A 288,358-nucleotide genomic window follows, 5' to 3' on the forward strand; every position below is an offset into this window, starting at 1 on the left:
GCGGCGGCCGCCGCTAGGAGCTCAATCTCCTCATCTTGAGGTTCTTAATTTAATGACATCTCCAAAGTCCCTTTTTCTTCTCTTGAGGTAACATTTAGATTCCAGAGATTAAAATATGAATATATTTGTGACTCCTGTTTAGCCCACATAACACTCTTTCAGCCTTTTCTCAGAATGGCAGGGTATGTAGAAACCTCTCACTATTTTTCACTGTTGTGAAAATTTACAATATTAAAAACAATTATTTTAATGGAGTGATATGGTTTGGATACTAGGTATCCCTCCAAAACTCATGGGTGAGATAAGAAGGTTTAGAGATGAAATGATTGGGTTATGAGAGCCTTAACACAATTAGTGAATTAATCCCCTGATAGGGATTAACTGAATGGTAGCTGTAGGCTGGAAGGGTGTGACTAGAGGAGGTAGTTCCCTGAGAACTTGATTTTAGGGCTTATATTTGTCTTTATTAAGCAGAGCTCTTTCTCTGCCTTCTGATCATCATGTCTTGAGCCACTTTCTTCCATCACATTCTTCCACCAGGATGTTCCCACACAGAGCCCTGAGGAGTCCAGCTGTCTGTCTGTCTATGGACTGAGAGCTCTGAGACTACGAGCCCCCAAATAAACTTTTTATCCTACAATTGTTTTTGTCAGGTCTTTTGGTAGCAGCACTGAAAAAGCTGACTAAAACATGGAGGAAATTTAAAAAAACATTGTTGCTTATTCTGCAAGAATTTAGAAAGCAAAGGTGTTTTTTTTTTCAGTTATCAGTGGATTACCTTAAAATAAACATCTCTAAGAAAATCCAGCTTTGGGTGCATGGAAGCATCTCTGTTCTACACGTGTGGAAATTGAGGCATTGTGAGATTACGTAGTTTGCCCATAGTTACTTGTTTTAGTCAGCTCTTTGCTGCTTGACTAAAGGATCTGACCAGAACAACTATAGAGGAGGAAGACACTATTTGAAGGATCATGGTTTCAGAGGTCTTAGTTCATAGAAGGCAGGCTCCATTTCTCATGGCTCCAGGTGAGGCTGAACATCATGGTGGGAGAGGGTGGCAGAGGGAATCAGCTCATCAGGAAGCAGAGAGTCTCCACTCACCAGGTATAAATATATACCCAAAGCCACACTCCAGTTCCCACCTCCTCCAGCTACACTATACCACTTCAGTTACCACTCAGTTAATTCCTACCAGGAATTAAATCCTGATTGGGTTAAGACTTTTACAACCCAATCATTTCTCTGATATATATATATTTTTTTGCATTGTCTCACATATGAGCTCCTGGGGATAACTCACATAAAAACCATAACATCATATAAAGCATAATTGATGAAACTTGGATTGAAACTCAGATTCTGTGTTTTACCTACTACACAAGAATAAAGTGTGTGAGTGTGTGTGTGTGTGTGTGTGTGCTGAATTATAAGGTGATGAATAAATTAATTCATCCATCAATCTTCTTGTTAGGACAACCTTGATTCATCCAACATTCATTCCACAGCACTTCCCAGGGGCCCAGACCCTAGGACACTCTCTCTGAGTCTTGAAAGTCTTTGCCTTGAAAGAGTTTCAATCTACTGGATCAGAACAGGAACTGAATAAAGTGGAGGCACAAATGAGGGGCACTTAATGCCTCTTTGACAGGGAAGAGGACAACAGCTGGATTTGGAAGAGTTGGAAGGACTTTGTGAAGTGAAAAAGGCATTGTGACAGTGACTAACTATAGACTGCATTAGGGCAGCCTGGCAATGAAGAGGGCTGAGGACAGAGAAACTGATTAGAAGACTCAGAATTAAGAAAGCAAGACTGGGGACCTAGGCTAAAGATATGGTAAAGATACAAAACTGAATGAACAATAGGATGCCAGAAGGAAAGGGACCCAGCAATACCATTATGGGGGAGTTGTGTCACAGGAACAGGAAATCAAAGATGGGGGGAGAGGTAAACCAGTTTTCAGGCTGAACACAGGGGCAAGAGCAGACTGAAGGGATGGTGACACCAGAAGAAAGCAACTGGTGGAACATGATCTAGAGCAGATAAGGACAGATAGGGTGGCAGGCACTCACATCTCTACCCTTTAGCAGGCATCAGCCTCATGTTTTAAAATTCTTTTTAAGCTGACTTTTATTCATAGTAAAAATAACAACAAGCTAACCTTGCTGAATCCCAGGTTTCCTGTAGAGCAGGTTGAATAGTACCATCCAGGAAATGTCTAGTCATCTTCTAACTGTGAGTTTGAGACCAACTTTGGAAGCCAATACGATCTCCTATCTGTAAGTGCTTTCACAAACATCTCACGTCTCAAAACAGCTTTGCCTAGAAGGCAAAATAAGACTGACATGTGCACTCAGGGTTTTTGCCACTGAGTCAATATTCTCTAAACATTCAATTAATGCTTATATAAAGAACAAACTGGGCACTGCCTGTGGGAAGAAATGGGAAGGAAGATGTTTCACAGGCTCAGCTTCCTGTTAATTGTTGATGCAATTTGTGCAACCTGCAAAGCATAACTTTGCATTATTTAGTCCTTCCTACTAAAAGGGCAGGTTATTGCCAGTTATCACTCAACTTCTCCTGTGATCTTGCCTCACCTCCCCAGCTCAAATCGAATAGTTTCAGGTAGGCTATGGATGAGTCTAATGCTACAGAGACCCTAAATAGTAATGTGGAAGTGTATTTGTCTTGTTTGTAAGCAGTCCAGAACTGGTGTGGAATCTTCATGGTATTAGAGATGCTGACTCCTCTATTTAGCTGAATCCCAGGTTTCCTGTATAGCAGGTTGGTATGCCATCCCTAATGCAGTCCAAGATGGCTTCCTTTTATGGGAAGGAGGAAATAGAAAGGGGGGAATCTCATGAACACTATTCAGAATCTGCCAATATCTCTTCTGTTCACATTCCATTGGCCAAAACCTAGTCAGATGACTGCATGAAGAAACTATAGCCTTTATAGCCTGGCCACATGGAAAGAGGGAGATGGATATTAGATACCAACTCTTCTTTGTCTTAAGTTTATCAAATGTATTTCAAATAAAGGAAATACTATTAATGAGAGGAGATACATTCTATTTTTCTCTAACTAGTTCTATTTATAGAGAACTGCAGGTGTCAGGGAGGTTTGGTGCCCCTTTTAGACTGAATTTTTTTTTGCCATCACCCAAATAGTACATTCCTTTATCAGACTGAGATGTAAATGGCATACCCCTATTTCACAGATGAGATCAGATAGCATCAACAAGAGGGAGTGGCTTGTTCTCTGGGTTTTCCCTTATCTTCAATTCTTAACAAGGTAGAGAATTTCAGACGTTTAAGATGTCTTAAAAATTAGGAATGGAGCCACCATATGACCTAGCTATACTACTCCTCAGTATTGATCCAAAATAATTGAACTCAGCACACCATAGTGATATGTGCATATCTGTTTATAGCAGCACAATTCACAATAGGCAAGTTATAGAATGAACTTAAGTATACATTAGATGAATGGATACAGAAAGTGTGGGGTACACAAACAATACATAAATACACACATAATAGAGTTTACTCAGTCATAAAGGTGAACATAATTATGCCATTTGCAAAAAAAAAAAAAATGGATGGAACCAGAAAGCATCATGTTAGATGAAGTAAGAAGACCCAGAAATTTAAGGGCCCTGTGTTTTCTCTCACATATGAAAGCTACATGGAAAATGTAAAAACAAGACCTCATGAAAATAGAAGGGAGACATTAGAGTAAAGGGATTCGGGGGTGGGGGGGGTTGAGAGGAGAGAAAGGGAAGCACTAGGGTATGAAATTGATCAAATTTTGTTATTGGCATGTGTATATAGGTCACAATGAATCCCACTACGTTTTTCCAGAAGGCACCAATAACAAAAAGGAGAGACTCTGAGCCTAAGTAACTCCTACAGTCACGTACTAACATGGCATTTATATATGATTATTTCATGGATTTGTCTGACTGGAGAACTTTCTGACAGCTAATGAAAATAAGAACATTATTTCTGTTTCCTCTGATTAATTTTATCACTACTTTTTGGTAAGCATTCAGTCTCAGACAGTCTTCTCTCCTCTCCATATCCACATCTACAGACTAGTTCTTTGGTTTGGCTCTCAAGTAGTAAGGGGCTGAAGCAATTGAGGAAAACCTGTGTAACCAGAGCAGGGGTCAACTCCTAAGAACCCAGTTACTCTGGAGATTGGTTTCCACAGTAATAAAGTATGTCCAAGCCTTTTCATAGGATAGGACAACTGTGCTTATTCATGGTTTCCCTTAATTGTCAAAAATCTTTGTGTTTTTTTTCTTTTCTCTTTGTCTTTTCCTGAAAGACTTTCTCAAGATTGAATTTTCTGAATCATTTGGAAGAGTCTTTTTTTTTAATGTTTGACAGTAATCTCAAAAGCTTTGCCTCTCTTAATTATCTAATTTACCCTTACCTATAAGATAATAACTGTGAATACTCCTATTTGGTCTGACAAGGTATTGAGACACAGAAAAGATAAGAAATTTGTCCAAGGTTAAACAACTGGAAAGTGGTGGAGCCAGGGCTCAAAACTACCATTATCCCCATTCTATAAATTTAAAATGCTATGGTTAATTGAGCTTAAGTACTTACCTTTGGCTGCACAGGTAGGAGTAACAGAGCTGAATTCAAGCCCAGGTCTCTGATTCTAGACATCCAGCTTTTCATATCCACCACATTTTCTATGCAATGTATCCTTATAAGACAGAGGCCATCTCATGGGGTGTGGCCTCCTCATCAGTTACCTTTGATTCTCTTAGAAGCCTTCCTTTGCCCTAAGTCCAGGTGGGAAACTCTGATTAAATCTTAGCAGAGCAGGAAAACAGCTGTTGCACATATGCTGCAACATAAGACACTGTGGAAGTACTACCTATATTTCATATCCTTGTTCAAATCTCCACTCTCCTATTCACCTGCCACCATAAGGAGTGTGGTATTCCTTTGCAAAAGGATAATCTGATTGTTACTTTTGCATCAGAAAACTAAGAGGTTTATTTATCCTGTCTGGATGGGAAACATTTTTCAACCTCACAGCCTATAAAAATATTGTGGCATGAATAGTCCAGCTGAAACAACAAAATGCCGGGAAAATGATTCTGCAAAGTGTGTTTGAACTATTAGTCATCAACAGGGTTTAAAATATTTCTTCTCCTTAGAGGAAGGCCTCTGCCCATGAGCTAACAACATTTTTGCCTAAAGGACCAAGAGGGGATTGTGGGTTTATAGTCTTCAAATTGTTAACTACCCAAACCCATCTTTTACTATGAGGATTAAAGACAAGGGACTCGATCTCATTTCTCTAGGCTTCCTGACATTTTCTTACAGGTGATAGAAAACACAGAAGTGTGCTAGTACCATGAAAACACTAGAAAACACACAGAAATATACAAAATTCATATGCAAATATATTTTATACACATTTATCTAAAGATGGATAGTCCATTTTATGTTTACAATCCAATGGTGCACAGGTTTGTTTATAAAGTAACCAGGAAACATAAGTTTTTTCTGACTCTTCTTTGCTTCAGTAAAAATATGAAAACTAAAGATGTAAAGAAAAGGAGAAATACAAAGGGATTTTAAAACTCGCTAATGGCATTAATTTGAGTGCCATGTGGAGGGGTGGATGGGGGGATGTGGCTTTCATAAGAAATGATGATTAAAAATCTTTTAAAAATAAAAGTCCTCTTGAGAGTTTTTGCAGAATTTCAGCACATATTGCCCAAGATTTTTATTATTAGGAGGCTTCTCATTCTAATCCATTTAGGTGATAACTTTAAAATCTCCTGCATTTTTGGCAGTAGAGTTAGTTTTTATAAATTTTTCCCCTCTTGAAATTTAAGAGAACATTCACTGTGACTGTCTTGGCTGGAAAAACAGTAGTGCCATGAGGACCTCCAGGGTCAAGGTTTGTCCCCTTTATAGCTCCCAGCAGCAGCTCAGGGGCCCAGTCAGCTGACACACAAAGCATGACTTGAAATACTTTTGCAATAATCAATTTGGAGAGCTTGAGTGGGCTGCCATGTAGGATTTTCAAAAGCATTCTAAACATGCGGGATTGATGTTCTGCTTTAATCAGCAGCCTCATTGATCCTTGCACTTCCCCATGAATTGCACCATGGTGGGTGCGCACCTCATTTAAGTAAAGGTCTTCTTTGCAAGTCACTTGTCAGCACAGTGCATTTCCCAGATGCCGGCAGGTTGGCCATTCGTCAAGGCGCCAGCATTTGGTGACTGCTGGTAATGGATTTTTGTTAGAGTCTGTAAACAAGTCAGGATGGTGCCTGGCATTTTGCCAAAGAAATGTTAGAGTCTGTAAACAAGTCTGGATGATGCCTGGCAAAATGCCAGAGGGAGTGGTTTGTGAAGTAACTCCAGCGAGCCATTAAGTGTGGATATTCCTTAATGGTTGACTGCTGTATCTAGTTTATGTTAATTAAGATAAGCTGTGTGGAATGTATAAATACCCCTCCTGTCCTACAATAAATGGCTCCTACTCCTGCTGTATCAATCTACACAAGTTGTTCGTCATACCCCGGTTATTTTGCTGCAGCCAGACTGCAGCAGATGGTGGTCCGTTATGGGGAGCCCCGGGACACTCGGGGGTAAGTGATGAAAAAAAGCTGCCCATCCCTAGTTAGAGTGGGAGCAAATATGCTCGTCCCTAGACAGATAGGGCAAGAGGAAAAATGGCCATTTTGAGAAAATGGAGAGGATTTATACAGTATGTTTGTGTCTTGTTTTGTCTTGGTGTATTGTATTGTCTTTGTGATGAAAATATGGAAGGGGTGAGAAGAAAATTACTAAGGGAAGAAGGCACCCCAGTGGAACCAAGAATAGTTATGGCATGTATTGATAGAAGTCCAGGAACTCTAGTCAGAAAGAAAAAGAAAGTTCAAAAGAAGGATTATCAGGAAAAAAAAAAGTTGCGGCAAAAGACTATTACTGAATACTTTTCGTTACCGGAAGTTGCATAAATCAGAGCGGCGGCTGCCACGTGTTCAAGCTGGTCAGGGCGCAGCAAGGGCTTTCCAAGCGGCAGAAGCTGGCTCTTCCACTGCTAAGAGCCCAAATCCAGATCTGACCCAGAGGCACAGTCTCGCAGGCTCTTGCCCTGTGCCTGGAAGCAGTTTGAGTCTGGGACTCTCCCCAGGGCCATCTGGGGCTTCCGGGGACGCTACAGCCAGCAGAAGACACTACCACATCATCCCTGATGTTTGGTCATTTTCAGTGCCAATAACTAAGCTACAATGGTTCTCTCACACCTGGAGGCTGATGAATAATGAGTAGTATTAATGCTTATTTCAAATGTAAAAAACCTTGAGATAATGTACTAAATTGTTCAGAAGGTTGTTTTCTTAGTGGAATGCTACAGAATTTTCTTTAGCCATCTGGACTTCCTGCCTTCCTCCCAGTGCCGGTAAAGACCAAGGTGGAAGAATTTCCAGTGTTGCTGAAAACCAAAAGAGACTTCAGATCAAACTAGCTGCCTGCAGAACTTACCTGGACTGTGATTTAAGCTAGCTGCCTGCAGAACTTACCTGGACTGTGATTTAAGCTAGCTGCCTGCAGAACTTACCTGGACTGTGATTTAAGCTAGCTGCCTGCAGAACTTACCTGGACTGTGATTTAAGCTAGCTGCCTGCAGAACTTACCTAGACTGTGATTAACCTGGACTGTGAGTCTATTGAGACACTGCTTTACCTGGACTGAGACAACAAACTGTAATCTACAACAAATTGTAACTGTATCTTTGCTAATGGTGCCTTTGCTGGTATAATTTTTCCAAGGGCTTCTTGCATGGAGCCATTAATTGGCTTGGTATTGTGGCATTTTGTATCCTCCCCTTCTGTTTGTAGCAGGTTATTTATGGTGTTTGTGTAAAAACCACTATGGTCATTATTTAAATTAAACAAAAGGGGGAAATGTTAAAGTCTGTAAACAAGTCAGGATGGTGCCTGGCATTTTGCCAGAGCAATGTCAAAATCTGTAAACAAGTCTGGATGATACCTGGCAAAATGCCAGAGGGAGTGGTTTGTGAAGTAACTCCAGCGAGCCATTAAGTGTGGAGATTCCTTAATGGTTGACTGCTGTATCTAGTTTATGTTAATTAAGATAAGCTGTGTGGAATGCAAAAATACCGCTCCTGTCCTACAATAAACGGCTCCCACTCCTGCTATATCAATGTACACAAGTTGTTCATCACCCCCCCCCAGGCTATTTTGCTGCAGCCAGAATGTGGCAGATTTTCATGTTTGCTTTATGAAGAGTTTCATTCAAATACTTTGAAGAACTTTGGCAGCACTTAAGTGAACACAGCTCAGCGTGTGACATGAACCTCAGAGCAGCAATAGTGTGTGGTGCCAGCAGCCTGCTTGTGGCAGTTACTGCAATTCCAAGAGAACTGGTTTGCCTGGCTGAGCAAGATGCTGTCCTGCATCACAAGAGCAGGACTAGCTCTCAGAGATATTCTAGTCCAGTGGGATAGCATTATTTCAAGAGTTCTGGACTAAGAGCTGCGAGTTAGTGGATGATATTCTCACAGAGATTCCCTAGGCACTGGGACCAAAGTGATGTTCAACTCCCAGAGGTTTCTCAACATTTTGATCTAAGATTTTATGGCTAAAAATCAGAACTGGGGCCTTGTCTCTGGTTCCCTGTATGCAAGCCTTCCTGAATGGCCTGTGCATTGGACTAGGAGTCCTCATGACACAGGAGTCTGATTTTAGCTCTGTTTCTACCTGGACATGTGACTATCTACCTCCTTACTTCTGTAGCTGTAAAATGCAGCAGATGGACAAAAGATTCTTAGAGTGGTCAGTTTGAGAAATCAGGAACAGGGTCTGGCAGAGTTTCCATATCCAACAGTACACAAGTCAAAGCACTGTTTGCCATGTTCTCTCCACATTGCAAGAATCATGAGGAGGGACTTGCAGAGGCATGGCAAGCAGGAGATACCTCATGGAGTGTGACAAATGAAAAATTTTAAAACGACATTTAATTTTACAAGTCAGACATTTAAGTGGGTCCTTTTTATGGAGCATTTTCAATTTTTATATTACCGAAGAGACTTTTGCATTTCTTACAATTCCACTGCACATTAAAAATGAATTATGGTCTCATCCATTTTCAAAAAGAATTTTGGGAAATTTGTAAAGCAGACAAAGGCCACAAAGTGCCCTGAGATAGTCCAGTAATCTGAATGAGTTTCTCCTCTTGATTGATAGACTACTACTGCTGACAGAGGAAAAAAAATAAGATGTCAAAATTTCAGTATGAATCTAGTGTTTGGTACCATTTGTAATGTTTTTCTGTCCCTCCCCACTGTTTGATGTGTTTCTCAATGTTTGTTTAAGGAAAATCATGTGGACAGAAATAAGGAAAGAGTGGTGGGCCAACATTCTAAGCTGGAGTGCCCAGTCAGTTTTCTGACATAGCCTAGGGCTCAGTCACCATTTAGCATGGGATTTGTGCCAGGCCGAGGGATAATTTCCATGTCCTCACTCACTTAATTTTCACAAAAGCCCTGGGAGGAAGGTATTGTTTTGTCATCTGCATTTCTAACATGTGGTGTCAGAGGCTCTGAAAGGTTAAAGAACTTGCCCCAGGTATGGGCTATGAACGTGGGATTTCTGGTCTACAGTTTTTGCTGGGGACCACTGCTCTGTCTCACTATCCCATGGCATTTGGACTGGTATTTGGCCTTCTCTTCTGGTATTTATTACATAAGATTATGCCTGACATCTCAGAGGTTGTTTAACTATGCTGTTAAGTTTTTAGAGAACAGGATCTAGGTTTGGTTTTATATCTAACAGGTACTATCTTTGTATTCGCTGGATGATTGAATTCACTTTATGGTGTGAATTCTGGACTTCAGAAAAGAATTTGAAAAAGCTACTTTTTTGCCTCCATAATACAGCACTAATGAGGGCTCTCTCCCTTAGCCTGTAGGAAAGCATCAAATTTCAGAATTTGGTCATCAGATAGCTGATCTGGCCAGTAACAATGGACAGGATGAGGAGAATCATCTTTATTCTAGATTTATTTAGATTGAGATGTAGTGGCCTGTGGTTCTATCAATAAGTGCTTAAGCCAGTATTGAACGTTATTTTCCCCAACATTGTCAGATATCTACGTGGGCATTACCAACCTAGAAACCACCAGGAAGGTGAAAACCAGATCTGTGAGGCATCGGGAAGCTGTGTTTTGTGAAAAACAGTGGAAGGAACTGGGGGTGTTGACCTCAGAAAGATATGCTTTCATCTTCTTTAGTAACATTTGTAATTCATTGGTCTTTTTATGAATAAAGAAATTAATTTCTGGAATATTTTAGTTCTAAAAATGTTTACATTCCATGTATTCAATGACATGCTTGGGATATAGGACAAAACATCCTCACCACAGTTATTTTAAGAAGGTAAGAAGCAAATACTATCTAATCTATACCAGTTTTATAGAACACAGGTAGGAATTCAATTTTCTTATTCACAGTTAATTTCCCAATACTTGGAATAGTACCAGGTGTTGTTCAGGTGCTGGGGAGTATTTGTTGAATAAGTTAGAATGAAGTATAGATTGCTTAAAAACCACTGTGAGTTACTGAGACATCTCATTGCTTTAACTGTTAATGCTTTATTCTCTAGCTTTTAAACTTTTTAATGAAAATTTTAAAAAATGAAATTCTAAAGAAAATGAATATACAAATAAAAATATTTTTAGTTAATGGTTTTCTTATTTTTCCCAGAAGGTAATGATAACAATAAAGTTGTGTGTAATAAACCAAAAATTTGAAATCCAGGACTCTGAATAACAGTCATAGCCATACAGCAGACTCAAAATCCAATTTATTTTTGTCTTCTATTTTTCTCGCCTAATACTGTATCAAGAAAATATTGGTTTACACAGAAGTAGTTTGCCTTGCAATGAAACTGATTCAGGAACTTGAGAGAACTAATAGGAATTGTTTGTTTCCAAATTGAATCATTAACAACAGAATAATGTCTATTTGCAGACAAACACCATCACCCATATGTCAGATCCGAAGTGCTACAAACTTCTCACAAGTGCTAAGAGCATTTTTTGTGTGGGTACATGCTAGGCATTCACTTGTTACAGTCCAATAACCAATATTCTTAAAGGGAAGTGTCTTGCAGATTTGCTTGAACATTGCATAGATTCTTAATATGGAGTATACTTGAATTTCTGCACAAACCTTTATCTTTTTCTTGCTTGAGTTTCCAAAGAACACTGGGAGTAGGAGAAAAGGAGATTGGGAGGTAGTAAAATTCATTAGTGAGGAAGACTTTGTCCTAAGTATACACATTTATTCATTCATCCATTTGCTCATTCCCAAACATTTATTATCTATTGTAAATAAGCTTTTGCACTTCAGTCATTAGAATCTAGCTGCAGATATGAAATATGTGCTAAGGAAAATGGAGACCCCTGGACGAGGAGGATAATATAGTTCAAAATCACTTTGAATAAATACAAAGAAAATAATGAGTGTAGGGTAGAAGTAGTGTAGAGTTCTCTAGTTGTCATATCTTTGAGTTGTTTTAAAATAGAAATATGCTTGGCATTCATTGCCTTGCTGTACATACATATGCATGATAAAGACTTACTGTTCTGCAGGAAGAGTTTGGTTTAATAAACTCTGAGAAGGCAAGAACAATTGTGAAAGAAGCATGTTCCTTGACTCAAATCTTTTCAGTTGGATTTACCACATGCCATCCAGTAATGAGTGACTCAACTCACTCCGAGTCAAAGTGGAAACATAAATGAGGTTAGTTGCTCTTGAAAACTTTCCACACATTGTTAGTGCTTTGAGTTATGGGGCATACATTATTGTACCCAGTAACTGCAGGTTTATTTGGTTTGAATCAGCTGCCAAGTAAATACTTTAAGTTGAACAGTTGCAGTCAAAGAAGCTTCCTCGCCCTCACAGCAATGGTGCCTTTGACGTCCTTCCTGTGTCTTGAGAATGGAGATTACCTGGGAAACAAGAAAGGAAAAACTTAATTCAAAATAGCATAAAATGTTTATGGATTTAAGACCATGACCTGGTTTACTTTGCAGGTGTTATTGTTTTTTACATAGGGAAAAAATACTGTCTTATGCTCTGTCTGTCCCCTTCCCTCTCAGGCTATGATTATATCATCATTGATCAGATTATCATGACTTCCAGGAGACAGAAAATAATTAACTATCACTTAATTATTAATCACCTGTAATTGGAACTGAAGACTATAAAATGTAAAAGATGAGAAGTGAGCAGATTAGTGGAATTTGAAAGGAAGCAGGGCTGTGGGAACTGCTTTCATGTTAATGTTGACCCTTTAATAAAGCAACTCCTTCCATCTAGCTTCTGGGCAATCGCTCTGTGGCATTGCTCCTCTGGTGAATTTCTTCAGGGAAGAGGAGAGATGTACAGGTCAGACTTGATCATGGGTGGGGGTGGGTGCTGTGGATTCCAGGTCTAGCTGGAGGCCCAATTCAAACATCAGGTAAAAGGTCAAGTAAGGTCAATATGAACCAGCCTGGGGAAGCAACAGTTGTTCTATTGCCTCAGGTGCTTTTCAATTTGGAAGAACCGAGATGAGCAGCTTCTCTCTGAATCATTGCTTTCCCAGGCTTATGAATTTCAGAACCTCTTGTATTTTCCATTGCTTTTCAAACACGGACTTGTTTCAGGCTTCCCTGCACACAGATTGCAGTGATGTGGGCAAACAATTTTGACAAGATATGCAGCTTTGAGAGAAAGCACTTTAGGCTTAGGAGGACATGCACTGTTGTTGGCATCTTGGTGGGGTTGGTGGCAGGAGCTGTGATTTTCAGCACCTGAGAGGGAAGCCCTCATGAGTGTGCCTCTCATGCTGCAGGACTTAGGTGGTCAGAGAGCACATATCCTTGTCCTCTGCTGAGTTTATTCTCAGATTTGTACCAACAAATGATCGTTTTAGGTTTGGGCTCTAGGAAAAAGAAAGTGAATATCTCATTCAAGCCTTTACTCACAACTCTGATATTTGAGTTCCAGAAACATGTATTGAACATCAACCTATGACCAGAGTGCTGTAGTGGGGTGAAGAAGAAATTGAAGATCCTTCCTCTGTCTTTGAGGAACTATTATCTAAATTGGAGCTGAAAGCTTGTGAAATTTGATATAAATGCTCATGAGATAGCAGAGAAAGGGAAAATTAATACTTCAACAATGAAGGGGATGGACAGGACACTTTCTGTCTTTTCCCACTGACCTTTGAGGAGGCTGACATTCTTCAGTAAACTCTTTTTGATTTTTTTTGTTCGTTGTTTTCTAAATAAGGTTTTTGGACACCTAGTAGGTTATTATTTTGTTTTTAGGCTCTCTGAATAATCTTGTCTTGATTTTTTGTCTCTTTGCACAAGGATGTGGGTCTCATCATTACCCCTCCATCTCTTCCGTCTCTATGCTTGCTGCTGTCAGAGTAATGCCTTGTTGCTGGGTGCGGCAGTTGTGGGAAAAGCAATCAAACCTCTTTGAAGGATAACAAAAGTGACAAGAATTTGAATTCAGGTCTTTGAAAATAATAGAACAACGAAATGCTCTATTGTCTTCTTTTATAATTAAGGCTTCACTTTAGAAATGTACATAGCAATTTACTGAGTAAATATGAAAAATGATAGAATAAATTTTACAAAGATGTTTTGACCTGTGAAAGGAAGAAGAATGTAGAGAGAATTTTTGGATACAGAAGTGAAGAGCTCAGGAAAAAGGCAGATTTCAACTCCCATGCTTTTCAAAATCCTGAAAACCAAGTTCTGCGAAAGAAGGCTGTTTGTGTAGCTCCAGGGCCGCACAGTGACCTGGAGAGTTGATGTATTCTGAAGACAGAGACCTGTGTTTAGCCTTAGGGTATTCTGGGTCATTTTTAGCAAGCGACTGAGTACTTTCAACCTCAGTTGCTGCCTCTGGTTATGTACAAGCAATGAGAAAAGTGTACATTAAAAACTTTGGCACAAAGCAAACCCCAAATAAATGTTAAAAGTAGTCTCATTTGCTTAGTTCCGGTGTCCATAGGAATGTTATGGACATGTTAAGGATGAAAATACAAATCCTTGGAGAAAGGATTGCTTTCTTGTGGTAACAATTCTATTTAAATAATCTTATTGTCGAAGTAGGCCTGTATAGTCATTCTTAACCAGTGGAATTTTGTCAACCTGGGGATGGCCTCTCCTGGGTGCCCAAAGCATCTGAGTGTGGTTGTGTGAGGGTCCAAGGAGCTAATGTGAGCATGTTATCTGGCTGAATTGTTCTCCTAGCTTGGTAAAGCTAGTCTGCCATTTTTAGCTTTCACTACATTTGTAAAGTGAAGATGGTAACACTAACACTAACTCTATGTTGATGTTATTGATGAGTATAAGATGATGCATGAGAAGACCCTCCTTAGGAGGCAACATCTACTATTTGGTCACCTGGAGCCCATTGTCCTTACACATCCCCAATTATACAGGAACTGACTGTCTGAAAAGGAAGGAATTTTTATTTTTTGGAATAACTTTTGCCATAGGTAACTTCCTCCTTGTTAACATCAGGTGAAGTAGGAATGAAAGGGATGGAGAAGGAGAGGAAGCCAGGAAAGGTGAGATCCAAGTTGGCAGAAGTATCTCAGTTCTGGATATAGTTTCCAATAAAGGATGAATAGCAGGAAAATGCCCACTGTTCAGAGCTATGAGGCTACTGTTGATACCCTAAGTCCTCCAGCACTGGGAAGGGTGGTCCATGGCAGTAAGAAGACTTCGTCCAATGCTGACTCTTGTCAGGTGGGTGAGCCTCCCTGTGCTTTCCGTAGCTAAAACTTAAAGAGCACTGGGTTCATCTGTCTTGACTTCATTCTTGTCAATTAATGTTCTTCTACTTTGTACCTCATTTTACTCCTCTTTTTATGTATTTTCTACATGTTTCCTCTGATATTTAAGACCACACTTATTTAGTGGTCTGTGGTGAGATTTAGATATTTCTTTACTTCCTTTGATGGCCTCTCTCCACTTCAAAATTCGCACTTGAGGCTGGGGGTATAGCTTAATGGTAGAGCAAGAACGTGCAAGGGTGTGGTTTCAAGTCCCAGTCCTGGAAAAAAAAGCCAGTAATTATTTTTTGATAAGGTTAGTCTTTTAGAGTTTCATTTTTGTCCTTTTTCAGGTATCACTGAGGCATCATAAACAAGATCCTGAAGAAAAGTCCTACTCTTCATTGGCCTAAAGATGATAGACTGTTAGAATAGGAATAAACTTTAAAGTTTGTATACATGCTGACTTCACTTCATAGTTAGGGAATAAGGCCAGTGTCAGTTTATTTTCTATTACTATAAAAAAATACATGAGACTCAGTAATTAATAGGCAATAGAGGTTTATTTGGCTCAAGGTTCTGGAGGCTGGGAAGTCCAAAATTATAATGCTGACATCTGGTGAGAGGTTTCTGCTGTATCATACCATGGCAGAGGGCATCACTTGGCAATACAGAACAAGTGTACCAGCTCAGGTCTCTTCTTCTTATAAAGTTACTAATCCCATCATGGGGGCTCCACCGTCATGATCTCATCTCAACCCAATTATTTACCAAAGACCCCATCTCCAGGGCCATTAACATATGACTTGGGGGTAAAGGTTCCAATACATAAATATTGGGGGACACATTCAAACTATAACAGCCAGCATGGTTGAGTGAGTATACCAGCCCACTCTGCACTTCTGCTAGATTCCTTTCCTTCAATAGCATGAGTTTTGATTATAAATGAGCAACAGATCTACCATTTTCTCCAAGTCTCTTCAGGTGTCTACCAAGGATGCCGGTGTCAACAGGCATGCCTATACCCTCAGTTTCCCTTCACTACGTTATTTAATCCTTCATGATTTAACACACTTAGGTGGGGGATGGGAGCACAGGTAGCTTCTCACCCACTTCCAACAAGAAGGTGTCACACTGTGACGGCCATTATCTTTTTCTTTCTTCTTCTTCTTCTTCTTTTTTTTTAGAAGGCCTGGAGTCATCATTTAGAACAAAGTCATCATAATTACAAATTCCTTTTCTTTTTTTTCCTACTTGACCCCTTGCTCCCTTTTTTTTACTACTTGGTAATCACTTGGCATTGATTATTCTTTCCTCAGAATCCTTTTCCTTTGACTTATCTTCTAAAGTATGTTTTTCTCTGGGGTACTTTATCTTCTCTAAAAGACTAAAGGTAGAGAGACATACTTTATCTATTTAATTCTATTTTACAGATGCTTACTGATGAATTGTGTGACATTATTACCCAATCTTGCCTCTGAGCCTCAGTGGCCTCACCTGAAAAATGAGAATATTGCCTATAAGTTGAGCTGTTGTGAAGATTAGAGTCTCACTTGACCTCACATTTGTGGAGGTGATGAAAGAAGTGAAGATAATGGATAAAACCTCAGAGACAGAAAGGTAGGCAGAGAACATTGGAGAGCATACATTTATATTAGCTAGGAGGAAGAGCCCAGATAGATTGGAGCAATCTCAGAGTCAGAAAGATAATTAATTAAGGACTGCTACAAAGACAGATGAGTAGACTTAGATAAAATTTATTTGGCAGATGGGAGTGAAATCAAGAAAGTAGAGAGTAGAGCAAAGTTAGATAATCAAAGATAATAAAGCAGCTAGAGGTTTGGATATCTGTAGTAATGGTAGAATAGACTATAATAAAAACATTAACAAACTCTGGGCAACTTAGTACTTACAGTGATAAGAAATTCAGTACAGATTTGAGAAAATATTGCTAAATATTAAGAAGGAGGTATGGTCAATGGCCAGTTGTCACCCCAAACCTTGTCTTCCCTTCTTTCACTTCACGTGAGCGCCTAGCTAGAGATACATTTCCCAGCTCTTTTTGCAGCCAAGTTAAGTCCATATAAGTCCAATGTGAAGAGAAGTGATTTGTGTAACCACTGCCTCATTTGCTGAAAAAGAAATTGTTCACTGAAAACTTCCCTGTTTCTTACTCCTATGGGGTTAAGACAGATTTGGATATAATTAATCAATAATAATTAACTACATAGTAATAATTAATTAATCATAGTCCTGTTCTGACCATGCAGATGAGGATGATGATACAGCAACATCAGAGTGGAAGGAGTCAAGGCAGAGGAGTGATACTGTGATCAGAGCTGCCCCAGCTGAGACCAGGCAGACTATTATGTCAGAGGGACTTATTGTTTAAAAGAAGATGTAACATTGTCTTTGTCATCACCCTAATTCATAGAGGGAGCATTTTAGTCATTTTCTTTTGGGTTGATGTGCAGTTTATAGGTGGCTTCTGAAAACAGACCTTGTGTGTGTCCAGAACCAAAAATTGGGGACATAGGCTTTTGGAAGACCCAGGTGCTATACTTTGTCTTTTCCTTAAGATACTCTGAGCTGGCCCTCAATCTGTCACAAGCCCCTCCACCTTCTTAGGTGAGTCAGTGTTAGATGATAGTTCTGAGGCATCCATGAAGGTAGCTTCATGGCTAAATTGGCATGGCAGCTAGAGGGCCCCTTCCACCAGGGGATGCACATCCCTGTGCTGATGGTTAACACTTACGAGGTGTGTCAGAGTCAGATGTCTCCTGGAACTTACTTTGCTTTCTAGGGAGCATCACAGCCCTAGACAGAAGTTTACTGCCTGTGGTAGGCAGAATAATGGCTGTCCAAAGATGACCATGTCCTATCAAGAACCTGTGAACCTGTGAATATGTTAGGTAACAAAACTGCTAAGGTCTCAATGTCAATGTCAACCCCTCCAAATTCTTCCATTGAGACGTAACCTCCAAGATGATGGTATTAAAAGATGGGGTGAGGATGAATGTTTTCTCTAATAAGCAGATGCTAATTCACAATAAGTGGGGGGGGGGTTAGGGAAGAATAGAATTACTTTAGTTTAGGTATAAGGGAGTGAAGGGAGGGGAGGGGTATGAGGATAAGAAAGATAGTAAAATGAACCAGACATTATTACCCTTTGTGCATATATGATTACACGACCAGAAGGATTCTTTATCATGTACAGCCAGAAGAATGAGAAATTATGCTCCATTTATGTATGATGTATCAAAGTGCATTCTACTGTCATGGATAACTAATTAGAACTAACAAAAATCATTAAAAAAGGCCCATATAAAAAAATACGTGGGATGTTCGGGAGTTGTTTAGGTCATGTGGGCTGTTGGCCCTTGATTTTGAACATCTCAGATTCTGGAACTATGAGCAATGAATTTGTATTGTTTATAAGTGACCTAACCTAAGATATTTTGTAATAGCAGCTCAAACAGACTAAGACATTGACAAAGGGGATTAGGATTACAGATGGAATTAATAGTTTTAACCAGTTGACTTTAAGATGAAGAAATTATCAGGTGGGACCTTTGTAATTACATGAATTCTTAAAAGTGGAAAAGGAAATTGGAAGAGAAAACCAGAGAGAAGGCAGCATGTGAAGAATTTGGCTTGGTATTCTTGGATTTGAATATGGAGAAGAGGGGTGGTTTCTAGAATCTGAAAAAAAGTAAGAAACAGAGTTTCCTCTACAGTCTGAACATAGCCTTACTGGCACACTGATTTTAACCCAGTGAGTCTCATTTGGACTTCTGACTTCCAGAACCATAAGATAATAAATATTTGTTGTGTTAAGCTGCTGCATTTGTGGTAATTTGTTTTAGTAGTCATGGAAAACAAACATACTGTTCTAATAATTAACAGAGGTAATTATTAACTTTTGGAGTCTTAGTTATCTTGTCCAGTCTTCTCAGGGATAGATAAATCCCTAGTAACAAGTTCTGGAAGAAGATCAAATAAGACCATAGGAATAAACAGGTAGAGATAGGTAGAGACCTCAAGGAATAGTTTTGCAAATGTGACCACATTGTTGCAATAAAATTGTTCACCTGACCCCTGCTATTTCCTCTTTATCCTTTCTGTCTAGTTTTCCCTGTTTTAAAAGAGAATCACAGCCTTTCATTGAATGGTGTGACCTTTATGCATACCCATTTAGCATTGTGGGGGTGAGAATTACTAGAATATTATGAAAAGAAAAAAATTGCCATGATGTAGACTTATTCCAGCAAAGGTTAGTACACTGAATAAAATCAGAATCATTCAATTACTATAAGAATTGAAAAATAACAAGATTTCTTTGTGGTTGCTTAAACCTCCAAACACAATCATTTAAGCATATTTATGTCATTTAAAATTATACATGGGAAAGTATGCAAAAACCATAAAACTACTAATTTGAATATCTAATTTGAATGCCCATATCATGAGGTATAGTTTATTCCTGATTTAGGAGTATACATTCTAAGTATATAAATATGATGTCTGTTAGTTTAAGTCAAAGGACAACTTCCACTAACTAGGGTTATTATTATGTCTTTAAACCCCAGACTTTCAGAGAAGCATACAAAATAAAATAGCCATACTTGGTTTCCTAAATTCCAGACCTTCTGTCAACTAGACATTAACTGAGTTTGTTCTATTGTTTAGGGAAGCAAATGAGAAAAATGAAAGAAGTGGTTTTTGATATCTTGGTAGTGAAGTTCAGAGTTTCAGTCAGAGATGTGTGTTCAAGAACAATACTAGTAAAACCCAACACCTTCTTTCCAATTAGTGAAGAAGCTTAAAACAGAAAACTAATATATATTTTTTTTGTACAAAATGAAGCATAATTGTTTGGAGATTTTTTTTTCATAGAATACTCTGTAACTAAAGGAAATGGGATCCAGTTCCCTGTGTTTAACAATACAGGCACATCTTTATATTTTCCTCGATTTGAAGTCTTTCCACCTCTGTACACTTCTCAGAGAAATCATGAGAGAAATAAGTGACAAGTGTGAATTTTGAAAAAAAAAATACAGAATTTAGGGAATTAGAAAAAAATAATGGGTAATGTCTAACAGCATAAGGAAATTACCTATGACATTTAAAAACACCTTGTTTTTTAGAGGCAGAGAAAAAGCCAAAGCAAGAAAACCCCAAATTCTACTATCTCAATTCTATGGTTTTTTTTTTATGTAAAAGCCCATATTTTTCTGAACTTTTGGTAGCTTTCTCATGTTCTCTGTAATATTTATTGAACTAGATCTCTTTGTACATCTCTAGGAATAGATCAACTTCTCAGGTTACTGATGTAGTGATTTCCTATATGATACCCTGAAGTGCGAAAAGCGTGAATTGCTTCCAGTGTTTCTTTGATCTTGGTTGCTATGGTTCATCGGAGTTTACAGAGGGCTCTGGGGTGCCCTTGCCACCACCACAGGGTTATTTTCATCAGCTTCAGGTTGTTAGACTGACTTGTTCCCTGATATCCAAGACTGCTGCTGCTACTGTTTCTGTCATTCTAGTTTCCAAGAAAGAACTTATATACTGAGAGACCCTGGATTACCCACAATCTGCATTCTATGTGTAAATAGCAAATGTAGAGAACATCACTGAAGTCATAAAGGATAGTTACAATAATTTAAAATTTAAAAGAACATCTTTCCAATTTCGGGTTTGCTAAGCTCATTTGGACCTCACTAGTGTGATGCTAGCAAGTGCAACTTGAATTTTAATGAAGTATAAAATTTAGCAGTAATTTATTTTTCAGACTTTGGTTTTTTGTCCAGGCAGCACATTTTCTAGGCAATGCCTATGACCATCATAATAATTAACACAAAACTTCTCCCAACAATATCAAAATGTATTTTGCATTTGTTCTTTCACTATGGAAACTACTATTTTTGTTCCTTTACTATCCCTGTTGAGCCTCTCCCCCTATGTATGACTTTATTATACAATTTCAGCTTTTAAAACTGAAATTAGTATCTTGCTCTCCATCCTTACCTCCAAACTGGTTCCTCTTTCTTTACATTAACTTGTGTCGTCATCCATTCAGTTACTCATACTGGAACACTAAGAGTTCTCCTCCTCCCCTGCCTACTTCCATGCAGTCACAGTCCCTAAGGCCTGTGGATCCCAGTTCTTTCGATTTCTTATTTATCTAGTTTCAGACTAATCCTCATTAATTCTCTTATCTTCCTTGATACCAGACAGATCTTTCTAATATACAAATGGAATCACATTTCTTCAATTTAAAATTTCTCTGTGAGATTCTATTGCCTATATGCCTGTATCCAAATTCCTTTACAGAGTAAACATGGATCTTTACGATTTTTCTTCCTTCCATTTTTCAGCTTGACTTCTACTACCCGTGATGCCACACCTGTGGAAGCCATCCTCATGGTACTTTTATAATTTCTTGAAAACAATGTGCACTCTTGGGCAGTCATTATTTCTTTTGTTTGTAATAAATATCCTCCCTTTTATCTCCAAGGACATTTCCCCCTTTATGTTACCAGTGGACTTATTAAATTATATCCAAAATATTTATTTTCAAACCTGTATTCTCTAAGAGGTGATTATCTTTTAAGAGCTTTATCATTTTGTCTTTATTCTACAAGTCCTTAAACCAATTGCAATTCATTTCTGTGTATTGCATGCTGTAGGGGTTCAACTTTACTTTTTTCCCATATGGATAAGCAATTGTCTGAAAACATTGACTGAAATGTTTCTTCACTTATCTGTGGTGCTGTTGCTTCATAACACAAGTTAACATGAAGGTGTGGGGCTGACTCTAGACTCTATAATCTATTCCTTGGGCCTCTAGATTCTATAATCTATTCCTTTATTTTCCTTTTATGCACTAGTTTGTACTGTATTAATTAATATAGGTTTATAATATTTCCTGTTATTAGTAGGGCAATTCATTCACTTTTTTCAAGAGAGACTTGACTATTCTTAATCCTTGATCTTCTACATAAAGTTTAGAATCAGTTTTTTTTAAAAGATTTAATCATAACTGCACTCACTCCATAGATCAATTTGGGAATAACTGACATTTTTATAACATTAAGTCATTTTATTCATGAACATGGAATGTCTCTTAACACTTCTATATATTTCTTGATGTCTTTCAATCAAGTTTTATCATTTTCTCCATTATAAAATTGCAAGCCTTAACTGAGAATTGAGCTTGCATATTCTATACTACTTTGATTATCTGTGTTTCTGTCCTCCAGTGGTTTGCTTTTATTTTATCTGCATCTACTCCTTTTCCTATTGCAATATTTCACATCTATTTTTTTGAAGCCTCATTCCCTGTTCAGTAGTTTTTGCTTTTTCTCCCTTGGGTGAAACTGAAAGAATGGATAGAAATTTCTTTCTCCAACTGTGATAAAGGTTTCAGAATTGTGTTTAGGCAAAATCTTTTGCCATGGAGTGTAGTCTTTTTTTAAAAAAATTCCCTTCATCTGAGATGTCTCTGGACATATTTTACATGTATTACTCTTGCCTTCCCCTTGCTAGAGGCACAAGGGAAACTGCAGATCTCTAACATTAGAACCTGTTGTTGGTCTCTGGAGGGAAAGCCAAAATAATGTGGGGAGCCTAGGAGTTTCTCACTCTCATGTTAATCCACATGTAGTCTTGGGCAATTGTCAAAATTAACATTTAATTGTCCCTGTAGGTTATGGCCCCAACGATTTCTACTCTAGAAAAGCACTTTGTGGTACTTCTTTGTCTTTATAGATGTGCCTTTCTCTTGGTTTTGTGTTTGTAATTTGTTTTGTAACCTTAGGCATATGATAAATGCAAGAAATGCTTTGATTTTCAGTTCATCCAGCTTTTTTTCTGTTGTAAGGAGTAACAACTTCATAGGTTTTTATGTGTTGGACGGAAACCAGGAGTCTCAGCTTTGCATTGATGATAGGAACTGACTCCATAAGAGTGTATTTTGCAAACAAAACTCTTTTTGTTTGTTTGTTTTTGTGGTACTGGGGATTGAACTTACAGACACTCTACTATTGAGCTACATCTCAGCTCTTTTAATTTTTTGAAGTCAGGGTCTTGCTAAGTTGCTGAAGGTGACCTTGAATTTGTAATTATCCTACCACACCCTCCCAAGTAGCTGAGATTATGGGCATGTGTCATAGTGTTGGTTTATGTCACAACACCAAGTGAGGTTAAGTTTATTAATGTTTTGATTGGGATTTTTGAACTCACGTACATGAATAAGATTGACCAGTAATTTTCCTTTCTTATAGTGTCCTTGTTTGGTTTTGGTATCAAGGCTTAATATGAACACATAAAATTAGCTGTTCTCCTTTCCTTCCTCTTTTTATACCCTGGAATAATTTAAGATTGGAATTATTTGTTTTCTGAATGCTTTGTAGAAATTGTCTATAATTGTCTAGATACATTGTTAGTGGGAAGATTTTAAACTCTACTTCAATGTCCATTATGGGTATTAAGTGACTTGTTGAAATCTTTCTGAGTGTGTTTTGGTAAGTTATTGCCTTCAAGAAATTTGTTTATGCTAAGCATGGTGGTCCATGCCTGTAATCTCAGTAACTCAGGAGACTGAGGCAGGAGGTTTGCAGTTGAAAGCCAGCCTCAGCAATTTAGCAGGGCCCTAAGCAACATAGCGAGACTGTTTCAAAATAAAATATAAAAAGGACTGGAAATGTGACTCACTGGTTAAGTACCTCTGGGTTTAATCCCTGGTATCAAAAACCAAAAAATAAACCAAGAAAATTTTTTTTGTTCACTTCATCTAAAGTCTACAAATTAATGAGCATAAAAATATTCATTTTGTTTCAATAATGGTGTATGTACCATTTTCTTTTCTGGTATGTTGTCCCTGTAGGGAAGATCATATCCAGGCTGAAGATAATTCTTTTTAGGAAACTTCTCTGGTAACCCCATATATGATTAGGTCAGGACTGGTTTTTAAAACATTTACTCGCTGCCACCCTCCAACCAGTGTATTATGTCACTAATTTCAAGAGTTACATCAGCCTCCAAATATCTTCTGTCATTCTGCGGCACATGTTGGACCTTGGCCTAGACTATGTCTGGGTCTATAGATTTAAAAAGGCTTTAATAATTGGATGTTTTTGATGTCTTAACATTTGATGAAGATCTCTGCAACCAATTTGTCTAAAATTCTGTGTGCAGCCATCCAATTCAGATGCTGCATTTAGACACAGCCTGTGAATCCAAAGTAACATGAGCAAAGTTCTAGTCATGCCATAGTTCTAGCTGCCAAAATGTGGACACGGAAGCAGTTATTTTAAAACTTGATAAGCAACACAGTATTTTGCGGAACTGTGGAATGAAAGGAATACTTCTAGTCAACCAATTAGGAAAGAATTTACAGAATTATTGACATCCTTATCATTGAATGCTTTCTACCTGATCATAAGTTGTATGTTTCAGTTGATAATTATTTTTGAAAGCATAATTTATATTTTAGGTAAAATTTTTTTCAAGCATGATTTGCGTTCTAGGAAGTTTTCTATGTTTGGTACTTTATTCTGGTGAGATTTAGTGACTTTCTTGTTAAAAATGAGGATATATTTAATTTTTATTCATTTTAAGTATAATTTATACTCAAATATAGATTTATCTATCAATCAATCATATATTTAGATTCCTAGATGCCTTGGTATAATATTCCTGTATTACATTTTCTGTTTTTTTCTAAAGGGGGGTGTAATTTATACACAAGTTTAATTGGGAAGTTGGAAACTTCTTCAGTGTTCATGTAATGTTTAATTTAAATTATTTCCAACCACAGCCCAAGTCTCATGCTGCTATGGACAATCTGTGTTTCTTGGTATATGTTCCAACATTTTATTTAACAAAATAGAAATAGAAGAACAAATATAAAAACGCCAAATGTGAAGTATTTAGAAGGCTTTGACAGACATAACAGCAAAGCTACTTCATCTTTACGGCATTTGATTCAGGGACATTGCAACTCAAAAGTTTTCATCTTTGATCATTTAATTCTGTAATTTAAAGAACAACTCAATACAACATAAAAAGGAGAAAAGTCAAGTTCATCCTTATGCATATAAATCCAACAGTGTGAAGTGAATTTGCTCCAGCAAAGTCAATCTTAATTTGATTCTGATTATGGCAAAATAACCTTCTCTTGACGCCTCCTATCAATCTCTTAATTTAGTCAGGTTAAAGGATATTAACTGGACGTGCAAAATAATTATTGATGATTAAATATATATACTATGTAGATGAAACATGATGTTGAGATCTTGAGACCTTCAGGACACATATTTATAAATGACGTGAACCACATGAAAAGTTAAAATTGTCCTTCATTAATGGTTAAAATGGAGACATTAAATGTTAGGAAAAAGACTATCTGGAATAGCAAAAATAATTTGATCATAGCATAGATTTCTTTCCCATTTTCTCCCCCATAGTCTCAACCAATGAGAAGGAGCAGAACTGTTTATATGTGGACAAAATAGGGTAAGCCAATAATTTTTATTACGTTATATAAATGTGTCATGATTACTTTTTGGACTTTTGGCTAAGATAGGATGCAATACTTCATGATTCACCTTTGCATATACATGTAGCTCAACAGGGAGAGGAATTACCTTACTCAAGGCACTCACATTGTCTCTCACAGTTTAAAAAAATTGTTGAGTCAGGCTAAAAACTCTAGTTTTTCAGCATACCCACCAAAGCACAAAATTAAGCATAAAAGTGCTCACTAACTCTATTTCTCTAGGGGATTAAAAAAAAACATGAATGTGAGTGAAGAAGGCTTTGTGATATATTTAGCCAAGTCTAAATGAATGACCTGTGACAAAGGAAACACATACAAGAAGTGAATTTGTTATATCAGATGAATTTTGAAAGCCAAAATTTCCCTGAATTTAAAATATGATATGATTTATTTTCCATTGTCTTTACAAATTAATGTAGAAAACAAAAGATAACTGCTAATGGTTCATTAAAAGGTGCACTCACAGTGAGGGAAAATTGGACCAAAGCCAGGGAAGGCAAAGAACAAATCCAACATGGTGCACTGTGATGGGACCTACAACAATCAGAAGAGATCTTATTGTTAGGTCAGATAGAATGTCTCCAGAGAGACTCTGTGGATGGAGCATTGCATCTGCTGCAGAGATTTTGGTATTTATCTTACTTATCTTCTAGTTCTTTCCTTGTTTTTTTTTTTTTTTTTTTTTTTGCCCTATGCCAAGAAATTGCTTCCTGGGAACTTTTTTGGATTGCATTATCTGTACCTTCTGGAGAGCTGCTAGAATGCTGGGGTCTCTCCTTGTCAATTGGTGATGTGCATGGGGTTCCCTTGGCTTCATCCCACAGAAACAGCCAGTGCTTTTGCTAGGACAGTTGTTGGCAGAAAGTAAGAGTTGTAACAGAGGCCAGGGTTGAATGATGGTATCTGAAAGGAGGCCAGATTTGGAATAGTACTTAAATTGGTTCTGGTACTAGTACACCTGGAAATAGAGTATATATGAATGTGTATGCATGTTTCTGTAAATGATGAATTACATGATATACGTGAATATGATTCTTTATCAGGAGCCTATAGGCTGGGATTGTGAGCAAATATAAAAGTTGGGGGCGAGTTGTCACTGTTAAAGAGGTTGTTATAGAGCCTACAAGAAATCCAAATCATGTCAATGGGAGTGAAGGAAATTTAAGTGTGAGGCCAGAGTTTCTAACTGTATTGACATAAACTGAGGAGTAGAGCTGACAGATGGTTGTAGCACCAAGATCAGTTCTTTGAGTAAAGGTGATTGGGAGTGTGACATGTGAAGTAACTTGAGAAAATAAAGTCAATGGAGAATTAGAACAAGTGCTGGGATAGTTCACATATCTCAAGGTCTTAGTGAACAGCAGTGTGGGTACATCCCCACCTAGTACATTTTCTATTCATTTCTGATAATTATTTCTTCAACATGGAATCTACTCTTATTCACTTAATATTTAAAATTTTAAATCTCCTTAAATATTTAAAGAGATGACAGAGCTTCTATTGTCCCCATCAATCAGCAATTATGAAATCTCCATCAGGATTGATACTTCAAGGTGCTATAGTATAGGAAAATTGAGAATAAAAATCAGTGTAGTTTGACTAGAAAGGCCATCTACTAGTTGATCAAATCAATATTTCCTTCTTTTTTGTCTACTTGGTTTATGTCATGAGACTATTTGATTCCAGTTGTTACTTGGAGACACTATTGCACATGGACAGATCCCTTATATTTGTATAATTTTTTTAGTATGAATTTGGAAAATTTCCCAGATTTTACATCTGGCTGTTGCTTTTCTGCTTTAAAGGATAAGACTAACCAGGTGGATGCTGATACTAAATTTAGTCCTGTAGAGCAAATAGTCTTTCTTTCTATGTGCCATTTTTGAATTAACTCTTCAGGAACTCTTTATATTTTCAGCACATACTATATAATGATTTATAGACAAACCATCCTAATCATTTAAAACGCCTATAATTGTTCATTTACAATATGTTGAGAATCTATTTTACCCCACTGAGTTATATATCAGTTTATGGAAGATAATTTGGAATACAGTTTTGTTTTGGGGCCCACAGTAAATTTAATGCAGCCCATTAAGTTTAAAAAAAAAATGAGACCTTTTCTAATCCCACATTAAAATGTTTCAGTGAAAAAAATTTGGGTACAATTCATTTGTATTGTGAAGATAGTTTTTAAAAGCAAGAAAAAATTTTGTTGATGAACATAAAAATATCATTATCAGTGGTTTTGCCCTCTAACTGAAGATGTAGTTTGAAACTGAAGACTTGGATAATGTGAGGAAACCATTTCTCAGAGAAAAATTTTCAAGGTTCAATTTTCAAATTTGAATTCCTAACAATATTTTCAGATTATAATAATCATTTGTTGAAATAACAGGAGCCCATAGAATGCATGATGAAACTGGAAGGCGCACCCCCCTGCCCCTCTGCTCCTCATTCCTGCTTCTGGTGTGTGTGTGTGTGTGTGTGTGTGTGTGTGTGTGTGTGTGTGTGTGTGTTTCTGTGTGCATCCCTCTGTTTGCCTGCATATCTCTGTGTATGTGATCAGGGGTAGATCTTCTCTGCCTTTTGAATGAAATATTTGGCAAATTCCATGACTTTTTCAGTTATTCTCAGAAAATCAAAGACTTCTTAGTCCTTTACTAATAAAACAAATTTCTGTTTCAAATCCCACAGAATAGTCTTCAAAGGCAGGAAGGTATAGAGAATGACTATATTCTTATAATTCATTTCTTCTCTGCCTATCCCTTTTGACTGCTTCTGGTGCTTCCAATGTTGAGAGGAGAAGAAAAAACAGGTAAGGGGAGAAAATACTATGGTCTAGCATTGGGGTTCTCTGTTTTTGGTGGTGAAAGCTGACTTTCTTGAGGGGGCACTTTTACGGTCTCTGAAACATCCTATTGTATCTACTTAAGTCAAATTTCCTTTGACATAGGCAATGTATTATGTGTTTCCCAACTGGATGTTTTAATTTTTCTTTCAGCATCAGAGCATGCAGTAGTCCATCCGGTTTCATGCAGTTCTTTTGGAAAAAATTAAAAATAGTTCCAGGCTGGTTCTCTCCTGTATGGGTAACATCTGGTCATGAGAAACACATCTCCTTTACTCTACTCCCATGTTTGTATCCACAATTTACTCCAATAATGCTTTCTCTTTCAACTGCCATCAACTTCAGATTCTTTCCTGTAGATTTTTTTTTCCTCTGTGTGATTCAATAGCTAGGTCACTGGGTCCCTAACCTCAGGGGCAATGTACCTTGCTGCTCTCACATGACTTGGGGCAAGGAGAAAGCAGCTCTCACCTCCACAATGCCTTAGCATTTCAACATCTTTCTGTTGCCTCTAATGGCCTCTTCAATCTCAAACTTTTAAATCCCTCAATGGGCCTTGGGCTGAGGGTCACAAAAATGTCTTTGACTACCTCTTTGCATATCAGGTGTAAGTAGCACCACACTTAGCTGTGCAAAGTCTTCCATTAATGTTCTATATCTTTTAAGCTCCATACCAGACTGTGGAACCAACCTAGATGCCCTTCAATAGATGAATGGATAAAAAAAAATGTGGCATCTATACACAATGGAGTATTACGCAGCACTAAAAAATGACAAAATCATAGAATTTGCAGGGAAATGGATGGCATTAGAGCAGATTATGCTAAGCAAAGCTAGCCAATCCCTTAAAAACAAATGCCAAATGTCTTCTTTGATATAAAGAGAGCAACTAAGAACAGAACAGGGAGGAAAAGCATGAGGAAAAGATTAACATTAAACAAAGACGAGTGGGGGGAGAGAAAGGGAGAGAGAAAGGAAAGCATATGGAAATGGTAGGAGACCCTCAATGTTACACAAAATTATATATAAGAGATTGTGAGGGGAAAGGGTGGGGGGAACAAGGGAGAGAATTGAACAACAGCAGATGAGGTAGAGAGGGAAGATGGGAGGGGAGGGGAGGGGGGATAGTACGGGATAGGAAAGGTAGCAGAATACAACAGTCACTAATATGCCATTATGTAAAAATGTGAGTGTGTAACCAGTGTGATTCTGCAATTTGTATTTGGGGTAAAAATGGGAGTTCATAACCCAATTGAGTCAAATGTATAAAAGATGATATATCATGAGCTTTGTAATGTTTTGAACAACCAATAAAAAAAAGAAATTAAAAAAAAAAAGAAATGATGTATTTTTAACACTCTGGTATATAAGGTAGGCCCAAGCTAAGAAATTGATAGCTATATTCACATTTTCTGCTCATTGTGTATGAATTTAGTAACAATTGTGTTACGAAAGTATTAAAATTAGCTAATGCAATAAGAAATCCAACAGAGTGTCCTAAGACTACATTTTTATGTCATTAACAATTTGGGCTACATATGTAACAAAGATTCTAAATAATGGCTAAATTTTTAAAAATGGTTTTTATCCATGTGCTCAGCAAACGTTTAAAGAACAGGCACAATGTTATCCAGGGAAACAAACAAATTAACAAAAAGAATGAAAGGGTTTTTAACCTGGTAGAGTGGGGTTAGATAGAGATAGGGGGAGAAGAAGGGATGCCTGTGAATGTCCAGATTGAGAAAGAGGAAGGCAGCAGAGTTAGATATTTGAAGTTGAAATAAGCTTCAAACAAGAAAAGAGGTTTGGCCGGGAGTTACAGAGCTGGAGTAACTGAATGATGATTTGTTTTTTTAAAAAAGAAAAAGTTACAAAGCAATAAAATAAAATATTCTTTTAAAATGATCTGTATAGACAAGATCCAGCTGAAAACCAGGTTGCAATCTGCATACATTTGCCTTAAAAATAACCAAGAGTAGATTCTCAGGTCAGGTGAAAAAAACCTCTTAGACCCAATGCAATGAAGCACAGCGTTAAAAAAAAAAAAAAAAGGCTCTATATATCTATATAGCTTTCAGTAATTTTTAGAATGAAAAAACCTCATTTATGTTGTAGTTTGAAGTTCCAGAAACCATCCCCCCTTGCCCTGGCTTCAAAAGTGAGGCTTTGGTTCATGAACAAAGTGTTCTGGTTCATGAACAACCCATGAAAAGTTGGATGATTAGATCGACTTGGGAACTAGGAACTTGTTAAACCTCAACATTTGTATGACAGAAGGTATTTTTCTAGGTCAATCTCTTCCCTGTTCTTATTGAGGAAATGTAGCTGCCACCAGGAGGGAGCAGACGAGCCAGAGCTGGTAGAGCTGTGTGGGCATGTATATATGCATGTGGAAGTGGAGTGCTGAGGACTGTCCACAAAGTTTAGATTCTTTTGTCTTCCAAATCCATCTGAGAATTTTTGAAACCAATGGATTTCTCCACATATGCACATAGACAGTTTTTTTTTGTATAAACTTTTAGAGGGTTTCTGGACCTCTTTAAGCCCATCTATGGACCTCTTTTTTTTATACTATAAAAATAAAACATTCAATATGTTCTCATAAAAGAAAGCTTATATAATTTCATCCAAGGAAAAATTATACTAGAAATGTAAAGGATAAAAATTTAAATGTATATGTGTCAAAGACACATAGATAAAAACATAGAAAAATAGGAATGGCTTTTAGATAAAGGGCTCAGGGTAAAAGATGGATCTATAATATATCAATTTAAAAGAGGTACAGTGGAAAAAAATAGGTCCACTTGTAAATGAAGGGTGTAAAGTGAGTGAAACTGACTCTCCAAACAAGTTTTGTCTCTAATAAGAAAAAGAATAAGAATTTAGTTGTCTAGGAGGTACTGGAGATGTTGTAAGAATAGCCATGTCTGTGGGTGAGTCAGGGAACAATTTTTAAAACTTCAATAATTACAAATCAATAGATCTGAGTAATAGGTAAAGAAAATTGGCCATTATTCTTAGAGAAACACCAACAATTATTTTGAACAATTAATTTTAGAGGCTATATAATTGAAATCGGTGCAAAATAATTTTATGCTCTATGTTGATAAATATATACATTCCATTTTTATGTTTTCCAAGAGTAGATCTTACATTTTTAGTGCTTTCTTATAGAAAACCCCATGAGATGTAATTATATTGATAGTAAAAATACTTAAAGCCTAGCAGTATGATTGGAAAAATGAGATGGTTGATATAAATATCACCTTGCAGTTTAAGCAAATATGGTAAGCTATCCATATCACCCATAACAAATCAATGCAGGTATTTTGACACTGCTTTGTTATGTGTAGTTCTGAAGAATAAAGAAAGCATTTAGTGGCATTGAAAACAGGCTACCAAAGGCTTACAGTCCAGCAGGCATCAGTCGTACTTAGAAGGAAGACTAAAATGTGATCAACTTAGAATAGAAACATAACCAAGTATATACAGCACCAATGAAAGATAACTTCAGTACATTGAAACACAGACATTAAAACATGTATAATATTGAAATCTGGAGTGATCCTAGAGTCTTAATTTGATAGGCGCTTACACTGTAAGTAATTTATCCAAATTTAAAGTGGGTATTTTCTGGATTTGAATATCTTGGGGAGATGTTGCCACATTAAATATGGGGGTGTTGTCAGGATGGGAAGCTTCAGTGGTTTCTACTAACGTGATACACAGGTGTAGAGAGGAAGTACAATCCATGGGAAGGTGAATTGTGGAGAAGACAATTGCAGAACTGATTTTTAATAGGGATAAATCTGGTAGTAAATCTGATATCTGTCATTATTTTTTTTCTATGAAGTTAACAGAATAAACAAATGTGTTTCTAGTCTGATGTGAACTAAAAGATCTAGTTGTATTTTTCAAAATTCCTAAATAACAGAGTTTGGTGTTTAAAGCAAAATTTCCTGATATTTTTCAAACAAGATGAGATAGATTTGAATGTTTATCTTTAATGCCAACTCTCCAAACCAAAACTAGAAACATCTGCCAAATGATTTTTAGCTGTTTCAAATTTTCCTTTAATGGAAGAATTATTTTCCCAAGAATCTCTGAAATAACTCTAATCCATGGAAAACCAAAAGTTCCATTCAGTTTAAGTTGAAATACTGTTTTTCAAAGTGAAATTTATCCAGTATATACTTATAAGTAAACACTTTTTGGTTTTCTCACTTCTGATTTAGTGAAATACAGCATCAGAACAAGTCTGCATAAAATCTGGAAAAAGTATGAAGCAAAATGTTTTTTTTTTTTTCAAAGGCAGCATGGGCCCCAGATTCCCCACTGTGTAGTGGTAATCTCACTTCTTTTGCTCTAGTATTGCCATACAGAGATTGACCCCATGGAACCTTAAAAGTACGGTTTCTATGGAGCCATGCATAAGTTGTTGAAACAGTCAAAATATATTAATAGAAGATATTTCAAGCCAGTCTTGGACTGACTGATGAGAAGTGGCAACTCTTTGAGCCTCAGGCTAACTTGTTGCTGTTTCCTGATCCTTTAATAATTAAAATGTGGAATTTTAAACCCTCTTGCAGTTAAGCATTTGCATAGTATCCTGCATATATTAATGATATCTGTTAAGAATGCCCCTCAAAGCAAAGAGCATTATTCGTCCTATAACTATTGAGTGTATTTTTTTTCTTATTCAGAGGAGAAAGATCACTTAGCAAGATAAAAAAAATTGAAAATTCTTTTGAAGTACTGCAGGAATAACAGGAAGTAGTTAATTATGAACACTTATTAGAAACTTTGTACCAGATTTGCCCTCAGCAAGTTTGCAAATCTTTCCTGCTAGCAGGTCTCACTGACAACTTCCATTTGCAGAACCAGGTGTGCCTATGAATGGTCCTTGGGGACACTGTGGTAACCTCATTCCCCTCATTTCCAGTCACACTTGTGATTTGCCTGTGAGATGGATAAAACTGAACATCCTAGTGTGAGGATGAGAAGAACAAAGAAAACGGGAGAAATTTTTGAAGTCAAGTGAACTCATTTCAAACTCCTTTTCAAACACTCATTAAAACACAAGTGACTGAAGCACAGTGAAATCACTACATTACAACAGTACATTGCTTACTATTCCAGAAACAGAAAACTTAAATGCAAATATAAAAGGTTTAGAGTAAACAGTATATCCAGCATAGGAACCCCAAATATCCTTGTTCTAAAGGAACCATTGTCCAGGGATGGTAAGAACAACTTAAGCCATAAAAGCAAAATGTAAGTTACTCTAAGAAATGGTTTTTATTTTGTAAGAGCCTTTCAGGACACACACTTTCTATCTTGATATGTGTCTATTTTCTCCACACTCCCTTTATCTCACATCCACATCCATGTATTCTCTCTTTCTCTCCTTATTGGTTACTTAGTAAGTAAAAAAACAAGTGCAGTGGAGAAGAAAATGCAGTGAATATAAGTGAAAGAGAGCCCTTAGAAATTGAAATGAAAAAACTTAAACAGAAAAATAGAAATAATTTCCATTTTCTTGGTTTTCATGTATTTTGGTGCTCAGGAAATAAGAGTTTTACTTCTCACTTTGGCATTTTGCCTCACTATTACAAAAGAGCACCCCTCAGAGAACCTAGTTTAATATTCAGAGTCCCATTAATCACAGAGCAGGAGCCGTTCTTGTAGTTTAAGAAAGAAATAGTTGGTATTCCCGATTTTATGCAGAGAAAGATCTTTTGTAGGCCCTAAAAGATAACTCAATCTAAATAAAACAAAACAAAAATGAAAGCAAACAAGCACTATGGGAGTCCACAATTCAAGTGGGATAGCAGTTTAAAAAAGTGGCAGCTTTAGGGTAGAGTTTAGGGCATTGATGCAATTGAATTAGAACTGCCTAGTGAATGTTTTATCTAAAAACAGAATGACCTAATATATTTGTAGTTACTTAGATACAGTCTCTGCTTTTTGTGTTACCAAAATGCCAGCAGTCTTCTGTCAACAGTATAATTTGAAAACACCTGGAGCCAGAGCTGGGTATGGTGGTACATACCTGTAATTCCAATGACTGGGGAGGTTGAGGCAGGAGGCTTGCAAGTTCGAGGCTAACCTCAGTAATAAATTTCTGAGACCCTCTCTTGAAATTAAAAATAAAAAGGATTGAGGGTGTAGTTCAGTGTTAAAGTGCCACTAGATTTAGTCCCCAGTATAAAAACCACCCCTCAAACCCCAAACCCACATGGGATTGGCTGCAGTGTTTAGGCATATTTAAAGCTGAACTGATATTGTTGGTGATACTGATGGTAAGTTGAATTTGAAAAAGGTTGAATTTCAATGACTTTTTGTTTTGCTTGAAATGTCAGAAAGAGGTAAATTTTTTTCCTGTATGATATTATGATTTAAACTTTACAAGTTAAGGAGTGTGTGTGTGTGTGTGTGTGTGTGTGTGTGTGTGTGTGTGTTTATGTAGGAAATAGAACAGTTTCTCACCAAATCTAATCACCCCTTGGTCTTTGGGTCTTTGACCACTTCCTCTGCCCTTCATTGTTTGGGAAGGGTTGAGAGGTGATAAAGAAAACTGTGTCAAAAAAATGAGGAAAACAGAAGAGGAGAGGAAACAAAGTGTTGATATGTGTCTATTCTCTCCACACCCCCTTAGAGGGAGGAATAAGACTTAAGAACTATCCATACCTGTTCAACATCCTTCTAACCACTTACCACCAACCACATCAGATAGTACCAGTTAGACTTTGAGAGGCAGAAGGAGAAACAAAACAAAACAACAACAAAAAAAAAAAAAAAAAAACACCAGATACCAAAACACAAAACCCAGAAAGGTCACAGACCACTGTGTGGCTTATCTGTATTAGGAATGACCTGAATTTTCGTTCTTGTACAAGTAAGAAAAGCTCTTATAACACATTATTCTTTACATAAAATTCCTTGGCAGTTGCCACTGCAAATCTTCTAGTCTTTTCCTCTCTCTGAGAAATAATACCATAAATGCAACTGCTGTCAATCACGGAAGGCTGCTTCAAGGTTATGCCAGGTCAGATCTGGAAACCCAAGGATCTGTGAGTGAGGTGTTGATGGCAGGGTGGGTGGCAAATGTGAATGGAGAGAGCTTGAAATTTACAAGCTGCTATCACAGGAAGATTAGGGCTAAAAGAAGGCATGAGTTTGAAAGAGAAAAGCAGAATGAAGAAAGATCAGGGAATAGAGCACAAAAATATGGTGCTTTACTATAGAGAGGTTTACAAATTTAAAGATACACAACTAAAAATGGTTTAAATTTATAGCAAACATGATTGTTAATTATAATAAGACCAAAAACATTCTACCTTCCTATAAATTTTTTTTTATCTAACACAAACTGCCTGTTTCTCATCGTTGTGGTTTTTCTGAGTTTACCAGTTTCTGATCTATGTTAAGTCTTTTCCACTTTTCATTGGGGATAAGTTTTCTGTTCATCTCCATAGATGGTACATGATTTAAAAAGATGGTAGTTATATCAGTCAAAATATATGCTTTAGTAGGAAAAAAAGTAAGCTAAGGAGTAAATAAAGGAAGAAAAAGAAGAGATGAGGTCAGTCATATCTTCTAGCTTTCTGCTTTCCCAACATCTCTGATTTCAGTGAGAATGTTCTGAATGCCCAGTAAACCATCATAAACTATTGAACATGTTTCTCTAACAATTCTTTCCAAGTCTTCAACATTTTTTGAAAAATTAATAAGTTTATACTGAACTCTTTCAATGTACTTTATCTAAAAGAGATGGTTTTTATGCTCTGTAAATTTACAAAATAATTTTTTCAAATAATGACAATTTTTTTTCTTAGTAGTTAAAGAAAAATTTATCATCTCTCTTTCACCATAGAATAGTCATCAGGGTTATTCAGTAGCAGTTGAAAATGGGTGTGTATAATTGATGGCTTTTGATATTTCTATTTTTGTGTAGAGTACACCTCAACAGAATGTCTTCAAATTTAGTAACTTAATGGCACAATTGTCAACCAGATCCTTCCACATCTAGTTTCCACAGTAACTCTATTTTTTTAAAAATTGAGAGTATCAAATATATGATTTACATCAATGAACCTATTCAGTTATCCTTTGGGACTAAAACAGGTAATATTGATAACAGCAAAAAACTCTAAACCTGTATAAAATATTATTAATGTTTTCCTTCAGTCTTATATGTATAACATTATAATCAGTTCATTTGAAATATGCAATGGATCATTTCTCTTATGTTTTTGAAATTAAATGGGACCATGAAAGATTATAACACTGATTTGTGATCTTTTAGTTTTACTGAATATCAATGGCAATGTAGGAGGGTTACAGCTATTATTAATAAAAGTTGTAGGTATCACAAACCAAGGTTCCAAAAGCATTGCCCTAAAGTCAAATATTCTCCTCAGTGGCTCCACAAATGTAATTAGTAAAATATATGATGGAAGATTAATTAATGGAATTTAACTGAAATAGTTTACACCTACAGATCTTGTGAGTTCTGATCATGGGGAGATTTTTTTACTGGAATGGAAGGAAATTACAGTCTGTTGCAATAGTTTCCACAAGGAAAGACACATCCTGGGTTTCTGTAACCACATGTTCTGTGATCATTCCTGCAGCCTTTCTGATGATGGCTTCTCAAGTTCATTTCGTACTCTCACAACTCTCTATAGACTCTAAAAAATGGTGCTACCTGAGTACTGCTTTAGGTCTTCTTATCTTGCTTTGCCCATTTTCTTTGGCCTGTTCACTCACAAACATGGCTATGAAGAAGAGTAATTCTCAAATTAATATTCTCCAGTCCACTAGAGCACGCTCAGTCCTGACATTCAGATCTGAAGATCTATTGGACCATTCTGCTAGGCTTTCTAATGGCCACTCAGAGTCAGTGTGCCACCAACAAAGCTTGTGAGGTCCTCTCCCTTCCCCTTGCCCTATCCTCTCTGTGAAAAGTGCTTTTTTTATTCATCCTGTGGTCACAAAGATAGAGCAGAGTTGTCTCAACTTGGCCTTCTCTGTCAGTGCTCAAGCCAATTAAACACATCATTTCTCCCTCTTAAACATTTCTCTATCCCATGCTTCCTTCACCACCACCCTTCTTTTAGGCTATGGTCATTTTTCTCATAGGTTAGTGCAAAAATGCCCTAATGAATCTTATGGCCCCCAGTCTTGCTTCTCTTCAATCCATTTTTCAAAGGACCCTTGGAATAACAGTCGAGAATGTAAAACTTTTTACTGTTTTCCTGTTGAGACTCTGTAATGCCCCTGTGCTTTCAGATTAAATCTAGTAGTCTCAATGAGGTTTACATGGTCCTTTAGGATTTCACCCCTGAGTGTTTTCCTGGATTTCTTTCTCCTTTGTATTATATTTGTGTTCTTTGTTAAGTCTCATGAACTTTCCAATTTCAAGTCTTCAAATGGAACATATTTTCTCTCTGAGGATCTTTGCTTACATGGATCCCTTTTCTCACATATGGAGAGGGTGTTTTGGATTGTAATGATGATTATGGACTGCCTGCATTAGAGTCTATGCTCACCATTTATTAGTCCTTATCCCTCCTGGGCCCTTGGTGGTGAGGATGATGATGTGATGGTGGAGATGATAATTATTATGAGAATCTCAGACAAGCTCCTGCCTTTCAGGGTTACTATAAGGATTTAATGAGTGGGAGCTAGTAAGCATTCAATAAATATGAGACACTATGATGATTATTTCTTATCTAATTATACATTATTTTCCTGAAACTTCTTTTCTGAGCTCTTGCATTCTGTTTTGTGTTTTTCCATAGCACCCTCCATGTGTACCTATGATCACAGGTATCTACTATATGGTAACTGACTCTCTCTTCCCTGATCACTTATAGACTTCTTGAGATTGGGGTTTTGTTTTGCTCCACATTTTTGTTCCTCTAACATCTGTGTCTGGCTCATAGTAAGTGCTCAATAAATACTTCCTAAGAAAATTCAGATCATTTGTAGTTAATTACCATAGGCCACTCAATTTCAACACTGAAAATCTTTGCTTTTTCAAGATCTTTAAGAGTTCAGGGAAAAGATGAGAGATAACTCTGTCATGACAATGCATTTTAAGTAAGTATTTTTATTTCACAGGGTAAACCTACAAGACATTCAGTTAGTTAGGCTTCTCTCCTTAGAACAACAAGAAGAAGATAACAATATGGAGATAATTAGATTAGATTAGATTCATAGTATAACCAAAGTCAGCTTGAAGAAAATGCTGTATGACTGGTACTTACCAGTGTTGCTGACCCTACTAGATGTTAAAAGGGAAAAAAAAGGAATCCATTTCCTAAAATGAGAGAGAAGCATAAATACCATAGGCTTAAGATTTGGCAAGAATAAGGAACCAGGAAAAGGCTTACCAATATAATTCAGATTCTCCTTGCTTCTCTTTCTCTTTTCAAGACCAATCTCTGCATGCTGTCATTCTATCAATCTTTATTTCTGTTTCCAGTGCCTGCCACTGCTACTCTCCTACAGATGTCCATTCTCTTAGAGAATTTTAAAAGTTGTTTTGGTTGGGAGATGATTGCTGCAAGATTGTTTCTACTGTGGATGTACTCTAAACATGTAAAATAGCATTTCTGAAAATAACACTTTAAAATCTTTTAATAATTTTTTTGGTTTCAATTCAGAATGTAATGGAAAGTACACATCTAAGAACATGTAAAACTTATTTTGTATAAATTTGAGAAAATGCTTTTATTTATAATCAGTGACACCATTCCAGGATAATTTTTTTATGGTTGGCAGAGGAGTAAAAGGAGGGGGCATTTTGAAGATAAAGTTTTCCTTCCCCTAGTTACTCATCATTAGTGATTTCTGTTGAGTGGATCCTAATGTGCACACATTTTTATGAGTGAGGAACCTTTATCAAAATGAGTTAATTGAACTGATATAAATTGGTATCAAGTTTAGGAAAAATATAAAAGGTAGATGAGATATAATAGAGAAATACACAAAAGAATAAAACGCTGCAAAATTTCTGTAATCTTGTGACATTGGTTAGAATGGAGTTAAGTGAAAGGTTGAGGTCTGGGTGAAGCATTAACTGTGTCGGCAGCACTCCCAATTACTTGGGAGTGAGTTATTATTCTCTTTCTCTTTTTATTATTTCATTTTGCAAAATTTCAAACATAAAGAAAGGCAAAGGGATAATATAATGCACCTCTAGCACTGATCAGGCAGCTTGAAAGATGATAATTATAAAGAGATGCATAAGCATAAGACCAGTCAGGGTCCTGGCAAGAAAGATGACACACTGAAACAGGGGAATTTGAAGACAGTGTAATACAGGGACTGCTTACGAAGTCGTTACTGAAACCCAGAGAGGGTATCAGTTTGGATTGGTGGCCTTCAGTAAAAAGACCTCTTCCACTTCTGGAAGCCTGACAAAGAGATTCTGACATGTGTCACAACATGAATGAGACTTGAAAACATTGTGGTATGTGAAACATTGTGGTATGTACGTAGTCATAAAGAGATGAATATTGGCTAGCTACCTATGTGAGGTGCCTAGATTAGTCAGATTTCATAGAAACAGAAAGTAGAAGTGTGGTTGCTAGGGGCTGATAGGAGATAGAAATGGGATTTTTAAATGGATTTTTAAATGAGTGTAGAGTTTTTGTTTTGCAACATGAGATAGTTCTGGAAATTGGTTGCACAAAACTGTGAATGTATTTAATACTATTGAACTAAATACTAATGGTCAATACAGTGTTATTGGCAGAAATGTGTTTTCTCAACTTTTAGATGTTGTAGCCCTAATGCCCTGTATCTAAAAATATAATTTTATTTGGAGACAAGGCCTTTAAAGAAAAATTAAGTTGAAATGGGGCTTCCAGGATAGGTTTCATTCTCATCTGACTGGTGTCCTTGTGAGAAGAAAGTTAGATACACAGAGAGATGTCAGAGACACATATACACAGAAGAAGAACCATGTAAGGACAGTGAGAAGGTGGACACATATAAGCCAAGGAGGAAGGTAACAGAATAAACCAAACCTACTGACACCTTGTCTTGTACTTCTAGACTCCATAACTGTGAGAAAATAAATTTGTTTTTTAAGCTGTGGTATTTGTTACAACAGCCTTAGCAAATGAATACAGATGATAAATTTTCTATCTATCTATATATCTATCTACCCATAATTAAATAATAAGTGGAAAGAAATGGTCTTATTTTATATTGGAAGAAAATCTTGGGAGATGATTGTGAAGTAACAAATGATTGGATAGTGAAGAAAGAAATTGTATTCTGTAAATGGTTTTGATTGACACTGTGTGTTCAAGTAATATCTTGATTACAACAGACCTGTTGTATAGGTTTCTGAATTTGATTGAGATCAATAGATAATAAAATAAATTTGTGGGCCCTGTTTACCTTATTTAATGTGATTATTGCTTAGAAGGAATTGTGCTTTTTTGGGGGGGGGGGAAAGGGAGGCCAGGGATTGACCCAGGGGCACTTAAATACTGAGTCATACCCTCAGTCCTTTACATGTTTATTTTAGGAAAGGGTCTCACTAAGGTGCTTAGGGTCTCACTAAATTATTGAGGCTGGCTTTGAATTCATGATCTTCATGCTTCAGCCTCCTGAGTTGCTGGCATTACACATGTGTGCCACCACATGCCACTAAAAGGAAGTTCTTGAGGGGCAATGTGGGTTCTTGAAACATAATAATAGTACAAGTATAAATAATCATGGTAGTTATTAAATGTTTTAGTGAACTTCTCTGTGCTTAGTATAGTGTTAATAATAGTACAAGTATCAAATAATCATGGTAGTTATTAAATGTTTTATTGAACTTCTCTGTGCTTAGTATAGTGTTAAAAGGATGGATATTTATCTTATAAACTAAATATTACTATTCACATTATACAGATGAGTACATTAAACCTTAAAGATGTTAAATTACTAAGTGCCTAGTAACATGTAATTCACAGGTAACTGCACTTCAAGCAGGGAAAAAACATACATAGTTTTAGTGCAGTTTCTGCAGGAGCCGAGATATGTCTAAAATGAAACAATCATGTGGGGTTGAATATGTTCCTCAAAACATCATGTGTTGGAAACTTAATCTCCAAAGTCATAGGTTAATGTATTTGGAGGTTAGATCTTTTGGAGGTAATTAGGATTAGATGAGGTCCTGAGAGAGGAGCCCCCATGATGGCATTAGTGAAGAGAGAGACCTGAGCTAGCACACTTGCCCTGTCATGTTATTTATGCCCTTCTGCCATGGTACAGTGAATCAGTTAGGCCTCACTAGGTGCTGAACAGATGCCATGTTCTTAGACACCCCAGTTTCCAGTCATGAGTCAAATAAACCTCTCATCTTTATAAACTACCCTGTCTCAGAAATTCAGTTATGCACCAGGAAATGGACAGACAGGCTGTTAACTAGCAGGAAGAAACTATTTTCTATACCACACACATGGGAGGTCTTTCTATTCCTATTAAACGTGGGAACTAGGGAGATGCATTAAAGTTTTACAGAATTACTTGTAGTAAGTTTTCTGGTTGTTCACAGAAATTTTTAAAATCAACTTTTTGATGTATAAATGACATGGTAAACCACTACTAGGATCAAAATGCAGAACTTTTTCATCAATCTTGTATTAGTGTTCTCTAGAAAAATAAAACCAATAGAATACATATTTTATGATAAGGAATTGGTTCACACAATTATGGAGACTGAGAAGGCTGAAGATCTACAGCCAGCAAGCTGCCTATAAAGAAAAGCTGAATGTATAAGTTCCAGTCTAAGGGTTTGCAAGAGAAAGTCTATGTTCCAGCTCAAAGAGTTGGGAAGGCAGAATTTCCTCTCAATCAGCTTTTTGTTCAGTTCATGTGTTCACTTAATTGGGATACATGCAACCACATCAGGGAGAACAACTTGCTGCACTAGGTCTACTGATTCAAATGTAAATCTCATCCAGAAAAACTCTCACAGACACACTCAGAATATTTGGTTAAGTGTCTGGCTACCCTGTGGCCCAGTAAAATTAAAATGAACCATACCAGCCTCCAAATTTCCCTATATCTCTCATGATTAGTCATCCTCCACCTCCAATTCCCTACCCCCAATATCTCTATTCCAGGAAAGAATTAATTTGCTTTTTAATACTGTAGATAAGAATTTGCTTCTTTTGATTTTATAAAAATAAAACTATTCACCATGAAGGTTTTTATTTATTTATTTTTTAAGGGGAGGGTTTGTTGTTGATTCTTTTAGTCAGTAGTTTTGAAGATTCCTTCATGTTGTGTATGTATCAGTATTCCATTTCTTTTTATGTTTTTATTGGTAAGAGGTATTCTATTCCCTGGGTATACTAAGTGGTTTATTCAAGCAATCACTAAAGGATATTTGTTTTCTTGCCCAGTTTTTGGCTATTATGACTAAAGCTGGTGTTAATGAACATTCATGTATAATTGTTGGTATAAATATATGCTTTCCTTTCTCTTGGGGAATTACCTAAAAGTGGGATTTCTGAGTTGTATATGCATGTTTACTGTTATAAGAAACTGTTAAACTATTTTCCAAAGAGGTACTATTTTGCATTTCCATCAGCAACCTATAAAAGTTTCAGGTGCTCCACATTCTCACCAGAACTTGGTGTTGTTGACCTTTTGAATTTTAGCCATTCTAGTAGGGGATATAATGGTTTCTTATGGTGGTTTTGATCTGCATCTCTCTGATGACCAGTGATGTTGGGCATATTTTCACACACTGATTGGCTATTTGTATTTCTCACTTTGTAGAGTGTCTGTCCAATTTTTTTGTCCAGGTTTTACGTAGTTTGATTTGCTCTCTTCTATATGAAAGGACAGAAACAAGTTTTGAGGCTATTATAATAATTCAGGCCAGAGATCATGCACAACAGGATTGGCAGAAACAGTAGAGATGGAGAGAATAAAATTCTTTATTAACCAAATTGGTGTTGGGTTAAAGGAGAAGGATAAACATAAATAAAGGCCAAGTTTCACAGTAAATAGGAGATGGATGTTGTAGACTGAATATAGTTTCAGAGGAAAGCTGATAAGTCTGCATCCTTTGGCATTTTCAGATGAATATAATTTACTGGGAAATTAGACTTTAGAGTCTGAAGATCACAATGGCACTACAGGCAATTTAGGTTGGGGAGACAGAGGACAGATGGTAGAAGATGATAACTTCATTTGAGTAATGTACCCAGGGTGAAAACAAAAGAGAGAAGGATAGCCTTTGGGAAGTTTCAGAACTTAAAAAGAATATTGGAGAAAGGACATTGAGAGAGAGGGAAGGGAGAAACAGAGATGGCCTTTTGAAGAGAACAATAGCTTGGAGAGGCAGAGGGGATGGAGGTGATTCTTCGCTGTCTGTCCCATCATGTTCCTGTCCTAAGACAGGCTGAACCATGCAGGGTATTTCCTTGAAATATGTGAATATTTCATCTCGGTATGGCCTAGCCTCTGTGGTGTCAAATTCAATGGAACAGTTTAGCAAACAAAAAAGTTTAATTGGTGTCCCTCTAAAAATGTCTGGAGTAGGGCAAGTACAGTCATCACTTTAAGCAAAATTTCTTAAATTTTTCTTTTGACAACTCTCTCCCCTTTTTTTCACTTACAGCTGCATTTACTAAAAACTACCACAGCATACTGCATTGCAAAGCAGACTACAATTACCTTTTCAACCTTTTTAATTCTCCTGAATGTCATGCACTTCTGAGACTAGCACAACGTGAAGACTATAGTAATAGAATTGCATTGTATTAGAAAATACTTATTTTGTTAACTAAGTAGATTTTAGCTACTCTTGTCACACACAATAATTGTGAGATGATGGATATGTTAATTTGCTTCACTCCAGTAAACATTTTATTCTCTTTATATGTCCCATAGTATCATGTTGTAAACCTCAAATATACACAATAAAATTAATTAATAGGAAAGAAAAAAACCTCTCCTATAACCTCTCTACTTCCCAAGTGACAATTAGAAAAGATCTTGATGATAGGGTAGCAGAGAGCAGGGAATACCTAAAAATAGAAGGAACTACAGCTAAAGAACTAACTCATAGTTCTCAAATTTTACCTCACATCTAGAGAAAGCACTTGTACACTGTGAATCCCTGAGTGATGAACTGCATCTCTAGAGCTTCAGATTTAGTAGGTCTGCGTTGAAACACAGGAATTTGCATCTCTTATAAGTTCCCAGAAGATGCTGGTCCTTCTGGTTTGTGGGACACACTTTGAAAACCACTTGCCCAGCTTCTGCACAATAACAAAACAATTAAGAGTATGAAGAGAGAGCTGGCAGAATGGGAGAAAATCTTTGCTACCTGCTACACAGATAGGGCATTATTATCCAGATATGTAAAGAACCAAAAAAATCTTAAAAAAAACCCACGTGGGGGACAGAACTAATGCTTCTTAAACAAATGGCCAAAAAATATATGAAAAAATTTTCAGGGCTGGGGTTGCAGTTCAGTTTTCTTGTGTAGAATGTGTGAGGCACTGGGTTTGATCCTCACCACTGCATATAAATAAATTAATAAAGGTATAAAAATATAATAACATTTAAAAAATCTTCAACATTTCAGATTTTGTTATTTTCTGCTCCTGAACTGAGAGTTTGAGAAACTAGAAGCCAAGTCCCTCTGGTCACTGTGCACGATCATGAAGTTGCATATGAACTGGCAATTAAAACTCGTCAACACTTCTACACTGTCTCGGATTCTTCTGCCTGACCTCTTCTCACCTCTATTCTCAGAATGGCTGGTTTGATATGAAACTAATTCTTTTCTAGGCCAAGTTTCCTTTGAACAGTGTGCAAAGGCATATGATCCTGTGGATTAGAAGTGGGTTGTCATCAAAATGATATAACTCTGTTCTTCTCTGTTCCTTTCTTGGAATGGCTGAGAACAGACTTGCGAAGAGAAAAACTTGATGGCGTTTGGGAGCTGCCAGGTTTTGGAGAGCCCAATTATATATTTTTTGAACTAGCATTTCTTTAATAGAGTTTAATTTTAAATATTTTTTTCATTTTTGACATTTCTTTTGGTTTTTAATTTGAAAAGATGAGGATATATTTACTCATCAGGAAAATAAAAATGGCCTGTGCATGAGTAGGTAGGGTCAGGGGCCCATCTGTGATGGTATTTGGATGGCCATTAAAGGGCCCCTATGGTCCCCAATGTGCCCTTTTTACTGCCTTAGTCCCTAAAATGCCCTATTGTTTGTGTCTTTGCTTTAACTCATTGCAATTCTACTAGAGAATTAGTCTTGTTTGTGGCTCAGCATGTATTAAATCTACTTCTTGATACGAATGCACAGAAATTCCCTATGAAAGTCACCTCTCCTCTCTTTTGGAAGAGGTGATTCCATTTAAATCCTAGTACTGTGTCAGTAAGTCCAATCCAATCTCCTCACCAGAGGAATCCAAGCAACCATAGGCACAAAGACTAATAAAAGAGCTGTAAACAGAAATTGTTGAATTAAGAAAATGTATATGTATATGTACATACGCATATATGTGTGTATATGTCTGCATGTATACATATTTATTCAAGAACTATTTTGTTTTCCACCAGAGCTCCTAGACACTTGATCCTTTTCTACTGAACCTGTCAGTAGGAGAATGTGAAGTATGTGATCATAGACTTCATTTTCTATCACATAATTCTAGAATTGAGGAGCCACTGAGTGGACCCTGAGCTTGGAGCTGAACATGTGAGAAGTGGGACAGAGAGACAGTGAGAAATACCTTTTGAACAGTGGTTCAAGTCTTATCTGAACTCATTGCTACTTAGATTGTTTGATATAACTACTTGTATGTCTTATAATAATGTGACTGCTTTATAGATACTTGATCATCTATTGGGATTTAACTCTACATATTACTGATTCTTCAGTGCCAGAGAGTCCCATGGAGTTAGGTGAAGTTTATAGGTCTGCATCATATCTTCTCTGTCCAACACTACTTCCCCTCTTGAATACAGGTTAATCCCAATGGCATACCATAAGAAAATCCTACACAGGAAACTCTATCTCGGAGTCTTATTCCTAGAGAAACCAAATCAAAGTAGAAACAGCTTCTTTTAGGCAGACTGATTTTCCATGAACTCACCCCCAAACAAAACAAGATAAACGAATTTTATCATTTCTGCTTCTGCAAAGTTCTGGAAATTCTGTTGGATTTTGTTCTGAGATATAATCGTTAACCAAGAAATCAAGTCATCCCAGTGAGGGAGAAGTAGAAAGGTGATATCACATAAAGCACTGTCTTCTAGATTTTCTAAACAATTTTATGTTTCATTTTTAATATATTTATGTACTAAAAATCATCATAATATAAATATTAAAAAATCATTATAATCAAGATACTTTTGTAATTTCTTCCTTCCACCATTTTCCCCATCACCGTTTGACCATGGATCTGCTTTGCTTTTCTTTTCACTTTTTTTTTTTTTTGGTAGCAGGGATTGATCTCAGGGGCACTTAACTACTGAGCGACATCTCCAGCCATATTTTGTATTTTTTTAAAAAATAGATTTTTAATTGTCAATGGATTTTTATTTATTTTTATGTGGTGCTGACGATTGAACCCAGTGCCTCACACATGCTAGGCAAGTGCTCTACCACTGAGCTAAAACCCCAGTCCCCCTATTTTGTATTTTATATTTAGAGACAGGGTCCTACTGAGTTGCTTAGAATTTTGCTTTTGGTGAGGCTGGCTTTGAACTCACCCTCCTTCTGTCCCAGCCTCCCAAGATGCTGGGATTACAGGCGTGTACCACCAGAACTTGCTGGATCTGCTTTTTGTCACTATAGATTCCTTGCCTTTTAAAGAATTTTATGTAAATAGAATTATGCAGTATGCATTCTTTTGGTTTGTCTCATTTAACTCAGCACAATTATTTTTATATTCATTTGTATTGCATGTATCAGTAGTTCATTTCTTATTACTGATGAAAAGCTTTCCATTTTTTGCACATACAACAACTTGTCTATTCATTTTCTTGTTGATGGACACTTGTGCTGTTTCCAGATTTTGGCAATTATAAATAAAACTACTATGAACATGTAGGTACAAGTCTTTGTAAAGACATATGCTTTCATTTCTCTTGACTAAATATCCAGGAATAAAATGACTGGATTCTATGGGAAATATATGCTTAATATTTTAAGAGACTGCCAAACTATTTTCCAAAATGGTTTCATCATTTTAGTTCCTTCCAGCAGTGTATGAGGCTTCAAGTTCTTTCAAATTCTTCCTGATCCTGGGTATGGTCCTTTTTTAAATGTCAACAATTCTATGAGTAATCAGTGGTATCTCATTGGTTTTAATTTGCCTTTCACTAATGACTAGTGATTTTGAACACATTTTCTTTCATGTGACTGCCTGCCATTTATTTGTCTTCTTCTTTGAAGTGTCTGTTTAGGTATTTTTCTCATAATTTGTTTGTTTTATTTATTATTAAGTTTTAAGACTTTTTTTTCAAGAATAATACATTTTATATATAAATACTTCATTAGATATGTACTTTGAAAACATTTTCTCCCAGTCTTTGTTTTTCTTTTAAATCTCTTCTCATGACAATGTCTTTCAAAGAGCAAAAAATTTTGGTTATTATTAAATCCAATTTATCAACTTTTATTTTATGGATTGTGCTTTGGTGTCATATAATTAAGAAATCATTGCATAACCCAAAGCCACAAATATTTTCTCCTAGAAGTTTTACAGTTTTAGGTTTTCATTTAGGTCTATGAGCCATTTATTTTTAATTTTATATGATCCATTTTGAGTTAATTTTTGTATATGGTGCAAGATATGGATTGAAATTCATTTTTTTTTGCATATGGATATACAAGTGTTCCAGCACCATGTGTTGAAATTGCTCATCTAATTTTAACAAATGGAGCACATAATTCCAGTGTGGCCCATAGACTATCTCAGCATAATCATTCCTAATGCTTGTTAAAAATACAAATTCCTAGGTATTGCACTATCCCTTCAAATTACAATCTTATAACAAATATCCTAGCTGATTATTATGGATACTAAATTTTGGGAACAACTGGTATAATGCTATTATTATCCATAAATACTTTACTTCAAATCAGTAACATCTTCATCAAAGATTAGAAAAGATAATTTAGAAAAAGTTCAGCAAAAATTTACTTATTTGGGGAAAAAGTACCGAGGTAAAAGTGAGAAGGACTAAAAGTAGAAAAGATAGTATGAGAAACTGCAAAAATAAAAATGGTCAAAATCAAAATTTTTTTCAATCGGTAAAAATCTTTAAAAAATGTCAAAATATCTTAAATGACTTAAAATACGCATTAATATGGATGATTCTTTTAAATAGTATAAGTGATTAATTTATAAAGTTTATTAAAAATGAGTAAAAAAGGACACTGGACATAAAACATATCATTTATTACATTGAGAGAATATTTCTTATTCAGTATTATCTTGAAAAGATTTTTAAGATAATAGAGAAATTCTTATGGTGAAAAAATCTGAAAACAAAATTGTTTTGTATGTCTTTAAGTACACAAAATGAGGGTTTAGAAACAGCAACTGAAAGTACATTCAAAGGGCACCCAACTTAGATGGTTTGACTTGTGATTTTTTACTTTATCATCCATGGTAGAAAAGTGCATTGTCACAACCATTCTGTTTTCTATTTTTGGTATAGTATTCAATGAATTACATGAGATAGTCAGCACTTCATTTTAAAAATGGGCTTGCTGTTAGACGGTTTTGCACTAACATATGCTAATTTATGTGTTCTCAGCATGCATAAGGTGGGTTAAGCTAAGCTATGAGGTTTAGTAGGTTAGGTGCATTAAATGTGTATACTTAATTAATGATATTTTCAAAGTTTGTTGGGCTATTAGGACATTTTTCTGTCATAAGCTAAGGAACATCTGCATGCTCTTGTGTGATTATTTTCTAAGTTATCTATCTACAATGAACATGTATATATTGCTGATGTAATCATAAAAGAAAAATAATCAAAGTCATTCTTTGGCAGAGAGTACAAAGATGGTCCAAAGGAAAGGTATTGGAAGCTATTAAAGACAGGATTTGCATAGCCACACTTAAAATGAGAAGGGAGAGATAAGTGTTCTGTTGACCACTTGCTGAAGACTGCCTCCATGTGATCAGAACAGACTAAAAGAACTGGCCAAAGCAGACAGATTCTAATGCTTGTGTTGATCTGTTTTCCTGATCAGGTGTAGACCCTGCTCAAGTCAAAAGACCTCTTTCTCAAGTCAAAAAGGGAGTGTGGTATGGAGGGGTAAGTTGAAGCTGTCAGCCCTTTCTTCCAACCCAAAGCCACTCAGTGTTTAAAATGTGTTTGTTCAAAGTCTCAGAAGGGTTCACCTCATCCCTGTTCTGCAGTTCAGAATGTAAATCTTAAGTATTCACCAAATTGGAAACCCACTCAGATCTTCTGGGTTTGTACTTCTGAACTGAAATTGAACTCTGGGACTTTGGTTCACATGACCTTAGAACAATGTAACTTTTTGTTTTGAAGAAGAATGGCTTTAAAAGTCTCAATAATGAGTCCTGCCTATTCTTGGATATCAAGTAGCACTTATAAATGCCAGTTTCTAAATATCATAAAATTGTGAATAAATAAATGTTACAGAACCAGAAATGTACAGATTATACACTTCTTATTACATTCAGGTTCAGAAATAATAAAAAATGTATTTGTCACTTTAAAACCTTGTGTTGGAAATTTCATCAAGTATTCTGAATTAGGATATTAAAAGACACAAACAGATTATGATCCTAGAAAACATACTAATTAATCTAAGAAAAGCAAATTACATTGTCAAGTAAAGCTAGAGATATCTCTAAAGTACTAGAAAGTTTTGAGGAAGAAATTTATATATATACTTGTTCTTTAGATGATTCTTGACTTTAAAGTTCCAGGTAGTACAGATCAAAATTTGTATGTTGTCTTCTTTTTTGATTGGTACTAAAATAAACCCCCATCAAAACAATGATTGAGTATCCAAATATGCATAACATAGTTCATAAAATAAACTAAGTGAACAAATGTATGTGAAAAAAGTTTCTCTTAGGCTTGTCAGAAAGATAATACAGCACGACTGTGAACTATAAAAACTGGGCAACTTCTCTAAAATAGCAACAGGCAAGAATTTCTGAAGGAAACCCATAGGAGATTAAAAAATAGATTTAAGAAGTGATCCAAGTTATTTTCACTCTTCTTGTGGACTCTCTTTTCAAAACCAAGAATTGAAACATATACCACAATGGTTATGATTTTACTTGAAGAACAGATTCCTAATTTCTTATATAAGAATAGAACTAGATAAATCTATGCTTATTGTTTCATATTGTGAAATACATACTATGAGATTTGTCTAATCTTAAATACCAGCATATTAATTTCACTTACTTTTACATATTCATATGAAGTATGCTAAAAAGGGGAATAGAAAAAAGATTAAAAGGTAGGATAATCAAGGGAGAGAAAACTCTGAATCCCAATTCACCAACAGGAATAGACAGCATACTCAAATTTCTAGGCCTGTGGGTCTAACTTTGCATGCACTTTCCACTTAACCTGTTGAATAGTAAGGAGGAACAGCTGTTTCACTGAAGGGAAGATTGTATATAGAGATTTGGGTGAGTCCTGTTAAGGAATTTACATCTTTCTTTAATAATGGAGAGCTATTGATGAGTTTGGGTGTGTTTTGGGAACATGGTCCCTCCTGTTATCTCTACCACAGAAGCTGTTTGTGAGGACTAGAGACAGGAGACTTGTGGGACTGTGGGACTAGTCCAGATGAGAGCCAATGAGGACCTGATCTATGGCACTGCTGATAGAGGTGGACACACAGACTGGAAATGTTTAGAAGGTGCATGTCAGGATGTTTGGCTGCAATCCACCATCATAAGTTAAAAGGAGGATTACTGAAGAAAGAAGATTTCTGAAGAAAGTTTCAAAGGAATGAAATGCTACAGAAGCCAGCATGATTTTAGGCCCTTGGGGTCTAAGCGACAGAGCAGGGTCCATACTCAGGCTCTCCCACAAGAGGGAGGAAAGAGGGTCTATTTCCAGCTGTGCTATTTAAAATCCCAAGAGCACTCTTTTTTTAATTTATATTATTTTTTAGTTGTTAATGAACTTTATTTTGTTTATATTTATGTGATGCTGAGAATCAAACCTGGTGCCTCACACATGCTAGGCCATTGCTTACCTCTGAGCCACAACCCCAGCCAACAAGCGTACTCTTAGCCTTGGGATTTGTGCCCTCTGCTCAGGCAGAAGCTTTGCTGGGAGCTCCGTGCCATCATCACTAGCATTCCTAGAAGTGGGGAAGGATTGCAGAATAGAGCCATCTGTTCTGTTTGGTTATTCAAGTTGGCTTGGGCAGATGTTATGATCTGAAGGGGAAGGTTGGGAATGCCTGAGAAGTTTGTGGCCTGAGCAGACCATGATGACAGCATTTCTGTGCAAGAACAAGAATGCATTAAGTAAACAGAGTTCACTTTCAGACCAGCTTAGTTTGGGATGTGACTGTCAAGATGTTATGTTTCTGTGACAATTCACTTGATGTCATTCACTAATAGAAGCCTCTCTAGGGTTTGCTTATTTTCTTTGCTATGACTTTCCAGAGACTAGCATGGATTTTCAGAGGTACCTTTATTAGCTCTTAGATAAAGTAATTAAAATTCATTTTATACAGTGCAGCTTGTTCTGTTTTTATGTTTTCTGACTTTTTTTAACCAGGAATTGAGCTCAGGGTGCTCAATCACTGAGCCACATCCCCAACTATTTTTTTTCTTGAGACAGGGTTCTGTTAAGTTGCTTAGAGCCACACTAATTGCGAAGGCTGGGTTTGAACTTGCAAACCTCCTGTTTTACGTTTACAAGCCACTGGGATTTTAGGTGTGTGCCACCAACCTGGCTGAACAGTCTTTCTTAATGGACAAAGAACAGTAGATGCTGTTTAACTGGTTCTTGCTCCTATGTTAGTGAAGTCTGAATTGAAATTTCTTTATGCATCTCAAAAAGTACAATATAGTGTACAGCAATTCTATAAGGGTGAAAATTATATGGTTTCTGTAAACTTCTTTTCTGAATATAATCCATGAACCATCAGTGTGTGTAGCAGTTAAATAGCAATTTTGGTCAGAGGACAGTGGAAGGCTGCACTGGCATTAGACTGTTACTCCAACAGCATCATTCAAACACCAGCTTTCTGGGCTGGGGATGTGGCTTGCCTCACATGTGTGAGGCCTTGGGTTTGATACTCATTTCCACAGAAAACTCATTGTTCTGTTTTCATTAATGAAATACAAAGTCATTTTTGGAGAAAAGAATGATAAATTAATCATTTATATATCTTATGTGATATAACATGACATGAATCATTTGCTTATGTGATAAACAGTGCTACATTTAAGATCAGAATTGTTTTGAATATTTAAAGTCACTTTAAACATGGTCAGGATTGATAATAGTATTGCTGGTAAGGCCATTCCATAGATACCATTTTACTAAAGAGATCTTGATCTTGCCTGGTTTTGCAAGATATGACAATGAAGGCTAGTTGAATGCCAAAACTTTGAAGATAAATTATTGCCCACAACAGCTCTGCCACTATGTTTTTTCTCCTCCATGCCAAGGCAGATGATCAGATTAAGGTGAAATAGAAAAAAATTAATTTGCTGAGATTAAATGGGAGGTACTCATGGTGGGATGAATCCATATTCTCTGGCAACTGTGGTCCCATTTAGGGCCCTCTTGATAAAAGATTCAAGATATACTCTGTGATGTTAGTAATGGGAAGTAGCTCAGTGACCTTGGACAGTGCCAAAAGCATTTCAAATTAAAATTAGTTCTTACTCCACACAACAGTGTTTTTCTTCAAAATAAAATGCAACAGGAGGGCAGTAATTGACAGCAGAGGTATCACAAGGAACCGCAAATTGACTCTTAGCTTCAATGGAACTCAAGCTGTAGCAGGTGTTATTTCACAATTTTAATTAAAATCAGTATCAGAGGTGAGATGTAAATTTACATAATTTTAACTATAAGCAGTTACATTTCTGTGCTTTTTTCACCAATTTACCTAAAGCAAGCTGTTTTTATTTGTAAAACTCTAAAAATCAATAAATAGAAGATGCAATAACTGAATACTATGGTTGGTTTAGTCTTTTAGTGGATACTGCTTCTCAGGGAAGATGAGAATACTTGGATATTGTGCTTGCAGAGCTCATGATCTAGGTTCCATGGTTACTGAACACTCAGGATTAGTAGTGTTTAATGTAGATATGAATTTGGGTATGATGTGTTTGGAACACGTGCAGAGTAATCATGTCAGTCAAAATTCACTAAAAGCTTATGGTTTAGCAAAATTGTACCTTTGAGAACAGAAAACATGACAGTTCTGAAGAATCTGAAAAAAATTAGAAGAAGAGTAACCTTCTACGGGAATCTGAAGCACATGCCATCCACAGTTATTGCTGAGCAGTGATTTTTATAGATTTTGATGGACGTGGTATGAGTTTGTTGGGTTCTTTTTTTAAAACAAAATTATTCACTAGTTCTAATTAGTTATACATGAGATTAGAAAATGCTTCAATTCATCATGCACAAATGGAACAGGTGTTGTGTTCTTTTAGAGAAACAACCTTAAAGGGTAGTTTCATTGCAAGGGAAAAAAGATAGTGGATGGTTTTCAAATGGATATCCTTGCTAAGCTGTAAAATGTCTTGAATATTGTGGCAGAGCTATGGATGGTTATATTTATGATGAATAATTAAGGTTGTATCTTCTATAAGATATAGTAATCTCAATTCTTGGTCCAGTTAGCTGAGCTCAGTAATGAAGAATGTGCTGTTACAGTGTTATATTTAATACCACCTGTTAGAATATTTACTTAAATTTTCCTGTTTGTTATTGGTATTTAAAAAAAAATTATTTGGGATCTGTCTTCACATCCTTTTATATTTCAAAGCCAGAAGGACTTCTTAGAGCTGGTAGACTCTATACTTGCTGTGTGTGGAATAATTGTTAAACTTTTTCTCTGAGTTCACTTAATATATGAGAGATACTTGTCATTTTGGATTTCTAAGCTGCTAGGATACAGTTCTTCAGTCATGTTATCATTGAAATTTAATATTTTAACCTTTAATTAGAAGAGTCACTGTTCTAGGCTGTGGCATGTTTCCATTGCTATTCTTTCATCATGTGATTTAAGTGTTGCTCTACTTTACAAATTATTCCACAAAAAGACATGGAATAACTTTGTAATTCGGTACTGTCTATTCTGCATGAAATCCAGCACTTTCAACAGTGCCATACAGAGAGCACATGTGCAGTAAATATTTATTTGAATTAGAGATTTGCTTTAGGGCAGCTTGCAAAAGTAATGTTTTCAGTATTCAGTGACTGAGCCTTCAGTACTGGTAGTTTAGCTAAACATTCAGACTTAATTTGAAGCCAGTAAACAGACAACTGTGCAATTCAGAGAGACCAATTTCTTTAATTTTCTATCCAATAGTAATTTTCTTTTACAGTCATGTTTATATAGAGTAAAGGTCAAGGGAAAAGGTGTATTTGGAGCAGTTACATGAGTAAGTTTGCTACAGTGAAAGATTTTTGGTATGCTGATGGAAAAGGGACAATTTAAAATAAAAATTATAAAATTCAGGTAGCTCTTTTTAAAGAAAGTTTTATTGGGGTCTAATTGATAACAAATACACTTCATGTTTAAAGTGTATGATTTTGTCAGTTCTGACACATGTGCACACCCAGGAAACCATCATCACAATAAGGAGAATGAGCAGATCCATCACTGCCCCAAATTTCTTTGTACTTCCATCCTCATGGTTCTCTGCCCCTTTTTCTAGGCAGCCACTGACCTCCCTCTCTACTGTCACAGTAGGTTAGTTTGCTTATTCTAGGGTTTTATGTAAATGGAATTCTATCACATGAACTTTTATTTTTTGACTTCTTTCACTCAGTGTAATTATTTTGAAATCTATCTCTTTCTGATGATATCAATAGTTTATTCCTTTTGTGTGCCAATGAGCAAGGATAGCTGGCAAGAGAAGCACCTTGGCACTGCTCTCTTTTCCGTCCCCTCTGTGGGCCTCTATGTAGCCCAAACAGTTGGCTAATACTCCAGAGCAACAGGAGGCAGGAATCCACTAGGCAGCTCTTTGGTCAGTCATATTTCTTAGAATGCTGCTGCTCTCTCTTTTTTTTTTTTTTTTGCATTCAAAGCAAGCTGTGGTTAGGTGCTGAGCAACTTGTTGAGGCAGCTTATCTTCCCGGCCTCCTCATGATGCCCCTGTGGTACTCACTATGCATCCTGCTGACTGACAAGGCATTCTGCCAGCCCCAGCCTCATGTGCTCCTGGTGTGGTGCAGGCTCTGCAGGTGACTGGGAAGGTGAGGAAGGATGGCCATGCCTGCACTCTGTGCTTGTGGACTGCCTTTGTTCCACTAGGCTTCCCTTTTAGAGCACAAGTTCAAGGATGAAATTGTTGAGGATTTCAAGATGATGACCACAGCACAGAAGAACAACTGGGAGGCTCTTCTGGGTTCTTTGGTACTTGTGAGGCTGGCACTATCTGCCCAGAGTCAGAAGAAGGAATGCTGTTGTTATTTCATGAAAATATGGCCTTGGACAAAGTTCACTTGGACTGGAGGAAGGCTCTTTTTTGGGGACTCAGTGGTCAAAGACCTGAGAGAATCATAAGCCCAGTGCTTACTGGAACTTTAAATCAATGGCACACAGAGACTGGGTCACACATAGTTGCTTCGGGCCTTGCTAAGTTATTGAGGCTGGCTTTAAACTCAGGATGATCTTGCCTTAGCCTCAAAATCCAATGGGATTAGAGGTGTGTGCCATGGAACCTCGTTCTATTTTATTTTTATATTGAAATATATGTTACTTCTGAAAATAATTTATTCTTGATATTAAGAAAGCATAAAATACAATTTTCCCCCACAAATAACCCCCCTTTTTTTGGAAAAGATGTCATTTTTTTTTGGAAAAGATGTCAATAGTGCCAGATATATAATTTATTAATGTCTAAATGGCAAGTTTATTATATGATGATGATGATGATGATGATGATGATGATGATGCTTTATATTAGTTACAAAACTTTATCTGTTCATACTATTATAAGGTTATATACTCTTTTCTATAACTTCATAGCATACATCAGTGTGTATCAAAATAAACTTTTGGGGGTTGAGAGGTGCGGGGAGGGATCATGGGTTAGAAATGATGGTGAAACATGATGTATATTATTATATAAAGTACATGTATACAAAAGTGAATTCATGTAAATATAATTTGTATAAAACCAGAGAAATGAAAAAAATTGTGCTCTATATGTGTAATAAGAATTGTAATGCACTCTGTTGTCATATGTAATTAAAAATATTTAAAATTAAAGATAAATGATGGCATTATGTTCTAACAGAAAATAAATACTACTCCTCTTAAAAATTTGAAAAAAAAGGTCTGTTGGTCAGTTGTAAACTTTATAAAGTACAAAATGTATCCTGAACATTTGGTAATACATAAACCTAGATGTAGGTATTTATAGTGTTGTCAGCAAAATTTTTAAAAAAATTACTGTAGAGTTAATTTTTTGCAATGTATACACATAATTATATGTGAAGCATTTTGTACATATACATGTATACTACCATTATATATAATTAATAAATGATTACTACATCTCACATTTACTACATTTATTTGAAATTAATTTGTCTTTTGAAAGCACCAATATATGACACTCTTTGAGATGTACACTTGGTGTGTCTTCAAATTTGTCACTTTTATGTATTATGTTCTTTTCTTTATTCTCCTTTTTATAGAATTTCTTTTTCCAAATTATTGAGATTAATGAATTTTAAACAATTCAGTTTAACAGTGCATTCTGTAGATTTTGTTTTTTAACCTAAGACAAAATTCATCCCAATTTTAATAGGCTTATTGTTATGTAAATGACTTTTAAAAACCTGCATATATAACACCCTAACCTGACCTTACTCTGGACTATTAATATCTGGGTGGAGAGGATCTCAAAGTGATCCATGGTAAAGGCAGAACAGGGATGGGTCAGGATGTGAAATTTGTGGATGCTGAGTATATAGTAGTGAGTATTCATGAAAAAGTATTGGTGGAATAGGTATGGGTAGAGAAAAACGTACTGTGAAGGAAAGAGGGAAAGAATCACCTGCTCAAGTGTTCAGATTTAAGAAGTCTAACCGTGGATCAATGGTAGTATGAGGGTAAAGGGTAGTTTCTTTGGAGGCAGAAATAAGGTAGAAGTGAAAGAAGAAGGTAACTCTGGCACAGTCTCCAAGAGAAAGAGTCAAATGAACACTACCCTCTATATTTACGCTATATATATATTGCAAACTTCTATAACATTAGATCAAGGTCAACCAGCCTCAGCAACTTAGTGAGGCTCTATGAAAATCAGCAGAACCCCTTTTCTTTATAGAATAATTTATTAAAGGCTGAGAGTGTTTCTTAGTAAAAAAAAAAAATCTGATTTCAATTTGTCATATGAGAGAGGGTGGGGAGGGAGAGAGAGAGAGATCATGCAAAAATTAAAAAAAAAGTAATCAGTGACACTCTTAGTGTCAAGGATGTAAATATTTTAAAAGTAATAGGGAGCTACTTGAAAAACTCATCTAGGTTATTAACTACTCCTTGGGAAGTTAGTCTACTCTCCAAAATATAAAAGTGAGAGAGGGATTCTTTATTAAAATATATATAAGAAAAAAGAGGACTTTTGATACAGCTTTTAGTTGACCCAGACTGGGTCAACTTTAGTGGGTGATTAGGGTTCTGCAAGATGATAAATCCTTGAGTTATTTGGAATACAGTGATTTTATCTAGTCTTCATAAATGAAGATTGAGTTGTAATATAAATCAGGGTTAGCAAAGGAAAAACATTTCAATGAAAAGTAAATGCATGAAAAACACATAAAACAATATTTAACCAAAAGTCAACATTCAGAATATTTATGCAATTATGTAATCACCAGTAATGTAAAAACAATGACAACTAAAGAAAAAGTGAATTAATAAAAAACAAATAAATAATGTAATGAATGAATTAATTAATGAATAGCTAACAAGTGCAATGATGTAATGTGACTAGAATTTTCAAAGTCAGCTTGTAGCCATGAAAAAGTGTAAAAGTACATAGAAATGGTGTTTTACTACTTACTGAGACATACCTTATGAATTACAAATTCCACTCCTAGGTGGGAAGAGTTGAACACAGAACCCATTCACCTGGCTCTGTCACTTGGAAATTGCAAAAATTACCTTTTTCTTTCCCCTCAAATTTTATTGCTGCTTCCAAGAACACTACCCTCCATATTCACGCTATCATTGTAGACTTGTAGCATGTGAACCCCTCTACTGTTCAAGTTTTTCTTCTTTTTTTTCATTGCTTTTTTCTCCCCACCCCCATATATCTACAAATACTTATTTTGTATAGCAAAATCTACATACTCAGCAATCACCAGGCTTATATCTTACTATATCCATTTCCTGTCTTGTGCATGACCACATTAAGATTCCCTCCATCAAAACATAAATAGTCCAAAGTGATCAGAATGTGGGTAAAATTTGAAGAATATTAAAGGTCAGTTACACAACAAGAAAGCTATAAAAAGTGAGCTTCATTTAAAGGTGAAAATAAAAAGAAAATCTTTAGACTTCACTTGTTAAAATAAAGAATCAAAAATATATGAGTCTAAATAATTTGAATTATACCTGTGAGTCACTTTTTTGGGGGAAAGTGATATGAAGACATTGCTAATGAGTTTAAAGCCCAAACTGTTTTTTATGAGACAAAGAATAGAGAAAATAAAAAAATATTAAAGTAATTGTGATATCATTTACATAAAAAATGTATACATATTTTTTCACAAATTGCTTTAACCTTATAAACAGTTATAAGTTTAAATACTCTTCTCTCTGGGAGAGGTCCTATTATTGGAAGAAAACTCTGCCTTAAAATAACCCCATAGAGAGGCATTTAATGCAATTAACAGGCCTCAAGTAATAATAATAATAATAATAATAAGAAGAAGAAGAAGAAGAAGAAGAAGAAGAAGAACAAGAAGAAGAAGAAGAAGAAGAAGAAGAAGAAGAAGAAGAAGAAGAAGAAGAAGAAGAAGAAGAAGAAGAAGAAGAAGAAGAAGAAGTAGTAGTGAGGTGGGGAGGATTTCAGGGTTATGAAGCATACCTGTAATATAAGTTACCTGAAAAGACATCACAGGAGAATTTTATACAATGTCTGAAGACATATATCTATATATTATTTATAAAAAGTGTTTATGAGTTCTGTAGTGTGGGTGCACAAGTCCAATACACAATATTTTTTTTTCTTGAATATTTTTTGTTGTAGATGGACACAGTACCATTAGTAGTTTGTTTGTTGGCATTTTTTAAATATTTATTTTTAGTTTTTGGCGGACACACACTTTGTTTGTATGTGGTGCTGAGCATGGAACCTGGGCCGCCTGCATGCCAGGCGAGTGTGGTACAGCTTGAGCCACATCCCCTCTTGGGTGGCTTTTTAATGTGGTGCTGGGTGTTCAACCAAGTATCTCATGAATGCTAGGGAAGTTCTCTACCACTGACCCATAACCCTAGTCCCTAAAGTCCTTTACTTAATCTTTTTTTTTTTTTTTTTGGGGGGGGGCGAGAGTGTATGTGTGTAATGCAGTGGATTGAATCTATGGCCTCATATCAGCAAAACAAGCACTCTATTGACGAAACTATATTCTCAGCCATGATCTGTAGTCTTTTAACAACGACAATGGAGCAGCCTGTCATTCAGACTTTGATTCTGTGCCCACTTGGCTCAGGTTGGAGGCAGTGCCTGAAGCCTTGACCAATCAGTCTCTTAGGTGATAACTGTGCAATCCTCATGCAGCTGGTGATGAGGGGGAGGTCTTCCACAATCTTCTGTTCCCTTGGTGTCTGGAGCCCACCATTTTTTTCAATCTTTTTGTAGGCTTCTGTCCTGGATCCAGAGCCCAGGTGTCTGTGCTATGTAGAATCTGAAAACAAACCACTGGGAGAATGCTGAGAACCCTGAAACCCATGAAATGGTAAGTGTGACTTACTATCTTGAGACTGGGTAGGAAGGTGGCTTAATGATGACAGGAGTGGCAATGGTGGAAACTAGGAGTTGTGGCTAGAGACTCCTCATGGTCCTCTCCAGAGTTTTTTGGCCAGATGGTCACTCTGTGGCAGCCTAGCCTTCACCTCCCTCTGACTAGTATAGTGAAGCTTAGATCGGCAGTTGAAAACCTGGGCATATTATTCCATCATTGTATGATGTTTTTAGCTACTTTCTGAAGCCCTTTTTGGGCATCACTGTGCCAGGAGTCCAGCATGTCCCAGATTGTGTGGTGAAGACTGGGATAATTTTCAGGAGAGAACCCCAAATCCATTTGTTGTACTCATGCATGAGAGAGGCTTCTGATTTTAGGGCTTGTTACTCATGAGGGTTTGTTTGTTGGTTTGTTTATTTAATTTCTTTGTGTGTGTTTGAGTGTGTGTGTGTGTGTGTGTGTGTGTGTGTGTGTGTGTGTATGTTGTTTTCTTTTTGGTACCAGAAATTCAACCCAGAGGCATTCATCCACTGATTCGCATCCCCACCCCTTTATTAATATTTTTATTTAGAGACAGGGTCCCTTTGAGTTTTTAGGGTCTCATTAATTTTATGATGTTAGCCTTTATCTCATTCTCTTCATGAGTCCTGAGATTTTTAAATGTAGGGGAAGCAGTATCTCAAATCCAGAACAAAAATCTGAAATCCAGAACTTCAGCTGAACTCTCCATATGTCTCAGAATAAACCCCTAGTTTTCTAGCTCTCTGTTCACATATTCAAATCTAGGGTTCTCTGTTCACAGTGAATAAGTATAAAATAGAATAGATAGTATAATGACCATGTAATCAGGATAATGGGCCTCTATCAACAACACCTGGAATCTAACTGGAAGATATATTAATGGGCACCATTAAGGCCTATTTCAAATGTAAAAGACCTTGAAGCCCATAGGTGGGAACACCTTCAACAAATTTCTTTGTCCCAGATTGAATTTGAAGAAAAAAGGATGGGTCACTGAAAGGATGAAAGTGAACCCATATGGTAGTCAGGATTCCTCTTCCAATGCCTATTCTAAATGCATTTTGCTCCATGTTCTGCCCAAAACCATCAAGAAACTTCTAAGATGGCACACTAAAATGAGTTTTTTTCCTGGTATCATTCCTCATACCACATGATGGAAGTTTTATTTATTCTTGCTTAAATAGATTTTTTTCTACAAAATTAATGAGACAAGCACCCAGATTCAATTTGCAAACTGAGAAATTTTGGTTAATCTCAAAACTACACTTTCAGCATTACACTAATCATTATTTTCCCATGTTTTATTTCAAATATATGCATCATTTATAATGTTTTTCTTCAAGAACTGGAGGGCATTTTTTAAAGATTATAATTTGTCATTCTGAGATTTTCACATGAGAAGAAAGCAGAATAAAATTAGGTGACATTAAAAAGAATGAATCTCTCCTAAATGAGGTTTACGTGTCCCAATTTAGGATTTTTAAAAACTGTAATGGGTCATCAATTGAGGGTTTATTTATTTATTAATTTGTTTGTTTGTTTATTTATTTATGGTCAGGCAATCTGGGGTTGTGGCTCAGTGATAGAGCACTCACCTAGCACATGTAAGGTCCTGGGTTCCATCCTCAGCAACACATAAATATAAGTAAATTATAAACAAGTAAATAAATAACCCACAGAAACATTCCAAACATTTCAGGAAACTCTTTTATTCTTGTGTGGCAGGAAAAAATAAAAGTGGGACTAACTTGTATTTAAATTACATGCAATTTCAATCTCTCTCTCTCTCTCTCTCTCTCTCTCTCTCTCTCTCTCTCTGTACTGGGGATTGACCCCAGGGCCGCATGCTTAGAAGGGAAGCACTCTACAAGCTGAGCTATTTACTCAGCCCTATTTTTTTGGGGGGGAAGGAGACCAGGGATTGAAATCAGGGGCACTCTACCACTGAGCCACATCCCTACCCCTGTTCTGTATTTTACTTAGAGACAAGGTTTCACTGAGTTGCTTAGTGCCTCACCATTGATGAGACTGGTTTTGAATTCATGATCCTTACGTCTCAGCTGATATTACAGGCATGCACCACCATGCCTGGCTAACTTCAATCTTTTTTTTTTTAAGAGAGAGTATGAGAGAGGGGCGGGGGGGAGATAGAATTTTTTTATATTGGTTTTTCAGTTTTCTGCAGACACAAAATCTTTGTTTGTATATGGTGCTGCGTATTGAACCCGGGCCACACGCAATGCCAGGCAAGCATGCCACTGCTTGAGCCACATCCCCAGCCCCAACCAACTTCAATCTTAAAGACTAAAGTACACACAAATTAGATCAAAGTCCATGTCAATATCTTGGTAATATATATATATATATATATATATATATATATATATATATATATATATATATATATATAGTTGTTGGTAGACCTTATATTTTATTTACTTATATGTGGAGCTGAGAATTGATTTCAGTGCCTCACATGTGCCAGACAAGTGAGCTCCACTGAGCCCCAGCCCCAGCCCCCTAGTACATTTTTATGGGGGATATTGGAGATTGAACTCACTAACACTTGACTACTAAGACAAATCCACAGGATTTTTTTTTTTTTACTTTATTTAGAGACAGTTTTTCACTAACTTTCTTAGCACCTCACTTCTGCTAAGGCTGGCTTTGAACATTTGATAATTCTTCCTCAGCCTCTTCAGCAACTGGGATTACAGGCTTGCACCAAGACACCCAGCCCCTGGTACATTTTTAATACCTGTTTTACGTAGATTTTAACCAGTAGCCTTAACTTTTTTTCTAATATATATTTGATTTGAATCCAAAACCCAGAAATCAGTGAAACAGAATCTATTTTTATCTCCAACACTTCTTTGGTTATGTCAGTGTCTGAGTTATGATTCCCCATTAAAGAATTTAATGTCTTGTGTTCTCATTCTGACCTTCCATATGACCTAGTTCTGAGTTTTAGAATATCTGAAACAAGGTTCCCAGAGATTAAAAAATTTGGGGAGTATTTAGAAAACACCACTCTCTTGAGTCTTGCCTTCTAGGGACCAGTTTGAATTTTAAGTGTGTAGCTTCTAAAGGGATGGACTAATTGGACGCTTTGCAACTGGAAGGTGTTTTCTGTTATACCTTCTATCTAAAAGGAACTATATTTGTTTCCTTTTAGTAGATACTTTGAATAAATGTACAATAAAAATAGATGTGTGGCAATATATTTAGCAAAAGGATTCGAAATTTTTTACATATATACCCAGAGTTATTATTACTGGATTGTATGGCATTTTTTACTGAGAATTATTATTTATATATATATTTTTTATTTATTTAAATACTAGAGATTAACCCTAGGTCACTTTACCAGTGTGCTACATACCCAGTCTCCAACACTTTTATTTATTTATTTTTTTTATTTTTGAGAGAGGGTTTTACTGAGTTTCTTAGGACCTTGCCAAGTTCTTGAGGCTGGTCTTTAACTTGAAAATAAAACCCTAGTTTTCTACCTCTTATTCTCCTAAGCCACTGGGAGTACAGGCATGTACAATTTTGCACTGCTACCCCAAACTGTTACTAGTGGATTATGTGGCATTTTTATTTTGGGCTTTTAAAGAACCTTAAAACTTTCATAAAAATATATTTATTAAATTTATATTGTCACCAATATTTTTACATATTTGTGTACCCTGGAATCCTTATTAAGTATGAGATATTTTCTTGGTTTTCTATGGTTTGGTGCTGAGTATTGAACCCAGAGGTGCACACCACTGAGATAAATCTACATTTTTTTATGTTATATTTTGACACTGGCTCTCATTAAGTTGATTGTAGCCTTGTTATGTTACTGAGGCTGTCTTTGTACTAACAATTCTCCTGTGTCATTTTCCATAGCTTCTATAATTTCAGGCATATGCCACCATAAATGACAATTTTAGATTTTTATAATAGTCATTCCAACAGCACTGCATAGGTTGCAGAAAATCTGTTTGATTAATGCATTAAATCCCTGAGGCAAGTTTATGTGAAGTAGCCAGTGTAGAAGTGTTGTGTAAAGATTAGCAAGGATTGTGGAATGTGACAGACATTATTATCTAAAGTACATATATGGGGCTGGGGATGTGGCTCAAGATGTAGTGCTCTCGCCTGGCATGCGTGCAGCCAGTGCTCGATCCTCAGCACCACATACAAACAAAGATGTTGTGTCCACTGAACACTAAAAAAACAAAAATATTAAAATTCTCTCTCTCTCTCTCTCTCTCTCTCTCTCTCTCTCTCTCTCTCTGTCTCTCTCTCTCTCCCTCTCTCTTTAAAAAATAAAGTACATATATGAAGACAGGAATTGATGTGAACATACTTTATATACAAACAGAGGTACCAAAAGTTGTTCTATACGTGTAATAAGAATTGTGATGCATTCCACTGCCATGTATTTAAAAAATAAAACAAAAAAACTTATATGTAGTGCTGATAATCAAACTCAGTGCTTTGCACATGCTAGCAAAGAAGTCTACAACTGAGACACAACTGCAGCCCATGTACCCAGCTTTTTATACTCTCTTTGTAGTAATTAGAAACAACTTTAAAAATTAAAATTGCATTGATATCACTTTTCCTAGTACAGTAATGTATTATTAACTAAACTTATTCTTAGTATTTTTAAAAAATTATCTAATGGATGACTGTTATTTTTTCCAGAGATTATTTTATCACTTCTTTAGGACTTGGTGAAGGGTCATTTTTTTCAGAATATAGATGTCTTCTATTATCAAATGGGTCCATGCTAAGTGTGTTGAAAATAGTGATTCTAAAAGTTCACACAATCTACACATTTCCAAGACTATAGGAAAAAGGGAAAGACAATATTCACAACCAAGAAACCATTTCCCATGGAAGCATAGTATCAGTGTCCAACCTGGTGTGTAATCCAGATCTTTCAGTGGTAAGGGTGTTTAAGAACCACAACTATAGGTTTTTGGGATCCTCTAAATTACACTGAATGGCTTTAAATCACTTACTCTTCTTTAAAATAAAATTTCTGCCACCTACTTAAAAAATAAAGCACTATGAATGAGAAAGGTGAATGAGACTTAAGTTCTGTGGTGGTACTGAGGTTGAATTTTAATTATAGTTTATAAATATCAAATAAGAAGGACCTTAGAGTTGTCTCATCTTTTCCAACACATGATATGGAATACTTAGATGAACTGACATGAAATAATGAAAATGCATTTCAGGGAAGTGATATCACAGAAATTTTCAGGGTAGAATCTTGGAAATGTGGGAAAAATATATTCATATTCATATGCATTTCTATAGAAAAAATAAGTGATAAGTACATGAGTATGAGGATAAATTCAGTGTGCCTCATGCATTGTAGGTTGAAGGTAATGATAAAGTAGTAACTGAGGAGATCCAGAACTCTATAATTGTGGGAGACATTAACAGCAATTTAGAAAAAAGAAAATTAGTTAAATCCCTTTAGATTTTCCTCTGTCCTCTGTTCCTCTTATGAATTTGATTCTGTCAAATGAGATTATGTGAGTATGGTTCTCTCTGAATTTATGTTTTCTTTTGTTTTTATGATTTTGGCAGCTATGTCATGTAAAGCCCTGTCTTAAACTCACTTTGGGGGCTCTTTTACCTCCTGTTCTGCACTGCAGAGCAGAGACTCACCTCACTCATTATGTGCAACGAATTGACTTTTGTCAATCTTTGCAAACAATGGTTGGGAGAACAAGCATATTGGAGGGTCTTTCATATCCTATAATATGGTTGTCAGACCATGTGGGTTAAAGGGTAGTTACTTGCTATGTTTGAAGAATCTTCCCTATGAGAAGGGCTTATCTATATTTTTTGTTTTGGAAGCCCCATAAACACAGAAGAGAAGCATTTATGGTCACAAACAAAGGAATGCCAGAAGCCATTAGATATGAAAATATACATACATACATACATACATACATACATAAATAAATAAATAAATAAATAAATAAATAAATAATATCTTCTCTTAGAGCTTTTAGAGGTAAAAAGCTTATTTTTGTATTTTGTAAGAAAACTAAAATTTCTCTTTGGCCTGACAATATTTTGATGTTTTAAACTTGCTTGCAATTTCTACCTGTGTTTTGAATTCACCTACGCCTGGCTATCCCTTACCAGATAACAACCCTCTCTAAAACCTTACTGGTGCCTCATAAATTCTGGCTCCTGCTGACCAAATAACAATTCTCTCTAAATCTCAGTGGAAGCTCATAAATTCTAATGTCTGGACCTGAATTTATTTTCTACCTTGAAATATTATCCATGTAGATCCTTAATCTGCTCTTTATCTTTGTATTATGATTGTCAAAATTTTGTTAGCTTTAAGTACCTTAGACACCCACCTACTTAGTAACTTTTTGTGCTGTAAAAACTTTTTCCTGAAGATCAGGGTAATGATCTCTAGCATGGAATTATGTAAGAGACAGTCCTGGACAGCTTTTGTGTACACAATACAATCTTTTTTTTTAAGAAAGAGTGAGAGAGAGAGAGAGAGAGAGAGAGAGAGAGAGAGAGAGAATTTTTTAATATATATATATATATATATATATATATATATATATATATATATATATATATATATATATATTTAGTTTTCGGCAGACACAACATCTTTTTTTTGTCTGTGGTGCTGAGGATCGAGCCCGGGCTGCACGCATGGCAGGCGAGCGCACTACCAATTGAGCCACATCCCCAGCCAGCCCACAATACAATCTTGATTTAATTTGATTTAAAATTTGAGTTGGTCGTCTTTTCTTTGTGTTTTGGTTTAACATTAACTTTTTTTTTTTTAACTTCACTGTAAATAAAACCAAAGAACACAACAAAACTCCTGTAAATGAGCCAGGTGCATAAAAAATAGTCATTCTTTACTGAAAGCACAGTATTCATTATAGAAATGATATAAGCTTAAAAATTAAAAGATCGCTCAAATATCAAGGGTGTTTAGGAGTTAGAAATTTTTTATTTCAGAATATAGGTAGTAAAATAGGACAAAATAGAAAATGTGAAGCATAAATATATTAAGTAATATGCAAAAATCACCAAAATATTTATTACAAAAAAAATCATATCTACAGAAATGGTTCAAAAGAAGCAGTCTTTTTGTCAGGAATAAACATTTGGACAGGAATGGAAGTTTTTTTTTTTTTTCTCTTTTTAAGTAGTTTTACTTCTAGTGAAAAATCTTTATACTATTTCTGCATTTTACTGGATGGAATTAATTATAATTCTTATGTCTGCAAAAAAGGTACTGAATGCAGAAAAATATTATTGCTCAGGTTTAAATCACTTCCATTATTTGATCTTTCCCTTTTTAAACCAAAAATCTACATAAAACCATCTCTTAACTAATATCTCTAACTCTCTATATTAGCAGCAACTAAGTTACAAAATTTGCTATGATAACTTGTCTCTTAATGTACTTAAAGACTATGAATTTGCTACTTAGCACTTAGCTATAATACTCTATGATGTTCTCTAGTTATTTATGTTTTCTGTGCCAAGTTTTATACCAAGCTCTTAGTATGTGCCTTAATTACTCTGTGTAGCAATGTAGGATTTATGTCTTTTTTTGTGACACTTTGTTCCCAGAACTGTGTCTAAAGGGCAATATGTACAAAATGATTATCCAGGAAAAAATCTATCTAATATTATATTTTATTTTATATTTATTTATATATTTTTGTATACATATTTTTATTATTTACAAACACACTTTGGTCTGAAACTACAGTGATACTAGTGTATTTTACCTTGAATTGGTTGTGAGAAACAAACTAAAAAGACTTTTCTCTGTGTTGGTTGGTGATTTCTGCAACCTCAGTAACCTAGTGAATAATAGCAGAAATAAATAAGTAACTCTCTAGTTTTAGGCAGAACCACCAAATTAGATGATGTTTTCCTTCTGCTTTCTATGTTGATTATTAGAAACTTACCTTCAAATTTACATGAAACACTTTTGGAATTCTGTTCTCTTAGTTCTTATAAAAAAATCAATGAAAGTGAAAAATAATGCAGGAAAGATACATAGTTAATTTCAACCAATTCATTTCTTAAAATAAATAATTTTTTTTCATATCACCAAAAATTTTGAAGTTAGAAAAGTTAAAAGCTTTAGAAATAGCCTAAGGCAATTTCTCTTTTACTCAGGACTGTAGACTATATCTCCAACTCATTGCCCTCTAAAATTGGACTGTATGCAAATATTTTTTTAAAAAGTGCTAAAATGCCCCACATAGCTTATAAGTTTTAAAATCCTGACAGGAGCTCAAATCTGCCATTTTTCTACTTTACAAAATACAAAATCTTAAATTTGTATACTTAAAAAACATTTGCAAAAGTGTAATTCAAAATGACCTAAAAATAAAATGAAAAAAATCATTGAAGGACTGACCTACTTTACATGAGGGACTTATAATATTGAATCCCTTATATTAAATGTCTTTTTATTATTGTCAAAATTTTCCATGTTTATATCATCAATATATTAATCAAAAATTTTTACGCAATTAATGTAACAAATATTTTAGTTTCTATTTTATTCAGTCTTTTAAAAAATTAGTAATTAATATTAATAATTTAAATCTCATACTTGTTAGAGTATGAAACATATACTTTAAAAGCAATGACCATAGCTTGTGAAAAATCCAGCCTAATTTCCTTTTAAGATTGGGAGTCATCTCATCACAAAGGCATGAAAAGTTAATTTCTGCTTCATTAAAAATTACTGTGATTTGTAAATTTGCTTGAAATGCCTACCAGGGCCTTGAGCTTACCCAAGTCTGGTTTTCCCTGATTAGATAACAACCCTCCCTGAAACTTTTGTGATGACTCATAAATTCTGTCTTTCCCTGACCAAATAACAACTCACTCTGAAACTTTAGTGTTTGCATCATAAATTCTGATATTGGGATCTAAATTTACTCCCTATGTGCTAAACCATTTAGACCATTAACCTACTATGTGTCTTTGTATTATGATTGTAAAAATCCTATTATTCGTGTAAGTTCTAAATTCACCACACTTTTGTAATTTTTTGTGCTATAAAACGACAGTCCTAGAGAACTGGAGTTCTGAATTCTTTTCCCATGGGTTTCAGGAGAGACTGTTATGTTCAAATGCGGGATCCCCAGAAGACCACCAGAGACCAAGATCGATGTAAGCATCAAAGAGGTGTTTATTGCAAGTAAGCTCAGTCCTCCACACACACAGAAACTGGTGGCTTAGAGGCCCCGAGTCTGGGGTTTGCAGCAGTTTTATAACTCTTTAAGAAAGGCAAAAACCCCACATACATCATAGTGTTACTGCTGTTGACTGGTGATTGTGAGGAGTCCTTGCTTCCCCACTGTTGAAGTACAACATCAGAGAAGCACGTGGAGGCAAGGTCAGAGTGGAAAATAGAAGTTTATTAAAGGACAGCAGAAAGGGGAAGAAGGGGACCCAAGAAGTGGAATCCATGGAAGTGCAGTTGTTTCCCCTTTTTATTGTTCTTTCAGTGATGGAATGTAGGTTCGAAGACCCAAGGGGTGGGACACTGGTGGGCCAAAGAAGTAATCTGGGCCTGAAGGACTTCATTAACATTTCTTTGGGATGGGCTATCTTTAAATCTTCTGGGGCTGTTCATTAACATTTCTTTGGGATGGACTTTGGGCCTAGGGCTTTTGTCAGAACTTCATTAACATTCCATGAGTTTTCCTGCATTTCCCAGAATTCATTCTCAACATGGCCTCCAATTTAGATCCAATTTAGCTAACTACACTGACTACCTAATTTTAAATCTGGCTTCAAGAGCATCTCTTAGCAAATCATCACACACCTTGTGAATATCATAAACAACTCTAAAACATGATTAGCACATTCACTAGTGGGAACAAGTTGGGTAAGTGTGATTGGTTAATACAAGATGGGGATTTATTTGAACAGATTGGCTTAGGCCATGAGGGGAGAATATGCTGAACTATATGGTTTCCCAAAATGTTATTAACTACCATAAACTACTGGAAGTGTCATTATTATTATTGCTTTATAAAAGTATTATTGCACATAAAAGTAGACTTCACTGTGATATATTTCTATTTGTATATGGCAGTTTTGGTGAGATATATTGTCTGTTAATTTGGGGGAAAATGATCACCTTTGTAATGATGAGTTATATTATTTACATGGGATGTATAATTCAGTCTTTTATGTGCTTTTTGTGACTTCTATTTTCTCATAAGTTCTACATATTTTGTTTCTAAAAATGTACACATGTGAAATACCACTTGCATAAGGCACCTATGTAAAATTTATACATAGTGTTTTACGCCCTTTTTTAAACTGGATATATTATGAAATTTGACTGGCCCCTGTGACAATTTTTCTTCTTCTTTTTTAAATTTTTAATGTTGGTTGTTCAAAACATTACATAGTTCTTGATATATCATATTTCACACTTTGATTCAAGTGGGATATGAACTCCCATTTTTACCCCGTATACAGATTGCAGAATCACATCAGTTACACATCCATTGATTTACATATTGCCATACAGTGACCATTTTTCCTACAGATTATTATTTATCTCCTCCAAGATGTATATTGTATTGAGCTATGCCCTTGGGCTTCAAGTGTTTGGGTAAGTACCATTGCATACTTACATGCTATTATGATCACATATGCTCTAATTTCAGTAAGTCTCTGTGATGGGGTGTATCATGTATATTCAATAGCAAAATAGTTTCCACAAATAGATACTAATTTAAATTCCTTTTGAGTTAATGATTATTAATTTGTTTTAAATGTTCATCAATATTACCCAATTTTTTCCATGATGGGTTTTTATTTTGTATTTCTAAAATTCCTAAAGATTTTGAATTTTTATAGTTAATAAACATATCTCATGTATAAATTTGAAGTTCAAACTTCTGTCTTTTATATATTTTTGGCTTAAAAAATGAGAAAAGGATCCAAAAGTGCAGCTAGACATTGATTTCAAAAAAAGAAAAAGGTTTAAATTTCTAAAATTGACTTTTTTCTTTACTCATCATTTATTATAGATTTCTTGTATGATTGTAAGGGTAGGTTATTTAAAGTGGATTCTAGGGCTTATCTTTGTTAATTACTTCAGGAAAATTAAATAAAGAATTTCTCTACACTATGGCTGCAGGAAAATGAATAAATTTCTTTAAAATCATATGGTAATAAAATTGTTAAATGACATACTTACTAAACACTCCTTAAATTTTTGTACTGTAATATTTTTGGCAGTGAATCATGAATTCTATCATCTAGATTTGGGGAATTAATACAAAATCATATGGAATAAAACTAGGCCAATCCTAGAAGTATTCATACATAATTTGTTGTTTACTTAATGACATGTTGTGGAGATAGCAACTAATGAACATATTTATTTTTAGCATAGTTACTTTTTGGCTTTTCAGTTTCTAATAAGACTTTTAGATTTATTTCCTTACTGAGTCACTCAGGGCCACTGATGTTTGTTTTTTTATTTTTTTAATTTTGTAATCTCCAGGCATTTACCCTTCTAAGAAATCTGTCTTGGGAGCTCTGTTTCTGAAGAGTTTCTTAACATTAAAGAAAAAATGTATATATGTTGCCCCTGAAATGTACTGTCAATGCACTCTCTTCAAAATGGAGAGAAAATAATATTTTTCCAGACTGACATCCCTGTGTTAGGAGCTAAAAATACATTGATGGTCTTTGAAGAAATTTCATACAGTTCTGTCTCTGGGTAGTTTTCTGTGGGCTGCTGAATTGCCACTTAGTATCCAGATACCCATGTTTTTTCATCTGTACTATGGGAATAATTTCAGAGGGCACACATGAATAATGCTCTTCATGGAGGCTATGAATACCTGTATGTTCTATAGTGCACAGCTGACAAAGCCCCTGGAATACACTGTGCACATTCTATTTGGTTAACCATTATCTGCCACTCACATGAATTTTCTTTCCAAAGCTTGTAATAACCTTTTCACTTTAGGCATCCATGTCATCCACATTCCCAAGTATAAAAGTTTGAATCTTTCTTTTCTGAATTCCAGGTTCCATTTCTCTTGTGGTTCAATGTGGTACATATAATTATTTTTTTTTTAATTTACACTGTGTTTCTAATAAAAATGTTCTCTGTTCCAAACCTATATTTCCCATGTCCAGCTATGTTTAGAAAATGACATAGATAATTGTATTTGATAATTTATAAAGGGGAATTGAGAATAATTCTTGCTCATGTTTCCCTTCCTTAGAAACTGAACCTTTTCAGAACTGTTCCTGAAAAGGGAAGCTCATAATCAATCAGATAAATAAAAAAATGTTGATAGATTGTATATTCTCTTCTAAAAACTCTCTGTTCAGATCCTTGGCCCATTTCTTGATTGGGTTATTAATATTATTATTATTACTATTATTATTATTATCATCATCATCATCATCACTATTATTATTATTTACTTAGTTTTTTGAGTTTTTTTGGTACCCTAGAGATTAGTGCTCTATCTGATATGTGAGGGGTAAAATATTCCTCCTAAAAGGTAGGCTCTGTCTTCACTTCATAGATTGTTTCTTTTGCTGAGAATAAACTTTTTAGTTTGATTCTATCCCATTTATTGATTATTTGTTTTAATTCTTATGCTATAGGCGTCTTATTAAAGAAATTGGGACCTAATCCCACATGATGAAGATTAAAGCCTGTGTTTTATTCTATTAGACACAGAGTCTTGGGTTTAATTCCTAGGTTCTTGATACATTTGGAGTTGAGTTTTGTGCATGGTGAGAGATAGTGGTTTGTTGAAGAGGCTATCTTTTCTCCAGTGCATGTTTTGACACCTTTGTCTAATATATAATAATTATATTTTTGGGGTTAGTCTCTGTGACCTCTATTCTATACCATTCATCTGCAGTCTGGTTTTTTTTTTTTTTTTTTTGCAAATGCAATGCTGTTTTTGTTACCATTGCTCTGTAGTATGACTGAAGGTCTGGTATAGTGATACCACCTGTTTCACTCTTTCTGCTGAGGATTACTTTATCTATTCTTGGTCTCTTATATTTCCAGATAAATTTCATGGTTGCTTTTTCTATTTCTGTGAGGAATGCCATTAATATTTTGATCAGATTGCAGTAAATCTGTATAGTGCTTTGGTAGCATTGTCGTTTTGAAAATATTAATTCTGACTACTCATGATCAACGTTGATCTTTCCATCTTCTAAGGTCTTTTTAAATTTTTTCTTTAGGGTTCTGTAGTGTTTCTTGTTTAGATCTTTCACCTTTTTTATTAAGTTGCTTCCCAAGTATCTTATTTTTTTGAAGTTATTATAAATGGGGTAGTTATCTATCTTCATTTCTTTCTCAGAAGATTTTTCACTGATATACAGAAATGCCTTTGATTTATGGGTGTTGATTTTTTATCCTGCTACTTTGCTAAATTTATTTACTAGTTCTAGAAGTTTTCTGGTGGAGTTTTTTGAGTCTTCTAGGTATATAATCATATCTGGCATTTGCAGGTAAATGGATAGCATTGGAGAAGATAATGCTAAGTGATGTTAGCCAATTCAAAAAAAAATATATAAGGAGACTGACTCATAATGGGGTAGGGAGGGGGAGCATGAGAGAAATAGATGGATTCTCAATAAAGAATAGGGGTGGAAGGAAAAGAAAGGGGGCAAGAATGGTGGAATGTGATAGAGACCATCATCAAAAGTATATGTACGAAGACACAAATTTGTATCACCATACTTTATATATATACCAGAGATGAAAAATTGTGTTCTATACATTAAATAAGAATTGCAATGCTTCTGTTGTCATTTCTTTAAAAAAATGATAGAAATATAAAAAAAATTCATAAATTATACACATTAAATATGTACATGTTATATATAGAATATATACATATATATGCACATATATGTTTATATATAGATCTAGGGAAAGGCAAGTCTCTTTCCTGAATTTTTAAAAATCAATTAATTTATTAATTTGTTCTAACTTGCTAATAGAGCAGAATGCATTTCACTTCACAGCACGCACTTGTGTGCTATGAATTGAAATGCATTCTGCTGTGTGCTATGAAGTGAAATGCATTCTGCTCTATTAGCACACAATTTTATTTCTCTTGTTGTACAGAAAGTATAGTTACAAAACCCATGAACCTCTAATTTGTGTACAACAAGATTTTAATCTTCTTACACCATCTTACCTACCTCTATACCATCTCCCATCAGCTCCCTCCTTGTTGTCTTATTCAAAGTTTCTTCATTTATTCCATGCTACCTCCCACTTTCCTCATTGTGGATCACCATCGACTTAGCAGAGAAAACATTAGGTCTTTGATTTAGGAGGATTGGCTTACTTACCTTAACATGATATTCTTTAACTCCATCCATTTACTTTCCAATTCCATAATTTTATTTTCTTTTAATGTTCAGTAACATTTCACTGTGTAAATAGACCATATTTTCCTTATCCATTCATCTATTGAAGAGCATATAAATTGGTTCTATAGTTTACCTATTGTGAATTATTTTGCTAAGAGCATTGATGTGGATATGCCTCTGTATTATGCTGTTTTTAGCTCTTGTTGGTCTAAATTCAGGAGTGGGATAGCTGAGTAAATTTTGGTTTCTTTCCAAGTTTTCTAAGGAATCTCCTTATTTTTTTCCAGACTAGTGTCACCAATTTAGAGTCCTACCAACAGTGTAACAGTGGGCCTTTTCCCTCACATCCTCACCAATATATATTTTTACTTGTATTTTCAATAATTTTCATTCTGATTGGAGTAAGATTAAATTTTGGAGTAGTTTTGATTTGCAATTCTTTAATTGCTAGAGATGTTGTTTTCAAAGCAAAACTCAAAGAGAGTTTGTTATAATTAGTAACCCTAATATTAGCACTACATGTATAACTACTTGGATTGTATATTTCTTTGTGAATACCAGATTTCATGTAATTTTTAAAATATCAATTCAATCCATTATTTAAAATAGGAACCTGTTATACTTTTTATTCACCATATGGTCTATTCATGCATCATCTCTATATACATAAACCCAGGGTACACCTATTTTTATCCCCAAATTCTAAAACGATAGGGTTTCAAAACATGCTCCCAGAAATTGTAGAAGAAATACGCATGTCACCTGCTCCATGTATTCCTTTCATCACATCATCTTCTGGACACAAAATGCAAAACTCACACTTATCTTATTCTTCTCCCAAAGCCTCATTTTAATGAGAGCATGGATTACTAAAATCATCTATGTCTGCATTGCCTATTGTTTTCAAATTTCAATCCTATGGTGAGTATACACTTGATTCTTTCAAGGATAGTGTGTTCAACTACCCCCCTGTTGAAATTATCCCTGATCTTATCACTCATTTTGTACTGGTCCTGATCTCCTAACATCCTTATTGATATCTATTTCCCCAAGTGCCTTGTTGTGACTGACTCTTCATGTGTGCTGACATTCCCATTTACACTTTAATAGAAATTCATTGGATTGCAAAAAGGGCCTTTGGTCCAAATCCTAAACACACTCTTCTTTCTTACACGACACTGGAATCCTACCTACTCTCTCTATTTCACTGCAAGTTCTCTTTTACATTCAGTAGTCCCAGGTACAAGGTCTTAGGCCATTGTCTATGGATTTAGAGGATTCATCTCTGCAGAACATAATTCAAAACTATGTATCATCAAGGGCCCAACAAACTTGTGTGCTTCAGATCTTACCTAGTTTTCTATTTTCATACTTACATTTTACCTTACATTGCTATAAATATCCCAGTTGCCCAATACCCGTATTCAGCCAGCAGAATGACTCCTAAACCAAATCGAACATGATATGACCCTTAACCATACTCTGTTTCCTCAATCTATTTTCACATAACAGCAGGTCCTAAGTTGATCTTGCCATACAGGTATGTAGGGAATCCTACAGTTGCTGAGAAGCTCAAAGGTAGATGCAGAAATGATCCCTGGAGCAAATGTAGGCAGCTAGTAGCACCTGTGAGGTCTAAAGTCATTTTCCATGGCCAACAACCCAGTCAGGATGAAGGGATGAGGCTGCATCAGCCTCTCTCTTCTCAATGCAGGGACGATGGACACAATCAGGTCTGTGTGGATTGCTGATCCTGGGCTCCTAGGGTATATAAGCCTTTATGTCTTGTAAAAATGTCACAGGAAGGTGGGGCAGCCTCCATCTCATGGGACCCTTGGAAACAACTGTTAGGACAAAGTGGTTGCCAAGACAGTGACCTCATTCACTTCCCTCAAGGAAGTGACCTCAATTCACTTCCTTGGTGATGGAACTCTCTGAACTTGGGATCCAGGAGGCGAGGCATCCAGAGGCAGTTCCACTTCCAGTGGGCTCACTTGATTGTCTGTACCAAAACCAGAGTCATTCTTTGTTGATACCTAGTGATGTGTGGACAGCCAAATGCCGTGAATGGTCTCAAAAGGCGCCTTTCTGAGAAAGAAGTGTTGACTCATTGCTCACTCTTGACAACTACACAGAGATGGCCAAGGAGACCAGAGCTGAGACAGGACAGGCCACTGCTGAGGAACATATTTTCACCCACCAGTCAGAGTACAGAGTGGATAGATGCAGACCAAATACAGGGGTGGTTTGTGTGTCTCAGTGGGTGTGTGTTTCAGTTTGTCGTTTTGTCTCATGTTCTGAGAACATGAAGGAAAAACGATTTTTTGTTGTTATTGTTGGTTTGAAATAGACTGTTAACTAGTGAGCCTTATTATGTCAGTGGATCCCACTGGGTTTGTGGTTAAAGAGAGTAGAGAGAAGAATGCAGCCGTGAATGTGTCCTGTCTAGTGGAAATCTTTGCAGGACTCCTCATGGCCAATTTATGAATGGACTGCTGCTTGCCTTGCAGATTGGCAACACCTACCAAGATCTTAAGTTCCTGTATTCTTCCTGAATTTTGGCCACTCTCTGAAGGGGTTTGAGGTTTTGTGTCCAAGATGTGTACCACATTCAAGCTCTGTGACAGGGCCATGGACTGGATTGCTGAAGGGCATGCCAAGCATCTCAGAAAACTCAAAAATTAGCATGACTGGTAAGGATCTCTCTGGAGAATCCCTGCTTGGATAGATAGTAACCCAAGTTGCATGATTAGGAGCTGTCAGTGCCACAGTGTTCAATTAAAGAAAAGTTTTTCTCCAGGCTTCTTTCTTCCCTATTGTTCTGTTCCCCTGTATGTCAGGGAGGTGTTTGCCTTAGGGCACTCCTTTGGGACTCCTCAAGAAAACAGTTTCAAATGGAAATGAAGAGGCCTAATCTGTGCCTTTGAAGTAAAGTGCTTTGTAAAAGCTGTGTCTGAATCAGACTCTTGGCCCTGTGTGTGGCTGTGAATTACATTCTCAGCACCCCAGGAAACTCAAGAAAAATTCCATGTGTCCATCCCAATCTAAAGGGATGAAAAAGAAGTGTACTATGGGATGAAGTCTCTTGCCTTCCTCTGGTCAGGCTCCTGACCCCTATGAAGTCAGAACAGGGATCCTCTGGGTCAAATGAGTTGTTGCAAGCCCTCCATTAACTAGCACACAGGTGTTTGGGTTTTCTCATGAGTCCAGTACACATAAAGAAGTTACCCCTGACAGGCAGGAGGCCTCTAATTTGACAAGCAGAGCAGTATTAACTACAGGCCCATTTTATCTATCCTGTTTCTCAGGAAGGGTGTCCAGGCCACCATGACTTTTGGCATATGATGGGCATGAGAGCTTACTTTGCACACCATCTAAGACTGCTCACCCTATAGAAACCCCCAGCAAGAATGTTATGATGAGTGTCTGTATGGAACAAGATGAGGGCCATGTGAGAGTGTTTTTGTTAGAATAGTGGTCTTTTGTGTGGTGGTTGGAAAAGATGACTGGGTCCACCTCAGCTTGAACTCTGTTGTGATGCCATTAGAGACTGAGTTCTGGAACCGATCTCAGAGAAATATTGCCATGAATTGTGTTGGGATTTTAGAAGGCCAGGCTTTAGAGGAGCCTTTGGAAACTGAGATCTAGGCCGAGGGTGGCTTTTTCCACAGCACTGGGAATCTCAGCCAGGATTTCACATGATTTTGCTGTGAAAGCCTTTTCAGCTATAATTGAGAGCCAAAACTCACAGGAACCTCATATTTTAGACCCCAATGGGCCTGGATTCCTGTGACCTTTCCCCCCTCCTTGGGAACCTTGCCTGCATGCGATCTCCAGAGCTTTTACTGACAGGAGATTCCTCAACACTTAATGGCTCCTGAGGGAATCAAAACCCACAGTGTCATCTTCTTCATTCTTGAAATATGGCTAGGCCAATACCATGAAGTTTTTGAGAATCCCATGACCAGAAATCCCTGGAGAACCTTTAGATCTCCTGTTGCTCATCATGACTGAACCAGCGAGTGCTATTTTTGACTGAGTGGAATTCATGACCATGGTGAAGTACAGAGATGCCAGTGAATAGGAGCCAGCAGGGAACTGGGCCTGGAGCAATGGAGTGCACGTGTGTGATCCAACATCTGTGGTGGTCCCCTGTGTTTCTGTCATTGGCTTCCAAATGATATGTGACTGACAAGGTGCAGCCAGGAGATCCGAAAATATAAAGGCATGTTGTTGTGGGGAGAGGATTTGGTGTGATGCTCAGAAACAAGTTGCTACTCTCAAGTGGGAAAGATATATGGGGTAGCAGAACAGTTTGTGTTTTTGCCTTCAGACCCTGACTCACCCCACGTGGCAGAGTTCTCTCCAGCACTGTGTCCTGGTTGACCTTTTGTATTTCAAAAACAAACACCAATTTTCCAGGGAAGCTGTAAGAAATGCCATTAAAACTGGGCAGAGACAAAGGCTTCACAAACCTCCCAGGGAGTCATTCATACTCCAAAGGCCACAGTTACCTGCATAGACTGGATTCAGCTCTGCTGCCTCCTGTTCCTATTGGAAAATATGAACCCATGTCCTCCTGTTCACATAGACTCAGACCAAGCTTTCATGATCTCACTACAAAGAAAGCTAAAGCACAAAGCTATATTTCTAGTGCACGGATGACAGAGTCAAATAGTCAAGAAGTCATTAGGCCAGCAAAGTTCCATGTTTGTGGAATGTTTACCCTGTCCTCTACTTTTGGGATCTCTTCCGCCAATCCCATGTTTTTGAGCTCCTCAGAATTTCCAATTGCAGATATGTATTCACAGATTTTTTCCCTCTTCTCCTCTCATTGTGTCTTCTTTGGGGTGGTAGTAATGTCCAGGCATTGTGGTGGATGAAAGTGGAAGATTTTTGTGCCACGTGTTCCCATATGTATTAGACTCATTTTCCGCTTTGCCATTTGAAATATTGAATCTCTGACACTAACCCATAACCTTCTAGGCTCTGACTAGTTATCCTAACATTGATAAAAATAATCCTAAAGTAATAGAAGTTGAGGCATTTGATAGGAGGTATGGTGTATACTTGGACTTGCTTTTTGCTTCATCAGAGATACATATTTAAAAATCTGTGGCACATTTTTCTCTTTTTATTTCTCCAAGAATTTTCAAAATTGACAAATATGTAACTTCCTGACTCCCTGTCTCTGTCGCCTGGGTCACAATGCATATTTTTATATACATATATATAATCCTACTGCCATGACAGGAATATTTTTGAGAGTACTCTCACTTTATTAAATTCGAAATTCATGAAGAGATCACTGCCCCCCAATACACTGAGGTAACTGAAAATTCAAGCTGTGGTGAGCTTTATACTTCAACAAGTTTAGACATGAAACAATGTAGAGGAAAATGAATATTTTGGGTACATATGTGAAGGATATATATCCCCTTATGAATTTCGATTGGCATACACTCTATTACATATTAATGTACTAAAAATATACACATAACTATATATATATATATATATATATATATATATATATATATATATATATAGTATGAATTTGCAAACATGAATTATATGTGTCATTTACTTATACTACCTTGATTCTTTCATGTCAATCTGTGTGGATTCATGATCAATTTTTCAGGAGATATTTTTTAGAAATATTAATTTTCTTGACATCCATATGCATTTCAGAATACTCAATATGATCTTCAGTGAATATTTAGTACTAACCCTAATATTTCTACAGTAAGTGACCCAGTTTAACATCAATGAAAGTATATTCATATGGGACATGATGTGTATTTTGAATTAAATTTTTATTCAAAATTGTTATATTCATATTTATTCACTATATATATATCAGAAGATGTATCATTTCATCCACAATTCAAAAATTGATAAGCATATGATTCACTTTCATTCACTCCCTGTATCAGATCCTATGTATTTCTCCATGTTGCTTTTCTTGATTTTTCAAGAGATTTCTTTTATATCACATAACTTTTTAATTCCATCATCATTTTCAAAGCAAAACTCAAACACAGTTGGTTATAATTAGTAACCCTAATATTACCACTACATGTATACCTACTTGGATTGAATGTTTGTATGTGAATACCAGATTTCATGTATTTTTTAAAATATCAATTCAATCCATTATTTAAAATAGTAACCTGTTATATTTTTTATTCACCATACGGTCTATTCATGCATCATCTATATATACATAAACCCAGAGAACACCTATTTTTATTCCCAAACTCTAAATGTTAGGGTTTCAAAACATGCTCCCAGAAATGGTGGAAGAAATACGCATGTCACCTACTCCATATATTCCTTTCATCACATCATGTTCTGGACACAAAATGCAAAACTCACACTTATCTCATTCTTCTCTCAAAGCCTCATTTTAAAGAGAGCATGGATTACTAAAATCATCTACGTCTGCATTGCCTATTGTTTTCAAATTTCAATGCTATGGTGAGTATACACTTGATTCTTTCAAGGATAGTGTGTTCAACTACCGCCCTGTTGAAATTATCCCTGATCTTATCACTCATTTTGTACTGGTCCTGATCTCCTAACATCCTTATTGATATCTATTTCCCCAAGTGCCTTGTTGTGACTGACTTTTCATGTGTGCTGACATTCCATTTACACTTCTTCTCTGCATGGTCAGACAGATTTGCAGGGAATTGTTGGGTGGTTTGGTAGGTAGTTCTTTTGGGTGCAGGTGGACATGGGGCAGCTGTTTTCCTGTGGAAAGTGGCTGCTTCATCCACAAAAGCAGCCTGTTGTCCCCCACCAGTGCTGTCCAGAGTGATGACCTTTTAATTTTATTATCATGACCATGAGGCTTCTAGCTGGGATCACACTTCCCTAAGAGGTTGTAAGGTAACTCTGTGAATAAAAATCCACAGAACTTAAAGTCTCAAAACAAAGTGACTTTAAAACCACAATGACACCATAAAAAATATACCATTTTTTACTGTCAATTTAAAAAGGAGACAATTAAAAACCCACAATTAGAATCACTTCATATCCATTGGATGGTAATTTTTAAAAAGAAAAAAACATCAAAAACAAGCATTAGCATGTACATGGGAAAAGTGGAACCTTTATGCGTAGATGGTAGGAATGTCAAATGATGCAGCTGCTGTACAAAACAGTTTGGTGGTTTTGAAAAGTTAAACATAATTAGCATATCACACATCAATTCTATTTTCAAGAATATCATATTCAAGAGGATTATAAGCAGACACTCAAACATAACAGCATGATTCACAACAACCAAAAAAGGTAGAAAAACACCAAACCATCAATAGATAAGAGAGAAAAAAAGTGTACATACATACAATGGAGTATAATTTGGCCTTAAGAAGGAAAGAAGGAATCTTTCTCTCTCTCTCTCTCTCTCTCTCTCTCTTTTCTTTTTTATCACTGGGGATTAAAATTCAGCCACACTCAATCACTGAGCCATATCCCCTACACTTTTTATATTTTATTTAATGACCAGGTCTTGCTAAGTTACTAGAGCCTGGTTAAGTTGCTGAGGCTGACTTTGAACTACCAATCCTCCTGCCTCAGCCTCCCAAGCCAGTGTGATCACAGGCTTGCACCACCGCACCCAGCAGGAATTAATTTCTAATACATGCTATAACATGGATAAATCTTGAAAATGCCATCCATACTAAGTGAAATAAGCTAGACATAAAGTTCCTAAATACATCATTTCTCTTAAATACCTCAAGTAGCCATTACAGAGATGAAAAGTAAAAAGAGTATTTATCAGGGGCCAGAGAAGAGAGAATAGGGAGCTTTATAATAGGTACGGACAGTAACAGTGGTAGCAACACTGTAGATGTACTGAACACCACTGAATTGTATGCTGAATTATACAAACCACAGAATCCCAAAACATGTAAGGTTAATCTCAACAGAACTGAATGTAGAAATATACAATTCAGCAATAGTTGGGAACGTCAATCCCCCCTTCTCAATAAATGATTGAATAATTAGGAAGGAAATAAGGATATAGAAAACTTGAACAATAATGTCAACCACCTTCACCTAGTTGAAATGCACAGAACCTATGATACCCCACAATAGCAGAATTGAAAGGAGGGTTTCAAAAAGTTATCTTTAATATCCAAAACCTAGAGGTAACCCAAGTGTTCATCAGTGCATGCTGGATAAACAAAATGTGGTGTGAACATACAGTGAAATATTACTCATCTTACTACAAAAGATGAAGCTGAGGATATTATGCTAAGTAAAATAAGTCAGTCATAAAAAGACAAATAGACAAAATGTAGAATGGTGGGGCTGGGTGATAGAGCACTTGAGTGAGGTCCTGGATTAATGAGAGGGAGAGAAAAAGAGAAGAAAGAAGGAATAAAATAGAATGGTGGTTTCCAGGAGCTAGGGAAGGAAGATATGTAGAGTTATTGTTTAATTGGTACAGAAATTTTCTTTGGTTTCATAAGGTGAAAACAGTTACAGAGATGTAAGAGGGTAACCACTGCACATTATGAATGTAATTAATGGCAACAAACTATATGACTTTAAAATGGTTAAGATGATAAATTTTATGTGTATTTTACTGCAATAAAAAAATTATGTGGAAAAATCCTCAATATCAAGCTTTGGTAATCAAGACAAAGAGGTACAGATATACAATCAATGAACAAAACTGAGAGGCCCTAAACAAACCCTCACATTTGTAAATTTTTATTATAAAGTGATTTCTAATAAAGATGTCAGTGCAATGGAGAACAAAAAATATAGATATTTACCATATGGTATACACAAACATAACTCAAATGAATCAGAGACCTAAATATAAGAGGTAAACCTATAGAACACATAGAATAAACACAGAAGAATATTTTTTGTAAAGATAAATCTATACATACCTGGAACAGATAGTGATTTCTTAGATACAATACCAAAAAACATGATCCAGAAAAAATTGATAAACTTGACTTCATCAAAATTTAAAGCTACTGTGCTTCAGAAAACATTATTAAGAAAACAAAATCTACTGAGATAAAATATTTGTAAATCACTTTCTGATAAAGAATTCAAATCCAGAATATATAAAGAACTTGTACAACTTAATAAAAAGATAAACAACTCAATGGGCAAAAAAACATAAAATAAACATTTCATCAAAGAAAAATTTTTAAAATGCTCAACATCATTACTCATTAGAAGTATAAAACTGAAACCACAATGTGCACTTCATACTCACTAAAATGACTATAATCAAAAAGACAGATATAGTAGTACGTGTTAACAGATTATGAAAAACTCATACCCTGATATGCTGCAGGTGTAAAAAGTTACAGCTACATTGGAGAAGGTTCACAGTTTTCCTTCAATGGTTAAACTTACTATATGACACAGCGATTCTACTCCTGGGTATCTTCCCAAGAAACAAAAACGGTGTCCACACAAAGACTTTTATACAAAAGTTTCTAAGAATATTATTCATACTAAAGAAAACAAAAACAAGAAACAGTTAAAATGCCTACTGACTGGTGAATAGGTAAAATGTGGTATATCTATACAAAAAAACCCCACTGTTCAGCCATAAAAAGGAACAAGCTATTATGTTATAACATGAATGTATCTTGACAATACTATGTTACTTGAAAGAAGCCAGCTCAGTGATAGAGCACTTGCCTGGCATGTGTGAGGCCCTGGGTTCAATCCTCAGCACCAGGTATAATAATAATAAATAAAAGATCCACTGATTAAAAAAAGAAAATTAAACAAAGAAAAAACACAGTTACAATAAAATCAACATGGTTGAACATAACTTCCTGATAAAAGATAAAATATACTTCTCTTACCTCTGCTGGATATACTGGGCATAATCTGAGAAATCGTATTATTGCTTGTATCCATAGGCTGGGCATTATCTTGGCCCAGCTGTTCATCAGGTGGCATATAGTCAGAAGGAGGTGTATCAGCTAAGAGGAAGAAAATGAGACAAGTTAGAATCCCAAAGAACAGTTCAAATCTTCATCCTGCTCAAAGTTATTACTTTACAGCATAAAAAAATTCAAGATTACCAGAAGGGTCAATTACTGAACATTAGATGCACAAAAATGCAGACATTAGACAGCACTTCTACTTGTAATTGTAAACCTATTACAAGCCCACATGTATATACAACAGAATCTGGTAATCCAAGATATTAAAATAGAATTAAAGATAAAAAACTGCCTTTCTTTGCATAGAATCATATACTCAGAGATATATCTTAAGAAAGAGTTAAAACCAGCACTGAATCAACACTATTAACTGGTGAAGACATAAAATGTAGTACATCTATGCAAAGTAAAGTATGAAAGTTTGTTTTTGAGCAGATTCTTAACAGGATGTTAAACAGTTGATATTTAATTCCCCAAGTACTTCCATATTTTAAACATGTTATTTGACAAAATAAAATCCAAACTATTGTTTTTATTATTATTAGTTGTTCAAAACATTACATAGTTTTTGATATATCATATTTCATACATCTGATTCAAGTGAGTTATGAACTCCCATTTTTACCCCATGTACAGATTGCAGAATCACATCAGTTACACATCTACATTTTTACATACTGCCATACTAGTGTCTGTTGTATTCTGTTGCTTTTGGAACCTTGCAGAAAATAAACCTAAAGAAGTGTCTCCAGGAGAAACCAGGAAATTGGAGTATCTCTTCTTACTTATCCTCTTAAATTTTCTACCAGAGAATAAATTTGCTCTCCGAAAACAAATGACTGTTACATAAGGCCAAAGCTAAGCTGGTAGTGTAACATGCTAACTTCCTCTGCAAATCCTCCTTGAATAAAGTGCATGATGGGAAAGAGGGTTGTGATGACTGACTTAAAAACCCATGGTAAGATTTCTTATAAATGTATTTCAGGATGTCAGTGCCAAAGTGCAGGACAGGTATAAATTCTCAGAGACAGAGAATTTACTGCCTTATAAGACAATCATTTCCTACTGAAAACCCTGGATTCCAGAAAGAATTTATCTAGACTTTATCTTCGTACCCTGCAAAGTACAATTATTGTTTTCAGAGTTGCTGTCCAAAGTAACATAGGATAGATCTAGCTTCTCTTTTTGATCAAGGTATCCATTAACTCTATGAAGATAATTACCAACTATCTTCTTAATCCTCTTTAAATCTAAAGAAATGCCTGGTTTTGTCATCATGTAGGCATATAACTAATAACCATGATGTCCCCAAGAGATAATCTTATAAGAATCTGAGGTTTGCCATGAGCCCTACATATGTCACTACTATTTCCATTCTAAACTCTCTTCAAGGGCCATGTGTATTTGAAATATAGAATGACTCCATGGAATAATGGTGCCAGCTCACCAGTCAAAATCAGCTTCTGTGCAAACACAGGGTTCAGATTCCATAGCTCCTGCATATTTTCCTTGCATACACTTCCACTCAGATTTTCGCTTCTTGTATATCCTCTTGGCTCCCATGATGCATGCTTCCCCCTGTGAGCAGACAACCATCATACACAGCTGGGCACATAGCTTGTATGTTTCCTGCTCCACATTAGGGAAGGTTAGGGAGATATTAACAAACCTTAGTGTAATACAGACTCTGGTGTGGTACTTTGTGCTAACAGAATTTTGTTTTTGATGTATATCATAATTTATGACTATAAAGATAATCCTAAGAAGCACTGAGAATTTGTCCAATAAATCCCTAACTCTTCATGTGTTTAACAAACTGGTACTGGGGGAGGGTTACATCTTAGTGCTACAGAGGACACACAGATAATTAAGATAGATTATAACTAGTTGGCAAACCAGTGGTAATTAAGTTCAATTCTCCTCTAACAAAAGATTTATACAGTTGGTCATTTATGAGCATACGAAATACGAGTGTTGCTAAGAAATGTAAAGAACTATTTTGTCCAAATTTATTATGCTTCTGCCCACACATCTTTATAGTACTGATTTTATGTTCATCTACCAGACAAAAAAGAGAGCTAAATTCAGTGTTTTCCATGAAATAAACAAAAGCTTTGAATATCACAATGCTTATGCATTCCAAAGGGGAAAATAGCAGCAATGTAAGTGAGGGATAATTTTATTGTTGAGGGTGTTTCTAGCTAATGCAGCGCCCACTGTCAAACATAGCTTCTTTTGTGCTTCTGAACAACGAGAGCAGAATTGTGTTTAATTGGTTCTAGGCTGTCTTTCCTGAGGCTACATTACACATCTTCATGCAAATGCATTCCTTAGTTTGGAGCCCACCATGTTTCACTGCCTGAACAAAGTGATGGCTTTGCAATAAGAACTTCCACTAGATCCTCAGGGAGGGCTGTAGAAATGGTTCCTGCCCTAGAAAATTAAAGGGACATTTTCATCCAAGCCTTTTGATGTGAGCTGAATAACTAATTAAGAGGCCAGGATGTAGGAAAATTTCCTATTCATAATTCTGTATTCCTATACTTTGAGTACCTTAGAAGGAGGCAAGAAGTACTATGTATTCCCAGGGAATCCAGGAAATGGACAGGAAGGGTTGTTCTGGAACTGCTTAGGGAACATTACTTTGTTATTTTATGCATTGCCTCTGTCTGAATTGGTAGACAAAATGGAAGATCTTTTCCTCACCCCGCCCCCACTGTATGACATGCTCAGATAAATTATGTTTGAAACTCAGTGCTGAGTTGGTATTTCATTTTGAGTTGTAAGTCTAAGCCAAGCACATTTGAATTTTATCTCATTATATTCTAGCATAATAAAACAGAAATAACTTCACAACAAGATATAAATGTTGAGTTTGTTCAATGCTGTGTCATGCAAAATATGTAAGAAAGAACGAAAGGAAGAAATGGGCATTTTGGCTTAGAGATCTCCAGTTTCTTAGCCTGAAGGATGAGCTTTCCTTGAGCACCTCTCATATGCCCTGCCCAGGGCTCAGTCTTAGCTGTCTTCCCCTTACCTGGCTGTGTAGCTGCCAAGGCCTGTAGTCCTCCCCGGAACACCATCTGTCGAAAATGGACTTGTAGTCCACTTTAACCAGCTGCCTTTCAGAGCGGTGGCTGAAGTGTCCAAACACTCTACAGAGTTCATGATGATAAAAGGAAACACGATAATCACAATGGCAACAGTATTAACAAGAGCTTGCATTTGTTGTGTTAACTCTGAATCTGGTGTTCACAGGGGTGTCATGTGTTATGCCAGGCACATTATATGGGTCAAAGCTTTTAATTCTCCAAATACATTTATGAAGAGGATTCCATTATGGACTCCTCATTAAAGATGGATAACTTGAGGCTCAAAAAGGTTCATCCATACCAAATCCAAGCCACTAAACATGGGTACAGATGGATCTCAGGATAATTAACTTAAGAGTTTACTTGTATATGTTGTACCACAACAATAATTGACAAAAATGACAGAGAAAACAGTCACAAGAAGTGCATTCTAGGTGGTCCAAGATTATACTTGAAAATTCCAGAGCTAATATATTCGTTTTTTGTTTTTGGTTTCCATGCTATTTGGTGTTTCCACCAGTCCTAGGGAAGTAGACACCACAGCCAAATGGTAATGACGTGCTCCTACATTGAACATTCTACTCTCCCTACTCAGAGACTCAGGTGTTTAATGCAGTGATTGAATCAACAATAATACATGTAGATAAAAGCCACAAAGTAAATTTTTAGATCAGCTTTTTAAAATTTATGTTCTGCAAATATAAAAACTGAATAAAAGCAAATTAGGAAATAAATTGCTAATATAGCTATGTTTCCCATGAGCAAAAGCATAGCTATTAGGCATATTAAATTTTTCTTGATGTTTTCTATCATTGAAAAAAGTACAGTATGGGGTTAGAAAACAAGCCAATTATTTACTTCGATTTTGAAATTTTCAACGATGACAGGATCAACTACTTTGAAACCTTCCTTTTCTATTTTTCCATGGCCAATTTTCTAGGGGAAGGAAATATCACAGTTTCGTATTCCAAGTTCAAAGCCCATATTTTGAAACCCATAGGCAGCCGAGTCATTAATCAAGTCTTTCACAAATTAATGATCATCACTTTTCAGACAAGAATGAGTGTAAATGCAATTTCACAAGAACAGATTGTTCTCATGGTTTTCCTAATATGCCTTACAATTGGGTTAGGTAAAGAGCCAGAGAAAAATACAATCCCTTGTGGGGTTTTGATCAAATTCTGTGTTCTGACTGAAATAGAAATTATATTTAGACCCCTGAGATTTTCTGCATATACACTCTGCTTATATTAAAATTTTAAATGCATAGTTTTATTTGCTCTTGAAATAATTCCTTCTAATTTCCCTAACTCATTGAATATAGAAAGAAAAGAGCTTTTCTCTTCTGCTACCACCCCCAGTCTGAGTCTCCTCAAACCTATCAGAGCCAAGAAAATGACTGCCCATATTTTTTTCCTCCTTTTTTGCTAGGGACTCCTGTATCAGGGGGCACTGACTGTGATAACAACTTCAAACCTAACAGCATCAAATCAAAGCAGTCTCAGCTATAAAACACCTTTTTGGATTTACTCTCCTATATTAAGGCTGAACCATACCATAGCTTTCCACTTACATCATGATCAGTGTTTCTTCTCCAGGTTCACCCAGAACACCATCCACAAAAAGTGGGATAGAAGTGAAACTGTATTTGCTCCAAGATCTTCCCTCATCAAAACTCAACCTAGTGATAGAGGAAAACAACAGTCAAGGATCTCAAGAGAAAATATAAAAAGTTCTTTCTAAGAAAATATGCTATCAACCAAGAAAGGCTGCATTTTTAAAGGCAGTTCAGGCATTGTCAAAATGAGCCCTCCTTACATCTGATTAGGCCTTCTTCATTATATCAAAGGGCACAAATACAGGTAGCCAAACCAGTGGGACTCATGCATTAAAATCCCAATAAGGGAGAATTGTGCAAAATGGGAATAATAAGAGTCTCTGGCTGATTTTTTTTAACTTAGATATTTTATTAGTCTTTAGACCTCAGTGTGACCCTCTCCAAATCCTCACTGGTATCTAGCAGCATGTGATCCTGAAGATAGATTTCAACAGACCTATCTCTAAATGGCAAATTCCAAAATGTGGCAGGTTTTACATTGTTATAAATCATAGCTCCCCTTGTTGAATTAATGGATGAGAACTGAAGGATGGGCCCTTGAGAATGAGAGTGGAGAAGTGTGCCACTCTGAGGGTTACCATTATGGTCTGAATGTTTGTGCCCTCACATATGTTGGTAGTATTAGGAGGTGGATGCTTTGGGAGATGATCAGGTCATAAGGGCAGAGCTCTCATGAACGGGGTTAAAGACTTATAAGGGCCTCAATAATTGTTTTGCTCATTTCACCAGGTGATACCACAGAAAGAAGGCACCATTTGGGAACCAGAAAGCAGAGTCCTCACCAGGCACTGAATCTGTCAGGGCCTCTTTGATCTTGGACTTTCAGACTCCAGAACTGAGAGCTATAAATTTCTGTTCTTTATGAGTGAACCAGCTTCTGGCATTTTGTTACAGGAGATTTTCTTTCGCTGTCCTTCTCTGTGGATTTCTGTTCCCCAGGCTAACTAAGCCTTGTTTTTTTCTGCTGTTGCCTTCTCTTCAGTCATCAAAGTGACAACTTAGAGGGAAAACCAGGCTTTTGATTTCGAACAAGCTCACATGTGAGACAGTCACTTTCAAACACAGAGGAAGAAGCCGACTGGAAACCCCTCTGGAAGCTAGACCTTGCACATCCATCAGGGGACGACATACAGGCAAAGTGGCAGAATGTCACCTCAAAAAAGGAAGCTCAGGAAGCTTCACAGGAGATACAGGAGTATGACCATCATAAACTGCTAATCTCTGTGCAGAATGTACATAACACATCCTGTATTTGAGGAGATGTTATTTGGGACATAACACCAAGTAGTTTAACTACTCAGAGACTGAGTAGTAGTGAACATCCTTCTACCTGTGATTGCAATGAGAGAAAAAGGTACTGGTGGTAGGTTGTGACTGTCACATTTGAAAACCATAATGCAATTCTTCTTTTCAGAACAAAATTCACCCCCCCCACTTTTATACTTCTACCTTCCCCCTGCCAAAAACTGCAGGCAACAATCTTCTTTTAGTGGAGCAAAGGTGTAGATAAAAGTCAAGCTCATCTTGACACTTTACTAAGCACAGTCACAGTGTGATAGCCTGATTCCCAGGCCAGTCCTGTAGTGCAGAACCAGCAGGTGCATGTCCCCAGGCAGCAGGTGTCCTTACCAAAGATGTCGAATTGGAAGAGAAGTGTGTTTCATGGCCACCAGGACTCCACCTTGATCTAGGTACAAAACTCTGTGCTCTTCTTCAAAGATCTAGATGAGGAAAATGAACACACATGGACACATGTCCACACACACCTACTGTACAGAGAATTAGTTTTCATATGAGAGCAAAAATTCCTCCCAGGACAAAAATAGATCTCCATAAATTTGGCGGGGAATAGAGCTAAACAATGTTTCCCAACATAGGCTACATGTACCATTGGCGCTATGTAAAAATGATATTTAGGTATGAAGAAAATGAATTTAAAAACATCTAGTATGTGTTTGTGTTAATATTCTCTTATCATTAGGGTAATATCCGTTTATTTTCATTTTTGATGATGTCAAAATATCAGGAAACTGCATATGTATCTCTAGATGAATGGAGTCTTAAAGATTGGTTTCTTCAATAGTTTCATTTTTACAGATTAAAAGATTAAGGTTTAGACAGATGTAGTGACTTGCCAAAGACCATGCAAACAGTCCCTGATGGGAACTGGGACTTGCTGTGTTATGGTACCCTGTTCTATCTATTATTCCAACTTTCCAAGTGTTACCAAAGAAAGGTACTCTTGTTTAATTCACAAAAGTTCCACCAAGTTGCAAGTAGTTCTGATCAAAATGAAATTGTCACCTTGGACACATGTGCTAGTGGGCCTTTCTCAAAATATGAAGCAAATAATTTGAAGTCAAATGGAAACATGAGGCAACATCTCTAAATCCTCTCTACCAGATGTGTGCTATACTTATAGTCAGATTGCTACAAAGCCTTGTTGGATGATATACACAGATACTTTTATTCCCCTTGTTTCTTTCTTATACCCAAGACACACACCAGGACCATAGAAGTAGAGATTTCCATGGCTTGTTTAGGGTGTTGGGAGGAAGAAAATGGAATAGTGGGTCTCTCTTTTCCAGAGGAAGCTTCTTCCTTAAAGAATTTCTGTGTAGCTCTAAGATTTGTTACTCTGAGGTTTCTTATGCAATTCTTTTTCCCTGCCATGCTTTTCTTAAAATTTGAGAATTCCACAGATTTTCTTCAAACATTTGAAGGTAATAAGTGGCAACTGGACTATCATGTAGATGTTTTTTTTTCTAAAATTCAAAGTAGAGTGCTCTCATTGCCAAGTGTGATTACCTGTGCATTAGATTTTAATTTACAGTGCTAGTTATTGTATGATAATTAAACATCAGTGGGTTATTAAAACATATTTTTTGAAGTGTAACAATCATGCATTAGGCTCATATCTTGTTATGATTGCTAAACCTCATAAACTGCCTGGTTTATAAGCCATGGATGTCTAATTTTCATTCAGAAGAAAGGCAGGAAGCATTTAAGTTAAACACATTGGTTTAAAGTGATTCCATTTCTACTTTATCTAACATATGCATCCTGATGGTTATTACTCTGTCTTTTACACATGAGATTTAAGCATCTCAAAATACCACCTGGGTAATGGCCATTTCTATATCATTTCATTCTTCTCTGTTCTGGCTTCAAGGAAAAGGGAATTTATGGTGGCAACTTGGAATTAGATATACAATCAACCCTTCAAGCTCCAAGTTCCTATTTGATAAATCCACAGGGATTCTGTTTTTTTCTTTTATGGGAAAAATTCCATCAGATCTAATTTTAAAAAAATGTTCACTTATAAATGTTTTTACATCCAGGCCCTAATTAAGAATTATCTTTATTAAATAACAAAAGAAATGAAATTGCACAAAAATTTGCTAAACTCAAAAGATTTGTTTGCGACATTTTTAAATTTATTTTTTAGTTGTAGTTGAACAAAACACCTTTATTTCACTTATTTATTTTTTATGTGGTACTGAGGATCAAACCCAGGGTCTCACCCATGCGAGGTGAGCACTCTACCACTGAGCCACAACCCCAGCCTGAGACTTTTATTGAAAAAAAAAACACGTAATATGTTTTAGGATTCATATGTAGCATGTACCACTGCTAAATAAGTTCCTAAACTTGAACCAAATTGAACAATTTTTATGCTATTTAAACTTTGGCAATACAACCCAGGGTCTTTTCTTACCTGCCTCCAAGTGTTTCCTGCATCTGAAGAGACAAACATACTGATGTCGCTGTCTGACAGTTCAGAACCTATATTACCTAGAAAGAGCACATCACCCTTAGTGAAAAGAACTTTCCACAAAAACTAATAATGGCCTAGATCAGCAGTCTGCATGGCCTGAGAAGGATTTTGACTGCAAGCATTTTGTCCAAGCAGGGGTTTTCAACATACTTGCTTCAGGGTTAATGGTTTAGGTGCCTTTGATAATATTTCTAGCCTGCTCATTAAATTCCAACCACGGATATCTAGCTTTTTAAAATCAGCACCATCTACAGCAGCAAGCAAAGGAGACAAGCTTCTTACCTGAAGCAACTATGATGCTTGGAGCTGTATCTCTGCTGGCAATGATTCCTGATGTGTAGGGATTCTCAGAGACTTTCAGGTGAAGGTGTAGTGAGCAATAGGGCTACACAGGGAAGAAATGAGAGTCATAACAGCACAAAAGCTAATGGTCACCTAAAGCCCCAATTCAAAGCATTCATGCATCCATCTATCTGTCCATCCCATCAGACCATCTAACTTTCTCCATTCCTGTGTCCTCTTACAACCCATTCGTCCACCCAACTACCACCTTGCATTCCACAAATATCTAGTGTCTACTAAGTGTAAGACAATTGCCAAGTTTGAAAGAATAGAAAGCTCCTTCACTGTAGGTGTAATTTTCTGATATAAGTGCCAATTCGGTAATTTGATGAGTATTTAAGTACCACATACATAAAACTCTAGAGGAAGTTTATGACAGGGTTGCAAAGCCTCAAATTTGGTCATTTGAGAGTTTACAATTCAAGTAGAAGACATGAGATCTTTCTATTTATTACTATAAAGAGAGTATTTTAACAGCCATAAGATAAATACAGACAACACATTATATGAGATTCTAGAAGGTGAGGAGGCACAGTCCAACTTTGGATTGGGCAAGGGGAGTTCCTAGGAGAAAGTGGTGGATGAGTAGGCTTTGAACTGTGGGCAAGATGTTCAGACATGGGGAACATCAATAACAGAGAAGAAGAGTTGCAGGGTATCACCAGGTACGATTAAGAGGAGAAATGGAATCTGAAGCCAGAAAAGGTTGAGTCAGGCCAAGAGAACTTTGAAAAAGCCAGCTGGCATCTTTTAATCATTCTTCAGTTGAAATCCCAGTCTTAGTTGGGAAAAGGCTGTGTGACATGTACCCCTGTCCTAACATTCTCCAAACAACAGACACAGTGTCTCTATTAAAATTCCAAAGTTGGCCTGCACCTCCTTACCTTCTAGAATCTGTTCAATACAGTAGTCATACTTGTAGACAAAATGCACTAGTAACAAAAATTTAAATGAAAATATGAGGGGTTTGTTTATCTATGTCTGAAAACCTTGAACAAGTTCCCTGATTAAGATATCAACAGCTTCCCAAAAAAAGAAAAAAAGAGGACAATAAATCTTCTACGAATTTTGTTTAAAATAGTCCTTGTACTGACTTGTCAAAAAATACAAGTTTGTGTTTGAACCCATATTTTTTTTCATCTCCCAGGAAGATTACTTTCTAATCTTATCAACTTGAGTCTTTGGAATCACTAATGTATCTCTGTTATTACTTTTATTCTGTTCTGTAAGTCTCAGTCAACAATTATTCAGAGGACTACAGAGATACAATGATTAAATTTATATAGGATGGAGTAAATGATGAGCTAAAAATGAAACTCAGGAATAAAAGTAACCAAAATACTGGCAAAATAAAACTGCAGATAGTACGAGAGTGTTTTCCTGTCAACAAAGAAAGTAAAACTCCCAAGAAACAATCAATTGTTATTGTATGAAAATTGCATGTAAAACTCTCAAACAACATTTCACTTTATAATGCTCTGTAAAAGTAAGAAAGATAGCCCCTCTAAAAAGAAACACCAGAGTCATGTATCTGGCATCCTTTTGTCTAAGAGGAAAACTAGAATAGATACTGCTAAATGCTGTAGATGTCCCAGGTCAGTATTGCCCAATGCTCAGCCAACATTAAGACAGGATATAGTGGGGGCATTAATCATATTCTCTGTGAACATTTTCCTGACAACTGCAGCTTATCAGAAAGAGCCTCCCCTTCTCTGACTAACTACAATTTATTTTATGATGCACAATCCTGAGTGATCTATTTCAGGTATGGTACAGTTTTATCTCCTAAAGAGACACTCTACAAATGAAGAGAGCACGTCAACTGCTTCTTGGCATCTTCTGTGGAATTATGCATAGAATCCAATAAAAAAGATGAATCAATAAAAGGATACAATATCAAGTACTGCATGTCTTTAATTGGGGCATGAAAGACATTGATTAACTATTCTACTCAGAACAATGCCAGAGGTACATGGAATTGATCACAAATCATACAATCTGAGTAATGTGACCATTTCCATGTCATCCCAAGAAGCATACTGGTTGGGCACCATTACTAGACATCTAGGCTTAATGCAAAGCCTGCTGCACCTTCTAAAGAGTGTAGAAAATTCCTGCACTGGGGAATACCCAGCTTGCAATCCTGAGCCAGCTGCTGCCACAGCTGGAAGACTGAAGCTCAGTTGCCACTTGAGCCAAGGATTACTTGGTGTGGGAAACTTGCCATTACAAAGGAAACAGGACGTTTTCAATTGACTGGATGTTCACTGCTCTGTTGCTATGGTGTTCAGTGGACCAAGACATATTTATTGGAGAGAAAAAGACACCAGTTTGCACAGTAGCAGCAACATTAGAAATGATCTTTTTGGTGCATATTTTCTCCACTCTCAAAATTGTAGTACTGGATTGCCCCCAGCTGGTACATGGAGAATATTCTGTGGTTTTCTTTTTCCCCCTTTCTTTCATATTATTTTTCAAAGCACTTACATAGTCTGTGAAAAAAAATATGTGAAGAATAACAATGTTAAGTGATTCATTGTCACTTTTTAATTTAAACTTCTGTACCTGCTTTGGACATCTGTCAAAAAGTTGAAAGTCACCAAAGTTAAAACTAATTGAGAGATTTTATTATAATGACGATCAAGTGACTCCAAGTTCCTGCAGGACACAAGACCAGGCTCTGGGATTCCTATGAACAGTTTACCATGCAGAAACACTTTCCCCAACAGCAACCCCCCACCCCCTACCCCCGCCCCCAGTCTTAAGGATTAAACCTGGGCTTTCACAGAAGATAGACAAGGTCTCTGCCACTGAGCTACATCCCCAGCTATTTTTAAATTTTATTTTGAGACAATAGTCTCACTAAATTGCCCAGGATGGTCTTGAACTTGCAATCATCCTGCCACACACTGCAGGGTAGATGGGATTATGTCCTGCTCTTTCCTGCCTTTTTTTATCAAGTTAGCAAGCAGGCCCTGTACACCTACCTACCCTATGCTAATGGTCACAGATGCTGCTTCTATATTTCCAGGGTTTTCTCAAATGCAACAGAGTCAAAGCACAACTTGCTCCAATAGCAGTTCTCTGTATCTCTTCTATTTCCACATTTTAAAAAATAAAATGAAAGAGAGATCAATAGAGCAGAGAAAAGGGATGAGAGAGGGGGTATAGAGGAGGAAATTCCAGAAATAGTGGAAATAATATTGTCCAAATTATGTTGTTATATCTTGCGCACGACAAATCCCACCAATATGTACAACTATAATACACCAATAAAAAGTGTGAAAAAAGAAAAATATGCAAAAACTTTGAAAAAAAATACAGGAATGCATACTGAAACCACCAATGACCTGGCAGCTGATTTACAGAGGGTGGCGGGACCAGTCACAAGCCTGACTTGCACGTATGCATGAGCCACGGCACATCATCAATTGGTCAATTCTAGGAACAATTGGATCCTTTGTCTTTAATCTTTTCAGGGTCAGAAATAATGTTTGAAAATCTGATACAAATTAAGGATCACATAAAAGCACAAGGACAAGCACACAGCTTCCGTTCAATTTCAGGGAGCTCACAAACCCTGAAAGACCATCGGTGGAATTCAAGGTTCTAACAACCTTTCTTCTTTTATGTTTTATTTTAACTGACAAGATAGTTTGGCCATGGCAAGTATTTCATAAATGTCTGCTAGAATCTATAAAGAAGTCAGGGCCCCTCTGCATGAAACACTGCACCTTCCCCAGGGGACCAAGGATTTGTCACAGGCTCAGTTCAGCTCACATCTTGCCTCTTGGGAGCCCGATCCCGGGGCTTTGAGGCCAGTGGACCATGACCTGTAATACCCTATCTAATTGTACAATGCAGTCTTCAGAGGAAAGAAATCCCAGCTGAGTTCTTCAAGCAATCAATCTGAAAGTCCTAAAAATACAGCCCTAAATTACCCTGGATGTCTTATTTCTATAGAATACATTTTCCCAGGAACATTCCATTCGGGGTTGTAGTTCTGAACTCATTCCACATTTGTAACAGCCCTCCTGGAAAAAAATCTCTTTTCTAATCACTAGGCTGTGCTTTCTGTGATAGTGTCACTTTCCAAGTCCTCACAATCTAAAATCACTTTTTATTTCCTCTCTGCCAACCAGCTCCTGAGCGTAAAGAAGGTTTTCAACAGTCTGGGTCTCCTGTAGCTAAAAGAATTTCCTTGCTATTTTGTGGCCTTTGGCAGATTTTTAAAAAGTGATTTTGGTCTCTCCTCCCCACCCCTTTGCCATTTTACCTTCATCAGTCAGATATATGTTTTTTAAGTATTCTTGTTGAAAGTGCAGTAAGCAACAGGGTTAATGAAGGAGGAAGGATAAAGGACTCCTAGGTACCACACATCTCCATCACAGTAATTCATCTCTCCTCAATCTTAATGAGGATTTGTGATTTTGTTGACTTTGAAGCCAACTTGAGCCCAAGAGCTTCAGGAGATGGATGTTACAACAAATCCTTCTTTGTCATCATCCAAGGGAACACATGGCTTCCACTGGAGTCCAAATGTGAAACTCAAACAACACTCTCAAGTATACTTCAAGCATAACTCCCAAACATGGTACGGATGTTGAGCACCTGCCCTGTGGCAGATATGATTCTTGGAGCTGATCTTTGAATGGCCAGAAAAACAGGCACAGTCCCATGTTGGTGAAGTAGTTAACAGGGGAAGGTGGATGAGAAAGTCAATGGATATATGTGCTGATTTCAGATAGAGTAGAGGTCATGGGAAAAAAAGAATTAGGATGAATATAACTTTACTGGATTCTCAAGAAAGCAGTTTGAGAAATAGGAACCTGAATACCAAGAAAAAGCATGATTAATGGAAGGACATTTTAAAAGAAATAATAAGAAATTCAAACACTCCAAGACATAAATGAATACATTATATTTATTCATGGTGTGAAAAGAACCCACCCCTCTGAACCAGAGGTTAGAGATCAGGGAGAAGTAGACAGAGGCCAGATCATATGGGACCTGTCAGTCATGATAAGGAATTTGAACTAGAAAACCATTTGAATGCTGAAGTTAATGAGAGATATGATGTGGATTTTCAAAAGTTTAAGTTGATAACATTTTATGAAATTTGAGAAAAGAAATCTATTTTAATATAAGGAAGAAGAGTGGGTTTTCTAGAGGTGGGAGTGTGATTCTAATTGCAAAAGAGCCCAGATGGATTTTTAGGGTGGTGGAAATATCCCACCTTGATTGTGACAGTAGGTATATACATTTGTCAAACTTCATCAAAGTATTCTCTTAAAGTAGTTGCTTTTTGTGTCTCTGTTTTGCTTCAATAAAGCTGATTTTAAAACAAAAAGTTTGCTTTGGCTATTGTGTGGAGAATGGATTGCCAGATAGAAATGGGGATAGAAAGTTAGGATCCAGCACTGTGGGTATGGTGACACATGCTTGTGGCTTGGATTAGGATGGTCCAAGCAGGGGTAGGGAAGGAACTAATAGTGTAAGTTTATTTTGGAGGCACAGCAATATGACTTCATGATTCTGGGTTGGGGTGAAGCAGGGAACACTTTGCTGTTGGGTTTGAATCACTTTTATTATTTTATTATTACTAGTATTAGTTAATTTCTTTTTTTAGTGCTAAAAATAAAACCCAGAAGTGCTTTGTACATACCAGGAAAGTGTTCTACCACTGAGCCAAAAAACTAAGAGCCATTCTATTTTTTTAATATGTTTTTAGTTGTAGATGAACACACAGTATCTTTATTTATTTTTATATATTTCTGAGGATCAAACCCAGTACCTCACACATGCAAGGCAAGCACTTTACCACTGAGCTATAGCCCCAGCCTTCTAAGATCCATTTTTAATGACCCATTTATGAGGCTGAAGAGCCTATAAACCATGTCACATGGTTTATTCTCTCTCATAGGCTCACTCTCATTCTCTGCAAAGTACCTGGTGGGAATGGAAGACCATATTAAGATACTGGTACATTCAATGCATCTGTGACTAAATATCACAATATTCCAACTTAGAATAGCTTTGCTAGGAAGATGGACTTGTTTGGGGTTTTTGTTGCTGTTGTTTTCATGCCACGTGACTGTGCCTTGCATAGTACAGGCATTCAATAAATCGCTATTATATTTACTTAGTCTGTCAATGGCTTTGTGCATTCACCATAAAAAATGGCTGTTTTTCTCCCAGTTGCCAGTAATAAGGATGGAAGCTGAGTGGGAGGCTGAATTTTAGACTGCTTCCCTGATGCACAGTGACAACTGTGATATCCTCTGCACCTAATAAGGTCAAGCTCTAGCTGCTGGCGTCTTCTCGAGTAGGAGGGTGACCCACCTACTGCCATGCAGGATGAAACTGCTAAGTGACCATCCAGGCTTTGTAGGAGGGAAGAAGCAAGCTGAGGGAGGATAACATCAAAGTCAGGTTTGTGCAGAGTGTGAACAAGGATAGACGGGCAGGAAGATGACAGGCTGAATATACATGCACGATGCACCAAGCCCTTCCTGCTAAAACTAAGTGGTCTTCTACAAACCTAGAGGTTTTTATCCTACCTTCCCTTTTCCTTCACTTACACACAACTGCTGAACTATTTTACAGAAACAAATCATATTGATTTCATGAGACTTTAATCTGCGATTCATCTCTTTCTCTCCTCCTACATGCACTGAGTATCTCTTGGTACATCAAGTATGGAGCAGGCCTCAGAGCTACTAAGAGCGATAAGATGTGACCCTATAATCTTCCATTTATTAACTTAACCTCACTCAAATACAGAAGTAGACTGAAAACTCTGTGAAGGCAAGATCCAGCTTTGACCCTTCTCTTGGATACCGTGATATCATTAAATATATAAAAATATCTACATTGGTACATATATTTATATATATATTGCCCAAAGGTGAAATGATTAAAAGAAAAGCACAGTTCAAGCAGGGGGTCAGCAACTGGTTTTCAGTGGGCTATAAAGTAAATATCTTAGGCTTTGTTGGCCATATTCTGTCAGAACGACTTGATTCTGCCTTTGTAGAGTGAAAGCAGCCATAGACCATACAGACATGAATAAACATGATTGTGTTTCAGTGAGATATTGTTTAGATAAACACAATGGGTTATATTTTTCCAAAGGCCATCGCTTCTCTCAGCCCAAGCTTTGTACACTCAGACAAATGAGTGGAACATAATGTAAAGAAAATATACGGGTTTAAATTGGTAATTCTTAACCCTTTTTTGAGGCATAAACTTCTCTCAAAATGCAAGAAAACATTACCACGGGAATATGTCACACAATTCTGCATTCAGTTCACCAGTTTTGCAGCTAAATGTATTCCTCATTAGATCTGTAACAGGTGATTTTTCACAAGAAAGTAAGAATATTTAGGGTACGCCCTCATGAAAAATGAATATGATCATATTCTGCCTGAAACTACCATTCGAGGTCCTTCGTCAGGACTCTGGTTAAAGGGCAGCTAATTTCCATCAGAGGAAGGGTGCACTTTAGCATGCATGATACCCTAGGTTCAATTCAAAAAGAAAGAAACAAACAAAAATCTCCCAAACAAAAAACAAACTGGGGAAAATAAAAGTCCTGGACATAAGCACAAAACTGATCATATGCTCTTATCTCCTTGGCTCATCACAAAGGCAGCCCTGCGATTCTTTTCTGCAAACTCTGCCTTTATGCCCTTTCCTGCCCATTTTGTTCATCAACTGAACAAAAATCCCAGAACTAGTTTTATACTCTTATTAAAGGCACTTCCTGGCCTTCTCTGTGGGGGTGCTCTACTCCACCAAGAGGACTCACCAGCAAGCAGTGCAAGCTTTCCCTGTGGTTGTCCATGGAAAGGTTTTGAGACTGCCCCATGCTTCTACTTCCAGTCTTGTCATTTTGCTCTTCATATTTCTATAAATTCATATGGATCAGCTGCTGTTCTGCCCAACCATGTCCCCAACACTATTAAAATAAACCCACCTACAGCACTGAGCCTGCTAATCATCCTCCCACCTAATTAGATGTCTGACAGCCAAATTCTTCTGCAGGATTGCTGTCCTTCTGTTGGGTTTTCCATGCAGAAGTTTCACAGGCAGATGATGAACAAGTTGAACACCCACATGCATAACTTCCCTCTGTTTACCCTGAAGGACACTCTTTCCAAACAGTCCAAAATTAACAAGACAGGGGAAGACCTCCTTCCCAGCATTTGAGGAAGCAAATGACCACTGTCACTGATCAAACATGCATGTCTGTGGGGGACATTATTTATCTATTTATCTATTATTTATCTATTATTCCTGCAAGGGTGCAAATGTAGGTTACAGTGCTCAGATCTGGTGGTATGGATGACAAGTCAGAGGCACACTTGTCGGGGAGTGGAAGACACATGGGGCTGCCAGCCGGATTACATCATTCTTTTTCTATCTTGGTCTTTCCTTCTTTATTTTTTCTAAAGAAAGAGCTCCTTATTTTATTTATCAATTCTGACGGTGCTTTATCTGTTCTCAGTCATTCATTACTGCCTTTATTTTTCTTATGTCATTTTCCCACATACTTTAAACCCAATTATTCAATTATGTATACTTTGTCCCAAGCTCATAAGTACAGAAACCTACTGCCTGGTTTGAACATCTTGTCAAAGTACATACTTTTATTTCCTCCTAATTTCTTTCCTTAGCTTATATATTTATTGCTTTTAGAAGAAATATGGCCCTTAGTGGTTTTCCAAGCAGGTTCCTATTCCCTGTGTCACTTACTACTCATGACAATTTTTCAAGGTGACAAGGGACCCATTCCAAGGCCTAACATCAGAACCCATGGAGCTGTTGGGATGGGAACCTAGAACCAACTCATACTTTTTTTAATAGTTATAAATGAGTCTTATTCTAACCCATCTTCTCTTCCTGTCAGTGTATGCATGAACACAATTGGCAGCCATGAAGGTCCCTGTCTGCATTTCTCAATAAACCCTGGGGATTTAACAATATGTGTATGACAAGAAAAGAAAAATATGCTCTTAACATTAAGGACTTGAGTAGATACCAACAGGGAGGAATGGTATGGTGGATATTAAGGAAAGGTAAGCAAGCAACACCCATCCTTATTTCATCCCCTAAACTGTCCATCTCGCTCCCAGCACCCACACAGTTGAGTTGCATGGCCATGCGTCACCTGGTCTGAAATCCTGATAATCACTGCTCTTTCTTACTCATCTTACTTTCAGATCTTGATGGCTTACATCACATCCTCAGGATTTCATCTCTTGACTATTACTTAACTTCACTCTGCCTGGAAAACATACACTTTTTTTGCCAGAATTTTTACAATAGCCTCTGATATGTTCTCCCTATTTCCCATATCACATTTTTATAAAGTGTCTTCCAATGTGCCCTCCCTGAAAAGTCCTTAAATGGCTCCCCAAGGCTTTCTAGTGGGATTCAAAATCCCTTAATATCCTCTGCAAAGACCTCTACGATGCATGACGTGGCACACCAAGGCTCTCCAGACTCAAAATTACCACTTGACCAAATTTACTCTTCTTTCCAGGTATATGGAAGTACATGTAAATCGTAGCACAAGTCATGGTATTTCACTATTCCATATTTCGTTTTCTCTATTTTTTTTCTTTCTTCAGATGCTCATTCTATCTTTTGTGAAAAGTTATCATATTTCCAAAGGAAGCTCCAGGGACAGCTCTCCTGGAACCATTGTCCCCTGAGCACACACTAGACAGGAATGACTTCCCCTTATAAATTTTCATGGTTTTTCCTTCTATGAATTTTAATTGTAGTTTGGTTTTGCATTTGAAATAGCATGCCCTTATGATGCTGTTTGTTGATTTGCTCCTCTTTTAAAAGAAAATTGTGAGCAATCTGAGCTCAGAGGTCACTTCTTAATTGTTATATCCTCAGTATCTTCCACAGGGTCTGACAAAAATGTTTGTTGAACAACAAAAGGTATATTGCTGTTTTGGGGATTAGGCATGACAAAATCATAACAATTTGTAGATACAGACTGTCCGGGAATTTTTTTAGTCTCTGTGAGATTGGAGCTATAACAACATTGTCAATTTTCTGCCCATATTTCTTGGGCCTCACCCCATAGTGTATTAATAGTTTTACCTAGGTAGACCATGACAGAGAACTAATTCCTCTTCCCCTCTGCGGCAACCCTCAATCAATGAGCAACAGGTGGTATATAAATAATTTCATTCTCTCATTCCAATATAGATAACTCACAGCTGTATAATTCTGACACCTAGACTTCCCCAGTGAGATTAAGCTCCAAGCACTTGATTACTTTCATTATCCCTTTATTGGCTGACTTCCCATCACTGCCTAATTTCCCTACTCTCTAACCTGTATTTCCAGCCATAATATCCCAAATAATAGTTGCATTAGCGACCTACTCTCAGAGTCTGTTTCTGGGTGAACTCAACAAAGATAGAATCCAACAATGGGCTTTCAAGTTTAAACATAGTTACAAAACTCTATGAAGTGGAGACTAAATGTTATCCCTGTTACATAGATGAGGAAACTGAAGTGCAGAGATGTTAAATTGCAGTTCACACATCACTGAAAGGGCAATCTACCAGAAACAGGTCTGAGTGTTTTGTTTTCCCCATCAATTTAGTTATTCTAGTCTCTTTAAGCATCTTTATCATAAAAGCTCATATTAAAGTTGTTGGTGGTTTCCTTGATTCAGAAGGCAGACCTCTAGGGAAGGATTTCAGACAGCTCAGCATTGATTTGCAAACTAAACCTCTTCCCAAGAGACCATTAGATCACTCAAAGAGTGGCAGGAACAGTGCTGCCTTCATGCTGCCCACCAGGTCATAAGAGTATGGTCACAGAAATAAGAAAACAGTCCAACCTAATGCATAAAGCAAAAATGCATTCTGTAGATAATTTTATACAGGTCAGAGAAGGTAAGGTATGCAAAACACAGGAATTTCTATACAACATGAAAGATGGAGACGACAACACATTAAATACTCAACTGTATAAGCAATCAAAGATACCCAAGTTCTAAAAATGAAATTTTATCATTTTAACACAATCCTGGCCAAGATTAAAATATGACAATGTGCAATGCATGTGTGACTGTAATAAAATAGGAACTAGGGTGTAACATGAATAGGAGTATGAATTGGTAGAATCTATTTGAACATTTATTTGGCAATTTATAATAGGTGTCTTAATATAGTTCTTAAACTTTAACCTAGTAATTTTAAAATAGTCCCTATTAATCTTTCAGTGCATTATTTCCCCCATATAGATTTGCCTCAAGAATATAACTCATACCCACATAATGTGTCAGTACAACAAAAATGTATGCTGAAAATCATCATAACATTATTTTACTGGTCAATTAAAAAGAAATGACCTCCATTTCCACCAAGACAAACAAGGTAAATTATTATTCAAACATAATTTAGAAAAGCTAAAATAAACAAGACATTTAAAATTTTGAAAGCTACAAAATGGTACGATAACATTAAGCTTTAAAAATGTGGGGCTTATAATTTTATGTATGGCATGAACTTATTTTTTAATGCTCAAAAGTCTTTTTTTATGTTTGTTGAATATCAAAAGTTATATTGTTTGTTTTGGGGACTGGGTATGACAAAATCATAACAATGTGTAGATACAGACTGTCCAGGGATTTTTTTAGTCTTTCTGGGATTGGAGCTATAAAAAACATTGTCAATTTCCTTGCCAGACACTTAGGTAGAGCATGACAGAGAACTAACGCCCCTTCTCCTCTGGGGCAACTCTCAATCAATGACCAACAGGTGGTATATAAATAATCTCATCTTTTGTTGGTTTTTGTCTTAGGGACTGGAAGGTAGCTATAAAAACAATCAGAAGAAAAACATAGTGAATTATTAATAGTTACTGAAGATAGCTTATGAGTGACATATTTTATTATTCATATTTCTAAAATTTCCAAGCTTTCTGCATACACATGCATAATTTTGATGTTTATGTGCAATTATTTCAAAATATGGATTAGCTATGCCTAGGAAGAGAACCTATAGGTATTTACTCCTGTATAAATAGATACCAGGATTAATCCAAGAATAAATAACTCAGAGGTGAAATAACAAAATGATACATGCAATGTTCTTGGCCTAATTGATCCTCCAAATCTGGATGGTAAATGCCTTCAATCCCCTTTTATTTTAATATTTGCAGCCATAACATCCACCATCGGAGAGTGTTTTGGTTGATGGGTTTGTGCTAAATCTAAGAGATCAAGGACCCATATAAAAGCATTTGTTTTGGTGGTTTCAATTAGGGTAGCAATTGGGAAGCAAACAAAGCACCAAAGCCAAGCCATACATCTGGTATTGAACTGAGATAACTGAGTTGCACCGTGAATGCCAGTTGTTCTTGACATCCTAAGAACTGCAGTGGAACAACTGTAACAAAACATAAAATCACAATCCAAGATCAACTTATTGTGACTTGCCTCTGTGTCAATGCCCCATACCATCAACTTAAACATTTTTCCTGAAATTCTTTATTTTTTTTATTTTGAAGATCAAACTGACTCAACAGTACTTTATCATAGAGAAGAAATGGTAAGAATTTTGATGGAAAGCAACAACGAAACCAAATGTATTTTAATTAAATTATATTAATAGTGAAATTCTCAGTGGGAGAGAGGGATCAAATCCTACTTAATATGAGATTCACATTAGCTGAGGAGAAGTTTCCTTTCTTCTTTTGTTGGTTTTTGTCTTAGGGACTGGAAGGTAGCTATTTGCAGATTTAATATTTTATGCCCATGTTTGCATTATATACAAGGGGCCAGATAGTTAGCTAGTTTATTATTGCCTCCCTCAAACAGTTATATCCTTACCACTATTTGCTCTACAATGATTTATAAGGATCATCTATCTTTACCCATCCCTAGAAATCTAGCCCCCAGAGTCTAGAAATAAGGACCCTCAGCTCTAGGAAAACACAGCTTCTTCATGTTTATGGATTTAGCAGAGAAAGGTTAATTGACATGGCCTAAATTCACAGACTTGCTGTTGGAATCACCGATGCAATCCAGCTTTTAAATTTCTCTCTAGATATTTTTCAATTTTCACCAAGGAAATCCTTCATGCAGCAAAGATAAAGCTTTGCATATTCCCAGCAGTCCCATAAGTAGCCATGGATGAAACTTTTGAAATCAAGTAGATTTACAACAAGTTTAAAATTTAGATTTGGTCTTAACATTTATTTAACAAACCTTTCTTTATTTAGTGTTCATTCCTATAATGGGAAATGCTTAGCTCTAGATCAACATATATGAGAACCCAGAATGGCTTTACAGAAATAAATTCCTAATGGTAAAGTGGAGATAACTTAAAACAATGGCTCCACCCCAGGAAGATGGAAAACAAATTGTGCCAGAGAGCAATATGTCTAAGTACCTCAGGAGTTTGGCAATGACACTTCTGGGCTTGTATTCACAAGACAAGGGCAGAGACCACACAGAGGCCTAACATGAAATAGACCATTAACTGGTACGGTAGAACTTCAGGGTTTTGATAACACTGAGATCTCCCTCCTGCCCTTCCTTGGATAAACCCATAAAGTCAGAGGAAGATGCACAGCCAGTAAGATTCAGCTAAATTATGCCAAGTTAGGAAAAATACTACTTAATTATTCCACAATAGGAGCCCAACTGATAGACCCCTTTCAGCCAATTCCTATCAACATATCTAGTCTACAGAAAAGGAAAGATGTGGGACCCAGAACTTCTCTATGAGCCATATTACTCACTAACAGCAAGAAGTAAAATCAAGTAATGCATTTTAAAATAAAGCAACATCATACTAAAAAATCAAAAACACTCTCCAAAAAAAACTATTAAGCAAAAAACTACAATTTAAATTGTGACGTAAATTAAACACTACAATTCGGACAATCCACTGTGCAGATAAAAATGTTTGACCTCAACTGTTTCATAATTAAAAGGAAAGTAAAATAATCATTCAATTCTAAAATAGAGAAAATAACCACAATCTAACAAAATCAGGAGGAAGGAAGTAATAGAAACACAGAAAATGTTGATTTAGAGAAAAAATTAAAAAAAAAACATTAAAATGATTCTTAGGTAAACATATTCATATATTAAATATTAATATATGAAAAATGAATTTGTTAATAGAAAAAACAAAATCATAGAAGAAAATTACAAATATACCATATGGGGAAAAATTACTTTCTATAACTTGATATAAATATACTTCAACATCTAGGTGCAAAAAATACGTTTCTAATAAAATATATTTTATTAAAATTCAAAGAAACATAATTTTTTCTTTACATTTAAAAATAAAAAGTATGTTTAAGACCTTCTGGAATTATGAAGCAAGATTATTAAAAGTTAGCAAACTATTTTTCCCTCTTCCCTACCTCTGCTTCCTTGAAAAAAGACTATACCATAAGGCTATTTGGTGTATGACATATGTAAATAATATGTGTGTGTGTGTATATATATATATATATATATATATATATATATATATATATATATATATATATATATATTTCTTTTTTTTTGCTCCAATTAATTTTATAATTGAAGTGTTCAGCTACTCTGGAAAGGGAAAATATGCGCAAGCAGCCAAGGAGAGGGATGGTTAGCACTCTCATCTTTCCAATAATGCACTCTGGACTTTGGTCAAATCTCTCCATTCCTCAAAGCCTTCCTTTCTTCCTCTCTAACACAATCCCTGGGTGCTTGTATGAATACATGTGTGCTTCAGAAGGATAAATCATGTTGAAGGTCTGCTTACTGTCTACCATTGAAACATGGGAATTTAGAGTTAGGAGGATCTAAAATGCTTTAAAACAATCTCACATATCAGTCTCTCCTATAATCTATGGCAAATTCTTTGTACCATCTCTGAGGTTGTAAGTAACTCATTTTCTATCTTTTTCTAACACCAGTCTTTCCTATCTCCTGTCAAAACCCTATCTCCTTTGGGGACACATTTATGTTCTACAATTGTAAGTTATCACAACATATGAATTTAGTTTAAATTCCAAACCTGAGAGTCCAGAGTGAAAAATGCAATGTTCTGCTTGGATTCCAAACCATCTTTGATCAATAGAGTGTGGAATATTCGTTCACCAGTAATACCCTGAGGAAGGGGCTAGGTATGTAGCTAATTTATGTGCCAAGTGACTAACTTGTTATGATATAAAATAATAAGCCCCCAGACACACTAAAAACCACACACAACCCCCCAAACGTATTTCAATGTCTTTTCCCCAAGCTAAGGTATTGAAAAAATGAAAAAGGATGAGAGTTTGGGAAAACAGGCACTCAAATTGCCAGAAGGTACATATGTATTTACTGCAATTATTCTGGAGAGCAACCCTGCACACAAATTTGCTTGAATCTTTTCAAGATTCCCTCATTATTTCCTAGCCATGACCTTTCTTAGTCAAAGGATTGTATCCCAGTGTTATGTAAATAGTAAGACATTGAAAATAACCCAATGTCCAATATTGAAGGAATTAGTGCATATTTTCTGATATGTGTATTAAATGAAGATTTCTACCTATTAAAATAATGAAGACTGATATTGTTGAACATGCAAATATATTGTTGGACATGCAAATATAATCAGTACACACTGATATGAGAAATATGATGCTACTGTTCATTAAACGAGACATCTATTTATCCACATGTATAGAAAAATAAGTATATATAACATGAATAGCTATTATCTTAGGGTACTTGGATTACAGTGAATTTTATATGCTTTCATTTCTAAATATTTAAGAAGAGAATATTATACTTAAAATCAAAAAAGTAATAAAGGTATTCTCATTTTTATAATTAAAATGAGTATGCATGAATAAGGTTAAAAAAACAAACAAACAAACAGCAACTCCACTGTTGGTTAAAGTACAGTCTTAATTTCAAATTTCCTGGGAAAGCCTTATGAACAGTTCCAGGCCATTGTCTTTGCTTTGAAGTCTGAAAAGCATTCATCATTTGTCTCTTAGTAAATGTTGAGTTCTAACCAATCACTTTCTCTGGATAGAGTTCTCCCTGTAGAGATGAGGAATGTGTATCCCTATTTCACGTGTCCATGTTTATATGTCTGTACATATATTTATTTAGCTGGCTCTCCCCGACACCTACATGGGAGAATACGTGTTGTTACACCTAAGCACATATGCCAGCTCCCCTTGTTCCAAATTCCCAGCAGTCTGGCAAATGTCTTAAATATGAGATAGCTGGGTTTTTTAATAACTGTGTTGTATTAAGAAATTTTATGCTCGTTTTAGGTCTTTTGGGTATAGTCCGAGAAGGGGAATAGCTGGGTCAAATAGTGGTTTCATTCCCAGCTTTCCAAGGAATCTCCATACTGCTTTCTAAATTGGCTGAACCAAATTGCAGTCCCACCAACAATATACAAGTGTACCCTTTTCCCCACATCCTCCCCAGCACTTGTTATTGTTTGACTTCATAATGGCTGCCATTCTTACTGGAGTGAGATGGTATCTTAGGGTGGTTTTAATTTGCATTTCTCTGATTGCTAGAGATGGTGAGCATTTTTTCGTGTATTTGTTGACTGATTGTATGTCCTCCTCTGAGAAGTGTCTGTTCAGATCCTGGGTCCATTTTTTGATTGGGTTATTTGTTTTCTTGTTGTTTAATTTTTTGAGTTCTTTGTATACTCTGGAGACGAGAGCTCTATCTGAAGTGTGAGAGGTAAATATTTGTTCCCAGGATGTAGGCTCCCTATTTACCTCTCTTATTGTTTCTCTTGCTGAGAAAAAACTTTTTAGATTGACTATGTCCCATTTGTTGATTCTTGATTTTAACTCTTGTGCTATAGGTGTCCTATTAAGAAATTTGGAGCCTGACCCCCATGAGGTGGAGATTAGGGCCAACTTTTTCTTCTATTAGACGCAAAGTTTCTGGTTTGATTCCTAGCTCCTTGATCCATTTGAGTTAACTTTTGTGCAAGGTGAGAGAAAGGGATTCAATTTCATTTTGTTGCATATGGATTTCAGTTCTCCCAGCACCATTTGTTGAAGATGCTATCCTTTCTCCATTGTATGCTTTTGGCACCTTTGTCTAATATAAGGTAGTTGTAATTTTGTGGATTGGTCTGTATCCTCTATTCTGTACCACTGGTCTACTTGCCTGTTTTGGTACCAGTACCATGCTGTTTTTATTACTCTTGCTTTGTAGTATAGTTTAAAATCTGGTATCGCTGTACTGCCAGTTTCACTCTTCCTGTTTAGAATTTCTTTTGCTATTCTGGGTCTTTTATTTTTCCAGATGAATTTCATGATTGCTTTTTCTATTTCTGCGAGTAATGCCGTTGGGATTTTGATTGGCATTGCATTTTGGTAATATGGCCATTTTAATGATATTAGTTCTGCCTATCCATGAACAAGGTATATCTTTCCACCTTCTAAGGTCGTCTTCTATTTCTCTCTTTAGGGTTCTGTAGTTTTCATTGTATAGTTCTTTTGCCTCTTTTGATAGGTTGATTCCCAAATATTTTATTTTTTTTGAGGATATTGTGAATGGGGTGGTTGTTCTCATTACCATTTCAGAGGATTTGCCACTGATATACAGGAATGCCTTTGATTTATGCATGTTGATTTTATATCCTGCCACTTTGCTGAATTCATTTACTAGCTCTAGAAGTTTCCACAGCTACATCAATGTTCATAGCAGCACAATTCACAATAACTAGACTGTGGAACCAACCCAGATGCCCTTCAGTAGATGAATGGATAAAAAAATGTGGCATTCACAATGGAATATTACTCAGCACTAAAAACAACAAAACCATGGCATTTGCAGGGAAATGGATGGCATTAGAGCAGATTATGCTAAGTGAAGCTAGCCAATCCCTAAAAAACAAATGCAGAATGTCTTCTTTGATATAAGGGGGGGGGTGATTCAAAACAGAGGAGGGAGGAAGAGCATGAGAAGAAGATTACCATTAAATAGGGAGGAGAGGTGCGTGGGAATGGGAGGGAGAAGGGGAATTGCAGGGAAGATGGTAGGAGACCCTCATTTTTATGCAAAATTACATATAAGATGGTGTGAGGGGGAAGAAAAAAGAGAGAGAAACGTGTCACAGTAGATTGGGTAGAAAGAGGGAAGGGGATGGGAGGGGGGGATAGGAAGGGCAGCACAATACAATAGACACTAGTATGGCCCTATGTATAAACGTGGCTGTATGACCAACGTGATCCTGCAATCTATACACGTGGAAAAATAAGATTAAGATTATGCACCCCATTTGAATCAAATGTATGATATGTCAAGATCTTTGTAATGTTTTGAGCAACTAATAAAAATTAAAAAAAGGAAATTTTATGGACACATAATTTTATAGAATATAAACATCAAACCTGTAGCTAATGTAACTTGCCAATAAACACCAAGGGCTTCAAGTGTCCTAAGATGGATCTTGTTTTATTCCATTGACCATTTGTCACTAGTGTGGACAACTTGGGGAGTGCTTTTCTGCTTCAACTGCATAGTAGCTAGGGAAGTTCACTGCCAAGTATGAAGTTTTATCTCCAAGGCCAAAGGAGGATGCATCTACAGTGAGCTGCACTGTCCTTTCTGATTATTCCTGCCCAAGGGCCCACCAGTCTTACACACAACCTACCGGGAACAAGATATGAATGATTCTTGCCACAGAATTGCTTTGTGAGTCAATGGAAGCCATCCTGAGCAGGCAGTACTCTACGGCTCTGCCTTTTTCATTTTTCATTCATAATTTCAAAAGCCACTCCAGACTTTATGTGTGGACCATTAAAGTCTGTCTAGGAATATCCAGGCTCCACAGCCCAATTTCTGTCCCTTCCATCATCTTTAATATTCCATGTACTCTAGCTTTTGATCTCATGGTACCCAGGCCTGCCCTGCATTCCTTGCTCTTTCAGATGCTTCAGGAAGAGATGTATGTATGTAAACATTGGGCATCAGTCTTGCCCTGAGATGCACACATCAGCTAACCTCACAAGAGCCACCAGACAAGCAGCAGCCTGTCCTCCACATAGCTCTCCTTCCTGGATGCCATACTCCAACCTCTTGCTATCAGGAGGGACACTCTGGTGTAATTTTGAGGAAATCCACAGAATACAGGGTCCTTGAGGACTGCATTCAATTTTAGGCAGCTTCCTGGCTGCCTCACTTCTCCTCTATCCATCTCTCTCTCATTCTGAGAACCCTCACTGATTGCACTAGAGTGAAAGGAAAATATTTCCTTTTGTCAGAAGTCACCATTTATTCTTTACAAAGTGGCTACAGGTATGAAATAGGAGACTAGAAATGACATAAAGTTAGGAACAGAGACAGTATTCTCAGGAATAGAAATACACACACACACACACACACACACACACACACACACACACAGAATTCTTACTCCCCTGTGATGTTCACATATTTCCTTCCAAAACACAGCATGTGGGCACAGCCTTCCTGAAGGGTGAATTACACATTACTCATTACTTCATCATGGGAAGATGGTAGTGGTGTGTACTTACCTATCACAATTAGCAGCTTTAAACCAATTTGTCCCACGTTTCCAAGATTTTTGTGCATTATAAGAATGTCAAATTTTGCAAGTTATTTCCAGATACAATCTGGTGTATCCATGTCTCTCACAAATCTCACCTCCAAGCCAGGCATGGTGGTGCACACCTGTAATCCCAGTGGATCTGGAGACTGATCATGAGTTCAAAGCCAGCCTCAGCAATGGTGAAGCCCTAAGAAACTCAGTGAGACCAATATCACCAATTACCAGGATGAGTTCTTGCTTCCCCAAATGCTGAAGTACATGCCAAAGCAAATGTAGAATGGAAAGTAAAAGGCTTTATTAAAGGATTGCAGAAAAGATTTCCCCCAGGAAAAAGGGGACCCTAGAGGCAGAATCTGAGAAGGAGAGGTCTTCTCCCTTTTATACCTAAAGTCTTCTTTTGTTCTTCTACATTTCTGTTCTTTGTTTTGCTTATTTCCTGCACAAGGTGGGAAGGCCAAAAGGTGGAAGGCAGGTGGGCAAGTGGGATTGGTGAGGAGTGATCTAGGATGAAAGGGCCTAGGGTGATTTGAGTAGCATCTCCCTGTCTTTTGGGGAGCTGTCTCATTAACAATTCTTGGGATTTGCCCCAGCCTTGGACACATTAACATTTCAGTCATCCCAGGTGCTGCTCTGGTTTCCCTGGCTCAGATTGACTCCATTTTCCTTATTAGACTCGATATTAGACCCAATTTACCTAAGTACACTATCTATCTTTAAATCTGGCTTCAAGATCCTGTCTCTAAATAAAATACTAAAAAGGGCTGGGGATGTGGCTCAGTGGTTGAGTGCCCCCTGAGTTCAATCCTTGGTATTCCCCCCACAAAAAAAATCTCACCTCTAGTTGCTGCTTCCCTCCATCCAGTCCAATAAAATGCTGTCCTTTTCCTTGATAACTCTGTGTACACACACACACACACACACACACACACACACACACACACACCATACCACAACATAGCACAACACATACACACACACAGAGATACCCAATAATATCAGCATATAACATATATTTGCACATCTTACTGTGCATGTGGATGTCAATGTGAGAGCAAGGTTATGTCTCCAGAGCTTGGCATGGTGGGGAAGAATCCAGGTTTTAAATCACTGCAGGAAAAATGACTTTAAGTGTCCTCCAGTGGTTTTCACTCACTCCCACCTACTTATTGGTATTTTTTATAGCCCCACCTATTTGCATCATTAAAGCAAAACAACTTCTCTAATCATCTAATGCAAAACAGTTCTGTTCCCTGCAGACCTCTCTCTATACAAAAATATTTGAGTCTACTCATCTTTGCATAGGCAAACCCTTTTTAATATACTTGAGTGAAGGAAAGTTATTGAGAATTGGGCTCTGGATATGAGAAGACTGATTTTTCTCATAATGTAAAATTTGGGATAAACTCCTGAACACTCTTGTCTCTCTCTCCTATGTAATGACAGTAGCAAATTATGGGCTGCTTGAGGCTAACATGAGATGACACAGGAAAGGTGTCCATGCTACATCTGATACCAAGTAAGTTGTCTTAAGTGTTCCCCTTAGACAGAGGGTCACACACAGGTCCTGTCCCCTCAAAATCTGAAAAAGTATGTAATATACAGAAACATTCCCAATGGTATTAATTAATAGAACTGTCCGTTAAGGAAAGCCAAAGCAACTCCTGTATGTTGTAAGTTGCTTTTAAATAGCACAGATTTTCTCCACTTAACACATCAAACTATTATCTATTAAATACTGATACAGATACACCAGCAATAATGTTGTGACTGGAGATGTACTGCTCTAACTATGGTCATCTGTGGGTCATTATCAGGATAGTATGTGATCTTGGACTGGGGCATATACACTTACTCACTTTAATTTTCTTCTTTAATTATTTTTCTTTGCCTTACCCTAAAATAGTAAGAATGACAACATCGGTCAAATGTGCTGTTAATCATTACTAAATGTGCATAAAATATGTAGAAATAACTAACATTTTAAACCTTTCTACCCCTGCCTGTTTCCACTGTCATAATCACCAGGATTTAGAAGCAGAATCATAAAAATTGAATTACTGTTCCAGGTTTCATATATTATTGATATCTGCCCTTGGATAAATCACTTAAACTCTCTAAGCCCCAGGTGCCTCATTTGGTCCAGCTCACAAATTTCTTGTAAAGATCAAGGGAGAAAATGTACATGGAGGTATATGTAAACTGTAAAGTGCTGTGAATGTGCCTGATACTCATTTTTAGGAGATATTCAAGAGATCTTGGTTGCTGCTGTTAATTCTGTAAATGAGCTTCAACAATCAAGAACCTGGTTCTTCCAATGAAAGTGAGTTTCCTTCATCCACATTCTCCTGGGGGAAGTGTCACTCAAGATTTTACAACTGTGTGCACCTGCAGCTAGTAACACCTTGGACCTCCCTATTGTAGTGGTAACAGGGTCAAGAATGGTACAGAAAATACCCCCTCAGAGTTCAAGGATGAGACCCAAATCTATAAATGTCCTTCCCTTCCCTACCCCTCCTTTTTTCCCCCCAGCCACACAGCCTCACCCCTATCCTCTTTACAGAGGCACTTCCTGGCTTTGGTACCAAGATCATGAACTCAGTTTTGGGCAGTGTGCACCATCAGAACACCCACTTTGCTCTGTCAGCACCTGTAGCCACAGGTGACATGCTGTGGCATGTCACATTTCTCACCTAGTCTGAGAACTCCTGTGGCTCTCTGCATACTGCCTCTGCCAGTGTTTTTCAGTCCTGGATGCACATTAGACTCACATGGATAAATTTAAAAAGAAAAAAACAAAACAAAACAAAAAACAATGGTCCAATCCCAATCCAATTTAATTAGGATCTCTTGGTGGAGGTGGTGGTTCAGATATCAGGTGATATTAAAAGGCCCTCAACAGTGAAGCCTGCTTGGGAATCTGTGTAACCCTTTTGGAAGTGTAATCCTTTTGGATTACACCTGCTTTAGGTGAACCATGGCCAGAGGCAAGGCTACACCTACTGGGCCAAAAGAGAAGTAGAAATGAAGTACAATTAATATGCCTAATTAGGGGCAAATCCCATGAACCAGAATAACTGTGAGAGAAAGCAAAAAATAAGCAAAACATAATAGCAACAACTCCTGACAGACTGCCTACACTAGTCTTACTCATAAGATGGTCCTTTACTTTCTTGCATAGTTGAAGTATAGATTCTGGATCCTTAACCTCAACCTATAGGAACCAGAGTGTCCCACCCCCACTGACTAGAGAATTTTCATTTCAGCAGGCTTCCCAGATTATATAAGTACACAAATGTTTAGGACCACAGCTCTTTAAGGAATTGTATCTATTAAAAGCCTATACAATCTGTTTATGGCTGGTACACCCTTCTGGGATTCTCTACCTGGTTCAATAACAAAAAGAAATTCTTGGAATTTGACCCAGGAATTCAGGTGTGGTACCTGTTTGGCTGATTTTTTAAAGATTCACATAGGATTCTGAAGACGATCCCATTGTAAACCTATGCTATAATGTCACTGGGCTGTAAATAAATAAATAAAAATAAAAACATAAAAAGTATATTGTCCAAGTATTTTTTTCTATGGCCAAATGTCATTTCCAAAACCAACTTCTCCATGTCAATTCTCCTCAAAATAGTAAAAAAGAATGTCTCTTGCCTGTCAATTTGCTTTTCCCACACAGAAGGGAACACAAATTTAGAAAGTACTTAAAGCAGTGGGCACTCTGAATGTTCATTATTTAATGCTGGAATCCAAAGCTCCCCGGGCATTATTAAACAAATTGATGAACACTGCAGCTGGATTTCAAAGGAAGAAAAATGCTGCTGGAGCCGCAATCCACTGATTCTTCATCCACATGTCTTGTAAGTAAAGACCCAGGAACCAACTCCATAGATTTTCCTGTGTAGGCGATGGTATTTACATCTCAAAGCCCACTCTACATCCTTCTCAGGGAGGCCAACTATTGAAGATTCTAGAATGAACACAGGATGAAATGCAGCTTAAGTCTGCCTGAGAAGGGGAGAGTGGCCTCACAGCTCACCCCCTGGGTGCTGGGCCTGGTGAGGCCCTTATTATGGCCTGCACACATACAAACTCAAGCCAATTACTGCTTCCACCCTCTGGTTTGCTTTTCAGTGGAAGTTTGAGCCATGCAAGATGGAGTACTGTTTCTGTCATGTTAAGTTCATGACTTAACACAGAAGGATCATTTTTTTTCTTCTATAATCATTGTAGGCAGGTTGAAACTTGCAGAGCAGTCCACTCTAATCCCACTCAGTAGGTGGCTGCTGGAACTGGGCATTTGTAATGGAAGGCTAAGCAACGTCCCCTGTCGCCATATTATTTTAGATGACAAAGTGGTGGGGGAGAGAGCCACCTGCCACTCACAGGGAAAAGGAAATACAGGGTGCATCTCTGCTCTCTAAGACCCCACCAAACCTTGACCAACCCAGTGGGAGAAAGGTGCTGGAGTTGCTTTCTGTCCCAAGTTTGTGATTGGTTTCAAAACACTGTCATCCATCACCCTAATAAGCACTTAAAAAGTAAATCAAAGACTATTAAAACACTTTTGACATTGAACCTGCCTCCTCAAGCCAAGCATAAACAGCCAGAATTTACAACGTTTGCTGAGGGAAGGGAGGAGGATGCTGGGTTTAAAAACAAATTTATTAGCTTGTTTCTTATGCTGTATTTTTTTCCCCTTTCTCCCCTTGGGAAGTGATAAACTAAAATGGCTGGATGCCGTGAGGAACTGCCAGATTCCTAGTTAAGGTTCATATCATTATCCTAGCTATCCTGGATTTCAGTTGGTGATTTATAATTATGTGCTAGCAAAAAGCCAGGAAACATTTACTCCTTTAACTAAGGGGCCTGGGGCTATTTGACCAACATCCACACTTAAAATGCCAGGTGGTGAAATAATATTGTCACTCCCTTCACAGTCAACATTCCAGAGGACAGAGCCAAGTAGGACAGTGAAATACACAGGGAGAGATGGCAGCCAAACCTAAGGTTTGGGATGACCTTGGGCAAGTCATTTACCTCTTTAGACATGAGTTCCAACTGTAAAAGGAATGGGTTGATTTTGATAACTTTAATGGTTCCTTTCCACACCACCATTCTGCCATCCAAATTGCTCCTTAGCCAGCACCGTATCCATCAGCTATTTCAAGGTTTCTAAAAATGCCTAAGGTAAGACCTTGATTCTCTCTACTCTCCAGATTTTGTGGGGTGCAAATGTTCTGCCCTTAATGGTGAGGAACCTGATTTCAAACTATTCATTTTCTTTCTCCTTTAACAACAGGCTCAGCATTGATCTCAGACGTGTACTCTTTTGGGATCCTTGATCAGTTCGGGATTCACGGTACCATCAGTTGACGGGAGGCTGTACCCATTTTCAAACATGCAGACTATCAGATGGGACTGGGATTGAGGCAAAAGACCAGCCTCCACTGAGGGAAGACTGTCTGCTGTTAATTCAGGAGGAACACAGAGGTGACTTATCTTTGGTTCTGGTCTCTTCTTTGCGTTCCAGATCTGCACTTGGTAATGACTGTTAGGATGTCTCAAACTGCTCTGTTCCCATCTGCCCCCTCCCTTCTACAACTCCCCACCTGTGAGGTCTCATCTCATGACCTTCTATTTCCCATCTCCATTCTAGCCACATTGGGGTCACTTCAGTTCCTCTCCCCTGCCATGTTTCTTGGTGCTACATGTCTACAGCTCTGTCTAGGAGACTTCTATTTTCTTTACCAAGTGTAGACAGGAGTTTATTAGAAAAGTGAGAAATGAGGATAACAGCGTAGTCACTACATGGACCACCTCCAGAGAGAAGGAACCAGCTCTTACAGAGTCTGGGGTTTAAAAGGGTTGGGATTCCTTTGTCCTTGTCTTATTTTACCTTCTGTTGTAAGTGGCTTGTTGTCCCTTGTATAGCCCTCTGCAATTTATTTTCTGAGGGTCCTAATGACCTAGTCACAAAGGGAGGGTCCCGAGGACCTGTCAGAGGGGTGAATGGGACAAGATCTTAACCAATATTTCCCTTAGGGGGTTATGATAAACCATGCCGGAGGAGGTTTGGCATACTGGTCTCCAGGTATTGTCTGTTCCCATGAGGCTCCCTGTGATTCCCACTCCTGGGACTCAGACTCTCTGATGTGATGATGTCTGATTTCTTCCCTGTATGTCATGGCCTTCACTGTCTCTGAGTCTTAACACCTCCTTTCCACTTCACCTGGCCCATTTCTATATTGTGTCATTTTGCTGGAAAAGCCTTCCCTTTCACTCTAGCCTAGTTAGAACCCTTTAACCACAGGCCTGCTGAAAGACAAAAATCTGTCCCACCTGTCAGTTAATTTTGTGAGTACTCAATAGTAATAATAATTATTATTATTTTTAGACTCTTTCTCACTAAAATCAAAACATCTTAGGAGCTGAAATCTCTTCTGACTGCTTGCTAATACATTTCCAAGGTCTAGTATATCAAAGGCTCTCGGATACACTTACAGAGTGAATGAAGTGGACAGTTGCTGACAGAAACAAATTTTATATTTCCTCTCATCCCATTCATCATTCCAGGTCTAATTCCTTCCTTCTAATTATAGGATTTACCCCTCATAGTGAAATCACTCACATAAAATTGCTTGCATCAATCCCTTTATAATGAAGATTTGCTTTTCCAAAATTTTCATTTTATCTTTCACTTCTCAATCGCCAGCATCTTCTCAACTTCAATATCATGTTCTCAAAGAACTTACCCACAGAACCCAATCTAATGAAAATCCTTCCATTATTCTCTTTCATATCAATTCTAACTTGCCTTTCCAAGTATGATTATCTCAAAAATACAGTGAATTTTGTGTATGCTTACCCTTTTTAACATGTGTTTCCCTCAGGAAACTCTAAGCTTCTTGAGGACAGGTACCATCATTTTGTCATAATTATAACTAATGCCCAAACCTTGAGAGTGACTATACATAGTTAGTGCTCAGCAAATTCTTGTGAAACTAATTCAACGTATAGCCATATTATTCTGATCTCCATATCAAGGAGATCTAGGTTGTACATCTGCTGAGAGACCATATTCCTTGTTTGTCTTATATACTGCAGAGTGCTATGTCCATAATTAAATTAGGTGAGGGCTTTTCAAATCTGGAGTGTTGACTAATTTGTTTTTCTTCATGCATGTTTCCCCTGTGTACAAGTTTAGCAGTATCCCCAGCCTCCACCCACTAGATGGCAGTCATATCTCCCACCACCAGTTGTGACAAAAATGTCTCAGGACATTGTCAAATATCGTCCACAGACAAAATCTTCTGCCTCCACCCCTCAATACTCTGCTGAGAACTACTAGGTTATGTGCCTAGGCCAATTAATGGTGGGTAATGAACTGCAAGCAGGCTTGGCCATCTCTGGATTCTAAAATATCCCTCAAACTTTGGCCAATATATAGAACAATACCTAACAGCTCCTATGAGTAGTGCTCTCTTCAGGTGCTAGAAACAGCAGCCAAATTGGCCAGGAGCCTATGCTAACTCCTACCTTAGTAATTGTTTGCTCAATAACTGCAGCTCATTTTGAACATCCTTGGAACACTGGGTGAATTTGTATATTGTTTACTATTCCCTGAACTCACCAATTATGTTTTCATCATTGCAACTTTTTTTTTATTCTTCCTGTCTGCTACATCCTCCTAAGGGTCGAGAATCTGTACTTGTTTTATTGCAGTGTGTTTTGCCATTTAGATGAACACACCCGAGCAAAGCAGTGTGTTAATAATGGATATCCTGGTTGAACTTGGCCATTTGCTATACATTCTTGCATAGCCAACTTTGTGTTTGTTTACATGCCTCTGTGTGTGTGTGGGGGGTGTGTGTATGTATGTATGTATGTATGTATGTACTAGAGGAAGACAGAGAGGGAGGGACAGTCTAGATATTCAGTGGTCAAAGGTGTGAACAAGCAATCACAACTTCACAGCAAGTTCCAATATCTGGAGATGGAGAACAATACACAAAAGCTGAAAAAGTTTCGTGCTTCATTTTAGCTATAAATGAAAGAAATGAACAGCAGCTTTTGTAATGAGAGCTTTGAAAAATTGTGTAACAGAGTATACATTTTGATATCCTCTACAATACTGACCGCTTAAATATTTCTTTATGAAGAAGTGCTGCGATGATAGTGAGGTCTTTTTTAATGGGGGAAGGTAAAACATTTCTAAAGCTCACAGAGTAATCTCAGCTCTTCTGATTTTACGTCTTAGGTTCTTTCTGCACTATCCCACTGACTGTTGAAAGGAAGCCCTGATACTGGTTGTGCCTCTACTGTCTTTATAGTAGGTCTCTCTCTCTCGCTGTTGAATGTGATCTTCTGGATCTCTGTCCATTAACTTGTAAGGGTGGGTTCCTTGGAAGATGTATATTGCTTCATTACTCAGTCACTCAAATTAGATGCCCTTGCTGGATTCTGATACTTGTGTGTGCAATCCACTATACCTGGCAGCACCAACTGAATGAACCACAAACTACCTGAGCTGCTGGGTTCAGGGGACACTTAATGGTGCTTCATCGTAAGTGTCATGAAGCTTCCCAAAAGCAGCATGCGCTTTTAACTCTCACTTCTTACAAACAACAACTACTCTTTCTCCATAGATTAGGAACAGCAGACAATGGACACAGTGACAAAACGTGTGCTGGTTTACTCAGAACGATCTTACCTTATTCCTGTTATCTTGATGAAATTATACACAGTACCCACTCTCAAAGGCAGTCTAGTCTGAAAGATGAATTATACAGTCATGCTAAATATGGCTTGAGTTTCACAGTGCACATGATTGGCTTAATGTATTGCCAGGTTTCAGGTTTAATCACATTTCAGTGTTTATAAATTTCCTCCCCATACATTGTTTATCATATTAGAACAGTGTTAGGGAGTGGGTGGCAAATTTCTCATTTCTCTACCAAAGCTACATTATTACTCTCTAAAAGGGAGCTTTGCACTCCCACAACTGTTACCCCCTATCACCACTTTATGGCAGAGAACAATGACCCCTGCAAACAGAAAAGCAGACAGGGAGCCTGAGCTTCAGGGGACAGCAGCCCATTCTCACCTGTATCCATAACCACTGTGCTAGACAAATATGACTAGTCATTTAAACATAGTTTTTGTTTCCGTCTTCCTCTTAAATTTTATTATTTAGGAAAAGTCTCCCCTAGCTCCTGGACCTAATCTCAGGCAGGTCCCTGAGTTTTCTGTTCAATCTTAAGTAATAGTTCCAAAGTCACTTTGATGAACATTTATTTAATTCAGTGAATAAAATGTCCAGTTAAACATACTAATCAACAATCTGTGTTTGACTATATTCAATCCACACTGTTCTCCCTCCTTTCTGGCCTCTCCCTACCCTTTCCTTGAACTCCTTAAGCCCATTCAGAATGACACCTGCCTTGTAGAAAGGGTGTGTGGTCTTTCCTCTAAGTAGTCTAATGGGCTTCCTGACTTCCAGCTTGCTACCTTGATCCAGGAAGGCAGGACAGGGAGTAGGGTGAGGAGTGAGGGCCGATCCCATGTGGCAGGCGGTTTCTAGCACTCTGTGCCTGGAAGATAATGAAAGTGACTCTCTTTGGGCTCTGGAGATAGGTCTGCTGAACAAGACCTGACAAGACACCAGCAATACCGTCCTGCATGGTCCTGCGGAAATGCTCCCATTCCAAGCTCCAGCATCTGAAAACAGCAATAGCCTCCTTGACAGGCCATCTAGCCAGTAGTCAGTTCTTACTTCTCCCTCTAGATTTCCAAGGCAAGATACAAAATCCTATCCACAAATCACTTTGATTATCAAAGGAAGAGTCAGATTCCAATCTCTGTATTCCCAAATTTGAGCAGGCAATACAGGTGAGCCTCCCTGATGCCCATCACCTCGCATGGCTCAAAGTTGGGAGTGAGAGACTCCTTCCCTCATCACATAGTGTGGGGAGGAACTACTCCAGCAATCTGACAACTCTCACGGATCCTCCTCACATGTAAGTCCTACAGAATGCCTGAATCCCTCACCGCTATCAGTCTGGACTGAATGTGACATTAAATATTAAAGATAGAGTGCAACTTCCTCTGCAAATAACAGTATTACAATATTCTCTCCCCTTCCCCTCCACCATGCATCTTTATATCTTTGCCTAACTCCTCTATTTGATTGAAGGGTGCAATTATTGCCCCAGAACAAGTTCCAAGAGTCATTGACCTTATAGCTAAGTACAAGCAAGGCAGGGATAGGAGTGGGGAAATTGTCTGTCTCCCACTTACTTTGGAATCCTGACTTCTGTTCCATTTTGATCCTCAATAGAACTAAAGAATTGAAAGAAACTACAAACCCTCTTGTGAATATTAATGTTAAGGGCCTGGTGGCCACAAAGGCAAACCAGGCAAGTAAGATGATATGCCTCCTCTACCCATTAAATCCAACCCAAACCATTCTTATTTCTTTTCTGCATTGCCCACGTTTCCAGAAAAGCTCTCTCTAGGGTCCAACCACATCCGATTCAAGCACCTTACTCCCACAAGGGAAATCTAAGAAATTGCTTTCCTGTATGCTATGTCTTATACCAAGTTGAGAAATCCCCTCTGATCCGCTGAACTTTTGAAGTCCAAAACACTAAGAAATACATAAAAAGGTCAAGAATCTGAAAATGCCACTTGTAAATGGACGGTCTTATTGGGCAGACAGGTCTCCTCAGGTAGTAAACAAAGCTTACATTAGGGCTTAAGGAAGAATGAAGGGGATACGTTTCTTTGGCACTTTAATTTTGAGACAAGGACAAAGTCCTGATTTCCTTCGGGTAGATTTCATGTGCCATGTACTAAACATATAATCACCAGTGAGCATGAATACAGAACCTCAACAGAGTATGAAACTATGGGGCTGCCTCACTAAGGGAGATGAAACTACTTAGCTTTGATCAACATGAAGACCACATCAGGCTCTGTAACCTGCATATGTCCTCAGTCACCTTCTGAAGGACTTACAACACAGAGACAGGACAAAACAAAATGGCCCTCAATCAGGAGGTCAAAGCATTGGGACAATCCCATGGAATTACTCAAAGTCCTGCGCCCCTCCACTTTAAGAACAGCTTTAGACTCACAGCAAAGCTAAGAAGTAGAGTTTCCAGGCATTTTCTGTCCACCTCCCCAACTATCCTGAGCAAGATTTTTTTTTCTTTATTTAAACTATGATTGCACCAAGATTGGCATTTCATTATCACTCAGATCTATAGTTTATATTCTAGTTCATTCTTCGTGGTGCACATTCTACAGGTTTGAGCAAATACACATGACATGTGCCCACCACCAGCATCACACAAAGTCATTTCAGTCATTCCTCTGTGCTGTCTGATGCTCCCTCTCCCCCCTCTGTGGTGACCCCAGATCTTTTCACTGTCTCCACAGTTCTGCCTTTCCAGAATTTCATGGAGTTGAAATAATACATTATACAGCCTCTTCAAATGGGCTTCTTTAGCTTAGTAATATGTACTTAATTTTCCTGCATGTCTGCACGTGAATTGAGAACTCATTGTTTTATTCTTTTTTCCATTTTTGTGGTCTTGGGGAGTGACCCAGGACCTCACATGTTAGGCAAGCACTCTGCCACTGAGCTACATCTCCAATACGTTTTATATATTTTAAATATTTATTTTTTAGTTGTAGTTGGACACAATACCTTTATTTTATTTATTTTTATGTGGTGCTCAGGATCAAAACCAGGGCTTCTCCCAGACTAGGTGAGCACTCTACCACTGAGCCACAACCCCTGCCCCCATTTTTATATTTGTTTTGAGATAGGGTCTTGCTAAATTTCCAGGTTGACCTCTGACTTGTAATCCTCCTGCCTTAGCCTCCTAAAGAGCTGGGACAACAGGCATGCTCTACACCCACTGCTCGTTGCTTTTTAGTAGAACAATATCCTATCAGATGGATAAACTTCAGGTTGTGTCTGCCTTCAACTTCTAAAGGGCAACTCAGTTACATCTAAGTTTGGGCAATTATAAATGAAGTTGCTGTATACCTGCCTCTATGAGCAGGTTCTGTGGACATGGGTTTTCAGTTCATTTGGATAAATACAGAGCAGCATGATTATTGGGTCTTACAGTGAGATTACATTTAGTTTTATGAGAAACTATGAAACTATTTTTTAAGAGGCTGTACCATTCTGCATGATGAGCAGTGACGAATGAGAGATGCTGGTGCTCCACATCTTTACAAGCGTTTCATGTCATCAGTGTTATGAATTCTAGTCATTCTAATAATTTTTTGTTGATTGTTTTGTTTTGATTTATAATTTCCTCATGATAAATGATCCTGAACATCTTCATATACTTGTTTACCATATGTATACTTTCTTTGATGAGTTATCTGTTTAGATCTTTCACCTACTTTCTTCCAAAAGAGAATTGCTTTATTTCTGAATTTTTAAAAAATTCTAATTTATTATGTATGACAGAAGAATGTATTACAATTCATTGTACACACATAGCACAATTTTTCAAATCTCTGATTGTATATAAAGTAGAGTTATACCATTCATGTGTGAAGATACAAGTACTTAGGGTAATGATGTCCATCTCATTCCACTGTCTTTCCTACCCGCATGCTCCTTCCCTTGCACTCCCTCCCCTTTGCTCTATCTAGAGTTCCTCTAATCCACCTATGCTCCCCCTCCCATTATGCATACCCCATTATGCATCAGCATCCTTATATCAAAGAAAACATTGGGAATTTGTTTATTTGGAATTGGCTCACTTCACTTAGCATTATAGTCCCCAACTCCATCTATTTACCTGCGAATGCCATAATTTTATTCTCTTTTAATGCTGAATAGCATTCCATTGTGTATATATGCCACTTTTTCATTATCCATTCTTCCACTGAAGGGCATCTAGATTTGTTCCACACTTTAGCACTTGTGAATTGTGCTGCTATAAACATTGGTGTGGCTATGTCTCTGGAGTATGCTGTTTTTAAGTCCTTTGGGTATACACCAAGGAGTGGGATATCTGGGTCAAATGATGGTTTCCATTCCCAGCTTTCCAAGGAATCTCCATACTGCTTTCTGTATTGGCTGCACCACTTTGCAGTCCCACTAGCAATATATGAGTGTGCTTTTCCCCCACATCCTCACCAACACTTATTGTTGTTTGTATTCTTAATAGCTGCCATTCTGACTGGAGTGTGATGAAATGTTAAGAATAGTTTTGATTTGCATTTCTCTAATTGCTAGAGATGTTGAACATTTTTTTCATGTATTTGTTGATTGATTGTATATCATCTTCTGAGAAGTGGCTGTTCAAGTCCTTGGCCCATTTATTGATTGGGTTATTTGTTCTTTTTGGTGTTGATTTTTGAGTTCTTTATACATCCTAGAGATTAGTGCTCATATCAGATTTGCAAGTGGTAAAAATTTGCTCCCCAAATGTAGGCTCTCTATTCACTTGATTCCTTTGTTTAGAAGAAGCTTTTTAGTTTGCATCCAACCTATTTATTGATTCTTGATTTTAATTTTTGCAGTATATAAGTATTAAGGATTTCAGGGACTAATCCAACATGAGGGAGATTTGGGCCTACTTTTTTTCTTCTATTAGGCACCGTGTCTCTGTTTTAATTCCTAGGTCCTTGATCCACTTTGAGTTGATTTTTTTGCAATGGCGAGAGATAGGGATTTAATTTCATTTTGTTGCACATGGATTTCCAGTTTTCCCAGTACCATTTGTTGAAGAGGCTATCTTTTCTCCAATATATGTTTTTGGGGCCTTTGTCTAATATAAGATAACTGTAGTCATGTAGGTTTGTCTCTGTGTCCTTTATTCTGTACCATTGGTCTACAAGTCTATTTTGGTGCCAACATCATGATGTTTTTGTTACTATTGCTCTGTAATATAGTTTAATGTCTAGTATTCTCATGCCACCTACTTCACTCTTCTTGCTAAGTATTGCTTTACCTATTCTGGGTCTCTATATTTTTCCAGATGAATTTCTTGACTTTTATTTCTATGAGGAATGTCGTTGAGATTTTGATTGGAATTGCATTAAATCTGTATAGTGCTTTTTAAAGTATGGCCATTTTGACACTATTCTGCCTAACCAAGAACAAGGGAGATCTTTCTACCTTCTAAGGTCTTATTTAATTTCTTTCTTTAGCATTCTGTTGTTTTCATTGTAGAGGTATTTCACCTTTTGTGTTAATTCTCAACTTTTAAAAAATTGTTTGAGGCTATTGTATATGGGGTAGTTTTCCTTGTTTCCCTTTCAGAGGATTTGTCACTGATATCCAGAAATGCCTTTGACTTATGGGTGTTGATTTTATATTCTGCTACTTTGCCAAATTCATTTATTAGTTCTAGAACTTTTCTGACAGAATTTTTTTGGGTCTTATCTAAGTACAGAATCATATCATCGGTAAATAGTGTTAATTTGAGTTCTTATTTTTCTATCTGCATCCCTTTAATTTCTTTTGTCTAATTGCTCTGGCCAGTGTTTCAAACTATGTTAAATAGAAGTGGTGAAAGAGCGCATCCTTGTCTTGTTCCAGTTTTTAGAGGGAATGCTTTTAATTTTTCTCCATTTAGAATGATGTTGGTCTGGGGTTTAGCATAGATAGCTTTTTCAATGTTGAGATATGTTCCTGTATCCTTAGTTTTTCTACTGTTTTGAACATGAAGCAGTGTTGTAGTTAGTCGAATGCTTTTTCTGCACCTACTGAGATGATCATATAACTCTTATCTCTAAGTCTATTGATGTGATAAATTACATTTTTTGATTTCCTTATGTTGAAGCAACTTTCAAATTCTGGGATGAAACTCATTTGATTGTGGTGCATAATCTTTTTGATATGTTTTGTATTCGATTTGCCAGAATTTTATTAAGGACTTTTGCATGTGTATTCATTAGACAAATTGGTCTGAAGTTTTCTTTCTTTGATGTGTCTTTGCCTGGTTTTTTGAATTAGGGTGATATTGGCCTCATAGAATGAATTTGGAAGTGCTCCCTCTTTTTCTATTTCATGAAATAATTTCAGGAGTATTGGTATTAGTTCTTCATTAAAGGTCTTGTACAACTCAGCTGTGTATCCACCTATCAGTCCTGGGCTTTTCAGGGTTAGTAGGTTTCTGATGGCATCTTCTATTCTATCACTTGAAATTTATCTGTTTAAATTGTGTATATCATCCTGATTTAATTTGGGCAAATCATATGACTAGAAATATTTCAATGCTGTAAATATTTTCTATTTTATTGGAGTTTTCAAAATAATTTCTAATTATCTTCTGCATTTCTGTAATGTCTGTTGTGATATTTCCTTTTTCATCACGTTAGTAATTTTGAGTTTTCTCTACCCTTCTCTATATTTGCATGACTAAGGGTTTGTCTATTTTATTTATTTTTTTCAAAGAACCATCTTTGTTTTGTCCATTTTTTGGACACTTTCATAGTGTCCCAGAGATTTTGATATGTTGTATCAGTGTTCTCATTAACTCTAAAAAATTTTTAAATCTCCTCCCTGATGTCTTTTATAATCCATTGGCCATTCAGTAGCTTATAATTTAGTCTCCAGGTGTTGGAGTAGCTTTTATGTTTAATTTTATCATTGTTTTCTAGTTTAGTTCCATTATGATCTAATATAATGCAGGATAATATATATACTTTTTTATGTTTGCTGAGAGTTGCTTTGTGGCATAATATATGGTCTATTTTAGAGAAAGATCTATGTGCTTTTGAGAAGAAAGTATATTTGCTCATTGAAGGATGAAATCTTCTATATATGTCAGTTAAGTGTAAGTAATTGATTGTATTATTGAGTTTTATATTTTCTTTGTTCAGTTTTTATTTGGAAGATCTATCCAGTGGTGAAAGGTGTGTGTTAAGTTCACCCAGAATTATTGGGTTGTGGTCTATTTGACTCCTGAACTTGAGAAGAGTTTGATGAATGTAGATACTCCATTGTTAGGGGCACATATATTTATAATTATTATGCCTTAGGTGTATAATTCCCTTGAGCAGTATGTAGTGTCCTTCTTTATTCCTTTTGATTAACTTTAGCTTGAAGTCTATTTGATATGAGGATGGAAACCCTTGCTTGCTTCCACAGTCCATGTGAGTGGTATGATTTTTCCCAACCTTTCACCTTCAGTCTGTGGATGTCTTTTCCTATAATATGAGTCTCTTGGAGGCACTATATTGTTGGGTCTTTTTTTTATCTCCAATATGCTAATCTATGTCTTTTGATTGGTGAGCTTAGGCTATTAACATTCAATGTTATTATTGACACATGATTTATATTCCCTGCCATTTTTGTATATTTTTGGTATTTAACTTGACTTAGTTTTCCCTTTAGTGTGATACCACCTTCTGCTGATTTTCATCACTGTTTTTAATTTCCTCTTCATAGAATATTTTGCAGAGGATGTTCTATAGTGCAGGCTTTCCAATTGTAAATTCTTTTATCTTGTTTATGATGGAAGGTTTTTATTTCATCATCAAATCTAAAGCTTAATTTTTTCTGGAAATAAGATTCTGGGTTGGCATTCATTTTCTTTTAGAGCTTGGTATATGTTGTTCCATGATTTCCTGGCTTTGAGGCTCTGAGTTGAAAAATCTGCTGAGGTATGAATTGGTCTCCCCCTATATATGATCTGATTCCTCTCTTATGGCCTTTAAGATTCTATCCTTATTCTGTATGCTAGTCATTTTCATTATAATGTGCCTTGGCGTAGATATGTTGTAATTGTGTACATTTGGTGTCCTTTAAGCCTCTTGTATTTGGTTTTCCGGTTCATTCTTCATGCTGGGGAAATTTTCTGGTATTATCTCATTGAAAAGATTGTGCATTCCTTTGGTTTGAAACTCTGTGCCTTTCTCTATTCCAATAACTCTTAGTATCAAAAGACCAAATCTATCCCATAATTCTTGGATATTCTATTCATGGTTTCTTACTATCTTCACTGTGTGATCAACTTTATTTTCCATATTGTATACTTTGTCTTCATTATCTGACATTCTGTCTTCTACGTGATATAGTCGGTTGGTGATGCTTTCTATTGAGTTTTTTATTTGGTTTATTGTTTCCTTCATTTCAAAGATTTCTAAATGGATTTTTTTTCAGAGTCTCTATCTCTTTATTGAAGTAATCTTTTGCTACCTGTATTTGCTCTCTTATCCATTGGAGTGATCAATTTTTGCCTGTATTTGTTCATTTAGGTCATTTTTAATTCACAGATAATTTTAATTCACAATTACAAACCTTCTGAAATCCTTCTCTGACATTTCATCAACTTCATTGTCCATGGGTTCTGTTATTATAATGTCCTTGTTTGTTTGGGGCAGTTTCCTCCATAGATTTTTCATGTTGTCTATGTGTCTTCCTTTCTTGAAGTGTGGATCTGAGATATTAGAGTTTTTACCCTATAATCTTATAGTATTCATGCAGATTATCTGTACCTCACCTTGATGTTGGGCTTCCAGACCCTGCAGGTTTCCCTTGATGTATGCTACTGCAACTAAAAATGGTGGCAGCAATAGCAGAGGCAACTCTGCTATATAGATAGCGGAGGAGGTGCCCCAAGATGGATGCAACATCTTTCGATATGTAGCTGAAAGTGTGGACCTTAACTGCCTGCTCCAAGATGCAGTTGCTTCTAGGCCCTGTCTGTTGTGCAAAGATGGAGGCTACTGTGTGGGGAAGGTTATGGCAAAGTCTTCAGTGTCCCAAAATGGAAGTGGGTTAGGCGTGAGCTCCAAGGTTGAGGGAGGCGCCGACTTGGACCTAACCTGGGCCTGGTTCCCTCGCAGGTAGGTGTAGGCAGATCTGAGCCAGGTCAGAGCTCTGGCAGGAGTTTGCTGGTGGAGGGATGGACCCAGACCTACCCACTATTACTGAGTTTTAAGGGTATTTTTATACTTTATTTGATTAACAGTCCTTTATCAGATGTCTTTTGCAAACATATTATTTCATTATGTTGCTTGTCTTCTCATTCTCATGAGAAAGGCTTTTAAAATAATCCGTGACTTAATTAATAAACAATTTGCCCTAGTGAGAATTGCATGATAAAGAAATAGTCTGAGGAATTGCTCAGTGTTTCAGATATATTTGCTCTCATTGGATTTGAGAACACTGCAAAATAGGGTAAAAATGAAAGCACAACAACATCAAAACAAAAAACTGACATGTGTTCATATTATTAAAACCACACATTCCATATATCTAAGTTTATTTTATCTATATATCTGTCTATCTGATATGTATTAGGCAGGAGCCATTGAAAAAGGTATAGGGGCAGAAAAGGAAATAAAAAAGAAATAAGTGCAAGAATAAGTGTATGGTATGAAGGGACCCCGTCCAAATTCTCGCCCACCATCCTCTTTTTCTATTTTGCAGATGTCAGGGATCCAGCTGGATATCTCCTGAGAAACACATGATCTGGAATATTCTAGTCTTTTTTCTTTATTCTTTTTAATTTGTGCACTTAATCACATGGATTTCTTTTCTTTCTGCACTTTAAGGTAATATCATTGTTCTGTGAATAAAATTTGTTCTACAAGGACATAAAAGCAAAAGATATACCTTGTATATCTTGAATACTTATCTAGATTTTTGTAGGTATTTTGTTCTGTTTTGAGTAAGTTTCAGCCATTCTGATCTATATGAGAATCCTTTTGCTCACTCAAAAATGTGTTCATACTAAAGAAACAAACTTTCTAAAACATCTAACTTTCAAATTATTTTAAACTATAACTTTATATGTTATGTACCATATCTTAAGAAATAAAATATTTTGCAGTCATTGGTCCTTACAAGTTAAAATATTAAATTTGGCAGTATTGCTAATTTGGAGCAGGCAAAGATTCATAATCCTGGACAAATGATTGACCTCTGTCTTTTTTTCTGCAAAGCACAAAGGCCCCACCCCCTATCTTGTTCCCTCTGCTGCAGTCCAGAGAAGTGCCTCCGATTCTCACAAAGACCCCTGGCTATCATTCATGCTGCCCTCTCTGGATGATTAGTGTTTCACAAGGCAGAGTACTCCCTCCATGCTTTTGGTCTCCTGGATGAGATACCATTACCACCACACTTAACTGTATCCTTACAGCAGAAATTTAACACCAAATAACGCTGGACCCCTGCTTAGTATGATATTAGCAAGAAATACAGAAACAAATAAGCAGCATTTCTTGAAGGTCTCTACCTTTCTTACTGATATTGTAATCCCTTTAGGCCCCAGGACAAAGCCAACCCATATTGCTCCAACTCCAAGTGGGAAATTCCCTCCTTTCTGTTCCCTTCATTTAATAACTTCTTGAGAAGTGAAAATTTTCAGTACAGACAATTAGCTTTTTCTTTTATATTTACATAATGTGATTTTTTTTTCATGCAGTATTTTAGTTATAATTGTTTCAAATTGATTTCTGTGATTTTATGATGAAAGTATCCCTTTCAAGCAAAATAATGCAACAGAAAATTTAGAAAATTGCCCTACATATTTTGGGGTAATACTACATACAGCCCAAGGGCAGGCACATTCTGTGCAGAAGTGAATGCAATGTTTTGTTTTTTAAAATTTTCGGAATGGTAAGCAGTGGCTGCATCTTTATTAGGTTCTCTGAAATACCCCTGGAAAATTCTACATAAATACCATATTCAAAAATATGTGATTCTTTTATATAAATACATTATCAGTGATCTGCTATTTAAATGATTCTAAAAGAAAAACACTTTGAAATAAAACATGTCTTCAAAAAAGATAATAATTTCCTATTTGGTAAATCACAAGGCTCATAGTGAATATTATCTATCAATACAGAACACAAGAGTTGATATAGATGCAGCACATAGAGTTACTCTGAGCTAAATTACACAGTTATTTGTATATTGAGAGTTATGTTCATCACAGCATTCTTCATCATAATGGAAACACAGAATTTACCTGTATTTTTAAGCAGATAATATTACATTATTAAGATAAAAACTAAATAAGTCCATACAATGTGCTAGTATACACTCATTAAAATATGTGATTTTTAAGTAATTTGTGTCTTGAATACAAAGACTATAGTCAGAAAGAATTGAGTTTTAATGAGTTTACCTCCTTACTAGTTCATTCAATACTGAGCTATTCCCTTAAGTTTTCTGAATCACAACTATCATCTGAAAAATGGGGATTAAAAAAAGTAAAAAGAAAAAAATTGTAACTAACTTTCTGGATGGGTTGCTGTGAGAATTAAATGAGATGTGTGTAAAGCGCTTGGCCAATAATAAAGTTACTTTTTTGAATATTTCTTATTAGTATTAGATCAAACCACATGGATTTGCATTTTTTTTTTTGTTTGAAAAAGGTCAACCCTGCCTCATCGATATTCATAGCAGCACAATTCATAATAGCTAGACTGTGGAACCAACCCAGATGCCCTTCAATGGAAAATGGATTAAAAAAATGTGGCATCTATACACCATGGAGTATTATGCAGCACTAAAAAATGACAAAATCATGGAATTTGCAGGGAAATGGATGGCACTAGAGCAGATTATGCTTAGTGAAGCTAGCCAATCCCTAAAAAACAAATACCAAATGTCTTCTTTGATATAATGAGAGCAACTAAGAATAGAGCAGGGAGGAAGAGCAGGAAGAAAAGATTAACATTAAACAGAGACATGAGGTGGGAGGTAAAGGGAGAGGAAAGGGGAATTGCATGGAAAATTAGGGAGACCCTCATTGTTATACTAAATTACATATAAGAGGTTGTGAGGGGAAATGGGAAAATAAACAAGGTGAAAAATGAATTACAGTACAAGGGGTAGAGAGAGAAGATGGGAGGGGAGGGGAGGGGGGATAGTAGAGGATAGGAAAGGTAGCAGAATACAACAGTTACTAGTATGGCATTATGTAAAAATGTGGATGTGTAACCCATATAATTCTGCAATCTGTACTTGGGGTAAAAAAAGGGAGTTCATAACTCACTTGAAGCTAATGTATGCTAATGTATGAAATATGATATGTCAAGAGCTTTGTAGGGTTTTGAACAACCAATAAAAAAAATAAAATAAAAAAGGTCAACCTTTGAAAATCTCATTTAGTGCAAATAAATACAACAAAACATTGAAAAAAAGACAATACAAAATAGGGTATAAAATTTCATCTAGAGATATTAAATAGAAATATAACTGCTACTCTGAAGTAAAAGAATTATTAATGAATGTTAGTAGTATTAAAATGATATTAGTCCAAGTGTGGTGGCACATGCCTGTAAATCCAGCATCTCGGAAGGCTGAGGCAGGAGGATTGTGAGTTCAAAGACAGCCTCAGCAACAGTGAGGCACTAAGCAACTCAGTGAAACCCTATCTCTAAATAAAATAAACAAAATAAAGATGGGGATGTGGCTCAGTGGTCGAGTGCCCCTGAGTTCAATCCCCATAACGCCCCCCCCCACCAAAATGATATTTGATTGAAGGTCTCAAGCCATAGCCATTTGTTCTCCAAAATTTCTCAAGGGTAGACACACACATACATACCTGAGACAATGACAAATAGCTAGGTTAGTCATAACAGTGTAGCTATCCAGCTACTAGCAGTGGAACATAGGAAAATAACCAATGGCTTGAGGCTGTAATCAGGTTCTCCTGACCTAAGTACTTAGACAGGGGAGAGAGGATAGGGGACAGGAAGGCGGGTGATCCTGTCCTAACCAGGACTGACCTCTCAGCTGTTCAGAGCCTGTGCACTGAAGTCCATTAATCATTCTCTTACTCCAGAATTTACAAGTTATGTTTGTGCCTATTTATACCTGTGGATAAGTTCTTATACTCTAGTTTGTGTTCTGTCTTCTATATGATTACACATACATACATATATATCTACAATTTTATAGAAGAAAACAAAACATTGAATTACAGTTCCATCCAGTTAACGTATTCTAGGTATGTATACTGAAGGCAAGACACATGGAAGCATCCGTGAGAAAGGCACAGGCTCTCAGAAGTAAATCAATGGCTCCTTCTCTCTTTGTCCCTATGAATATGCTTCAGTGGTTAAGAACTGCTTCATGTCGAAGGGTAGCTTAGCTCTAGAGGAGGGACTTAGAAGGGGATTATACTTGGATATCAGAAGAGAATGGATTTTTCCAGGACAAATGATTTCTTAAATCCTTAGAAATTGTGTATTATTCACCCTTTTGCCATCTCCTTTCCACTACACAGTATATGTAGGTCTCCCTTTAGCATTTAATAGAAAAATTCAAATTGCAAAAAAGAAAGAAAAAAGACCTGGGGTATTAGGATATAAAAAGATGTGAAATGGCCCATTAAAGAAAACTGAGATCCACAGAGACATGGCTTAGTTTCCCTATTAAAAGTGATCTCTTGTTTAAAAAAAAGACACTGTCTCATTTCTTTCTTTCATAATAAAGCCACATTGAGACAGATTAGAGTCCTAATCAGCTTCTGGAAAAGCAGATCACCCAAAAAAGGCTACATGGCAGGCTTTCTGGTTCATTTTCTTCTCTTCCTTTAGTATCCTGAGTAGATGGAAAATCAAACTTTGTCACATAAGCTGCTGTTCTTTGCTGAATTTTGGAATAGTCAGCAAGGTCCCTATAACAAACAAATGACCATACAAAATTGCCAGGGTGGATCTGCTCATCACACGTGTGTGTGTGTGTGTGTGTGTGTGTGTGTGTGTGTATGTGTGTGTGTTTCTGCAAACACACACACAATAAATCAAGGGCATTCAGTTGCTGAGATGTCAGCAAGAAAGATTAAAATAAATGGTGTCTGGTCATTAAAATTCCTGAAGTAATAATGTTGAGTATGGTGGGAAATGAGTGATTGCTAAAGGAGAAGGGTTGGGAGGACCCCTTTTGCTTAAGGAAATTAATTAAAGGGTTAAGACTGATTGGTTAGAAAATCACCAGGAAAGGTCACTCCTAATAGAGTCATTATACTTAGAGTAAACAGTCATCAGCTTACCCTGCAAAATAAGTGGCAGGTCTGCTGAGTATCTGAATGCAAATTATCTGCAGTACTCGCTGTTATCTGTACCTCATTCTGCCACAGGGCACACACAGAAGCTGGCTTGTGCATGCTTATATGTGTGCATGTGCGTTTGTGCACTTGTGCTCTCATCATTAATTACTGCTTTTGCATTAACCTAGCCCACCAGCTCACTGGCATAGCACCTACAGAGCAGAGGTCGCTGGCTCACAGGCCTGGAACAGGTGCACCTTGTTTTATCTTCGTTTTTCTATCTTTAGAAGACTTTGAGAAGACAAGTATTCTTCGAAGTCAGGACAATTACTTGAAATTATAATGTCCATCAAGGTAAAGATTCTAAGTGAAATTTCTATAAAATCTAGGAAGCCTCATGTGTGTCCTAATACTTTCCAGCTAACTCTCCCCACATCCATATCTACTCAATAGTTTCCTTAACCAGGGACAAGAAATGGGGGGATCTGCCTTTCAGAGATAAGATAATGACAATATCCTCAATGGAGTTGAGGTTCTAAAGTAGAACTTCAGTAGAATCAGCTGTGATGTGTATTAATGTAGATATCAGGATCTCACGATCCCCACAAATTATAGCTGTATGATTCTGGAGAAGCCACCTGTTATTGAGTTTAATCCTATAAAATATATACTGGCTATCAAATCTCTTTCCTAATTTTGAGAAGACTCAGAAATTCTTATATTCCTTTACTCTCCTAGCAGACTCTCAGGAATCAATAATACTTAAGAAGTGGTTTCCCTTAGATCGCACCTAGACAATTCTAGAGATATTCTTTACTCACTCATTGATTCATTCATTCATTTAATTAATATTAACAAGCCTACTTAATGTGCCAGGCACTCCAGGAGGCTGGAGATACACAAAGAAACTCTGTTCTGCCATCAAGGGGTTGACAATAAAGGCAAAATGGAAAAGTGATGAAATATATTCAATATGATGGTGCTCAAAGCAGCTAGAAAAGCAGGGTCTCAGAATTCATGGAGGAAAAAAAAAGAGTGTTGTGAAATTGCTTGGTAATAGGGGCAGGAAACTGTTTTACCATGATGGACTCCAGTGTAAAGTTCTTTCTCTGAAAGTTGGCAATCTCCCCAAGTGCATAAATACAGATGTTTGCTTGTTTCTAACTCCTGAACCGGAGAGCCACTAGCTCAGGGGCATCCTCACGGGACAGCATTCTGTAGTTTTCATGGATGATGCCTTATGAATAATGAAAACTTTCAAGAATGATTTTGGTTGAAGAAGAGGGATAAGTCCTTCTTGTGGGGCTGTGTATGTCAGCACTCTGCCCTGGTAAATTATCTGCAGAAGGCATAGTCTATCACAGTGAGCACATCACTGCTCATTTCTCTCCAGCCTGCCATGCTTTTTATTAACTACCATCCATTATTTTTAAAACATTCCTGAAATCAAAGGTAGAAGGAAAAAGAGAAACAAAAGGGTGACAGAAGATAAATGTATTGCAAATCCTGGTTCCATGTGCCAGTAAGATGGGAAAAAAGTCTGGTGGGGAAAAATAACAGCAAATTCTTTCAAAACAACAGCATTGCTGCAGGTTTGGAGGCTTCCAGGTGGCTCAGGAAAGTACAGAACTTGGAGTCACTGAGTTATACAATGGGGATGCTCACATGTGTTCCCCCATGATGTGTCAAGCAGAACAGTAGATATTTGGTCCAATTACAGAGCAGTGATGTTAAGTATATTTTCATCAAACTCCACCTTCACTGGTAGAAGCATACTATGGTAAAAATATACTTTACAAGCCTATTATTATTATTGAGAATGGCATGGTATTCTTTGAAATATCTACAGATACCCTAAGGTTTAAAAAAAACATAGTAAAAATTAATGCCTTGAGTAAAAACAACTTCCTATCTGGCTGCCGATAGCTCCCCAGATGCTACTCATTTGACATCCAATCCACCTTCCTCGAAGCCTCTCACAGCGCAGCTTTTGCCCCGGGTTGTTACTAGAATCTTCAGTTGTTATTTTATGTTGTCACTGGTGACAAAGCAAAGATATATACTGTTGTATAGAGGGACAGTAATCTTTCTCCTCAGTTCCCACCACATGTGTGTCTGCCTGTCTATGGTACAACTTATGTATGCCTTTTAGAGAAAAGGACATCTTAGTGGGACTTGGGAACTAAAGATGGAAATATTAACCAGCCACGAAAAACAAAATAACACAATTCCAAGGAGTCCAGACATGCTCTGCTCTAAGGGCACCCTCCACAAACATGAAATGAGCCACTCTGCTGCGCTCTCCATAGAATCAGAAGTCCCTTCAAGGTGAGCACTCCCCTCGTAGAATTGGGCCTCTTTAGCAGGTTTATGACCTAATAAACCGAACACAGAAGTAGAGATTAGACTCCAATTCAAATCATCTTTCTGGTACTGCAACCTTGTTTCATAAAGTTATAGACTAATTTTTAACAACTGTGATTCTGAAACCAGAGACCCTAGCTACTGAAATGTAAAGTCTATTCGTGATATTTTTCAACATTAAGTTCATTTATTTATTTATTTATTTATTGATACACTATAAAGGGATCTAAGTTTATGATTTACATGAGCAGCATGACTGCGGATCAGGACAAGATACAAAAGGGATTATCCTCATTGCAGATGATAAATTTGCATCCTGGTGAATGCAGAACATTTTAGCCATGACAAATGGCAAAAGAGGAGAACATGCTCACTCAAACTTGGGTGCCAGAAGTAATCAGAAACATTAGTGGGAGGCTTCAGTCAAGCAAACCCCAGGAAAACCATGGGTCAGGAATTCCTCGATTCTGGTTAGCTTGTAAAGGACCTATGTCCTGGACTCAGTCCCAGAGATTCTCATTCAATTAGTCTTGTGTGGGACCCACACATATATAAAATTTTAAAACACTCCCAAGGTGATTTGAATGTGTCCAGAGCCAAAAGCTACTGGGTATAAAATGTTGCCAGGCACATTATCAATAGAACAGCAGTTACAATAAAATCAGTGATTTATTAATGCATTGATTGATTAAAGAGATAATTATTAAATGCTCTCTGTGATTGACAGTGTCCTCTGCTCTGGTGCTAAATGCAGAGACGTTGCAAACTAGACACTCTGAAGGAGTCCAATATCCACTGAATTACAAACCTATATAAGCAGACTATTGTATTTAGGGTGCCCCACCAGGATGATGGTAGAAGAAAGCACAAAGACAACTTTCCCCTGCTCTGACTCTCAATTAAGGATGATGGCCATCCACAGAGCACCTTTTAACTTAAAGCATACTGGTTTTCATAAACTTACCAGATATCATAAAAATTCTAAGGGAAGACTTTTTGAAATAGCTGCTTTTCCTTAGAATACTAGAAACTAAGACTCACAGATGATTTTCATTAAATGGCTTTCCCCTCCTTACAACATAAGATCTGAATTTCAATTATGTTTCTACCTCATATAACCTAACTTGCTTCTGGCAAGTTCTTTAAATATTTTACTCTTTGCTTTGATGGGACAATTATTATCTCCAAATATGATATAGAATTCAAGGTTTCAAGAATAAGGACACTTGGTCAAAGTAAATCCCTACTCTGTTATCAACTGAACTATGGATACTGGTTCTCTAATTTAGTGATCTAAAATATAAGGTTTCTCATATGTAAAGTCATAGTGTGTTTATCTGCATCTGTCTATCTGTAATTAGCAATTAATGAGGTATGTGGAAATAATTAAGGAACACAAAAATCCTAAAAGAAATAGGGATACAGTGTTTTCTTATTAAAATTGCAAAATATTATAAGCAAGGCAATGATTTGTATTTAACTCGGAGTTAAATACAATGATTTGGGGTAACAACTATTAGAAATTTGGAAAGTGAATGTTAGGTTGAAAATTAGCTTATCTAGTTACAAAATTTTTTCTTAAAAATGAGGAGACCAAGATCTCACCATTAGTGGCACAACTGATACTAGAAACAGGATATATTCACACCTATTCTCAGCACACACAGGACATATTTTCTGTTTTCCAAATGACTCACCAAAGTAATGATCTCTCCAAAAGATTTACTGTTTTCATTAAATTTACAAATGTTTAAGGAAAATTCAAGTAGGTAAAGTGATTTCCATTTCCATTTAGAATTTTTAACATTTCTAGAAAGTACTTTGAAACTTAACAATTAAATTGAAGAATTTGCAGCCTGTGAACTCAATTCTTTTGAATATACAAAACTTATTACATCTGATTGGAGCAAGTCTGAATGTTAACTATTTTTTTCTGCCTCCTAAAAGGCTGCAAAAGTGATCTCTAAAGTAGGCTTCAGGACGCTAACTACTCCCAAACACTGATTTATTGCTGAAAATCATGTTTCCCCTCTTCTCTAATTTCTGACGTAGCTTCAAGCCAACAGTTGTGCTTTGCCTTTGGCACATGGCCTTTCACAGAGCCTGTGCCTTCCAGTCTCTACTTGATCTTGATTGGTATCACACAGGCACTCAGTTGCATGATTTTTTTAGGCAAAATAACTGAATAGTTGCTAACACCCTTTCTCACAACACCATATCCAATAAACAGCACAAAACTGAGATGAAATGCAGAGAAAAGCTATTCAAGACCAGGACACGTGCTTGGAGTTGGTAAGAAAATCTCAGAGCAGGTTTCTTCTTAACCTCAGTATGTATTTGAATGGATTAACACCAAAATCTTCAATCATCAAAACAAGAACTTATGGAACATGCTAATGTAGATTCACCTGGAGCTTCAAATATATTTTCCCAGAGAACAAATCTACATGAGATATATTTGTGTGGGACTTTATGAACAATAAGAAGCCAGAAGCATGGCTTTCCTTTAGGGATTTTCTGAAATCTGATTCCCTCCATAGATCAGATATGGTCTCCACCATGAGAGGTTAGGCATAAACCTTCCCAGAGGATGCCTGTATCTTCATTCCCTGAAGACAAAACATAACAAGCAAAAGATGGTTCTTGCATATCATATCATACAAGATTCTGAGAACATTATGGAATACTAAAATGTGCACTTCTTAGATATGCTACAGAACAGTTCTTCACAAGCAAAAATCACTGTGTTTCTGATAAATTTGATTCTGGGTTAAATACAATAGAAACTCAATCTAATCTCCTTTCTGAAGTACTGAAGTATTAACGGCCTGGTTTTCAATGAGGAAAAGGAGGTCCAGAGAGTGCAACATTAACAGAGGCTTGCAGAGATCAACCATGTCATGAGTACTTCTTCAAAAGGACAAAGCATCCATAAGGAAAGAAAGAGAAGCTTTATTTCCAATGGGTTTAAGGGATAGGGAGAGGTATGGACTGTTAAATCAATGAAGAAATTGGGCCCAGGAAGTACAGGGAGGAGAAACTTAAATCTACATTCTCTATCTGCTATAGTCTACCAAGGCCTGTTTCTGGGGCTTTATCCACCAGCTTTCTGCTTGCCATTATAAACTAGCTTGGAAACTGCATCTTGATCTTTGCCCTACCACAATGGGTCTAATAACAGAACAGTCCCTAATTTTCAATATGAATATATCCTGCAGACATATGTCAGGAGATCATGGACAAAAAGTTCTCTAACAGCAGAAATCCTGGGGACTCATGCTGACTCATAAAGCTGAGCAAACCAGGACTGTCTTAGAAGAAGCTGTATCCGCAGTTCTCTGCTGCCTGGAGTTCAGATGGAAGCTGACTTCACTGTCCCCCTCCCCAGTCCCACATGCTTCCTGGTGATGTGACTGTAGGAGCAATTCTACCTTGTGTTTTGGCCACTTAATAAATAAGTAAGCCGGGACCATTTTAAGCAAGAGTTATTTAGTTCTGCAGATATCATAACCCTGACCCAAATAAACAAGAAGTGGTGGCTATAAGCAAGAGTGCACAGGTATATGTCATGTCAGCCTGTGGTCTCTGTAGAGCTTCCAAGAAAGGGGAACTCAAAGGTGAGACCTGAGGGAGCAGCACTAACTAGAGTTACTTGGTGTCAGAAAATTCTGATTGCAAGTTTACAACAGGCCAGGACCTGATGCTGCCCACCAGACAGTAGAGTCTCCATGATGTAACATCAGTTTGTCAGGTTTTGAAGAGACAGTGGTTGGGCTGCTTTCTGCTACCCTAAAAAAGAAATGTCCTATGCAATGCATAAGCAAAGGTACAGTTTAAATCCTGACACTTCTTTGAGGTCATGAGTGATAGAGTCTCAATGGGAGATGGGCAACAACTAATTGAGGAAGAATGATTTTGAAAGTTGGGAAATTATGGCAAAGTAGGTAAGAAAACCAATATCACAATAAATATCAATCTAGTTTCCAGTTGGTTTCAGGGGTAAAAGACAGCTTGGCAACAACCCATAAACATCAGCTGACCCATGCCTGCAATTATTTCAAAATATATGTATTTCGTACACCGCAACGAACATACATTTCCCAAGTAATATGATTTAGGGTTGGAGGTGAGAAAGACGTACTTTTTTTGTGATGTCATCTTATTTCTTTCAAACTCAGAGAGTTAAAGCTGAGTTCACATTGGCCTGATTCAATGTTCTCATTTGAAAGGTGCGATGAAGCAGGACATTCAAAGATAAATTCCTTTCAAAAAGCTCTTTTAAGTCTTGGTCCCCAGAAATGCTGGCAGAAATAAATATATATTTTTTAAAGAAAAAAAAAGCACCCTGTGCCTTTCATGAATTGATTGCATCTCCTGCTTCTGCAAGCTAAGAAGTCATAATCCTCTGCAATCACAGATTGTTTGAAGCCAATAAACCAAAGGTGATGACCTTGCTAATACATCCCAGCAGGCGAGAGAAATAAAGCCATGCTGAGGAATAACTCTTCAGCACCCCGATTCCCTTTGGAAAGAGGAGAACAGAGCCAGAAGTGCCCCAGCTTGATTTATAGTTGAACAGTATTTCAAAAATTTCAACTGAAATAAGAAAAAAGGTTTTTCTAAAGCTCTCCAGTACAGCTTCTCTCATCTCCTTGGTCCTAGGAGACACACAGCAAAGCCCTCTCCCACTGGATGCCAGGTCTATGACAGTGTTCCGTGTCCCCCTTCCTAAAGTTAATTCTTGGTTGACAGCACAAGTTGCAGTGCTCAGGATTAGGAATTCAATGGACCAAAAAGACATTAAATTTCCACTTGAACAACTCCCTAATGCTAATTGAATGGAAGGAAACCCCACTAGAAATAGTTACCTCGACTTTTTGCCATTTTAAACTCCAGCATTCATGGAACTATCACTGTAGACACATGGCAATGGCATAACAGTGTCAATCTATCCGCTACAATTAAATTAATATGTGTCATCTCCTTCATGTGCAATGACAATAAATTAGAGCAAGCCCTGACATGTGAGTAAACTACATTCTGTTAACCTTTGATTACCTGTGATGAATAGTATGTGAAAGCTTTATATCAATTAATTAAATCTACAGATGACAAAGATAAACTTATTAACAATCTTCTTACCCAAATAAATTTATCCTGGTACTCAACATCTATTATGGGCCAAGAATATAATTGGTGTTAGGAATAAGGTGAATAAGAAACCATGTGACCTTCAAAATGTTCTCTGTAAAGGTAATAAATGTACATGAGAATAATACATTAATAAATTCAATAATAAATGAGAATAATACATTCAAAAAGTTAAAATATGTTCAAGGGAATATTTTAGCCTATGAGTGGCAATTCATTCTCTTCATGGAACATGGTGGTTAGAAAGGTGATGGGAATTAAAGCCTGAGCTCTTGAATTTGATTGCTTGTGTTCAGAACTCCTCCCTATTGCTGTTATAGTTTAGATATGAGGTGTCCCCCAAAAGCTCATGTGTGAGACAGTGCAAGAATTTTCAGAGGTGAAATTCTTAGATTATGAAAGCCTTAACCTAATCAGTGAATACACCCACTGATTTGTATTAACTGGGTGGTAACTATACATAGGTAGGGTGTTGTTGAGAAAGTCACTGGGGATGTGACTTTGAATTACATATCTCGTCTCTGTTGAGCAGAGCTCATTGTCTGTTCCTGGTTGTCATGTTCTGAACTGCCTTCCTCTGCCATGCACTTCCACAATGATATTCTGCCTCACCAGGGCTCAGAGCTATGGAGTCAGCCATCTATGGACTGAACCTCTGAAACCATAGGTCAAATTAAACTTTTCCTCCTCTACATTATTCTTGTCAGGTGTTTTGTCATAGCAATGCAAAACCTGACTAAGACAATTGTTTAGCATCCATATAACCCTGGGGAGGTTACTTCCCTAAGCCTCAGTTTCCTCCTCTATGGAAAGGGTATAGCAATAGTACTAATCTCAGAGAGCTATTCTGAGGATCAGTTTAGTGAATACATATCTGGCACATAGTGAATAGTCACTATCATCATTATTCATTAGGCAAATCAAATACAGGGGCAAAGGCATTGCAAACAAAGGCCACAGAAGTACAAGATCCAAGGTTTTGCTTTTTTGCTTCTTTTGAATCATTTATTATGTGTTTATTAGGAGGTACACACTTACTATATCTTGTGACCAAAATCATGTGAGACAAAAACATGTTTTCAGGTGAGGAAATGAAGCAGACATTTTAAAAAGGTCCCCACTGTCCGAGAGCTGGTAAGTGGACAGAGCCTGGATTCGTGCCCAGACAGTCTAACACCAGAGCCCAAGGGCTGACCCCTTATGTGAATGGCCTTCTAAGAGCATATGTTGTTTTGGCAGAACCTACAAATAGTTTACCAGGAATGGAACACATAATACTTTTCTGTTATTGAGATTGTCAGTAAGTGAAATAATGTCAAGGAATGTGGGCACCAATAGAAGGGCAGTAGAAGTCAAAGCAAGGTCAACTGAGATTCCAGAAAGTTAAACTCTATAAAATACATTTTTATATTTGAAAAGGAGTTACTGTGTAGTGCAGACTCTAGAACAAGTTGTGAAGGGAGAAAATGGTGACCAGACAGGAAATTGATATTGTTTCAACAGTACATCTGGACCAGCCCCTCTGCTCTGCAAAGGTAACACAGTGACCACCAGTCGTGGTTAATGGACACATGAGATCTTGGAGTAAGAGTTGTCTGGAGAAAAGCTACCCTAACCACAACAGGGAAGGCTGCTGAGTGTTCCCCCAAAGAGGGGAGGTGGGCTGTCACTCACTAGTACCAGTTCCTCCTACAGTGTGGAGTATGTTTCTCTGATAGTATCTCTATGAAAAGGATTTTTATGAACTCCACCAACTCTGACCATTTCCCTTTCACAGTACCCTGAAGGCTAAGGCATGTTCTAAGTTTTATATCATAAAAAGTTACTCTCCCTCTGGATGTTATCCCTTAAGCATTCTTTAGGTTTATGAACATGCTTGGATTTGGGGTCCTACTATTTCATGATTTGCCCTCCTAAACCTCTGGTTTCATTTCTTTTGCAATTTAGTCAAGAATCCCTTAACTACCACAAGAATCCCTGCAGCCCCCATACTCCCTTGTCCTTTCTCAACATCTCCTATAACTGCAAAACCACCATCTTCTTTTGTATCACACAAGGCTCCTTGGAGCAAAGCACAGCCATACCAACCCCAGAGATGGGGATGTGAGGATCACCTAGTACAACAGCTGCTTTCCCTGGAGAAGTTCCTCTCCAGATCTCACTAGTTCCTCTTCCAAATTGCCAACTATCTCTTCAGGTCCGTCTTCCACTCAATACATACCCAAACAGCAGGACAACCCTCAACCACTTCCATTTCTCAGTGATGCAGATCTATGTGTGGCTCTGCTCTGCCCTCCCTGCATGGTAAAAAGAGATGTCCCACCAAGCTCTGTCAACTTCCCCATTCCCTGATCTACCATGGCTGGATAATTGCCCTACACCCTTGCCATTACTCCATTCTCTTCTCTGTCCTAACTTTGGGTATACCTTCAATCTTTTTTCACTGATTCCTTCCCTGAAAATGTGAGCATGGTTAGGTTGGTCCTCACTTAAATGATGGAAAATGTTCCCTTAGTGCTTCATCTCCTTTATGCAGGAGCATGCTCTTCCTTTTGTTTCCCTTCATGGCTACTTCTTTGAAAGGCTCTTCTCCATCTCCTTTCCCCATTTCCTTTCTTCTCATTCACTAGTCATGCATACTCAGTGGACATCAGTTCAGCAGACACAGGCATGCTCTAAACCAACTGTAATCCTCCAGCACCTCTGCATTGACAAATTTTTAGGTCACTTTACAGATATACTTTCACTTGGTCATTCTGTGGCATTTAATGTTCCCCTCATTTGTACCTGAGCTTTACCTAGTATTTCTTCTAACTCTCCAGAAGCAACTTCTCCATGTTTCCTCCATGTTTGGCCAGGTATCTCTTCAGCTCTTCTTTTACACTTTTCTTCTGCATGGTTCCTCTAGGCTTCCATAAACTCAGCTCTTTCTGCTTGTGTTGTTGATTTCCAACACCCACATTCACACCAGTTTTGCCTGGACCCTGAAGCCGCACATGCATAATTCACTGAAAGCTTCCACTGCAATTGTCTAAATCCACCCAACCTCAACATGTTAGAAAAGAAACTTCAACTCATCTATCTCCCATCCCTAATTCCTTCCTTTCCTGATTTTCTCCTTTTAGTAAGTAACTTCACCATCCACAGGACCACGCAAGATCAGTGGGAAAGTCATTGCTGATACATCTCTCCCTCTCACCCTCTTGCTCATTCAAAAGGTCACGTTCATTTTTACTCCATAAGATCTATGGAAATCACCCTCTGCTCCCGTACTCCATTCCTCCATGCCCCATATAGGTCAGCTCCTTTTTTCACTCATTGACTACCATTCTCATGGTCACCAGTTGTGTGAGGGGGAGGGTGGGGAGGGGGAGTGGTCAATTCATCCTCAATATGACACCAAGATAAATTTTTTCCTGAAATTTGTATTTCATTCATTATTTCCCTGGCCCCAAACTATCAAAATTGCATTACTTTCTTTGGGATTAAATATTAGGATATCTAACACAGAAGAATTGGAACCTACCCATTCCACCCAGAGATTGTGTTAGGATCTAGGGTCTTTTGCTTAATTTACTATGCTACCAATACCTGAAGGTGTCTGGAACACAGTATGTCCTCAATACGTTAAAAATTAGTCTCATCTCACAGTCTAGTTCCTACTCTTTAAGATCCCATTCAGATCTCCTTTTCTCCAAGAAGCTTTTCCTTCCCTGTCCCAGAGCTCCAAAAGCACCTCTGTAATGTCACCTGAAAAATGGATCTATTGTCTCACTTATCTGACTGCCCCACTAGACTGTGAAATCCTTAAGGACAACAATTGGATGTTATTCAAATATGGATTCATGCCATTTAGCACAAGCCTAGCTAAGTATTTATTTACACATTCAATTAATTTGCCAAATCTCACTTGACTGCCTGTATGTCAGGCACTTTCCCAGGCACTGAATAAAAAGACTGACAGGGTCTCTCTCCCTTAGGAAATTCAGATTTGTATAGTGTCATCAGTAGTAAATAAAATTACAGATCATAACATGTGCAGTAAATGAAATAAACAAAGAGCAATGGTAGTAAGAAGCAAGGGCCCAACTTTAATAGGGCCGCTATGAATGGTCTTTAAAATTTTTGTCAGTATTCACGTTAAGACTGAAAAATAAGAGGAGTTAATTGTTCTTCATGAATAATGAGACTAGGTTTCTGGAGGGTATAAAACACATGTCCCGAGACTCTTTTGACTGTGTGTGTGTGTGTGTGTGTGTGTGTGTGTGCGCGCGCACGCGCATGTGTGTCCAAATCTCAAAGAGCATGATTAACTATAAATGAAAATCTCAAGTTTTGACCTAAAAGTGCAAACCAAAGCCTAGAGTGAGTAGGAAAGTCCTCTGAAGATCTATGAGGATGCGAGAGCATTAGGTTATCAACGAACCAGATGGTGGTAATCTATATCTTAAAGGACTCTGTGGATGTGTAAGATTTCACCATGCAGTGCTCAAAGGTAGTGTAAGAAAAGGAGAATTATCATTTTAAATACTTCTTCAATCTACAGCCAGGTTTGATATTAGAATACCAGTTGCTTTGCTTTTCTCTATCAAAATTTTCTGCACATGCTTTCTTGGTTCATATTGATAAAGTTATTAGACCAACAGGATGATGCTTGCTTTACTGTGTATTTCATCCATTATTTGCTTAAAGGAGAATAGAGAGCTCAGCAGAGTGCCAAACACTGAGGCAGATAAGGAGTGCAAATACAGAAGCTGAGGCCAGGCTCTCACAGTCTCACAGATCTTCTGGAAAGACTGTAGCATCTTTGGGCAAAACACAGCGAGATCCTTGTAGAAACAGCCTTCATGTGGTGTGCAGTAAGATCCTGTTAAAATCAAGGAGGATGACAAGCATGCCCAGGGCTCTATGAACATAACCAGATTCTCTGACTAGGCTTTTCCTGCTTGGCACTGGTCATGGTCTTCCTCAGGGAGAGCAAGGAGACTGCATTTCTCCAAATCGTGTAACACATTATTCAAAACCGTATCTCCTACATGTAAAGTGGTAGGTTAAAAGTTTAGGATGTAAACAAGATATACCCAAACCTGGATTTCAGCAACCTTAAATAATGCCTTAATATATTTTTTCAAAGCAAAAGGAATGTAATGATACTTAACATGAAGCTAGGTGCTACTTTGGGTTAGAGCACATAAAAAACAAAGGGTATGAAACCATAACAACACATCTACCAAGATATGGCCACAGTCTGCATTTGCAGGCTAGCATGGGATCAGAGAAACATGTCAATAAATCGCATGTGACTTTTACATTGCATTTACCACACTTCTGTAATTATTCACTAAGTGTCTGCCCTTCACTAGATTTTGAGTTTCTGTAGGAAAGGAGCAGGGTTTTTTGTTTGTTTCTTTCTTTATTTATTTTGTTGTTTTTGGTACCAGGTATTGAAGTCAGGGGCACTCAAACACTAAGCTACATCCCCATCCCTATTTTTGTATTTTATTTAGAGACAGGGTCTCACTGAGTCGCTTAGCACCTCACCATTGCTGAGACTGGATTTGAACTCACTATCCTCCTGTTTCAGCCTCTGGAGCCATGGGATTACAGGTATGCACCACAGCGTCCAGCAGGAACAGTTTCTTATTCACAAATTTATTTCCACTGACAACTAGTACAGTACCTGCCATAGAGAAGGGTCTAGTAGATGTCTGTGAATTGAACTAAATAAATCTGCATCTGATAACCATTAGAAGACAAAGATACATAAGGCACTGCAGGATTCAGGAGAAACAATTACACCTTTGCCTAGAGGGTGGGATGAGGGCAGGAGGGTGGTACACGGTGGCAGAGCCCAGAAGATACTCCCTATCACTAGTGATCAGGGAAATATCCATTAAAACACACTGAGATCAAGACTTGGTTTTTGCCCAAAACACTGATAAAAATAAGTACTGAAATTATTTGGTCCTGGTCAAAGTCTGGGGCTATTTGAAACATGTTATTGCTTGTTGGTATGTTGTTTGAACCTCCCTGTAATGTAACCTCAAGCATCAATCTACCTTATATATATGCATATTTTGATACAGCAACATCATCTTTAGCATTCTATAGTATTTTACAGAGATAGTTACCAAAATTGAGGGACATGTTTAAAAATATGTCATTGATAAGTAGTGTATATATTAGCAAAAACTGAGGAAAGGGACTAAAGATTCATTACAAGGGTTAAGCAAGAGGCAATGTAGCACAGGCATGAAGAAAAAGGAAGTCAGGAGCCAGTTCTGCTGTTTACCTGGCTGCATTACCACTGCGCATGTTGCCTAATAGTTCCAAGCCTTATTTTTCTCATCTGAAAACTGGAAATACTAATAAAGCCCATTTTATACGGTTCTTGGAATAAATTAAAAAAAAAAAAAAACAGAATACTTCCTAGCACATAAGAAGCATTGCATAAGGCTAATCAGGCATGCAGTGGTTTAACTCCACATGTAATTCCACTCTATGGGCCCCTTATCACCCTAATCCAATTTTAAAAAAATATTTTCACCTAGACAAACAGCCAGGACTCACTGTAAGTAAAATAAAGCAGGTTGTCAGAGACCAGTGAATAGTATACTCCTATTTTCCTTCACAAACACATACACAAAAACTCATTGCCATAAAATGTATATATCTATTGGCATTTTTTACCTCAGCTCTAAAGATATGAACAGAATCACCCTGAACTATTAATACCACTGACCTCAGGAAAGCTGGATCTGGGTGGGAAGTAAGAAACTACTAGCACTGTTTTTATTCATCTTAGCATTTTTTGATATTATAATGAGTATAAGTTATTTTTGTGTAAAAAAATAAGGTTTAATAAAATAAATGTATATTTAAGTGCAGAAACCAAAAGCAGGTCCATGTGACACAGAAAACGGATACGAGTGGGAGTTGCAAAATTCAGTAGAATCCATAATGCAAAGGAACACAAGGCAAGTTGCTCCTGACCTTGTGTGGAGCTTGGCTGTCTCCTGCCGACCTGGGGGAGGTGCCAAATGTTTGCAATCATGGATATGCACAGTGCCATTGGGTTCCTGTAACACGAAGAGTGCTCTTGCAGGAAAATTATCACGCACAACATTTTCAGGGTGTGTATTTCTGTCCAACAGCCTTATGTTTACAGCTGAATGAAAACCGAATTTTGAGAAAAATATTCTTCACTGCTGGCACGGACAATCTGACCCAGGCAGACCATGGCTCTTCCCTGAGACATAGAGAAGGAAGAGAAAAGAGGCTTCCAGAAGAGGCTTCCAGGTAATGGACATCAGGCTGGGAAAGCTCACGATCTTCAGATCAGCTTGCTTCAGCCTGAGCCCCAGAAGATTTCTGAACAATGCAGACTTCCCTGCTGCTTGGAGCACCCTGTGGCATGGGGCATTGTCTCCTCACACACCACTAGGGAACTTCTCTTGATAATCACTATGTGTCTCCTGGGAAAATGAAAAACAGTGCCTGGAACCAGTGCAGAATCATTGAAAAAGCCTTACCCATTCTCTACTCTAACCATATGTTCCTTTGTATCAGCAAAGCAGAATTTGCTGCTTGAGATGTGCAGAGTTTTTGAGATCCAGTGGGAATCTTGTTTGTATTTGGTGTGAATCTGAAAATGGGACACTGAATTTGACAAGTCAGCCAAGGTAGTCAATGTTTCAGGCTGGTGGGTGTGTGCCCCTTTAAGAGAGTGAGCTTTCACCTCCCAGAGTTCCCTAGGGTTTTCTCACCAGCTAAACCTCTCTCAGCAGCTGATTACATGAGTACAAGAGGGAGAGAAGATGAATATATTTCTTGTCAGAGATACTGTATCTAGATTTTGACATTTTATTTATCTCAACCTTTAAGCTTATCTTGCTTCAAAATGGTAACACCACAGTGCTCCACAAATCTCAAAGCTTAATCTACCCTATAGTGGAGCTGGTGCAGTTAATTGTTCTGAAAGGGATCCTACCTCTCCTCCCAGCTTGACTCCACAATGCAAAACAAAGTCAACCACTTGCTCCAGGATTAAGGTGTAATCAAAGACCAGACAAGCTGGGAGCAAAAGCTCATTAATTTGCTGCACAGTCATCTGGGTCCTGGCATCCCTGGCTTCTAGATCCAGAGAGGGTTAAAGCCCTAGGTCATGGAGAACCAGGTCAAATGTCTCTTGGCCTCTGGCCTATGCTAACACCCCAAGGGCGGTTGTCACTTGCTTGCTTTTGACTATTCAGCTGACAAAATTTTCAAAGACTAGGCTTCAATTAAAAAGTGCTTGTATCTACCTTTTAGATTAGAAGCAATTTCTCAGAATTTTTCAGTAGTAGGGAAAATGCTGATCAGAATACTACAGTCTCTATATATGTATATGTACACGTGTCTGTGTTTGTGTATGTGTATATATACATATATAGACTTATACATATATAGACTTATACATATGTATATATATATATATATATATATATATATATATATATATATATTACACACACACACACACACACACACACACACACACACACATTGGGAGGAGTGAGTAGAGAAAGATCAACCAGAAGACAAGCAATGAATGTATGCAATTTCCTAACATGTCTGTTGGCAGGTTTATGGGCTGGTACTTACTAAGTACGTGACCTTCGGCACACCCTAAAAATTAATTAAGAAGTTGTAATAACACATGTCTATCACTAAACACAATGCCTGAAACATAGTGAACACTCAATAAATTTTCTTTATTTCTAATTGTTGTCACTATTACCATTACCATCAGCATCATCACTACTTTGATTAAACTAGCAAGGTGCTGAGTTAAGGACTTAAAGGCTGGTTGAAAGGAGAAAATATGCACAAGCAAAGATAAAAAGTGACACTAGTTCTCTTTATTCCAGCACTTATGGTTGTGTGACAACTTGTCTATTTGTGTTAGAATGATCTATTTCTGGGATCTGGCACTTCTGGGTGGTGCTTAAGTCCCTTATTCAGTAGAACTAAATAAGAGGGGTTACATGCAAGTGTATTTCTCTCTCACCTTAAGTGTCTGCAGATTTCTGTCCCCCTCCATAAATGAACCTTCGAAGAAAGAGCCCCTGTGCTATTAATTCATGGACACACTCACCTCCCCCTCCCTCTACCAGAATAATCCAATGCAATAAAGGAGTCAATCAATACATTTTTGTTGAATAAATGGATGAAACATGGAAATTATATATGGATGATCACATAATAGAGATAAAATTTTTTGAGTTTACCAGTCAGCTCAGAAACAAACTGAGCATCATCTATATGGTAGGTCCTGTGCTCAGTGTCATGGGTGCCACAAGGATGTGTAAAACCTGCTCTGGGGTGGTCACATGGCTTCAAATTTTTGCATAGGCTAGATTTCTACATAGAAAGGAAGAGCTGTTGCAGGAGAGAAATTTTCCACACTTGGTTATCTAGTTTCCCTCAGGCATGGCTTAACTAAACTCAGAAACATGGGGCTCTGTCTTCCTGATGTTCATCCTCCATCCACCCAGCATTACTGCACTTTTCCACTGAATTAACACCTCCTTCAAGGTTCCCTAAACACTGATACAGGTATTGGGTATCGTGAGCTGCTCAGAATTGTGAGTCCTTTCAAAGCCTGGGTGAAGTATTAAACATGTTTTTTTTTTTTAATTCTCTCTTCTCTTTTCTAAATGACCTCTTAAGTGTGTTCTCTTCCTATTAAAGTAACAAAATGTCCAGATGCTAATAGCACAGAGCATCCACAATAGCTATTTTCAATATATGACATGCACAGCCAATAACAATTATGGGTATCAAAGAAAAACATTAAATATTTTCAGGTATAATATATATATATATTTCAGGTATTATATATATATATTTCAGGTATAATATATATATATATATTTCAGGCATTATATATATATATTTCAGGTATTATATATATATATTTCAGGTATAATATATATACATATATATATTTCAGGTATTTTATATATATATATATATATATATATATATATATATATATATATTTCAGGTATAATATATATATTTCAGGTATAATATATATATATATATTTCAGGTATAATATATATATATATATATATATATATATATATATATATATATATATATATATACACATACAGATGGAAATACCCACAGGCCATTCTTGCCACACTTTCCCAAGCTTCGGCCCCTGAGGTTGCTCTCTCAGATGGGACACTTACTAGTATTGGACTGTGATGTGATTATTTTTATCCTTCACCCTCTCATCAAAAATTGGAAAATACGTTCTTCCTGTGCCTCATTAGAGAGAAAGAAGCACACTGAACCTGAGCTCCATGGTCTAGGACAACCTGCTCCTCAAGCACATCTGAGTGCCCTTCCCACTGCACGGCTAGAGTTAACGCTGCTAAAACTTCTGTTCTCGTGAATCAAAACTGCTTATCTTTTAACTGCTTATCAAACTACACTGTATCAGGCAGATGTGCTGTTGAAAAAAGATGGCTTTTATTCTTACATATGTACATACATTAGCGAAACCCATCAAGGAAACACAAGCTTACTGAGTTGCAAAGATTCTGATCAAGACTTACTGAATATGAACCATATGGTAGGTGCTAGGTGCTTAATACACTGAAGAATCACATTTTTATTGAGGCTCCTGCAAAACTGTCCACAGTTTCAGAGACATCACTGAAGATTATCCCTAAGGTTATCATCATCCTACCCTTGACTCTAAGATATATCAGGTGTTCCAGGACTAACCAATATGAAGCAGCATTCTTTGACTCCCAAGATGGGTTAAGATGTGGGCACCTGGCACAGGATGGCAGGAAGAGCCAATCAGGAGTGAGAAATGCTTAGGTTTTTGTTTTGTTTTGTTTTGTTTAAGAAATAAAATGTATTTGTTTTGAAGGCATTTTCTATTTCTAGTTTCAGACCCTCAATAGCCCTACTACAAAATTGTCCTCATAGTCAACAAGTTACTGAGTTAATCTGTCCCTAAAGTATTTGTGCCCATCCATTGGCAACAGTATTATTTACATGTATATGTGAGAGGCTATAGAGTGTGAGTCCCAGATGTAAGGAGGGGTGTGTATGTGTGTGTGTGTGTGTACCTGCACACTGCTAGTGAGCTGCAGGACCGTGGAAGGCAAGCTGTGAAAGCACCTCACAGGTAGGGAGCTCGGCTTCCGCACACAAAGGTTGTGCTGCTCCCTTATGCAAAGACACCTCTCTCTCCCCTTTGTTCCGTAAGTGCTAAGATAAGTAAGGACGATGGAAACCGAGTACATAAACACAACCTAAAGAGTCTAACAAAAATATATGCTGGAACAAGAAAGGAGGTCTGAGGAGAAGGTAATTCTCTGGCTTGCCTGGAGACAAAGGCCAACCCATTGTTAAGGACAACAGAGAAAGAAGACAGGAAGCAGGGATGCATAGAACCAGGAATCTTCCCACCAGGAAACAGTAGTAGAGAGTGAGAGACAGCAATAGCCAGCATCATGCTTAAATAACAGTAATTATTGGCTGGATTAATCTACGTACCTCCAAAGTGAGCTCTCTGTGATGCTTCCCAGGTTATAGTCATAGAGCTTTGTCAAAATGAGAATCACCTGAAGGCAAAAGAGGAAATCATGATTAGTCTCAAATAATTACAATTTCTTAGAACTGAAATGGCCCAAGGGAAGGCTTAGGATTCCTTTCATGGGTGCTTAACAAAATTGCATGAATTGTTACAGCATTTGCCACACTCACTGGGGGTTAGCTCACCTTGCACTTTCCTAAGAGTTGAGGCCAGATCCCCTCCCCACCTTTCTCCCTGTCACTCTGCAGCAAATCACTCTGCCACTCCAAGCATTTCTGGCGTTTCTTACCCTGGTGGATTGAATACTTTCTTTGGGAAAGGCTGGAGAAACTGTCAAATATACACCCCACAAGGTAACCTCTGAGCGGATGGTTGGGAGTAAGGAAAATCAATAAGGCAGTTCATAGCCTTCTTAGCTGGGCTACCTAGAAATGTTGTTTTACTTCTCTGAACCTGGATGTCCCCACCTATTTACCCAGGTGGAAGGTGATATTATCTCCCATAAAAGGTTACTATAAGCAGTTAAATTAGGTAATAAAGGCAAATTATATGTAAATATACATGGAGTTTTGAAATGTTAGTTCTTTACCTTTCTCTTTCTTTGTGAGTTTGACTTTATTTCTTCTAACTTCCCAATTTTGGAGAAAATCATTGGATATAAGGAACTAAATATTACAGAAGGGCCATTCAGCAGCAATTTAACCGGAGCAAGTCTAAGTTTTATGTGATTGTTAGACTTACAGCATTTGTGGGTGAGAAGCCTCCATGAGAAAAAGAATATAAAATCAAAACTTAGCAAAAAGTCCTGGGAAGGAAGTTGAGAAACAGAGACATCAGAAGCTAAGCTTCATTAGGTTCACTGCAGATCATCCTCTGATTTTGTTTTAACCCATCTTTATTTTTGACCTCACTCAAATGAAGTGAAACTCTTTAATCTATCCCTTCAAAACTGAAGAAATATTTATTGAGTCCAGATTTTTCCTGATGCCAAAGAAATACAATGAAGCCTGAGAGTGTGTGACCCAATTAGGAAAGGACATGCTCATCTGGGAATAGGGGACTTGGCGGACAGTTCACCAACCCCTCTCAGTACCAATCAACATCAGGGCAGCTTGAGAAAGTGGCTTCTTTTGGTGCCTGCAGCAATGATCAGAGTCCACCTGGTTAAATATAGGAGGCCCAGGACACATGGGGAGACTGAACACAGCAGCCTGCTCCTGACCATCCTGCTCAATCTGATGAAAGACAAGAACACACTGGGTCTACTTGGTTTTCCTTGAGCTTCATATTTCCCTCCAGGAACTCATAACCTAGGACTTTTGGCCCAGTCCTTCTGTTCCCAACTCAGCAGAAAAATGTTGACATCCATTTCCAGATTCCCTGTGAATGCCAAGAGATCAGTTCTAGCCAATGTGAGCACAGAGCATTCTAACTTTGAGTTCTGAGGCAGCAAGCTGCCCAAGAGTGCTGAATCCTTGAAGTTCCACTCTGCTGCCACAGTGCTTGATTTACAGGAGCATCAGTGAGCAGATTCTTAACACTCCTTTTCACAGCAAGCAAACTGGAACTCTGTGACCTTAGATTTGTTATGAGCTCAAGGAAATGAAGAACTATGGTAATCCAAAGAGGACAGAGATCCCTGCAGACCTGTCCTCTAGGATCACCCTACTCCTCACCCCCAGCACAGGCTTCCTTCTAGGAACTTGCTTCTTTTGCAAAATGTGAGCATAGTTGAGGTGCAGGGCACCCTATGGACACACAGATGGCATGCCTGTGTGTGTGGGGGTGAATATGCTTAACAGATTTGAATGCCAATTAAGTTGCTCTAAGTGCTAAATTTCAATCACAGCCATCCCAGGAACACTGATCAGCGGCAGCAGGGTGGCTGTTTGTTTGAATTTTCATAAGGATGTTGCTGCTTCACTTCAGTAAAATTTTGCAGAATGTGCCTATTAATCCCCTACCAAGAAAGTGGGGTGTGGGCATAAGGCATTTCTAGGTAGTTGCTCAGGACCCCAAGTCCCAATATGCCACTTATCAAGAGTTTATGGCAATAAACTATATAATGAAGTTCAGCTGGTCACAGGCCATGTCTCCCATTCATCTGACAAGGGAATTCACAGGCACCCCAGAGAAGAAATTCTTTAACAGGGCATTTAATGGTGTGAACTGCCTGCGCACACTCACAGAAATTGTTTAAGCAATTCCCAGGGTGGGTGAACGGGAAGGTGGAAATGTGTTCTCTGCCTCCTCTTGCTGGGCTAGGAAAACTAAAATGTCAGTGATACACTCAGGCAGTTTATCAATACTGAGCCAGAAGAGGTGTCCTTTATGGCATTTCAAAGCATATCAGTGCAAATCAATCTGTTTAATCTTTCTGTTTTCAGAAACAGAGTAAGAATGGTGGTGGAACTGCTAACCTTTAGTTATGTTTTCAATCGATTATTTTAGGTCTCTCTTCCCTTCTGTGCCCCTTTCCTGCCTGTGTGTGTTCTTCTACTCCCTCACTCCTGGAAGTTAGTGATGCATGCTCATGTTAGACCCGCTTTGCTGTTTGTTTCCTAGTTTTTTTTTTTTCCATTGCATTCATTAGCTGTGCTATTTAACAGAATCAGCACCTATTAAGGGGGCCACAGCCAAAAATCACAATCCTAAAGTAGAAAAGAGTGAAAGCTGCCTTTCCCTGCCTTTTCTGGTCCTATTGTCTATAGTTTTGCATATTTTAGAGACTTAAAAAAAAGTAACTGTTTCTTTAAGTGAAATGTGGTATGTACTTAAATGATAATTTATTTTCATTCATTCTATTGACAATTTTCAATTTTATGAGTTCAAGTGTATACCATTTAATTTCTTTTATAATTTTATTTTATTTATTTATTTTACATGGTGCTGTTGAGGATTGAACCCAGCGCCTCTCATGTGCTAGGCAAGGGTTCTGCCATTGAGCTATAGCCCCAGTCCCAATATACAACTAAATTTTAAATTCAATGAGAGCAAGGCTTTTAGATGAACAAATATACACTTGCCCAAATTGGAGTAGCCATCACTTCTCATTCATTTTTCCATCTTGTCTTCATTTATTATAGTACCCAAATACTTCTGATTCAAAACAATAAGCAGTGACCAAATGATAAGAATTTTCATGTTCCTCCCCAAACCCTAGGATAGTATCTTTAAATAGCTTTAATCCAAATATCTATACCTTGATAACCTCCATCTCCATTGTACCAAGACTTCAGCATCCAGTTATTTGTGGAACTTTCCACAGTGACTTGTCTCAAGTGCCTGCCCCAAAATACACCAGTCTCAGCACTACTGTCATCACAGGAAATCTGCCCTCGTCTTGCTGCAAAAGGATTGCAGAAGCTCCTGGGAGGAACTTGACTTGGTCCATTCTTTCGTTCTTTTAGAGAATGCTGGTGCCCACCCAACAAGCCACTATTCTCCAATCATCCATTCCTTGGCAGGTGAGAGGGTGCCAGACCCAGGGCCAGGTTCTGTAGAGGAATCTATAGTAGGGTCTGCAAAGAACTGAGCAAAGCCTTCCTCCCTGTGCCAACAAGGGTTTCATAACCTGGGTTCCTGAACTATCACCTTTCTGCCCAGTCTTTCACAATCCAACTGAATAATGCCACCACCTCTGGCCCCTGGCCTTCTGTTTGTGTGGGGGGTGAGAAACCTTCACAAAGGACTCTGTGAGAAGAAATTTCAGTTTACTCCTCCCCTCCTTTAGCCCCAAGCTCCTTCTGTACTGGCTTACAAAACAAAAGCATTCCTGGAGATAAACAGAGACATTAGCATGTGGATGATAAAACAGAGTGTTCCACTATTAAATTTGCTAATGTCAATGAAAAACATTTTGTTGTACCAAAATTGCAGGGCACAGGGCAACCATTCCTTCTTGGAATGTGTTTGAATGGATCAATTTGGCAGCACTGTAAATTAATAGGCAGTCTCAATCATGCCAATTATTAGCCATGTAGCAATTCTTAGTATGACTGTATTTTTAATTAGTAATTTAAAAAATGATTTAGAAATGAAACCCCAAATATTTAAGGAGCCCTTGGAACACTCTCCTAGGAACCCAATTCTATACAGTATATTTTAGAAATATTCTGTTGTAAGTACTAGAGTGTAGGGAAGCAAACTTGTTGTAAAAAAATTTTATTTTTAAACGGCAGTACAAGAATTTCCTCTTCTTTTCTTGGGGAGGGGGAACAAACATGTTTTCTCCCAATTTTTTGCTAAATGAAAGAATTCACCCCATTGGGAAAAGGAAAGAAAGGAGGCAAGTATACGGATTTGTCTGGATACTGTTCTCTGCTTCATCTCACCTCCATCTCAGAGAAATCTTAGAAAATGGGGATGCGTAATTTTTGAGTCATTAATGATTTGCATTCTCCCTCTCTCTGTTTCCAACTATGAAAACAAACCTTAAGGGAAACAGAGTGTGCCTGAGCCTCCTTCACTGTGGGCCATTTGGGCTATAAGATCCTAAAATCTCTTTCATTCTGAAGGTCAGTAGCTCCAAATTCTGAGTAATGACAATGACAGGATCCTACTCTATAAAACAGTCTGGTTTCTTTCCTCTCAGTCCTTAGGGTGTTTTTGATAACCTCCATCTCCTGTGGAGACCCCCACAGAGCTCAACTGTGCTAATGTTCACAATTCCTCTCTTCTTGGGGGTGGGTCACAATCTGCCACCTGTGAACAAGGGGAGCCTAGTTGACTGATCAGCAGGTTGGTGCAGGGGCTGGCTTCCTCCATTGCTTTCCAACCAGCTTCCAGCAGGTCTAGAAGTTTCTTCATTGTCCCAACTCAAAGGACGACCCTCTTTGCTTATTGCAGCAACTTGCAAGAGTTTTGGTTGGATTCATTTATATGAGTGAATAAAAGAAAACATAGGGACAAAGAATTATAAAGGGCTTGAAGAGACTTGTAATAATCTGTCCTGAGGGTGGAAAAGTAGGATAAAAATGTGTTCGATACTCAGAAATTTGTTTTTACTTATTTCTTTGCACTCTAATTTTAGAGAAAAGAAGAAAATTCACAACGGATTTTTCTTAAAATATACATGTTCCAGATTGTGTCTTTGGCTAAGTATTTATCCAACTTTCCAGTTTAAACTTAGGTTTTCATTCTTCTGGGGATCCTTGAATCTTTTAAGAATCTGATTGCATAAAATCTATGAACATGAAACAATGAATTTAACTTCAATGATATCATTGATCTTCTGAATCCTAGAGAGGTCATGAAATCAAGAATAAGAACATCTATAATTCTCAGAAAATAAAGAGCTTTTTCAGAATAAAGAACTTTCAACTCTAAAATTCTGCGCATTTAATTCAGTAAACATGTAGTAAGCCCTGTTAAAAGGCAGGATACAAAAAAAAGAAAGAAATGTGATGTGAAGGTACAAAAGAGAAATGAGACTTGGTACCAATCACTAAAAGCTCCCAGTGTGGTGGAGAAGAAATTGTGTACACAGATCTTTACAAGCCGAGGAAGAAAAGGTATGAATGAACCAGGAGAAAGTTGTTTATAACTTTCAGAGAAGAATAAAAAAAGGCATCAGAATGAACAGATTCATAGAAGAGGAGGCACTCTCAGAAGGCATGTGCAATGTCCATCGAGACTGGGGAGTGCAGAGATGGCATTCTAATGGACAGATCCAGAGGTGCGAAAGGTCAGAGAGCATTAAGAAAACAACGAGCCCTCAGGTTTCCCTAAAGCTTAGAGGTTGAGTAGAAATGCACACAATACCAAAATACAGAAATAGGCCTTGGCTTTGTGGTGAAGGGCCTAAATATTAAGGTGGCAGTGCTTTGCTGGAAAGGGAAGAGGCTTTGGAATCAAAGACCAGATTTTGAGTTCCAGCAAGTTTTAAGACTCATTAAAATGTCTGTAGCAAGAAGAAACAAATCTGGAAGTGACTCAAACAATAAGGTACTTATTATCTGGTATACTAGAAGCCCAGAGTTTGTGTAGTTCCAGGACTCACTTAGAGTAACAACATCATTAAGTATAGAAGTGATGTGCATGTGTCTTGTCTTAGTGTATCAACACTCAGGGCTACCTCCCGTCATGCATGCAAGGTGCCATAACATGGCTTTCCTTCACACAGAAATAGCTACAACTGGTAGAGAAAAGAATGACCTCTCTTGCCCTGTATATGTTTAATTTTGTATTATTATTATTATATTATTATTACTATTATTTAGTTAGGGAGTGTCATAGCTTTCTATCCCTGAGATAAACAACCAAAATACCTGAGATAAACAACTACATGGGGAGAAGACTTATTTTGGTTCACTTCAGTCCATGATCAGTGGCTCCTTTGTTTGTGGGTGGGGAGCAAATGGTAAAGCAAAGCTAATTACCTCATGGTAGCCAGGAAGCAAAGAGAGAAAGAAGAGGGTCCCAAGACCCCCTACAAGGGCCCAGCTCCAGTGACCTAACTTCCATCCATAGGTCCCAAATCCTAAAGGTTATATGCTACACAATAATGCCACAGGTTGGTAACCAAGTCTTTAGCCCATGGATCTTCAGGGCCATGTAAGATCAAAACCATAATCGGAAAGAAACGCTCCCAATAGTCCTCCCAGCAAATTCCCTTGGCCCTCCCTGACCAGGGTAAAGCCGTACACGTTCCCATGATGAAGACTGGAAAAAACATTCTCTCCAGCAGGCGGCTGACTGTAACAGCAAAGGAAAAACAGAGTGAGTGCTGAGTGACAACCAGTGTGTGATCTTGAATGAGTCACTTGAGTGCTGAACTGACATCTCTTATTAATAACATCTAGCATTTACTGGATGTCCACTCTGTGTGCCAGACAAATTGCATTATCAAGATCATTTCGAATAATCATTTTTAATGAGAAAATTGAAACAGAGAAGTTTAATAACTTAATGGTCTAAGCTAGCAAGTGATGGACAAGTCCAACTCACATGACATCCAGAATCCTAATCACTGTGCTCATCTGTCCTCTACTGTCCTCTATGCTGTCATCCACATGAGTATGTTTTTTTGCAGAGTCCAGGCAGAACCACTAAAGCCCTCACTTTCTGTTCACTTCAAAAGAATTTATTGAAAACTCATTATGTCAGACCAATGCTAATCACCAACCCCTTCCTCTCAGAGTCTTGGGATAAGTGTTTCAACTCTTTATTGACCTCAAGTCAATGGCATTTTAAAATTTTATTTTAAAATTTGTGAGCCCCAGAGCAATCCTTTTTAGGAGTCGATCCTCCCAGTGAACTCACTAGCAAACTTGGCTGTCCTTGATCCTGGGTGTTTCCTGATGGTGAATGTACCTTTACCTATCTGTAGATTTAAGCAGACTCTTCTACTGTATCATCTTAGGGAGATTTAAGTGAACACGTAACTGGATAACTTTTGAATCATCAAAAGGAGTGAAATAAATAACTTCTGAACTGCATTAATGTGCACCAGAGAGGATGTGAAAGGTTGGTATGATACCTACACACACACACACACACACACACACACACACACACACACAAAATCATATGCACTTGAAGTCATCAGAAAGCAGTCATCTAACACATACAAGCACAGCTGGAAAAATGAAAATCCAGTAGAAAGAGAGGGTTGAATTTGGCCTTTGTGGCCATCCAGACATCAGTTAAAAGATTTTTGCCTCTGGAAAGAATTTAATCCACAAATGACCTTCATGTTTTGTAGCAGCCCACAGAAAACATAATGTTATGTTGATCTATGTAATATCCTCTGTATGACACTGAAATTGAGTGAGTTACATAGCTACTGCACCTCCTCTGGGGAGACAAGACACCCAACAGTGATGCAGACAGAGATAGAGCTATACCAATAACAGAACCAACACAGGACAGAGCAAATTTTAGCATGTGCATAGTGGAACACATTTTAGCAAATGTGTCCCTCCTATGAATCTGTCCCCTTGCAGAGTCAGAGGTTATTTGCAGCTAAGATTTAAGGCCACAATCTGCACAAAAGCTGTGAAGCCCTTTCCCAGGAATTGTCACATGAGAAAAACCACAGTTCCCATTCAAGGTAACTCATGTCTCTTCCTTCATCTGCTGAAAATTGTTTGTGCTTATTAGTAACAAGCAAAGAATGCTGGTAAGAATAGACCATTAGACTCCAGCCCTAGAGCCAGGCCTTTATATCTAACAAATACATCCGAGCTTATCAAATCCACTACACAGAACTTACTTTTTGATGAAAATACCATCTTTGATCTTTGACAGGCTCTTCTATTCCCCAAGTGGAAGGATACTATTGACTCAAAAAAAGCCCTCCCTCCAAAATCTATTAATCTCACAATGCCAGAAAAGACATATGATTATACTTCAGTCCTATGTTTCCTACTCCACCACTTCCTCCTCTTTCTTCTTCTTCTATTCGATAATAATATAATGATCTTCCCCAAACACACATCCATATCTAGTGAATAATGTTGGTCATTTAATATTCTTCCTCCTCCTGCTAAATTGCTCTGTCCTAAGTGATGCTCTGTGTATCCTTCACATTAATCAAGGGAAGAGACAAGCTATATTAAATTACATTTTTATTTTTCTGGGGGGGGAGCCAAACTGCTGTACCAATGTTATCCCAAAGATGTACCAAGCTGAAATAATTATACAAAAATATGAGGGAAATTCATTTTCAAGACAAAAATCTACCTGTGGATAATAAATTACAAAAGTGAAACAAACCAAGAGACCCAAAGCCAAAGCTTCAAGAGGTGAAAGTGACTGGGGCTGGGAAGTTAGGTGACAGAAGCACAAGTCAGGGTGATTTTTGGAGAGCCAACAGTGAAGGAAAGTTTGCAGGCTATCCTGCCCAATGTCACAAACTGTGCATCCTGTTTAGTTACCCTCAATAGTACTTGGAAGTAGAGGGGCATTATATCCAAACCATCTACCTTCAAGTTAGTCCCTCATCAAATTAGGTCGCTTGGTACATGGCTACAGAATTCTCTGCATTTGGTAAACAGCAGAAAATATTTATAGCATTATCTTCTCTCTGGAATAAAAGAGACAGATGCACCACATGCTTAAGCAAGAAGGGAACAGCCTGGGTTTGGTAGAAGAGAGATGGAAGGGACGTGAGGAATAAAGATATTCCCTCCAACTTCCCAATGCAATAATCTGAGAAAGACAAATATCCACAAGCTCAAATCACTCTGTCTGAATCATAGAAACTCTCTAAATATTAAGACTCTCCCTGTGTGAGAACCCACACAAAACGATACACTATTAAGCAGCAAACTGTGTGTTAACGACGAGGACCTTTCTATTCACGTGCTTCCTTCTACTTTGCTTCAATGCAAAGAAATGAAGCATGTCTTTCCCTCTCCATTTTTCCATCTCAGATTTAATGCTGTTATTCATAAATCCAATGGGGTCAGCTCAATTCCACAAGATGCTATTTTTCAAGGTTAACACAAGATATTACAGGAAACTAATAAATAAAATATCTGTATATTATGGTGATGCAAGTGTCAAAACAAACCCCAGCATGATATTGGATTAAAAAGTGAAAAGAATGAGTTTATATGTTTTTTATTTTCCTCTCATTTTCCACATAGCACAACTAAAAAAAGCACAAGAATAAAACAATAGAGACAGTCAATAAGTTAAGATTATAGCTTTTCCTTTCCTATGGGCTAAGGAAGAAAACGAAAAACCATTTTGCTCTTTTAAAAAGAATAAACAATAACAATTTACTTCTGCATTAGCAGAAGTTTTGATTTCCTTGTTCCACCACAACTTAGCACTTAAAGGTGATCCACAGCTTTAAGAATCTGTAATGAAACAAAAATTCAAATCATATCTTAAAACCCCATGTAAAAATGAATGAATAACAAAGGTTCCCATTGGAGGGAAAAATCCCCACAGAGGTTAAGAGACCCTTATATATAGTCCTTGTCTCTTAGTCATAGAACCAAAATAGCTTCATAAGACTCAAATTCTAAATCTTTGCAATGTCATGGCTAGTGAATGTTTTTTTTAATAGCCATTTTAACTTTTTTTAAGAAACATAAAATTGAAAATGATAGGAAATAATATTCAGTAACCTATTTGAGAATAACATACATTGTGCTTTTAGAAGAACTAGTTCTTGAATAAGGACTATTTGAAAATAAAGAATAATTTTAATTCTTGTTTGTTTTTTTTTGGTACTGAGGATTAAACCCACTTTATCCCTGAACTACATCCCATCTTTTTTATTTGAGACAGGGTCTCACTAAATTGCTGAGGCTGTCCTTGAACTGGTGATCCTTTTGCCTTACTTTCCCCAGGTCATTGGGATTAGAGGCATGTGCCACTACACCAACCTCATAATTTTAATTTTTTATATACTGATTTGATGTATGAAGCAGAAGTTCCTATTTACAGAAAAAAGGACAGAACTGGGCCAGATATAAATTAGAAAGTTGCAAGAGTTAGACATGAGATGTAGCAAACAGAATCAGGCACAGACCCAGGTTTTGTGCCGATGAAAGTATAGAGCTTGGGGCCTCTGTATAAGAAATATAATAAAAAATAAGAGTAAAATTGAGTTCAGAAGCAAATATTTATTAGACTGCGAAATTAGATCACAAGAAATTACCAGTCCCTTAAAGACTCACATTTTTTTCCTTCTAAGAAATCTTCAGGTGCTTTAGTATTAGTGAATAAATAGAAAGGTTTTTTGAATAGCATTCCATTGTATATATATAACCACATTTTCGTTATCCTTTCATCAACTGAATGGCATCTAAGTTGCTTTCACAGTTTAGCTATTGTGAATTATGCTGCTATAAACATTGATGTGGATATGTCCCTGTAGTATGCTGTTTTTAAGTCCTTGGGGTATAGAGCAAGGAGTGGGATAGCTGGGTCAAATGGTGGTTCCATTCCCAGTTTTCCAATGAATCTCCATATTGCTTTCCAAATTGGCTGTACCACTTTGCAGTCCCACCAGCAATGTATGAGAGTGTTTTTCCCCCACAACCTCGCCAACACATATTGTTGTTTGTAATCTTAATAGCTGCCATTCTGACTAGAGATGAAATCTTAGAGTAGTTTTGATTTGCATTTCTTTCATTGCCAAAGATATTGAACATTTTTTCATGTATTTGTTGATGGATTGTATATCATCTTCTGAGAAGTGTCTGTTCAGTTCCTTGACCCATTTATTGACTGGGTTATTTATTTTTATTTATTTTTTGGTAGTAATATTTTTTAATTATTTACATATCATAGAGATTATTGCTCTATCTGATGTGCGTGTGGTAAAAATTTGTTTCCAATTAGTAGATTCTCTATTCACCTCGCTGATTGTTTCTTTTGCAAAGAAGCTTTTTAGTTTAAGTCCATCCCATTTATTGATTCTGGATTTTAATTGTTGTGCAATAGGAATCTTGCAGATAAGTGGATGGAGTTGGGGAATATAATGTTAAGTGAGGTTAGCCAATCCCCCAAAAAACGAAATGCCAAATGTTTTCTCTGATATATTCATAATGGGGTTGGGGGAGGTGAGCGTGGGAGGATTAGATAAACTCTAGATAGAACAAAGGTGAGGGAGTGGAAGGGGCACAGGGGTAGAAAAGACAGTGGAATAAGATGGACAACATTACCCTAAGTATATGTATGAATACATGAATGGTGTGACTACTTTGTGTACAATTAGAGATATGAAAAATTGTGCTCTATATGTGTAATATAAATTGTAATGCATTCTGCTGTTATACGTAACAAATTAGAATAATTTTTTAAAATAAAATTTTAAAAAGTACAAAAAAAAGACTTTCTGATAGTAGCCTGGCTCCCCCTTCTTATCTGAAACTGTCTACAGCTCCCCCAAACTCCCAGCACTGAGAAAGCCTTATGTTTACAAAGGCTCTGAATCTTAAATTTCATTAGCTTCACTATAAATTTGCCTTTGGACAGGATTCCCTATTGGATGCTCATTAAACCTTTTCAATTTTAGAAGCCCTAGGCTAGGGATCAAGAAATAGGTACTGGAGCCCAAACTCCTGAAGCATACTGTGGCAGAAAGAGAGTCAATACACCTCTTCCAGTTCTTAGGGTTTCCTCCCTGGCTTCTCTCCATGCTTGCTGGGTCCTCCACCATATCATGCACTGCTGAATACCTGCACCGCCTCCACCTTCAGGGCTGCCAATCTTTGTAATGCTTTTCACCTTGGTCAAGCTAAGAACTCTTTTTAAGTCTTTCTTGACTCTACTGGCCCCTTCTTTCTTTAAAGCATAGCTAGTCATCAAGTTTTCTACAGATCTAACCTTCCTCAACCTGGTCTAGGCAACATCAACTCTCACTTAGAAGACTGCTCTGCTTCTTACACTGCCCCAGCCTCATGTTGCCTCTCCTATGTCACCCTGTACATTGCTGCCATCATAGTATTTTAAAAAAGGTAATCTTATTATATTTCCACACTCTAAGATATGTGTATGTCTGCACAGAGATAAAAACAAAGATTAAATGGCATAATATGATCTAGAGGGCCAAGCCAGTCCTGCCTCCTGCCTTCATGATTAAGTCAAGGTCATGTCAATGTCTGTTATTCTCTGAGCTCACACATAACACTCTCCCACTGACCTGGAGAGCTTCAGTATTTGCTGATGGTCTGATTGACTGACTGTGGTTATATTGTGGATAGGCTTTTCCAAGCACTAACTACATGCTCTAGTTACATGAGCAATTACTGCAGCTGGCCTGCAGAGTTGATTTGGATCACAAAATCCAGAGTAACTGTAAGCAAAGAGCATTTCATCAAATTGCAATTTTAGGAATGATAATCCAAATACCTTGGATTTCCTCTTAAAAGCTCAGCTGTTTATAAAGGATTAAGTGCCACAGATAATTCAATGCCATGTACCTCTTTTGTTAGGGCTAAGTGGTTGTAAAACACATCTATGATCCAACCCAAAGGTTTACAGAGTCTTCTTTCCTTCCATTCAGGAGTGGTAGCTTTTATGCACAAATCTATGGGATTCCTGAAGATGGGCCAGGACACTGCAGACATCTATTTCCAACTCTGTAAGTTTCTCCTATCTAGAAAGGGCCTGTTCTGGACAGATGCAAACATACCCTGTATAGATTTATAATCAAAATCTAAATTCCAGGCCTTTCATCTATTTCCCATGAAATTCTCTAAATCTACTCTGCCTAATGGGGGCAAAGTCCCCAAAAGTATGTATTGTGGCAGAGTTTGGGGATCTAGAGTTAATAGTTGAGAGGGCTGCATTTTGGTTACAAAGTCAATTTTAATACCTTAAGTAATGACTGTTATGGTTTGGATACACAGTGTCCTCCAGAAGCTCCTGTATTAATGCAGCAATGTTTAGAGGTGAAATGATTAGATTAGAGCTGAAAATTGGACACCCACCCTAGATTGAATAGACTGGCTGGGTGGTAACTCTATTTGAGTGGGGCAAGACTGAGGAGGTTAGTTGCTGGGAGCAGCCCCTGGGGTCATTTACTGGCCCCAAACCTACCTCCTCTCCTGACCCCACCTTAAGCTGGGACGTTTTTTGATTTGGCCTCTCCCCCCATGAGGTGCTGCTTTACCTTGAGCTCAGAGTAATGCAATCAGCCATCTATGGACTGAGACCTCTGAAACTGAGACTCCCAAATAAACTTTTCCTCCTCTACGTTACTCTTGTCAGGCATTTTTGCCAGAGCAAAAAAAATGTTGACTTAACAATGACTTTAGTTAATTCAGTTATCCTCTTTTTCTTTTCTTATTAAATAGGATTAATGAAATTAGAATTCTCTTTTCCAATTGAATAATTATCAAGAATTTACTTTAACAGAGTGACACTAAAATACTTAATAAACATTTTGAATCACATAATCTATGTACTTTCTCAACTACCTATGAAGCCAATACTTTATTCTTTTCCTTCTTTCTTCTTGGGCAAAAATTGGAGAATCTTACTGACTTGACCAATATTAACTGGTGCAGATGTGGGAAAGCTGGGATGTGAACCTGAACAAAATGAGCCCAGAGCACAAGTGCTACCACCATCCTATGTGATCATTTTGGAGACGGAAAATGAGTTTCAAATTATACTTCTGGCTTTCAAGAAGCCCAATGCCAAGGTTTCTTTGTATGTTTATTCCAGCTATCATCTCCCTATCATCTATCTACCTATCCATCCATCTATCATTTTTTAAGAGTTAGCCACTGCATATTATTTGTTCTGCTAAGTATTGTCAGAGATACAAAGAAGATACCTGCTCTCATTGCACCATAGTTGGCGGGAAGAATCAGAGCCGACAGGTTTAAATTGAGTGTTTTAAAAATGAAAGAGTATGAGAATAAACAGAAACCAGCAATCCCTAGCTAAATGTAGACAGGAACCTGTTCAAGCTCTTATGGTAAGCTGGAGATTCTACAAACAGCATGTCATTCAATCTACTTCACACACTGGGGAGACGGACTTGAATGAGCTGGCCTCAGTACATGATTTTCTTGGTTTCTATCTGAAGGTGGAGACTTGAGAGATGGGCTATGTTAGCTCTTCTATCGTTCTGATTCAGGGATCATCTTTGTATCATCCTCACAGAGACTTCTGTGGATCCCACAGGCAGAGAGCACACAACCCTGTTTCTATCTGGAAGTATAGAACACAGAGGGGTCATGTTTAGGAAAGAAGAGTGAAGACCTCCAACAATCTACTTCTTTGCCAATAGAAGATTTCATGAAATTAATATTACTCCCGTGTTGCTAAACAAAACACAGGGAATGAGGCTTCCAATGAGAAGTTTAAGGAACACTAGCAACAAAGTATATGTCTATCCCACATGGAAGTTCAGTTGCAAACATAGATAAGTATGTCACTGCTGCACCTCTCACTTTGTAATCTTTTAATTCTAAATCAAGACACCAGTGAAATTTAGAATTCCAACCCCCGTCTGCACCAGGAAATGCAAATCTCCTAGGAAAGAACCCACTTACTTCCTGGCCTTATGACAGGAACTAGGCCATTGTGAATGGCTATAGAAAAAAAAAAAGCCCAGCTGTTCAGGACCTGGAACAGACATGCCAGAGGATTCCTGCACCCAGCCAGAGGGCTCACTACCTGACTCACAAAATGATTGGGGAGAGAGGAAGCAAGCAAGAAAGACAGAACTCTCTTCTTTTTTTCTTCCAGCCTTCTGCAGCAGCAATCTATTTTCTTCAAAACTGATCCTCTTCTTAAGGTGTCCTTTTTTTGTTTTCTTTTTTTTTAATCCTTTAAACTGTCCAAGATTAATGTGGCAAAAATAAAATGCCCCACAGGCTGCTTATTTTTACGCTTACTACAGCACAGAAATGTGAAGAATTAGCATGGAATGAATAATTTATTTAGTGCTTTACTGTTGTTTTAAACAAATCACTTCCATGAAAGCAATGTGTATTCAAGCAATAAATAACTGTTTAGCACTCTGTCACAAGGAAAAGATACCACTTGGCAGAATTATTGAATGGCAATGCCTGGCAGGGAGGCAGGCACAATAAAGATAAAGATGATGTCCTTGCATAAAATGGGTTTTGCCTGCATCTATAGGTCAGGCTGGAGTGCACCATCCTTTCCTTTATCCCCAGGGTTTAATGAGCACCTACTTCTGCAACTGTATCTGAGGTTATGACTAGCCTGGAGTAGCTTGTTAGGACCTCAGAGTTATTATTATTTATTTTATGATTGCAATTGCTGTGGACCAAACACAGAGTCTAAGTGCCAGCAATAGTCCATTGAAAGTAAATAACTTCTACACTCTTGGACACCCTTTTTGGAGGCTTCATACATATTTATTTAATTTGCTTATGATAGAGATATATGCAAAATGGTGTGAGAACTTGCCTAGTAGGAGGTGGAAACGTGTACTTGTTTCATTGTATCCAGGCTGTGGTTCAGTCAAGGGGCTAGGAAAATGGCTGGGAGAACATTCTCTACAAAAGTCTGCCTGGGAGATGAGGAATGATAGTGTGATGGAAATGTATGGGAGCCGAATGTATATGTTGATGGGTGGAGAAGGAAGTAATAGAAGAGCAACAGGAGAAGACATTTAAATGAAACCAGCAGGGAGTAGGGTGACTTCCACAGGCCCCAGAGCCAGAAACCAAACCAGAATCAGACTCCAAGATTGAGTTTTCAAGGCTATTATATACCAGCCTGCTAACCACCCAAATCTATCTGCATCAGAACCACAGTAGGCAAAACTGGTTCAGGTCAAAAGAAAGACAGACCCCAGTTCTTTTATAATAATTAAGTCGCACATGAAACGGTTCAGTTGGCCCAGATTTTGAAGTTTTCAAGGTGAAAATAACAGCCTAGATTTTGTTGAGAAAGAAAACAAAACAATTACCATAGCTCTACAAGACCTTTGACTACAAATTTCCAAGTGTCTCTTCTTTTTTAAGTGCCAGTGCTGCAACATAACCGGAGGTCTGACATTTGTAGCAGCAATGACCAGAGCCCTCTATCACTCCTGTCAATGTCTGATAATTAGTACTGGATGATAAGTCCTGCTGCTAAGAACATAAAAAGACAAAGGCTTGGTTTTTACACATCTGGAGGAGGAAAAAAAAACTTCTATTTTATCAACAGCATCAGAAGATTTCTGAATTATCTCATTTCACTCTGGTTGAAATAATCATAGCAATCGCAGGTGACCCACAAGGACTCTAGAGAACTGGTTACTTCCCAACACTAATTTAAATGGTTTAAGTGAAAATAAACTTTCAGTCTCTTCTCGGTGGTTTCAAATTTCCTTCAAACTTGTTGAAAGCTGAAGATACTTATGGCTACTAGAGTGAAGGTGACAGGCTCTGAGAAATGTCATGAATTTGCTGCTTCATATCACCTTAATAATATTTTTTGTTCTTTTTTTCCTCCCTATATGGGTGTCAGCATTTTATCAGGCTCAAAGAGTTCAACATGTTGTTGGCTACCTGCCAGACAGAAATGTTTTACCCTCAGGAAGAAATTAATCAATGAACAACTATCTATTGAATGTTTACTGTGTTCAAAGCAGAGCTAAAAACCTCTGTGGGAGAAAAACAGATGAGTGAAATGTAATTTCTGCCCATCTGGAATTTACAATCTAGGTAGAATCTGATTGTCACTCGCCTGTTCAGAAAAACAAGTTTCCCTGGAATCTGTAGAATTAATTTACTATTCAATAGCACATAGAAGGTCTTTCCTATATAGCGCATATCTTCTTTCTAGTTTTATCAGCTGGTCCTTCTTGCAATCCTAAAATTCTGTAATTCAGACTTCTTTCTATTCTTTGAACTACCATGAATTTTTAGGATTCTGGGGTTTCCTCAAATTCTAATACCTAGCTCAAGGGTCTCCTCCTCCATGAAACCTTCCCAAACTCTCTGGGATGAGTTTATTGTTTCATTTGTGATTCTTTATTATTATATGAGTTCATTATGACCAAAATACAATATTTTTATTTGTTTACCTGTGCTTTCATTAGACTATAAATTTGTTGATTTTTTAAAATTATGTACTAGATTACAGCCTCTCATAAAAGAATTACCAACATATTGTCAACCAATAATAATCCAACACACATTCCTGTTTTAAAATAGGAGTCAATATGGGACAAATGGGATTATTTATAGGTGCAGGTCTACCATAAACATTGATTCACAGTAGGTATTAAATAGTAGTTTGATCAGAATCATACATTCCCACTGAATTTCATACTTCAAAGAATGATGAACCATAGTTATATTGTGGAATGGTGGCACATTCTCAAAAGGTCAGAGAGTGAGTGAGCATGTTAGGTTTGTGAATCATTATTAAAGCAGCCTAGAGACCAAAATGATGCTAAAAATGTGGCTACACAAACAGTGAAGAGTCATCTGTGGATTGTCTCTAAAGTCAGGCTGAGAAATCTCTAGAAGACTTTTCAAGTGTGCATGGCAAAATATAAACAGCAAATAATACATTTTGAGCATACAGCTGATACATACAATACTGGAGATATAAAATTTAATCTGAGAGCTATGAGAAATGGATTAGCAAGTATTATTAGATTTTTTTAAAAGATCACACAGAAAATAATTTAGGTGTGTGGGCCAAGAAATGTTTATCATAACTACTTCTGTTCTGTAGTTGTATCATAAAAATAGCAAATAGATGATATGTCAACAATTTGGCATGTCTCTGTTTGAATAAAACTTTATTTACAGAAAAATAATACAGGCAATTGGCTGGACCTGGGCCTCATGCTGTAGGTTGCCAACTCTTGGATTTGAGCAATTACACAACTGAAAGAAGATATCCAAGAATCAATTCAGATATACTAGGGTAATATTTTAGAGGCTTTAGCCAGAGTATTAGAAGTAGAAATTGAAAGACAAAAAGCAAAGAAAACTGGACACTCTAGGGGAAATTAAATGATGATATTTTAAGGTTTTAAACAAAGAAGACTTTTTAAATTTCAGATCATTAAGCGGATGATCTGACCAGAAAACCATAGTAGCCCCACATCATGCTTTGTTTGTCCTACATAATGCTGGTCTTCAACATGTTTCCAAAACAAAGCGAATCAATTACCATCATTTAAAAATATCAAACTGACATTTTTGCTTCTCTGAAAAATATGCTGCAAATCCGGCAATACCAAGTTTATATGACCACCATGCGCAATTTGATAAGCGAGTGGAACAAGCTACCTTCGGCTTGCAGACAAGAACTCCCCCATCTCTCACGTGGGCACACTCAATGGCATCACTTGTGCAGCTCTCACAGACCCTGTAAACCCCAATTTCCATATCTGGAAATCTGATTATAGAAACATTCATGTTGTCAGGCTGGTGTCCTGACTCAGCCACCTTCTTGGGGGATGACCTCTGTGAGTTTTAGCTTCCTCAGCATAAAGGTGGGGTATGCTATCTGCTCCTACTTAGCAGTATTATTTTGAGGATCTACTGAAATATTATGTATTATATAAATCTCTTCCATGTGGCAGTCCCTCAAATATCAGATATTATGATGATTATCATTAAGGGAAACTGAAGCCCAGAGAAATTAAACAAACTGCCCAAATGCACTTGGTCAGTTGAAGGCAGACCAGTAATAAACATCTTATGACTCCCAGAACCATTTCCAATACCCTGAGTATGTTCCACCAGAGATAAAACTGAGATATCTGGAAACCTAAAAAAGGTATGCCCTGGAACCAGGAAGAGAAAACAGAAAGAACAAGTCAGAGATGATGGACCAGCATGTAATACCATTGCCATGGGTTATGCCCAAATGCAGCATACTGGAGTAATGTAAGAATTGTATGTCACTGACTTAGTTTTTAACTCATGCAATGTAAAGAAATTCTAAAGATTTGTGCCACAGAATAAAATCCAAGCCACATCTCAAACCAAAGTTTGGAGGCTTTCAGCAGCTTTTTAACCTGGAGAATAAAGGTTGACAGAAATACTAGCAAAGATACACCAGAGCGTCTCTGTCCTGTTTAAGAATTCTCAATCCTTGACTATTTCAAAAGTGGAGAACAAAAAGTGCTAAGTCAACCACCTTCAGCTAATTAGTTCTTTCTACATGGTGACTTTAAATCAATGATGAGCAAATTTCTAATACTTCTCCCCTGGCTGAGGAGCTTTCTGCCACTCACCATCTATCAGTTCTGTCTGTGAGTGGCCTTGTTGAGTTCTGTCTAAATGATATCCAGTGTTCTGGTCATATGCATTCCCTCTTTTCTGCAGCATTCAAGGAAATATGCTGGTGGCAGCTGTTTGTAATAAGCTGAAGGCCTGTGCAAGACCAATTGTAACACAAAGGTCATATTTTCCAAGCTATTTATAGGTTGCAATTTGTAAGGTTATAGTGTCACAAGCTATCAGTAATTCAAGGTGGAGAATTACAATAATTAATAGGTCATCAATTCTTCATTCTTCTCCTCCAACACTCATTCCCCTAAGAGTTTTAATTTATTTCATTTAAGCTTGAATCCTTGAACTATGAACTGAAGGTTTTATTTGATAATGAGGAAAATGGATGGTACAATATAAGTAATTCCTTAACTAATTTCAGGGGATCTGAACCAATCTTAAGACCACATTTAGGAATACATCATACATCATAAAACCCATTTTCCAGGAGTCCAGCATTCTAGTAAATGTGCTTATGTTGTTGGTATTCAAGAGGCTTAACACCTACCCCCCCCACAAGATGTAAATAAATAAAGTGTGAGAAAAATGTTGCTGAATGGCACTGAACACTGAAAGATGGAGGAGATTTGACCTGTAAGAATTCATTAATGATAATTGCGTACTACCAGCAGTCTGCCCAAATTCTTTAGAAGAATAGTTAATTCTGAATTCTAATACAATTTGACTACTGAATTTGTTGGACTTGGTTCCTTTGGAAGGTTATAAACTTCTTTCAGTACTTTAAGACAGCTATGGATGCTACATATACTATCTTTAATGAACAACAACTATAAGCAAAAGTCTGGAGTGATCTTCCAAAGCTTGCTCATTTAACTGAGTTTCAGCTTCTTCAACATAAAGGTGGAGTATGCTATCTGCTCCTATATACGATATGCCACATGGTAGTTCCTCTATTATTAGATGTTGTGATTACTATTATAGGACCCTGGCTTTATTTCTAGGTCCTTGATACATTTTGAGTTGAGTTTTGTGCATGGTGAGAAATAGGGATTTAATTTCATTTTTTTGTATATAGATTTCCAGTTTTCCCAGCATCATTTGTTAGAGAGGCTATCTTTTTTCCAACTGTGTCTAATATAAGATAATTATAGTTTTGTTGGCTAGTCTCTGTGTCCTCTATTCTATACCATTGGTCTACCAGTCTGTTTTGGGGCCAATACTATGCTATTTTTATTAGTATTGCTCTGTAGTATAGTTTAAGGTCTAGTATAGTGATGCCACCAACTTCACTCTTCTTGCTAAGGATTTATTTAGCAATTCTGGGTCTCTTATTTTTCCAGATGAATTTCATGACTGATTTTTCTATTTCTGTGAGAAATGTCATTGGGATTTGACCAGGATTGCATTAAATCTGTATAGTGCTTTTGGTAGTATGGTCATTTTGATAATATTAATTCTGTCTACCAAAGAGCAAGGTGGATCTTTCCATCTTCTAAGATCTTCTTTTATTTATTTCTTTAGAGTTCAGTAATTTTCATTATATAGATCTTTCACCTCTTTCAAATAGGCCATAATCTCCAGCCCATGAAATTTGGCCCCAATTTTCTTAATATGACTCCAAAGCAAAAGAATTAAAATCAAGAATCAATAAATGGGATGGATTCAAATTAAAAAGTTTCTTCTCAGCAAAAGAAACAATCTGTGAGGTCAACAGAGAGCCTACATCTTGGGAGAAAATCTTTACCCCTCACACAGACAGAGCACTAATATCTAGGGTATATGAACTCAAAAAGCTCAACATCAAAAAAAAACAAATAACCCAATCAATATATGGGCCAAGGACCTGAACAACCACTTCTCAGAAGATGATATACAATCAATCACCAAATATATGAAAAAAACATTCATCATTGGTATCAATTAGAAAAATGCAAATCAAAACTACTCTTTAAGATTTCAAGTCACTCCAGTCAGAATGGCAGCTATTAAGAATACAAACAACAATAATTATTGGCAAGGATGTGAGAAAAAAGGCACACTCATACATTGCTAGTGGGACTGAAAATTGGTGCAGCCAATATGGAAAGCAGTTTGGAGATTCCTTGGAAAATTGGGAATGGAACCACCATTTGACCCAGCTGTCCCTCTCCTTGATCTATACCCAAAGGACTTAAAAACAGCATACTACAGCGACACAGCCACATCAATGTTTATAGCTGCACAATTCACAATAGCTAAACTGTGGAAGCCAAAACCAAAAACCAAATGCCGAATGTTTTCTCTGATATAAGGAAGCTGGTTCATAGTGGGGTAGGTGGGGAGCATGGGAGGAATACAAGAACTCTAGATAGGGCAGAGGGGTAGGAGGGGAAGGGAGGAGGCAGGGGGTCAGCAATGATGGTGGAATATGATGGACATCATTCTCCAAAATACATGCATGAAGACATAAATTGGTATGAATATACTTTGTATACAACCAGAGATATGAAAAATTTGTGCTTTATATATGAGAATTGTCCTCTTGTCATATATAAATAAAAATAAAAGAAAAAAATTATTATGGGAAACTGAAACAGAGAAATTAAATGAATTGTCCAATCCACTTGGTCAGTTAGAGGCAGACTAGTAATGGAACCAAAGTAATGAATTTGGTTCTAGGCATGCAAATGATCTTTCTTATACAGTGTGCTTTCAGAACAGACACATGATTTTTCACCTTTGAGAAGTCTTTCCTTGTCTCCAATATTAGACTGAAGCAAATAAAAATGGCAGCACTCAGGAAAATAATCAAGTATCTACAAGAAGACTGGTCAGGGCTCCTCATCGTAGCATCAGAGTGCATATAACCCATGATGTGAGTTACTGTTTGTTTGTTCTTCCTGTCCCTCCTTCCTTGTAAATTCCCTCCCAACTACTCAATTCTGCAGTCTATAGGCTGAAGCTCTCCTGCATCTCCTGAGAAGCTCAAGAAATGTGTTAAATACCAAACATCCACTTAGGATTCCTGTGTGACACACCCCAAGACTGAATCAAATCTATTGGTTTCCATTGTTTTTGCAGAGTTCCAAGTCCTGAGTCACCAAGAATCAGATATCGATATGTTAGACAGGGCCCAGTAATTATTTCTGTAAGGATTCAGGTAACTGTGAGTGGTCAGGTTACATTAAAGAGTTAGAACATGGTCTTGACTTATGTTGTGTGTAAGAGGTTGAATTGAATTCTTCAAAAAGGTCATTATTGAAATGTAGTCAAGAAAAAACACCATCTTTAGACCCCACCACAACTTAACATCTATGATTCTCACTGTGATGACTTATAGGAATTGTATCAATATGTATATTCATGCATATATACACACATATAAATAGAGTTAAATAAATATTGATAGAGAAGAATCACTAACAGAATTATGCTTCTGCCTTCCAAGGTAAGTATCATACTTTTTCAGCATACTGTATATTCATTAGCAAAGACAGCTTAGGTTGAGATTTCACAGTAGCTTAGCCCATGGAATGTGGAAATGTAAACAGAAAACTGTGCCCAGTTATAAGGATGAACAAGCAAGCTTAGATTTCAAGGGAGGGAAGGAGACACATGTCTTTCATCAAACTATTACCATTTCCAGAATCCATCTGAACTCAACACTTGAGAAAAACATCTTCCCAAAGCATTCAACTGTTAAGACAAACTGTCTTTTGACTTCTGCTTTCAATGGATCTGACTTTGCCCTCAGTTCCTTAAGGAGCGCGATATCACAGGTAGAAGATACAGACAGGATGGCTAAATATTCTAGAAAAGAGAAGGCTCTAGCTTGCTGGCTACAGTTTGTTAGAACTGCATTTCAATATTGGAACTTTATCAGGATTTGGTTACAATTCATTCATTAATACACTGTTCCCCTGGTGCTAATTTCTAAAGACAGAAAATAACCAGATGGAGAACATTTGATTAGTCCTGAAGGCAGACTATTGAGAGCTCTTCCACATCAGAGATCTTACAACATTCACAGTATGTCTTCATACCTAGCTTCTGAGAATGGGGGTATAATAACCATTGGTTGAATCAAAGAAATGCCAAAGATGCTAAAGGACATTCAAACCATACTGATTTTAATATCTAAATTAACAATAATATATAGTTTCTTACTTTCTAATCTCAGCATAAGTGTATACTCAATTATCCTCTGGTTTTATTTTTCATATATAGTCTATCTCATAGATAGTGGAAAACCTAGTGAATAGAATTCTAAAAATGAGAGGCAGTGCTTCTTCTCTTTCAAAAGAACAATAGAGACCCCACCAAAAATAGCTTTACTTTTTTTCTGTGATGCAATAATTGCATGCAGTGGGCCATCCAAGTAAAAAGTGATTCTCAGTTCCCAAGGATTTATTTGCCTTTTTCACAACAAGAGCTCCCATAAGAAACAACACCCAATGCCTCTGAAAGCAGACTGTGCCCATATTAGGAGCTGTCTTATGCAGAGCCTCCCCTGGCAAACATTTATTTAAGTTCATATATTACATTGTATCTCTGTCTTTGATTTTACTACAGAATTCTGAATTGAAGAAACTGGTACAAAACAGCAGCAGTAGCAAAATAGAAGCTGAAATCACCTCAACAGCAGAGTGGTGAGGAACTGTCCTACAAAGTGACTGGATGGCATAACTCTTGCTACTCTTAAGTTGTCCAGGGGTCTATCACAAATTTGTAAAAATCTCATATAAATTGGTGTTGATAGTAGAGTGGTAATTATTAAGAAAGTTGGTGAAATAAATTTAAAGCCAGTGATTAAAAAATTGTAAATGCAAGCGCTGATGACCTTCACCAGTTCCTGGGTTAGTGAGAATTAGCAATGCACATCATGCAATACGGGACCCAGACCCCACATTTAAGTAATTTCTTTCAATTACAAATGAGAAACACGAAGACATGAACTCTTGCTGAAGCATTATTTCAATAACCAAAATGTAAGATTTCAAGAAGGTAGGATGACAATTGATGAGAGTAATTAGTTTATTTTTTAAGCCATTTTCAAAAGTTTCCAGTGACAAGCTATTTACTAACTAAAATGGAAACTGCCTAACGAATTTCTCAAGTATATCTCAAAGCTTTAGGAAAAGCTGAACAAACTTAATTTCTCAAAAATTAGCTATCAAACACCATTCTTAATCCTAAAGTTACCACCTCACACTCATTCATGCAGTAAAGACATGGAAGTGAATTTTGTCCTTACAGACACATAGTTAAAGCTTTTTTCACAGGTACTTTTGATCCTGAAACTCTGTAGACATCTGAATGTGATAAAGACATTAGTAAGCATAAACCATCTTCTTGTTAAGCTGTTTATTATGGTAAGAAAATGTATTTTCAGCGATATAGGCTTCCTATGTACAAATGAAAGTGTTATTTGAAATATTTAACAATCCAAGTTGAAATGACCAGAGGCCTTTGCCTAAAAATTAGAAACTAGATTTTTCTTTTTATAAGATAAGCATCTATATCTATTACATAGAGTAACCACAGTCACTGACAAACAAGAGGCACTCCAAATGCCTGGGACAAAGGAAAGTGGACATTTATGAAATGCCGTCTCTGTGCTGGATGGTACATTAAATCTGTTCATGTCCTATATCTCACTGAACCTTCACCATAGTCCATAGCTACTAACAAACTTATGGATGATGCAAATATAGCACAGAGGTCCCCTTTCCTCAGGCTGCAGTCATTACATCCAAGAGCCACAATTCAAATCTTATCTATTTTTTCACAGATCTAGCATGTGCCTTCCATATCTTTGTGTTATGCTGGTCATCATGACATAAAAATTAAAAGTTTGAGAATTGACCTCATATTAGAGAACATTCATTTCCAAAATAAATTTAGCATTTTGACTATAAGATGGCTACTGAAAAACCAGCCTCTACCTCAGGCAAAGCCTGTACAAGGAAGGGGCATGGCCTTTGTCTTTGAAAACACCCACAGAGCACTCCTAGGCACATTCCCACCCTGCTAGGTTGTTTATCTACAAATAACAGGAGAGATCTGCTGGGCCAGGTGTCCCTGACTCAGTCAGGCTAGGTGGGGATCCATAGCAACCCCCTAGCAGCCACCAATCAGCATGAAACAGGGAAATACCTGGGGTGTCAGATGACCCTCCCAGTAGTTTATGATGGTTGATAACATGTTGGGAAACCATGTAGTTCAGCACCTATACCCCTCTTGGCTTAAATCAATCAGTTCAAATGAATCCCCCTCTTGTACTAACCAATCACCCCTACCCAACTTGTTCCCGCCAGTGAATGTGTTAATCATGTTTTAGAGTTGTTTGATTTTGCAGCAGTGTGTGATGATTTGCTAAGAGATGTTTTGTTGTATGTGGGGGTCCCTGCCTTCTCCAAAGAATGCATATAACCTCTGCAAACCCTGGGCTTAGGCCTCTCAGCGTCACCAGTTGCTGTGTGTGTGCGGAGGACCGAGCTAGCTCGCAATAAACACCTCTTTGTGTTTACATTGATCTTGGTCTCTGGTGGTCTTTTGGGGGTCCTGAATTTGAGCATAACACTACGTGTTATTTACTTTATATTTATCCTATGTGTAGTTTGCCGAGTTTCTTTAATCGTTTATTTAAATACCAAATTTGGAATATTGAGCATATTTATTCGTGCATTTATATGTGCATATGATATATCATACATACATGCACCTCGTGTACACAAATAAAAATAAATTTGTACTCTATCTCTCCCCCCCCCATTTCTGGTACTTTATGAATACATTGTCAATCACTTCATACATCTTACATGTCACTTATTTTTTTGAGAGTTATTATTTCTTTCTGTTCTTCACATTGGATAATTTCTAATCATCTATCTTCAAGTTTACTGACCTTTCCTTAAACAGGGATATAGACTTCCAATAATTGTTTTCATTTAAGCTACCATGTTTCCAGACCTAAAAGTTTTGTTTTGCTCTTTGATAGTCACCTTTTATCTTCTGAGATCTCCATTTGCTCTCTCATTGTGACCATCTTTTCCTTTAAGTCCTTAAACATAGTTACAGCAGTTTTTTTTATATTTTTGTATTTTACATTTTGCTATCAAGAAGGAAGTATAGCACAGAGGTCCCCTTTCCTCGGGCTGCAGTCATTAAATCCAAGAGCCACAATTCAAACCCTGTCTAGTTTTCCCACAGACCTAACATGTGCCTTCCATATCTTTGTGTTGTACTAAAAAATATTTTTGTAGTTAGCTCTAACATCTGGGCCATCTTCAGGTCAATTTCTCTGGGATTCTTTTTCTCTTAACCACTTTCCATTATTTTTTGTATGTCTAGTAATTTTTATTAGTCATTGACTATTGTGGGTAATATTGTAAGAAACCAGATTTTTATTTATTTTTTTTTACTCCTGTTAGACTAATTAAAATGTATGAGTGGATCACCTGAAATTTGCAGAGTGTTACATTTGTACTTTATTATGATGCGTCACTTTGGATTTTCACATAGGCTTTTGTAAAATTCATTCATTCTGGACATAATCTTTACTCCTAATGTGTGTCCTTTCTGTAGGGAAGGTTTTTAATGGAAGGTTCACATATCTACTAAGTTCCTCTTAGTTTCCAGAATTTATATTGCAAATTTTCTCTTGCAGCGATGAGCAAGTAACATCCTTTTTCAACACTTTCAATCCTAAAGCTATTGTTGTGTCCTATGTGGTCAGAAATCAGGGATCAGCAAAGGATTTGATATAGACTTGTGAATCTCCACCTTCTTTCTGCCTTTTCTCTATTTCTAAGAGTTCTCCACAATCTCAATTCACATTGGGAGCCCCAATTTCCCTCCACTGGCACCATGTTTACAGCATTTCTTTTCTTGGATTTCAGCTATCATAAGCATTATGAACCAGGGGTGCCTCCAGAAACAAAGGGGAAAACTCCATAAACTGGTCCTCACTGAGTGTAGTTCCTGTCTTTCATGACTTAAATCTCCTTTGGTTTCTACCTGTTTTTGATTACTCTCCAGTGCATCCAACATTCTGTTTTTTCCTTTCTCAGAAGTTATAGTCATTGTCTACAGAAGAACTAGTCTAATACAAGTGACTCTACTATCACCCTAGTGCTCCTTCTTAAAATCACAATGACCATAAATTGTCTTCTCTAAGTGTTATATCCTTTTAAATCCTATTCTAAATAAGCTTTGAAAAATACATATTATTATCATCATTATTATTCTATTAAAAATCATGTGCTTACTTAAGTTCTATATTTCTCAATTTTTTCTTTGATTTTATCCAAGGTGACTTCCTTCAGAGTCAACTTTTAATAGAAAGGTGATAAAAAGAAAAATATACTGATACCATTAGAGAAAAGGCCATTTCACCAGATTCCTCCTCCTCTCCCTTTAGTATATAGCAGAAGAATATGGGAAGCTATCAATCTGCCTTTTCTTTCCATGTCCAGTGATTTTTTAATATTGTGTCCAATTAAGCCATCAAAAGTGATAATGCAAAAGGCTATGGTGGGTTTCTATCTCACCCGTCAATGTTGGAATCGCCTTTATTTTATAAAACCAGAGTTCTCCCATACTACTTCACTCAGGGAAAAAGAATCTATCTAGCTACTCTCAAGATCTAAAAGGATTGTGAATATAAATTTTGTTTTGTTTTGTTTTTCCCATCAGGTACCATAAGAAGGACAGCATCTGTATCTCACTTGAAAAGAAGAAGAAGGCTGGGAGTATAGCTTCCTAGAAAAGCACTTGCCTCACATATGTAAGGTCCATGCATTTGATTATCAGCACACACACAAAAAAGCCAATGGAAGAAAAATATATTATCTCTGAATACTATGAACTAAGATAAGATTTCTTAGTATAACTTGGAAGTAAAGGATCGAGAGCTCAGCTACATGGTATCCAAGACAATCTGTCTACTTTTAGAGAGAATTACATTCATAAGGCGTCACTAGATTGGAAAGTAGGTGCATACTTATTTTACATATTTTGGAACTTTCTGCAAGGGGGTAGCCTTTTAAGGGTAAAGTAGGGCAGCTTCTAGACAGCTTTTCACTGCTTTTTTGGTAATTAACACTCACATGATATCTAGATAGTAGTAGAGTAGGTAAATACATTAATAGGGAAATACATTAATATTTAACACTTGTCTAGCACTATAAATGGTTGTGATGCTCTACAATAAATAAAATCATGTCAAAATGTGTCTTCTCAACACAATTGTAACAGAAATATCTTTAGAATTTGTAACAATCTCCCAGGGGAAAAAGCCAAAAGTCCCATCACTTTTAACCATAGCATATATGAAGCAACTGTGGTTCAGAGGATTCTATAAAACACCATCTTGTACTGATGAGACAAGATTAAATGTCCCCAGAAGGGGCTTTTTCCTCTAATGGAAATAATGTTAGAATAAGTGCCTTCCCTTAACACTCCTCCTGAGGCGAGTCCGTTTCCCCTGGCAGTACCCTCATTCTGTCACGTTCACTAATAGTAAGCAGTAACCTTGATGTATGGGAAGTTAACTTGCACTCACTTCTTTCCTTGGCCACCCATCTTGAAGCATGGTCTATTCCTTTCAGCAGGACATTTGGGCACTTTAAGGCTCACCCATGATGCAATTTCCCCAGCAGAGTTTCTTCCCATTGTCTACTCTTGCCATCCTGTCTCCCTTACTGCATTGGGCATCCAAGCTGGAGCCACTGGTACTGGGTACACCTTCTTTTACATAACCCATTCTACAGAAGGATTTCCATTCTTGTGCCCATATTTTCTTAATCCAGCCTCATTTATTTGCTGTTAATGTTAAAGGTCGTTTATTAAACAGGTGGTAAAAAAAAATGTGTCTTTGTAAAAAAAAAAAATTCTCTTGCAATGAAGACAGCTCTGAAATAATCTCAATCTCAGTTTCTCAGAATACCCTTTAGGAAGAAAGTAATAGGAAGAATTCATCTCATTATGTCCCTTCAAACCTAATGTATATCATCACTCCAGGTCTGACAGAAGCAGATGATCACCCTATTCTGTAAACAAAGCCTTCTTGGCAACCCACACAGCTTTGGAAGTCCACTGCAGGTTTCAGAGTTTCCTTTCTTCAGAAAGAATACATTTACTTTAATCATGATGTGTGATGGTACAAATCACAAGGGCATATGGGGACCCAAGGATAGCAATTCTAAATGATGGGATTTAAGAAGATTGGAGAGAACATAGCCTTTCTATGCCCTACCCTTTATACCTTTTCATACTATTCACTTTACATGCATGCATGTATATGATGCAGAAAGTCCATTTCTGAAAGGCAGTGGATAATCTGATATCCAAAGGTAAATAGATAAACCAAAACAATTAATTCAAAATGAAATGATTATAATTTCATTAAAAGGTTTTATAATTTAAAGACTTTTATAAAGAGAATATAATATTAAGGAGTTTGAGGCACATTGGAATACTCCCAGAGGGGAAAATCCAAAAGTCTCATCACTTAAAACTACAATATACTAAGCAGTTGGTGCAGAGAATTCTGTAAAATACCACACATTGTCCTGTCGCAAAATGAAAAAAACTATCCCTGTAATAGCTCAGGAAGCTGAGGCAGAAGGATTGTAAGTTCAAAGCCAGCTTCAGCAATGGCGGGCCACTAAATCTGACCTTGTCTCTAAGTAAAATACAAAATAGGGCTGGGGATGTAGCTCAGTGGTCAAGTGCCTCTGAGCTCAATCCCCAGTACCAAAAAAATAAAAAATAAAAAACCCAACTACTTCTTGTTTTGATATTTTCAAACTTATATTTGTTCCTAGAATGAGTTTGCTGAAAAGGAATGTCATGGAAAGCCATTGACTGCTTTAATTCGGTTCTTACACACCAGGTTGAAAAGAACACTGCCACTCTCTCACCTGTTCAGTATTCCATGAGACTAATCTGACTTATGCTTATGCTCAGCCATTTGTCAAATACCAGGAACAGCACAGAATTTCATGTTCCATTGCCTTTGATGTACACTTGGTATTTGACATGTAAGACCCTCGGGACATCAGAGAGCTTGCCACCCAAACCAATACCTATTCAGCATGTGTTCTAAAAGCCAGAGTGTGATTTCATCTTTCACGTTACCTGGTTGCAGAAGCCAAATGGCTCAATAATTCTCCCCATAGTTACATATGTGACAAGCCCCATAGGGAGATGACACATTCTGGCCCTTCCTTCCATTCCTCAAGTATACCAAAGTAAAACCTGAAATAGCGAAAAAAGTTTTATTTGGATTTAACTGGTGAGCTGGGCTGATGTTTGAAAGTACACAGATCTTAATTGTGATGGGCAATTCTTGCTTAAAAATTGATTTTCTCTGAACAGATCCTCTCTGTGTGAATCCTCAGTGTGTGCCTGCCAGCTTCACTGAAAAAAGTAGTTATGGTCTTTGGAATAGATTCAACAGAATCAGGGAAGGGTGAATCCATGATTTTCAGCCCTGAACATCACTAATAATTATCTGTCTTTGATTAAAAAAATCATTATCTCTGGATCACGGCTGGATTTTAACATCCAGATTTACAGACAATAGCACGGGGGGGGGGGGAGAAAGGGAAAGCATAAATAGAAACAGCAGAAAAAGGAAAGAAAGAGGAACAGAGGGAAGGGCAGAGACAAGAAGAGAAGAAAGACCATAGGCTGAAGCTGTACAAAGTCATTTTTTGCATTTCCCTTTTGCAATTCATTTTAAAACTATACAAATGTCTCATTAATCTCTACATTTAGAATCTGAGGGTAAAAGTAAATTACTCTTTTGGATCATTTTACCTCCACGCCCACCAGTGACAGATCTGAAAGAGATAAAATATTTTATGCAATTAAACATGGTATGTTATAATGTGGCTCAGTGTGAATACTGTCTCAATAACTCAGCGTAAAGAGAGATACAGGGAATAAAAGGTGAGGACCGAGCTATCAACAGGATCACAATGGACAGGCTCTTGGATGCTTGTGTATAATTTTCTTCTTAGTACATCTTGCTCAGGAACAGGACTCTGCATGGGCAAAAGCACAGGCATTGATAGGGGAGCCCCTAGATTCTTTATGTGCTTCCCCAACATTCACAATGCTCAAACTTCCTCTGCAAGTGAAGATAATGAGGAAATGAAGTGGTCCTTTGTATTGGCTCAAGCTAGGAAAATAGGCCAGTTTTAGACTTAATACCAATGTATAACACAGTGAAACATAGCCTGAATTTGCCATTGCTTTCTTCAAGAGAGGAAACTAGAAAGTAGTCTAATGGTCTGTAATGCAGGTACTCTTGCTAAACCTTTTTTTGCCAACTCTAAAACATGTCTATTTCCCCAAAGGGCTTTCCCAACAAGCTTAGATACTATAGTCTGTATCAAGGCTCTCCACACCTCTTCTGATCCCCAAGTGGGGCTGGACACTCCCTCCATGTATTGCTTTTAAGGAGGTCTTCATGTGTGGGCTCTGACCATAGACTTCTCCCAGATTTCAGTTTGTAATGGAAGCTTTACAGGAAGCACCCCTGGTGGTATATTTTTGTGCAAACTAGACTCACACTTTGATATAAGCTTCCAAGTATTCCTGTTACTACTGACCATAATCATTTTACAGATGAGACTATTGAGCCTCAAAGAGAAATCAGTGTCATAAGCGGAATAGAGGCTCAACTTGGACAATTTCTGAATTCTAGATGACTGCAGAGAAATCCTATTTTAAAGAATATTTTTTTCATCCTAAAATCTTGTGGTTTTTTTTTTTTTGTTGTTGTTGTTGTTCATTCTATAACAAACATTAGCTGAAATGTGGCATGGTATCATGCCCCAGTGTTCACAGTTGGGACTATGAGCACTTTATTTGAATGGATATATGAGGGAAAATACTCTTTTGAAAGTTAAAAATTTAACCACATAAAATTTCATTTTTTAAGGATATGATAAAAAGAGAACAAATGATAGAAGGAAAAACAAGAAACAAATCTATTTTTTATTCATAGTCCTTACAAGAAAAATATCCCCATTCTGTTCTTAATATATGCCCTTAAAATGCTAATTAAATCTAGTCCCAAGAGGTTTCAGGAAACGAGCCAGATACTGAATTTCCCTTACGTACAAAATTGATTATTTTCTTTCTTTTATTTATTTATTTATTTTTTGGTGTGTGTGGTCAGCTTTTTATGTTTAATGACACCACATGACAGAAATACTTTGGGAATATACTGAATGTCTTAAAAATTAGGAGTCAGAAAAAGAATATAATCTGGTATTGTTTCTCTGTCAGTATGTTACTATTCAGTATGTAATTTGATTTTAAGTAATCAAAATAAAAAATAGGATTAGACCATATAAGTAGCAAATGAACATTGCACAGAAACAATTGCAGTATTTGAGTCATATTTAAGCCAACACACAGTTTGGGGAAGGATTCTGAAATCTTTTTCTTGAAAATATCATCAACTTAAATAGTGATTTTGATCTTAGCAGCTGATTAAAACTATTTCAGTCAGAAGTAGATGCCCCTGAGCTGATTTTGCCCTGAAGTAAAAGAAATGGTTCAGATTCAATTTAAATTTTGCTGGCAAACAGGCTATTTAATTGTGACTCCCACTCCCATTGTAATTGCTTTCTACTTCTACCATGATATATTTTGAGGGCAACATCAGTGACCAGCTTAGAAGAAAAGTACAAATGGATGCACCAGAAGAAAAGACTTCAGGTAGCTTGGGTTAACATTACCTCAGCTGGTGAAGCAAATGTGAAATCCCATTGCCACAGAGCCTTTCCCCCGCCCCTTCCCATCTTGCATTATAACCTGATGTTCCTTTCACTTTGGCACTCCACCTGAGAACATATCAGAAAAATATATCTCTTCTTTTTTTTAAACTTTTTCTTATTTATTTTTATAGATTCTTTTTATACATGAAAGGAAAATCCATTTTGATAAACTTATGCATGCTTAGATTATATCATATTCTATTTAGGATCCCATTCTTGTGGATGTACATGATGGTGGGATTCACTTAGGTACTTTCATACATGTACATACGAAAATTAGGTCAGATCCATTCCACTGTCTTTCCTATTCCTAACTCCCCTCCCTGCCCTTCATTTGCCTTTGTCTAATCTACTGAACTTCTCTTCTTTCCGTCTTCCTTTATTGTGGTTTAGCTTCTACATATCAACACAAACATTTTACCTTTGATTTTTTGGGGGAAGGGATTGGCTTATTTCACTTAGCAGGATAGCCTCCAGATCCATCTATCCATTTACTGGCAAATATCATAAAAGTCATTATTCTTTTAGGTTGAGTAATATTCCATTGTTGAATGGATAGCAAGAAATGTATTTCTTGTACAATGCATCCCATTGGTTTTCCTGACTGGTGTATTCTTCTGATCTAATTTTTAATTTATATTCACTCCTTTTGCATGTATTTCATTTTTCTCCTTTCAGATATTACAGATAGCCACTCTAGTGGTGATGTTTCCAGTTAATGTTTTTCTACACTTTTTTATTGGTGAATTGCATAATGGAGGGATTTGATACCAATTAGTACATACACACAATATAACAGTACAACTTGACCATATTATGCCCCAGTACTCCCCTCCTCCACTTCTTCCACCTCCTTATCCATTTCCTCTATTCTACTGATCTCTCTTTTTCCATTTAATTTTTATGAGACAGACTGCTTGTTCACTCTGCTTTCTGTGCACAAGGTGGATGAGAAGGCAAAACGTATTTTGGTGCCTGTCTCTAGGAGATCTGTCAACTTTTAGCCAGATTGCTATCAATGAATGATTGCCTCTTCATTTTCTCCTTCTTTTCCAAAATATTCAGCCCCATTTCAGAATGTTATGTCCTGAGGTTTTAAACCTTCACCAGTATTTTCACTAAAATAATAAAATGCATTCATTCTATCACAGTTTTCATTGATATGGTTATCTTTAAGAAGTGTCTACTGTTTGTGAGCCAGCAAATATTCAAGGCATGCCTATCCATAAAATAGGAATGTTCTTCGTGTATACAAATCTTTCTTTCTGGAAAAATTCTTGAAATAATGATTGAGGATTTTGTAAACTGGGAAGTCCAGTTTTACAACTAGTCAGAATATATTGAATTTTGTGTGTTAAAATAGAAGACTTGAGGTTGATATTACAAGCCAGTAATGGTGACTCCACTATTCATCCTTACTTAGAGAGTTGTTAACTTATTAGAAAGCAGCATGGTGCAGAAGAGACAATTTGGAAAAAGGCAGGCTTTGCTGTGATTCCCTGGTCTTGTTATGAGGTGCGAGTGCCTCAGGTTTTCCGGACCTATTTCCTCATCCATAAAGTGAATGCCAACACTTTATATAGAATAATTGTTCTAAGCATAGAAGATAACAGAGTCCTCAGTGAATTATCTCACAGAAGCAAGAATGTTAGTTAATACTCTCACAGGACAAATAAGGAAGATTGTCAGGAACCCCCAAATTTACCAATACAGAGATGCTGTATCAGGATGACAAATTTCCCCATTCATCTCTTTAAAGTCACAATACTCCTATGAGCAACATTACAGAAGAAGTATGTGTCTTTATCTACCTTTGTACCTTTCAGTAAAGTTCTCTTTATATATGCAGAGCTACTTCTTCACTAGATGGAGAATTCAGTGTAATCTATTTTTGAATCATTCTTTCCTGTTTCCACACAAATCACATGGTGGGCATGTTCCTATCAAGAAAAGCTGCAGCTGAATTCAATTTTCTCCTCTCTTACAGTCTCTCTTTTCTGGTTAATATTTTCTTAGGGGGTTTTACATTTGATTTCTTATTGTCACCAGCCATATCAGCTGATTTTCTTCTAATGTCCCCTTCTAAGGGGGGGGGGGGAAGAAAGAAACCTTTATTACTTCAAAAAGTCAATACCACCAGAAAGAAAAACTGAACATGTAAGGAATAGCTGGGCTCACTAATAAACTAAGTGACCTTCTTTACAATGTCCTGAAATTTAAAGACTAACTCTGACAAACTTACAAATTATCTCAGATCATGTGCTTCTGAGAACTGCACACAATTAGTGACACTGAGAATACCAGTCTGTTGTTAGGTTTTCAGCACCGTGTTTGGTAGAATATCAAGACTAAGGGACTCTCTAAATATTTATGCTGTAGAAAAACAGAAAGAAAGTTAGCAATATAGCCTTCATGATGATTCACAGAGAATACTAGCATACTAGAATCTCCAAAGTCCTATAGTCAAGAAATCTACTTAATATTGCATGAGCCAGTATAACCTAACCATATCTGGTTATGGAAGCTTTAACATTTTTGTTAATGCCTTTTTACATCCTGTAGAATGTTATTCCTCACAGAAATCTCTTCTGAACAGTAAGCACAGTAAACCAAGGAGCACAAAAAGTAATACCAGCAAAACATGTAATGTTTGAACAAATTGTAATTCAATCATCCAGCAAACATGATAATTAATAATACAAAAAGGCGAGTTGTTTGTTCCCATGGTTCCATCTGCACATAACTCATTTTCCTAACTTCAGAGTCAATATTTAATGTACCTGGTGTTAGAGACTTTGGGAGAACAACATCCTTCTTTGAAAGTTAAGGTAAACTTCATATTTTAGCTCCCATTGAGATGACCATCACCATGAGCTGGACTCTATGGGGTGTTCCCCGAAGTTTGTTTTTCTGATTCTTTGGTAGACTGCTATTATTCCACCCACATCCCTAAAGTCACTTTTCAAAATATTATTGGTGTCTGGTATATTGGAATGAATATTTTCATCATGAGACTAGGAAGTATATTGATTCAATATAGTTAACTCCTTTGTGAAAATCTTTACATTGTGGTGCTCTCATTTGACATGCATATTCTACCTGTTATCACATTTTCAGGATGAAAGCAGCTGAAGATGATAATTTGCATCTGGCATTTCTAATGACTCAGATTTGCTCTGTTTGTTTTCAGTCACTCTCCTTCATACTTTCTTTCTCCCCTGACTTATGAGTTTTACATGTTCCTATTTTATCTCTGCCCTCTAATGTTTTGTTAGTTTTTATCTTATGGTTTCTCCTCAGATCTTGTTTGTGCTTTAGCCATTTTTTCCAGTTTAAAATAATTAAGTATCTAATTGAGTAATCAAATTCTCAATATTGGACACTGCTTGTATAAACATATTCCATTCTGAAAAGTGATTAAGAAATACTACAGAGGCTGGAGCTGTGGCTCAGCGATAGTGCACTTGCCAGGCATGTAAAATGAGGCACTGGGTTCAATTCTCAGCACCACATATAAATAAAGGTCTATCGACACTAAAAAAATAAAACTAAAAAAAAGAAATACAATTGTTCTTGTAAACTGTTACTACTTACTTGCAATGGTCAAAGTTATAAATTAACAGGTGTGATTTCACTGGAACATTTCCTTGGTGTTTACATGAAAAAAATAAGTGAAGGATGAAACTCAAGAAAACTTATAGATGTCTATTTCATAAGGTCCAATATTGCTAATTGATGATGTTCACCCGACATTTGTTAAATTGTAAGCATTATATAAAGCATTTCACATACATGAAATCATTTAATCTTCATAAGAATCTCTTGTGTAAGTACTGTTACTAGAACCACTCACTCCACAACTAAAAGAACTGAACAACAGAAGAACTGAGCAACTATGCCAAGTCCATGCTGCTGGGAAACAGAGAACCAGGTCCTAACACTGGATCTGTCCAAGTCAGAGCTCTTTCTTTTAACTACCATATGTTGCTGCCCCCAGAAATTTACACTATGTATGCTGCATAGAGCAGAGGACAAATAAAGTATTTCTATGAGAATATGATAATTAGAAAAGAAGCAAACATGTAGGAAGAAAGTTAAATAAACACTTAGGAAAAAGAATTAGGGGAGAAAACTGGTAAACAAGAAAAATCCTTTTCACTCGCTGCCATTACAAGCCATCATTTAATGTCTAGAAAACTCATGATTTCAATCTGTTAAATTTAAATACTTTTCCTTAATTATAATAAATTTCAAGTGTCACATGAGTAAAAAAAAATTAGTAAATTTTCAAGGACATCCAATATTAATTTTAAAATGTCTTTTCTATGTAATGTATAGCATTCAATACTATTACAAAATATTTGGGGAAAGTGGTTCTATTTTCATTCATTCTTCAACAAAGTCTTCCATCATTAACTATTTTACCTTTCCAGAGAAGAAGCTTGTGGTGTTAAACAACTTAAAGACAGAAGAAAGGAATTCCACCCTGGGATAGTAGAAGTGTTTGGGAAAAAAAACAAAGCAAAAAATGCACCCTATTCGGCTCAGCCAGTTCTTGCTCAGCTTGCAGAAAATTCAAAACAAGATTAGGGGAGAGAAGGCAATTCATCAACAAGAGAGAGCAGCCTGTCTTTGACACTGAATTATGGGATAGAAACTTTGCATGTGAACTCTTTCTGCATAGCAGTCTTGCCCAGTTTGCAACTGAAGTGCTCTCTGGTGATTAAAACTCCAAAAATAATAAATGTGTCTGGTCTGAACACACCTCTCCATTCAACCCAGTTCCTCAACATTCCTTTGCATCAGATCTTCTATGCACAAATTGCTTCCTTCATCTGTGCCTAGGAGCTATTCACAGTTTGAATTATGTAAACTTTGATACCTGATGGTTCTCCAGGACCATCATGGAGTTTTGGTAACCAACATCCCTCTCTGAGCTTTCAAACCAATCTCATAATTCAGCATTTAAAAATGAGTAATAATAAAGCCACTGATGGCATCACTGTGGTTGTATTTCCATAGTGTACTTTCTGCAGCTAGCCTGAAATCCACCAAGGCCAGCCACCACATTTTAGCTCACTGTCCCACTCACAAATTACATAAAAGGTACTTAAGAAGCGAATCAATTAACAATTACAGTAAGATCTTAAGGGAAGACTCTGAAGGATATACCTCTCACTAAGTAAAGACTGTCACCATTTTTTGGAAGTCTTCCATGGGTGTTCCAACACAGATTTTATCTGGAATTCAGACATTGGTGTAAGCAACTAAGAACTGGAAATCTTTCAAACAGCCACATTCTATAGTGTTGATTATAGGGAGAAGTGACCATGATACTGATCTTTGTACTTATTCTCGAAAGAGATAGCAAGGAAGTGAATAATTACCACTTGCTCTGGTCATCACCCTGTGCCAAGTGTTACCAGTTCCATCTAGCCAATGTAAGATGTAGAGCCAAGACACAGAAAGACTGCTAGTTGCTAGAATATCCTCTAATTAACCCAGTGAGGAAACTTTGCCTTCCACTTCTGGAAAATAAAAAATTAAAAAAAAATTTGAGAAAAGAGATTCTCCAGAAACAAAATAATATTCATTTCCTCTGGCTAAAACCCAGGGTGAAGCACAACTCTGTGGAAATCAGTACAGATGCCACACAAACATCACCAAAGAGAGTTCCAAGCACACACAGGATCCTGGATTTGCCCACAGATAATGAAGGCATCCTGGACAGACCCCAGCTCTTGCCTTTCGCTGCCTTACAGCTTTCCTCATGAGTTGCTTCCATCTAAAAGGTTAACAAAATAAAATGTATGATAAAAAACAAAGAGATTTATCTCTCGAATTGTAACATAATTATGTTCATGCAATCCAAATAATTCTCACCAGTCTGAAATCCCTCAGAGATCCAGCTGAATATATTACAAACACTCTGGTCATAAAGCCCGTGTTTCCTGGCAATAAAATTGCTGTAATAAACATTTGGGTTCTTCTCCATTTTTAGAACCATTTTGAACAACCTGCTTCTAATGTATTTTATTAGCTCGCTCAAAGTCTTCCAATGAATGACAAAACCCCCGTTGCTTTGAGTGGCTGACATTAAATATAATGTTGTTTTTCAGTGTGAAGTCTTTCCACTGCCAAGGAGAGCTTCCTATTAGGTTCTCTGGCTCTTAATCTCTTCTAGAAATATCTGCAATCTATAGACAACTAGTAAAATAAGTTTATTCCTCTTGATTCCCATTCATTCCAGCATTATCCAGAGGGATTTTGAACACTAACACCTCCTCTAATTTGAAAACTACTTGCTTCCTGACATCAAAAAATTATGAATTCTTTGAACAAACACCCACAAATCACAAATTCTTGCTGAAGTTCCAGGGTGGTCTGTTAACATATTTATTGATAAGATTGCCAATTTGGTGGTAAAACAGTCTATAATTTTATAAAGACCTTTGCATACCACAGGCTGCATTAATTCTTGCAATAAGAACATTAAAGGAGTCTTGCACATCCATCAGAAATGGTTTTGTATGCAGGAGGGAGCTAAAGTTGTTCTTTTGCTATGATATTTAGAAAAGCAAATTTTAACAAGTTCTTCTCTGTACTCTTGCTTACAGCTTTGTTATTAAAGCAACAGAAATAACACGCAATCTCCTAAATCAATTTTAACCTAAGCATGATGATTGATCTCAATGGCTTAAAAAAACGTTATCAGATTTCAAAATAAAAATTTTCAGGAAAATCAAAAGGCACCTTTGGCCCCCAGGGTCTCAGATATCATTTAAAGCCTTCTATCTATGTCCCATATACTTCTCTTCCAGATCATCATTAATTTACTCTTTAAAAGAGAGTATGTTGAAGCAGGTTACATTTATCATGCAATTCAGACACACAACCATATAAAGAAGTATCACTGTCATTTTCATTTTATCAATAAATTAGAAGTTCAGAAAAGTCAATCAACTTGATCACAAAGCTATTAAGTACAAGAGCTATAGTTTGCTTTCACGTCTATCTCTAAAACTTACTCCTTTAAGTCCTTCACCACCATCCCTTTAATTTAATTTTTGCCTATCTTTCCTGTAGGAATCTAATCCCACCATGACTGTTTTACATGGTAGATCATGCTACAGAAGGGAAACACCTCTTGAAAATGTATCCTGAAAGATATCTTGGGTCAACAAGTCATAGGCTGAGCCCAAATACAGTAATTAAAGAGGAATTCATTATGAATCTCTTCACATGAAATTTTCATTGAAATAAAGTTGGCTTGGTTGCTTTTTTTAAATGATGTGAACATACATGTAGATGTGTACAGTCTATGTACATGGGGGGCGGTATTGGTGCAGCTTTTCATGCAACAAAGTGAACATCTCCATCACTACAATTAACCATTGTAAAATTGACCCAAAGACTTTCCATTTGGATAGCTATTCTTAAACACCTTCTCTCTTCAGTCTGCCTCCTATGGCTGAAAAACTTGAGTACTTAGCCCTTTCAGTTCTGTTTTCTCTTTGCTTGGTACGGCAATTGATGTTTGCCTTATTCAGAAAAAAATGTTATATTTCATGCATTATGTGATGATGGCTATCACTTAGTCTATTTATGGATGTAGCAGTTTTTGATCCAGTAAATACAAAAAGACACAAAGGTAAAGAGAACTAAAATGAAGGTATGAAGGGGAGAAAATTAGAATTGAGAAGAAACTACGCAAATAACATCAACAACTAAAACAAGGAAGGTCAGCTCAAAGATCACTGGCCCCTGCTGTGGCTATCCAGGTCATGGGTTGTTAACAATAGACAGGAAACCACAAAGTAAAACACTGCTATGAGCTATGTGGACCAGTAGAAAGCACTAGAAAAATCCTCTTGTTTTTCAACTCACAGCAAAGATCACAAACAAACGCTGTAGTTCCATGACTGTGAAGAAAGAAAATCACTTTCAATCCGATGAAAGAGATCCCCCAAACAGTCAGCAGCACTTTCCCATTTGGCATGTTTGAAGCCACAGTGCCATTTCTAAATTGTCCAATTTGTTGTGGAATTGCACCGTTTTCCTTCATTTTAATTTCAGGGTTTTTTTTTTTTAATCACACCTGCATTCAGAAGCTCTCAGAGCAAAGATTTGCCTGTTGTCAAAGCACAGTTTTACAGCTGTCAGAACAGGGCCTCCTGTGCCCTCAGGGCTCTGAGGTGGAAATGAGAGAGCCTCAAAGGTGTGGAACTTGACTTTCTCTACAAAATGAGCCTTTCTTTCATTCTTTTACTTTTTGAAGACTTTTTTCCAGGTTACTGTTTAACTACCATTTTTATTTTAGACACAGTTCTGTTCAAAGAGGAAGAGCTTTTTGTTGTTGTTGTTGTTGTTGTTAAACTATGGAGAGAGTTTGGCTTCTTTATTTCTTTGTTTTCAAATAAGATTATTGAGGTCTCAAGTCCAGGGGCAGACGTCCTGATGTGAGTAGAAATCCACCAAAGTCTGTTGCTTGGAATTTGAAAGGCTTCATATCACTGAAGCCCAGGTAACCTTGTGGGTAAGCAGAGACTGCTTGCTTTAGTGTCACACATGTTAAAATTGAAGGTGGAAGTTCTCTCTTATGGCTTGTTCCCTTCATAACCGAGAGGTACTAGAAACTGACAAGCAGATTTGAAGAGGAGAATGCTTAGGTCTAAAGCAACATCCTTTGAGGCAAAATCCTGGAAGGCTGTCCATCTTGTCTACTTGAAATTACATTTGCTTTTGTTTTGTGTCTATTTTTTTCCATTCAATTATTTAATGGTTTTATTTTGATTCTCAGTTTGTACTTTTCCTCTTTTATTGCTCTGATTCCATTTTACTAAATATGCTTTTTAAATGGCATCATTCATTACCACGAAGAACCAATGTACAAGAGTGTCAAGGGTCAGACTTTTCCCCCACTCCTATCCTCGTCTTCAGAAGGTTAAAATGTGCTCATAAAAATTATGTGAACTCACATAACTCATCAAATAAATTCTAAGAAATGGAACCTTGCTGCAGAAGGGGCTTAGCCTATCCATATCCTGCAAATAAATCAGAGCTATTCTAATTGAAAGGCTTTCTTCTGCACAAAATGTCTACATCTTAAAAGAAAGAAGGTGGGGAAATTAGGGTTGCCTATGGGCACTCCAGGAAGAAACTGTGGGAATGAGGGGTCTCTGGCATTCTTTTCAGAGTCTGAGGGGAAAGGGGTCTTGTCAAGGGTTTGGACATGGGACTATGGCTCTAGTCTGTGGCCCTCGTCCCGTGATAATGTAAGGAAAGATGCTGGGCTCTCATCTAGGATTGGATCACTGTAGTATGTCCTCCCATATTCTACCTAAGAGAATGTTCCAAAGTGTATACATGTAAAACTACAAAAATATTACCTAAGACTACCGTGAATGTCTACAGTCGGAGGGTGAAGTGTTCTAAAATGAAGAACTATCCTGTTTCTTAGTATCAGAAACGAAGTCTTCATGTAAGCCACAGTCTGTATAATGGTTACTGGATGTGAGGTGTCCCCGAAAAGTTCACATGTGGGACAATGCAAGAAGGTTTAGAGGAGAAATGATTGGTTGTAAGAACTTAACCCAATCAGAATTAATCACCTGATGGGATTAACTGAGTATCTAAAGGTGGGTAGCATGTGGCTGAAGGAGGTAGGCACTAGGGGTGTGCCTTTGGGTATATATATTTTATATGTGGCAAGTGGAGTCTCTCTACATCCTAAACATCATGAGACACTTCCTTCTGCTGTCATGATGTTCTGCCTCACCTGGAGCCCCAAAGGATGGAGCTGGTTGGCCTTGGACTGAGACCTCCAAAACCATGAGCCCCCAAACTTTCCCTCTTGTAAAGTTTTTATTGTAAGATCTTTTAGTCACAGCAGTGAAAAAGCTAACTAAAACAGTCAAGGATATTAGGGTGTACATATATGTATATGTATGGAGAGAGAAGGGGAAAACTAGAATATTGAATTTTTTGATGCAAAAACAGGACTTAGAAAAGTGAGATAAAATCTTATTTATTAATAGTCTGCAATAGTTGCAAATTCAAACTAATGAAACTCACTCATTAGAAATTTTAGGAATGTGTGTTCTTTCTAATAGAGTTCCCTCTATGGTCTCCTTGTCTAAAAGATAAATATAAGCATAGTAATGCATTCTAGAAAGGAGTAGAGCTTCCAAAATTATTTTGGGTTCTAATCTATTCCATTTTCAGAAACACTAGAATCAATGGTTCTCGAGACCCTGATCACAAACTTATTAAAACACTGAGTATCTACCAGATACAAATGACAGGGCCTGCAAAATTTCAAAAGCACAACTACTGGAACCAACACTTTGGGTCAATATGAGAGTTAGGAGTGCTATGAAGCCCTTGGACCTTTTAGTTTACTAAAGAGGTCACAGATTCATAAAATCATGGAAGCACTAGAGTCAGGCCTCTTAGTCTAGTGACATTTGAAGACACAGAATCTGGAACAAAGAGACAGATATAGGGACAGAGGCAGAAATAAATGTCACTCAAGGTCCCATTTCTAGGCTTCAAGATGATTAGATCTTGGAGAACTCTTGAATGACTGGTTTTTGGAAAGCCTGTTTTAGGCTTAGCTAGTCCATCTAAAGCACCACAAACAAAAGCTGGCTAGAGAATTAACACATAATATCAGGACAGAGTGAACACGGGTGTCCTCAGATTGAGGTGACATCATGAAAGCTGAAATGGTTAGTCTTCAGCAAATACAAGCAAAATTTATTTCCAAAACACGAGCACATGATTAAAGCTCATATTGCAATTTGTCCTTTATGGACAACTCATGTAGTGCTTTATTTTATTAAATTCTTAAATAATTTATTTACTATAAAATAGCATCCTCATTAGAGGCTACAATAAGGGAGACACAATGCAACTGTGGGGAAATGTGGGAGGGAAAAAAATGCCAGCGGCTCTTTTGAGGGGGAAATAGGACAAGAAAAACAAGCTCCCGAGAGCATTTACTCCATTTCCCAGCTCAGAAAATATGGAAGTTTGGTGACACCCAAGAGTATGTCACACAATTAAGATGGATTTTTAAACATCCTACTTGGCTGAACAGTGTCGAAGTATAAGCACAATCCTTTTTAACAGCTATACAATGTTTTTCTCAAGAGGAGCCGACAATGAGAATTTTGTATTATGCTTAGGCAACTGCATTACAGACACTGGCTCTACATTTTACAATCACTCACAAAGCAATTGGAATTTGACAATAAAACAAACCAGAGCCTTTTCCCTATTACCAAACAAATTTCTAAGCTGTATTGTACAAAAGAAGAATGTGGCTGAATAAAGAAGTCCAAAGCCTGGAAGTGACTCAGGGTTTAAAGCACTTCCACAGATGCTGTCAAAATAAGGATTTTTCAAAGCATGTTTTTTTTTTTTTTTTGCAGGGAAGAGAATTCAGGCATGGGAGAAGCATCTGCATAATCTCATCTAAGCACAATACCTGGAGGGCTCATCGCTTGCCAAAGACACAGTCATTTAATAGTTTCACAATTCACACAGAAGTCCTAATCCACTGCCTACTGCAAAAAAGCCCAGCCAAGTCCACAGAAAAAGTCCAAGATGCGAATATACAGATGCAATATTAATCCACTTCTCAAACCTCCAGTGTGAGCAGACGATGCACTCATTGCTACAGATGGATTATTTTGTGGGGTTGTATGGAGATATCTAAACTCATTAAGAGATCACTTTTTAATAACAGAGAAGTTTACTACAGAGCAGCTTGAAATGTAAGGATATTCTGTAATTTTTATCCTAGTTTTTTTTAATTCTTCAAATAAAAAACTTATTATAACAAAGTGAAAAGATAATTAATTATAATTCAGATAGGCCTTGAATCAATCTTTTCAACATTTGGACTTGGCCACAGATAACTGACTTTGGGAAGGCCTAATCCATCTCTTAGGTTCTTTGCTTCTCATTTTTAAAACATGATTGGAAAAACACAACCATCATAGTCACCTTAGTAGAAGAAATGACCTATCAACATGGTTTGAGAAGGACCGGACTGTCACACTGTTTAAAATTCAGCAATAAAATATTACCAGATATAGAAAGAGTATTAGATGGAGGGTTGCAAAATTTAGATTTTACTTTTATTCTCAGTGGCTTCCTCTATTTTACCATAAGTCAGTCTTTATCTTGTCCTTGAGAGAGACAAATAACTGTCTCCAATCAATAGAGACAACCATTACATTTAACCTTCAACCATACGGGAAGCTTAGCATAGATTTGGACATGAGGGCTTAGCATGGGTTTAGAATAGTCCATCATTTTCCAGGAAAACATGGCATCCCATAGGGGCATGAACCAGTCTGATCTTACTGGATAGCTTTATATTTATGTGCAATTTTCCTGGAGAAAGATGCTTTCATCTCATTAATAAAGGACAATGTAGTATAATGGAAAGATCCTGAAGGATCTATGCAGATTGGTTCTATTACTTCCTGGCTGTGATATTAGGCAAAGTGTTAACTTTCCCCAATGGTCACTTAATACTAACTGCTTGAGTTGTTGTAAAGGCTGAATAAGAAAATACTGTTACCACATTCCCAATATCTAGAAGATACTTAAAGATGATAAGTTATCAATGGTTAACTGGAAGATTGCTAGAACCTTTTCATCAAGGACTCCACTATTTCAGAAATAAAGATATCATTTATGGCAAAGATGTAGCAAACTGGTATGAAGTGTAGAGGAGGGAAAAATAATAGCTAAGGCCCTCTAACTATCTACAGAAACCTCCAATAGCTTCTGCTATCCCTTTGGTTGATAGAGTTTCTCAGTTGCTATGGGTTGGGTAATTGCCTTATTGAATTTCTTATCTTTAAAATGCTTTGATTTTTGTTGTTGCTGTTCTACATCCTTTCTCCAAAATACTTTTTACAGGTTACTGCACTGGTGGTAGTTAAGTTCACCATTTTATCAGAACTGTGAGGCACAATTAAGATAAATATGAGAGAGGCAAGCACATCACCTAGGAAGCTCTGTGCCTGGCAAGCAGCCGCCACTCTTTCCACTGCATCTGGATGCAGCCTCTGAGTGGGTGGTGTGGGTTTTCTCTTTTTCACAAGGGGATGACAAGCATCCTGGTTGTCTGCATGCTGTCTGACTTGTACTCTAGAAGAGCATCTTTCATGCACAAGAGAAATAATATATGTGGACATGAGAAGCCCAAAGGTGTAATGCAGTAGATGTATTGTCACTTGCCAGAACCACCTTGTCTCAGAAGGTCAGCTATCAGAGCCACAGCTGGGTGATCAGCTAATCAGCAGGTTTTGCCTCTCATCTTCTGGGTACAGATCATAGACATTTGCACCAAACTGAGAGAACTCATTTCTCCTACTCATCTATTATTTGGATGCAGAATTTGAGTTACTTCAGTGGTAGAATCTTAGAAGAAAATTTCATGAACAACTTTCACTGCAGACCCTGGAGTTGCCATGTTCCTCTTTTCCTGAAATCTTCCTGGTCAGCTTTTCCTAAGATTTTAGGAATGTGTGTTCTTTCTGATAGTATTCCCTTTAGGAAGCTAATACGAGCAAATGACTATTATTTATTACTATTATTTGCTACCACTGTTTATTATTCTAATATTAATAGTTACATTAGTATTCTTCAAATTGCAATTACAATTCGACTTAAAACCTTGTTACCTGCAAAAGTCACCTTGGAAAATAGGCTGGACCAATCAATGCATAAATTCTAGAACACTATGATCAAATTTCTGTATTCTTCATTTAAGTATATGATACACTTTGTCATTTTTTTAAAAAAAGGATTTTACTGATTTTGTCTTGTTGGCAACTTTACTAAAGCAAAATTATTAAAGCCAATGTTTCACACTATTTTAAAAAATAGTATAGCTGACTTTACTTGACATAATCAAAAAGTCTATTGGTGTAAACAAAAAGCAGCCTAGATATCCTGGGTTTTATGTGATTTCCACCAAAGTCACATTAGTAATGCACACAATCTATTTGTCTTCTAGGATAGACTAATTTATCCCAGACATATGAAAATCTCTTGTCTTCAGAATTTTTCAAAAAACAAAACATCTTTCATGTTATTTAAAATCATCTAACACATGTCACCCACCTATGTCAGAGGAGTCATAAAATGAGCATCCCTGTCACTATTGTGTCCCATCACTTAGAGAGATAACTTGAGGCCCTGCTTTAGGTTTAAGTGTCATATACAATAAAAAAATGAAAGAATAAATGAGTGAAACAGAGAGATGAAATAATCAAAACAGAAATTCAAATGAAAGTCTGAAGCTATGGGGAGAAGAAAAACCAGCCTCCCAAATATAAAACTGTTAGCATGATTTTTGAAACCTATCATCCCAAACCCCATCTCTATCCACCTAAAGTACTGAACTCAAAAAAAAAATGGCACAAAACTATATTTGAGTTACTATAAGTTATTATGGTCTTAAAATAAACCCAACAAAGTCCAGCAATACTTATTTCATCTATCTTTACAGTTTTTAAAAGGGCTTTAAGATTCTTGAAGCTCTTTTCAGACTTGAAATCCTGAAAAGAAAACTAGGAAAAAAGAATTATCCATAGACCCACCAAATCCCTTAAGTCTGTATTTATTTCACTTCATAACTCAGCCGAGGATGACGCAGAGGCATTATAGAGTAAAAAGAAGTGGACAACCTAGGTGGCTCCACTCTGATAAAAAAGGCCCCTTGATGCCCTTTCGAGTCCTTGTAAGAAAAGCTGGAGCAAGAGTGGCCTGTCCCAACTGTCCCTCCCTAGAGGAATCCCTGCAGCAGCCTGGGCCTAAAGCCCCAGTAAGGAAGGAAGGAGAGGAGAAAAGAAAACAGAGTGGGAGGTATCAGCTTCAAGTCACCACATTAAGTTGGAGAGAAAATGAATATTTCCCTGGTGAGACAAATCTTTTTACTATTGTCCCCATAGGAAGTGAGCACAGAGTGGCTTGGATTTGTAATTTGGGCTGGATCACTGATTTGCTGACCTCCCCTTCCTCATGCGTGAAATAATGGTCCTACTAATGATGATAATGATGACTGAAAACAATAATAACCATTTCTATCTTCCAATACTTTCAGAGACGCTAAATGAGAGTGAGTAATTATTTTATCAAATGTAAAGCTGTGGGTAGAGGTTGGTTATTATTTTCTGACTGTGTAGAACTTTCCAACATTGAGCCTGAATCCTTAGCTGGGGTTAGAGACTCCAAGCACAGGAGCGATGGTAAAATGATAACCAATAATAGCCTCATTCACTGCACTTCTAATTTGGACCAAAGCCATTTTTTTTCAGTGAATGGGTTCCAGAAAGGTTAGCCAGAAGACACTGGGCTGGATTCAGCACACAAGTCAGACACATAAGCCAGGCTGTTCACACTGCCCTCTCCTGCCCTCCTCTGCCTCACGACACCCAGGTTTCACAGCTGAAGTGAAAGGAGAGAGATATGTCAGGAGACAGGCTGGATCCATGATTGACAAGACCAAAGCTCTATGGCCAGAAATCTATTTCCAAGCATGCAGACACACACACACACACACACACACACATACACACACACACACAGTGAGTAAAATGAAAGCAGAGTGTCCTAGAAGAGAATGATCACATGGAAAATAACACTATTCTCCATGCAGTTTCTGGAGGGAAAAGTAAGGAAAAATAAGCCTTCCCTGGTAAATCCCACTATTCTCACCATCTGCTTAGGAGCCCCGGCATTGAGGATAACTGATACCTTAGGATTCTACTGAATGCTGCCACACTCTCCCCATTTTTATGGAATCAGTCTTCTGATGATGAAAAGCCATTGTTTCGTCATTTAATAGGGTCATATAAATAGAGTTAGTTGCCCAAATTCACTATCTCATTGGAAGAGACCCAGGATTTTACACAAGTCACTCAGTATTATGGTATATTTTAAATGAAGCACTTCTTGCCACCAAATTGGGTACTCTCTGTGCACCCTGGTTGTGGGACACCAAGGAAAGACAATTTCTTAGGATACACTGAATGACAGAAATATTGCCTGGAGCCCATGTGATTGAAAGAAAGCTGCACCAGATCTTCACCACTGGGAGTCAGAGTTTCCACTAAAGAGCTGATAGAAGCTCCAGACTTCAGCTTTACATGGGAGAAAATAAAGCATACCAACACAAATTGAAATTGTACAGATAATGGTAGAGGTTCATATACTCTTGAACTCATGTGCAAATCTTAACGAAATGATTCTTACATTTGAGTGATCCTGAAGAATTTCCTAGGAAGTTGGCAAAACATATAAATATACTTGGGGCCCTGTTTCCCACCAGGGGATTCAAAAGCAAGTCTCATCAAGACAGTCCCCTGGGAAATGCCTACCGTTACTTATGAGAGAGCCCATGGCTGTTCAGTTAAAATCTCTGTATCTTTTCATTAAAATAAAAGTCAGGATAAGTGGGGCTATATATGAGTTTTTTAAATTATGTGGTTGAATGTGTCTAAATTAGCCTTTTTCCCTTTTATGATGTTGATCAAGATTGCATAGTGGGAATTTCTGCGATGAGGGGAAAACCTTTTACTCTTAATGCCAATCTACAGCCCCCCTGCAGAGGCCCTGGAGCAGAAGGGTAGTTTGTCCACAATCAATCGCCCCTGCACTCTGATTAGGGGAAGATGACTAGAGGCATCAATCCATTGGCTCCAGGGCATAACATGATTAGCTGGTTGTCTGATAACATGATTCTTATTAGCACTTTCTTTAAAAAGCATACAACTTGTCCACACTGTCACTCTAGGATCATTAGCCAGCAGGGAGAAACCGAATAGCACATCCCACACATCCTCCAGAGATAACAAGATGAAACATGTAACTAAGCCCAGGCGAGTCACTCATAGGGATGGGCAGAGGTTAGGGCTTTGATCTGGCTTTATCATGGAGAAGCTAATTTCCAAGTAAAATGTCATTGTTCTGCGACCCTGAGAATGGGGTGATGTGACAGAGAGAGGCCCACATTGTGTCACTCACTCCAAAACTTTCCTTACCACCCCTCTGCACTCACTTGCGGACTTATGACTAAGATAGTAAAAAAATGAACCCATACAAAGAAGAAGGATGATCTGGTAGAAAGAGTTTTGGAGCCAGAAAGGGACAAAATCAAATCCCAACTCAGCCACTTCTTCACCAGGCAACCTGGAGCATGTTCTTTAAGTCTGGACTTGCATGGCTGCAGACTGAGGATAACGGTACCTAGTTTGTAAAGGCATTGTGAGGACTGAGTGAAATAATTTGGTGTCCCAGAACATACTCCAAGGAAACCGGTTCACTAAATTCTGGTTATTGACGTTACTATTAAGACAGGCTTCTGTGAGCATCAATGTGTCTTAACTAGATACAGGGAGCTGTCCCTAGAATTCAGCAAATTCTCCTTTGCTTCCTTCACCCCAAAAGATAAAAGTGAAAAAAAGCAATAGCTGGTGATTCAGTGTATTTTTGAGCAAGTAAAATCCATTAGTGTCAGCTGGTACTCCTCCAGTTTGACTAATGCTGCTCCAGAATGCAACACTCTAGGTTCCCAGATTGAGGCCATGTTTCATCCTATTTTTAACAAGATTTTACCTGCTAAGACAATTAAAGACTGGAAGAGGTGGCCATATTCCTTTTATCTCCCAATCCCCTATTGCAATAAACCCAGCCATAAGTAATCTCATCTCTGAAATCTATTAGCAATAGAATGTATATGGTAGTGAGACTGCCAGAAACTTCACTTCAGAAAGTCCCACTGTGTCTTTTAAGATCATTTTTCAAAGGCTTAAACAATAAAGAGCGTGACTTTTGGTGAGGTCACTTGCTTTGCAGCCTAGTACAAATATCCTGAACAGCTTGGGCCTGGAACTAGCATTCATGTCCTCTCCTTCCCCTACGTAAAGCGTAGAATATGCTTTGCAACTAATCCACACTTCTTCACACAATGACAAAACTATAGACGAAGGTGCACACGCTTTGCCCAACTGCGAGGCCAGGATACAGTTGTTCTTATACCTGCCTGGGGTGGACCAAACCAAATGGTTCTGACCTTCTGCTAACTCAACTGCTTAATAGGAAGAGCTTGGTTTTGGACATGTGGACAGTATTTGACTCGCCTATCTTATAGAATTGTAGTGAGAATAAAATTTGAAGTAATGGAAGTAATGTTCCAATCTTTGAAAATGAAAGCATTTTGCAAAGAGGAAAAAGGGCTATATCTGATCTAAAGTGGCATAACAATATTCAAGAGTGCCATAGAAACAGACACAATATCTTTTATACACATGTAAAACCTCACATAGAATTTGCTGCAAAGCATTCCTGTCCTCTCCTTCCTTCCCCTACCTACAGTTTAGAATGCACTCTATTCTTTCATTATAAACATGCACTGTAAGATTCCACCTTTGTGTCTTGTCAGCTGTTTGGCGCGTCCATCAATCTCATCTGAGCAGAGTTGGAGCTCCCCAAGAGTAACCTTATACTTTCATGGAACCCATCCACACCTGGTCCTGACCACAGCCCTTCTCAGCCATCCCCTTTGGCCCTGTAGAGACACCCTGTGGCCAATTTCCCTTCCACAGGGTGCATTCTCCATCCTCTCCAGCCAGTTCCAGAACAGAAATTGAGATATACAAAAAGACTGGACAAATATTTTACATACATTTAGTGACTTCACATAAGCTGGCTGTGAGCCAAATTAATTTATTCCCCAGGTAACCTGGCCTACGATGTTTCTGATCAAAAATTAAACAAAAAAAAAAACTCTTTTGTAAAAACTGCAAGTGGAAAATATCAAAGTAAAAATGAAACAATCATGAACCCAGCTGAGACTAAATGTGCTAATAAGGGCAGTCACGTCTTTCAGTGGGCTCACAGGTTTTTATTTTCTGATTGGCCTTGGAATATATCCAAGCTTATTACAAAATTGGTGTGCATATTTTTTGCTCAATAATACTAATTTTAAAACTATTTCTAAAAATAAAAACATTAAGCAGAGTTTTGAAATAACATAATTTTTAATTAAAGTAGTTCTCTCCTGGATATAGATAGTAATGTAGGTCTCTTCTCTTGAACTTTATTCATGTCATCTATTCAGCTCAAAATTCTTTTTCCTAATCTCCAACCATTTCTTAAAATTTTCTCTGTATTTCAAGGTTCCATCAAAGTTCCCTCTCTGCAATAAAGCTTGAAGACCACCCCTGCCAGGAGATTCTCCTGGCATTCATCATCGGAACTCCTCAGAGAACACATATTCCCTCACTGTCTCTTAGTAGGAGCCTTTGGGTTCAGGACCAAAAGCCTTTTGAGGGCAGGATGATTTCATTGTGGTGCTCAACTCCCAAATTACCCCATGCTAGTGACTGATGGATATAAGGAATTCAGTAAGTATTTATGGAATTAAAAGTAAATAAAATTCGTGTAAGGCTCTCAGCATAATGCCAGCACACAGAAGGCACTCCTGACATGTGTGCAATTATTATTCTCATTAGTAAATTGTATTATTCGACCAGTTTGTGTAGCCTCACTTACAAAAGAGTTCTTAAGGCTCCTCTTTTAAAGGATGTGGAGAGTTCCCTGATTTGATATTCATGTCAATTTACTCTAGAAAACCCCACTGAATATCTAAGAGATGCTTACTGTTCAATTCACTTGAGTCTTTTTCTCCCCTTTGATTCAGAGATAACATGTTCCTCAACATGAAGAGGTCATGCAAAAAACCTATAAACTGTGTTGTGCTGAAAATCTGTGTGCCCAGATCTACATGTATACCTTCTTAGATCCAAAAGATCTCAATTTTCCATAAACAGATATGTACATGAACTGTGAGAGCAGGAAAATCATGTGAAATGAAAGGTTTGCTCACTCACAGGTGAAAATGTAGGTCATTTTATAATTTCTCCATCCTCAACACTCCCAGTACAATCACTTAAATGTCACAGGTACCCAATACCTAACAGGTTGAACAAAGTATTAAATTAATTTTAACATGTAAGGGAATTTAGTGGTGTTCTAGTCTCTTAATGTCATTTCACAGAGGATAAAAATGTTGACACAAAATTTTAACATGCTTTAACTATATACACAATTTTTGTATACAGTCAGAAATATAACCCAAGGTTTGTAATTTCCAGTGAAGAACACTTTGTTCACCTAAAAATAGTACCATTTATTGAGCACTTACTATATACAAGGCATTTCCCTTACCCTATCTGACGTCAAAGCTTCAGGAAAAGCCTACTGAAGACGAACTTCATTGCAGGTGAAGAAACTGAGGCTCAAAGAATTCAAGTGTCTTGATAATGGCAAGGAGAGTTAAGGTTTGAACCCAAGTCTGTTTGTTTCCCATACTACTACCTCCAGTGTAACCTCACATTAGATTTCATTAAAAGCATAAAATATCAATCAGAGAAGGAATTGTGTGGGTTTGCTAAAGAAAGCTAAAATCTTTTTATCATTTTGCTTAAAAAACAAAAAGTTGGGTCCAAACAAACAGCCTACCAAAATACATAGTTAAATCAAGCATGTGATTCCAAACTCATCTATAAGATCAGATTTGTCATTATTTATTCCTGCAGAAAAACATCTGAAAGCTGAGTGATCCCAGGTTACCTCATCAAATCACCAGAGGCAGACTGCATGTCTTAGAAAGATGAAGAGGTGGGCAGAACAGAGAAAACCAGATCACTACCTGAGGTAAAGAGCACCACGCGGCACGCACATATTGAAATCCTTGCTTTTCTACAAGGAGACAAAGCTTCCAGCCAAGAGCACATCCTCCCCACCATCAGAAATCAAGTCAAAAGAGGATGACTTTTCTGAAAGGTCTGAGTTTTTCTGTCCTGCCTTAAAGTCTACAGGACAAGTCATCCTATAGGGTTTTAGAGTTGAATAAACCTGAGTGCCAGTCCCGATCTTCCCCTGAACCGCTGATTCCTCTTAGCAACTCATGTAGCCTTCCAGAGCCTCAGCTTCCTCCTCCATGTAATGGGAACAACAATACCTACTCATGACGTTTTCATGAAAATTAAGTGAGATGATAAATGCCAGGCATCGACCTGGCCCCTCCTTGGCACTCTGTTTACTAAAGTTGGATGCTAAATGTCAAGTGCCGGGGCAACTAAAGGCAAAGAGATCCATGAAAACCAGCCAGATGATCATGTCCTTTGATAAATGCAGCATTAAAGATATCATAATGCCAACACCTAAGTCAAGTAAAAGCTTCTGCTAACAAATCTTTTAATTCTATTGCCAGTGAGAAAGAGGGGGAGTGGTGAATTGAAATATTCAAATTAACTCCAGCATAAAAATATGAAGAAGAGTTATTAATGCTCATTACCTACTTACTACCTACCAAGGATTTTTAAAAAATTCCTAGGTGCAGCACTTTAAAATCCCAGGGAAATAAGGAATAAACATATACACCATCATGCACACACATATAGACAAATATATTTTTTAACACTCTTAGGATTATTATATAAATTTAGATCAGGGCACAGCATGCCTGGGATGAGTAGGGTAGGAACAATATGTTCTTTCTTATGCACCAAGCTCATGACAATGATTCATACCCAGCACCTTTCATGCCAGAAGATCCCCCGAGGTGTTCCACCAACTCTAGCAATGGTTTCCATCAAGCAAGAAGACTGCAGTATAGAGGAATCACATCCCACCCACGGATGAGGCAAAACAGTCATGTTTTTACACACCGCACAAGTCCAATGGCTGAGGGGGCAGAAGAGAGAGGGAAGTAGGTGAGTGAACAATCCAGAATCCCTCACCAGTTTGACAGGCAGCCTATAATTACCATACATTTGTACCTTGAACACAGGTGTTATTGTAATCAGAGGCTCTTCTTAGCATTGTTTTTTTTTTTTTTAAGTTAAAGGTGAGACAGTGTTAGAGGATCGATTTCCTGTGTCCCTGAATGGATTTATAAAAAGATGGGAGCCCCCAATTTTGCCCTTGGGTTTAAGTTATTGGACTTTCATTCTGGGGGGATGTGAGAGAATTCCAAATAAGTGTAAGGGGTATTCTTGGTAATTAATTTGATAGCCACTGCCCCCACTTTAAAGAGGTGGTGTTTCATGTGCAGAGCAAAACAGACTTGTAATGGTCAAGCCACAAATACATAGCACTAGAACTCTATAGACTCTGCTCTTTTTTTTTTCAAAAAGTTGCCAGAAAAGTTTCTTTCTGCCGTCTTTCCCTTTAAAAGCATTTTAATCTTTGTGTCTCCTATGAGTTTGGTCCTAGCTTTATTTTGGAGATCCTGGATAAAAACTGTTTCTCTTCTCCAATATCTGCATGCATACATTAAATATAAAAAATAACAATTGTGTGCCATGAGCAGGGAAGAGACAGGAGAGGAGAGGGGTGATATCATCCAGAATAAAAGACTTCAGAGGGTAGAAATCTCATCTCATTAGTTAACAGGATTGGACTGTTCAAACCTTAAACACTCACCACCTGATTGTTTTCCACATTACCTCAGACTTGCCTGCATATTTTAAGCCTTGACCCTAATAAGCCATACTGGACTTATAAGCACCATTTATTAAAAAAAAATATTAAGGGCTGGCAGTGCTTTCTGCCATTTCTTAAGTGGAGGTTAAAATTTGCCAAAGATATATTCTCCTTTTCTTACTCTTTCCAAGATCTTTCAAGACAGAAACTAAAGTAGAGGTCTAGTGGGTAATTGACTTTTTACAGCTCGAATTACATTAAAAGCCAGAAATATCTTGAGTCCAAAGTTGTTTTTTTTTACTTCTTAATACAACATGATCTAACATGTCTGATGTATTTAAAATCTTCCCCTAATGCGAGAGCTGTACATTCATCACTTAAAGAGGGTGAAAGTTATTCCATCAGTCTAAGAAAATTCAAGTTCAAATTGCAGAATTAATTTTTTTGGGCCATGATATGAAAGACATGATAGTTAAGGTACAGGATGAGGGCAAGGGTGTTCAGGTTTGAATGGAAAGAATTTCATCTTCAATTATTTGATTAAACCACTCCTAAGAACCATATGAAAACGATAGCCTCTGTCACCAAGGCTGCATTGTAGGGAAAACTCTACTGGTCCTCTCAGGACAGATACATCATTTCAAATTACTATGTATCCTGATTTGCCTTAGTACAAGGAATCTGTGATGATGGATCATATTTTAAAATGCTCACAACTCTAATTAAAAACCGGACAATGAGCACAATAGACAAAAGTGGCAGTCGACAGGGGAAATTTCTGGCTTTTATACGCCCACAGAAAACATTTCCAAAGGTTGTAGTTTGCATAGACTATGCACCTTACAACCTCTACAACCTCAATGACCTGACTGAAGCTGAAACTTGGATTTTTTTTTTCATTTTATAAGTCTTTGATTTTTAGATTCTTCTTGTCTATTCGTAGCAGCTCAAAAAAATTTCCATACTTTTAAATTGTTTTGGTCAAAGCTAGTTCTTTGGTATTTCAGCTCAATGAAGTTTCTGGGTTCAGTTGAAACTGTAATAGCCCCCTCAGAATGCAAACACACAGGGTTTCAAAAAATCTAGAACCTTCCCTGACATGACCATGCCATTGTACCCCGGAGTCCTCTGGAATCCCCTCCTGGAATCCAGCAATCGTTTTCCTGCCTTCATAACAGAAATGGCAAGTCTTTATTTGTGCTCCTCACTAGAGGAGGTCAGACACTGGGGGAGAACAGGGAGCTGTTGTCACTGGCATATATCTGATCTTCCTGAGACTGATCATGCCAGAGAACAACCACTCTTTCATGAGCTGGAAAGCCCCAGCTCTCAAAACACAAGTGCTAGTGCTGTTAGAAGATGCTGGAGAGTTCCTGCCCTGAAACTTGCATCCACTCGGTCCCCCAAACAGAGAATCCAATAAAGGGCACCTTATATTCCCTAGCAGTTCCCCCCATCCTGTGAAGAAGGGGTTAGGAGTGCCACATAAAAATAAAATAAAAGCCCCCTTATATAAGTCTCCTTGATCAGACTTGAGCCAGTCCATAAGTCTAGCAAGTAAAAGGAAAGACACAGTCACTTGATGCACTGTCCATTTGTCTGGAAATTTAACCCTTTCATGCCTACACTGAGTACTTTAACCCCCTTGTCGGCCTGATCTTCATTCTACACACCTATACCACCAAAAAGAGAGGAAAAAAAGAAAAAGAAAACACTAGTAAATAGGGATTTGCTGCTCAGTTGGAATCTTCCTTTGGGATGTGGAGAGGGCTCTGATGATTTGGGTAGGAGAGGGAGGTGGAGGTTAGCCTCATAGTAGGTTATATTAACTCCTGAGGGAGGAGGGCAGAGAAGACTTCAGTTTGCAGGATCGCACAAGACCCGAAGCCCCATCTCCCCCAATTCTCCATCAGATCAAATAGTGGACTTTAACCCTTTCCATCTTTCACTCCTTTGCCCCCAATCCCCATCTACTCACGCTGCTGTTGTGGCCGAACCAATGGAACATGGCTTGGTTGTGTGCAGAGTCTCCTGTCAGCGCAAACGTGGTGCTGGTCAGTTTCAGCTCCTCCATTCGGAAGCGGGTGGCTTTGTCCAGGTCCCGCTCCTGAGTCCCAAGCTCTGCCTGTCCTCCATCCCTCAGTACTCCCCTGGGGCTCCTACTGGAGCCCTCTACCCTTTCTGCCTTCTCCTGAACTGCTCCACTTCGTCTCCTTCGGCTGGAGCATGCGGCAACCGACACCGACGCCCCGGTGCCCCGGCCCGCTCCAGGGATAGCGCCTGGTCCCCGGGGGCCACTGCAAACAGTGGGCGCACAAGAAGCGGCAGGGGCGTGACAGGAGCCCTGCCTGACGGTCCTTGGTGGAAAAAGTCCCCTGGGTTCGTGGTCCAGCGTCCGGCTGAGTTGGGGTGCGGTGAGGGGCAGCAAGAACCGCTGCTGCAGGCCTCCGGGGTGCAGAGGACTAAAAGCCCCACTGTGGTGAGAAGCGCGCGGAGCTGCCACGGGCGCCAACTTTTCCCATCGCGGGAGCCAAGAGGAGCGGAGAAGGGGTCCCGGACCAAAGGGCGTGGGGCTCTCCGCTGGCGGCGGTGGGGGCAGGTGCTCAAGACCCCAACTCCATCCAAGTTGGGCCGCTGTGGGGCGGGTGGAGGAGGCGCCGGGCAGGTGGCGGCCGCTCGCCGGGGCTGGGCTTGTGCTGAGCGCACTGAAGTCACAGGCGGAGCGGGCGCTGGCGCGCTGGCGGGCAACGCGGGAGGAAGGGCTGGCGCTGCCAGGGCTCTGGGCTCCGCGTCCCGCCGCCTAGCTGCGCTGAGCACCCGGGCTGCGGGCACTAGATGCACCGCCGCGACCCTCCCTGCGGCCTCACAGGCGCCGCCGCCTCCGCCTTTGCGCCCCCGCGGTCTGCGGTCTCGGGTTCCCTGTGAAGAGCTTGCGCACCCTTCCCGTGGGGGCGGCCAGCCCAAGGCTCCCAGGCTGTTGCTGTGTGGAGGGTTTATTTATTTATTTATTTTTCCTGGTTTACCGTTTCTATCAGTCTCTGCTGCTGTTTCCCTTTTCCTCTTTTTCTGGTGTTCTCCAGTTTAGGAGGTAGATGGGTGGGCTCTTCCTCTTTGCTTTTCTTGTTCTCGGAGGGTTGGCATCTCAACCTTACTCTGAGCAGAGCCTGGGTCCCAGCAGCCTGGGGGAGATCCCGGAAAGGCAGCAGCAGAGAGTGATGTAATTAAATGATCTCGGGGACATACGTTGTTTTGTGTGTGTCTGTGTGTGTGTGTACAGTGTGTGTGTGTGTGTGTGTGTGTGTGTGTGTTTAGGGGATTTTCCATCGATTATTACACTTAAGATTCCTTTCCTGATCTCCTAAATCACTCACTGTATTTGAACCCAGTCTTTCTGCCTGCAAACATATTTGAGAACACTTTCTTAAACCAAGGTTCCACTTGAAGTTTTGTAGGCATAATAACATTTTGGCTTTACTAAGGGACTGCAAACTCACTAAAGACAGGAATACCAATTGTGAACAACTCGGACAAAAAGACCTGTTCAGTTTGTTTGACATTTTATCCTCAATGCTTGGCACAGTGCCCTACATGATAGGAAACCATCAATTCAATAAATATGCATTGTGAGTCTATAATGTATTTGCATATGAAATAAATATAGGAAAGGGGGGCATGGTGCTATATTTCCCTCTGTCCTTTGGTGCCTAGCTCAGTGTCACCAACACAAGACTTGAGATCTCCATTAGCAAGTCTATTCTGGACACTATTAGTAGGTTGCTGTTGAGATCTCAGAGAAGTCACAATCTCTGAGTTTGCCCCCTTTAAAATAAACTGGTTGCATTAGATGACCTTTAAAATCCCTTCCACTCCTAAAATTCTGCAATTGTATTATTATAATATCAACCCAACTCAGCTCCCCTGCTACTGTTTAAAGTTTAGATGGTAAACTCACTGAAGATTTGAGTTCAGGATTTGCAGTGAGACCAACTTGGAAGTAATGCAGAGTGGTACCGACTCTTGGATTCATTAAACCCTTTCTAATGCTGCCCATGGGAAACTTCTAAGATATCAAGCTAATCCAGAGAGGTGATTTTAAAAGATTATTTAAGTCACTGTTCTTATGATCAATGCAAGGAAAGTGCAAATACAGAGAGGAAATCTTCTTTGCCATTATGTTAGAGTACAGAGCAGGACAGAAGAATATTCTTTTGTCATTAAAGGACCTCCATGGGCTATTCTTCCCAAAACACCTTTCACTGCACAAGTATGGATCCTCCAGAAACATTGTTTGGCAGAATGTTCTCCTCGAGCTAGAGGAGAACAGGGCCAGAAGACCTTTTTCCTCTCCAAATTGCAAGTGCTCTTTGTCAAAACCCAGGGTGCTCATTTTCCTCCCCTCAAGAAAGTTTTCAGAGCTTTACAGGATCATTTGCTTAATGTCTTCTTTCTATGCCCCGGTACCTTCCTTTCTAGTCTGGATAAGTGTGTGGGAATCCCTCCAAGAAAGGAAAAGCAGATTAAAGAATCAGAACCCAATAAATTCCCATCCAAATTCAGGACTGGAAAAAGCAAAAAAATGGAAAAGAATAAATAAGTGGATTCATATTTTCTGGCCTTAGTTTTCTCTTCCCATACCAAAGTCTGTATTATTTTAAGTATTAAAACAAAAATTCTTCTGAAAAAAATTGGTACAAGTGGGGTGGATTTTTCCTTCCCAGAGCATAGAACTATCATCTTTCCAAATACGGCTATTAGAATAAGTTCTGTAATTCAAAGAATTTACAGTCCATTTGCTGGGACTTTGTAGACATTTTTAATGTCTGATTTTAATTATCTGAGAAAAAAAGTTACAAAAATATAGATAAAATTGGCTTCAAGAAATATTGTGGGTGCTTGTGTGTCATTTTTTCCCCTTTGACTTGTATTAATAAGTAGAAAGGACATGTGCCAGTAATATCCTAAACTATTACGGGTGAAAAGTCTATTTCAATGTGTTTTTAATCCCACAACCTACAAAATAGGGTTTATCAGTATAATGCAATCAGAATGGATCATTTATTAGGAAAATAGTTGATATAAAAGGCCAGTAGAGTTCATACACTGATAATTCCCACAAGTCTCCACATTATGCATATGAAAAGTCTACCATTGCTTTGTCTAGATTTTCACCATTTCACATCCAGACTAGCTAGACCAACAACCCCTTTACTGCCTGCCCAACTTCACAATTGCTCTGCACCATCATATTTCGCCAGTAGTTATCTCCAAAGCACCACAAGTTGACCTATTTATTTGCAGGAAGAAAAGAATACAACTTGGTGATATATTTAGTTTTAATGAAAAAATGAAAACTTAGACTCCCCAATCATCAATTACTGGATAATCAAAATAGTTTAGACACTTTACCCTATAGTGAAGAAAAGGTGGTCTTTCAAAATTATAAAAATATAATTTCTCATCACTGCTTGACACCCTTAATCCATTTAATATTGAAAACAGAATACTATCCACACTCCTTAGCATGGCCATCAGCTACCATTTTCTAAATACCATTTGGCAGTTCTCTCTCCTTCATCCACATACTCCACTCATCCATATCTGACCTTTCCTCCAATGTGCCTAGAATTTTTTAACTTGTAACTTTGCACATGTTGTTCCAACTGCCGGAAATTCCCACCACCACCTTCACTTGCCATGATTGATTTCTCTTTAAGAATTTTACTTCAAATATGCATCCATGGGGACTTTATCTGACCCCCTACCCAAAGAAGACTTTCTCATTTTCTTTATCAGTCTTTTACTGGATCATTCTTAGCATATGTTACAGTCTTCAAACATTTTATTTTGACTTTTTTCTAATAATCACTAAAAACACTAATATGAATGATGACCACATCTTCCTTATAGATCAGCTTATAGATCATTTCCTAATGTCTCCCTCATGATCTGGTCCATTCATAAATAAATAATGGCTGGCTGGCACTTGTGTAATAAGACTACCTGCAATAACTCTTAATAGCTAACACTTTGTAAATCAGATATGTACTCTGTGAGAAACTGTGCTAAGGATTTTAAAGTACCAACTCAAGTGGGATTTTTATTTATCTCAGTATTATCATTTCCCCACTTTACAGATGTTGTTGTGCAGTTATCGAGAATCACCCTAGAAGTTAGTACAAAGTCAAGGCTTCTGCATAGGCATCTTTATTTCTGAGAGGCACATAACTTTATGTAGTGTTCTTTTTTCTTCAACTCCAACTAATGACAGATAATACTTATTGGAGACTTACTGTGTACCAGACACTCTAGTACTTTTAATCATTTTTAGTAAGGATAAGCAAGCAATTTTGGAAACAAATGAGCAAGTTTGTTTGGGAAGGGAGAACATGTATACTCTATTTCCATTTGCTTTTATTTGGTGTATGTGGTGGAGTCATTTTAAAGAGAGCGGAATAGACACTACACTCATTATCTCACTGCAGGACCTACAAGTTAATTCTTTTACTGGATTTCCTTCTTCCCCTTTTCCTACATTTCTCCATTTCTTATGGATACCTTGGCTGACTTGCACTAAATCACATTATATGCCTCATCATTAGACCAATGTCTTTTAATAGCTTTCAAAATACTTGGCTCTCCTTGGATACCATTGAGAAAAGGTGTCTTGCTTTTTAGATCATTTTTATGAAAAATCGCAGAAAGATAACCAGAGAGAATAATAGGCAAGTTATTCTTGTCAGCTGCCAAGGAAATTTGGGATTTTTAAAACTGCCCCTTAAAATACTTTCAAATATCAATAAATACTGATGTAAGTCTGAATCCAGTCATCGTACCTTTATCATATACCTAAATTAAGTGGCTTTAGCAGAAAGACTTAAGCCTTCTCATCTGTGAAAATAAGGCTAAAATTATCTACCTGACTCTCATGGATGTAATGAAAATCAACTCAACTTTGTACAGCTTGCAAATAACAATACTGCCTTGTATTTATGAGAATTCTGTCTCATTAGACCTCTAAACTGTTTTTGTTTTTTTCCTAGTTTAATAAATCTTGCAGCAGCTCCAAAAGGTACGTATGGGGCAGTTTTTGCCTGCATCTTACAGAATAAAAAGACATTTATCCAAGGTCATAGAGTTAGAGAAAAAACTTAGAATAGAATTCTGTTATCCCTTTTCCTTCATTTAGTCCTATTCTGTTTCCAATATGTATATGTATGTATATATGTGTATACATATATATGTATGTATTAAAATCCCACACTATTTATACTTGGCTATTACATTTTATTCACACAGACATTTCAGGTTTCAAAGGATGTTTTTATAATTAAGTAGGAAAAGAAAAGCATGAACTATTATCAGTGTCATTTTGTGAACTCATATATGCAGATATATTTTACCACTTAAATATTCCTACTTAATGTAAAACAAATAAAATGTGCACTATAACTAAGTCAGTTTATTTAGAGATGACATTATTAGGCTTTTAAACATAACCCTTTACACTCAAATCTAAGAATTCATTAATGTAACTTCTTTATTGTCTTAAAATGATCTAAAAACTGTAGAAAATTACTTTTATAATCACTTTCTCCTGACTTCCTCAGCCTGTAAGTCCAACAGGGAAAGGCTTCAATGTAGTAAATCACAAAACCAACTCTAACACTTTTTCTAACCCAACTTCCTTAAAAGTACAAATAGGAACAAATAAACTTACATACCCAAAGTTGGGGCTACATTTCCTTTGGTTTCTTTGGCAAAACTGACTGGAAGAGCAGAGATGGAAGAAACAAGAAGCAACTCCCAAAGTTCTTTTGGGGCCAATAATAGGATAACCCAAAGCTTCCATCTCACAAGAAGTCATAGGTTATCTTTGCCTCCTTTGCAAAGTTCTAATACAAAGATGAGTTATTACTGCTGCAAAACACAGAAGATTTCTGAGTCATAATAATCCAGCAGGATAGCGCTCTATAAAATGCCCAGAAGCTATTGAAGAAGAAGATTTGGGGGACTTTGCACAAGAGTATCTTGCAAAGGAAAAAAAGAAAAAGAAAAAGAAAAAAATCAAAGAATCAGAAGCACAGTCAGGCAGACATGAGCTATGTTGTGGTGCTTACCATTTCTGTGTTTGATCTTGCTAAAAAGCAGATGTTCTCCAGTCCTTCGGTCTAGATATCCCCAACAGCATGCTCTCTCTGGTGATATCAAAGAGATACACCAAAGAAGGGAAAGGTGATTGAAGGCATGAAGTTTAACTGTGTCTGTCTGCCTCTGGTGCTTGGAATTACTACAGTGTGGGCTTAAAATTCTAAACTTTGAAATGAAAATTATACCTTTAAATCCCAATGGATGTCACTAACTAGTTGTACATTATCATTTGACTTTCAGAATGCCTGATGTCTAACAATGTCAATTCCTTGTGTCAGGGTACTTCATATGTCACAGAGTCAACAGTCAATACTGTTAGTCATTGTTAAAGTCACTTCACACTTCAAACACCAACTCCAATTTAATACTAAACATGTTTTTCTAGATAGAATACCAGGAGATAAAATCCATTTAAGTTTTCTAGAATCAATTTATTTTCTTCTAAAAGAAAACCATATGTAAAGACCCCCCTACTCCTGGAGATAGAGTAGAGAACAGGTGTTGAAACTCAACAGTTTTGCTTTTGGAAATCAATTGAAAAGATGGATTAAACTACTGCATCCTTTTTCTTGTCATCTAGTCTTCTGTGTGAGCTGAAGTACAGCAAGTCTGCATCTTACAAACTTCTAGGAGGTCAACAGTAGATTGGGCAATAAAATAAGCCTTTGAGTATGTAGCTGAACTATTATCTGTAGCTTGAAAAATGAGCTACAGAAAAAGTCAAAGAAAACCTTTTAATATGTCATGTGGTAAACATGCAATTTATCATGTGGGGATATTATAGAGTCTGAAGTCATGAATGAGTTCAGCCAAACTCATGGGTATAGATCCATGATTGTTTGTCACAGAAAACTGCTGTCATAATGTGCTCAACTATGCTCAGCTGCTCACTTACCTTCGTCAGGAATGCCTATGTGAGTCTTATTGTAATGTGAGGTCAACTCATTTTCTCTAGATTTTTACCCCCTTACTTATTTAGATTTAAATCTACTTTTACTTCCTTGATATCTTCTGAATGTGGATTTAACCCTGAATTCATGGTCTCCCAGAACCTACCAGCCCCTCTTTGTAGGTTAATTCTTAGTTCTGATCTACCATGTCCTGTGATATCATCCCCTAGATCCTGGCATGATATGAAGGAACACTGGGAATTTATTCATGGAATTTTAAAGGTTCTCATTTTGTAATGTATAGTGCTCAGTTAAAAGAGCTCTCTTTTCTATTTTCTCTGGGCTCTTGGTGTCTATTCTGATATTGCTCTTCTATTATTCTAACCATCTGTCTCACTCATCCAGCTCCTCAATTAGACTCTAACTTCTATAGGTTAGGGGGTCATGTCAGATACCTATGGCTTAGCCTCAGTTCATAATCAATGCATGCACAGAGAAAACGTTCTGTAGGTGTTTGTTGAATGAGTGAATGACAAGGCTAATGTTCTCATATCTTTGATAGCCTTTCTTAATATGGTCAGATATTCAGCTCTAGGAAGAATCATAGCCGCCCACCACAGATGTCACATAAAGCTAAATTTATACCTAAGGGAAAAGTTGAATCAATGAATAAAGCAACTTAAGGCAAACCCTCATTTACTGAAAATGTTCCAACTTATTGCTATTAGCTGAAGTTTGTTGAGAGAATGCAACCCAATAACATGGATAGTGCTTGTTAGCATTTACAAAATGTTTCAAAAATTGCATTGAAATTAAACCTACAACCATGAAAATGTGAAGATCTTAAATGAAATATTTTCTCAGTGATTTTATTTTTCACACATGCACATGTATACACACACACATGTGCACACACAATGGATATGTTAATTTACTTAACTTTTAGTAACCATTGAACTATGTATATGAAAGCATCATGTAGTATAGCCTAAATATATACAGTAAAAGGCCCCCCAAAAAAGTTCTTCATATGTACATAATTCAATTTGTCAATTACTTCTAATGGTTTCTTTATGGCTAATGCTTATTACTTTCAGCTTAGGAAATCTTTTCCTATACCTTGTCCATGAAAGTATCTTTTTTTCTAGAAGTGTATTCTTATACTTATGTCTGCAGTCCATCTGGAATTGCTTTTTCTGTACATGGAAGGAAGTTGAAGATACACCTTTAATCAGATAGGTACCAGCTAACCCAGCACTCTTAATTACAAACCACTCTCTTCCCACTGTATGCCCACAGCATGTTTATTGTAAATCAGATAACTATGTGTGTCTGTTTCTGAATTTTGTCTACTTATTAACTGATCAGCTTAACAAATAGTTCTTTTGCTTTATTTTTTTTATTTGTTTTAATTAGTTATACATGACAGTAGAATGCATTTATGCACTTTGTTATATCATACATATAAGTATTTTCTCATTTTTCTGAGTGTACATGTTGAAGAATCATATTGGTCATTCATTCACATATATACATGCAGTAATAATGTCAATTTCATTCTACTATCTTTCCTATCCCCTCATCTCCTCCTGTTCTCTCTCATCACTTCCCTCTACCTAATCTAAGGTAATGCTATTCTTCCATAGTGCCCCCACCTTATTGTGAATTATTATCCACATATTAGAGAAAACATTCAGCCTTTCATTTTATGAGTTTGACTATTTCACTTAGCATGATATTCTCCAACTCCAACCATTTACTGGCAAATGCCATAATTTTACTCTGTATAGCAGCTCAATTCACAATAGCTAGACTATGGAACCAACCTCAGTGTCCCTCAATAGATGAATGGATAAAGAAAATGGGGTATATATACTCAATGGACTATTACTCAGCTTTAAAGAAGAGTAAACAAACACTTCTTAATTATCATAGAATTACAATAAATCTTGAAACCTGATGTGAAGTGCTCTACTTAGTTTTTCCAGACTGTTTATAATCATCTTGTCAATTTCTAAAAATTCTGATAATGCTGAACTTGTTAAATGGAATTTCACTGTATCTATATATCAATTAGAACAAAATTAACATTTAAAAATATTGCATCCTCCCATCTATGAATGTATTATTCCTCTGCATTTATTTGTATCTTTAAGTTCTATTAGCCATATCTGCTAGTTTCCAATGTACAAACCCCGAATGTATTTCAATAAATTAACTTTCCATATTTGGGGTTTTTCAAAGCATTGTGATTATTATCTCTTTATCTTAATTTCCATTTTTTTGCTAATATCTGAAACTATTAATTTTTCTATTTATTTTTGTATCTAGTCACGTTAGTTGTATTTATTAATTCAAATAACTTCTCAATTCTTTTAGAATTTATATTTATGAAATGATATCCTGTGAAAATTAAAATTCTGTTTCTTTTTTTGAAAAAAAAAACATATACCATTGATTATTGTTGTCTAGGAAAAAGCATCTGATGTATTTTGAATGAAAACAGTGACACTGTACAATCTGGTATGGTGGCAGTGGGCTCACATAATCAGGCAAAATGTCTCATTATTTCATTATGAAGTATGTTGCTTACTGAGAATCTTTTTTTAAATGACCATAATATGAACTATTTTTCTTTTACTCTTAATTTGTTGACTATTTAGAAAAATATGAAGCAATTCTGAATTTAATTTTATACTTTTTCTGCATCTTTGAGATGGTCACCTTTTTATATTCTATTAATATTGCTCATTGAATATTAAAGTTGCATTCCTGAAAAAATTCCACTTTCAACAAGACTATGATTCTATTACATTGGTGAATTTGATCTTCTTACATTTTGTTAGGATCTTTGCAAGTATAATCATGAGATATCTTGTTTTTAATTTTCTTTTGTGTAGTATCTTCACCAGATTCTGAAATCAAGGTTATTGGCTTCATTAAACAATTTTGTAACTTTCTTTGTTTTCATTAATGATTGCATATTTTTTAAAATATTTCATTCAAAACACTTCAATATCATTTTGTTTCTTATAATGTTTATAGATGCATCATGGCTTGTTACCATTTAGAAATTTTTCCTTATAATTGTTGTATTTAGACTATTTACATTCATTATAATTATTAATGCATTAAGGATTAAGTCTGGCATACAATGTTTTGTTTTCTATTTGTATTTGCTATTTTTTCATTTCCTTCTCTTTTCCTTCACTTTGTGGATTACTTGAACACTTTTTGAAGTTTCTTTACTTTTCTGTTGTGGTATTTGGTGATTTCTTTGTGTATCATTTTAGTGGTTCCTTTAGATGTTGCATTATCTATGCATTTGTTATTTCAGTCTATTGGTATTATCTGGCACAAGCCATACTGTGTAAATGTTAGAAATAATAACTTCTTTAATGTCTCTGTATCATCCCCAATTTACAATACAATTTTTCTAAATATGTCCTCTACATACCTTTATACCTCATTAGACAGTGTGATAACTATTCCTTCCATCATCAACCATTATTTAAAATGCAGAAGGAGAAAGAAATTCTATTGTGTTTAAAAATTTCTATGTGTGACACTCTCTCTGGATTCCAAGGTTTTTATGGAGAGACCTGTTGTCATTTTTCTCTTATTAATTACGTACATTATCTCTCACACCACTTTCAAGAATATTTCCCACACTAAAAATAAAAAGCACTGTTAATTACAAACCATTAGCAATGACATAAAAAATACTTAGGAATAAACAATTACCGAGATAAAAGACATATATTTTATAAAACATGGATGAAAGAAATTAAAAGACAGAAATAAATGGGTGGGGGAATGGAAATTCCCATGTTTATGAATTCAAAGAATTAATGCCATTATAATGCCCGAACTACCTAAAAGAATGTACAGATTCAATGCAATCTTTATCAAAGTCCCAAAGGCTTTTTAAATTTTTTTCAGAAAGGGAAAAATTATAAAACTTAGGAGGAAACACAGGGAACACTGAATAGTCAAAACATTCTTGAGAAAGAACAAAGTTGAAAGTGTTAATTGTTTGGTTTTAAAATATATTACAAATATGCAACAATTAAAATAGTCTAGCCCTGGCATAAAGCCAGCCATGTAGATCAGTGAACTGAATAGAGAGTCCAGAAATCAATCCACATACATGTGGTTCACTGATTTTTCACAAAGATTCGAAAAACAAGACAAACAAAAAAAACCACTGTGATGAAAAAATAATCTCTCAATTAATGGGACGGTGAAAACTGGTTGGCCACATACAAAAGAATTATAGCAGACCCTTGTCTTATACCACACACAATAACCAATTTAAAATGGATTAAAGACTTAAACATAGGGCCTTAAACTGTAAAATTCCTAGAAGAAAAGAGAGAAACAGTTTTATGACATTAATCTGATTTCTTATTTATGACACTGAAAGCTCAAACTAGGGAACTTTGAAGCTTCTGCATGCCAAAGGAAGTAATCAACAGAGAGAAAAGGCAACCTACAGAATGAGAGAAAATATTTGCAAACCACAATAACAAAATAAAATAAAGCAATTGGCTTAAACATAGGCAAAATATTTGAATAAACAAGTCTTTGAAGAATATAATATAAAGGGTCACCAGGTATTTGAAAGGATACTCCAGATCACAAATTATCAGGGAAATACAAATCAAAATCAAAAAGTAACACCAACTCATACCTGTTGGGATGACTGTTAGGTAAAAAGAAGCATAAGAAAGTGTTGGAAATAAAGTGGAAAGTTTGGAATATAAAATGTTGTTGTCACTATGAGAAACAATAGAAAGGGTCCCCTGACACTTAGAAATAGAACTATTGTATGACCCAGCAATCCCACTATGGGCATTTATCTAGAACAATTGGAATCAGGATCTGGAAGAGATATTTACATTCTCATGCTTAGTTTAGCATTATTCACAATCACTAAGACAAGGAGACAACCATTGAAGGGTGAATGGATAAATAAAATGTGATTCATACATATAATGAACTACTTATTCAGCTTTAAAAAAGAAGGACATCTTGCCATATGTGACAATGTGGGTAAGCCTTAAAAACACTAAGTGAAATAAGCCAGCCACATAAATACACTGCATTAGGTCACATGTGTTTGGTACTTAGGACAATCAAACCCAGAAAATTAGAAAGCAAAATGGTGGTTCCCATGGACTCAGAAAAGGAAAGAGTAGGGGTTTGCTCCTCAATAAGTTTAAATTAACTTCATTTTGCAAGATGAATATATTTTAGAGATATGCTCTAGAATTGTGCCTATCTCTAACAATATTATTAATTATACTTTTGAAATTTATTAAAAGTATAGATCCCATGTTAAGTGTTCCTTCTGTAATAAAAAGAAATAACAGAAAACAATTTTTAAAAATATTTTAAGTGTATTTAGGTTTTTAGAAGTTTGACTATAATGGATATATTTTCATTTATTTCTTTCAGATTTTTGTCAGTCCTTGAACCTTTAGTTTGCAACCATTATTTCTTTGTATTTTTCAGTCCTTCTTTGTTTTTTCTCTTGTTCTGTAATTCCGATGATTCAAATAGTTGGCTGCTGAAGTTCCCCAGGTCCCTGAAGGTGCTTAATTTTTCCAGACCCCTTACTCTCTTGGTCAGATGGAGTCATTTCAGCTGCTTCTCTTATGGGTTTCTGATTTTTCCTCTGTCCTCTCTGTTCTTCTCTTGAATTCATCCACTGAGCTGTGTTTTAGTTATTGCAGTTTTTAGTTCTAAAATTTCCATTTGGTTGTTATTTGTGTCTTCTTTGTGAAATGTTTTTATTAGTGCATTATAGTTATATATCACATTCAGGTTCATTTTGACATAATCACACATGTGTGGAATATAGTTTGCTCCATTTCAGTCCCCAGTACTTTCCTTTTCTCCCCTCCCCTCTCCCCCGATTCCCCTTCTTCTAGTCTACTGGTCTTCCTTCTATTTATTGTTTGTTTGTTTTTAATCATTGTTTTATAGATATCCATAAAGGTGGAGTTCACTGTGGTATACTCATGTACCTACATAGTATGATTTTGTCAATTTCATTTTGTCAATTCCTTCAGCTTTTCCTGTTCCTCCTTCTTCCCCCTCAATTCCCTTCCTCTATTACCATTGATCTCACTATTTTCATTGCCTCTCCCCTGATATCTCTCCCTCCCCCCGCCCTTATTTTGCTCCAGCTTCTACATATAACATAAAACATTCTACCCTCTATTTTCCAAGTCTGGTTTATTTCATTGAGCACAATGCTCTCAGTTCCATTGATTTACCAACAGATGCCATAATCTCATTCTGCTTATGGCAGAGGAAGACTTGATTGTGTACATACGCCATATTTTTAAACCTATTGGTGGGCACCTGGGCTGGTTCAATAACTTGGCTATTGTGAATTGTGCTGATATAATCACTGATGTGCCTGTATCACTATAACATGCTGCTTTTAGTTATTTTGGCTAAATAACTATAAGTGAGATAGTTGTGTCAAACAGTGGTTCTATTCCTAGTCTTTTGAGGAATCTCCACACTGCTTTCTGTAGTAAGTGTACTATTCTGCAGTCCCAATGACAATGTGTGGGTATACCTTTCCCACCGCATTCTCATCAGCATTTACAATGGATATTTAATGAGTGCCATTCTAACTGGAGTGAAATGAAATCTCAATGTATTTTTGATTTGTATTTCCCTGGTTGCTAGGGATGCTGAACATTTTTTTTCATATATTTTCTGGCCATTTCTTCTTTTGAGAAATGTCTGTTTAGTTCTTTGGGTTCATTTCTGAGTTCTTCATATATTTTAGATAGTAATCCCTATCAGAAAAGAACCAGGAAAAGTTTTTCTCTGATTCTTTAGGGTTTCTTTTCATACTGTTGTTTCCTTTGCTGTGCATAAACTTTTTAATTTGATGTTGTCCCACTTATTGATTCTTGGTTTTATTTCTTGAGCTTTACGGGTCTTGTTAAGGAGGTCAGTGCCTGCACCAACATGTTAGAGTTTCAACTTGTTTTCTTCTAGAAGTTGAAAAGTTTCTAGTATAATTCCTAGGTCTTTGATACATTTTGAGTTGACTTGAGTACAGGCTGAGAGATAGGGATCTAGTTTCATTTTTCTGTATATGAATATCCAGTCTCCCCAGCACCATTTGTTAAAAGACTACCTTTTCTCCAATGTATGTATGTTTTTTCCATGTATCAGATGACTGTATTTCTGTGAGTTTGTCTCTGTGTCTTCTATTATATTCTATTCCATTGGTCTTAATGTCTGTTTTGATGCCAATGCAATCCTTATTTTGCTACCACAGCTCTGGCATATAATTTAACATCAGATGTTGTGATGCCTCCAGTGTCGCTCTTCTTGATCAGCATTGCTATGACTATTCTGGGTCTTTTTTTTTCTTCCACGTGAATTTTAGTTTTCCAATATTCCAATAACAAATCTTTTGAGAAAAAAAATAACATTATCCCATTCACAATAACCTCTGAAAGTAAAATACAAAAATATCTAACCAAGGAGGTGAAAGCCCTCCACAATGAAAATTATAAAACACTGAACAAATAAATTGAAGAAGACTTATAGAAGATGGAAAGATGTCCTATGTTCTTGGATAGGCAGAAATAATATTGCCAAAAATGCCATATTACCAAAAGCATGATATAGATTTAATTTAATCTCCATTAAATATCAATGACATTCTTCAGAGAACTGGAAAAAAAATCACTCCCAGAATTCATTTGTTGTTGGTAGCCTCTGTTTTCTGGTTCTACTTTCCTACTTGTCAAGATTTCTCGTATTACATTTGTTTTCAGGCATGTTCTTAATTGTTCATTGATGTACTTTTCGATGGCTGCTTTAGACTGTCAGGTACTTCTAAAATTTATATACCTTAATGTGAGCATCTACTGCTTATCTTTTTTCATTGAAATTGAGAACTTACTGATTCTTGGAATGAGATAGATTCTTGATTGAAACTTGGGGGATATAGCATATGATCTTATGAGAATCTGAGTGATATTTAAACCTTCTGTTTTAGCTTAATCTTTCTAACAGGAGATGGAGGGCATTGCCTCATTACTGCCAGATGAACGAAATTTCCATATGCCTCTTTGGCATCCATGTGGTGTTCCCTCTGATAATGCTGGGTGATATGGGATCTCTGGCTCTCCACTAAGCCTGTACTAATGTTTTCCTGGTTGGGAGAAGAGTATGGCTCCCTGCATAGCTTTTGGTAAATCCTGAGTGAGGGTGGCCCTGTTACCCTCAGACAGTGGTGAAAGCCCCAACTCCACTAAACTCCTCTAGTTCAGGACCCCCATGTGGTATCCACTCTAGGGAGAAGAGTTGCTCATTATTGCCTGATAGGGTTAAAAATTCTGCCTCATCCACTCTCTTCTCTAACACGGTAAATTGGCTTCCACTCTTTTGGTGGTGAGCTTTGCATCCCAACAGCCTAACAAAGGGGCAAGTTTAGGCTCCCCATTGAGCCTTTGCTGGGTTTAGTGGAAGCAAAGCCTCTTTGTGGCTTGAGCAATGAAATTAGTAAATAAAAAAAATGTGTGCTTTGTTTTTTATGTTCCAGTGAAACTTTATTCATAGACACTAAAATTCAAATTTCATATAATTTTCATGTATTCATGAAATATCTTTTTTAACCATTTAAAAACATAAAGACCATTTGTAGTTCACAGGTCATATAAAAACAGGTGGTGGGCTGGATTTGATGGGTGCAATTTCCTGACCTCTGTCTAAATATATATTCTTCTTTGACATGAATTTATCTGCTGGCAATTAGGTAACTTCTACTTCAATATTGAGAACAGTTAATACACAATTTGCTTAAGGCTTTGTCTAAACTGCTGGTGTATAAATTTTTATAAGACAAAATTTAAAAAGTACTTAGGCTAAAATTAAATATACTGCTAGATAAACAAACTGGCCAAGTTTCATTTATTCTTGACATCACACCTGTACAACTCACACACACAACAGGAAGCATACCTTGGTTTCACAACAACATCAGGCTGTGCTTCCAATTATAATACAGCGAGAGCAAGATCTCTGGGAAATGTACATTTATACACTTGACATAAGTTAAAGATGACCACACTATGATCTATGATAGCAAAAGCGTGATTTAAATTCTATCACTAGACCACTTCTTTTGGGTTCATAATAAAAATGAACCCAATCATTTAAAAATGGCCATTTGGGGATCAGGCCAGTATATAAAATATTTGCCACGTAAAATTTAACCCTTTACCTGTTTTTGCAGAGCTGGGGATAAACCCAAGGTCTGGGGCTTGTTGGGCACTTTTCCACTGACCATGTACCTTCTTAAAAATAATCTTCCAACTCTGAACCTTTGTTATTGAATTGTTATATGGATGTACATTATTGTACAAGAAAAGAACGTGCTGTAGGCTGTACTTTAGCAACCCAGCTGATTAAAAAAATGTTCATAATATGTAACATTATTTTTTATTAAAATAAAATAGGTAGATCTTTTCTTATCACAATGTATTAGGTTGCTTCCAAGTCATTCCCCCACACACAGAAGAAAAAAAAAATCAGTCTGAGACTCACGTAAGTGTTTAATTGAAACCTATATTTGTAGTTCCTAAAATGCTGATCCACAGACCACTGTCTTCTTACACACATATACCAGTGAGAACAAAAGGTGGAGAGAGTCACTGCCATCCCTGTGAAGGGAACGGTGCCTTCTCCAACATTCCTTGAAAATACACATTTGACAATCCTCACACCTCAGCACAGGTGGCAATGTAATAAATACACTAGCTGGTTCTGTTTTCCCCACTACTAGTGCATGTCCACAAACTACCTGTTATAGGCTCTCTCCTTTTTGGACTTCTCCAATGCTTTGTCCATTGTTTTCTCATTTTCCCCCCGACACTTGGGACAGTACCACTTGCCCTTTGGTTTATGATTGAGTCCCACGCATGAGAAGTGGAACCTTTCGATGGGGCACTCGTCATTGTCGCAACCTATCATTTCTCCATAGGAGACCTGATTGCACAGACAGTACGTGGGCTCATTTGGGTCGATGGGAAGGTCTGCAGGGGATGCTTCCCTCTCTGCTTTGGCCTTAGAGCGTTTTTTCTTCTTCGAGGTCTTTGCTTTCTTCTCCTTGGGTGTTCCTGAGGTGATGTCATCATGGTCATGATTATTAGATGCATTTTCTCTATTCTCATTGTTGCGTTGCCTCCGGGAACGTTTGTTATTCGGCTTTTCTGCCTGAGTGATTGTCTCATTCTTTGACTTATCTTGGCCAGCTTTGCCACTGTTGCCAGTGGTGTCATTGATTTGTCTCATTCTTTGACTTATCTTGGCCAGCTTTGCCACTGTTGCCAGTGGTGTCATTGATTTCCTGATGTGTTTCAAAGAGTTCCACATGACTATCCACTTGTCTGGTCCGGTTCTCCACCAGCTCCACCATCTGACTCACAATCTGAATCTTCTCATCGCCCAGTTCCTGGCTCCGAATCAGGGCTCTCTGGATGCAGTGTAACACTCGTCGTTTCTGGGCACCATCTGTCTCTCGTTTAAATTTCTCATAATATTCGTCCAATTCCTTCAGGATTTCAAGCACAGGCTGTCAAGGAGGTTAGACTTGCAACAAGTTTTAAAGGAAAGGCTTGGTTTAGTGTCCTGGGGCTCTGGCGACACCTCAACACCCACAGCCGGCTCGCTGCAGGGACAGATGCAGGAGGGCAGGGTGGCGCTAGGCGGTGTAGGGCGCGCACGTTAGGCGGAGGGCGGCGCGGTAAGCTCTACCATCAGGCGTAGACAATAGCTTTCCTGGGTGACACAGACAGAATCCCAGAACTCGCGGCCCTAAGACCCCAAACCCGCCGACGCTGCCTCTCGCTTCAGGTTCCTGAGACCCCTGTGTCGGGCAGGCTCGTCGCGTCTCGGGCACCATCCTCAAAGCCGGATCCCCAGGAACACAACCCTCGGTCACTCGCGATTCTGGGTCACACGCGCCGCACCCTCGGCTCAGCAGAGGCAGCGCGAGCCACAGGGACTGGGCGGATGGCCAGACCCAGCGCCAAAGAGCCGGCGGCAGCCATCGCACCGTGCCCGGAAGTAGCTTGTGCTTTGTTTTTTAGTTGAGAAATTCCATAATTTATTTTTATTTGTTCTAATTAGTCATACATAATAGAATGCATTTTGACATATCATATATAAATGAAGTGTAACTTCTCATTCTTCTGGTTGTGCATGATATAAAGTTACACAGTTCATATAATCAAATAATGCATAGGGAGTAATAATGTCTGATTCATTCTACTATTCATCCTACCCCCATACCCTTCTTTCCCCTCATGCCCCTCTGTTTAATCCAAAGTACCTCTATTCTTTCCTAGGCACCGCCCTCCCCATTGTGAATTAGCATCTACATATCAGAGAAAACATTTCGCCTTTTGGTTTTTGGTATTGGCTTATTGTACTTAGCATGATATTCTTATGTTCCATCCATTTACCACCAAATGCCATAATTTCACACTTCTCTAAGGCTGAGTAATATTATGTATATATATATATATATATATATAAATTTCGTTATCCATTCATCCTTTCAAGGGCTCCTAGGTTGGTTCCATAGTTTAACTATTGTGAATTGAGCTGCTATAAACATTGATGTGGCCACATTACTATAGTATGATGATTTTAAGTCCTTTGGATATAAGCCAAAGAATGAGATAACTGGGTAAAATGATGGTTCCATTACAAGTTTTCTGAGGAATCTCCATACTGCTTTCCATAGTGGTTGCACCAATTTACAGTCCCACTAGCAATGTATGAGGGTACCTTTCCCCCCACACATCCTTGCCAACATTTATTGTTGCTTGTATTCTTAATAAATGCCATTTTGACTGTAATTTTGATTTGCATTACTCTAATTGCTAGAGATGTTGAACATTTTTTTCATTTATTTATTGATTGATTGCATTTCTTCTGTGAAGTGTGTTCAGTTCCTTAGCCTATTTATTGATTGGGTTATTTGGGTTTTTTTTGGTATTAAGCTTTTTGAGTTCTTTATATATCCTGGAGATTAATGCATCTTTCCTAGTACTTGATAGAAATGACTGACTTTTGTTAGGACTTTTTCTTGTATAGGTCTGCTGGCATTTCTAAGTTGCCATTTATTTTTCAACTCCAAATCTGTAATATATGATGCCCAAAGAAAACCAGGAACTCACTACCACATCATTCTCTAGGCTCCAAGGTCTCCAGCTTGTGCATTTTCTAATTCTTGCCTTTAAAATACATTTTATATTTGTCTAATACATAAGGCATAGGGGTCTTAAGTGCCCTACTTGTCATCATAAATACAAAATATATTTCTAATCCATCTTCTCAGAAACCAAAGTGTGTCTTTGAATTAGAAACTTTAGTATTTAGTCTTTTATATGATTTGCCATTATTGCATAGTACTATGTAAGAAATGCCTCAAATCATTAGCTTAGAGCAAAAATTATAAGCACCAATATTCCTTTACTCTTAGTCATTCACTAGTAAGTTGCCTGGTGATTGGCTGATTTTTGCTGAATCTACATGTCCTGGCTAATAGAGGCAGTTTGTTTACATCAATGATCTACATGTCTGTCCTCCCTCTTGGGTCCTAAAGCTATCTGAAGTATGGTGATAACTAAAGAATCAGAGAGCAAGACCGGCTGAGAAATTGTATTTCAAATCTTCTTCGTAGATGTTCCCATCTCATTGGCCTAAGCAAGTTGCATGACTGAGTTCAAATTCAAGGATGTAAGAAGCTAACTCTGTCTTCCAGAATACCACTGCAAGTCGTATGAGTAGTGTAAAGAATAGTACCAGAGTAGAAGTTCATGGTGACAAGATCTTAATTTGTTCTTTATGCTTTATTTCACAATTTTTCCAGTTTAGAAAATTATTGGCCAGTATTTCCAAAAATGTTGCTTCTGAAATGTTTCATCTTTTTCCCTTTCTAGACTACTATTAGAAGTGTGTCACAAGTGTTATTCAATTTTCTGTATTTTCTTGCTTTTTCTCTGTAAGCATTAATTTGATTACATCATCCTGATATAATATCCAGCTAAACAATACTGCTACTCCTTTTATACCTTTTTATTGAATTATTAGAATCAAAATTATATTTTTGCTGTTGTAGAATTTGCAATTGATTATTTGTTATGGCTTAGAAGATACTTCAGTTTTTATCCATCTTTTATATTAATTATATTAATTTTAATAATTTTAGAGTGCTTATCCATGTTCATTATAAATGATCTTTGTGTCTGCTTCTCTTCTCCCTCCCTCTCTCTCTATTTCTCTCTCAGTTAGATTTAATTTCTTGCAAGATTTCTACTTTTGTTTTTGTCCAAGAAAAAATGCACATACTAGGAGGCTATGGATGATGCTGTCTTTATCATAATTGCACACATATATGCCCTCTGGATGAACTGGATGGTTGATAGAGTACAAGGACTTCATGTGGGTAAGATTTGCCTTGAGAGTTTGTTAAAGCTGCTCTATGTCAGTTTGGCCCTTACTACGTGGATATAGTAGTATAGTCTCAACCATGAAAAGAACTGCCCCACCTCAATGGGACTTGAACTCCAACTATTTCTTTCCCCATAACTGTATGGTACTTGGAATCCCTGTGTAGTTCAGCTCTTTCATCTTAGCAGCTGCTCCTTCCTGTTGCTTTTCTTGAAGTTTTATCCTACTCTGTGCAAATCTTCAATTGCAAACAACTCAAGGAAAAATTTATGAATATTTTTACTTTGTGCATTTTCTTCATGATCTGAAATATGTGCCCTTCAAGTCTTACCTGCTTTTCTATTTGCTGAACTCGAGCTCCTGTCTCTTTGGCCCAATGTGTCTGCTACTTTTTATTAGGAAAATATTTCCCCAAACAGGAATTGACAAATGGACTCAGGAATAAAACCCTGGGAATATGGAACTCAATTCATTGTGTGAAGTGTATTCTCTGGAGTCCTCTATGCATAGTTTATTTCCAAAGCCTTTTAAACAGTTATTTTATGTTATTGCCTAAGTTTTATAGTTGTTCTCAACAGGGGATTAGTCTGATTCAAGCTATTACATCTTGGCTATTACCAGAAGTCCAAAATATTGCAATGTTCTTTTGTTTTTATGTATCTACTGACCCTTTTAAGCACCTCACTGGATTTTAGTGATTGCCAACAAGAGTATGACATTTTCGTGTGGGGGATTTATTTTTATTGACAAGATGTTAGAAATTCTTGTCCATCACTTTCACCTATAGCCCTGAGCTCTATCTTGAAAGAACTAATTGTACTAAAATGGATCACAAGGAAAAGAAGATTGCAAATATATCTCTGGACTTTATTTGGAGGTTTTTTTTTTTTAATTAAAGAAGATATGTTCTACGCTATTAGATGATCACACTTTTCTTTCAGTTGGCAAATAACACAATGATTCAGATGGATATTTTAATTTTAAATAATGATATTATTAGTCCTACTCTGGAACACTAGAAAAAATGAATGGAAATGTGTAATACAGCAAAAGGATTTAGAAGAAGTGCACACTGTACTTGGTCAGAAACCACTGGGATATTGTTACAGATGTAAATTCTTCTGATCCACCCAGTACTTTCCAGATTAGAAACTCCAGGTGTAGAGCCAGAGTCTGTTTTTTTTTTTTCTGAACAAACCAAATTTATTTTTTTTTTTTATGAATTAACCAAATTTATCACAGGCAATGAATACTAGACTGTCTTGAGCCAGAAGTTAAACAACAGCAACAAGAAACCCCAAACAACTGGAGTACAAGAATGGACTATTAGAGCTAGTAAAAAAGAGTGAGTATTTTTTTAAGAAAATGTGCACTGCTGGGTGTGGTGGTATAACACCGGAGACTGAAGGCTCAAGCAGCTCAGCAAGACTCTATCTCACAATAAAAAATAAAATGGAATGGGGATGCAGCTCAGGGGTCCAGTGCCCCTGGGTTCAATCCTGGTACCAACAAAACAAAACAACATGCAACAAGGAATCATCTTGTTAGCAATATTTTCTTGCTTGGGACCGAACTGGCCCCAGAGATCCAGAATCTCTGGCATGTAGAGTCTATAGGTCTTAAGAAAAACAGCCATGTTTTAGTTTTAGTTGCATTTTTACTAAAGTGGCAGGACATTTCTTCTGGTCTTGGATAAGTTAAAACATCAGGTAAAAGTTTTTTAAAAAACATTTACATAATTTCTAATGAAATTAGAAATTATATAAATTTTAAGGGGCTGTGGATGTGGCTCAAGCGGTAGTGCGCTCGCCTGGCACACGTGCGGCCCGGGTTCGATCCTCAGCACCACATACAAACAAAGATGTTGTATTCGCTAATAACTAAATAATAAATATTAAAAATTCTCTCTCTCTCTCTCTCTCTCTCTCTCTCTCTCTCTCTTTCTCTCCTCTTTTACTCTCTCTTTAAAAAAAATTTTAGAAAAAACTTTAGACTTTAGACTTCTTTAGACTTCTTTTTCTTTTCATACAAACAGGTATTTGCACAGTTACAATTTTCAGCAATGTCATGTGATCCTTGATGTTGTATATCAATTTATCCACACAGCACTTCTGTGTTTCAAGAGAATACTGAAAGCAGCCCAGTGTTCTAAGTGTCACAGCTAACTGGCTAACTGTTTAGTCTTATAAGCTCTCCAGTTGATGCTAATGCTGGCAAAAGATTGAGAATCTTTTTTGTCTATGTTGTTGTTCCAGAGACCAAACTTTGAAAAACACTATCCCAGAGAAACAATACCTGGAATACAGTAAGTGATTAATAGATGCTTATTGAAGAGTTGAAAATGGGTGGGGTTAATGAATGAAATTTGTTCATGCTGCTGTTTAGAATTGCTTGTGATTTTGTCGTAGTCTCTCCAAATAGGAGTTTTTCAAAGATGATGAGAAGATGGGTCATATTATTGAATCTTATGTGGTAAGTCACAGTTAAAAATGTTTTGTATATCCTAAATGTTAAACAACTCCAAAATGGTACTAGAGGATACTCCTGGATCCTGTTGTACTATAGTGATGATTATCAATGTGTGATCCTCAAAGGAACAGCAGCAGCAGTGCCTGCCCACCTGTTAGGAATTCACATGGTTTCCAAGTGTGGTGGTGCATGCCTGAAATCTCAGTGTGGCTCAGGAGGCTAAGGCAGGAGGATTGTGAATTCAAAGTCAGCCTCAGCAACTTAGTGAGGCCCTAAGCAACTTATCAAGACCCTTTCTCAAAATAAAAAATATAAAGTAAAAAGGGGCTGGGATGTTGCTCACTAGTTAACCACCCTTGGGTTCAATCCCTGGTGGAAAGACAGAAAGAGAGAGAGAGAGAGAGAGAGAGAGAGAGAGAGAGAGAGAGAGAATATATGAACATGAAAAAAAGAAATAAAGTAATTCACATGATATACTTACCTATGCTCACTTAATCAGAAAGTTTACAGACTTTCATGGGATTCTGAAGCACACAAAGTATAATAAACTCTGTTCTAATTGAAGGCTTAATAAACTATCAATTAATCATAAGAAAATTAGTTAAAGGTGATATATCACTGTCCATCAAGTTTCAAGACATTGGAAATTTCTGACTTTTTAAAGTGATATAAGCAAAGTTCAAAGGGAACACTTTAAACTAGTTTGACAAATCTTGGAACACCAAGACTTCCTATGACAGTACCCTAATACATGAATTTTGTGATTAATATTCACAGTATAACTCCTACCAATGAGATAATGATCATTCTGGATGGGTGGCTTTGTGGTTAGCTTGCAATAAACCTGCATTACAAAAATTGGTTAGTACAAAAACTATATAGGTCTTTCTCTTAGACCAGACATGAGTCATGTGAGAGAATAATATCCAACCTTAAGTCATTTGAAGTCTAGTTTAGTTGTGTCATGAAAATATTTTAGAAGCAAGAATTTCAGGTCTTAGCAACAAAAATTAAGTTCCAATGCTGGATATGTAGGAATTGCTGAAGTCAGGGCAAGACACTCCCCACAACAGGATACCCTGGGTATGGGATCTTTAGACAGAGGAGCCCAGGAAAGAAATTTCAGAGTCTCTGACAATATCCAAAGAAAATAAATCAGTTTCCAATAGTTGACAAACTCAGAGAATGGAAAACTATGTTTTGGAACTACCCTTAAAATAAAAGGTTACAGGGATGAGATGTAGCTTGGTGGTAGAATCCTTGTCTAGCATGTACCAAAGCCCTGGCTTTCATCCCCAGCACTGCAAAAATAAATAAGATTACATTTTTCTCTTCCACTCCATCCTCACTTTTGTTTAACTTTGAAATCAGAAAGTACCTGGCAAGGCAGGATGGGAAAAGTGAATGCACATAGTAATGAAACAAGTCTACCATGCTCCTCTGTTCCACCACAGACTTTCAAGAAAGGTGACTTCTACAGGCTGGGGAGATGAGAGCATTTTAACTCTAAATCACAGCCAGCCTAGGCACTAATGTCTTGAACTGGACATTTCTCACTTCTTCATGGGGACTTCTTGGTTACTTAAAGTGACTCAGGGTATTTTATTACCAAAGGAAGAAGGAAAGATGTCAGGGACCTGAAGTTTTTCCTTTAGGGGCAGAAAAACATTATAAGAACTGAACACATTTGAAAAAGATGGTGAGAAACAAAAATAAACTTGTGTTTTGATTATGTCAGAAGTCGTGCTTGCTCAACATAATGCTTACACACATATTGAGCCTCCAACAATTTGGTTCAAGTCCAAAAATTCTATAAACCAGAGCTGAGCCAGATTTGTGCATGTGAAGCCCATCATACTGTAAGTCCACAGGTGGACACACACCCAGATGCCCAGAGAAACATGGAGGGTGACTTCTATATTTAAAATAATGTGTAAAGGCATGGGAAATTTTTGCAAAGGCAAAGATCTATAATGAATATAAAAGTTTTCATTTTTTGTTTGTGCTCTTTCTTGAATATTTTATTTTGTCACACACTGGAACATGATCTAGAGCAAGACACATTCCTAAGGCCTCCATTTCCTTCTCTATGTCATGAAGGACTGAGCTGGTAATTTTAAATGTTTGTAATTATTATACTGTAACATCATTATAAAAATAAATTCACCTTTGGGATCTTTATTTGGTTCAGATACTTTTGCTTAAGTTGAAATGTGATATTTAGCAAGTTTCCTAATTTTCTATGTTATAGGTACTTGACCCCATAATGCCTACCTGGCACTCCTGCAGGACGTCTGCAAAGCTCAAAGAGAGAGTTTTAATGATAGTCAGAATGATGGTTCCCAAACTTGTCCATGTCCTAATTCTTAGAAATTGTGCATATATTTCCTTTCATGGGAAACAAGACCTTGTTTGTGCATGTGATTAAGTTGAGGACCTAGAGAGGAGCAGATAGTCCTGTATATTCAGGTGACACTACTATGACGGTTTCTTAAAATAAAGTGACTATTCCTAGGGTGGGGAGAGGGAACCTATAGAACAATAGTCAGAAAGAAGTAAACTGTCAGTTATAGGAGAAAAGGAGGCACAATCCGTGAATGAGGATGCCTTCCAGGGCTAAAAATGGCCAGGGAAACAATGTTTCCTAGCGCACAGAGAGGGGAGCGCAGTTCTGCTGTTGTGAAGCAACAATTTTTGAAGCTTCAGTTTTTGAAACCTACCATTTCTGAAGCATGGTTAAGACCTAATAAGACTTTGACCTCCACATAATAAATCTGCACTGCTTAAATCACAAAATGTGTGGTAATTTATTATGTTAGCCACAGGAAACAAATAAAACTATTCACATTATAGAAAGTTCAAAACCCTGCACAAATGATGGCACTTTTGGTGGTAAAGGTAGACATTCTAAAATGATATGAAAAGAACATTGATTCTTAAGAAACATGCCAGAATGCAACCAAGAATGGAAAAATACTAAAGATTGCAGAGAGCCAGCTTTTTCCTCCAAGGCTCACTGTTCTTATCCAGATGGTATATTCTTCTCTTAAATATCCATGCACAGAAATACAGCAAATACTCTTATTCACTGATTTCAGAATACCACAATTTTTATTACAGAAAAATTCATTACATTTTAATTAAGACAGATTTTTAAAAAGTGCATAATTACTTTATTCTTAATAGTGTTACCATGAAGAAAAATGTTCTCTACTCATGATGAGCAACTATTCCCACATTAAATACTTTCAAGCTTAGAGTCCCAACGAATATTCCTTTATCTTTGTTTTTAGGTGACACCTACAAATCTTTTTGGATTTGGGGATTATTTAGATTATTTAATTTGTGAACAGTGTCTAGGCATTGCCTCTCTTTTTAGAAACCACTCTTCTCAATTAAGTTATGGTTAGAAGTAAGAAGTTCTTACTTAGCTATAGCTTGATAGGAGTAAGATTTCTGGTGCACCATTGCACAGTAGGGTGACTATAGATAACAGCAGCATATTGTACATTTCAAAAAAAAAGTTGGAAGAAAGGACTTTGAATATTCTCACCATTCAAAAATAATAAATGTTGGAGACACATATGTTAAAATAGGCTGAAGCATTATACAATATATCCATTTATTGGAAGATCACATGAGGCCCCATCAATAGGTATAATTTTTTTGTGTGTTTTTACATACCAGTTAAAATAAACTGAATTTAAATTTAAAAGGAGTCAAAAAGCAAACCAAACAAAAACACCCTTCTGTACTCTGCTCTGTAGTTGCTGAGTTTGAAGCTGTGCAAATTTTATTTTTCCTTTGCGAGTCAGCATGCTGGTGGTTTCAAACAACAAAGGTGGTGGGACGTGAGAATGACAACAAGCTTACTGTTTACTGTGTACAGCAGCATGGTGTCTGTTCTTCCTCCCGCCCATGTGGCTATCTTCTGCACCAGTGGGAAATTCCAGTCTGCTGTTTTGAATTCTACAGAACTAATCCCTAGGTGCCCCTCAGAGATATCATCCAATCTTCCTTAGCGGTTTGAGCTTCACCCTGCTGGGTGGCTTCTCTAAGATAGAGGCACCAACCCACTGGCAGCCCACCTCAGAGGGTTGTGTCTACTCTGAGGGGCCCCTTTCTTCATTCTTTTGTTCTCCTAGTACTTGGATTGCAGCTGCCTGCTGAGGTTACTGTCTGGCTGATACCACTTTTGTTCACTTATCTCGTAATAATATCAATCTAACAGCTGGACAAACATGCTATATTAAATATATCAACCATCAACAACTGGATATACTTTTTTCTCAGCAGCACATGGATCCTTCTCAAAAATAGACCATATATTATGCCATAGGGCAACCCTCAGTAAATATAAAGGGGTGAAGATAATACCATGCATTTTATCTGATCATAACGGAATGAAACTGGAAATCAATGATAAAAGAAGAAAGGAAAAATCCTACATCACATGGAAAATGAACAATACGTTACTGAATGATCAATGGATTACAGAAGACATAAAGGAGGAAATCAAAAAATTCTTAGAGATAAATGAAAATACAGACACAACATATTGGAATCTATGGGACACAATGAAGGCAGTTTTAAAAGGGAAATTCATCGCCTGGAAGTCATTCCTCAAAAAAGAAAAAAACAACAAATAAATGAGCTCACACTTCATCTCAAAGCCCTAGAAAAGGAAGAGCAAAACAACAGCAAATGTAGCAGAATGCAAGAAATAATTAAAATCAGAGCGGAAATCAACGAAATTGAAACAAAAAAAACTATTGAAAAAATTGACAAAACTAAAAGTTAGTTCTTTGAAAAAATAAATAAGATCGATAGACCCTTAGCCATGCTAACGAAGACAAGAAGAGAGAGAACTCAAATTACTAACATACGGGATGAAAAAGGCAATATCACAACAGATGCTACAGAAATACAGAAGACAATTAGAAATTATTTTGAAAACCTATATTCCAATTAAATAGAAGATAGTGAAGACATCGATAAATTGCTTTGTTAAAATTTTGATAACTTGTTATGTGTCTTGACTGGAACCTGGATGATACAGGAACTGGAAACAATAATTCTTCCAGGAAACAAACTCTCAAAGATAGGCATCTGGGAATTGGTTTCTCTATGTCTTTGGGCTCAAAGTGTTGTGCTTCTTGGTATAGAAATGAAATGCTAAATCCATAGTATTTAGTGACATGATAATTAATTAAACTATATCCCATGTTTGTGATTAAGTGACCTCTGAGGCAAGGCCTTTGGGATATGAAATGCTTCTTTCATTCAACTCTGATGGCAGGAAAGTTGATAACACAAGGACTTTGCTGTGAAATAACTGCTTCTGAGTGTTGTAAAGTGCTTAAAGAAATAAATCATCAACTGAGATTACAGTTATGGAAGCAAAGGACATCATTGGTGGCCCTAAAAAAGAATGTCTTATAGCTACAGAGTTAGACTCAGCTAATCCAGACATGAGTTGTGAAAATTTCAGAATTGCAATTTACATTTGATTTACAGTTTTGCAAATATCCCAGGTGAAAGTTAAGACATTTATGGAGAGCCACAAACTCCCGTTATTTTGGATCTCCTTCCCCAGGGAAAACAATCTAACTCCCTGGTGTCTGAGAAGTCTAGATATTCCTTACTTTGAAAACTTTATATTAAAAAAAAGATCTTATAATAACTGTATTTGGAAGGTTGTCTTACATACTGACACATGTTCTTATTATGTTCCCTGTTTTTTACCTGTCCTTACTGAAAGAACGAACAAGGCTTGGCGTCAGAGCGAATGCCCATTTATTGAGGAACAGCTCTGCATATTTATAGATCCAGGGGTGGTTTGACAGTTGTAATGGGGTGCTTTTTGATTAGAGGGTAAGGATCAGGTGAGCCAGCAAGACTAGTCTGATTGGTGGGTAGAATCAGGTGAGCCAGCAGGGTTCTGATTGGTGGGTAACGATCATGTGAGCTAGCAGGGCTCACCACTGGATAGCTCTTCTTGGGGGATGGGGAAGTTAGTCTTTGGAGCCTGGGCGACTCCCAACATTCCCCTGTCTTTGTTATTAAATAAGAAGGGGCATCGACTCACTCTGGCTGCTTCCTGCTGAAATGGGGAGGTGTGGGAGAAAGAGGAGGGAAGTAAGGAGCCCCCACAGGAGGGCAGAGAAGACCGGTATCAATGAAGGTTCCTTGCCACTACAGATCCATGATGACATCAGTCTATTTGGCATAGGTCTTGACTGGAGGTATCATCAGTAGCCAGGAGTTGGTAATTCCTGGGGAGAAGCTAGTTAAAAACTTGATTAGAAATTTTACCCACCTGAGTCTGAATGAACTTTATGATAGGGGGAAGGAACAGGCAGAGGGAGTTTTTATAGCCCCAATCTAATGGGGTCTCTGGGTCTGTAAGCTGCCTTGTTGGCCCAAGGGGGGTTAAGTGTTCAATCCTGAGCAGGGGGTTGAGTGTTCAGCCTTGAGCAGGGGCTTGGGTATTTGGGCTTGAAGCAAACAGGTGATATAGAACCAGACAGAGGGTTTGAGAGGCCAGGTCATTCTGCAGCTAACTTTGTTTGGGATGCCCTGCAGGCCCTGCAGACCAACCTGTCCTGCACCTAACACCCTCAATTCCACTCTTCAATCCTAGTCCAATCTAGCTCTCTCCCCTCTCTATTAAGGCTACTCTTCGAATTTTCTCCTACCTGGGTATACCAGCTACCATATTTCCCTTTGAGAGCAGTCAGATATCTCCAGGTTTTATGTGAAACACCTCAACTTTAAATACTAATACTTGGAATTCTTATGAAACTGGGAGGCCCTCTGGAGCCCTGTGTAAACTTGAAGGTGGACACACTAAGTGCATGCTATCACACTTGGCATAGATGCTCCAGCTAACCACTGGTCTGAGCAGCGAGTCTCAGTGGTACTTACGTACACTCCAGCTGCCGTCAGAAGATGGTGACTTCTTCCCCTGGGAACTTAAAACTGAATTCAGACATGCACACACATACACATAGGAAAAGCAGAAACTCTGTCAAAGCCTGTAACTAGCTCATGACACTAAAGCTTCTCGCTCTTCTATTGGCAAACGGGCAGGACCCAAAGAATCACCTTGGTTTTTCAGAAGCAGGGCATGTGGATCACCATAACAGGGCAACCTCCACGCAGGATGGAGAAATTGAGGAAAGGAAGGATTTAGAGAGCACTTCAGACAGGGAAGACAGAAGATAGAGCAGGTGGGATGGACCAGAGCACATCCAATGCCTCACCCAAGGAGAGCTCAGGTTGCCTCCCAAGAGAGTCATGGGCACACTGAAGGTAACTGGGTAGGGGTAGATGTAAGCAACAGGAAGAAACAACTTCACCAGGAACCCAGGCATGGGAACACAGTTGGAGGGTGGTGATGGGAACACCAGCATGTGCACATGCCCAAACTGTGCATGCCAACTATGTAAAGGTTCCTGCACACCAGTTACACTTACAGCCATAGGGTCATAACTTATAATCCCAGGGGTACAACTTAGAATCCTCGTGGATAAAAAGTACAAATTCTGACCCAGAAGAAAATAGCTAATGGTCTAAACAATTTTTAAGATTTAGCTTACTGACACCAGCAGAAATCTAGGTAATAAATATGAAAATGAGTTTTAATAGCTTTACTGGTAGCCCCTTAAAGATAAAGCACAGTAGCATACACTGTGGACTGAATATTTGTGCTCCTTCCTTTCATATGCTGAAATTCTAATCCTATGTGATAGTATTTGGAAATGGGCATTTGGGAGGTAATTAGGTCATGTCAGTGGGGACCCCATGATTGATTAGTGCCTTAATAGGAAGAGATAGAGAAAGCTGGCTTTCTCTCCCTCTCTAGACCATGAGAGGATACACTAAAAAGGAGGAAGCAGGGCTTCACCAAATATCTGATCTTGGACTTAAAAGAGAAATGGCTATCTTTTTGAGCAAATCAGCCTATGGCATTTTTGTTCCAGTAATACAAGCTGACTAATGGAGAATATAATCTTTGGTTAGGCTAAATATTCTGATGTGGGTACATTTACAGAAATTCTGGATTTCACCTTCACTATTCTAGAAGAGTTCATAGTAGTTCTGTTGATTGACTATAACTTGAATAATATAAAGGAATAATATAAAGGAAAAATATAAAGGAAAAAAATCCAAAGTTTCTAGGAGATGGAAATATGGGATGAAACTAGTATTCAATACTTTGTGTTCATCTCTCCCCCATTGCATTCCCTAGGAGTGCTCAAAAGACAATCATCTCACTAAGGTTCTGAGATCTGCATTGGTATTGTCATCACTAGCATCCTTGGTGAGCTGGTGGTAGGTTTTCTTTCTGGGCTGGTTGTGAAGATGGAAGATAATTCTCTGATGTGAGAAGGAATGACAGGATCCCAGAGGAACAAAAGTCTAATGCAAGTACATAGCTGACCTAGACAGGGGAGGACATTTACCTTAATTATAAGAAAGGGTATACTGGAATTTATACCATTTCTAGGGGAACTTCTGAGGTTACTTATTGATTATAATGCTTCTAGGAATAAACAAGATGGCTTGTTTAATAAACACTACATGATTAACATAAAACAAACATATACCATTAGTTCTGCTTTAATTTTTATCATAGGGAATCCCAGAGAAAATAGCTCTCATATTATAGTCAATTCACAGACTTATAGATATTTATTTAATGGGCAAGTCTCTCTCTCTCTCTCTCTCTCTCTCTCTCTCTCTCTCTCTCTCTCTCTCTCTCTCTCTCTCTCTCTCTCTCTCTCTCTCTCTCTCTGTTTCTCTCTCTCTCTCTCTCTCTCTCTCTCTCTCTCTCTCTCTCTCTCTCTCTCTCTCTCTCTGCAGGTGGGCCCTGCCACATTGCCACAAGTATGTATACAAACATTTACCTAAGCCTTTCCCAAAGAGGACATAGTACTTTTATAATAAGGGAAAATCAAAATACTTGGCCCTTATCAAGGTCAAAATATCAGATTATATTTGATCTGACAATAATTTCTGAGAATCCATAATGTGGCACTATACCCCAATAAAGTTTTTTTAAAATAATTTTTTAGTTACACATGAATGCAGTATCTTTATTTTGTTTATTTACTTTTATGTGGTGCTGAGGAATGAACCCAGGGCCTCACACATGGGAGGCAAGCGCTCTACTGCTGAGCCCCATGGAATTTAAATAATAAAAAATGGAATACTAGCTGAAGTTTGAATGACAGTATTCCCAGTAGTTTTATCAATACACTCTGTATATTCCCTACTTCCTGAGGGAGTAATTGTAGTAGACAAGTTTGAAAACCACCACAACCCATATGTGGTCTCTTGAATCCATAGATTGGCCACTTTATTTTCAAAGGATAGGTCAGATGGAAGCCATTAGAACTTTCCTTCACTTAGCAGAATAATAAAACAACTATGCAACATACCTATGACAATTGCAAAAGTCAGTTCACACCCAAATCTTGAAATATTTGTTAGTACTGATACATATCATACCCTAATAATACTAAATGTTCTCCTATTTAGCCTCTGAGAAAAGAACACGGACCTTCAAGAACAATTGTGATTACCCAAAAACGTAATTACCTGGCAGCTATAATTGTAGTTGCTGTTCCAGATATGATAAGGTAAGTTTAGAAGTAAATCAACATATCTCTAGGCACTTAGAATCTGGTTCTTTAGTCAGAAAACATTGTTTGTTCCCCTATTCCAGTTTGCAAGATTCAGCTATCGATGGCACTTTGATATTACCCTTCAGCTCTTCTTCACAAACTTGCCTCATGGCAACACTAAATCTTTTGCCATAACTCACAATATAGTCTGCAGAAATCATGACTATCTTAATAATGTCCACTCTGTACTGCTCACATTGTGCCTTTTGGACCATAAGATAGGATTAGAAAATGTCAATTATATCAGTTGCTTTAGTTAGATCCTTGCAAGCCAGATGGTGGGAGATGAACTTGATAAAAATACAGTGGTGTACCATCATTGTGAAAACTTTCAAGATTTAGTGGTCTGAAGTACGTTGTGCTGTCCTTTCTAAAGGGAAGAATGAGTTGCTTTATCATGCATTATTACTATTAAACGGGAGGCACAGTGCTTAGTGGGCCGTTTTGGTACATTATTGGCAGTTTATACCCATTTTAGTGTGTTACTCTGACCCTTCTACTGAGAAACCCAGGAGGCTAGGGTAACATCAGCTGTCCACTATGTTCTCCTTTGTACTTGAATTTCAGCTCCTTAGTACTTGACCTCCTTGCTCCTTAGCTACCACCAATATTCTAGCAGCAAATTCTCATCTGTGGTCTCAGGCTTGGCTCTGCAGGAGTTCCTCTGAGTTTCTGAGCCAGGAGACAGGTCCTTCTCAAAGATCTGAGTTTCATCTCTCTGTAGCTACTTCTCCCAATCAGTGCTTTCAGGAATCCCAGCTCCTTCCTCGTGTTCAATCCATTCCTAGGGAGAGTAATCACAATTGCGATTGTCTACTCTGTTATTTTCTTTGTGACACTTCAAATTCATGATTTTATTTTTGTTTTCCATTCTCTAATACCTGATTAACAATGCATTCTATTAAATCCTCTTCATTAAAATGATGTTGTTCTGTCTTCTGGTTGGAACCTGACTGGCACTTAAATGGATATATGTTTGCAAAGGATTTTATGGCCTTTCCCTACTTAACAAACTGAAGTAGAGAAATATTTCCAAAGATCAGGATACGATGACTTTTTAATTACATTGTTAAAAGAAACAAATATCTACTAATAATAATATATTTATCTAATTCTCTAACATCTTAGATTATGTATATATAATCTTCTCTAAATAAAAATGGCTTAGCTAATTCATTTATATTTTATGTGATGCTATGTTTTACTATAAAATCTCCTGTATTCCTAAACTTTGAAAATCTGAAGTATTCTCCAGAATATTGGCACAGCAGGGTCTCCTTTGTCCCCTTGAATCTGTGACTTCAAGAACTTTTAGCCACAAAACCAATATTTTTATCAACAAGGTACTCCTGTAACTTCTAGGCTACAAAAATAAAATGTGGCAGCAAATGCTTTTATTTTTATGCCTTAGATTTTCTCTCAAAAGTTCTTTGATTTAGTCAATCTCAGGATTTTCTGATCTCAGGGATTGATGATGGTGACTGGAAGTTGCTAATTTTTTAAAGAATATAATTAGTTCTGAAGGCTTTTGAATATTTCTATAATATGATGTTAGAATTATATTTGTTCAGTGCTCTCAACACTTTGACTTATAAAATATGTGAATATTCCTGTTTTCTTACTGTTTCTTTCTTCCAGAAAGATCTATTTTGGCTCATGGTCTCGGAGGCTTCAGCCCATGGGTGGCCGGCTCCACTGCTTTGGGCACAAGGTGAGTCAGAAAACCCCAGTGGAAGGGCCTAGCAGAGGAATGCTGCTCAGCCCCTGGCAGTCAGAAAGCAGAGCATGAGAGCCAGGGAAAGAAAGGGGCTGAGACAAGCAACACCTTCCCAGGGCATGCCCCCAGCAACCCACTTCCTTCATCCAGTTTCTACCTTCTACATTTTCCACAGCTTTCTGGTGAAGGGAGGATTAATCCACTGAGAGCTGAACATAAATCCACTTAACCATCAATTGATTTATCCACTAATGAGGCCAGATGCCTGATGATTCAATCCCTTCCTATAAGCTCCACCTCTGAATATTGTTGCCCTGGGGACCAAGCTTTCAGAACATGAGTCTTTGGGGAACATTTCTTGTCCAAATGATAACATCTGGTTCTCATGATAAGAAGATGCTGCTGACCACCTTAGAGTGTAAAATTGACAGAAAGATAACGTTTCTCAAGATTTTTTTTTTTTTTTTTTTGCAGACTTGAGCTTCCGTGCTAATAAGACAGTTGTGCTCACTTCTCTTTTTCTCTAGCACTGGATGTATTTGGGAGTTATTCCTGGGACAGCTACCAGAGTATTCAGGGAATGTGGATTAGCACACTGGGGACCACTGCTTCATGGAGTCACTGTTTAAAGGAGGAGGATATATAATGAGATACACAGTTTCCTAAAAACAAGATCAAATACTCAGAAATGTTTTCCCTTCCTACCAGTTTTGCCTTACAGGACAATGTGTATAATAAAGCATATGAACATTATTTTTTGTGGGAGAATTACAGAGGAATGTAGGCAGAGACAAATAATAAGTAGTCTAGAAGAATCATTTTATGTACTGTTCACACAATTTATGTTTTCATTTGGTTTCTTGAAAGCCTGTCAATGACTGAGAAATTCTTACTATTTTTACACAGTAAAGAAGGGGAAGAGGAACTTGAAGTTGAGTTGGAGTTATTTAATTAAGGGACTGTGCACCTTCTTTGACAGAAGGCACAGTACACAGAGTGAGCAATGGTAGGAAATGTTCTTTATGTCACACGATTTAGGAAAACACAGTCTGGTGGTTCAGAGATAGACTTTTGAGTCACAGAGATTAAAATCAGAATTTCAGCACAAATTATTAATAAGTTGTCCCTGTTTACCATTTTTTCTAAGCCATATTTTGTTCTGATGATTTTTAAGGGCCTGATAACAAGATACTAGAGCAATCCCAAATTAGTAAATTCCTCTTATATAAATACTTGCATTTATTCCGAGACCAATAACAATAATATGTTTTGCACTGACAATAATGACCAACTCCACATTCTGCTTTTGAGATTAAAAAAAAACTCTGTTATAATTCTGTTTTATTTATCTGACAAGTGGAGATTACAGTAGTATTTATAAGATTTATAAGAGAATTAGCAGGAATCATTCTTTCTAATTCATGATGAACAAGGTAAATCATGCCTGACTCATAGTAACAGCTCAGTAGATATTAACTATCACTATTACCACTTTTAGGGAAAAATAGGCCCCCTTTGGGGGCCTTGCTGGCTGGGGAAAGACCACTCCTCTCTGATCTGGCTAATTTCTGGAGTCAGTAAATTACTGGTCAGTGAGCTCATTTTTCATATGCAAACCCATCAGTATGGAGACCTTCTCCCAATCACTTTTTTTTGTCTATCTCACATAGGAAGTCAATTATTTCCCCTTCCCTAACTCAAACTCATGACCAGGTTTCAGATAACTAGGGACAGACCCTATGTCCTAAGACCTACTGGAGTTGTTCAAACTAACCTACTCTTATTGTTTAGATACAAGATTCTCCAAAAACCTCATTCATGAGACCATGCAAGAAAGTTGGTTAATTTAAGGCATTATTTTAATGCCTTAAAATAATTAGGGCATTAATCTACTTGAATGGATTAGCTGGCTGGTAACTATAGGCAGGTAGGGTGCAACTACAGGAGGTAGGTCACTGGGAGTGTGCCTTTGGGACTTATATTTATCCTTATGGAGAGGAGTTCTCTATTTCCTGGTGCCATTTCCTTAGCTGCTTTTCTCTGTCATTCTCTTCTTCCATGATGTTCTGCCTCACCTCAGTCCTAGAGCAATGGAGCCAGCCATCAATGAACTGAGACCTCTGAAACCATGAACCCCTGAAAAAACTTTTCTTCTTCTAAAATTGTTTTTGTCAGGTCTTTAATCACAACAGTGAATAAAACTGAATAAAACACCCTTTTTTGACCCTTTTCTGCCATGTCTTTCCCAAAGAAATTCCAATTAAGGCTGAGCCTACTCCTCCCCTCACTCTTTTCTGCCTCCAGAATGACACTGGTGGTTCTCCCTGTGGCCTGAGAGGCATTTGCAGCTTTTCGTTTCTGGAGGAACTGTGAGTAACAGTGAACTTCTTTGAATGACACTGACCTTTCTAGGTCATCACTCAGTCACCTCTATAATCCAAAATCCAAAATCCAGTGGGTATATTTTGAGAATTTCTAGAGTCTTTTTACTCAGGGTTGGATATGTAGCCTACTTTGGGCATGGGGCCATCGGCAAGCAAGGTTTGACAAAGACACATTGTGCTTTTCCTGTTACATTGCTCCAGACCAGCATGATAAATGGAAGCTGGTTTGTTCTACCGGACAATGAGAGGCTTTGTGGAACAGAACTGAGGCATTCTTGCCACCAGGGAACACAGTGATGGATGGGGGAATGAGGTCATTTTAGACCTCATAATCTTTCAAGTGCTACCTGACTTCATTGCATATGTGAACCCCATGGAGATCATCAGAAATACTGCCCAGTCAAACCACCAGAATGGGAAACAACAATAAATAATTAAAGAAGTAAATCATTGCTATTTTAGATAACTCAATTATCAGATGGTTTATTATACACTGAAGACTAACTGAAGTCAGGCAGAAAGTGAAAGGGTACTGGAGAGAATAGATCTTTGTGTGCCAGGGGGAAGGGAACTACTCTGGATCATAGTTGTGTTTACATATTGACATCCTTTATATTGTGAGACATGATTTAGGGGACATAAAATTGAAGTTTAAAATCCAACCATAGTGACTTGAAGAACCAGAGACTGGAAGAAACTCAAGAGGGATAGGATGGCACCTCATTAATGCTTCTACCATGAGTTCTATACCTAATCCCTGGAACCTGTGAATGTGTCATAAATGACAAAGAAGGGACTTTAAACTATTTAGGATCTTGAGTCATAGAGATTATTCTGTGTTGTCAGGGTGAACCTTAAATGCATTAAAGGTATCTGTATAAGACAAAAATAGAAAGATATTTGATGTCGACATAGAGAAAAAGGTGAAATGAAGGTAGAACAGAAAGAGACTTGAAGATGGTGAACTTGAATAGGCTGATGCAGCCATAAGCCCAGGATTTCTGGCTGTCACCAAAAATTGGAAGAGGCAAGAAATGCTTTCAGTAACATCACCCTGCCAATCCCTTGCCCTTATTGCCATGAAACTGATTTTGGATTTATAAGTTCTAGAATTGTGGTAAAAAAAATTTCTGTTGTTTAAAGACACTGTGACATGGTAGGGTCTCACAGCACTCAGAAGAAACAAATACAGGTTTCATTTAGCACAAATGAAATTAAAAATCTAGCAAAGAGCCACACGTTAGTTCTGTTTTGCTGGTAAATGGATGAAGCTGGAGAATATCATGCTAAAGGAAATGAGCCCCTCCCCCAATCCCAAAGGTTGAATGTTTTCTCTGATATGTGGATGCTAATTCACAACGGTTGTTGGGGGCATGCTAGGGAAGAACAGGGGTATTTTGGATTTGGCAGAGAAGGGGGATGGAGAGGAAGGGTATAGAGGTAGGAAGGATAGTTGAATACTCTACGTGCATATATGACCACATGACAAGTGTGATTCTACACCATGTACAACCAGAAGAATGAGAAATTATACTCCATTTATGTATGATTTGTCAAAATGCAATTTACTGTCATGTATGAATAATTAGAAAAAACAAACAAACAAACAAACTAAACAAACAAACAAACAAAAAAAAACCTAAGGCAGACACTGGGGTGCAAGCCTGTAATAAAGCAGATCTGGATGCTGAGGCAGGAGGATCGAGTCCAAAGCCAGCCTCAGCAAAAGCAAGGCAGTCCTGTCTCTAAATAAAATACAAAATAGAGTTGGGCATGTGGCTCAGTGTTTGAGTGCCCTGAGTTCAATCCTCGGTATCCAAAACAAAAAACAACAAAACAAAATATATCATACCTGAAAAATACATGAGGTTATACAGATGTTATTAATTTAGCCATTTACAATTATACATATTTTAAAACCTCATGTATGTCATAAATCTGTACAATTTAAATTGTGGCATTTGCCAGTAAATAGCTGGAGTTGGAGAATATCATGCTAAGCGAAATAAGCCAATCCCACAAAACCAAAGACCAAATGTTTTCTCTAATATGTGGATGCTAATTCACAATGAGGCAGGGGCACTAGGAAAAAATAGCATTACCTTAGATGAGGTAGAGGGAAGGGAAGGGGATGTGGGGATAGGAAACACAGATAGTAGAAGGAAACAGACATTATTACTGCATGTATATATGTGACTACATGATTACTATGATTCTGCAACATGTACACTCAGAAAAATGAGAAATTATATCCGATCTATGTATGATATATCAAAGTACATAAATGCAATCTACTGTCCTGTATAACTAATTAAATTAAAAAACCACTTCAATATAAAAAGAAGAAAGCCACAAATGGGTAAAACTTGGATAATATAAAGTTTTCTCAAGTTCTTAGCTAATCTCTGAGTTAATCAGGAGAACAACTTCAACTTCACGGAATATAGCAAAAAGTGTCAGTTTGAAATTACTAAGCAGGGAAAAATTTTCTACCCTCTAGAAGCTAGATAGAAAAACAATATTCACAGGAAAGTAATAAATCCACATTTTTAAATAATTCATTAGGAATGCAAAGAAACAGGATAACTGTACAAATAGTCAAGAGAGAAATAGTTAATTGAAAACAATCCCAAGATTATTAATACCTTGGCAATAGCAGAAAGAATCTCAAGAAAGCAACAAACATAAAAATATTTATAGAAAAATATGATAATAATAAATAAATACATGGAGATTAGCATCAGATGAATGAAAACTATTAAGAACCAAATGGACACTGGGTTGGAGTGGCACATGAGTGTAATATCACCTCCTTGGGGAAGGAAGATTTCAAGTTCAAGATCAGCTTAGATAACTTAGTGATACCCTGAATCAAAAAAAAAAAAAAAATGTGGGGGAGATGAAGCATAGTGGTAGAGTGTCCTTGGGTTTAATCCTCATTTAAAAAACAATCAAAGACAGCTCATTTGTTATCCAAAAGAATAAGGCCATAAAATTATGGAATGAAACTAATAGAATGATATTAAGTGAGAAAAAACTCCAAATCTCTGCAATTTATAGTCATCAAAAGTTCCTGCAAAAATTAACATGGGACAAAGATTCTTTGTATAAAATACTTACAGCATAATCACATGAGAGAAAAGGAATCATGCTTTGGACATCATTATAGAGACTATTAAGAAAACAATTAGATAATTCAGACCCTGAAAAATTAAGCAAATTACTTGTACTGATAATATTTTAAAAATGCCTACAGATCAACAATAAGAAGGCAAACAACCCAAATAAAATGTATACAATTTTAATAATATTTCACAAAAGTAGATTTCCATCTTAGTCAACTTTGTCTTCCATAAAAAAATACCACAGACTGGGTGGCCCACACGCAGTGGCCACAGACCTGCAGGCTCCCAGTTTGCTTCCAATCCAGGCCAGCTCTCTAGAGGATGGTCTATTGCTTGATCAGCCATTTCAGACCAGCTTCAGCTTGGCTAGATCATGACCTTGCCTGCTCCTGGGGAACTGAGACACACCTTTCCTAGGAACTCTGAACTTCTCCCAAGTTGTGCTTCTTTGGGTACCATATGATATTTCCATGTATCTTATAGCTGTACTTTCATTCTAGTTAGTTCTTTATATTAAATCTCTTCTGCTTAATCTCCAGATATTTTGTGTCTCAAATGAGAACAAATGTGTTCTGGAGAAAGATGTGAGGATAAACACATGCACATAGAGCAAGGAGCACATGTGACAATGTGTTAAAAATTGAAGTGTTCGATTTTATCATATATGTATGTAATACATAAAATTTAAATGAGAATGAAACAGTAGCCTAGGTCTGTTGGCAGTGATGACAGCATATATGGGCTCCCCTACTCACCCTGGAGAGTCCCCTCTGCCCTCGGCCTCTACATGGTCATCTCTTAACTAGCCACAAAGCTCGGCCCTGCTCCTGCCTTTCCTGAACCCCTATATCTTGCTTTCTTTCTCTCCCTGCTATAAAGTTCTCTTTCCCTCTGATGGTCTAATCCTTATTTTCAAAACCACATTCAAGTCCATATTATTGATACCTGTCAAGGGGCCTCCCCATTCCATAGGTCATGCTGATTTCCCACCCCTAATTTTTTTTTTTACATTCTCTCTTTCATGCCTTGAAATGATAATTCTAAAATATATCACAAGTAATTTTGTCTCCTTTATTCTGGAAGATCTGATGCTTTGTAATGTCATGTAGCAGAATCCTCAGGTATGTGAGATTTCATGGCTCACTTCACAATTAATTGTCTTTATGGCCATCTGGGAGTTACCTGGCCTATCTGGTTTGTTCTACAAAAACGGGAGCAATAATTGACTTGAACTCAAAGAGATATTAGAATATTAAAAAGTTTGAGTTTCCGGGTGATATACATAAAGGACTTAGAAATGACCATTTACATAGTAAGTGCTGTAGAAATAATTGCATTTTTAAAACTGATCACAGGGCTTCGTACAGGAAAGAGTTGTCCATTATATCCTTGTTAATGGGTGGATTAATTTAAGATTAATCCACGCTTATTACACCCTTGTTGATTGGTTGATGAAGACAATTTCTATTTTTCTCCATATGGTAAAATGTGAAAGTCCACATCACAACCCTTATATTAACTCTTTGAAACAACTATATTACAAGGGAGTTAAAGATTTTCTTAAGAAAATAATGAAATACACTAACCAATAAACAATCAACTAAAGCAAGCACTCCTCCTTTCCTATTGGGGCTCTCTCAAACACACTGACAGCTGGAAAAGAAAGAAGAGATGAAAAAAGAAATCCCTCATATACATACAGTAACTGATACATTCCTTGTATTTTTGTCTATTGTTTTCAGTAGTTAAGCACACACATTTAATCAGCATGTCACTTGGGATTCTGGGAACTTGGATATATAGATAAGTTTGTCATGTACCTCTAACTCCTTTGTCCCATGGAAGTCTAAGTTCTAGGAAGGAATACAGCATTTAATAAGCATTAAAGCAAGTTCAGGAATTATTGTAATACAGGACAGAAATAATAAGGCCACAGACGTTTAGAGTGGGAGGAGAAGGAGAGAGAAATATCCCATCTAGTTGTTATAAACCAGGGATTGGTTGTTAGAAAGAAGGCAATTTTAGACATGTCAAGGTGGACAAAGTAAATAGTCTGAGTAAATATACGATGTTAGGAATCCATGAGACCATGAGGCAGGAACAAAGAATTCATAGCTGTGTGCATAAGATTGACAAAGCAAAGGAAGTTCAGCCAATGGAAGGTTCTGGAAGCCAAGTTCGGGATTTTGTCTTTTTATTCTGCAGGCAGTAGGGGAAATTCTCCAAAGTCATGTGACATCCTCACTCCCTGATGTTGAAACAAGCATGAGTGACTAGAAGTAGATGACCCTGCAGAAAAAGACTATGGACTACCCTGAATGTGACATAACCCTCACCATTAGGTACAGCCTTGGGTTAGTCATGGAATGAAAACAGTGATGCAGGCTATTTCTAGAAATGGAGCTCAAAGACTCTCTCACACTTGCTCCCACAGGTTCTTTCCTCTGATTTGGCTGGATGGGATCTACAAAACTCAGGATGACCTAAAAACACCAGTGTTGGAGATGGAAATGCCTTCAACTCAGCTGTGTTCAAGAAGGACCTGGAAACGTGTATTTGGTGGACATTTAGAAGGCCATGGCACAGGAAATAAGACATTAGTAACCATTTCCAACTCCCATGGCTAAAGATTCCTTGTGTAGCAGAGGACAAAAGGAGGCCTTGGCTTAAATAATCTCTTATTGAGTCCTGAAACAAATGCTTCCAAATTTCTGCAACTATGTGCATAAAAGCTCATGATTGGGTTGTGGAACCTAGAACGTTCATTGATCTATGGCCAGTTACACACCATTGACCTAGGCTAGCTTCAGTTTATTCCATTATAAAACTGTGATAATAATAATGTACTTTTTATTCTTCCCACACTGTGAATGGTCAACTGGTGTCGTCAGGTTTGGCCACAGTATTAAGGATTTGCTAATAGAAACCTGTAAGTTTTGGGAGGGTTTTAGAAATTATTTTTTTCAGTGTTATTATTTTACACATCAGAAAAAAACAGAACCAAAAAGTCTCTGAAGCCCAGGGACTTGAGCGACTTGTCCAAGGTCACCTGAATCTCAGAAATTGGATCAGAACCTCCAGGTCTCTTGATTTTGGACCTGGACATTTTCAATTAATTTTCCCCAAGCCCATATTTTGAGTGTTAATGTAAACCTTTGCTCTTTCTCCTCTTACTAGGAAACAACTAACAGCAAAATCTGTACCTTGGAGTTATTCACTGAGTCACTCAGTTCGGATTTACCTCAAAGGCTTGCTGCTTTATGACTTCTTCATTCCATTCTCCAGGCACTGAAGGGAAGCCATTCCTTCTCAGCCCCAGTGGTTCAAATCACTATGAGCACTCTTATTTGTATTCCTGTCAATGTCACTTTGAACACGTTGTAGCCTACATTTAGGATAATAACCAGTCTGAAATTTATGAAACAAAAGATTGATATCAGCTTCATAAAACTCTGGAGAAAGCAATATCTTTTCTATATCTTGCTATGCCTTTAATTCTAGGAAACCTCATACTCAATGGCTATTGGAAAATCTAATTAGTAATAGTCAAGGCAAAAACACAAATAACAACTGGAAATATCCTCCAAGAGCCATATTTTATATTAATGTTCTTAGCTTCTCTACTGATTTAATGGCAATGAAGGATCACTTAAACTTTTTCTAGGTCACAAGGATATTTTCTCTTTTTTAAGGAGAGGAAACACTTCCAAGTATATGGCTTACATGTTAGTACATTGTTAAAAAGTCACCTGACTTGTTCATACATTGGACCCTTGGAGAGCTAAAATGGACAACCACACCTAACTCATTCCTCAAAACCAGGGGTTATAAGAAAAATGCAATTTTTATGAAATATGATCTTCTGAAAAGTAAGTCAGTTTCAAAACTTACTAAGATTCTGCCCTACTTCATCTATTTATTTTTGCTCAAGAAGCATGAAGATTTGGTATTTAAAGACAAACCACCTCCCCTGTGACTTAGTACCACAATCAAATTTGGCTGCTTCTCTCAATTCTCTATTTAACAAACACAATATGTTAATCAAGATGAACAGGGCCTCAATTTTCACACTCACTTCCTATTTTCTTTAAGAAAAAAAATATTGAGAACCTATTATATGTGAAGTCCAAGTTTAGGCTTTTGAGTTGGGAAAGATACCATTTCATTTATCTTGGTTAAATTATGGTCCAGATCAACAAAAAGGTTATTGATGGCCTACTGTCACCCAGATGATCCAGGCCATGCAACAGTGAAGGAGTATATAATTCCTGGTCTGTGCCCTTGCAGTGCTCACATATAGTTGGTTATGGATTTGACAAGGTCAATGTTGTGATGGCCACATGCAGAGATGGGTTATAAGGTAGACTGACAAGAGATGGTTTTCTGGAGGAAATAGTCATTAATTGACTCTTAAAAATGGCAGGATTGAAATATCTATAAAAGACACACATATACATATGCACATACACATGTGGAGAGAGAGATAGAGAAAGAGAGGATGAACAGAGATGGAAACTTGAACAGCTTGGAGGGGTGGAGAAGAGAGTTTGGTGGTGCTTGATGGAGGACAAAACTTCACTCACAGACCAACTCCTCTCTCAAGTGTCTTCCAACCTTAAATCCTGATTTCCCCATATGCTATTCCTTACCCTCCAAAGTTTATTAAAGTACTTGATTAAAATATTACTACTCAAAGAAACATTTTCTGACGTTCAAAGTAAAAACTTAATAATCTTTCTGTAGTGAATTAAATGTCTCTAGACTGGAGTGACTTTGAATGGTACCCACATCAATGTCTAACACTTCTACTATATTTAATACTTTGCACACATCCATCAAGTCTTTCAGTATCAATTTTATTTTATTCCTTCAAACTCAAGTACCATTTCACTAGGTTTGGGTTAGCCTCACAAACTTTTCTCCAAATTTATTAGGTTTGCCAAAATATCTAATATCTATTTATTTCCTATCATTATCACTGACCACTTTCAGTTTAAACAATAATTTTCCTTTAATCACATTCTAATTCTTATTATTTTGCATCTAGAAAACCTAGACCTGACAAAGAGCTTTAAAAGCATCTAGATTATTAATTCTCAGCCTTAGTCATGTGTTTAAGTATGAAATGAGCCACTGAAATGCAGTGTGAAAACAATAGTCTATATTAATCAGTGCTGTTTTGATTAGATCCTCATGTTAGAAAAGGAAGGAACTTTGACCCTTTCCTCATGCCATGTACCAAACTTTGACAGATTATAAGACCCAAATATGAAAGATAAATTTTCAAACATCTGGAAGAAATCATAGAGAAATAAAAATCATAGTCAAGTAGGCGAAATTTCTTAACTACAACACAAAAAGCACCAACCATAAAAGAGAAATGATTTTAAGCATTGGACTGGAACCCTTTCAAGAAAGGACTTTTTACCTCAGCTGCTGAGAGGGCTGCAACAAATCAGTCATCCTCTGGATTTAGGGATAGCCTTGGGTGCAGAACCACGTTACCCAAGGCCTTACTCTTCCAGGGACTGCTGCAACCATTACCTGGTAACATGCTGCCATTTTTGTCCAGTGTGAGGAAACTGTAAGAGCATATACATGCTCTAGAGCTTGCCAGGGTTGGTTGAGACTAGGCCTGCATTGCTACCTGACTTTTCTCTTAGTTCCCTTTCTTTGCATGGCTTTGATCCAAAGAGTAATCTCTGAAACATCAGGTATGCTAGCCTCTTACAGAGCCTGCTGTCTGCAGAGCCTAAATTTTGATAGAAGCCATTCAAATAAGAAGTTGTTCTTTGGGGCTGGTTTTGTGGTTCAATGGTAGAGCACTTGCCTTGCACTGAGTTCATTCCTCGGCACCACATTAATATAAGTAAATAAAATAAAGGTATTGTGTCATCTACAACTAAAATTTTTTAAAAACTTGTTCATTAATAGATTAAGATTATGAAAGAGCAAATGACTGCGTCAGAAAAGCTATTTGTAACATATATACCTGGAAACTGTCTTACATCTAGAATAGGTGAAGAAAATCTACAAATCTGAAAGAAGCTGACACTTGTATTAAAAAGGGAGAGAGACCTTTCAGTAATTCAGAGGCAGGATAGTCATGTGCACATAGGCATGATAAAGGTGCTGAATCCTCCACTTATCAACAAGATTCCAAAATAAATAAGTAACAGAAAAACCAATGTAATACCATTCTCCATTTGCTAGAAGGTTGAAAAAATCATGGTTGACAGTAATAAATGTGGATAAAGATAGTGACAAGTGGATAATTCACACACTGCTGGTAAGAGGGAAATTCATTCAACTACTTGGAAATATGTTTTGGTACTATCTACTAAGGTGAATAAACAGTTTACCCTATACTTGACAATATTACTATTAGGTATATGCCCAAGAGAAGACTGTGTTTATCTTCCAAATGACCTGTGCAAGAATATTTACAGTGGTACTGTTTCAGTGTTGAGAATTTTGGGGACAAACATTGTTCATATCTACCATAAGTGGAATTTTTAAACATGATATCTTCATGTAAGGGAATAACGTGCATCAATTATAAATGAATGACCTACATAAAATATTGTGGTTAAATTGGGCATGTAATTACTTAATATGGAGTGAAACAAATCAGACATTGATATGCACATGAGTGATATAAAAAGATATATGTTTATACACCCACAATTATGAGATATATAAGCAATGCATGCATAAATTTATTTTCTCATACTCCACTCTGTAGAGAGTGATTTCATTGATCTGCTTTGTTCCCTGGTGCCACCTTACTTTGGAAAGTACCCATAGTGATTCCTGTGTTAAGAAACACACTGGAAACTTGGTGTAGTGACCCATACCAGCTACTCATGAGCCTGAGGCAGGAGGATTCCAAGTTTGAAATCAATTTCAGAAACTTTGAAAGCCTGTTTCAAAAGAAGAACGAAAAAGGGTTGGGGATGTAGCTTGGCAAGAGAAGCAGTAGAGTGACCCTGGGTAGTTCAATCCTCGGTGCTGTGGGGCAGCAGGGAACTACAGATAGTGATTTTTTGTTGTGGTGGTTTGGTTGGTTGGTTTTCACATTATCGAGAAAGTCAGCCCTGAGAGTAGAATGACTTACCCAAGAGGCAACAACAAATGTGATTAGTGCTCAGGCCAGTTCTGTAATCATGCCTCATGGTTTATCCTTACTTTTAACCATGACTTTATTATACTGCCTCTTTCCTCATGTCACCAAGTAAAGACATCATCATTCATTGATTTCTGGACCCTTCTCCAATCCCTACTTCACATGAGAGCAAAGTATATCTTCCTGAGTCCCCTGCCTTTGTTTCCATCAAGTTCATCCTGATGTGCTTAGGTTTGTTAAGGGACAGAATTTGTTTTTAAGCAGAATTAAACCACATTTTACAACAGAAATGCTTTCACTTTTCTGGATTCGATAATCAGCTGGCTGAGATCCCAGAAACATCCACACTGGAAAATCTCCTTACAAGGACAGATCCCTGTTGGATTGTCTCCTTATTGGGGCTTTGTGAGGAAGGAAGAAAGTAAAGCATAAAGCTTTTTAACACAGTGTGTGTTCAATGAATAGTAAGAATCGTGATAAGGACAATTATAATTCAAATATGATTTTAACATGACCACAATACAGTTATCAGTTTCAGTAAATTTAATGTGCCATATTTTTTATCCCATACTTTTTGTATTCCAATTTTGTCATTTAAACCAAAGAGTATGCTATAGGTCATTTCCACCCCCCTCCAAACAGTCATGTATTGCATTTAGTTCTCAGCACTTTTTAGCATCTTCTCTGGAACATTTCACAGCCAGTGTTGGTGGTTGTTTATAACATTAATGCTTTGAAGAAATAGAGTTGACCTCTCCCCTTGTTAATCAATTGTTACTCATTTTGTGTTTTTCAAATGCAGGCTCATCATTCAATTAGGATGTGCATTCTGTGCCAGAATACTGTGTAGGCAGAGTTATGCTTCTCTCAAGGGATCACATCTAAGGGCTTATGATGTCTATATTACTTTTACTGATAATACAACTTTTTATTATTGAGTTTCAATACTGTCTTATATTTGTACTGTATAATTAATTATTTCCCATCCATCACAAGTAATAAATACTTGGTAGAGATCCCTTTAAGATGATGCAAATATCCTAGTTCTCAGTCAAAATTCCTTCCCGGGTTTAGTATCCACTCATAATTCTTGCCTAATCTAAACTTTACTATGAGGGTTGCAAAATGAAGGCTTCCAAACTCAAATACTACTTCTACACTTAGTCCTTGACATTTGGCATTAATAAACAAGAGCTTTCCTTTCTCCACCCTCTATTAACCTAATTTTTACCTGTACTAATACATAAGCTCCTATTCTCCCAGTGCTTTATAATTCATCCATGTATTTATTTTAGTAATCACACTTCAAACTGTCACCTTGGTCATTCTCATACCCTTATATATTTTTTCTTAGTATTTTCTTATAGTACTATCCTTTCCCAGCCCAAGAGTCAAGTATTTCTTTGAGGAGCTATTTGACCTTTTAGAGGACACAATTTAGAAGTATCGTTGATCTTGTGAAGTCAATAACCACAAGGGGCAAAAATCATGGTCATCCACAAAAATAAATATTTCTGTAGCACTTGCCAGATGTGTCCAAGGCTCACAGCATGACCCCTCTGTGTGAATCACGTTGTTCCCTTGGCATTGCACATGTATTAAGTCTGATCCTGCCTCTCTGCATAGATCATGCTGTTCTAACCACCTGTGATACCCTCTTCAGAGAGGAAGAAATCATAGCTAAGTATTCCTTGCTCCTTTATGCCATAAGTCCTAACAAAGTTCTCTCTTACCTTGTGAAACCATATTTGAGTGTTGCAGAAGGCTGTGGAGACGTCTGACAGCTTATTCTGAACCACAGCATTTAGCATTATGTTTTCTCTGTACTTTTTTGGGGTAAAAACTTCAGATACTTAGACTAGCTTAGCAAGCGAGGATGACTACTAGCTATCTCCTAGCATATAAGGACTGATCTTTCATCTGGACCTAAGGAACAATATCAGCTGGAATTTTGAAGCCTCGAGAACCAGATCTACTATTCTGTCTTCTTTCTCCGCTTCTCCATTTTCCTATGCACACTTCCTTTGTTTCATATTCATGGATAGGTCTTTTGAGCATGTATCCCATTCAGCAGCCTCTTATTTCTTACATGTTCTTCCCATTCAAGGGCTTAAGGAAAACTTTTGGAAATCAGTTTTGAGAGAGATTTTTATTGGCTCAGTTTCATTCAGCTATCTATTTTTTACCCAAAGTGACCCAAATGTGATATCGGACCACAATTACCTAAATGTGATATTCGTGGGTGGTATTGCAGATATTTTAGGCCTTGGGGGTGGGGTGGAGTGGGTAGCATGGGCTGTGTCCTCAATCCTTAAACTAGCCTATTTTAGAATTGTATAGAATGCTGCTTGAATCAGTTTCAAATTTTGTCAAGTATAGTAAGTAATGTTGATTGACCATGAAATTCTAAACTCTACCATGACAGGAATGTTCTCTTTTATTTCTATTATTCCTCTCACAATAGTCAAATCCCTAAGGCTGATCAATTTTTGGACAGATTAGCTGTAAAATCAGGCAAAATGTTAATAGGAGACATGTGTACATCTTAGTAAATGAAAGTATATGTGGCCAGGTCTGCGAACTTTCCCTATGTGGAGGTGAAGTCACCATGAAAGAGAAAAGCTTTGTGTGAAGAGAATGATCCTGCTTACCCAGAACACCATGGGACCCAGTGAACAGGAGGTAGACAAAACTGTTAACCTTGACTGAGTGGAGAAACTTCAGTGGAGGTCATATCAATTCTGCAGTCAGGAGTAAAGTATAATAAAGTTTTTAAAAAGCTATTCAGATCAGAATCAGCTAGCAATATGCATATCAGTACCTCCACAAGGCTTTGTCATAGGAGATTTGAATTGGTGGGTGTGACCTTCATCAGAAGATTTTCTTTCTAAGGGAACTTCTACTTTCCCAGTGAAGCCATAGTGCTTCTCAGAGGAGAATATTGCCACTGACATATTAAACACACACTGGGAAAAGAATTCTACATGTTAGTATTTATGAGGGCCACCAGAATGCTGGATCCAAAGGTGTTTTTGTCTTTTAAAGTTTGTTTGCATATTAGAAGCTCTTATTTCACTTAGATCTGAAATTCATTTAATAAACACTCTTTTTCTACAGCTGAAAAACTACTTGTGCAAGGTCAGGCCCAAGGCTTCATTTTAAGATAATTCTAGGTGGAGTCAAATCTTCAGTCTCTACAAGCTGTAATTTGAAAGAAAACCCTTACAAGGAAGGGATCTGATGTTTAAATATATGATAGAGATCTAAGGGTAAATGCAATTGAAAATCTTGTATGGTTTTATTTCATTGAATGCAATCATTCTGCAGAATGGACCAATTCCTTTGTCTTGGTCAATTTTATAGCAATACTGTATACTACAGACCAGCCAATCTACATATATTAAAGATTTATTTAACTTAAGGTTCTGGAGGCTCAAGATCAAGGGACCACATCTAGTTATGGACTTCTTACTGGTTGGAAATCTAATCAAAGTCCTGAAATAACACAAGACATCACAGGGAGAAAGTGGCACAGGGAAGGGACACAGCAAACTCAGCTTTTCCAACAGACCCACTCTTAAGATAACCCATTGACCCATGAAGGGCTTAATCCACCCATGAATTCAGACCTCTTCTGACCTAATCATCTCTTAAAGATGCCACCTCATTCTACATCTTAATATCTCACAATAGAGATTAAACTTCGACAAGAATTTTGGTGGGGACAAACCATAGCATCCCTCTTGGTAGAAGATAGTGTGGCCTCATCAGTTTTTAGAAAATACTATGAAAAGCAGGGCTTGTTTCCCTCAATATCTGTTCCTAATTCTCCTCTAGACCAGGCTACTTCACCAAGGCTGATTAGCACGCTGCTTACAGAAAGCCAGACAGTCAGCTTCCAAAGTAAACCCTGAGCACTGGATGCGAGGCTCTCTCTCAAGGATATCAAATAACTACTTGAAGTCTGGCTCTTTATGTGTGTCCTTTTCCACCTTAGAAAGAGCATCTGTTTATTCTAAACAGGATTCACATATTCTTGGTTGTAGTGTCTTACGGCATCAGGCAAATGTTCATGCACTGTTTAAATCAACAACATTATTATGTACTGGATAGCATCACTTCATAAAGTGGTCACTATATGACATGCAAGGTCTGTCTGTAGGCACTGACCATGGGGTCCACTGCTTCTACTATACACTGCAACATGCCTTATTTCCCTATGTATTTCCTGAGGATGTTGCAACAGTGCACACATTATTTTGTTTATACAGGAAATAAACAGCATTTTCATTTTGTTTCACCTTCATAAATTGTAACTGAAACTCGATATCAAATTTATGGCATACTTTCTTCCAGTATTTTTCTTTAAAAAAGCAAATAATGTACCGGTTGTGATACTGTCTGTTTTCATCCCATTATAATCTGCATTAGAAGTGTGTCTACATCTTAGCTGTAAAAGTGTGTCATACTGATTTTTAAAACTTGAAAACTAATTTAATTAAATCCTGACAAAAATAAGAATTTCAATTTAATTACCAATTAGGATTCACTTAGGTGTCTTTGTAATTCATGCTATCTGCATAAAATATCCAAATAAGAACATTGAAATGCATTTATCAGTGCATAGAAAAAAATCCGTCCAGTTAAATTAGTCTGTTGATATTGCCTAGATTGGTAATGTTCATGTGTAATACTAGAAAACACACACACTCACCTTCAATGAGCACTGAAACACAGAAAAAATAAGTAAAATAAAAACTCTTTCAATATTAAAGTGAAATGCAACTGGCCCCAAACAATGGGATTGTGTTTAACTACAACAAAAATAGGTAAAATTGTTTTTTTTCTACTTTTTAAATTTAATTTTTAATTTAACTCTAAGTAGAGTTAAATTAAATGAATGGTCACATTCATCCCATTTCAAGTGCTCAGAAGTCACATGTGGCTAGGGGCTACCATATTGGACAGTACAAGAGAGGTCCTGAATCCGTGACTAAGGGATACGTAACACCAGGAGACACATTATGTGTTTCATCTTATTTAGAAGCCCATCTTGCTAAAATATCCTCTTAAATTTTTTTCTCAGAATTTGTACTCAATCATAGTCTTGAAAATGTATCATAGGATACAGACAATCTGATGTGAAAAGTGAGTGGATTTTAGCAAAGCTAGTGGTGACATCCATCTGCACTGGTGGTTCTTTCTCTTGCTTCCTCAGAGCCAGGCTATCTGAGTCCCTGAACTCAAATTGAGTGTTTTGCTTCACAGTGGCTCACCTGTGGCCTTCTCCAGAGGATGGACTTTGAACTACTGGTGTCTCTTCACCTGAAGGCTCAGAGCTAGAGAGCATTTATGTAACTAGGAGTACTTAGCCACTGGCAGGTGTATGAAATTGTTTTTGAAATTGTAAATTTATATTGCAGTGTATCCATGGATCAAGATAATGTTATGATTCTCGCTGTTTTTTTTTTATTTTGAATAATTGCAATTTTTTCCCAGCTTTCAACTCTTCCCTGTCTTAGTATTATTCACCCTCTCTTATGCTGATTTCTCTTGAGATTATATTCTTAATAAATCATTTGCACCCAAATCTTTATTTCAGGGACTATTTCAGGAACTCAGTGTAAGATGCACAATCTCTATTTTCAATTTTTCATTTACCTCTTTAATCAATACTATCAGTATGATGTGTATGTCATATGTTTTAAAAACCCAATTTAGTTTAACCAAAATCCTAAAGACAGTTCATCTTTTAGAGTTGTCTTTTCAATACTCATTTTAAATAGACCACAAGTAGGGATCTAGTACAGATAAAAAGATTGGGACGAATTTATTTCTTTCCATAGAAATGTCGAGTCAAAATCATGCGTTTGTATGTGTGCATGTGTATGTATGTGTGTATATATACAGAAAGAAAAGGGGGCAAAAAAGGGAGAGAGAGAATGTGAGCACATCAATCAGAAAGGGACATGCTTACTACATTTGTTATTTTGATGTCTTTTGACACATATTTGTTTACCCTCAACATGTATGTGGGGAAATGATAAATGAGTCACTCAATACATTTTGAAAAGTTGTGATCTAAAGGAGAACACATAGAAAACATGTGGTAATTCTAATCCAGAGTACTATGTCAAAAGTGCTCCAATCAAGGAGAAAGTTCCATTGTGACTACAACAAGGGAGAAATAGTGGTCAGTGAGTGCTCTCTAGAAATCTCTGGGAATGTGGAATTTAATATGGACCTTTAATCTCAAGGCATGCTTTTTTTTAAAAACCAGAACAGCTGGAAAAGTCCTAAAAAGCTATGGTTTTACACTTATCACATGTCAAATAAAAATTTTTATTGGATTCTGATATTTAGTACTTGGTGCAGAGTTATATTAAGTTTTTGAGTCATTTCCCAAGTTTGTAATGTGACTATAAAATGACATTGACTTATTTAAAAATATAGGCCATGATTTATGTAAAAATTGGATATTTCCTGTGCATAAAAATTCTTAATCCCTGGTATTGTTCAAGCCTCCTCTGAAAATGGGGGCTATAATACCTGTCTTACAAATATTAGAGCTTTGTTTTACTTGAAGTCTCCAGCTCAGTCTCTGCATTAAAAAGGCACTCAGTAATTTTTTATTGTGGTTTCATTATTATGTGCACTATTTCCAAAGTTAATGAACATTTAGTTATATTTTAAGAAATTATTATCTACCAAAAAAAGTTCTACATTAGGATTGTGTCAAGCCACATTAGAGCCTGAAGCAGAAGGGAAATCCAGTGATATTGATCCTGTCTTTGTTTAAAATTTTGATATATTGTTCACCATAGATTGTTTTTGCATTAATGCTGATTTTTAAAATGGATTCAGTCATTATTTTTCTCCTGAGATGAATGCCTCCCTCACCTCATGTTAGTCCCAGTGCTGAACTTTTGTGACTTCTTCCTATATTGGATGTTGGCCTGGGTGTCTTAGCCCTCCTGGTTAATTCTCCATTCTCTAGAGGCTGAGAGATGACAGCAGTTTGTTTCTGAGTTCTCCTCCAGAGATCACCCTTGACTAACAATATCTGTTGTGTCTACATCATATTGCCCTTTCCAGCTATACCCACAATTGCAATGACTGGTAGATGTAGGATAAAAAGGTCCAGTCCACTTGCTCTAATTTGGAAAGATTCTTAAGGGTCATCAGAGTCCCCTGGATCATTGCCCAAATCCTTCGTTGTATATGATTCACAGCCCAACTTCTCTCTCTTCCCAGGTTTACCTCTTTCACTCTCTCTTAGGATCTGATTCTAAGAAAATTCCCCAATCCACTTTCTGGACCTAATTTCTATTAAATATTCTGACTTCCAGAGGAAAAAAAGCTATGACTATTGTGTTCATGAGTGGTTTGAGTGCCAAATTTAAGACGTGGTTTTGGAGCTGAAGCTTACTGACAATGAGGACTCCATCTCTGGTATTATGTGAAGCATGGAGATAACATTATAGCTTTAACATTTTTATTGGTGTTGAATTTAGATGGTATACCCCTGAAAGGAAGTGCACCAGCAGGTTCAACATATAAGATATTTGAGAAATACTGGGAAATATTAGGAATTGAAAGAACATCGCTAATGGATGCAATAGATGCTTTGAAGATGATAATGAAAAGTTAGTGTTCTTTTATGAATCTTCAATTAAAATCTGAGAGTGAAAGCCAAGGGACCTGCTAGTCAACATGTAAAGAAATTCAATTCTCCTGAAGGTAGAGAATAAGAAAAGATGACAACTCACAAGTCTTATTCATGAGACTAAGAATTTTAAAGAGTGTAGTATTCTCAGACTTGTTAGTCAGCAAAGCCAAAGTCAAGATTCTATTTGGGAAGGAATAGGATTCTCAGACTTGGAATTAAGTTCATGAACAACCAAAAAAAAAAAAGTTGATTCCCTTAAATTCTCTGTGTGTACACCTTCACATTGGCACTTTATCTGCCATCCCCTACTTGAAGACTATGCAGAAACATAAACAGTATCTCCATATTTTCACTATGATCAGTATCTGGGGATAATTCACAGCATGATTACCCTGGAAATTATTAGATAACATTCTGGAATTTTTAGGGCTGAAAGAAAATGTGTTCTAAATTAAATGAAAAACTTAGAAAACATGGGAGTTGAAAGAGTACATATAGAAGTAGATTAACAGGGTGCTGAATCAAGGGCAGAAGAATACAGAGTTGGGTTTGGGACAGTTTACTGATACAGGTATATTCTTCCTGGAGTTAGGAAAGCAATGAGTCCTGACTGAGTGAATAAAAATGCTAGAATTTATGTAGAAGAATGTATATGAATAAATGAAGATCCAGAGAAGTGGGTTTATTAGAGTTTTATACCATGTAAATCTTGAAAGTCCATCAATAAGTATTTTTCTATGGGAAGACTTGAAAGACCATCCATCAATCAAAGTGATAAGAAGCAAGATGGTGAACAGGAAACCTGCCTCACAGAGAAGCTCAGAGGTCACTACCCTCTTCTGCCCTGTGCAATTATATAGTCTGAATAGACCCAGACTTTTGGACATCGCACAGAACATTGTAGTCATGAATTTGTTGATGACATCATGGCAATAAAGCCAAATAAGAAAGAAGTGACAAGTTCACTAGAGGCCTTTGTAAAAAAAATACACTTCAGTGCTGGGAGCCATCAGCCAAGTAGGTATGACAATTTCCTTGCCAGTTACTACCATGATGTCTAGTGGAAGGACTCCTGAAAGGTGACCTTGCTAAAGGACCAGGGTGGATCCATGTTTAGGGTGTCCCCGGTTTAGCATAATAGGAGATTAGGGTGTTCCCCCTTTAGAATAGGGTGGTTTAGCATAATAGGAGATTAGGGTGTTCCCCCTTTAGAATAGGGCGTATCCTGCTGCCTGAGTTCCTCTTGAGTTCTTAGGGTCAGACAGTATATTTGGGAGACAGAAGCCCAGGTGTGGTGGATTTGGGCAGAGAACGTGGATTTCCCCAGAACGTGTTTGTAGACGGCCGGTGTGAGTTCGGGAATAAAGAATTGCCATTTGAATCTACAAGCTGTGGAGGCTCGTGATTTGTGCCCAGCCAGAGACTGCGGCAAATCTAGTTTCAGATTGTTTCTTTGTCAAGAACATCGTTGGTTAGAAAATCAGTTACTGAGGCAGTTTTCCAGTTTCAGTCCATTGGATCTTAAATGGAAATGAGAGGAGAGACTTGTTCTTTTTTCTATGCATACAAATGAATAAGAAGTCAGGAAGAGAAATATTAAGTCTTCATTTTCTGATATGAGCTTTGGTGCCTCCAGAGTGTCTTCCCTCCTTGGGTTATTTTACAGCATGTGTCCACTGCTGACTCCCTTAAGATACTCAGCTGGCCATCGGGAGGGTCTCACTCTATTCACAATGGAAGAGTAGAAAACCTGGGCTGCACTCAATGGCTTGTGACTTGGGAGATTTCTGGATGTGCCACCAAACTCCCTCCATTTTCCCTCCAGTCAGTCTTTCAATCTAAGACAAAGCAATGCAGGTTCAAAAACAAGTCTGGTAACTCCACTTCCAGTCACATTTCACCTTAAAAATTTCTATGGCAGAAACTGTCACCAACTGAAAATATTAAAATGGAGAGAGCAACCAGAATGGAACCATAAACAATGGACACAATTCTCTAATCTTTGATCAGCCTCAGAAAAGTGACAAAGGACAAAGATGTTAAACAAATTGCTTCTCAAGGGTTATTTATACACAAATTTACATTAGTTCATTGAATCTGATGATGCTAATCGATTGAATATAATTATCAACTGCCCTTTATTGCCCTAGCCATAGCTTGTATATAACCGGATGAGAGGATGTGGATTGATTCTATTTTTAAAATTTGAGGTTGTGGTTGGAAACACAAATTGCCAGGCAAAGCCAAATTGCAGACGCTAGTCTATCACAGCTTTCAGAAAAATCATATAGGACATTAAACTTGAATGAACATTACAAGAGCTAAAATCCAGTATGAATTGATGCACTTTCATTTCAATTGTATTTGATTTTTCTTGTTATGTCATTACTGTATTCATAACTGTTGCAATTTGTTAGTGCAGGCTGATTTTTCCCTAAAACTAACATGACTAAAAAATCAAGAATTCCAACAATGGTTTGCTCTGAGCACTCATATTAGAAGCAATTTATCAGATAATATTTCATTCAGGAAACTCAAAGTAGTTAACTTTGAACGTTGCTAGGACTTTGCACATAGTCTCCCCTCTGTTGAAAATGCCTTCCTTGCCTCCAAGGTCTTCCTGGTGTATTCTTCCTCTTCCTCTAAGCTTTGCCTTTAATTTACCTCCTCTTTGATTCTCCCATGTAATGTCATTTGTAAAAAAAAGTTTACAAATAATAACAATAATTTATAAGATTTGCTATTCTCATGCAAGTAAAATTGTTTGGTGTTATTAGGGTTCCTATAATATAAAGAATTTTAATTTTATGTTTATGGACCTACCATCTGTAAAAAAAAAAAAAACTATAAAATTTTTAAGGGGCGAAATGTTCCTGCTCAACTTTGTATTTGCACTATTTGGAACAGTGACAACACAGAACAGAAACAATAAATATGAATTAAGTTTCTGCCTCTGTAGAATGAGGATAATGGTATCTGTGCTTTGGAACAATTAGAAAGAAAGCACAAGTGTTGTCGGGATCAAGGGAAATAATGTCTTTGAAAATTCTGTGTCAATTAAAGTGTAGTCTTCACATATTAAAAATTATGATGAACTCCCAAATAGAGAAGTGTAATCTATATGGAAAATTATGAAGGTGCCAATCAATACAATTGAGATAAGGTGTGTTAAGGATTCAGGCTCCAGGCTCGCTCTTTCTAAGCTGCTCATCTAGAACAGAAAGTCTAACTTAGCCTACATTAAAAGAAGGAAGAAGCATGCATACATGGTTTTTAATAAGATATAAGTTATTAAATAAGATCAATAAATGAAGATGTGAATGAATAAATGCACTTAAAATGATCCAGACAAAGAGGAAAAGATATGACATTTTAAAAATATTTCTAAAGGGACACTAGTAATATACATATTTATATAGTACAGTGTGATAATTCATTTCATGTATACAATATATAATGATCAGATTAGGGAAACTAGCAATCCATCTCCTCATTTCTTTATATTTGGAATCTCTATCTCCTCTCTTCTGCTTATTCATAAAATATACAATAGGCTATTGTAAAATAAGGTCACTGACTGCTGTAGAAAGCCAGGACTAGTTCCTCCTATCTAACTGTAGTTGAGTCTGGAGAGTGTTGCAAGAGGGTTGAGACAGGATAGAAGACATTAGGACTGGCTTGTAAAGGACTACTCGGCACCATTCACTCAGGGGCTGCTTTCAACCATAAAGAACATCAGGAGAAACTTTCTTTAATTTAATTTCTTCCAATTAGTTATACATGATAGCAGAATGCATTTCAATTCATTATACACAAATGAAGCACACTTTTAGTTTCTCTGGTTGTGCACAATGTAGAGTCACACCATTCATGGGATCATACATGTACTTAAGGTAATGATGTCCATCTCATTCCACCATCTTTCCTATCCCCAAGCCCATCCCCTTTCCTACTACCCCTTTTCCCAATCCAAAGTTCCTCCATTTTTCCCATTCCCCACTCCCATTATGCATCAGCATCTACCTATCAGAGACAGTATTTTGTTTTATGGGATTGGCTTACTTCACTTAGCATGATATTCTCTAGCTCTATCTATTTACCTGCAAATGCCACAATTTTATTCTCTGTTAATACTGAGTAATATTCCCTTGTGTATTATACCACAGTTTCTTTATTCATTCATATATTGCAGGGCATCTAGTTTGATTCCATAGTTTAGCTATTGTGAATTCATCTGATATAAACATTGATGTAGCTGCGTTGTTACAGTATGCTGATTTTAAGTCCTTTAGATATAGACCTAGCAGTGGGATAGCTGGTGGCTCTAAAGTTTTCTAAGGAATCTCCATACTGCATTCCATAGTAGTTGCACCAATTTGCAGTCCCATCAGCAATGTATGAGTGTACCTATTCCCCACATTGTTGACAACACTTACTGTTGCTTGTGTTCTTTGTAACTACAATTCTGACTGGAGTGAGATAAAATCTTAGAGTAACTTTGATTTGCATTTCTCTAATTACTGAAAATGTTAAACATGTTTTCATATATTTGTTTATCAATTGTATATCTTCTTCTGAGAAGTGTCTGTCCAGTTCCTTAGCACATTTATTGATTGGATTATTTATGGAACTCATTTAGAAAATTAAGAGACCCAGAATAGCCAAAACAATCATTAGCAAAAAGAGAGAAGCAGGAGGCATCACAATACTAGACTAGTAATCTCATACTAGACAAAGGCACCAAAAACAAACATTAGAGAAAATATAGCCTCTGGGAAAACTGGGAATCCATATGCAGCAAAATGAAATTAAACCCCTTCCTCTAACCATGCACAAAACTCAACTCAAAGTGGACCAAGGACCTAAGAATTAGACCAGAGACCCCATGCCTAACAGAAGAAAAAGTAGGCCTAAATCTTCATCATGTCGGAGTAGGTCCTGACTTCCTTAACAAGACTCCTAAAGCGCAAGAAATAAAATCAAGAATTAAAAAATGGGATGGATTCAAACTAAAAAGTTTCTTCTCAGCAATGGAGAATCTTTCTTACCCCAAGTTATAGGTGAGAGCAAGTAGGATCAGGCACTCTGCTACATGGATCTGCCCAGTAACTGCTGATACAGTCCCCTTACCTCAGAGTGAATCCATGTGTGTGTTGGTGGGGAGGGTCCTGGAGAAAGAGAAAGAAGGTCCAACTCTAGTAAATTCCTTGCAATATTGACTTTCATTTTTCAAAGTGATTCAAATTGCTCATTCATATTTATAGTACACACACACATATTTTTATAATGTCCAATGTCCCCTGGAATCATTATCACATATTCCTTGGTAGTTGCTGAACTTAGCTTCTGGTGATCTTCAAAGGAGATGAATTCCTCAAGTTGAAGAAGACCAATACCCTTTTCTCACCAAAACAAACACCAAAAATCAAACAGACTAGAAATTAGTTCTCTTCTAATTCATGATATTCTAGCCTGAAAATTGTTCTTTAATTAGTAATGAATGAGCTAGTCAACTTAAATAGGTTTCACCATAATATCTTTGAGTTCAATAAGTTTCTTTATTGATTAAATGCATGCCTTTACAGCTATTCTACAACTAAAAATCTGTGATCAATTCAGTAGCCATCATCCAATGAAAAGTTTTTCCAGTTTCTAAAAAATAATGCTGTAAACATTCATTAGTGTTTATGACAGTCCAATTGCTTTCTGACAATAAGCTGTTGAATAACTTCATTTAGATTTTTTATTCATTATTTTCATGTGTTTTTTTCTCTCGATAATTAAATGTATAATTGCAAGACTTGCTCCAGCAGTGGTAAACAACTGTGTTTTCCAATTAAGAAGTATGTTGTGTCTCTGAGGATTAATAGATGATGACAAGTGCCAGGATTATGTACAAAATAATATATTGTAGTTTAAAGTTGCTGGAGATGCTTTGGCAACTTTCTTCTTCCTGCTGTCTCACACTCAGCAAAAGCCTACTAGAGGAAAAATAAAAATTCTTCCAAGGTTACAACCCTTGGGAGAACATTTCCTAATGAGAATTAAGAAATTACAGAAAGCTTAGCTCAGGTGGCTATCTCTATCCCTGCAGACAGGAAGGGAGAAGCCTTTCAAGGAGGTGAGTCTGTTCATACTAATTAGTAATAAGGACACAACCCTCAGTGTGAAGAACCATCTCAGGAGCACATCTCTCAGACATCACAGGTGACAACTGCATGCCACAGAAAGAAAATTTTCAGCTGTAGAATGATGCATCATCAGTATGTTGTCTTTGGATACAAACAATGCCACATGGGAAATGGGAATTAATCTACAGGGGAAAAATGCATTCCTGATTTTGCAGGTGACTATATTTACAATTGAAAGTATGTGGCAAAATCATACATATTGAAACAAACAGATCCCTAAAGCCAGTTTGTTTCCCATGAAGCAGTAATCCATATTCATGAATCATCGCTGACCCAGTACTTCCAATTACATGGGTCAAATCTCCATTTTTGAATTAGTATAATATACTGTTTGCTTGAGCTGAAGGAAAGTAACTAAAAATATGACAAGTATCAATTATCCCTGACTAAAACATTAGAATGCCATGTCTAAAAATGAATGGAGGGAGTATGGTGACAACTTCTTGGCTATATTGCTTTTGCAGAGATAAATAACTTTACTCTCATTTATGAATTTGCACCAGAAGTTAATTATTTTATAATAAATAAATTTGAAGGTTATTTGTAAGATGGAAGTTGTTTGTCTCTAACTATAATCAGGATCTTATATAAATACACACGTATTATACATATATATACATAAAATATGAATGTATGTGTACATATGTATGTGTGTGTATCTATGTCTGTACTTAAACGTTACCAGTGAACAAATAACATAAAGAAGGAAAAAATATTCATATTATCTGATAAAGTTGGTGATGGTGATTACCAAAGGGGAGGGGGAGAAAAGTGCAGAGAGGGAGAAAGCAAGAAAGAGAGATAATGGCAAATGAAACAACAAATCACTTGCTTTTGAATCAGTAAAAATAGAATCTCCATCATCTGCAGTAGATGCACTCAAAAGGTGTGGATATAATATATATATATATATATATATATATATATATATATATGACATGAGATAAAATGTGTATGATATAATATCATAGTATTACATACTTTCCATGACAACATGTATGATATACTGATATTCAGCATCTACACAGTTATTTAGAGTTAATATACACATATTCATGCATGTATGTATATATACATATGTATGTATGTATGTATACATATATATGTATATAAAAATGCAGGAGAATTATCTGGGTGATATTGTGATTTCCCCCATTTATTTGCAGGTAGTTCATGAGAATGGTTGTAGAATGTGTTGGGAGCAAGTATTCTGAGGTAAGTAGAAACTGATTAAATCAGCCTGGGCTCTGATCCTCTTTCCCTCTAGAAAAAGGATATTTTGGATAATTTAGTCCAGAGGTCATGTGATCTTGGAGTGTAAAACTCAGGGTGGGCTGATTGTCAGGGGCAAGTAGGGCACGAGCAGATGTGACTTTATCTATCCCAGTAGCTTTCCTGAGCTTTCGGGAACTGGCTTGAGACTAATCCTAGGCTTCTATTGTTTTTGCTGCCTATCTTTAATTCATGAGCCCACTTCACATAACTTGTGATTATCATGGGTTTTCTGTGTCATCAGAACTGGACAAGTTTTAATCAGTGCAGAGTGAGGCTGACTATCATTCAGGAAAGTTTACATTCAGGAAACTATACAACTTAGAATACAGATCAAAGTCCAGATCATTACTCACACTGCATAACCTAAGGTAACCTTATTCATGTTTTGTTTTTGTTTTCACTTTCTTATATTAGAGCTTTATTGTTGTACATACTAGTGTGGTTCATCCCAAGAAATTCAAACTTGCAAGGAATTTGGTGTCAGTTCAAGATCCCCTGGTTTCCCCTGCCCCCTTTTCCTCCTATACTTCCTCCCCTTCCCCATTCTGTTTCCTCTACTCTGCTGGATTACTTTCAGTCATTTATTTATTTATATTTGATTTGTTCTCTTCATTGATAAAGGTGAAACTTCCTGTGTTATATTTATGTATGCACATAACATGATTGTTTTAGGAATTCATTCCACATTGCCTCCCTTTTCCCATCCCTCCACCCTGCCTCTCTGTCCCTTCTTCTATACTGCTGATCTTCTCTATATCTTTATGATATTTTTGATATCCTATTCTTCCCTCCTCTTTTCCTTTATTTTACTCTAGCTTCCATATATGAGAGAAAACATCCGACCTTTGAGTTTTTGAGTCTGGTTTATTTCACTTAGTATGATGCTCTCCATTTCCATCCACTTACCAGAAAATGTTATAATTTCAATCCTCTTTTGACAGGCAGCTGGGCTGATTCCATAATTTAGCTGTTGTGAATTTTGCTGTTATAAACATTGAGGTGGGTATATTGCTATAGTATGCTGATTTTAGTTCTTTGGGAAAAATACTTAGGAATGAGATACCTGAGTCATTTGGTGATTGTACCACTAGGTTTTTTGTTTGTTTGTTTGTTTTTGAGGAACCCTCCATACTGCCTTCCTGAACGTTTGCACTTATCTGCAGCTTCACCAGCAATGTACAATATACCTTTTCTCCCAAATCCTCACCAGAATTTATTGTCTGTCTTCTTGATCATTGCCATTCTGACTGGAGGAAAATGAAATCTTAGTGTAGTTTTGATTTGCATTTACCAGTGTTAGAGTTGTTGAATACTTTTTCATGTATTTATTAGTCATTTGTCTTTCCTCTTTTGAGAAATTTGTTTAGTTTGAGGTTTTGTTTTTTAGTTTTTTTCCCATTTATTTGATTGGGTTATTTAAGGTTTTTTGGGGGGATTGGAAGTGTGTGTTTTGTATTACTTATAAATCAGAGGAGTAGTTGATTCATTTTTTCCCATTCTGTAGGCTCTCTCTTTATACCCTTGTTTCTTTTGCTGTGCAGAAGCTTTTGAGTTTGATGATATCCCACTTTTTGATTCTTGGTTTTATTTCTTACACTTTGGGGTTCTTGCTAAGGAAGTTGGTGCTAGAACCTATATGGTAAGAGTATTGACCCTTTGTTTTCTTCTAGCAGTTGTATAATTTCTGGTCTAATTCCTAAATCTTTGATCCAATTCAATTTGACTTTAGTGCAGGGTGAGAGATGAGGATCTGATTTAATTTTTCTACATGTAGCTTTGCAGTTTTCCCAGCATCATTATTAAAAACACTCTTTTCTCTAAAAATATTTTGGTACCTTTGTCAAGTGTCAGATGGATGCAAATATTTGGTTTTGCTTCTGTATCTTCTATTCTGTTCCATTGGTCTTCATGTCTGTTTTGATGCCAATACCATGCTGTTTTTGCTACTATAGCTCTATAGCATAATTTGAGGTTGGGTATTGTAATGCCTCCTGTATCAACATTTCTTGCTCAGAATTGCTTTGGTTATTCTGGGTCTCTTATTTTTACAAATGGATGTTAGGACTTTTTTTTGTTAGTTCTTTGAAGAAGATATATTTTGATGAGAAGTGCATTGAATCTGTATATTGCTTTTGGTAGTATGGCCATTTTAACTCTATTCTGCCTATCCAAGAACAAGCTTGGCTTTTGTTTTAGGGATTTTTTTCCCATTTCTATGAGCTGAAGCTATGTTTAGCCTCAGGTAGGGTTATATCTTATGTTGGGTAAAATTCACTGTTGTTTTGCTAGGTTGTAAGAAATTCTCAGCAGCCGGGTATCTACCGTAATCTTGTAATCTTGAATTGTCCCAATCCAGCCCCTCTTAGAGGGAGAGGGGAGTTAGGAGTAGCACTAATGCCAATAAATGATGTATAAAGATAAATGTCTGGAGTCTACTTTGACATCTATAACATAAATTGCTACCTATATGGGAATGGTGGGGTCAAATATTAACATCAATACCAGTGATACAAAACTGAATTTTATCTGGCATTTGACATCAAGTATTTACTGTGTCATCAACTGTATAATCATTTCAACATGCATGGGGTATGAATTGCATTAATTATATAATTCTATTATTCAGTGGAGTGATAGTTTTATAAATTTAGAGAAAATAGGTTGGAAAGATGAAATAAAGTTTGAAATGTTTAAGAAAAGAGGACAGAAGCAGGAGGAGAAGCAGGAGATAGGTAGCAGATGTCAACTGTAAAGAAGAAGGAATAAAAGAGTAACTGAAAGTGATAAATAAAGAGAGGAAGTGGGAACAGAAAAATGTGGCTATCAATGGGGGAAGTGAGTAAAGAAGGAGAGAGAAGAGGCCAGAACAAGGTAAGAACAAACTGGCAACTGTGAGACCTAATCCACTCAAACCCATGCATACTTGAACCCCACCTAAGACAAATCAAATCTAAATAATAAACAAGTGCAGAGGGAAACAACTAATGTGAAGGTAAAATTATAAGAATATACATACATTTTAAAAACTATACACAGCTAACACATCCACACCCATACACGTACATCCATATACATCAAATCATGCACAATAGAAAAAGCAAAATGTAATACAATGAAATTATATTTTGGAAAAAATATTTTTTAAATAGTTAAAATTTTTAAAAAGAAGAAGAAAAAAGTAGAATAAAATGGGAGTATTGTTAAAAGAATAAAAACAGAAGTGAGAAAAAAAAGAAAAAAGCATTTAAAAAGAGAAGAGAAAAAAATCTTCCTGAGAAATAAGGAGCTTGTTTCTGAAGAGGTGGTCAAAACTCTTGGCAGGGATGGGATTTTAATATTCATAGTTGTTTTTGGCTCTGTACTTGGGTTGAGGGTTGCTGCCTGCCTTTGTGGTTGGGAGGCACAGCTGGCTGTTAGAGAGCTCTGCTCCCCCTCTCCAGGTATAAGATGGAGGATCACAATTAGAGAGTTAACAAATTGTGTTTTTCTGTGATGGGAGTGGTGAAGGGTTCTAAATTGAGAGATTCTAGCAATTTGGGTTTTAGTCTTAACTGACTTTGGGGAACTTAAGAATTGGTCTACACACCCTGTTGTTACTGGGGGGATGTCAGTCACCTCAGGAAGTCTGTATTTCTAGGGTTTTTGGTAAAATCCACTTTTAGGGCATAGGGACAAAACCTCCACAGGTTTCACCTTCCCCAGTACACATATGAAATGCGAGGTATCTGGCTTGGAGTGCAAATGCTGCTGTCTATCCCCATACAGTGGCAGCACAATGAAGGTACCTTTCTCCCTTGCCAACCAGATCCTAAATGCTTCAGGGACAGTTTTATTTGTGCCTATGTCAGTCTCTCTGGCTCAGGTGTCTTCTCTGAGTTTTGCTTGGTTTTAAGTTGATTGCAGGTGTTCCCAATTTCCTATCAATGCTAGCAGTTGACCTGGGTGTGCTCACAGCTGTCCCCTGCCTGGCACGCAGGTGGCAGGGGAGCATGTGAGAGTTGCTCCCCCCCTACCCCGCCATATAGTGCATGGATTGAGGCAAAGGCAGTGGCAGCAGTGACAGCGGCAGGGACAGTGCCACCTTTTCCCATTGAACATGTGCGCACGGTGGGTGGGGACTTCTCCTGTGGCCTGGCATGTGGAATGGGTGGTGGTGCCGGTGGTGCAGCTGTAGATTTCCCTGTGGGAGGCCACGAGGAGGAGCGGGTATAGGTTTTCCCTCTCTGGATGGGCAGTGTGGGCAGATCTCAGCTACAACCCTGGTGGCCTTTAGCAGGGCGAGCTTGGAGCGCTGCTTCCTTTCCCCTTCTTATGCACGTTTTCTATGCTTTTCCACCTGGGGAGACACTAATTGTGAAGTTGCTTACACTAAGCTGCTTCCCCTCTTGACTGTGTCCATTAAAATCCATCACACAGGTTTCCCCAAGCCAACTTTTCTTTCTTTCTGTTTTTATCTGCCAGCGGTCTCCTTGGCCTGTCTGCACCGTCCTCCCATTCACTGGCCCCTGCGCTCACCTTTCTAACTTATTCTTTCTTACATTCAAGTTTCTGACCTTGTGCGTCTCTATATTTTTATTTAAAAATAAACAAACAAACAAAAAAACAGTTCAGTATTAAATTCCATTGTGTTCCCTTTGGCTACTCACCTCGCAGGGAGTTCATGCTCTTGCTTCACAGAGTGCATGGAGGCGGGGCAGGCTGTGAGTGAGGTGTTTCTTTTCTCTGATGGGCCATCTTCCTCTCTCCAGGCCTGTCCAAAGTCTGCAGTCCCTGTCTGCTCAACGGGCGCCCAGAGCTGTGGGTTTCATGTTCAAATCAACAACTTTTTGTAGCTCGATGGATGAATTTTTTTTCTTTCTTTCTTTCTTTTTTTTTTTTTTTGTAACAGCCCAGTATTGTGTTTTGTGAGGTTCTTGTTACCTCTTTAAGGAGCATTCCTCCTTCCCAGGGTAGGAGTCTGGTGCTGATGGACTGCTAGTCTATGCTACCTTTTTCTACTCCACCATCTTGTCCCTTCTTATCCTTATTCTTTCTTCCATGAGCATAGATTAAGTTCACCTCTTTTGAAATTTATATGGATGAATTATAGAGTAACTACTCTCTTGTAACTATCCTTTTTTCCTTCAACATTATGTTTATGGAATTCAGCCACTCTAATGCATGAAGTTGTAGTTTATTTGTATATAAAATCCATTTTGTAAATATCCTGAAATGCATTTTCTGTGATTGATTGGCATTTGAGTAGTTTACACACATTCATTTTAAATAGTGTCTGAATGAACTTTTTATAACTATGATGTTAAAATGCATTATTATGTGAGACACACACACACACAATAAAAAACAGGATGTCAGACCATAATTTGAGGGAAAGAACTAATATATGTCAAAGAAAAATTGCGCCAGACAGAATTAAACAGTCAAGAAAGACTTCAATTAGAATTGTTGCAATAAGCAAAGGAGATGGAATTTAACTTCACTGGAGCAATATGCAGGTGACATTTTAAGCCTTTGAATGAGCTAGTGAAAAAGTACTAGAAGACATTGAGGGGAGGCTGGTTTATGTGATGAGGCCATCACATAATGGCTAATAGCTTTTATTGAAGTTAGACTCTGCCTTTCCCTTGGAGTTAGGGATATAGATAGAGACCTTATCTTCCTGTCTTTCTTTCTAGTTACATTACAAAGATAAATGTCTCAGCTCCTTAACAAACATCCTGACTACAAAGCTGGAAAGAGTCTAGGAGAAGATGTGCATCTCAAAAGAAAGGTGAAAGATATAATTGCAAACTTTCTAAATAAAGGAAAAAAGAAGGCAAAGACCAAAAGTCTGGAAGAAACCTGTGTAACATTTAGTCAAGCTGAAGGGAACCTAGAGGTCACCTTGGTCATAGGAGACATTGAAATATACCCTGATAACACTATTGTTGTTTGATTTTTTTTCATTGTCTTTATTTTATTCTCTGGTTATATTCTATTCTTGAAATCTTCCTATCTGTAGATGTCAGCAAATAACTTGAATGTTTTTAAAGCACTGTATAGGTCTAACAAAATTACCTGCCAACTAGTTTCAACCCACAAGCTGCCAATTTACAACCTTTAAATAACATGCATCTGCCACTTTGTGATATCTTTTTTATAACACTCTATTATGATGACATTTAAATCACACATTTTATTATGTAATCTTTTATGTGCATAAATAAAACAATATTAATTCTTTTATTGAGCATTGCTTATCAGGAAATGTGTTGAGCACTCAAATCCATAATATTTCATATAACCTTTACTCTCAGAAACTATACACGGTTATCACCAATTTTCAGACCACCAAATAGAAGCCAAAAATTGGTAAATAAGCATGCCCAACATTGAAAAATTAGAAAGTGGGAGAGGTAGGATTCAAGGTGTGCTTAAGGTTGAGCTGGATGCTGCACCACTAATGCTAGTATAACAACCCCTCTCTTCTATGAGTTTGGGTATGCAAAATGCATGCTCAATTAATTCTCCTTGCTTTATAAGGTTAGAATATGAACTTATTGATGACAGGCACTATGCTCCATATAGTTTTCCTAACTAACTTAAAATTTTCTTACACAAATAATATTTTAGCAAATATTTATTCAATTTTTGATGTTTGAATATGGATTATTTTTTCTTCCTCTACAATAGGAAAGAATACATAGATCTGAGCATATTATTGGCTCTCCATAACTAAATCAACTATATTTGAAAAGTAATATAGAGTGGTGGGTAATGCACTGGTTTTCCTATCAATATCCTTGAATTTGATGTAATTTTATCCTAAAGAGCTGCTATAGATTCTAGTCTTTTCATTTCTAAATTAACACATTGGATTCAAACCTCCTAATTACAGTTCTTTTATGATTAATTTATTATGTCTGGAGATGAAGCCTGAAAATTAGCTTTTGGTCCAAGTTCTCATGGTACTTCATCACTTCACACATTTTCTATTGCAAAGATTCCAGTGTGAATCCTGGCTTGGCAGCCCAGTTCTGATAATTTAGCACTCAACCTTGGAGTCTGGACTAGCGCGTGACCATTTAAAACTACAAGTTTAGCTCAGGTAAAAGGTGATTCTGTACATGAATTCGGTCAATTCTTTATCAGAAGATATTTCATGAGTACTGAATATTAATGATGTTGGACTCCACTATTTTGAACCAACTTTGGACTCCTCTTTCTTCCTATAATGCTAGCTTTTTCTTTTTTGTATTGACATAAATTGAGAAAGAAGACTTCCACTAGGCTTGTACAGTTATGTGGTCTGGTGGGTCAAATAGCCTGAGGTCTGAAAACTAAAACCTCAGAACATTTGGTAGTTACACTTCTCCCTCTTCCTCTCTCTCTCTCAAGAAGTTATTGCCTGCTCACTGGCCATCAGTGAAGGCAGTAAGGCCTTTCCCAGATTTGGATGCTTAAAACATTGTGCTATCTTGCAGATTTAACTATCTGTGACCTTCACCAATAATATTCACATCATTCTATGTTCTCTTGAGATTTATTTATTTATATTAGCTACACATGACAGTACAATGATCTTGACAACTCATCCATTTGAATCAAATGGGGTATAATTTCTCATTTTTCTGATTGTATAGGTTGCAGAATCAAATTGTTCATGCAGTCACCTATATACATACAGCAACAATAATCTCTATTTTATTCTGCTGCCCTTCCTATCCCCCCTTCCCCTCCCCTCCCCTCCCATCACATCTCTCTACCCAATCTAATGTGACACACTATTTTTTTTCTCCTCACAACATCATACATGTATTCTGTATAAGGATGAGGGTCTCCTTCCACCTTCCTTGCAAATCCCCTTCTCCCTCCCTTTCCCTCCCACCTCTCTTCCCTATTTAGTGGTAATCTTCTTCTCATGCTCTTCCTCCCTATCCCATTTTGAGTCACCGCCCCCCCCCATATCAGAGAAGACATTTGGCATTTGTTTTTTAAAGATTGGCTAACTTCACTTAGCATAATCTGCTCTAATGCCATCCATTTACCTGCAAATGCCATGATTTTGTTATTTATTTTTACAAATAACTGATATGCTCTCCTGAAGAAAAATGCATCCTTAGTTTCATGCTAATGCAAATTAGGATTTTTACTTCAAGCTTCAAAGGCTGGAGTCATTCTATGGCGATAAAGCATGTCAGAGCAATATAAAGTATCTATAAAATAAACAATCTGAACCTTAAAACCATACTCAGTACATGATGGCATCTTCCAGAAAATAAGAACTCTAGCCAAGGCCCATGATTAAGGGTCACAGAAATTCTGAAATGCTCTTGGTTTTGAGGAACCACTTTGTTATTTGTTATCCTTTCAGTGCCATAGCAGGTGTTGTCTATGTGAAATAAGTAACTTCACACCTGAAAAGTTAAATGTATTTGTATCTGAAACCCCACCCAGGTTTGGACCCCTAGGCATTTTCACTTGTGGCTTCTCTGATGTTCCAATGCAAAGATCTATCCTCTTTATCATGTCCTCTAGGAAGACTTTTAGAGATATAATAATGAATGATATATAATATGAACTCATACCTATGTTATGGCAGACAATGCTCCAGTTCCTCATAGTAAATGATTTCACTACAGTTGTATGAGTTGAGTGGCATCCTAATTCACTTCTAAAAGTAAAGAGTCTGACACAGGGAGAAGTTAAGTAATTGGTTTTGATTTTATATGCCTACCAAGTTGGAAAGTTAGGGTTGGAAATGGGGACATTTAATTATACCAACCTATCCAGAAATCTAATTTCCACATGTATAATCAGTGTATAAAGTTTAGAACTTTATGATAGGAGTGGCTTATTCATTGTAGAGTTCCTTGGACAAGCTCCAGTAGTCAATACACACTAGGTACATGTTAAAGAATGGTTGGGTGAAAAACATGGGCAGGTGGGTGGTGAGGATACTTTTGGTTATGGAAGAATGTTTGGGCCCCCTACTATTTTAACTCATACTCAAATCTGACAGTTCATGGATCAATGGCTTCTGGATCAACACCAGGGAATTATAAATACCCACATTCCTCTGATGGTATGGGAATACCAGATCATTTCCTTCCCTAGTTCAGCATGGTGCACCATTCTGGATGGATTTACTAAAGAAGACAATACTGCCTTTTCCCTCACTTCTCAAAGGATATGGTGTTTTAATTCGTTTATCAGGCATGCAGAACTTTATACCATTCCTCAACTGCAAATGTCAGAACTAAGTGCCTGGAAAGTATGAGTGAGAGGTCAGGATAACCCTCCCTTCACTTAAGTTCCAACTATGAGTTTGGGTTCTGTCTTAGGTGCAAGAGGTTGAGAATACTTGGACTTTTGTTGATTTTACATCAGCTTACTTGAAAATCAGAGGTTGATTTGGAAGGGAAGTCAAGAAGATCAAAAGCTACTAGTCTTGCACAGTTCCCAGTTCTTAAAGCAGGAGTATTATTTTGAAAGAAGCAGACCACTGTCATTATTAGGCCACAGCATTAGAAATTTGACTCAATATTTTTTCCCAAGGAGAGAAGCAGTAGGAAAGAATGGGGAAATCTAAATCTCCCTCAAAGTGACTGACTTTATTTGAAAAAGTGGGGGAAGTTGAAGCCTAATCTTCTCTTGAAGATTATAGAAATTTTGGTGATAAGTAACAAACATCTGGAAGAAATCATTCCCAAACTTGAAGATAGATCAATAGAGATTATGTAAGAACATAAGAAGAACAGGAAGAAAAATGGATGAATAAAAACAGAAAGAAAAAGAAACATGGAGATAAAGAAGAAACAAAAAATAATCAAAGAAATCATTTATGAAATTTTCTGATTTTGATAATGAATTAATCTAATCCAATAAGCTCAATGATCTCCAACTAAAATGAATACAGAGATTCACACCAAGATTCTTCAACATGGTAAAGGGTAAAAATGTTGAAAGCAAAGGAGAAAGAGAAAAATCCTTAAAGCAGCAAGAACAAAAGCAACTGGTCATACACCACAAATCAGTATAATATGAATAGCTGACTTCTCCCCAGAAACAATTGGAGTCAGAAGAAAGTGGGATGAACTGTTCAAAATGCATGAAGAACAATGTCAAAAATGAATCTTATTTACAACAAAATTAGCATTATTAAAAGGTAAGATAAAGCATTCCAGATAAACAATAACTGAGAGAATAAATAGCTCACAGTCTTTCTTTACAAGAAATAAGAAGTTCTTCTCATTGAAATGAAAGTACACACTAGAAAGTAAATCAAATCTACATGAAAAACAAACATAAATAAAAAATATAAATGAAAAAAGCAAAAGAACACCAGTGAGTTAGCAATGTCATTTCAACAGAGAGTAGAAGTGCATGTTTATTCTCATATCTTAAATGATTTAAAAATCATTTATGTAAAGAGATGTTTTGTTGGGCCAACAACAAGTTGAAATATAATATATTTGACAATAATAGCACAAAGGAAGTAAAGAACATTAAAGTGTTCTGAGTAAGAAAATGACATCATTTAGTAACTTAAATCAAAATATTTAAAGGAGAACAAAAACTGTAAATAAAAAATTGGTATAAAAACTCTATAAACATGATTGCTCTTTTTCCTTTCATTAGTTTATTTAGTTGACATAAAAGTACATGAAGTTATAACAATGTACTTCTGGGATTGTAACATTTTTAATATAATTTGTATTACAAAAATAGCACACAAGTGGAAAAAATGGAATAGAGCTATACAGGAGTAATATTTCTGGGTATCATTGTAGTTGACTAATTATAAATTTGAAATAGTTGTTGATAAGTTAAAATATTTATGGTAAGCCCTAGAACAAATATTAAGAAAACAATTAAAAATGAGAACAAAAGGTAGCATTATCAGAATGCTAGCTGACTTCAAGAGACTTAGAAAAGCAAAAACGATCCTGATGAAAAAGAAAAAGTATGGAGAACTTGCTTGAATTTCAAATCCTACTACAAAGCTGCAGTAACCAAGATGATTTGGTTCTTATGTTAAGATTGACATGTAGATTTATGTAATGTAATTGACAGTTCAGAAATAACGTATATATGTGATCATACTTGTGTATGGTCATGGATTTTTTCAGCAAGAATGCCAAAACCATTCAACAGGAAAAAGAATTGTCTCTCCAATAAATGCTACTGAAATACTTGGATATTTTAATAAAAATGGATGATTCTGGATCTCTGCTATATAAAAAATTAACTCAGAATGAATCAAAGACCCAAAGTTAAGACCTAATATACAAGATGTCTTAGAAGAAAACATAAGCATACATCTTTATGACTTGGATCAAGCAATGGTTTCTTAGTTGTGGCAACAAAAGTACAAGCAATGATGACAAAGAGACAAATTTTACTTCATCAGAGTTAAAATCTTCTGTGCTTCATAGGATATCAGAAAATGTTAGCAGACAATCTACCTAATGGGATATAGTATTTGAAAATTATATACTTGTTAAAGGATAGGTATATATAATATATAAGAAGTCATCATTAATCAAAAATAAAAAGACACATAATTCAAAATAAATGAGCAAAGTATTTGAATATTCAAATCTACAAAGAAAACACATAGTCATCCAGAAAGCAAATTAAAATTTTTACAAGATCATTAACTACAATGAGTTATCACTTTATACCTACTATGATGGCTAAAATAAAATTTAAGATAACAAGTATAAAATGTGGAGGAATTGGAACCCTCATACACTGCTGGTAGAAAAAAAAAATTATTCAGTCACTTGGTAAAAATGTTTCCTCAAAAGATTAAATACAGAGCTAAAATATGATTCAAAAATTCCATTTCCAGGTTTATAGCCAAGAAAATTCAAAATATAAGTCAATACTAAAATGTGCTCAAGGTTGTTAATGGCATTCGTAATAGCCAAAATATATACAGCCCAAATGTCAATCAACTGAATACTGGATAAGTAAAAATCATATATTTATAGAATGGAATATAGTTCAGCAATTTAAAAAAAGAAGTTCTTGTACATGGTATAATGTAGATAAATCTTGAAAACATTATGCCAAGTAAAAGAAGAAGGTCACAAGAGACCACATATTTCATGACTTCATTGGTATGAAATATTCAGAGTAGAAAAATAACAGAAAATACATTAGTGGTTGCCTAGAGTATGGGTTGGTAGGGAGACAGGAGGAATATCTCATGATGGGTATTGTTTTTAAATGGGGAGAAGCTGATGAAAGATGTCCTAAAACTTAATATGACCCTGAATGAAAAGATCCTGATATAATTTTTAAAAAGTAAATCTTGAATTATGCATTACATAGGGATGAATTTTAATGGCATGTGAAATGTACCTCAATAAAATTTTAATTTAAACAGAAGAATATGTGCATGTTGTTAAAAAAACAACAAGCCAATAGATTCCACGAGTTGATTTAAATGTAGTGATTCATAAAGACACAAATGAGGAAAACTAGGACAAAAGGAAAAACAAATCCAAATAGCCCAAAATACAGTAAATGCAATAAATTAATAATTCATTCACTTAAAAAAAACTATAGGTGAAGTTAGCTTTACTGGTCAATCCTGTCAAAAATGTAAGGGAAAAATATTTAGGAAATATAAGGGAAAAATAGTGTAGTATTCGCTACACTAACTCATTCAGAGTGCAGTGGAGAAATAAGCATTCTCCACCACATTTTATTAGGTAAAATTTATCTGGAGAGTAAACTAACTATAAGGAATAAAAGTTACCAACTATTTTTCTCATGAATATAGACAAAACTCCTTTAAGATGGTATTAGAAAATCAAATATGAAGTGTGTAAAGTGTATAATATAATGACTGATGGAATTTAT

At 37.1% G+C, this 288,358-nt stretch overlaps 2 protein-coding genes across 2 annotated transcripts; both read right to left on the reverse strand.

The window, feature by feature from the left end:
* Positions 1-86,281: 86,281 nt before the first annotated feature.
* On the reverse strand, positions 86,282-217,007 carry LOC143640177 (VPS10 domain-containing receptor SorCS1-like). Its single transcript, XM_077108075.1, is given in 14 exon segments — positions 86,282-86,416; positions 87,876-87,993; positions 89,504-89,611; positions 91,178-91,269; positions 93,267-93,343; positions 93,609-93,711; positions 101,479-101,500; positions 155,336-155,403; positions 213,290-213,573; positions 213,576-213,803; positions 213,806-213,891; positions 213,992-214,230; positions 214,335-214,490; positions 216,915-217,007. Coding segments are annotated over 14 exon segments (1,809 nt in total).
* A 12,934-nt stretch (positions 217,008-229,941) lies between these two features.
* On the reverse strand, positions 229,942-231,125 carry LOC143640181 (inhibitor of growth protein 1-like). The gene is made up of 2 exons (XM_077108080.1): positions 230,706-231,125; positions 229,942-230,647 (listed from the first exon to the last, which is right to left on the reverse strand). Exons 1-2 carry the CDS (start codon positions 230,809-230,811, stop codon positions 230,193-230,195), a joined length of 561 nt encoding a protein of 186 aa, XP_076964195.1. The 5' UTR covers positions 230,812-231,125; the 3' UTR covers positions 229,942-230,192.
* Between the last annotated feature and the right edge of the window lie 57,233 nt (positions 231,126-288,358).

Source organism: Callospermophilus lateralis, unplaced genomic scaffold, assembly GCF_048772815.1.
Source record: "Callospermophilus lateralis isolate mCalLat2 unplaced genomic scaffold, mCalLat2.hap1 Scaffold_130, whole genome shotgun sequence".
Classification (NCBI taxonomy): Eukaryota; Metazoa; Chordata; class Mammalia; order Rodentia; family Sciuridae; genus Callospermophilus; species Callospermophilus lateralis.

Excerpts from the sequence above, each read along its gene's own strand:
- LOC143640181 (XM_077108080.1), bottom strand. The coding sequence starts at position 230,811 with ATGGTGGAGCTGGTGGAGAACCGGACCAGACAAGTGGATAGTCATGTG. Across the intron at positions 230,648-230,705 it reads TGGCAACAGTGGCAAAGCTG|CTGGCCAAGATAAGTCAAAG; the intron begins GCCAAGATAAGT and ends ACAGTGGCAAAG.